This window comes from Felis catus, chromosome A3 (genome assembly GCF_018350175.1).
Source record: "Felis catus isolate Fca126 chromosome A3, F.catus_Fca126_mat1.0, whole genome shotgun sequence".
In the NCBI taxonomy this organism is placed as follows: Eukaryota; Metazoa; Chordata; class Mammalia; order Carnivora; family Felidae; genus Felis; species Felis catus.
Window position 1 is genome coordinate 81,494,454 of NC_058370.1, and position 264,107 is coordinate 81,758,560.

The 264,107-nt window shown below is 37.3% G+C and overlaps 2 protein-coding genes and 2 long non-coding RNA genes across 14 annotated transcripts; 3 read left to right on the forward strand and 1 right to left on the reverse strand.

Moving 5' to 3' along the window:
- Nucleotides 1–57,675: 57,675 nt before the first annotated feature.
- UGP2 (UDP-glucose pyrophosphorylase 2) lies at nt 57,676–122,710 on the forward strand. Of its 4 annotated transcripts, XM_019827285.2 has the most exons (11): nt 58,167–58,189; nt 59,117–59,175; nt 74,940–75,067; nt 75,884–75,991; nt 111,145–111,330; nt 112,489–112,622; nt 114,462–114,759; nt 115,906–116,103; nt 116,682–116,924; nt 120,625–120,729; nt 122,259–122,710. In XM_019827285.2, exons 1-11 carry the CDS (start codon nt 58,182–58,184, stop codon nt 122,364–122,366), a joined length of 1,575 nt encoding a protein of 524 aa, XP_019682844.2. In that variant the 5' UTR covers nt 58,167–58,181; the 3' UTR covers nt 122,367–122,710. The 4 variants fall into 4 exon arrangements, with proteins under 4 accessions (XP_006930194.1, XP_044910211.1, XP_019682844.2 ...); XM_006930132.5 differs by lacking the exons at nt 58,167–58,189; nt 59,117–59,175 and adding an exon at nt 57,676–57,814; XM_045054276.1 differs by lacking the exon at nt 59,117–59,175 and having other exon boundaries at nt 58,058–58,189.
- A 594-nt stretch (nt 122,711–123,304) lies between these two features.
- Nucleotides 123,305–212,315, reverse strand: VPS54 (VPS54 subunit of GARP complex). 8 transcript variants are annotated; one of them, XM_045054272.1, is made up of 23 exons: nt 212,116–212,315; nt 194,582–194,737; nt 192,603–192,844; nt 183,933–184,011; nt 181,969–182,003; nt 179,394–179,525; nt 175,680–176,065; nt 165,471–165,633; nt 164,473–164,580; nt 161,983–162,038; nt 160,900–160,996; nt 157,078–157,418; nt 151,551–151,680; nt 150,406–150,587; nt 149,598–149,710; nt 145,892–145,955; nt 143,219–143,324; nt 142,185–142,272; nt 141,512–141,633; nt 141,325–141,405; nt 131,194–131,367; nt 128,554–128,648; nt 123,305–124,700 (listed from the first exon to the last, which is right to left on the reverse strand). In XM_045054272.1, the coding sequence occupies exons 2-23, from the start codon at nt 194,715–194,717 to the stop codon at nt 124,595–124,597; spliced, it is 3,036 nt and encodes a 1,011-aa protein (XP_044910207.1). In that variant the 5' UTR covers nt 194,718–194,737; nt 212,116–212,315; the 3' UTR covers nt 123,305–124,594. The 8 variants fall into 8 exon arrangements, 7 of the variants coding, with proteins under 7 accessions (XP_044910207.1, XP_044910206.1, XP_044910209.1 ...); XM_045054271.1 differs by lacking the exon at nt 212,116–212,315 and adding an exon at nt 211,257–211,395; XM_045054274.1 differs by lacking the exon at nt 212,116–212,315 and having other exon boundaries at nt 192,603–192,808; nt 194,582–196,006.
- On the forward strand, nt 131,957–137,336 carry LOC123384480. The gene is made up of 2 exons (XR_006595616.1): nt 131,957–132,186; nt 135,636–137,336. It is a non-coding gene; the product is annotated as an uncharacterized LOC123384480 (long non-coding RNA).
- Nucleotides 145,711–156,886, forward strand: LOC109498190. Its single transcript, XR_002154860.3, has 2 exons — nt 145,711–147,446; nt 156,415–156,886. It is a non-coding gene; the product is annotated as an uncharacterized LOC109498190 (long non-coding RNA).
- Nucleotides 212,316–264,107: the final 51,792 nt, after the last annotated feature.

The window sequence follows — 264,107 nt, forward strand, 5'->3', positions numbered from 1 at the left end:
AGATTAGACAGCAAGGTAAGCTGAGCTCATGGTTAAGACCAAGAAGCCTTTGCTGAGGGAAGAAGAGGAGTGCAAAGACTTGGAATCCAGCACGACCTGACTGATGATAATGTAAATGAAGGCCCTACCTATGTACAAAGCTTTTGAAATAAGTCATCAAAAGAGAGCATATACATAAAACTTAACAAAAGGAAGATAACATGAATCTTTTAGACTACTTTTAATAAAAAGAAGCCCTCTTAGTAAGGAGAAATATTTCTTTAGTGGAAGTAAGAAATAATTAGTTTTGGGGAGTTTTTTTGTTTTGTTTTTTTAGTATACATTCTTTAGTTTTCCTGTACACATACTACAGGATAAAAGAAGGTGTCAATACAGACTGTAATTAGGGCGTTTTCTTTTTTCTTTTCTTTTTTTTTTTTTTAATTCAGGAAGCATTCAGTTAGGACAAAGAAAGCAGCTTTCTCTTCCTGAACACTGATTTAGCAATTGCTCGATGTGAATTCCTCACCTAGGAAGCTGCTTGGCACAGTTTTTTCTCTTGACTCATTGCCTGATACCAGGGAGATGGCTGTGCCAATCCTGAATGTCACTGGGATTCATCATTTACTCCCACATATCATGGCTCAATTCCTGCCTTAGTATTGCAGTTCCTTTATAGGAGGGAGCCTTATATTGGACCCCAGTCCTCTTGGCTGGGCAGCAGATCTCTCTCTTGATTTGAGTCCTAAAGTATTGAATCCTATTTCCTTCAGCTTCTGACTGGGATTCTTCTCTGAAGATAAGGATAACCCTAAACCATGGCAATGGTACCTGCTTATCTTAGAGCATTACTTACTGCCTGAACATTTGCCTGGAATAACACTGAAACTGGCACCTTCCCACTTCAGGTATTAGGGAGAATCTCCATGGTGTGTTGTGTGGAATTAAAAAAACACAAAGATTTGGAACCTGACAGATATGGGGTTGATCTCAGCTTGTTATTTAATTTTAGGTAAGTCACTGAGCTTCTCTAAGCCTATTTCCTCATCTATAAAAATGAGGATAGTGATTCCTACCCACATGACAAATGTGAAATTTAAATAAGATAAATAATGTAAACCATTTACTATAATGTGTGCATGTAAAAGCTGCTTAATAAATGATAGCTATTGTGATTGCTAGGAAATATAAGAAAAAATGAAATCAATTCATCCAACAAATGTTTACTAAGTGACTAGTTGCCAAGTATTTTACTAAGCTCTGGAGGGAAGTACCAGGGAGAAGACGACATGGCCTTCTAGGTTCCAGGTATTTGCACCATCAGCATCTCCACCATACACATATTTGCTGCAAGTATTTTCACCACAAACATGTTGGCTGTATAAATAATGAGCTGTAAAAGCAATTTTGCCTTAAAAGATAAAAAAGTAACTGGTTGACAGTTCAGTTTGACTGTTTGTTGGTTACATCAACTGGTTGACACTCTGATTTCATTTCTCCATTGAGGCAGTACTCCCAATTTTATATTAAATATACCTTAGCTCTCATAATGGTCTATACAGTGACAAAGTTTTGAAATCACATTTTTCCTATAGAACTTTGGAACTTTTGTCAATGGACAGATGACAATATATCAAGAACAAACAAACAGTGTAGAAAGTTTTCATAAAGCAATACAAAGTTACAAATATGCATCCCAGTATTTGGAAACAGACACCTGTCTTAATGAATGAAGAAATGTGAGCCAAAACACACACACACACACACACACACACACACAAGTGCAGTTGCAAGCAAAGAGACAAAGCAACAAGCCCCCCACCTCCAAAAAAAAAAAACAAAACAAAAAGAAAGAAAGAAAGAAAAACAAAAAAAGGTATAATATTATGAATCTGAAGATTTTGCTTAGGTACAATCTACAAAATAAACTCAGTTACTTTTGCAGTATTGTCATGAATCTATACTAGATATTTGGAACATATTTCAATATTTTGTATTTTGCAATAAGGTCATTAATTTTGTTACTCGCTTTTATTTTTTCAATGCCCATTTATTTACTCTGTGAGAGAGAGTGTGCATGCTTGTGAGTAAGTGGAGGACTAGGAGAGTGAGGGAAAGAGAGAATCCCAAGCAGGCTCCACACTGTCAGCACAGAACCCATTGCAGGGCTTAATCTCTCAAACCATGAAATCATGAGCTGAGCTGAAATCAAGAGCCAGACACTTAACCCACTGAGCCACCCAGGCACCCCATAATTTTGTCACTCATTTTAAAAGTTTCATTATGTTCTTTTTAACAAATGTCTTTCTTATTTTTTGTGATTTATCTTTTATGGCAAAACTGCCTTACAGTCAATTATTTATGCAACAAAAATGTGGCAAAATACCAGATACAGGTCCCTCTAGTGGGGACAAAGCATAAGTAAATAGAAATCTTCAACACAATTTGTTGTGGATAGTACAATGACAGATGTCAGCTCAGGGTGATATGATATTCGTAGGACAGACATCTAAAATGGAAGAGATGATTCTGGAAGAGCATCCTAAAGAAGAGTTGATTAAGAGGAAAAGGGGATGGAAGGTGCCCCTGGCAGAAGCCTGAAAAAGTCTGGTGGATTTGGGAAACTGTAAATAGATCATCAGTGTGGTTGGAATACAAATGGGGAGTAGGGTGACGATGCAGTGAGGGAAATGAAAAGGTGAGTAGGGGTCTCTCCTGATGGTCTTTGTGGCTTGGCTAAGGAGTTTAGGATCAGACCTAAGAGCTGTGAGTGGCTGCTGATGGGTTTAAAGCAGAGGAGCAAGGTGATCAGATTTACATTTTAGAAAAAGCACTCCAAAGATCTGAATAACACTGAAAACAAAAGTAGAACCACCACTGGAAAAGCCTACGTGCTACTCAAGAAGGATGTCCCTCTCTTCTTAATTTTGTAACATAAATGTCATGCCAAAATGTTTCTGAAGGTCTGAGGACAATAGAAAAATTTATTTATTTATTTGTTTGTTTATTTGTTTATTTAAAAACTTTTTTTTAGTTTATTTATTTTGAGAGAGAGAATGGGGGAGGGACAGAGAGAGAGGGAGAGAGAGAATCCTAAGCAGGCTCTGTACTGTATGTGCAGAGCCTGATGCGAGGCTTGAACTCACAAACTGTGAGATCACGACCTGAGCCAAATTGACTGCTTAGCCAACTGAGCCATCCAGGTGCCCCAGGACAATAAAAAAATTTTTAAGTAAAATGTCTTTTACTGTGAGCATCTTGAGCTTTTTAAAAACAAAATTACACATTTTCAAAGATGATTAAAATGAAATTCTAGGATCCCTATACATGCTCCCAAATCTATGGTTTTAACACCCTGGGGCCCTAATAGTCATAGGTCTGACTGAAAATGACTTTATAAATGGAGATTCTATTTAATGGGAAATACTTAGTTTTCCAAGGATTAGCGTAGCGCTATATCTATACCAAACTCTATAAATGTTATTGACAATTTAAAATTTTAAATTCTTAAAATTCTCAAATTTGTAAAATACTCAGTACTTTCATAGTTATATGAATGTGTGACATTTCCATTTTCAGGATGCTGGCAGAAAATTTAATTTTTGAGAAATGATTGTAAAATAACTTAAGGCAACAGAAGTATAATTAAGGGCATCTGCTGAATCATACATATAAAAGGAATATTAAGTAAAAAATGTGAGATATTGGTTGTTGAAGCTTCTATTTCACATGGGGCCATGCTGTCCAGATCATACCAAAAAGGCACACTCCAGTAAAAGTCTGGCTCTGAATTGTCCTGTTTCATGTTTGCATTTCAACATTTATCTTTTATCCCTTAATGTTGGTTTCCACTGTGCAGTAGACACTGAGGTCATCTCTTCAACATCCCACCTCCTGACATTGTGCATCAGTCATATGGTTTAAGGAACTGACTTGGGCAACTGAGGCAGGACCTGATAAATCTGACTCAATCAATAAAATCTGATCCCTCTTGCCTATAATTAATTAGTGTAGGAACCAATGCTTAAACCAGTCAGCATATGGTATTCCTTTAAAAACAGGCTGGTTTAGGAATAGGCACATAACTGTGTATCTAGCCCAATGAGACATGCCAATAAGATTCCTTGGAGACTTCTGGGAAATGTTTTCTCACTCTTAAGTGAGAGTCATTAGGGGAAAAAAAGGCATTTCTTATTTTTAAACAAAGAAGCCCATAGCTCCAATTGTTACTACCATCCCATGACCACAAGGAAACCACCTTAGGATAGATCTGATATTATCCTGGGTCCTTGATAAAATTGTTGAAATGAGTTTCAACCAAACCCGAAGCTCAGTCTACCTCTGAACTTCAAATTGTGTGAACCAATAAAGTTCCTTACTGTTTAAGCCACCACTTTGAGTTGGGTTTCTGTTACTTGTAGCTGAAAGCATTCTAAGTGATGCAATTTCCTACCACTTTTGCCTATCACCTTTGTTTTAATCAGATGCACCAACTGGCTTATCTTTCTTAGATTTAACCATCAGCACTCTTCTATCTAGTCATTTATAGTGAACATTTTGGTTGTCTACCCAGTATCTGTTCCTGGATTCTTCCATTAGACATTATGATGCAGGATAGGTTGTACAAACCTAGTGCATCCATAAGAGCTAGCCTGAGGTCACAGACAATATGCTGAAAAAGGCAAAACAGAAAAATGAGAGAAAAAAATGAATCCTTGAAAACGTTATCTAATTGCTGGAATACACTATTTTCAGCCTCCGTTTTATGTGACTAACAAATGTTCTTATTGTTTAAGACAATATGAGTTGGGGCATTCTGCTGTTTGAATTTGAAAACAACTGAACTGACAAAGAATTTGCTACCAGAATGTGGGATGCTACAAATAACAAACCCCAAATTGTGGAACTGGATGAATAGAAGTGGTGAGAATAGTGAGAATCCCACCATTCTAGACTGAGAAAACTGTCACTCTTGTTCTAGGGTAGAATTAGTATGTGTTGGCTACTTATTATGGTTTTCACTAAAGATCTTAACAAAGAGGGAAGCTGAGGCTGCAAGCAGAGAAGGAAGGCTGTAGTAGGTAATGATCTTAGTTGTCGAAGTTCCTCCTAATGATCTTCTGTTAAATAATCTACATTGGACAAAGGCAGCTAATTTTAGGTCAAATATAGGATAACAGATGGGACTTCTTTACCTAAATACATTGTTTTCAATTTCACTGGGGGCAGAGGTCATCAAAATGTGGACCAGGGGAATGGGCAGATCTTAGAGACATATCTGTGGCTAGAAGACTCTTCTCAGACCCAAAGACTATGTTTAGACGAGCTCTCTAACTATATTTACTGGTTTGTGGAATTGGCTAAAAGAAATCAGGAGTCACTAAGGTTTTTTGTTTGTTTTGTTTGTTTGTTTTTGGAGAGAGAGAGAGGGTGCAAGTGAGTGAGGGGCAGAGAGAGAGAGAGAGAGAGAGAGAGAGAGAGAGAGAGAAAGTGGGGCTCATCTGATATGGGGCACAAGGAGTCACTAAGTTTTTAAGAGAATTGGCTGACAAAGAAATTCTAAGCCTGGCCAGTCCACAACAATGAACAATCCTGTGATAGTTCAATCCCTAAGGCATTCCCAGTCTCCCAAACTCACACCAATAATAAGTGCTAAACTCTCCACTATCTGTCTCAAAAGTGGCCATAGAAGATAATGAACAAGGAAGATGTTCCCAAAGGACAGAATTAAGGGCCATGGAGGACAATGGATTCTCCTAGAAAACAAGAATCAGAGGCTACCAGATTGTCTGACTAAGGAACTCATCACTACCAGGGTAGGCAGGACTCTCTCTTCTTTCTAACAGATCATGATATAGGCTATAGACCAATGTCCACTGAGTGCTGTTTCCCATTCTCTCCTTCTCAAATGAAAGTTTTAATTGTACTTACCCAATTCTTTTTCCATTGTTGTATATTGAAAATGTTTGAAATGGAAAATGTATGTTTAAGCAATGAATCCCTGGTTCCCAAGGAGCCATGTAGACCTGGCAGAGAGCTCTTGGCCTTGGAGCTGGATATGGTTACTGAGTGAGACTCTGGGTTGTCTCCCATTGGGGAGATAATGAATGCGTCTCATGTAGGTTTGGACATTTTTAAAACTGTATGTGTGGGAAGAGGGAGGTATGAAACTTGACTTATTGTATGTAATACTGTTGGTTGTTTATGGCACATCAGTTTCCTCTTCTTACTGTAAGAGCCCTGCTTTTGTTTAGGTATCCTCTCCCTTCTATGTGTTCATGTACATCAGGAGAGACTGGTCTCATGTCCATCCCTAAGACTAGTCTAGGACAATCATGATTGTCTTATTCCCCTGCTGGTAACTCTTTTAGACAAAGGTGTGCTGAGAAATGCAACATTGAGAAGTTTGCTAGAACACTTCTGGCAAAGATTTCTCTACTTTTTAAAAGAGACACAAGAAAATCATACCTTCTCTCTGAACCTTATCATGTCAGGTTATGATGCATGGACCTGCTGCAGCCATCTGGTAACCAGAGGAGAGCTTTATACTAAGTATGAAACTGACATACTTAGCAGAGGAAAACAATGGAAAGAAACAGGGTGTTCAGACACTGAATTAAACAGTTTCATTGTCTCTTACCTCAAAATTTCTTGTTATTTGTAATAATAAATATCTTTGTTGCCTAAGTCTATCTAAATTGAATATGTCTTTTACTTGCTGTTCAAAGCATCCTCACTATCTCTGTTTCACCCTTTGAGTGCTATTTTCAACTGATTAATATTTCATAACGCAAACTTCCCTAGAGGCAGTTCATTGAAGGTAGAGCCCGGACACTAATCTAGACACTATATTCAAGTGTACTTTTTGGAGCATGAATACATTTATTCAGCTGTACCATGCAAATATTAATTCAGACTTTAGTCTTTGATTTGTGTCCCCCTTCCTAAATTCATATGTTGAAGTTCTAACCGCCTACTCTCTTAGAATGTGACCTGATTTAGAGATAGGATCTTTACAGAGGTCATCAAGTTAAAATGAAGTCATTAGGGTGAATCCTACTCCAATATGACAGGTGTACTTATAAGAAGAGGAAATTTGGATGCAGATATGCACAGGAGGTAAATAATGTGAAGAGACATGAAGAAGATAGACATCTAGAAGCCAAAGAGAGAGGCCTGGAGCATATTATTCCCTCACAGCCTTCAGAAGGAAGCAGTTCTGTCAACATTTTGGTCCCCAGACTTTTAGCCTCCAGAACCGTGAGACAAAACACATCTGCTATTTAAGCCATTCAGTTTATAGTACTTTGTTACAGCAGCCCTAGCAAACTAATACAGTCAGTGTCTGTGCCATTTCTTCTAGGAACTAGGAAGATGTTTTTCTTTCTTAACAGATTAAGCAAAAAAATAAATAATAATAATAAAAGAAAATAGCCTATCCAACATTATAATGCAATTTATTAATTTATGCATTTTATTTGAAAAGCATTTGTTTAGCAACTACTCTGTCTCAAGACTTGTTAAATGCTAGATTCACAGAGATGAATATAGTACTTACTTTCTTGAACTTATGATGAGCACCGAGTGTTTGTATGGAAGTGTTTAATCACTAAATTGTACAACTGAAACTAATATTACACTGTATGTTAACTAGAATTTAAATAAAAGCTTAAAAAAAGTATATATGTATACATATATATATGTACTTATATGTATACATATATATACATATATATATACATATATATGTATACATATGTATATATGTATATGTACTTACTCCCATATATATGTATATACATATATATGTATACATATGTATACATATATGTACATATATATGTATACATATATATATATATATGTACTTACTCCCTGTTCTCAAAGAGCACAATAAAAAGCTGACTGTGTAGTTACATTTAAACTAAGATAAGTTATTCTCAAATACTTTAGAAGAAACTATAATTCAGTAAGTCATATACCAATTGTAGGTCATTCTATGTGTACACTAAAGCAGATTTCTGTTATAAATGTTCATGATAAGTAAATGTTATGCTTATGAGAGGACTGAAGTTGCATTAATCTTAAAATATTTGACAATTCAGATTGGCTTCTATAATTAATCTTAACTGGTGAAGTTTTATTTAAAAGATTTATAATGAACAAATTTTAAGAGTTGCTCAAGACTATCAGTAAAGTTCCCAGGATGTGGAGATTATAAAGGAAGAAGGGTGGTTAAAATATGAAGGGGCACCTGGCTGAGTCAGTCAGAAGAGCCTTGCAACACTTGATCTTGGGGTCATGAGTTTGAACCCCTTGTTGGATCTAGAGATTACTTTAAAAAAAACCTTAAAATAATATGAAAAATATGGCCTTTATCTTCACTTAGATAGTCTAACAGAATACTTAGATAACAAAAAAGATATAATTATGCCTACAAAGTAAGGTGTAGGGAAAGAAAATATAAGTGATGAAAGAAAGCTAGCATTAGGAAGGGGTAGCCTTGGAAGGCTTTCTCTGTAGAAAGTGATAACTTTGGGGTGCCTGGTGGCTCAGTCGGTTGGGCGGCCGACTTCAGCTTGGGTCATGATCTTGCAGTCCGTGAGTTCGAGCCCCACGTCGGGCTCTGTGCTGACAGCTCAGAGCCTGGAGCCTGTTTCAGATTCTGTGTCTCCCTCTCTCTGACCCTCCCCTGTTCATGCTCTGTCTCTCCCTGTCTCAAAAATAAATAAAACATTAAGAAAAAATTAAAAAAAAAGAAAGAAAGTGATAACTTTTGTACTGGGTTTTAAAGGAAAGGAGCAAATTTCATAGAGCTATTACTGGTCACTATTCTATTTCTCTCCCCTGCTCGGAGTCAGAAATTAGATTTACATTTACTTTGCCAAGGAAACACCAGACTCCTCTTTCTACTGAGACTTAACAGCCAGTCCCCTCTCCCTGCCAACGTGCCTTGGGCCAAACCATGGTGAGCTATAAAATTCTTATAGTCCAACCGATTTCATAAGCTTTTCCAGAAAAAACAAAAAAAATGTGCAACTGTTACCCAAGAAATAAGTGGTCATAGCACATTAAGGTTTTAAATTTTATTTGAAAGCTATTTATCTTGAATTCTTCTAAGTTTGTCTCAATATTATAATTTTCAGGGAGCCATAGGATATTTTTCAGGGAGCCATAGGATAATTCTTACAAAAAACTGAGTTTTTTTTAAGAAATAGAATTAAAAGTAACATATTTGATGTTAGGTGAGTACACCGTTTTTGAGCCATTCATATAAAATTAAGCTTCTTTATAAAAAAGAGAGATAAATGTTAAAAATGCCACTTTAATGACCAAATATTTCCTTTTTTTCCAGAAGAAATCTCTTGTTAGGGGAATTAAGCAAGAACAAAGATCTTTATTTTGGCTTGTGATTAGATTGCATCTTTCATTATTAGTTATTGAACTGAAATCTAAGGCATCTGTCTTCTAAGTAAGGTAATAATACTACATTTAACATCCCTAGAATGTTACATTTCTCAGTTGAAATGACATCAACCTTAGAATGATTTATTTTGAATTCTGGTAGGTCATCAGTGTTCCCACATCCATCTATGATGTGAAATGTTTTAGAAGTGAGCAAATGTGTGTTTCTTACCTTTGCTTAATTAACATCCATACTAAGAATCTTCCATACTTTAGAGGGCTGCCAACGTAAATAACGATTTTCTTTTTCTGGAATTTTTTTCTTATTTATGTAAATCAACTTCATTTCTGAAGAGCAACTTTGGTGAAAGTGAACTGAAATGGCCAGGAAATCTAGCCTATGAGTAAATTAATTAGGAAAGCTCAACAATATCTCAACAATAGCTCAACAATATTGTTGTTGCCTTCAAGAACAGAAACTGAATATAAAGGCAGGTCAACCATAGAGGTTTGGTAGTATCTTAGAAACACCAGACCCTTAGATTTGGAAGTAACCTCAAATATTATCAAGTTACAAATGAGATAGCTGGGGCTCGCTGAGATTCAGTGACTTACTTTAAGCACAGAGCATTCTACCCAAACTAACCACTGAAACACTAGGTTTCATGCTTGCACCTGTCCAGGAAGTGAACCCTTTTCACATGGTCATAACACAAAAAGCTCAAGGTTCTCTTTTTGTAGTTAGATCTTTTATAACATTTCCAGAGACCCTGACATTTCAAAGGCCCACGCCTTGAAATCTATATATGGAGCAACATAGACACTTCAAAAAAGGGGTCAGAAGAGGCTGTGCCTGCCAAGCAGCATTTGTTTTTCAAACTGGTGATGTTTATCATTAATCACCAATAAAAATTTATCATTAAGCTACTAAATGGAACTATGTCTCATGAGATTCTGACATTTTCACTCTGACATTTATTCCTTGGCAGAGACACCAACCCAGACAGGAGACAATGCTGTGAATGTGGCTATCAATTTCAAACACATAAGGAAAAAGAGTTTCTGATTTAAAACTGAAAAAAATAATAAATTTGGTCATCAGATTTATTGCCTGCAATAAATCTGCACATTTATTGCAAGCAATAAACATATGGAATATATGCTAAAAATAGAATGATATTTCTTTTTGGCAGAATTGGTATAGTGTAAACCAGAAAAGTATCATCTTTTCATACTATATTGTTGAGTAATATAAAACTAACATACCAAAAGTTGAAAAATTTGGCTCTTTGCTTAAGTAACTCTGAATAGTGAGTTATATAACTTGCCAATACTTACCATCTGCTATAGCCCCTACCTCTTTATTTTTCTGGGTATTTAAAATTATTTTTCTGGGTACTTTTTAAAAGCTCTTAATATGGAAATTACTATTCAAACATACAGTATTTTATTATGTTTCATTATGTTTATAAAAAAGATAGTATCTTAATCCATTATGGCTATCATAATAAAATACCATAGATTGAGCTTATAAACAAGAGAAATTTATTTCTCACAGTTTTGGAGTCTGAGAAGTTCCTGATCGAGGCACTAGCAGATCCAGTGTCTGGTGAGATTCTGCTTCTTGGTTCATAGACAGCCATCTTTTTTCCCTGTGTCTACGCATGATGCAAGTAGTGAGGAAGCTCTCTGATGTCTCTTTTACAAGGGTACTAATCTCATTTATGAGAGCTCCACCTTCATAACATAATCATCCCTCAAAGAAATACCATCACACTGGGGATTAGGTTTCAACATCTGAATTTTGGTGGGGCGGAAACATTCAGTCTTAGCAGACAATAAGAAAAAAAAGTTACTTCCTATTAGCTCACCTTTTAATATTAGTGAGGAGGTTACAGCTCAGGTTTGACCTCTCCCTTGACTTCATTCACCACATACTACATTCAGTGTCAAGTACAGGTAAGGCATTTTCAGACATCCTTTGGGACTTTAAATTATTGCATGCAAATACACATCATTTCAGTGATTAGTTTTAGATGTGTACTTTAACAACACTAACAATTAAATGCCATGCTTTTATATTTGATTTCACATTGTTCTTTCAATCATCTATCCTCACATCTCTTATCACCAGAAAATTACATGTGACAGAGTGAGAAAAATCAGCATTGAATTGAAATAGCTGCCTTTGAGGGGAGTTTTCATTCAAAAACAGGTTTATCCTAGATGATACTGCACTTGGTATTTGATTGTGACTAACTATAAAATTTTATCTGGCTCAATTCTCCCTTTCATACCCAGTGCAAGGCTGGTACCATATTTTTCTAAGCACATTAAGGAGAAGCATCCTACTCAGTTCCTATTCCAGGCTTTTGATGGCATAGAAATGTTCTGGAGAACAAGTCAGATCCTCTTGCCCCAACTCCATGTATGTGCCCTTATCCTTCTAACCACAAGGTAGCCAGACCCCGCCTTTGCAAAAACGATGTTGGTAAGCAGCTAAAATGACTCAGCAGAATTCTTCAGAGTCATGGTGGAACAGGTCTCATCCTCTAATCCATTTTACTGCCTTGTTATACATATATGACAAGAGCACATGTAGAGTCCAACCCAGAGGGTCTCTGGATGGAAATAGGAGCAAAAGGAAAGCTAGCCATGTCATATCAAATTTATGCAGTTTTATTCTCTCTTATAGAAAGGAAAGTGCCAGGACCAACAATTCCAATCAACAATTAAATGTACTTTCGACAAAATTGCTTTCTGCTGGGAACCGATATATTCAGTGAGTACACCCACATAATCCCATTTAGGATCACTGAATTTCAGAACTGGAAAGCATTTTAGTGATTCCAATCCTTACTTGGAGTAAGGCAGTTAAAGATCAAAATGCCATCTTTATTACTGAGAGGGCTGTTTGGGGTATGAGGGTTAAGGCTGAAAGCCAAATGAACTTGCTAATATTCCCTGACATACTCTACCCCACCCCAAAAACCCACTCAGTTATAATCTGTGGATTCATGGCTATCAGCCACTAATCAGGTGGGGTACGAAGCCAGAGTGTTAATCTGGGGGAAATCCTTCTGAAATAAGAGTAGGGGGAAAGCACATCACTTCCCAGCATTATGAGGGGCAGAGCCATAGAAAGTCTGGTGAATAAAATTCTCCATTTCATTTAAAAATGATTTGAGAATAGTCTAATAAGAGTGTACTGTACATTATTAATACAGAACTCTAGTCTACTCTTTTTTTTTTTTAAAGTAGGCTTCATGCCCAGTGTGGAGCCCCAGTGCAGGGCTTAAACCCTGAGGTCAAGACCCGAGCTGAGATCAAGAGTCGGACACTTAATCAACTGAGCCACCCAGCCACTCCTAGTCTACTCTTAATAATGTTTAAAAGAGTTTTTCTAACCTCTCCCAAATATATTAGCAAAAAAAATTAATAAATTTTAAACCACCATAGGGATTTTTCCTCTCAAAGTTTTATCATAACAATTTATCTTACATGTTATATTATGAGTAATTTTAACAGCAAACCTATTTTGAAGTATGAAATACTGGCAATAGAACCACTTTATATGAAAGAACTTTAAGATTAAAACTAGGATGAGTTTTGCTTGCAATTTTAATTCTAAATGATAGGACTTTTAGTTTTTATTTATTTATTTTTAACATAGAGAGAGACAGAGCATGAGTGGGTATGGGGCAGAGAGAGGGAGACACAGAATCCGAAGCAGGCTCCAGGCTCTGAGCTGTCAGCACAGAGCCCGATGCGGAGCTCAAACTCACGAACTGTGAGATCAAGACCTGAGCCAAAGTCGGACACTCAACTGACTGAGCCACCCAGGTGCCCCTAAATGATAGGACCTTTAAAATAAAAACTGAAACCTCAGAAAATGATACTACACTGGATCGATGAAGTTCACAAATATATAGAAAGCATCTGTCAAAAGGAATCAAGCCAACAAAGATAGCAAATAACAGATTCATATAATAGGTGTTCAATGTATTTGTCAAATTATTAAAAAGGGTTATTATATAAAATCTGAAGAAATTGGGCTTTTATCTCTCAACCTTAATACCTGATGTCACAAGGCTGTGAACTTACATGTTATGGTCTTTAACAGAAATGCTATTTAGGGGCACCTGGGTGGCTTAGTTGGTTGAGCGTCTGACTTCGGCTCAGGTCATGATCTCACGGCTCATGAGTTCCAGCCCTGTGTCAGGCTCGGTGCTGACAGCTCAGAGCCTGGAGCCTGCTTTGGATTCTACATCTCCCTCTCAGCTCCTCCCCCACTCACACTCTGTCTTTCTCTCTTTCAAAAATAAATAAACATTTAAAAATTTTTTTAAAAAAAGAAATGCTATTTAGAACAGGAATTTACAGAAATGAAGCTGGCAGGATACTGAGAAATCATTCGAGTTGCTCAAATTATTAAAAATAGGATATTTTATCTCAAGTTTTAAAAACTTTAATTCCTTCATAAGAAACATATATATGTTTAAGTTTATTTATTTTGAGAGAGAACATGAGCAGGGGAAGGGCAGAGAGACAGGGAAAGAGAGAGAAAGAGAGAGAGAGAATCCCAAGCAACTCAATGTAGGCTCAAACTCATGAACAGTGAGATCATGATCTGAGCTGAAATGAAAAGTCAGACACTCAACTGACCGAGCCACCCAGGCACCCTGAAATATTTTTTCTTTAACTGAAATTTTTCATCTATAGTATACTTTATTTCGACTTTGGTGAGACTTCAAACCATTCTACAATATTTGGCTAATCAATCTAGTAAAAAGAAAAACTAATTAAAAAAGAAAGCAATATATAAAATAGCACCAAAAGACCAGGAGAAAGTGAAAATTTAAGATTAGCTTCACAATTCATTAAGCATCCTAATTAGAGGTTCTCCACTGCCTTGATCTGTCCTCTTCTATTCTCTTCTGGATAATCTGATTCACTTTCATGATTTCAAATTCTATCTTATATGTTAATTACCTTCAAACATGTACTCCAGCCATCATCTCTCCCCTCCTGTGTTGATCTGTGTTTCTCTTTCCATAAAACAAACTCTTCAAGAAGTTAACAGTTTTGTTAAAAAATAAATACATGCATGTAAAAAAAATTATGGGAGTGTTAAACATTAAAAATATCAGTTCATACCAGGTACTAGGAGTACAAAAGAAAGAGAGTTAGAAAAAACTTCAAAGAGGAAATAACAATGGAATAGATATTTAGGGGAAGGAATTGGACAGAAGGGGAACAAATAGGCTGACATTGCAAGGAGAAAGAACAGTGTGAATCAAGTTCCTGAATCATGAATGAACCTGCAAAATAGTTCCCTAAAATATTGGCCCCAGAGTGCAAAGTGGGGAATGGCCAGAAACCACGCAAGAGCCAGATCAGGGAGGATCTGACTTGTCATACTTGGATATTCCAAAGTATTCCATATTTCTTATGCCTATTGTGCCGCAAGAGAAAAACATTAAAGGACTTTTTAAGCAAAGGAAGAACAGGATCAGATCTGGATGTAACAGGAAGCAACAACAAAAAAGTTTTTCTATTTTAATCCCTTGTGGCTTCCAAAGAGCATGGATTAAATTTGTTCTGCTGAGCCCCTGAAGAGATTTGGTTGTACACATTAATGAGTGGAAAGCTAGAGAAGCTTCTAGAGGGAGAAGGAATTCCTTAAAACAGCCTTAGGGAAATGGAACAGAAGCAAGAGAAGCCAGAAAAATATCCAAAGGCAGTGGTCCTATGTGTTCCACAACGTACTAACTCACAAATACTTTGAGTGGTTGGCTTTTTGTTTGTTTGTTTTGATAGTAACTAAACTTCACTTCCAAGATCATTCCTTTTAACAGTACTCACTGAGCAGATCCTGAGGATAGAGAAGACTATGAAAGTGTGTTGACAGATAGACTCTAAGGTGGCTCCCCATGATCTTTGCTTCTTGGTGTTTGCATCTCTGGTGTTCACATCCCTTTGAGTGTGGGTAGAACCTGTAACTTGCTTATAATAAATGGAATATAGCAAAGGTGATGGACTGTCACTCCCATGATCGCATTGCTCTGTCTTGCTAGCTGACTCTGCTGGTTTAATAAAGTCAGCAGACATGTTGGGAAAGTCCACATGGTGAGGGGCTATGTCTCTAGAAGCTGAGTGCAGCCTCCAGTGCCAATAGCAGAAAGAAGTGGAGTTCTGAGTCAGACTACAAACAAATGAATTCTGCCAACAACCTGAGTGAGCTTCGAAGCAGACTCTTTCCCAGTCAAGCCTCCAAATGAGAATATAGTCCCGTCAACACTTTGTAGTCTTGTGAGACCCTAAGCAGAGGACCCAGCTAACCTGTGCCAGGCTTCTGACTGTGAAATAATAAATGTGTGTCTTAAGTCCCCTAAAATTTGTGGTGATTTCTTACACAACAATAGAAAACTAATACAAATGTAACAGTCCCCTTACCCTGTCTCCTCCTTCACCAAATTTAAGATATTGTACAATCTATGGCCTTCATTTGACCTCTGGGTTATAAAAGTTTTAGGGATATCACTTTCTAGAGCTGCCAAAATAATGAATTAAAGGAGACTACTACAGGTAGAACATAAGAGCGACAGCCCAGATGAGAAATGGTGACAGCCAAAACAAATTTAGGAAAATAGGAGTACATTTCAAGAGAAATGTAATGAGTCCATTTGGGACATGATAAATCCAAGGTGTCTATAGAACCTCCAAGTGACAATATCTAGTAGTTTTGGTACTAACTTTGAGAGATATTAGTTTTTATCTGGCAAAAACTCACATTTTCCTGGATATAACTCTTCAAAACTTGACAATAACCTGCCTTCTCAGCCCTCACCATGTATATTCTACAATATACATGTCCTCCCCAAACAGGACAGGCATTTTAACATTTCCACATCTTTGTTCATGTTGTTCTTTTCGAATGAAATGCATTTCCCAATTATGTTTATTTATGAAAATCCAACTCACCTCTCAAAATCCAATTAAAACGTCAATATGCTTTGTTAGAATGTAGGTTTTATCAAGGGTATGGCCCCCCCCTTTTTTTTTAGATATATCTCATAACTCCAGAATAGTGTGTGGCACATACTAGGCACTCAATAAATATCTCTTGAGTAAATGGATGAATGCTTAGAATTAGTCATTGCTAATTATCTTTCCATCATACAGCAAAGCAAATACTGGTGTATTCCACATATTTAACAAATGTTTGCTGGTAAGTAGTACACTTAAAACCCTCTTCTAATGTTCTGAACAAATGAGGAAAATAAAATGTAAATTTAATAGAAAAAATAATAAAAGGGTAGGTGTATACCTGAACTCTAGCTCTGTTGAATATTGTGATCATTTGTTAATTCATCAGAAAATGGTTACTGCACACACAGTTTATACAAGATGTCATTGGTTACCCTAAAATTATTCTCAATCATATCTCCCTTGCCTCCCTCTAATTATGGAGGTGGAAGTAGACACTCATCCTCCCAGCATCCTTTACAGCTAGGGATAGTCCTATGATACCATTAGTCATTAAAATGCAAGGGGAAAACTAGTGAATAGATGATTTGAGAAAAATACATCTTTCCTGATAAAAAAGAGTTGAATAGAAAGCTCTGTTCAGTATTGTCCCTTGTATTCTTCCTTTGAAAATGGTTATGATGCTTGGAGCTCTTGCGTCCATCTTGTGACTACAAGAGACAAAGCAGAGGGAATCACAAAGATACCAATCTAAACCCTTATATTAAGCTGCTAAACCAATGTCAGCAAGCATCTAACTCTGGATCAATTCTTATGTTAGATAAATAAATCCCTCTTGCTTAATATCTATTAGTCTGTCTTGAAGAGGTCCCAATAGTTCATTTTTGCTTTTAATTCCCTTGCCTTTGGAGATGTGTTGAGCAAGAAATTGCTGCAGCTGAGGTCAAAGAGGTTGTTGCCTGCTTTCTCTTCTAGGGTTTTGATGATTTCCTATCTCACATTTAGATCTTTCATCCATTTTGAGTTCATTTTTGTGTATGGTGTAAGAAAGTGGTCTAGTTTCATTCTTTTGCATGTTGCTGTCCAGTTCTCCCAACACCATTTGCTAAAGAGACTGTCTTCTTTCCATTGGATACTCTTTCCTGCTTTGTCAAAGATTAGTTGGCCATGCATTTATGGGTCCAATTCTGGGTTCTCTATTCTATTCCATTGGTTTATGTGTCTGTTTCTGTGCCAATACCATACTGTCTTGATGATTACAGCTTTGTAGTAGATAAAAAGCTTCTGCACTGCAAAGGAAACAATTAACAAAACTAAAAGGCAACTGACAGAATGGGAAAAGATATTTGCAAATGACATATTGGATAAAGGGTTAGTATCCAAAATCTATAAAGAACTTAGAATCTCAACAGCCAAAAAATAAGTAATCCAGCGAAGAAATGGACAGAAGACATGAACAGACACTTTTCCAAAGAAGACATCCAGATGGCAAACAGACACATGAAAAGATGCACAACATCACTCATCATCAGGAAATACAAATCAAAACCACACTGAGATACCACCTCACACCGGTCAGAGTGGTTAAAATGAACAACTCAGGAAATTACAGATGTTGGCGAGGATGTGGAGAAACAGGAACCCTCTTGCACTGTTGGTGGGAATGCAAACTGGTGCAGCCACTCTGGAAAACAGTGTGGAGGTTCCTCAAAAAATTAAAAATAGAACTACCCTACAACCTGGCAATATCACTGTTAGGAATTTATCCAAAGGATACAGGAGTGCTGACTCATAGGGGCACATGTACCCCAATGTTTATAGCAGTGTTCTCAACAATAGCCAATTATGGAAAGGCTCCCGTATCATGTCCATCAACTGATGAATGGATAAAGAATATGTGGTTTATATATACAATGGAATACTACTTGGCAATGAGAAAGAATGAAATCATGCCATTTGCAGAAATGTGGATAGAACTGGAAGGTATTATGCTGAGTGCAATAAGTCAGCCAGAGAAGGACAGATATCATATGTTTTCACTCATATGTGGATCTTGAGAAACTTAACAGAAGTCCATGGGGGAAGGGAAGGGGAAAAAACCAGTTACAAACAGAGAAAAAACCAGTTACAAACAGAGACTCTTAAACACAGAGAACAAACTGAGGATGGATGGTGGGGGAGAGGGAAAAATGGGTGATGGGCATTGAGGAGGGCACTTGTTGGGATGAGCACTGGGTGTTGTATGTAAGTGATGAACCAAGGGAATCTACCCCAAAAACCAAGAGCACAGTTTATACCCTGTATGTTAGCCAATGTGACAATAAATTATATTAAAAAAAAAAGATGCATGGATCCATTGGTCAAAACTCAATGAGCTGCACCCTTAAGATCTGTATATTTCATTGTAAGTTTTACCTCAATTTAAAAAAAATACACAGATTCACCAAATGAAAAAAAAAAAGATTAATCTGTTATTCTGTTATTTATACTGAAAATACTCCCAGCTTAATAAAGGAGGTTAAAAAAGTCTGGATAATAATATAATCTGGCAAATAATGCTACATATGAAATAGCTTTAAAATGCCTAATTGATTTTGAAATTGTCATTCTGAAAGTAGCACTTGTGTTTCTTTTAAAAGTGTGTATTGGGGCGCCTGGGTGGCGCAGTCGGTTAAGCGTCCGACTTCAGCCAGGTCACGATCTCGCGGTCCGTGAGTTTGAGCCCTGCGTCAGGCTCTGGGCTGATGGCTCAGAGCCTGGAGCCTGTTTCCGATTCTGTGTCTCCCTCTCTCTCTGCCCCTCCCCCGTTCATGCTCTCTCTCTCTCTCTGTCCCAAAATAAATAAACGTTGAAAAAATAAAAAAAATAAAAAATAAAAGTGTGTATCATAAGTCACACTATCTAGCATTTACTGTGTTGTCATACTCTTCACTGTCTCTCAGGATGTTAAACCTTATCATGGGGATAACTGTGTCAAAAAATGAAGAAGTTATGATTTCAACAGAGTAGTTTGTCAACTATGATTGCAGAGATAGGCCTATTGAAACTAAAATTAAAGAGACAGGGCACAATAAAAAATGGAAAATTAGTATTAGTGAAAATTTCAAATTTATCCCCCCAAATGTTTCCAAAACTTATATTCCAAAATAATGAGGCTGTATCTGCACTTTTCAAAAACAGTTAAGTAAGATTTTTGATTTACAGACATTTCAAAAGACTGAGGTGGAAATAAAAGAACACATTACACAATTATGTTCCTATTATAGAAACTTCAAGCCATTTTATAGGATTGTTTTTTAAAATGTCTTTTTAAAAAGTAAAATCAAAACTCTATGCTTTTCCCTGCTACCCTCGCCAAGTGTCGTCAGAGCCTGAGTAGTGTTTTAAATTCCTTTTATAAATGAATAGTGTGACCAATCACCAGTTCCTAGAATTGCTGAATAAATGGAGCAAATATTCAATAAAAAACTACCAGTGTAATTAATAATAATCCTAGAGACTTTCCAATAGATTAAAAAAGAAAAGGAATCATTTACTAAAACTATTTCCAAGAAGTTTCATTAACAGGAACTGCTCTGCATTAGTGGAATTATTCTACTATGAAGAGTAGAGCTATCAGCATCTTCCTTCTATTTTTTATTCACAGGCACTATCTACTCAGGAAACACTTGTAAGGTTAAGAAAGCATTGAGCTGGGCCTGGAGTTGGATGATACACAGATGAATGAGAGAGAGTCCCTCCCCTCCAAGAAGCTTTTGCTGTAGAGTGGCAACCAGCCACACAGGCAGAAAGCCTCTCAACCACGTCCCAGTAGTTCTATTAAGGTTGGGCCTATTAGAATCTAAGGGTGGGAGAGCAGCCCAGATGAATGGCTTTATTCGTTTGTTTATTAAGGAGCTGCATCTAAATCCCATACCAGTGGAATGGTGCATATTAACCATGCCCATAATGAGATTAATGTATCAAGTTTAGCTTAGGTGACAGCTGTAAGCACCTATGCAAAGTATCATGACAAAACAAAAGAACTGACAGAATGGAGTCAAGCTATCTTTGTTTTTGTTTTTTACTATAATCACATATTGGGGCTATTTTAAGAGTTCAAGTCAATGTTTCCTGATATGAAACTTGCTTGTTTCTTGATAGTGTTTTGAGAAACAAAAATGAAGTTACTTATTAGAATTCCATGTCTTGTCTCTTGGCGGTATTATGCTTTTATTTATACAACATTTCAAAGTCAAATATATATAGGTTGTCCAATTCTTACAGAAATTCCTGACAGAACTAATGTTATTATGGGTAATTATCATTAAAAAGAAAATCAATCACATCTTATGGTAAGATAATTAGAACTGGAATTCAAAATCAGTGAAGCTGAAAACAAAAAGCCTTATATAAGAATATTCATAGCAGCTTTATTCATAATAGCCACAAAACCCCATAACAACAACAACAACAACAACAGAAAAGAAAGAAAGAAAAAGAATTCAAATGTCTATTATTAGTTCACTGGATAAATAAAAGTGTGATATACTGTGGTGGGTTGAATAGTGGCTCCCAGAAAAATATGTCCACTTGGAACCTATAACGTGACCTTATTTGGAAAAAAAGGATCTGTGCAGATACAATTAAGGATCTTAAGATGAGATTATCCTCAATTAGGGTGGACACTAAATCCAGTGACACAGTCCATAAAGAGACAGAAAAGAAGAAAGGCATGGAAACACAGAGGAAAAGGCCATGAGAAGACAGAGGCAGAGATAAGATGAAGCCACAAGCCAAGGAACACCAGAAGCCACCAGAGCAGGAAGAAGCAAGGAAGGATTATCCCCCAGGATTTTCAGATGGAGCATGGCCCTACCAACACCTCGATTTGGGGCTTGTGACCTCCAGAGCTGAAAGAATACATTTCTATTGTTCTAAGCTATGAAATTTGTGGCAATTTCTTAAGACAGTCTTAGGAAACGAATTAACAGGTGTGTTCATACAATGGAACAGTGCTCAGCAATAAAAAAGAACCACTGATACCCTCAACAACGTGGATGAACCTCACCAAACAATTGGATGAAAGAAGCCTTCTAGTCAGACATAAAGACACTGTATAATTTTATTCACATGAGGTTCAAGAATGGGCAAAATTAATCCATGGGAATAGAAATCAGAGGAATGGTGAACCTTGGGGATGGAGGTGGGGACTGACTGGAAAGAGGCATGAAGGCACTTTCTGGGGGAACAGAAATGTTCTATATCTTGATTAGGATAGTGATTACATAGGTGAATATATTTGTCAAAAACTCATCAACAAGTACACTTAACAACTGCTAAATTTTATTCAATGTAAATTAGATCTTAATAAAACATACTGAGAAGAAAAAAACCCAACAAATAACAATGAGGACTGAAATTACACACTAAGGCAGGGGTTAGCAAATGATAGCCTATGGGTCAAATTTGAGCTGCTGTCAATACAATTTTATTGGAACACGGCCAGGCCCAATCATTTACATATTGTCTAGGGCTGCTTTCATCCTACAAAGTCAGAGTTGAGTAGTGGTGACAGAGACCGTATGGCCTGCAAAGCTGAACATATTCACTGTCTAGCCCTTTACAGAACAAGTTTGCCAACCCTTGTACTAAAATTATAGTCTGTAACTATGCCTGTAGCTACGGAAGCCCTTTTTTGTCTTACATTCTGTAATTCCCATTGTAATCCATGGTATAAATTAGCAGTGTTTGTGAAGACACTTGAAATGTCTTCACCCTAGGCACCTTGGTGAGACTGTGAGCTAAAATCTTAGGGTTCTTACTTAGCACATGAGTTCATTTTTCTTTCGCTTGTCATTTTTTGCCATGATGTTTCAGTACTACACTCTCCAGAGTCATGGTGTATTATCCAAATATGTGTTAACTTATATGGCCTCACCTGTGAGGCATACTCGGAAGTGAAGGAGTTATGCCACTCTGGCATATTAACATTTTGAATTAAAGGCACCTGAACAACAGAAAATAAAATAAAAACATTGACTTTCCTTCTTTTTCTTGAAAGCAGGAAATGAAATTCCTATATGAAAGATACTCTCCCTACACCAGAGGAAACATAACATTATCATCAAGGACAAGAAGTTAAGAGCAAGAGAATGCTATACAAACAAACCTTAAGAAAACCATTCTTCTCTTCCTTTAGCCTCCCCATATAGTTTAGTCATTTTCCATAATTGCCTCTCTTCATTCAACCAAATATAAAAGTGAGTAGGTTTTGCCACTTGTTTGGGTCTTCTTTCCTGAAGAAGTCTCCCATGTCATGTAAAACTTGTATTAAATAAGTTGGTATGCTTTTCTCCTGCTGATCTGTCTTGTGTCAATTTAATTCTCAGGCCCAGCTAAACAGAACCCTAAGAAGGTGAAGATAAAAGTTTGTCTTCTTTATAGAACTTAACAGTTGATTACAGACAAATGAAAGAGAGAATTGGAAGTGGATGGGGCCAGCGCTGAGAGAACTTAGATGAAGTGATTCCAAGGGCCTATTGTGCAGTGCTTAAGAAAAGTCTACAAGGGACTTCTGGGTGGCTCAGTTGGTTGAGCATTCAAATCTTGATTTCTAGTCCAAAGCAGACAAGCTGGCAAATTGGGACCCCTATCACTGAAACGGAGAGGAGAGAGCTTCTTTGCCCCTGGCTCTCCAAGTATAGAGAAACACTCTACTCTTAGGCACTTAGAAGAAGAGCGACTATGTATACATGCAGGCCCCTTTTTCTTGAAGGGAGTTGGCCCTCCCAAATTATAGACCTCATAGAACCTACCCTCTCCTACAGGCAGCCCCAGAGACACAGATAATCAATAAGGGCCTCTGTAAAAAAGCAGAGTGTCTGAGACATTAAGTATATGTGCTGCCGAAGCGAGCACTGTCTGAGACATTAAGAATGCTCAATAAACATTAGCTGTTATTGTTACGACTTCAACTTTTTTGAGGTAGGTGTTTGCAAAAATGGCTGCATCAGAACAGAGTACGTGGGAAGAGCAATTTTATCAAGAAGGTGATTAGCTTAGGAACATCTTAATATCAGCATTTTCATATTTATAAATTTTAATGTCATGACTCTAAGTTTAAAACAGGAATTTTATTAAACAGAGCTAACAAGTTATATGAGAGACAGAGGACATAGCACAAAGTTTCCAAAACTTCCTTTGGGAAATGGAGATATGATCCAGTTTGAGGCTTAACTAGCTAGAGGGTAACCCAAATGCTAGCAGTCCGTTGGCTCATGGAGACTAATTTTTGAGAGCAGGCAGTAAACACATGTTAAGCTTGTGATGCACTTTGGCAGAAAGTCTTGACAAACCTCTCTCATTCTTTAAACACATGGTTCCAAAGTTTCTAAACACAGCACAGTCTGAACTTTGACTTTGCCTCCCCTGGTGGGAGAGGGAGGGGCAGATTTTGCAATGATTTATTAAATATGTGAGGGTTTTGCTCACTGCAAAAAACATGTATTCTTTTCAGGCAAGAGTTTCTTTTTGGCACATTCCTATACTTTAATATTTATATCTCAGCTACCCATTCCAATATTATTTCTACGCTTACACACTGTCAAATTACCCTGAGACATTTACATGAGTTCTATGAATTATATAGACCTCGCTTAAAGTAAAAAACGACGAAAACACCTGTATGTTTAACTAAAATTTATTAAAAATTATAAGAATATATTTATTTTTAAACTTTAGCAACTATTTCGTGGTTTGTTTTTTTAAGATCAAATTATGAACCTAAAACTTTAGAAAAATCTACATAGTTAATGCAATTATTAGACTCATTCCATATGATTCACTTAAATGCAATTCAACATTGATTTATTGTGACTGGTAGGTTCAGGGGACACACAGGTGAATAAATGATGCAGTCCTTGTCCTTAAGGAGTTAATAGTCTTTTGACCATGTGTTTATTTGTTTCCTTGTCACTTTCCTGCACTGGATTATGATTGTCAAATCCCTAGAGGAAGAAATGACTACCAGAAGTCTGAACTTATTGTCACTGAAGAAATGAACTTCGAGTTGGCTTTTGAAAGATAAGAAGAATTGGGGTGGGGAGCTGGGGAGAGAAGGGCAGGACATTCTAAAGGGAAATAACAAAACAAGTACAAGACCACTGACATAAAAAAAATGTGTTGAGACTGACAAGCAGATCTGTGTGGCTATAGCTCCTGTGTTCCTTTTAAGAGGGATGCAAATGAGGGTAGAAAAGTTAAGTGGGGCTAGATGGTGAAAGGTTCTTCCTCTGTTCTAAGGAGTTTTGATTTTACCTGTAGGTGGCTGGAAGCCATGGAAGTTTTGTAAGCAGCAGAGTTACAAGATTTGATTTGTGTTTTGGCAACAACTTTAGGGTCAACAGTACAGAGAGTGGACATAATGAACTACCTTAACAAAAAGTCATATTAGGATTTGGTCACAACAGCCCTCAGGAGGCAGAACTCTGTTTATTGTGTTTCCAAATGTTTAAGTTGATAGTAGCCTTAAATTATTTTTAAGTTATTGTATTATACAAGCGCAACAGTCGCTGAAAATGACCTACAACCAAGGCCCTATCCAAAGACCTACACCATAAAAATGAGTGCAAAATTGAAAACATAAGGATTTCAGAAAAAACCACACATACTCTTCCCCCCACTGCCACACAACTCCCACTTCCCACATTAAGTTTGAAGTTAAGGAGTAAGGATTTCCTTGGTGTTCAGTAAGTAAGGATGACTTGGTGGTCAGTAAAATCTCTTCCAGCAGCTTAACATAAGATAAAAATCTAAGCCATCTTTGTGTGAGGGCAGAGAAAGTATGATTGCTGGGATATACTGTGGAACAATTAAATACTTTATTAAAGGAAGTAGAAAAGAGACTTTGGGTTCATTAATCAATCAATTTGATCTCTAAAAGGAAAACTACGAGGGATAATTTTAATAGTTATATATAAATGATGTTAATCCACATAGGATGCAAAAGTGATTAGGATTGGGGCTCCTGGGTGGCTCAGTTGGTTAAGCGTCTGACTCTTGGCTTCTGTTCAGGTCATGATCTCACAGTTTGTGGGTTCAAACTCTGCATTTGGCTCTGCACTGCCAGTGCAGTGCTTGGGATTCTATCTCTCTATCTCTCTCTCTGCCCCTCCCATGCTCTCTCTTTCTCTCTCAAAATAAATAAAATTTTAAAACTTTAAAAAAAATTGATTAGGATAATAATTTTATATTATAAACAGTAATAAAAAAAGCTAACAAAGCACTTATGTGCTTTGAGTTTATAAAATCCTCATACTAAAATTCAGCTTTGGAAATTTATTTTAAAACATACAGAGTTTCAGTGTGCATACATTAAATCTTATTTCAGTTTACTATTGAAAACATAAACCTTGGGGCACCTGGGTTGGCTCAATCGGTTAAGCGTTGGACTTCACCTCAGGTCATGATCTTGTGGTTTATGAGTTCAAGCCACATGTCCAACTCTGTGCTGACAGCTCAGAGCCTGGAACCTGCATCAGATTCTGTGTCTCCCTCTCTCTCTGCCCCTCCCCTGCTCACATTTTCTCTCTCTCTCTCAAAAATAAATATTTTAAAAAATAAAAAAAAGAAAACATAAAACTCATGGATTGAAGAAATCAAATATAAATTTATTACTTATTTCAAGTGTTATTTAAATTCTAGTTAATTAACATACAGTGTAATATTACTTTCAGGTCTAGAATTTAGTGATTCGTCACTTACATACAACACCTAGTGCTCATAAAACAAGTACACTCCTTAATATCCACCACATTTAATCCTTCCCCCTCCCCACTTCCCCTCAAGTAATCCTTAATTTGTTCTCTTGTTGAGAGTCTGTTTCCTGGGTTGCCTCTCTGGTTTTTCTCCTCCATGTTCATCTGTTTTGTTTCTTAAATTCCACATAGGAGCGAAATCATATGGTATTTGTTTATCTTGGACTGACGTATTTCGCTTAGCATAATACTGTCTAGCTCCATGTACATCATTGCAAATGGCAAGATTTCATTCTTTTTGATGGCTGAGTAATATTCCATTGTGTGTGTGTGTGTGTGTGTGTGTGTGTGTGTGTGTGTATCACCTCTTCTTTTTCCATTCATCAGTCAATGGGCATTTGGGCTCTTTCCATAATTTGGATATTGATAATGATATATTGCTATAAATATAAGGGTGTGTGTATCCCTTTGAATCAGTATTTTTGTATCCTTTCAGTAAATACCTAGTAGTGCAATTGCTGGGTCATAGGGTAGTTCTATTTTTAATTTTTTGAGGAACCTCCATGCTGTTTTCCAGAATGGCTGCATCAGTTTGCATTGCCACCAACAGTGCAGGAGGGTTCCCGTCCTGCACATCCTCAACAACACCTGTTGTTTCCTTTGTTATTAATTTTAGCCATTCTGACTAGATGATGAGGGATATTGAACATCTTTTCATGTGTCTTTTAGCCACCTGTATGTCTTCTTTGTAATAATGTCTATTCATGTCTTCTGCCCATTTTTTAACTGGGTTATTTGCTTTTTGGGTGTCTTTAATGAGTTCTTAAGATATTTTGGATACTAATCCTTTATCATATATGTCATTTGCAAATATCTTCTTCCATGCCAAAGGTTACCTTTTAGCGTTATTTATTGTTTCCTTCACTGTGCAGGAGATTTTTATCTTGATGATGTCCCAATAGTTTATTTTTGTTTTTTGTTTTTTTCCTTTGCTTCAGGAGACAATTCCAGTAAGAAGTTGCTAAGACCAAGGTTAAAGAGGTTACTGCCTGTGTTCTCCTCCAGGATTTTGATGGTTTCCTGTCTCATACTTAGGTCTTTCATCCACTTTGAATTTATTTTTGTGTATGATATAAGAAAGTGGCCCAGTTTTATTCTTTTGGATGTTATTGTCCAGTTTCCCCAACACCATTTGTTGAAGAGACTGTCTTTTTTCCATTGGCTATTCTTTCCTGTTTGTCGAAGATTAGTTGACCATATGGTTGTGGGTTCATTTCTGGGTTTTCTACTCTGTTCTATTGATCTATGTGTCTGTTTTGTGCTGGTAACATACCGTCTTGATCATGACAGCTTTGTAACATAACTTGAAGTTTGGAATTGTGATGCCTCCAGCTTTGCTTTTCTTTTTCCAGATTGCTTTGGCTATTTGGGGACTTTTGTGGTTCCATACAAATTTCAGGATCGTTTGTTCTAGCTCTGTGAAAACTGTTGGTGGTATTTTGTTAGGGATTGCATTAAATGTGTAGATTGCTTTGGATAGTATAGACATTTAATGATAGTCATTTTTCCAATCCATGAGCACGGAATGTTTTTCCATTTCTTTGTGCCATCTTTAATTCCTTTCATCAGCGTTGCAGTTTTCAGAGTACAAGTATTTACCTCTTTGGTTAGTTTTATTCATATGTATGTTATGGTTTTTGGTGCAATTGTAAATGGGACCAATTCCTTGAAGAGATCATTAATTTAAAATAGCTTTTATTTCATACAGGTTCTCAAAATGAGTTATGGAGGAAAGTACTCAGTCATATCAGCTTTTGTTATCATTAACTTATGGAGTGTATTAAAAACCCCCCACTAAATTTAATAAATCTTTTAAAAGATTTGAAAGATAGCATAAAAATATTCATCAGAAAAACTTGGACACTGCTTTTTTTGTCTTAAACATGGAACCAAATCACAAACAAACCTCATTTAAAATGTATTGCTTTTATTTTCCCCTTTTTCTTCTTTTCTTTTCTTTTTTTTTAAGTAAAATTGGTATTTGTTTTAGGTATACAACATTATAATTGTTATTTGCATACACTACAAAGTGATTACCATCATGAGTCCAGTTACCATGCATCACCATACTATAGAGTTCTTTCACCCATCTTCCCTGCCCCACAACCCCCCTTCCTGCCTCGTATCTATGAATGTGTGTGTGTGTGTGTGTGTGTGCGTGTGTGTGTGAGAGAGAGAGAGAGAGAGAGAGAGAGAGAGAGCGCGCAAGTGAGTGAGGGGCAGAGAGAGAGACAGAATCCCAGGACGGGCAGGGAGAGACAGACAGGGAGAGAGAAAGAAGTGGGGCTCACCTGAAGTGGAGTTTGAGTTCACTTGAAGCTGGGCTTGTGCTCACCTGAAGCAGGGCTCAAGCTCACCTAAAGTGGGGCTCGAGCTCACTCAATACAGGGTTTGAACTCATGAACCCCAAGATCATGACTTGAGCCGAAGTCAGATGCTTAATTGACTGAGCCACCCAAGCATGCCTGTTTTTTTTTTTAAAGTAAACTCTGTGCCCAATGTGGGGCTCAAACTCATGACTTAGATCAAGAATCACATGCTCTACCAACTGACCCAACCAGGCACTGTCTTGTTTTTTAGATATAAATGCAATTATATAGTATTCTCTTTAATGAAATTAACAAAATTGAGGTATAATTTACATACAGTAAAATAGATTTGAAACTTTACAAAATAAAAGTGGGGAAAAATAGAGGGATATTCAAGATGGCACCATAGAAGTATCCTGAACTCACCTCCTTCCACAAATAAATAAATCTATAGCGCCATATGGCACAATTTCCCATAAGGACCTGGATTCCTGCTGAAGAGCACCTCCACAACAAAGGATAAAAAGGCCACATCAAGACAGGTAGGAGAGGCAGAGATGTAGTCTTGCAAGAAATCCCAGTTATAGAGCCCCATAGTTGGGAGGGATATCTTAATACAGAGCTTGTCCCTGAGGAGTAAAAGGTTTGTTCCCAACAGTCCCAACTTTTAGGAACTTCACCAGAAAGAAGGTACCCAAAGCATCTGGCCTTGAAAACCAAGAGGGCTCACTTCCTGAAGAACCATGGGGCTACAGGAAATGGAAAACCTACTCTTAAAATGTATGCACACAGACCCATTTACCCTGGGACCCAGCACAAGAGCAACAGTTTGCAAAGTGCCTAGACATATGAAAAGGGACTCATTTGTTAATCTTAAAGCATCTGCCAGAGAGGCAGGAACCTGTTGGGATTTTCTCCAGAGACTGAAGTGCTGGCAGGTGCCATTTTTGCATTCTCCCTATCTGGGTGCTAGTGCTGGTGGGCACCATTTTCAAACCCCCTCTCTGGCCTGCTAGCTCTGATGGAAGATCCTGCCCCATAGCCACAGCTGCAGGCTGCTATGCCATACCCTGGCCTGGTGGTTCAAGCATCCCACTCGTGCTATAGCCATGGCCTGCCCTGCCATACTTGGCAGGCACATCAAGGGATGCCCCTTGAGTACCTAACTCTGGTGGCCTGGAGATCAAATTTCTAGGCTCCACAGTTGTGAAAAATTAAAGAGACCACCCTTGGCAGAGCAGGCTATTATCCCCAGAGCACTGCACAAGAAGACTGAAATATACCTTCAGTCTTCAGGTGAAAAAGGCCTATTTTCTTCTCCTGGATCTTCAGCCTGAGGGGAAAGCTTCAGATTTGTCATATATCCAGAGGCTACAGAGATTCATCCTGGGAACATGGGCAGGAAGACATCATATTATTGCCATCCTTTGGCTTTGCCACGAAGCCACTGATAACTCCCACAAAGGATCTTATATACACATTGAAAACCATGATTTTTACAACTGTCACCCAGGGGACTCCTTTGTATCTAGTCTGGAAGTTAGCAGGGTTTACAATTGTGGAACCACAAGACTTACATACCTTACATACCTTAAAAGCTATTGTGCGAGGATCTAGCTTACAGTTAGCCTGAAACGAGGCATTTTCTAAGACCCCTCCCTTTGGAACACTGATGGGTCTTGGCAAACCCTCAGCAACTGGGACCTGTAATGATAAAATCAGGTTATTTAGACAATTACAAGATCAACCAAAAGCTACAGCAATGTTGAGCAATAAAGTTCACTGGTACACAAGGCCACTCCTTCAAGACATAGACTCCTTCTATTAGCTATTTCATCTAATAGAGAGAAACACAGAGAGTGAAGCAAAATGAGGAGAGGAATATGTCCCAAACAAGAAAGCACGACAAAACCTGAGAAAAAGACCTTAATGAAACAGATAAGTAATCTACCTGATAAAGAGATCAAAGTAATGGTTATAAAGATGCTTACTGAACTTGGGAGAAGAATGGATGAACATAGTGAGAATTTCATCAAAAAGAATTCATAATAAAGTACCAAACAGGAGTCAAAGAGCTGAAGAATACAATACCTAAACTGAAAAATATACTAAATGGTTTCAAAGCAGACTAGACAAAGTAAAAAACAGATCAGTGACCTGGAAGACAGGGTAATGGAAATCACCTAATCAGAACAGCTAAAAAATTTTTTTTAATTAAAAAAATTTTTTAAGTTTATTTATTTTGAGAGAGAGAGAGAGAAAGAACAGGGGTGGGGCAGAGACAGAGAGACAGAGAAAGAGAGAGAGAGAGAGAGAGAGAGAGAGAGAGAGAGAGAGAGAGAGAGAGAGAGAGAATCGTAGCACAGAGTCCTATACGGGGCTCAAAGCCACAGACCATGAGATCATGACCTCAGCTGAAACCAAGAGTCAGACATTTAACTGACTGAACTACTCAGATACCCCCAAGAAAAGAAGTTTTTAAAGTGAATCTAGCTTAAGGTACCTGTGGGACAACATCAAGCAGAATAACGTTTGCATTACAAGGGTTAAGAAGGAGAAGAGTGAGAGAGGGGAGAGAAGAAAAGTTATTTGAAAAAATAATAGCTGAATACCTCCCTAAATGGAAGAAAACAGATATCCAGCTTCAGAAAACACAGAATTCCAAATAACATGAACTCAAACAGATCTACACCAAGACACATTATAATTAAAATGTCGAAAGTTAGAGAGAGAATATTAAAAGTATCAAGAGAAAAACAACTTGTTACATACAAGGGAAACCCCATAAGACTACAAGCTGATTTTCAGCAGAAACTTTGCAGGTCTGAAGGGAGTGACCTTATATGTTCAAAGTGCTGAAAGGAAAAAATTTCCAACCAAGGATACTTTTCTTAGCAAGGTTATCATTTAAAATTAAAGAAGACATAAAGAGTTTTGAGACAGACAAAAACAAAAGTTGTTCATCACTGTTAAACTGGCCTTATAGGAAATATTAAAGGGTCTTCTTTAAGCTGGGGAAAAAAGACACTAACAAGTAATAAGAAAACTATGAAAATACAAATCTTGCTGGTACAAACTAATATACAATGAAGGTAGTAGATTAACCATTAATAATGCTAGTATGGAGGTTAAAAGACAAAAGTAGTAAAATTAGTTATAATAATTAGTTAAGGGATACAAAAAGTAAAAAGATGTAAATAAAAATATGACGTCAAAAACAACACATTTGGTGGGGAAGTAAAAATGTAGAGTTTTAAAAATATGCTCAAACTTAAGATGCTACCAATTTAAAATACTATTATACACATAGGCTGTTATATATGACTCTCATGGTAATCACAGAGCAAATATCTACAGTGCACACACAAATGACAATGAGAAACCAAACTAAATGTAACATTAAAGAAAATCAATTAACTCCATGGGACAAGAACAAGAGAAAAGGACAGAGAGGAACTACAAAAGCAGCCAGAAAACAATCAACAAAATGTCAATCAGATACATACCTGTTAATTATTTTAAATGTAAATAGACTAATTTCTCCAATTGAAAGACACAGAGGGCCTCAATGGGTCAAAAAACAAGAGACTCATGTCAAATCTAAGGACATACCAGACTGAAAGTGAAGGGATGGAAAAAGATAGTCCACACAAATGGGAGCAAAAAGAAAGCTGCTATAGTGATACTTAGACAAAATAGACTTTAAAACAAAACAAAGAGTGTAATAAAAGATAAAGAAGGGCATTTTATAGTGATAAAGCAGTCAATCCAAATAGGGGATATAACATTTGTAAATACTTATGTGCCCAACAAAGAAGCACAAATATAAAGTAAATATTAGCAGATCTAAATGGATAAATTGGAGCCAATTATATACAATGGGGAAAGGACAATCTCTTCAATAAGTGGTTTGGGGAAAATTGGACAACCACATGCAAAATACTGAAACTAGATCACTTATGTCATACACAAAAATTAACTCAAAATAGACTAAAGACTCAGATGTAAGACCTGAAACTATATAATTCTCAGAAGAAAACATAGGCAGTAATCTCCTTGATATTGGTGTTAGCAATGTTTTTTTATGTTTAAAAATGTTTATGTTAAAAATGTTTTATGTTAGCAATGTTTAAAATCTGACTCCAAATGCAAGGGAAACAAAAATAAACAAATAAATGGCACTATATCAAACTAAAAAGTTTCTGCACAGCAGAGGAAACAATAAAAAAATGCACAAGCTACAAATGGAAGAAAACATTTGCAAGCCATATATCCAATAAGGGGTTAATATCTAAAATATATAAAGAACTCATAAGACAACTCAACAACAAAAAACAAACAACCTGATTACAAAATGGGCAGAGGATCTGAATAGACATTTTTCCAAAGAAGACACGTAGATGGCCAACAGACATATGAAAAGATGTTTAACATCACTAATCATCAGGAAAATGCAAATCGAAACCAGAATGAGTTATCACTTCACACCTGTCAGAATGGCTATTATCAAAAAGACAAGAAATAAGTGTTGGAGAGGAATGGAGGAAGAGAACCTTTGTACACTGTTGGGAGGGAATGTAAATCGGTGCAGCCACTATAGAAAAATGATATAGAGATTCCTCAAAATATTAAAAATAGAACTACCACATCAGAAGGGGGGGGGGAAGAGAAGAAAGGAAAACAAACTATAAGAGACTTTTAACAATAGAAAACAAACTGAGGGTTGATGGAGACAGGTGGGTGGCAGATGGAGTAGATGGGTGACGAGTATTAAGCAGTGCACTTATTGTGATGAGCTTGGGTGTTGTATGTAAGTGATGAATCACTGAATTCTACTTCTGAAACCAATATTTCACTGTATAGTAACTAAAATACAAATATTAATAATTTAAAATATAGAACTATAATATAAATCCACTTCTGGGTATTTATCCAAAAAGTACAAAAACACTAATTCAAAAAGATACATGTACCCCATGTTCACTGAAGCATTATTTACAACAGCCTATATATGGAAACAACATAAGTGTTCATTGATGCCATCTTGAATATCCCTCTATTCCCCCCATTTTTATTCTGTAAAGTTTCAAATCTATTTTACTGTAGGTAAATTACACCTCAATTTTTAAAATTTCACTAAAGAAAAATGTCAAGAAAGTTTCACCCTAACAAGACCTTTTCAAACTTATATAAAAGTTAATAAGACTGTTTAAATGACCACTAGATTCACCAGGTTAACATTTTGCTGTGTTTACTTTGTCTCTCTCCTTCCAGAACCAATCAGAATTAAGTGGTAGACTCCACAGACATCATGACATTTTTCCCCCTAAGCACATCAGCAAAAATTAAGAGGGATTTTGATAACCAAATGTTTTTACACTCAGTTGACTCTTTCAAAAGGCACCCTGGAACAAAGAAACAGATAAACGTGAAATGTAGAGTGGATAAGTTGAAATTCAAACTTCATTATATTTGATCAAAAATGAAGTTAAAGGAGCACAATAAATTAGTGGGGGAGAAAAGGATTATTCAATAAAATGCCAAGATAATTGGTTAGCCATTTTGGAAAATAAATCAATTAAATCTTAATTTTATGCTATTCAGCAGGATAAAATCTAAACAGATTAATAACTATAGGTTAAAAAATCTTATTAAAAGAGAAAATAATCATTTGTTCATTTAATAATTTACTTTTGTATTTATAGTTTCCTTCAATTGATGAGTTTTGCACAATGTGAATGAGAATCATATAGGTGAGAAAAAGAGACTAAAGGGAAAAATGAGGAATGAATATTTAATAATCTCTGATTGGGTAAAAACTTTTAATCTTAATAAAATTATGGACTTAGTAAAGAAAAATATGTTTTACTACCTAACAGTTAAAAATTGACATAAAATACCAAGATAATAAAAATCTGAAAGCTGAAACCAGACTGGGAAAATATTTGTGGTAAATATTACAATACAAAAAGTTCACATACATCCATAAAAAAAACTTTGTAAAAACAATTCTTTTCTTATGTTTTATATTTGAGAAAGAGGCAGAGAGCGAGTAGGGAAGGGGCAGAGAGACAGAGACAGAATCCGAAGCAGGCTCCAGGCTCTATGTGAGCTTTTAGCACAGAGCCCAACGTGGGGCTGGAACTCACAAACCGTGAGATCATGACCTGAGCCGAAGTCAGACACTTAACCGACTGAGCCACCCAGGTGCCCCATAAAAAAAAAAAACTTGAAGATCCCAACAAATGAAGGGCGCCTGGGTGGCTGAGCTGGCTAAGCATCGACTTCGGCTCAGGTCATGATTTCACAGTTCATGAGTTTGAGCCCTGCATCACGCTCTCTGCTGCTTCAGATCCTTTGTCCCCTGCTTGCTCTGCCCCTCCCCAGCTCATTCTCTCTCTCTTTCAAAATAAATAACCTTAAAAAATAATTTTTTTAAAGATCCTAATAAATAATTGGCAAGATAGGTAAAATTTTTAAATTACAAAAGAAGTGGTAAATGACTTAGAAAATTTTGGTAAAAAGTCAGCCTTAAATAAAAATGAATTCTGATTAATACACTTAACTTTCTCTTTTTTTTTGCCTATTAGTAAAAATTTTAAAAGTTTATTTATTTTGAGAGAGAGAGGCAGTGTAAGTGGGGGAGTGGGCAGAGAGAGTGAGAGATGGGGAGAGAGAGAGTCCCAAGCAGACTCAGCAATGCCAGTGCAGAGCCCCCATGAGGTCTGAACTCACAAACTGCAAGATCATGACCTGAGCTGAAATCAAGAGTCAGACGCTTAACTGACTAAGCCACGAGGGCACTCCAGTAAAGTTTATTTTTAATTTATACTCCTTCTTTGCCAATCTGATATTAGTATTTTTTTAAAGTTTATTTTGAGAAAGTGAGCATGCGTGTGTGAGCAGGGGAGGGACAGAAAGAGGGAGAGAATCCCAAGCAGGGTCCACACTGCCAGCATGGAGACCAATGTGGGGCTTGAACTCACCATCGGTGAGATCACGGCCTGAGCCAAAACCAAGAGTCTGACGCTTAACGAACTGAGGCACCCAGGCACCCCACCTATTAGCAGCTTTTATTCCCACTTTGTTTTATTTTTTAATGTGCATTACCAGTGTTGTTAAAAGCACTGTATTATGAAAGGAGCACTTTCTGTGCTGCTAGTGGGTGACATTTGGCAATTTATATTAAAATGGTGAGGGGCACCTGGGTGGCTCAGTCTGTTAAGCACCTGACTTCAGCCCGGGTCATGATCTCATTCATGGTTCATGAATTTGAGCCCCGGGCCAAGTTCTGCACTGACGGTGCAAACCCTGCCTAGGATTCTCTCTCTCTCTCCCTCTCCCCACTTGCGTGCACTCTATCTCTCTCTCTCAAAATAAATAAACTTAAGAAAAATAAAATGCCCATACCTTTTGATTCAACATATACATTAGGGGAACACCTTGCTAAGTGGAAATACACATTTTATTTAGTTTTTTTGTTATTGTTATTTAAGTATCAGGAGTCCTATTTAAACTCCAGAGGATAATGTGTAGTGTTAGAAACCCACAGGACCTGGAAAGCACTTGGAACCAAAGATTCTAAGGATCAGCTGCTCCCTCTTATTTTTCTCTCATGGCAGCTCACATTCTTTCTGCAGGTCTGTCCTACTCTCTTCTTTCTGCTAATTGGCTTCCTCAGCTTATCCATAGTGTTTGATTTTACACATGTCCAGTGCAGGTTAGCAGAACAGGGGTTCTGTTCATCATCACTTAGGAATTCAAGTTGATGGAGACCCCATCTCAGTAGTGTGCTTCTTTGAACACTGTGGCAGGGGAAAGGAAACATGAAGAATTGTGCAGTGGCACTTGCTCTTAATACATCTGCCCAGAAATGATACATGATACTATTGCTCACATGTCACTAGGCAAAGCAAGGCACGTGGCCATAACTAACATCAAGGTGGTCAGGGAAGAGTAGTCCTATCAATATCCAGGAAAATAACTGGAATTTTTGTGAATAGTCCTTGTGATTTCTTCATCAATATGTTTGTGTGCTCACTTAAACTTCTTACAGATGTGGATTAAATGTAAAGTTACAGTCCTCCATTCTTTCTCTTTTTAAAAATCAAGACATGTCAGCACATTTACTGACATAAAATTATACAAATGAACACAAATCCACAACACACATGCATCATGCTCAACGAAAAGCCGGTTAAAAATTCAAATGCATGAGTTTGGCAAATTCTCTGTTGAGGCAAAATAGCCGATTATGCAACAAAACAACACACTAACAAGTAGGCAGGGCATCATAATACTGTATCCTAGTATAAGTATTTTAAGTAATACATTTGTAACTTTTAATTTCTTCTTCTCTAAACCTCCATATTTGTGATAATTAATTCTACTAATAGACATGTTTAGCGGCTTCACCTTGAAATAAAAAAATTTAAATCTACTATTCCTTTCTCAGCCTTCTGTGTTTAATTGAGAAGTATCCTGTAATTACTATTTGCAAATATTTTATCTAACTCCTGCATAACTAAAATGAATAAAGAAATAAATCAAATGCTAATAATTATGAGTGGAACTGTTATCTATGACTCTTGATTTTAAAATTTTAGTGTGCTCATCACACTAGCATCCTTCCTCTCTTCTTTAAGAAGCAAATGTTACACAATTCAACTTAAAAAAGTAAATCTACACTAATAAATACATTGTCTAAATTACATATAATTTTCTGTAAGATTTCATGTAGAAAAAGGTTCCAATGCTAACATTAATTTTGAGAACTACTTCTGTAGACCATTTTCTTTGTCATAAATCGATTTGGTATTTATTTGAGTTTTAGGTCTCATTTTGAAAGATTTTCTAAACCACAAGTTTAATCTCTTACGCTTTATGACTTTTCAGATTTTCTTAAATCTCTCTTCTTTGTAAGCCATCCTAGCAAGACTCCCAGTGAACAAAATACCAGAATTTTAAAAGCAGTTTATACTGCACATTTGTAAAAATTGCTTCCATAAACCTAGAGGATAAGGCAAGAGTCTATTTTCTACAATCCCTTGCCCCTTTATTACTTGGTTAACAAAATAAGCTCTCCTTCTGACCTTACATCATGGTCTCCTTCTCAACCCTTCAGCTTTGGTTTCATTGAACAAAACACGGTGACTCTTTTGTTTTTCTTGGGATTTTCAAATGACGTAAATATTACTATGGCTCAAATGTTTCAATCAAACCAGTGTACTGCTTTTGATGTTTCATCTATGGTGCACATTGGTTTTATTAGTTATATCTGTCTTTATAGCCATCAACATTTTTAAAAATTCAGTGTCTGAACATGGTTTCTATCATGAGCTCTTGCAGAAAGTGAGTGTAGTTTACCATTTCCAGTGAGATCATTTGGGTTCCATAAGACAGAAAATTCAACTGTAAATGGCTAAAACGAATAAAAAAGGAATTTATTGGCTTACATATTTGAAAAGTCCATGGGTAGATAGCAGAAGGTAGGTCTCAGTTAAAGTGTTAACTATCATCCACATTCAATATCTCTTAATCCTCTATTCTGCCTTCACTCTCAGGTGCCATGTGGTACTCTCCAGAAACCTCAGGCACACATTCATTCAGATTCAAGTTTAGTAAAAGAGTCATAGTTTCTTCCCTGTTGTTCCTTCACAAGTCCCAGGATCCACTCTGATTAGATCATTTTAATCACATGTCTTTGGCCAAGAATGCTAGTAACTATATCAGTTATGAATTCTTTGAGCTGCAACTAACAGAAAAACCTAAGAGTAAACAATGTAGATATTTATTATCTCATTTATCAAGAAAACTGAAGATAGGCAGCTCAAAGGCTACTGCCATTTATTGAAGTTTATCCTTTTCCAGTGACCTATAATACTCATCTGGCATATGTGGTGGCTGGGTGGCTCAATAGGTTGAGTGGGAGTTTGAGCCCCATGTCAGGCTCTGTGCTGACAGCTTGGAGCTTGGAGCCTGCTTCAGATTCTGTAGTCTCCCTCTCTCTCTGCACCTCTCTGCTCTCGCTCTCTCTCTCTCAAAAATAAATAAAAACATTAACAATTTAAAAAAATACCCATTTGGCATAAAGTTGATACATATCTAGATCTGGATCTATAGAAACTGATATTTATATACTAGAACTAGAAACACATCTAGATATATCTAGATATAAATATCAGTTTCTATACTCTAGTTCCACTAATCAAGTTTTTGTTGCTGGGCCACTGTCAAAATGTTTTACTCAATATAAATTTATAAGAAGTCTTGTATGTAATAGAACAAATCTTCCCCTCTTCTTCTTAGGAATGTCTTGCCTATTCATGAGCCTTTGATTTTCTACATAAAATTCTATCAAACTTGTCATTTAAAAAATTGAGCTAAGATTTCAACTGAAATTAATTTGAAGAGTAGATTAATTTTGGGAAACTTGTCTTATTTATAATATTGAGTCTTTCTATCCAACAACATGTTTATATTTCTCAATGTATTTTTCATTAAAGTTTTTTAATTTTCTCTATAAGGTCTTGCCTAATATCTAAAGGATGTTCCATTTTTTAGTGTGTGCTATTGCAAAAAAATATCTCTTAAAATGTTTTTTCCTGGTTGTATATAAAATGCATTTAAATTTTGTATATTAATCTTGTATCAGACACTTTGGCAGATTATCTGATTAAGTCTAATGATTTGTTGGTAGAATCTTTTGGATTTTTCTATGTAGACAATCATATTATCTGCAAATAATGGTAGTTTTATTTATTTCCTTCCAACCCTTCAACTTTTTTTTCTGTTGACCTACTGTAGAAGTTCTTTTACCTACCTAAATATTTCTGTGTCCTCACGTTAGGTGTGTTTCCTGTAAATTCCATTCAGGTGCATTTTATGTGTTTATTTTAATCTAATAATCTAATCTAATAATTTATTTTTCAACTTGTGTGCTTAGTCCAATTGGTGTTTATTATGCTTACTAATACATTTGGATTTATTTCTACTACCTTATTTCATGCTTATTTTATCTTTTAAAGTTAAAACAATTGTCTTTTAGTTTTACATTTTAAAATCTTTTTTTTTTAATTAAAAATAGAACTACCCTATGAAGCAGCAATTGCACTGCTAGGTATTTATTCAAGGGATACAGGTGTGCCGTTTTGAAGGAGCACATGCACTCTAATGTTTATAACAGCACTATCAATAATAGCCAAAGTATGGAAAGAGCCCAAATGTTCATTGATGGATGAATGGATGATGGATGAATGGATGTATATATATATATATGTATATGTATATGTGTATATATATATATATATATATAATGGAGTATTACTCAGCTATCAAAAAGAATGAAATCTTGCCATTTGCAACTATGTGGATGGAACTAGAAGGCATTATGCTAAGTGAAATTAGTCAGAGAAAGACAAGTATCACGACTTCACTCATATGAGGACTTTAAGATACAAAACAGCTGAACATAAGGAAAGGGAAGCAAAACTAATATAAAAACAGGGAGGGGGACAAAACATAAGAGACTCTTAAATATAGAGAACAAACAGAAGGTTGCTGGAGGGGTTGTTGGAGGGGGGAAGGGCTAAATGGGTAAGGATACCCATTTAGCTAAATGGGTACTCTTGAAATCACTGTGGCACTATATGCTAACTTGGATGTAAATTTAAAAAATAATTAATTAATTAATTAATTAAAAACTAAAAAAAAATCTATTTTGTTTTTGCTTATGTCTACTTCATTAAATAAATTTTCTTTGTCTTTACCTCTGTGGATTGTATTTTGGAGTAATACATCCTACATATATTCTTAGTGATATCCTTAATATAAACACTAAAGTCTAAAGTTGATAAGTATACCTACCTTGCTTGATCTTGAATAAAACAAAGACTAGCATAGAGTATAATTTTCTTATGATTACCTTACTCCTTTGTTTGTGTTATTACCATTGTATTTAAGCTGCATCTTGTTTTTGTATTCCCTCATGAGTCATTATTATCATTGTTTTACGTAATTAATACTTAAGATTTTCCCATGCATTACCTGCTCCCATTGCTATTCTTTTTCTCTTTTTTTGTATCTCATTTGTTCTTTGTGGTACAATTTTTAAATTATTCATTATATCCTTTAGTTCTTAATATCTGAAAACTAATAACTAAACAAATTATAGTTTAGCTTGGTATAAAATTTTAGGCTGCCAAATGTTTGCTCTTAGTACTTGGAATATATTATTACATTGTCTTTTGATTCATATTGTTGCAATTGAGAAGTGACTTTCAATCTAATTTTGCTTATTGGTGTGGTAAACTCAAGGATTTCAGGACATATCAAGGAAAAGACAAGAACGTGAGATGGTAATCCTGCACAATAAAGTTTATAGGGTGGCACTTGGACAGGACTGCAGGAAAGGGAAGTCACTCACAGCAAGAGACTATCCATAGATAGCTGCATGGGGCTACCACTCAGAAAGGTAAAAAGACAATGGAACTCCCAAGAAGAGGGGAATCAGAGAAGGGGCTTATGTGTCTAGGATTTGTCACTCAGTAGCAAGGTGGGGAATCTCTGGGTCAGAGAGCTCTGAAGAGCAATACAGTTTGAGTTCTTTTATAGCAACAGAGTTTGTGTTATCTGTGGCTAGAAGATGATGTGTTCAGTTTCATAGGGTATGCCTAGCAGGCAGGATCTAAGTGGCTAGAGATCTGCTTATTTAGGCTACACTTAAAGTCCATGTCTAAGAATTTGGGTTGGCACTGGCAGCTTTGATCTAATGGTCCTAGCCTGCTATGAATAAGTAAACAACATATAAGGGCCAATATACAGACACCATCTTGAACCCATCTATATAATAGGTAATCTACGTTTTTCTCTCTGGAAGTTTTTAAGATCTCCTCTTTATCTAGGTGCAGATTTATTTATTCTTTCTTCTTGCCACTGTGTCTCTTAAGTTTCCTAAGAATGTTCCCAACTCAAAGTTTTTGCATGTTCTAGAACTGCAGCTTGGAAAGCAATTCCTCCAGATATATTTTTGGCTTGCTTCCCCAATTGGTCCAAGTCTGCTCAAATTATTTCCTGATTCCAACTTCAAACTTTCTATCTCTTGCCATCCTTCATTTTTCTCTTTCTTTTCTTCTTTTCTTTTCTTTTCTTTTCTTTTCAATGTTTATATTTATTTTTGAGAGAGAGACAGCAGAGGAGGGGAAGAGAGAGGTGGACAGAGGATCCAAAGTGGGCTCCATGCTGACAGCAGATAGCCTGATGTGGGGCTCAAACTCACGAAATGCAAGACCATGACCTCAGCTGAAGTCTGATGCTTAACAGACTGAGCCACCCAGACACACCCCTCCTTCATTTTTCTTCATAGAATTTATTACTACTTCACGTTTTATTAAATATATATTAAATATTTATTTTTAAATATTTTCTTCCCCCAGGAACATATACTAGCAAGGGAAGAGACTCAGTTTTATTCCCTGCTATAACCCTAGTATCTAGAACAGTACCTGGAACAGTAGATACTTAGTATTTGTTTATTTAATAAATTAGTAGCCTCTCTTCCATGCTTTAGTCTTTCCTTTTTAGGCAGACAAGTTCTTTTCTGTGTATCTATTCAGATGGGCCAAATATGGCTGCCCCAGAATGATATTCTTATTCCCCCAAGTAACCAACACAAAATGATCAGCATTTCTGAGTTCTAATTCCAAATTCCTAGGAGATAAAATTTGACTAGTACAGGTTGGGTCAGTAGTCTCTCTTTGGTCCAACTAAGTATACGCAGCTAGGTAGCAGGTCACATGGTGCCCAAGGCCACAGAATAGAATTTCTATTCCCAATGGAATAGAAGCTTTTAGAAAAGGAAGGGTCTGGGTAAGCAGGTACTCAAAAACTGTCTCATATTTGCTTTAAGGGCAAACTGAGGAAAATTGAAAGCCACCATAGAAATGCAAGCAATTACAGTGTTCACTGTCAGATAAAACACTATTATATAGAACCAATAAAATAATTAGTTGATTTAAGATCATCTTTAGCATTGGCTTATATTGTGACAATATTTTAGGGGCACCTGGGCGGCTCAGTCAGTTAAGTTTCCAGCTTCGGCTCAGGTCATGATTTCACAGTTCATGGGTTTGAGCCTCATGTTGGGCTCTACACGGACAGCTCAGAGCCTGGAGCCTCCTTCAGATTCTGTGTCTCCCTCTCTCTCTGCTCCTCCCCATCTATGCTCTGTCTCCATCACTCAAAAATAAAATAAACATTAACTTTTTTTAAATTTTGATTTCTCTTGCTTTGTCTTACTTAATCCATTGCCTAGACTCCTAACACCTTAAACTCTTGCCCCTGCCACAGACTTCTCTCCCTTGAGCCGTAAGCAATCTTCAAAATGTATTGTTAACTTTTCCTTTCGTAAGTAATGGAAGATTGCCTATCATTTTGCTTCTCAAAAAATTGCCTAATATTTTCTTTTGTTAGGAAATAAACCACGTTGTCTTATGGAAACCTATGAGCTTATATTTTTTATGTATAACAAAGAAAAAAACCCCAAAATCCAAGATACATATTTTAAATTATTATGAAAAAAATAATACATGCATGAGTTAAAAAATTCAAACAAATGAGTGGAAAAATGAAAGATAAAAATGCAGCCATTGTCCACAGAGCAGTTCTACTTCCTAGAGTACTTTGTTGACCAGGACCCAAGTAGCAAATACATTTTACACAAAGACACATACACACACTATGCTGAGAAAAGTTTCATCAATTTTACTTACCCTTACTAGTGTAATGCAACTTAATATTTCCTTTTTTCTTCTTCTTTTTCTAATGTAGGTTGTAACTCACTAAAGTGATTTCACTCCCACAATTTGAAAAGCAGTGACCTAAAGGTAGCTATATCAAACTGTTGTTAGTATTTGATAGTTGTCTCCATAATTGAAAACAACAAATACATACTGCCACTTTTTGGTTTAGCTCCTGACATTTTTTTCATTGATTCCACACTGATAATTAACAATAAGAATTTAGCTCCATTATATTACTCCTCATTTTTATTCCTTTGTCTCCTCTTTGGAATTTTTATTAAGTTCTACTTGTTACTTTATTGCTTTAAGGAATATACTCAAACCTCTATTTCTTGATCCACCCATTTGAGAAAGTGTCTCTTGACACTCTTCTATTATGTAAGATTAATATATTTTACATCCTTTCACTTCCCTCCACTTACTAACTTCCATTACTTCTATCACTACTTTTACATTGTCAGTATTTATATTTACTTTGTTAGAATAATCAAGTATTTCACGTTTTATCTTAAAGTTAATTTGAAAAATGAAGAGTTTCTTTTTTAGCATTACAATTTTAAAAACCTTATTCACTACTGAATCAAGTAGTATGAATAAACTTGTGAAAAGGGAATCAGAAACCATGTTACTAAATCTACACTAATTGAAGGAGAATGTTCTAAAGCTAATGTCGAATGGATTCTCTTTTTTAATGTGTCCACTAATTGCTCATAATAATGTCATATTTTGGGGACCATGGCTTACACAATTTTTTGCCTTTACGAAAGATTCTAGTTGTCTTTCTTTGCTGTTGATGACAGGAGAAGCAAATGTCACCCTATCATTAAGATTATTAATGTTTGTAATCATACTATTTCATAAAATTAATCTACTTTTTTTTCTTAAAGACATTCTTCTGAGAGAACTTTCTGTTCTATTATTGATTGCACTGAAGCCCAAAAATTTGTGCTCCTGAAAATCCTATTACTAAGTTCCTGTGTTTCTGTCTTGAGTCCTCTTTTCATTTTGCTGGGACATTTCCTTAGGCATTTCTTTTTTCCCTGAAAAGATGCGTAGGGGCCCCTCCCCCCGATCCCCTCCCAAAAAGTGAAAGGTCTCTAATTTGTCCTTCTTCTTGAATGTTTGTTTTGTTTATAGAATTCTAAGTTCAGAATAATTTTCTCTCAAAAGTTTGAAGGTATTGTCTACTGTCTTTTAAAAAGCAGTGTTGCTAGGGCCACCTGGGTGGCTTAAGTGGGTTAAGGGTCCAACACTTGATTCTGGCTCAGGTCATGATCCCAGGGTTGTGAGATTGACCCTTTCACACTGAGCATGAAGTCTGCTTAGGATTCTCTCTCTCTCTCTCTCTCTCTCTCTCTCTCTCTCTCTCTCTCTCATGAAGTCTGCTTAGGATTCTCTCTCTCTCTCTCTCTCTCTCTCTCTCTCTCTTTCCCTCTGCTCCCTCCCCTGCTTGTGCTCTCTCTCTAAACAACTGTTGCTGAAAAGATAAATGGCAAAACTTCAGTCTACTTCAATCTATCACTCTACTACTCTTGTAAAGGTAATTGACAATCTCTACTCAGCTGACTCTCTTTTCTGTCCTCAGTTTAACAGAGCTCTTATTATGGACCTTTTCTGATACTCTCATCTCTGGACTTGACACCACACACTATCCTGGTTTTCTTGAATAACTGACTCCTCTTGCACATTCTCTTCACATGTTTTTCCTTTTTCTATATGACCTCTAAGTGCCAGAGTTCCTGTATCCTCTGTTTTATTCTCTATGCCTTCTCCCTACATGATATTATCCATTCTCATGCCTTTAAAAACTATCTGCTGACAATTCCTAAATTTGTATCAGTAGACTAGTCTTCCTTTCTCGGCTCCAGATTCACATCTTTAAATATCTACTTAAAATGTCTCTTGTATGTTTCCCAGGCATTTCAAACTTAACATGACCAAAATGGTTCTCTCTCTAAATCTAGATCTCCCTCAGCCTTTACCACCTCAATAAATGGTCCTGTGTAAATTGTGCTCCTTGACCCTTCCTGTTCATTTACTCCTTATGACTCCTCCCTCCTCAATGAATCCGTCACAAATTCCTGTTACTTCCACCTTCAAAATATATCTCCAAACTCTTTTAAAAATGTAAATTAGACCGTGTCAATTCCCTGCTTTAAATGAGTGAATTGCTTTTCATTGCATTTAGGATAAATCCAAAACCTATACAGCCAGCTCTACACATCTGATTCCTTCCTACTTCTCCAAACTCATTTCCTGTCTCTTGCCATTTTCTACTCCCTATTTCCTCACTCCAGCCTCCTGTTATCTCCTAGAATACACAATGTTCCTTCTATCTCAGAGTTGCCATACTTGCTGTACTATCTGGCATACATTCTTCACAGGTCTTTATGTGGTTGATTTTTTTATCCTTCAGATTTTAGCTTAAATGCTCAGGGCTTCCATGTTAACCCACACATGGATTCTATGTACACTAGGAAAAGGCATAGTGTAGTTTGGAATTCAGCCCCCAGAGTCAGTAGTCTTACTGCTCTCTCTCAGAGAGGTTTTTCTTGACCACCTTACCATGTTGATGCTGTTATTCTCAATTTCATTCATAGCTTTTCATTCAGTCTGCAATTATTTATTATTTTATTCATTTGTTTCCAGTCTATCACTCCCACTTAGTAAATTTCCCTGTTAAGTTCACTATTAGAAACCTACGGCCCACCAGTGTCTGGTTTTTGGTAGTGTTCAATGAACGTTTGTTGAATGAGTAAGTGAATGAAACCATGCTCTGAAAATTCTTCAGAAGGTGAAAAAGAAAATAGTGTGGGTCATCCAGTTTAGTTTTTCGTGAACACATTTCATCTAAAAACTTGTTTTTCTTCACATTTTCTTTCACTATTTATTTATTTCTGTTCTCTGTTCCCTGGAACCTCTTTTTGACACACCATAGGATTTGAGTGGGATTTATTCCATTGCCCTAGAGTTGCTGATATGTCAAGCTGAGTACCAAGAGATGTTAAGTATCTCTCATTTTAAAGAGAAATGCTCAGCAGTTAGAGCTTTGCTACTTCCAACCAGTACCCTACTCACCCTTCCCCATCTATCCCATGTCTATGACTAGATGATTGAGGAGGGATAGTGAAAAAAGAAACTGCCAGTCTTGTTGTAGGCAAGAGGGCAGCATCTTTTTCAAGGGGAGCAGGGGAGTGTGTTTCCTACTTTCTAAACCAAGTGAGGTATGAAGACTGGAAATTACTTCTCGAAAGAAGGGGACACCAACACCAACCTCAACTGTTGGGTGTTTTTTTTTTTTTTTAACTTTTTTTTTTCAACGTTTATTTTTGGGACAGAGAGAGACAGAGCATGAACGGGGGAGGGGCAGAGAGAGAGGGAGACACAGAATCGGAAACAGGCTCCAGGCTCCGAGCCATCAGCCCAGAGCCTGACGCGGGGCTCGAACTCCCGGACCGCGAGATCGTGACCTGGCTGAAGTCGGACGCTTAACCGACTGCGCCACCCAGGCACCCCTGTTGGGTGTTTTTTAAGGAGAGGGAAGAGTGAAAATGCAGACATACTTCCCTCTCCACCACAGGTTCCTGGAGCAACAGGTAAAGCCTGGGACAAAATGATTGGGGAATGGGGAGATGAGATTTAAATGGGATATGAAATTGGAACTGAAATACTAGAGACCTGAAAGCTGAAAGTAAGCAGTGTTGTCAAGAGGCAGGAAAGGGCAATTTGACAGGTCATGACTGAAGAAAGTGTTTAAGAAAAAAGAAAAGTTTTACGTTTGTGACACTAATTTCAACAGTTTAAGAGAATGAACATGGGTGGATGCTGAAATTTCCAGATTGATACATGACATATCATAATTTTTCTCTCATATTTCCTTTTTGTCTCTTTGCCCTATGATCCAAGAATTCCTTGAACTTTACCTTTCATTCCTTCTGTCAAATCATTTAATCGCAGTAATCACATTTTTAATTCCCAAGCATTATCTCTTGTACTCTGATTGTTTTTCTATAGCTTATTTTATTATAGTTTTTTTAATTCTCTGAATCAATCTTCATGTCTTTCATATTTAGGTTTGTTTTATCATTGTCCCTATCTTTGGTGCAGTTGGTTTTCTTCAAATATTTAGTAATTCTTGATTTTCCATATTCATGAATGAGGGACTAGGTTGATGAATATTGGTGCTGGAATATGGGTTTTCTTCATTGTTAGGTTGATCTATGCTTTAAACATGATTTTTATTTTTATTGTACAAATACCTATTCATAGTAGAATAGTACATAACATAATTTTAAAAAGAAAGAAAAGAAAATTCACCCATGGTCTTACCACCCAGATGTAACCATTAACATTTTGGTGTTTTTTTATCTAGTCTTAGATAACAAGCAAACTTTTTTTTTTTCTACAAAAGTTTGTAAAAACTGGCCTAATATATATATTTTTTTAGCCTGGTTGTTTTTCCTCACTTAGAATATAAAGAATATCTTCCCATGTCAATATATATACTACCAAATGTAGTTATCATAATTTAACTATTCCCCTGTTAGTGGCATGAGTTGTATCTTCATTTTTATCATTAAAGCAATGCAAGAAATATCTTTGGAAACTTGAAAGTATCTAATGTATCTTTAAAACAAAATGTTTTAAATTATGTTTAAAATATATTTTAAACTCAAAACCTATCTTATTCCACTTAAAGAATCTCAGGGGTGCCTGGGTGGTTCAGCTGGTTGAGCGTCTGGGCTCTTGATTTTGGCTCAAGTCATGATCCCAAGGTCATGGGACTGAGCTCCACACTGGGGCTCGTGCTAAGCATGGAGCCTGCTTAAGATTTTCTCTCTCTCTCCTTCTACCCGTCTCTCCCACTTGTGCTTTCTTTCTCCCTAAAATAAATTTTAAAAATGAAAGAAAAAAATTTAAGGAATCTCAAAAGCTCTATCTGAAAAGCAGATCTATAAGTTTAGGGATATTGATTAAACCAGGAAAGTGATTAGAAGAAATCTCTTCCGGGGCACCTGGGTGGCTCAGTCAGTTAAGCATCTGACTTCAGCTCAGGTCATGATCTCACAGTTCGTTGATTGAAGCCCTAAATCAAGCTCTGTGCTGACTGCTCAGAGCCTGGAGCCTGCTTCAGATTCCGTGTCTTCCTCTCTTTCTGCCCCTCCCCGACTAATGTTCTGTCTCTCTGTCTCTCAAAAATAAATAAACATTAAAAAAAATTTTTTTTTAAAAAGAAATCTCTTCTTCAGAAGGGTTTGGAGAATACAGTTTAGAGGTGAGAAATGAGTGGGCTGAAAAATAAAATCCCAGTGTGCGTATATTAAAGGCAGTTGTGGGGTAAACAAAGAGTAAATGAGTGTGGTTTGATTTTTCTTTGACTCTACATTAATGGGTCTATCAGTCATCTGTACCGTGTAACAATATACAGTATTGCATTTGGCTCAGCTGGGCTACTGATTCTTCTATGGTCCTATCTCAGTCACTTATGTGACCAGTTTGCCTCATTACCAATTTCACCAGTTGCTGCTGGTTGGTCTAGGGGGGCTAAACTGGCAAAATTCTACTACAACTGGAAAAATTCTACTACATGTGACCTGCCACTTTCCAGTAGGTTAGAACTGGCTTCTTCATACAGTGGTCTCAGGGCAGTATTCCAAAGGGGAGACTAAAAGTTGAAAAGCTTCTTGGGGCTAAGGGTTGGATGTCACACAATATTACTTCAGCTTCATTCTATTGGTCAAAACAAATCACTGGGCCAACCCAGACTCAAGGCGTGTTGGGAGGAAAAGACTCCAAATGGGAGTCTTAATGGAGGAGTGACAAAGTCATATTGCAAAGGAGTGGGACACAGGATGGCCATATTTGCCACCACTCTATCATAACAAAATTTGTTTTTTTATGTTTATTTTTTATTTATTTTGAAATAAACTGAGGGAGGAGCAGAGAGAGAGAGAGAGAGAGAGAGAGAGGATCCCAAGCAGGCTCCACACTGTTAGTGCGGAGCCCAATGCAGAGCTAGATCTCATGAACCATGCACGATCACGACCTGAGCTGAAATCAAGAGTTGGACGCTGAACTAACTGAGTCATGCAGGTACTCCAAAACAGAATTTGTCTGAAGTGCTCCCTTTAGTGTTCTAAAAGTAAATTTATAAGTTGACCGTTTGCCATCCAAAACATGATTCCTAAGGAAATAATGGGAGTTCATTCATAAATATTTCACTTGATAATTCATTCAGCAAATTTCTTTTGAGTACCAAGCACTGTGATATGCTCTGGAGATACAAGACAGATAAGCTTCTTGCTCACAAAGAGCTTACCATCTATGGAGGGAATATAGATATTTAACATGTAATAACAATCAAGTAATAATAACTTGAGATTAATGTTATGGCAAGGCAAGACAGGAAATCATTAATTGAAATCATTACCATCACTCATACTCTGTGCCAACACTGAATGAAATGATCTTTATAAGTCTGTAAGAGGCAAGACAGGTTATTAGTTGTTATTCTCATTTTTAAATGATAAAACTAAGCATCATAGAGCTAACCAAGTAATTTATCCAAGCTTTTCAGGTTCTAAGTGGCAGTACTCAAGATAAAAACAGACTATTTTCCAAAATCTGGTTTTTTTTTCCAATATACACTTCTGCCTCCCTAGAAACCAGTATGTTATGGTACTGACATATGAGTACCTGAAATGGAAAAAATACCAATAAATTAAAATAAACAAACAAAAACTTTAAATGATGGTACATATTTTGTATGGACTCTTCTGCGGGGACTTCAGTGTGTACAGCTTTAGGGTTGATCATGTAATGTGTAAGACACTTAATCTAGTACACCTACCTAAACAACAAGCAATTCTGCTTATTGGTACACCTGGGTGTACCAGGTGGAGAAAAAGCCTTTTTAAAAACAATGTAAAAATATAAAAATAAATATAAAATAAAATATAAAATATAAAATATATATATATATAAATAAAGAAGGGGTTCTTTAATATGACTATCTAAAAACAACAAAAAGGATTAGATGAGAATGACTAAACTGAATTACCACTATAGAATGAACTATACTATATCCAGCTTACTAAGCAATGAACTTAATCAGGAATATATACATCTTGGCCTCAAATTATTTTTTTACAAATAAATATACAGACATATGTAATATATACAAATGCACACACACACACATATATATGTGCATATATATATATATGCATACACACACACACACTTTCAGCTAATTTTAGCATTGTTTTAGTCCTCATTAGGAAACTGGTAAAATTCTCAAGCTAACATGGCTTTAAAAAAGTTTTGGTCTATCTGGATCCTCATTTATTTACTTATTTTAATGTTTTACTCATTTTTGAGAGAGAGACAGAGACAGAACATGAGCAGAGGAGGGGCAGAGAGAGAGGGAGACACAGAATCCAAAGCAGGCTCCAGACTCTGAGCTGTCAGCACAGAGCCAGACACAGGGCTCAGACTCAGGAACCGTGAGATCATGACCTGAGCTGAAGCCAGGTGCTTAACTGACTGAGCCACCCAGGTGCCCTGGGATCCTTATTTTCTTTCATTATCCTGGTACTCCATTTGTGGCTTTATCTGGTCTCCATCCCATGCTGATCTGTGTTAGAAAGGTATCAAACAGCTTACAGTTTCTGAATCTATCTGTGATGCTCCAAATCCAGACAGTAGTCTCCAATAAATTTATTTATATTATTCCAATAATCTCAGTTTTGTTACTGTACAAATCCACACAAAGCCAGGACTTCAGTGGGTTTACAAACCTCTAATGTTTTCTATGTAAAACTCTGGTTGAAAGTCACTGATATTTGAGAATGGCCTGTCTCTCCCAGCACTGGTCTGTGCTCCAAATTCTCATTTTCTTGGTGTGCTGCCCAGAAGTGGTGGGAGAGATAATATAGACCAGAATTTTCTAATTCAATGCTTTGAATGCCTTACAGCTGTGAAGCATGACATTGCGCCTTTAAGGCCTGGGGTAGGCAGTTGGGACCCCCAGGGATGGTTGCCTCCAGCTGCTAGCAGCCTTTATCAGCGGGTGGCTCAAGAGGAACAGAGTCTCTACAGGTGGAGTAGATGATGAAAAACATTCAGTAGTTCCACTGGCCACTTAAAGGGAATAGCAGCTCAACAGCTGGCTGCTGAAGTAGATGTCCAGATGGCAGAATACCTCCTTGGCTGTGTTCAGCACATAGCAGCCAGCACTGAGCTCCTGGATGGTGCAACTTTGGTGGCTCTGAAACTCTGACTTCACAGACATCAGGTGCTTCTGGCTGCAGCTGATACACCCTTTTAATGGCATCCAAACTAGTTTTTGTCTTACTGATCCAACAACGTGTGTTTTACAAATTAAATCTTCATCATTCTCCATAAATATTTACTAGAAAAAAGTCTAGTTGAATTAAAAATCCATTTGCCTTATCACATTAAATTTCATCATTGTGTTTATCAATAAAAAGAGTTGTTAGATTCCTTGAATATGATTTCAACCATTACACATTTTTTAATGGCTTCTAAAGAATGGTTTATAAGTTTTTTAAATCTGTGCAACATTCCTCATGAATGGTGACTGTATTCATTTCCTATGGCTGCTGAAACAAGTGAGCATAAACTGGATGCTTTATAACATATATATACTTATTCTCTTACAGTTCTGGAAGTCTGGAATCTGAAATGGGTTTCTCTGGGCTAACATCAAGGTGTCAGCAAGGCCAAACTACTTCTGGAGGCTCTAGGGGGAAATCATTTCCTTGCTTTTCCCAGCTTCTGCAGGCTGTCTTCATTGCTAAGCTCATGGCCTTGAATCACGTTGCCTTTTCTCCCCTGCCTCTATCATCATCACATCACTTTTTTTCTTCCCTGTCTTCAAATCTCCTTCTGCCTACATCTTATTATTTTTTTATTATACTTATTTTTTTTATGTGATCTCTACCCCCAATGTGGGGCTCAAATTCATGAGCTTGATCCTGAGATCAAGTCACATGCTCTACAGCCAGGCACCCCCTTCTGCTTACATTTTATAAGGACACTAGTGATTACATTTAGGGCCCAACCAAATAATCCAGGATAATCTCTCGATCTGAAAATCCTGAATGCAGTCACACTATTGAAATCCCTGTTACCATACAGGGTTACATTCACAGGTCCCAGGAATTAAAAACTGGTTATCTTTGAGGGCCATTATTCAGTCTACTATAGTAACTGTCAAGAATGTGAAGAGATTATAATTTGAAAGTCTTGATCAGAAACTATGTGTAGCTTTTTCAAGAATAAAACCTGATTCAAAAGGTTATGTTCACGCAGACAAGTTCAATTATCTCATTCAAAAATTTGAAAAGATTTTTGCTCAGAGTTTTACACAAGTTCAGTATCTAATAATGCCCCTATTACTTTGCATTTATTTTTATTCTCATGTTTTTATTATTTAAAAAGCAATTAACTTATCACCAAGTCCAATATAGATCCCCACACACTCTAGGTTATCCCAGGATGCCACGCAAATATTATCATTTTCTTTCTGTGCTGTGATGCAGAAAAGGTTGGGAAATATAGCTCTACAAAGTTCAGGAAACTAATACAATGGAGAAAACAAGGCCAGGGTTTTAAGTGAACAAAGTCTGTATCTGTAATAATAGGAAGTCAAACACATAATGCCTAAAATCTAGAAAATAAAAACAACAACAACAAAAGCAATATAAACACTTAGAAATAACTATCAGGTATATAGAATTGTCAGAACAATTATAGAACTGTCAGAAAAAAAAATGGTTGTCTCTGGGGTGCAATGTTGGAGTAAGGAGAGATAGCTAGCTATCTGTTGCTACTCATTATGGACATTTTGGTACTAGATTTTTTTTTAAAGATGTGCATCATTATTGGAGTTTTTTTAAGTTCAATTAAAAATGGTACCAGAGGGGCGCCTGGGTGGCGCAGTCGGTTAAGCGTCCGACTTTAGCCAGGTCACGATCTCGCGGTCCGTGAGTTCGAGCCCCGCGTTGGGCTCTGGGCTGATGGCTCGGAGCCTGGAGCCTGTTTCCGATTCTGTGTCTCCCTCTCTCTCTGCCCCTCCCCCGTTCATGCTCTGTCTCTCTCTGTCCCAAAAATAAATAAACGTTGAAAAAAAAAATAAAAAAAAAATGGCACCAGAACTTAACATTAATATACCACATTTTTTCTGACTGATTGATTAATACTCTTATTTTCTCTAACTATGACATTCCTCCTTTCCACTTTAGAGAGGGAAAAACACTGTTACTTTTTATTCCCTAATCATATTACCCATTTGATGACATATAATTACCCAATTATTTAGTCCTCATCCAAAGAACAGTCCTGAGGATCTTCTCTTTAATACTTAGAGTGGTGGGTGTGAAATGCTTAAAATAAATTCCTAGAGACTAAGTTAGGGAACAGAAGTTCTTTATCCTTTCCTTCCCAGTGGTGGCACTGGCAGGAAATTTAATAAGCTAGACCAGAGGCAGAGATGTTTGGAAAACCATCAAAAGACATTTGATGGGATGCACAACAGGGAATCTTTAATATGGTTGAAAGAAATATGGAAGAAAAAAATAGGATTAAACTGAATAGTTTTCTATTTCACAGCTCTTCTCCATGAGGATTTCAAAGTCAGTAAGTAGTCTCATCATCTATACATATATCACTACAGAAAAGCAAGAATGTTTATCTTATGAGTTTAGAAGAGATGTGTTATTTCTTAGGGAGTCTTTTTATATTTTCAAATCATGATTACATAATGATCTATGTTTATTAAAAACCCTGAGAGAACACAGGATGTTTTTTTAATGGTTATTCCTAGGCTACTCATTAAAGGAAATGACTCCTCTGCTTCTATCATCAAGGTGGAATCTGGAGATACAGTTTGGCACATGAGTGAAATACAAAAACTTCATGGGCATCACCATTTCTCAGCAACACTCTCCTTTGGGCAACACGCAGAAAAGGAGAAACAGGAGACACATACTAAGGACTTGCCCTCTATGCAACTTTCAAAGGTGAATCTAGAGGGGAATTATTGATAAATGTGAACAAGATAATGCATGTTGCAGTTCAACTGCATTCTTCTGAGCCTAATGACTTTTAAAACTACTTAGAAGATTTATCAACTCTTATCAATCTTAGATAATTATCTGTAATGTGAGACAACTCTTTTTTTTTTTTAAAGGATCTTAGTTATTTGAAATCATTGCTACTTTGGGGATGTAAAAGTTAAATAACCTTCAAATTTAATTTAAAAATCATACTATGAACAAATGGAAGGATATGTCATAATTTAAATTCACCACTTGTTTCAGCAAACTTCCTGATTCATTAACAACAGGGTGTTGGCAACAGGAAAGAATGAAGTCTTTCTCTTCCTCAAGTAATTGGAAACACTATTCATTTTTTAGACTACTCATTCATTAGTAGTTTGTCTCACAGATATTATTTGATATCTTTTTCTAGTTAACCCTGTTTGGTTACCTTTCAACTCAAGTGAAATGCCCTATTGTTAGATCTAGTCAGTAACTGGCAATTTCTGGCTAACAGTAGCCCCCTTTTTCCTTTTTTTATGTGGGTGGCCAAGAATTTAGATAGGTACAGATGGGAGCCAATATTGAATGTGGGCAACAGTCTAGTGTATAATTGCTGCCTGGTTTCTTGGCTAAACACTTTGGGCATGACACAGAAATTTTTATGTCTCTGACATGTTCTCCAAAACTGCTCTGCTTTATTGCATTGTGTTTAGGGGATAGATGTAGGATAGACGAGAAAAAAATAAAAGACCACACACATTGCTGATCTGTACACTTATTTCATACTTTAGCAATTTCTAAACCACCTCTTATTGGATAATGCTCATGTTGAGAGTTAGCAAAGCTTACTGTAAAGTCATCAAGACATTGCATTTGCTGCTATTTTTCTTATATTCTGGCCCAAGTTCACATTCTAGGTAGACAAACTAAAAATTAAAAATTCCTTACCTCTAAGTACAAATTAAATTTTAAAATCTTATTTACTTGTGGCACTAAACTGGTCATTCAGTATATGCTTACTGAGTACTTGCTATGTACCAGACATTTGCCAAGAACTAAATCTAAAAAGGCATCTAATTCTAACTTACCCCTGAATACACACTCTTCATCCTCCTTTAGGTCCCCCAAAGTTTCTGCAAAGGTTTAATCTGTAAATCTATCTGTCCATGTTACAGATATCTAACGATAGATGTACCAACATCATGTACCTTGAAGGGAAGTTCACAGCAGTGTATTATGAGAAAAAGGATTAAATACATACACACACACACACACAAAACACACACACACACACACACACACACACACACACACCAGAGAAAGTGATTTTTCAGGTACTAAAATGTATAAATATACAGAGAGATAGGCAATTGCCTTCTAAGAAGACTTGAAACTGCTCCGTGGCCATGATCTTTCTCCCCATCCGCATGTGATCTGCCAAGTGAGGTTGTTTCTAGTGGCTCTGAAGAAGTGGGAGGCTCTTTTACAAAATGTTTGGGGGCTCAAAACTTAAATTTAAATGACTCTCTAAAGAAATTCCATTTTACAGGGCACTATTTGTAAATAATATATGGGAATATAGCTACTAGAGTACTACTTCTCTAAGAGTCAGACTTTGGGTGGTTGTAAACTTAACTGTTGAAGACAGGCAGTTACTTTTTGGAGATCTCTTGAGGCAGCAAATGTACAACATCCTTTGGTATGATGTCTGAATATTTAATTATTCATAAATCAAGATGTCACTCTTAGGTATTACCAAATGCTCTTGCTGCAATTAAAACTCATTTTCTCTTCCTTAACCTTCTGTAAAGGTAGAAAATAACTGATCATCTTTCTTACAATATATCTTGTATAATTAAAGACTCTTCATTGCCCTTTATCTTTTGCAGGCTAAGCAAACCTATGGGGCCCAAATGTTTTGGTGGCATCTTATTTTGGTGTTAACACTGATTGATTAATGCTCTCATTTACTGCTGCTATAATTTCTCTACCTCACACAAAGAATGTGGAGATTCTGATTAAGATCCTGTCTCCAAATGCCATTATTAAAATGTAGATACCTGGGTTTTAGACACTTCTTTGGTTTTTGTTTGGGGAAATTACTTTTATAGCTGAGAGGTCAATCTTTTTGGATTTCACATAATAAATATATCACCAAGGATTGTTGCTGTCTAGCATGACAAATTAACCACTGGCCTTTTCTCTGTTACCTGTCTAATAACATTTCCATACGAATATGTGGCACTAAAAAAATTTGTTTACAGGTGAATCATTAAAAAATTCTCACTTTACCTTGGTTGATTAGGGTTGTCCAAAGCCTCAAACTCTTCTAGAATTACTTGGTTTATTGCAGGCCTCTAAAAGTGCTGACAATTCATCTGTCCTGACATAGTTTGACTGAGTCACGAAGTCAAGTCTGAGATACACCCACTGAGTTTTACAGGTGTTGGCAATATCAGGTGTGATTTAGCGGGCGCTGGGCTGGCCCTCTCGCAGTTCACACGCCACTGCCAACGTTCTTGCAACATCCTCTTTCCTTGTGGACTTCAAGAATAGTAAAGGTAAGCATCTCGAGGGGTAACAAGCCATTGCCACTTTGGTCATTAAAGTAAATGTCTATCACAGCATAACTCTCTACAGGAATAGGGACTGGCCGTGCTGGTTCTGGTGGCAGAGCCTTCACCTGGCACTTTTTTCCCACACCCTAAATCCCTCCTTCTGTTGGTGGACTCCACACTTCCCACTGCTTACTCCTGAACGCACCTTCACCCTCCCCAGACCAGATGTAGGGAGGAGAGTTTGTATCTACTGAGAAAGGCTCTCTCACGTAGTAGCCGTGGAGCGTTCTGGCTCTATCCGCTGTTTAGCTATCTTCAATCCCTCGTAAACCGGAACATTTTTATGGACTGCAAAAATAACCACTCGTGCTTCAGGTTCTCGCCCTTGCTAAAGTATCCGTAGAAGCCGGGGAGTTTTACTGGTGAAACACCCCTTGCCCCGCCGCAGCAGGTGCTGCTTTTACAAGCGAATCCCAGGGTCCTGTTTGCGCCCACCTCCCGGAGTGGGGGAGGGGGGTGTCCCCTCAGGCTCAGACGCCCCGCCTCCTGCCACCTCCGCGCGTCTCATTGGCTAGGCCCTGCATCCGCCTCGGCTCCTGACTGGCGGTTGTTCCTGTCTGTCTGCGCGGCGGGGACATTTCCGCATTGAGGGGGGCTGCTCCAAATGGAGGGGGAGGGGAGGTGTTTGGGAGAAAGTGGGGGCTTGGGGTGTCAGAAGCCCGCAGCCTGGTGGGCGCAGGGGGTCAGCAGTTGGGCTGCAACCGCTGGCGAGGAGTTCAAGTTGTGCATGTGTGAGGGAAGAGGGGAGAGAGAAGGGTGTCTCAGAGGTGACATTCTCTCAGCCTGCGAGTCTTCTTCCCGGGGCGCCATAAACGCCCCCAATTTCCCAGCTGCTAAAGGAAGAGGAGGAAGGTGGGTCTCGGTGGTGGTTTGGAGAGAGGCGGGGACGGGCTTTCCACGACCCTTTGGGCGGGTGTGCGTCCCTCAGGGATACGTGTAGAGCTCCTCTGCCCCACCCGCTGTGTTGCCCCGGAGGCCGAATTCGGGGTTCGGGGCCCTCCCGCGTTCCAGTCCCTTGGGCTCGCGGCTGCCTGAGGGTTCTCTCCCCGCGGAAGGCCCCTCAGTGTTTGCTGTGGGGGGAGGGGCGATGTGGTCTTCGGCCCCTCCCGAGAAAAAGCCACGACATGGTTTCGCCTCGCTGCTGGAAGGGGGCGAGCTGGAGCCCCCAGCCCGCCGGCGGGCGCGCGGAATTCTTACCGCCTCCTAGTCCCAGGGTGTTATGGGCTGGTAAAAACGGTTGCGTTGCCCCTCTTTGCCGGCCTTGCCCGCCTCCCCGACCCCGCTGGGGCGCGGGCTGCTGTTGACCGGGGTTTCCTGGGGAACCGGCCGGAGGCTGGACGGCAGCGAGGGGGAGGGGATCGGGGGGTGCGGCCGGCCAGTGTCTGCTGTCGTCCAACCCGGGAGGGCGTGGGGACCCGGGGGGCGGTGAAATAGCCGTTGTAGATCCTCCTCTTTCATTGATGAAATTTAAGTTCGTGTGATTTTACCTTTTCCGGGAGTCTCCAGCTGGCCCTGGTTTGTGTCAGGAGCGCAGTGTAGACAGGAGTTCTAAGTAGACTCAGTCTCACTAAGTTTCTTCTCTTTGGAAGTGGGGGAGGTTTTCCTGTTTTTTTTTTTTTTTTTTTTTTTTTTTTTTTTAAGGCAGTTTTAATAGCTTTGAATACTCTCTTAAGTGGCTAAACATAGGAAGGGGAGAAAGAACACGTCGGTTGTTAAAGCAGGGGAGGAAGAGATACCTGCCCTATAGCGTAACTCCTCTAGAAATTAATATATACACATCACAGTATTTTAATAAATCCCTAAAATGTCGAGATATGTACAAGGTAAGACACTCTTCTTTTTGTCTCCCGGGTTGCTTCAGCCGAATTTGGGTCCTGGCAGTCGGGAGGTTGGTGGGTGGTTTGGAAGTGTAAATGTTCATTTGAGGTACTGTTTGCAAAAGCCTTTTCCTTAAATTGACATTTGAGCTGCATTGAGCTGCTGGCTTGGCATTTCGGATACGTATAATTTATACCCCTGTGCTCTGCTGGGTTTAGTTCTGCCTCCCTGAAATCAGGTTAGTAGCACTCTGGCTCGCCAGGTTAGTGGCTGTTAACTGATGATAAAACAGGATTTTGGTTGCTGATTAACCCTGTTCTCTTTTCCTGGTGGAAGTCAAGGTAAAGATGTGTGCGCGGAAGGGAAGGGGAACCGTGAGGACCGAGGGAACGGAGGTGGGTTTTGCCAGGACTGTTGGGGAAGCTTTAGTGTTCTCTGCTTCTACTCCGTTTTGTGTGTACGTGGTTGGAGTCTCAGATTCAGTTATTGCGAAACCGGGAGTAGCTCATAGAAGCTGGAGGTCATTTCAGCAGGAGAAATGACTTTGCTGCATTGCTGTTTATTTTTTCCTTCTTTGAAATTTGGAAAGATTATTAAGGTTTCCTTGAAATTTGAAAATTGCCCTTTAAATTCTCCATGCGTATTTTAAAAGGGTTAGTGAATGCCTCTGAACTAAGTGTTAACATTGCTTGTATGTTTGAATGTATGTGTGTGTGTAGTTTGTACACATTGAAATTGGTGATACCTTAAACCTGTCGCTAGTTTTTAGCATAGGATTTGCATTCTGGTATGCAAGTAGATTCTTTTCTTGCATACCCCAGAGTTTAAAAGCTTCAGCTGTCTTGCTGAACACACAGGTAGTGAAAGTTCACAACCACTTAATGTGACTCCCAGTGGATGAGCTTTAAAAAGCAAATTGTCAGTTAAGGCCATTATTTGACCCTGGGAATAAAAATGCCCTAGTAACTTTTATATCATTTTATTAACTCTTCTTTGAGTTTTGTATAATAGATTAAGAGTATTTGACTGTCTGCCTTATTTATGGAAGCAGATGAGACAGTTATGCTTGCCTTTAGCACTAAGCTCAGAAATGTCACTTGTTATTAGACTTTCAAATTTATGTATGTGGTGAGAGAGGCTGTTTATATTCTGATTGAATAAATGTCTTAGTCAAGAATGCAAAAACAGAGGTAACTTAATTTGCTGGTTTTGTAACAGCAACAGCAAAATTACCAGAAAGCTGCTTTTTGCAAGAGTATGCTAGGAAAAAGTGGACAAGTCACTTTTCTTTAAACGTTAAGAATATTACACTTCAGGTATTCCTAGTAGTTATGCTTAGAGTAGCTTGCTGGGATGGTGTGTGTTGACTGATTTCAAAGCCTTTGCTATTCATGGCTAACTATCTTCAGGAAACCCAAAATCAAGTGGCAATACCTAATTGTTGCTATGTATATTCCTTTCCCTTGTCATCTGCTTTTTATCTTGGGATACTTTTAGATTTATGGAAAGTAACACATCTGTCAAAACTAAGGAATTACCATTGGTACATCAGTGTTGACTGAAGAGTCAGGCTACTGTTCCATGATTCAACCCAACATTGCATTTAGTTGCCATCCACTTTTGGTTTAAATGGTAGTTTTCCTTTTAAATCAGCAGTTTGGCACCAGAAAATGATACCTCTCCCCCCCCCCCCCCAAATTTAACATGATTGTGTTCCGTTCATTATTGTTTAAATTTTGTACTTTAAGTATAAACACTCTATGTGTTTAATTAACTTTGCTGCTGTTACAAATGATAAACCTAATTGGCTATTAACTCAGCTGTCTCCACAGATAAGTTTTCAAGTGTAAGGACTGGGATTTTTGTCTTTGAATTTTTTTGTACCAGATCAAATTGATCTTTGCTATATCACTTACTGATATTTCCACTCATTGACACTTAGCTCATGACATAGGAGAGAGATAGAACAATTATTGGGCTCCTAACTGTTTTCACCTGTTGTCTCATTTAAGCTTCACAAGAGCTCCTAAGAGGTAGATTTTAATTATGACCTTACAGCTGAGGAAATTTAAGGAGCCTGTCCAAAGTTCACAACTAGTAAGCATTCAAATTACTATATAAATGTTTCTAAAACCCTTGTCATTTCCAGTACTTTTTGTTGCCTCTTACATTAAAAACCTACCTAGATGGCTTTTTTCTCTAACTAGACTGTCAGTTCCCTGTGGGCAAAGATAATATTATATCCCTATGGGAAATAGTGTCTTGAAGTGATGGATGCTCTAAAAGAATTTGTCATGGATGACAAATGAGAAACTCAGCATTTTCCATGTACTTTTTAATAGGATTGTATACATTTTTTATTTTCAGTTACAGTTTTTTTTTAATAACACCACTTAGATTACATAAATGTTGTGAAAGATAGAAGGGTTTAGATTTAGGTTTGAATTCTCCTGACAGGTGATCTTAGATACATAACTTTTCTGAGGCTCAGTTTCTACTTATATAAACATTGGGTATTAATACTTTGCCACAGGGTTATTGAGAACCCGAAATGAGATGAATTATATGAAGGTCCTAGTCATAAAATAGATGGCCAGTGAGTTTTGCTTTTCTTTCTTGAAATGATGGTGGCCATTCAGATAGCATCGCCACCATAAATACAACCTTATGTCATCAACAGCAATAAATAGAGACAAAGCAGGTATCACTGTTCTTTATTTTCCTATTCTAAGTTTGGTGTTTAGGTCCCCAAGACTTGGGAGTTGATCTATTTAAAAAAAAAAGTGCAGGAGTGGGAGAAGAGAAGTTCGAATTGTGATATGAATACATAGTTGATGACAGTTTTTGTTTCAGCAGAGTCAACAAAAATATTTTGAGCGTTTACATGTGTATCCCTTATAGTGGGCACTTGAAATTCAGAACATCTAGGTATTATAACTGCGTGTTGTGTACATGGGTTTTTGAATGCCTGGTCAGGACTTGGGGTTTCTATACTTGGCTTGAATTTCTTCTCCCAGATCGAGGCAATGTGCTTTGCAGGAAGGCTGGGCATTTCCATTCTCAAGCACTTTGACCTGTCATTAGGTAGAAATGTTCAGTTAATGAAAATGCTTAGGCAAGAGTATTTTCAGTATACACTCCTTGGCTGAAAGAAGGTTCAACTTTATTTGGCCATCTCTCAAGTCTGTGTTCCTCTGGCACTTAAGTATCTTTCTTATAGGAAGACTCTCCTTTCCTGAAGATAAGCCCTAATTCCCTAGCTGTTGTGTTCTGCCCTCAGGTCACCTTCTGCCTGCCTGAAAATTACTTCCCATCTGCTGGTTTTCTCCACCCCAGGGGTTGTTGCAGGGCCCCCAGTTACTCTAAATAAATGTGAGTACTAGCGGTGTTGAGAAGGGACTCTGCATAATAGTTGGAAGTGCTAGGGGTCCTCAGCAGCTGTGACTTTTTGCCAGGTTTGTCAGTAAGTGTCATTTGGGATTTAGCTTTTTTAAAAGTTCTGAGAGTTATAGGATAATCTCTCTACATGATTTGGAATTTATAAATGGTTCAGGAACTATTGTTATCTAGCCTGCTAAGGACATGTTATGTGCTTATACTGTAATATTAAAGGAACTTTTTTGAACTGTTTTTAATAGGCCATTCTCTAAATTATATAAAAATGTCCTTTAATATTCATAAATTGAGGTGCTTTCTTATATTTCAGGGGAAGCCATTTGAGTATCTGTGTGTCACTTAAAAAACATTTGAGGCCTATCGACTTTCCCATTTGTTGGAATTCTCTCTTTATGACTTTATTTTTATGATTCCTGCTTGGTAGATGGCAGCTAGCCAGGGAGGATTAGCTGAGCTAATTTTAACTGGAGGGGTCTCAGATGAATATACGGATGAGATGCAGTGTGGGGCCTGGTTGTGGAGGTTGGGCCTTGGCCTGTTTCTTCTCAAATCCTCAAACTAAATTTAGCTTATTGCTGATTATTTAGAGGACTAGGATGCTTTTAGCCCAAGGGGATTGTGACATGGATTTGAGGCAGTAGTAGAGGGGACAAAGTAGTGACTAAAGACCACTCATTTTTTAAAGATACGGCTTAGGATTCATTATGTTGCTAGAGAGAGGGGGGACTTAGTTACATTCAGAATCACAGTTCTAAGTGGAAAATTAAAAGAAACTCAGAATAAAGAGTTGAGCTGGCGAAAACTTTGTTTTCCACCACGGACTTTGTAATCTCTGTGGTTAAATTCCCTTTGTTCTTGATAACTGGGTCTTTCTTCCAGTAAGATGGATGGTTTTAATTTGTGAAAGCCTACTGAAAAAAAAATCGATAGGGAACGTTAGAGAAATAAGAAATATTAACTGGTACACTTCTCAGAAGTGCCATCTTAATATTCTGAAGATAAATTGAAAAATAACTTTAAAAGGAAATTACTCTAAAATGTTAATTTTGGATAGTAGGTGTTTTCTTGTAATATTGCTTCATAGAGACCCTTCTCTGTGTGTGTGATTTTTTTTTTCGTAGAAAGTTGTAATTTTATGAATTGTAGTAACTTTAAAATAATGGGAGACTTAATAATAGGATACTTAATAACATTAGTTGGCCCAATAATGAAAATGTTCCCGATAAAAGAAATAATATACTGTAGTTTTTTATTTTCCACCAAATTGTATTTGGAACTTTTATGCCTAAGTGCAGGTATTAGGAGTTCTCAGAAAGTCAGATATATCCATTTTTAAAAAGTTAATATAAACAAATATTTCAAAGTTACACTGTGGATTATCTATAAAAAACAAGTAATTAAGAGTTGACTGTACTAACTTTCCATAATGTGATTTTTCTTGATATTCAGAATTTATGCCAATGGAGAAAATCCCAGAATTATTAGAATCAAATTTGGGGGCGGAGAGCCTCTGAGGGTTTGGGATTTAGTGAATGAGGAAGTATTATGATTCACTTACCACCATTTTGATTGCTTGGAATCTCTTTAGAAGCTTGACTTTTTCTAAAGACTGGTGTCCTTTTGACACAGCCTATATTTTATAAACTATCAAATTTTGAACTTGGTGTAAATAGTGTTTGAATTGTGGACATCTTCATCTTGGGTGATTTGATGGATTGTTACAGGCACAATGACAATTAATTAAAACCATGTGTGTTAGATCTCTAAAATTCTTCTACCAGGCATGTATCTTTCTATGAATAACTTACTGAATTCTTTGAAAGTTGGCTTGCTGAGCTATCAAAAGAAAATTAAGCTATGTGTTTAATTGGGCTTTAAGTGGGGGAAAGGGGATAATACTCCATTTGAAAGCTGTTTCCCAGTTTTCCGTTGGTGATGCAGGCATCCCCTTTTAGTTTGTTGCAAAATAATTGTTTAAGGCTCAGGTTTTTTCTCTGCCAACAGTCCCATTGTTTATTTCTCTCAGTCATTGCCAAATGAAATTGATTGTGCCCCAAACCATTTTGACAATTAAGGGTTGTTTTTGAGAACCGTGGAGAAATTGGCTATGTTGTCTTAGTTAACTTACATGAACAAAAAAATATTTCGTTTTCCAAAATATTTCTAGATATTTGTTAATTTTTCCTGTGTAAATCAAGAGAGTTCCCTGTTTTTCTGTGATTTCACTTGTATCTTTTAAAAAATATTCATTGTATTCTTGTACATAAAATAGTCACATTATGCTTAGTCCACTTTGAAATTATTAGTCACCAAAGTAAAAAATACTATTCTAGGGGATATTTCCTTTAATAGTAGCTCCATTGCTCCTCGGCCACAAAAGGCTGCAGACAAGGTGTTTTGAGTTTGCTTTCCTCTAGTTGCTGTCCTGGCAAAGGATGATGTGATGTTTCATTTATGTTTAAACCCTTCCTAGAATTTTAAAACTTCCAAAGAGTGCAGGAAAATGGAATAACACAGTCCTATGTACTGTTTTAGATTCACTTATGCCAATGATAAAATGTTTGGCCTCATAATAAAATATTTAGAGAGTGCATAAAAAACTTCGATTTTTCATTGCCCAGAAAGCAAACAGTATAGAGGGAAAAGGTAAAGAGCATAAAAGGATGCTTATTCTGTTATATAATTTTAACCCCCCCCCCCCCCCCCGAATAACCTCACGTTATAGACATAGTTGGATTTTTGCATGTTTTAATTCAGGCTTCCACCTGGAGATGACAAACCAAGTAAATGCACTGTAACCAAGAAAGGGAAGACCTTCCTCCAGGAAGGAGAAGCAGGGCTCCAGGGTTTGAATTCCAGCTTGGCAGTGCTACTGTGTCCTTAGGCAACTCAGCATCTCTCAGGCCCTGTTTCATCTCAAAGATAAGGGAATAGGACTCACTGACCTTAAAGCTTTAACAAGCTTAGAAGTTTTAACTAAATACACATCTATCAAATTACAGGACCGGCCTGCCAAATCATTTTTTGTGCTTGATGATGAGGATTGATGATGAGGATTTGATGTTGTATTTCTTTTTCCTCCACTCAGCAAATTAGTGTTCTAGGCCCCTTGACATGGCCTTCTTATATCTGTTCAACTTAATGCAAGGTGATATTATTTAACTAGTTGACACATCTCTTCTGAAAGTTCTGTTTTTTGGAAATGCTATTTTATTTTTTTCCCTTAAGATTTTAAGAGCTACTCTTGTATGAGGGCAGAGTTAATGTCAATTATTAATGAGAAATCTGGTTTATGTGTAAATTCTAATAGTTACAAATAATTTTTTAAGTAGGCAGTGCATGATTAGCAAAAATCTTGATTAGCAAGTAGATCTGCGTACTCAGTGCTAGAACAGTTCTCAGAAGACTGGTACCTTTTATTTTTTATCAAAAAGCATTTATTAAGCATCATATGTATATAGAACTGGGTCATTTAAAAATCTATGTAAATGTAAATAGTCCTATAGTTTGCAATCTGAAATAATCAACATTGACTTTAATACTAAAAGATCATGCAAAGTCAACTAATTGAGTTTTCTTATGATTGAATGACATGGGTTATATTTTTCCTACATTAAGCTAAATCTAAATATATATATATTGCCCAATTTTATTTAATCTCTAAAGTTAGTGAAGGGGAGCCTAGGTGGCTCAGTCACTTAAGTGTTGGACTCTTGATTTCGCCCCAGGTCATGACCTCATGATTTGTGGGATCGAGCCCTGCCTTGGGCTCTGAACTAACAGCATGGAATACAGCCTGAACAAAATAGACATGGTACATTCTTACAGAGATTATAACCTGTTGGGTAAGGTAGACATTGAATAAATTTTAAAAAGCACGATGGTATAAAGGAGAGGTAGAAGAATCTACCATGTGAGCATGTAGTGGGTAACCATGCTTAGTTTAGAAAGATCTCTAGGAGGAGATTACATTTAAACTGAACTCTGACAAATGATATATATTAGTGGTTGCTCAGGTTCACTAATATGAGAATGTAAGTTTTGATCTCTATTTACACATTGTCAGGTGCCTGCGCTGTGTCAGGTGCTGAGTCAGGTGTTGGGAAAAAAATGTTTTTAATAACATAATATGGCTAGTGCCCTTAAAGTGTTGCAGACAGGCATCTATGCAAAGAATCAAAATTTAAGGATTGTTTGATATAATACAGAGGTAGGAGTGATTAAAACCTCCACATTAAAGGAGTTATTGAAAGAAAGGCCTTTTTGAATATTCAGAAGCTACCACCAAGAACACAGAATGCCACCCCCAAAATAGCAGAAGCTACTCAATTGCAGAGTTTAAACCTTTGGGGGGTGGGGTTAAGTATCAGGGAGGTTTCCTGGTGGTTATGATGATTTTTATGATTTGGGAATTCATGCTGAGCCACTAATTTCTAATTTTTTCTTCCTCATTTTTGCCTACCTTCCTCTAAATATGTTGAATGACACTTGAGATGTATGTTTTGGAACAATCTTATAATAATTAGTTTGCTGTTAATTTCATGGAGCAGAAAATACCAACTTTTGTCTTAAAAAAATGAGGGACTTCTATCACATGAATTCTGAAGTAGCATGTTCCAGAGTTGGCTAATTGAGTATAGAGACTGCATCAATCTTTCCTTCCTTCTCTGCTTGCTTGCTTTTTTTAATATTTTAAGTTTTTTATTTTATTTTCTTTGAGAGAGACAGGGACAGGGGTAGAGTGAGGGAGAGGGAGAGAGAGAATCCCAATAAGGCTTTGTGCCACGAGCGCAGATCCTGATACAAGCTGAAATCCGTGAAACTGTGAGATCATGACCTGATCTGAAACCGAGAGTCGGACAGTTAGCTGACTCAGCCACCCAGTCTCCCCTCTCCTCTGCTTGCTTGCTTGCTTGCTTGCTTGCTTGCTTGCTTTCTTTCTTTCTTTCTTTCTTTCTTTCTTTCTTTCTTTCTTTCTTTCTTTCTTTATTTTTTAATTTTTTTTTCAACGTTTATTTATTTTTGGGACAGAGAGAGACAGAGCATGAACAGGGGAGGGGCAGAGAGAGAGGGAGACACAGAATCGGAAACAGGCTCCAGGCTCTGAGCTATCAGCCCAGAGCCCGACGGGGGGCTCGAACTCCCGGACCGCGAGATCGTGACCTGGCTGAAGTCGGACGCTTAACCGACTGCGCCACCCAGGCGCCCCTCTCCTCTGCTTTCTTAAGCCTATCTTTCTCATTCTTGGGTCAGCTTCGCTTAAGGTCACTAAATGGCAGAAGAAAGAGGAGGTAAGTGGTGGACACATATGTACATGGGAGGAAAAGTTTCTATTTCTTTCCAGGTGTCTCTTTTTTCAGTGAAGAGCACCTTTCTCTTAAGTCTTTTGGAAAACTATACCCTATGGCTCACTGGTCAGAATCATATTATGTTTCATGCTTAAACCAATCTCTGGGAAGGCTTTAGACCAGTCTGGGCCCCGTGCTGTCTCTGAAGCACCTGGCCTTGGGGCAGACAATAGGTGACAGAACAGCATGGGTGTGGAGAGAAGAATGATGTGTATGGCTGCTACAAATGTATTAAGAAAAATGGAGTATAATCTATATCAGAGCTACTCAAAGCAATACAGGTAGCATTCACTTATTAGAAATGCATATTCTTCCTACACCGTACCTACTCCCAGAGTCAGGATCCCAGGAGCTTGCCCAGGAATCTGTTTTAACAAGCCCTTCAGGTAATTTGTGTACACATTAAAGTTTTAGAAGCTCTATTGAGATATCACAAATGAATTAAGAAATTGCAACCTTTAGATGTTCTGCTCTAGTGCTTTCATTAGCTTTGTCTACTCAAAAAGTTACTTCAGCTTGGCTATTAAAACATGTCTGGCTAAGGAATTTGTATTTATTTCCCATCAAATGCAAATCTCATCAATGAAGAAGAGAAGTGATATGATTGGGGTTGCAGCTTAGGGAGACCAATCCATTCTGCCTGGTACCACCAGATTAAAGTGACAAATGGGCAGACTGGTTTGAAAACTGTTGTTGTCATGACCAGGAGATTGAAAATGAGAGGAAAATTAAGGTAGCAGCAGTGGGAATGGAAAGCGATGAAAGAGAATTGTGGCAACTGAAGTGTATAGTATTGGATTGGACGTAATGTGAGGGGAAAGGAGGGAAGAGCCTTCTGTGAGTGAGGTTTCTAGGTCATCTAGGACTGAGTGGGACAATGTTCATATATTGGGGGGCAGGGAGGTGAGTTTAGTTTAGACAATTTGGACATGTTCAGTGTGAGGTATCCAGCCCTGGTGTCCAGGTGGTAAAGGTCTAGAAGGCTGTAGGGAAGGTGAGTCTGGAGCTCAGGAAAAAAGATGAGGATACGAGGCACATATTTGGGAGTTATCAATAAGGATACTGGGATACTGGTAAGGGTACTATTGAAGGGAAAAGTGGTCTGGGGACAGAATCTTAAGGAAACCCAGGGAGTAGGAGAAGAAAGAGCCACTTACGGAAACTGAGGCCTGGTCACAGAGGTGGAAAAGATAGAGTAATATTGAGTAATGGAATTCAAACAAGAAAAGATTTTCTAGGAGGAATACTCACAAATAACTGAGTTTAAGGACTGCAATGAGAGCCCAAAAGAGGATGATTAGCTTTAATTGGTCATAAATCTAGTCAATATATGTCTTTAGTTTCATCCATGGTTATATTTACAGTTGCCAATACATTCTTGGGAGTTCTATACTGACAGTAGCCCCCATTATCCACCGTTTCACTCAAGTGCAGTCAACTGAGGTCTAGAAGCAGATGTTCCTCCTCCTGACATATTGTCAGAAGGTCAATACTGCCATATCCCAGGGATATTTCAGGTTTGGTTCTAGACCACAGTATTAAGCAAATATTGCAATAAAGGGAGTCAAATGAGGGTTTTTTTGTTTGTTTCCTAGCACATTTAAAAGTTATATTTATACTATAATATAAGCTATTAAGCATGTAATAGCATTATATCTAAGTGTATGTACCTTAATTAAAAATTTTTTATTGCTAAAAAATGCTAATCATCATCTAAGCTTTCAGCGAGTCATAATCACTGGTCACGGATCACCATAACAAATATAACAATAATGAAAAAATTTGAAATATTGCAAGATTACCAAAATGTGACACAGAGACACAAAGTGAGTAAATGCTGCTGTAAAAATGGTGCTGATATACTTGCTCAATTCAGGGTTACCACAGACCTTCAGCTTTGGGGGAAAAGAAGAACAAAAACGAATGCAATATCTGCAAAGTGCAAGAAGAGCAGAGTGCAATAAAACGAGACATGCCTGCCGTAGCCTAATGCTATATCACAGTGCCTACATCGTTCACCTCGCTTCATCTCATCATTTAGGCATTTTATTTTCTCACAGCATCACAAGAAGGCTGAGTAATTACAATATTTTGAGACCGCATTCTCATAACTATTATACTATAGTTATCTTTTATTGTTAATCTCCTATTGTGCCTAATTTGTAAATTAAACTTTATCATAGCTATGTATGTATAAGAAAAAACATAGTAAATATAGAGTTTGGTATTATCTGTGGTTTTAGGTCATCCACTGGGAGTCTTGGAACACAGCCCCCATAGATGAGGGGGAACTACTATACTTGGATTGCAAGCCATTTCCAGGTTAAAGATGAAGTGAGCTCTCTAATTCTCTGACTTTGGGTTCCTCTCAATATGAGTTTCCAAGGAAGGTTGGGACTGATAGAGCTAAGGAGTAGTGGGTGGGAGGTGGCCTGGGGAGAGCTCCTAACCTCTTTGTTGCTCTTGGTATTCTTTCTATACCCTTTGCGTGGCCTGTGCATTGTGAAGCTAGCTTTCTCCTTTAGAACGTGAAGTTGTTTTGTTTGTGCCAGTATCAGGATGTCAGGGAAGGGTATTATGTATACCTCTTAGTTGATGAAATGGATGAAATGAAATACCTGAATTAAATGAAAACAAATGTTAGATTGAATGTCTCCTACCTCTTGATTCTATTGCTTTCCTCTTCCCCCACTCCCTTTTTTTTTTTTTTTTTTTTTTTTTTTTGCTCCAGTTGGATAGGGGAAAGTCCATGATGTTGAAATTTTAATTCTTGTGAACAAGGAAGAATTAGGAAATTGAGGTGGCAGGAAAACTTCTTAAAAAAAAAAAAATAGTTACTGCCTGTTATATCCTAAATTGACTAAATTATAATTAAATCAACCAGGACCATTCTAGTAAGCCCATGTGGAGATGAGTTTCCTGTCAGTTCCACTGGGTATAAGAAGACATTCTGAAAGAAATGCTTTTGGAGGAGAGTACTTATGAATTTTGTGCCAGGGATTAAAGAGAGTCAGAGTAGGAGGAAAAAATGAGCAGGATGTTCTGCCTCATTGTGGTGGGATGGGGCTTTGCTTCTGACCTCCACCATTAGCTGGTTCTGTAACCTTGGATAACTCATTTAACTATTTCAGCCACAGTTTCCTCATCTGTAAAATGTTGAGGTAGATTAAATTCTCCCTCTCCTCTCTAAAAATGTTTTGAGTTATCACCAACATAATGAAATGTTTGATTCCTAATCCACTCTCTAACGTTGAGGATGATCCATTTTCTATTGCTAGAAAGTAAGGAGGGATAAAACATTTGGGAGGTTAGAAATCTTGCATTATTCAGGGGATTCTTTAATTGACTTTCAATTAGAAATACAACTATCATTGCTGGAAGTGTAACCTGAGAATGTTAAGTCCAAGAAAGCTTTTAAGGTCTGTACTTCTTTTCCTACCCCAAATTCCAGACCTTTCTTAAAAAATTCAGGATAGATAAGGAAGTCACTGCAAAGAGAAACGGTTTCTAGCTATGTGTCTCCCGATCTGTGTCATGTCTTTAAGGTAAATACTCTTCTTGATTAAGCATGCGTCCTTATTCTTGCATATTCTTTAATCCTTAAAAGTCCTTCTTTATTCTTTTTCTATTTTTTTAAATTTATTTATTTTAATGTTTGTTTATTTTTGAGAGAGAGAGACAGAGTGCAAGAAGGGGAGGGGCAGAGAGAGAGCGAGACAGAATCTGAAGCAGCTCCAGGTTCTGAGCTGTCAGCACAGAGCCTGACACGGGGCTCGAACCCCTGAACCATGAGATCACGACCTGAGCCGAAGTCAGACGCTTACCCGACTGAGCCACCCAGGCGCCCCTATTATTATTTTTTAATTTACATCCAAATTAGCATATAGTGCAACAGTGATTTCAGGAGTAGATTCTTTAGTACCCCTTACCATTTAGCCCTTTCCCCCTCCCACAACCCCTCCAGTAACCCTCAGTTTGTTCTCCCTATTTATGAGTCTCTTCTGTTTTGTCCCCATCCCTGTTTTTATATTATTTTTGTTTCCCTTCCCTTATATTCATCTGTTTTGTCTCTTGAAGTCCTCATATGAGTGAAGTCATATGACTTTTGTCTTTCTCTGACTAATTTCACTTAGCATCATACCCTCCAGTTCTATCCACGTAGTTGCAAGTGGCAAGATTTCATTCTTTTTGACTGCCAAGTAATACTCCATTGTATATATACCACATCTTCTTTATCCATTCGTCCATTGATGGACATTTGGGCTCTTTCCATACTTTGGCTATTGTTGATAGTGCTGCTATAAACATGGGGGTGCATGTGTCCCTTTGAAATAGCACACCTGTATCCCGTGGGTAAATGCCTAGTAGTGCAATTAGTGGGTCGTAGGGTAGTTCTATTTTTAGTTTTTTGAGGAACCTCCATACTGTTTTCCAGAGTGGCTGCACCAGCTTGCATTCCCAAGTCCTTTATTCTTTAGTCACTAAAAAACAAAACTTCAGTAGTAGCACTGCCCAGAGGATGGTGTTGGAAACAGCAGTGAAACAGGGTGGAAGAGGTGATAGGCTCCTTAGAATATTCTTTTGTTGTGTAAGCTGTTCATATCTGTAGAGTGACTGGAGGGAATACAAATTGTTCTTTGTGTTTGGTGCTATATCAAAGAAATGGAAGAATAGGGAGGAATAACTCTTACAGACATTTGTTACACTTTGAGTTTGAATCTGGGTTTTTTTTTTTTTTTTTGAATCCTATCTTAAGTTTGGACCTGCTGCACCTGGCAAAGATCACATGTACTATTAAATGTCTTTCAGCCAACCTTTCTTACCTTGGCTTCATAGGGAGGATAGTGACATGGGTTCTGTGTGTTTTGGCCTTAAATCATGTAGATTGATAGGCCGTTGTTCTGTAGAGGGAGTCTCCAAAGTTTGGTGGGGTTTTTTGTGTGGTGTTTTGTTTGGTTTTCCTGTTCTCATGTAGACAAATCTCAAACAGCTATTAATAATTATTTTTGAACTTTACGGTTACACTTATAACTATCTCATTTTGGCATTTGCCTAGAATATAGGTTAAATGTTTCCATCACTAATTTTTTAAGAATGTGACTGAATACTGGCTTTCAGGATATAACTTCACCAAAGCAGCAAGGCTGTTGTTAGCTGTCTTTGAGTCCAACAAAAAAACCTTATTTTAAAAATCCTTATAAATTTCTTGATCTATTTTAATCCATCAGTGACACAGAATCAAAGAATTCATGTGTTCCTTAATTTAGAGGTTTTATGCTTATGTTTAGTAGAATTTTCTTGCAAATTATTTCTTAAACATTAACATGGGAATTGGCTTAAAGATTGTGGGAGAGATACCCCAGGTATACTGCTTCTGAGCTCCAGCAATTAGCTGGTTCTGTAACCTTGGATAACTGATTTAACTGCTGGGGCAGCAGGGTTGGGGGATACTTAACCTGTGATAAATTTTAAATTGCAATTAAGTCAACCAAGAGGTGAATGTGTATAGTTGATGTCACACTAACTCTAGTTTAAAATGTTCTACAGGAGTTTTTTAGTTACCTATCATAGTTATGTAAACCTACTCATCCATTGTTAGGAGTTGTGAACAGATGATAATCAAGTTGCTACTTACTAGTGGAAACATACATTTAGGTTTATGAAACACACATGTGTGTTTCTTAGCTCACAAAGAAGTTATTTATGAACCACTATTTGGGTCACTTTAAAGTTTTACTGGAGTCCATAAACTTAGTTGTGTTGTGGTTTATGCCTAGGAAAAGAGCACAGTTAGGAGTGCCGGGGTGGCTCGTTTGGTTAAGCGTCTGACTTCTTGATTTTGACTCAGGTCATGATCTTGCAGTTCATGGGCGTCGGGGGCTCTGCACTGACAGCAGGGAGCCTGCTTGGGATTCTGTCTCCCTCTCTCACTGCCCCTCCCCTGCTCATTCATTCATTCTCTCTCTCTCTCTCTCTCAAAAAAAAAGGCACAGTTAGAAAACAGCTATTTTAGGATTAGATTGTGTGTTCTCACCTAATTTCCTTGTTTTTCCCCTCCCTTGGATTTTAATATTACAGGAAATGTATTTTAAAAGGTTTTTGAAGAGCGATGTTAAATATCTCATTTGTTAACATTTGTAGGTATTTAGGAGGAGAAGCTGTCTACATTAAATAAATTGCTTCAGGAGTTACATAATTTACTAATTTCTGCTCTCACAAGTATCTTTTTGGTTATGTTGGCTTTAATTCTGTATGAATAAATGTTTTCTTCTGCCCAGATAACAAATAAAAGAATTTATGGTGTGTGTGAGTATTTTTAGTTTCACTGAAATGATTCTGGTAAATTAATCACCATTTGTAGAACTAGTTATCAAACAAAATGTTTGAACATAAGCTTCAAAACTACATTTATAAAATAAGTTTGAGTTACGTATTGAAGAGAAAAGGTGATGTGAACAGTAGTCTGACTGTTCCTTATTTCATAAGTGAAAGACAAGATAATTAGATAGCTGAGCATGTAAAACAACTTGTGTTGGCATATTTCTCCCAAGGTGCTTAGGCTTGGGATGTTTTCTTGTTGCATATTTTTCTGTTTTTACTTGTTTACGTCCATCAGGCATTTCTGTTACCTTTAGTGAGTCACCTGTAGTGAGATCCGTCTGTGGTCAGAGATGACCATCTATGCCAAAAGCCCTGATAGTATTGTCTGACACAGATAAGCACTGAAGAGTCTAGGCTAAAACTGAGGGCAATAAGTGGGCAGGGAGCCCTGTGTTCTCCTTTTAAGTGAAAATTTTGATGCCAGACACATACAGGCACCTGGGAATTGCCAGTATCTCTCAACGGGTTTTTCTTTAATAAGGAATGTGAAACTGGAGGGCTTCACTTCTAAAATGGAAAGAATTCCTTAATTTTTTTTCATCTGGCCTGGAAGGGAACGGGTTTTTTTTTTTGTTTTTTTTTGTTTGTTTGTTTCTGTGAAATTGCTAAGCCCTTTCCGTTCTTTTATCTGGCAGCAGTTCCATAAGAGCATGTACCATAAAACATACCTTTATTAACATTATTCCACCTCTCATTTTTCTCCAGCTTTGATGGCTAAGAGGGAAACATTAGTAGAGATAGAACTAAATGCCCAAATGAAGATTAATCCTTTTATTCCCACCTGCCCCATCTTCCCAAAAGCATTTATTAGTGTCTCAGATATACTAGTAATGCAGGTAGATGTAACAAATTTGAGGCCATGTGATTATATAGCTCTAATTAGTTGACACTACTGATATCCTTCGAGAGGATAATGGGACTAAAGGAGTGAACCTTTTCATGTTCTGATAAACTAGAAATAAATCAGTTATAGCTTACCAGCTATTTGAATGGCTGTCTGATTTTTTTTCTGTTGGCGATTTTATATTTTTAAGATCTTAGCAAAGCCATGTCTCAGGATGGTGCTTCTCAGTTCCAAGAAGTCATTCGACAAGAGCTAGAATTATCTGTGAAGAAGGAACTGGAAAAAATACTTACCACAGCGCCATCACATGAGTTTGAGGTAAGGACTCTGCAGTGTTTCTTGCTTCCATCCATCTACAATGCTGAGTTGTTGCTGCTGTTGATCATCCAGCCTGAAATAAGCACAAAATATAATAGCATTAAAAAAGTAGGATTGCTTACAATTAAGGATTTTCAACATTTTCCCTTTGTTAAACCATTGTCTTTTTTTTTTTAATTCTAGGAAGTTTCTAAAGTCTAAAGAATCAGAACAAAAAATTATTTTTTGTGTGTTCTAGTATCGTTGGGTAAAAAAATGGGTAACAGTACTCAGTTAGAATTATCAACCATACAACCTGCATGCCTTTTTCCAGAGAGCCAGTTCTAATAGAACCATGCTACTTTGTCAGCTGTGTAGAGATTTCCCAGTGTAGACAGGTATTTTTACTTTTCTGTTTATAAATCAATAGATCATCCTTTTCATTTTCAAATTTCAGTTCGTACTTAATGTTTTGAGGTTAACTGTGTTTTGTTACTTTTTCTTTCAGTGAAAGTGAATTTTCACTTAAAAGAAGTAGAAAAAAAGTACTGGCAAATAAATGTAGAGAACCAATTGAAATTCCCATGGACCAAATGGTGTTGTTTACATGATAACTGCTGGAAGATTTGGGGATTATTTGCTTGTATTCCTTTAAGTGTGGTTCCTATTAGCTTTTCTTCCCCTTCACTTTTAAGTTGGGGGCATAAAAAAGTCTCTGCTGTACTCCATGTTCTAATAGTGTAATAATTTAATTGAAAGGTGTTTTAAATGTATAATACATATCTATATTAAAATTTAGCATTCTGCTCATTGTAACAAGAACTTCTATTTTCATAGCACACTAAAAAAGACCTTGATGGATTTCGGAAGCTATTCCATCGATTTTTGCAAGAAAAGGGACCTTCTGTGGATTGGGGGAAAATCCAGAGACCTCCAGAAGATTCGGTAAGTTTTAGATAAAATGTAGGAAAACTTAAGGTAATTCAAGACCTGGGTTTAAATTTGGGGTGACGTACTGTGGGGGACCTGTAAGAACCATCACTTTACATTCTCTGTTCCTCATGCCAAAACTACAGAGATAGCCTACTGCTTTCCCCTCTGTTAGTCCCATCTTTTCAGCCCTGCAGAGGATTTAGGAAAGTCTAATCTCCCTATAACACTACCTCGTAACTTAAAAATCCCTGCATATGAGGCAATTCTTTTGCAAAGTACCAAACACATAGTAAGAGCTTCATTTATGTTCTTTCTTCCTTCTCTCTCCCAAACCATCCGATTTCTGATAGCCTATAGTGTCTTGTACAGATGCTAAATCACGTACTTAAAGCTCTCCTCATGCTTTCAACCCGTCTTTAGCCATATTTCCCTTGCGTGTTTTTCACATGTTGTATTTCCCTGCTTCTAGACTTCTGTGTATATCATTTCTTTGGAATCCTTTGGTCTCTTCACCTGTCAAAATCCTGCTCATTCTTTGAGGCTCAGTCCAAATGCCTCCACCTCTGTCATCGACCCCTAGCATAAAGCTGCTCTGAAGAAGTGTAGTGCAGTAGTGTCAGAGGTACAAATCCTAGTTTTAGTACTTAGGAGGTTTATGTAAAATGAGAATAATACCAAGTGACTTATATACTTTACAGGGCTATGAGGCTTCATTAAGAAGCATATATGGAAACATGTTAAACCATGAAGCATTTTTCAGATACTAGTAGTTACTTCTACCATCATGTAGCACTTAGCTGGCATGAGTAGTAGTTGTTTGTATGCATGTGTTGTCTTCCTGAGAGACCTTGAAGGCCAGGGAACCATGTGTCCTAAACAAATGTTTGTTGAATGAATGATGTAAATGCAGTTGATTGTCTAGGAAATAGGTTTTGTTAACATATTGACCTTTCTTCCCTTTCCTGTCAGCAGTTTTGACATCTCACTGTTTGTAGCACTTTTCATGGCAGGTAGAAGAAACTTGATAGAGCGGAGCAATTGTATGTAGATAGTTTAGCTCTTGAATTCTGCAGTCTTCTAGTATCTAATTAATACTGGTTTTAAAACAAGGCTGTTTCGAGCAGGGTTTTGGCAAAGTTCTGCCTGAAGGCAAAGTTCTATACTGACTATGTTTGTAAAGTTTTATGGGAACATAACTGGACACATACATTTATATACCATCTATGGTGACTTAAGCTAATGGAGTCCCTTGGATTTTTTCTTGAGAAAATCTTAAATATAGTTCCTGGTTAGGAGTACTTTTATTTCCAGAATGTGGCACATGCTTTTCAGTTCTTAAACTTGTTAAAGTTTAAGTAACTATAATTTTGCCTAGAAGTTTATTCCTTATTGAAGTAAATTCATTTTTCTAATTAATCATGGACCTGGACCTGGGCATAAAGGTGTAGTTAATTCTTGCTTGAATACATGGACTTTTTTTTTTTCTACACAAACTTAACCTTTTGATGATAGAGCCTACCATGTAGGAAGGCACACAGATTCATTACTTTTAGTATATTTTAAGGTTCAGGATTCTGCTTTGTCAGTGAGAAATCTGCCTTTGTGTATTTCGAGAGACGATTGTGCTATAAAGAAGGGTTTCTTGGAATATGGATTGCAGGGTGGGGAAGGAAGGGAGGGAGGAATCAGAACCATCTAAGGATTTTTCCAGTTCAGAACTACCATCCCCAACAAGGTTCTGACAAATACTTTTAAGAGGCTGTGTGCCCATAGTAAGCCATAGTTACTGATAGGAATGCAGAGTTGATACAGAAAAAGAATACAAAAAATAGAATTCTGGATAGAATTTTATTTTGTGAAGTCTTTTCTGTTTATAAAAGTGTAAGTCTTCATTAAAAATGTTGAAACCTAGGTTTTGAGCATCTTTTAAAATATATGGTTATAATCCCATCTGCCCTTAATGTTGAAGGTTTCAGAGTACAGAGGCAAAAGATAAGTTTGTTCTTTTATGTCCTGAGCTTCTTGAGGCCACAAATGTTACACTCTGAATGTTAACAACTTTTGCAAAATAATTATGAGACTACAGATTATGGGACAATATTGTTTACCTTGCTTCTCTACATTCTTCCAGCTCCCTTCCTCCCCCCCCCCCTTTCCTGTAGATTTTCTGTCTCTTGTCATAGAGATTATACAGAGATCAGTTTTTCTCTCAAATCATAACTTTTTTTTAGCACACATAGGTTTTTGTTTTTTAGATTTTTTTTTAAGTTTATTTATTGGAGGGGGGAAGGAGCGGGGGAGGGGCAGAGAATGGGGGGGAGAGAGAATCCCAAGAAGGCTCCGTGCTATTGGCCTGGAGCCTGATGTGGGGCTCGATCCCACAAACTGAGCTCATGGCCTGAGCTGAAATCAAGAGTGGAACACTTAACCAACTGAGCACGCAGGCACCTCTGGTTTCTGTTTTTTAAATGCAGGTGATACTTTAGCCTCCTAACCAAAAAGAAATTATTGTGGGAGAATAGTCATTTAGAGTAACATGTCTCACATCAGCCTTGCATCAAAGCTGTGCACATAAACATTGTCATGATAGAATATCTGTTTTTGTATAGGAGTTGGCAGACTACCAGTTGGCCACCTTGTTTTATAAATAAAGTTTTATTGGAACACAGCCTGTAGCTACTGTCATGAGACAATGGCAGAGTTGAATAGTTAGAACTGAGACCATGTAGCCTACCCAACCTAACATATTTCCTTCTTGGCCCTTTATGGAAAAATTTTGCTGACCCCATTTTAGTATACTTTTTTCTTCTTTGGCCCTCAGAAAACTGAATTTAAATGCCTTTTTCATTCAGATGATTACTTTTTAAATAAAAATATTTGTATAAATACTAGATTGAAGGATATACTTATAGGCATTGAAATTTTATGTTTTACTCTTGTGTTGAATACTTCATCTTAACTCTGTCCTCTGTCAGTAAGCATATACATTTGTAAAAAAATTTGTTGTTGTCTAAGTGTAGTTGACACAATGTTACATTAGTTTCAGGTGTATAATATAATGATTCTTGATAATTTTATACATTATGCTTTGCTCACTACAAGTGTTACCATCTGTCCCCATACAGCACTATTACAATAGCATTGCATATATTCCCTGTGCTGTACATACCTTTTATTCCTGTAACTTACTCTATATCTGGAAGACTGTATTTCCCATTCCCTTTCCCCCAGTTTGCCAATCCCCCCTCCCCTCTGGTAACCATGAGTTTGTTCTGCATATACATGTTGTTCGAAAAGCCTATTGAGTCCATATTTTATTGAATTCTGGCTAAAACAAAAAAACTCAATTTATAGAGTTATGGTATGGATAATGCTATGTTCCAATTTTGTGAAAGTTAACTACATAAATGTTGTAATCGAGGTATGTCTTGATATTTAGCTACGTTAATAAATTTTAAAAAACTGTATTAAAGTTCATGTTTTGGATTAGAGCAAGGAAGGACCAGTCAGCATGTACAACTTCATTTGACCATTTCATTCTTTTCTAGAGAGGCTGTTAGTGACTTGTTCCTGAACAAACTTAATGTTTAAGTTTATATTTTGGATGTAGAGGGATGGGAATGAGATAAAAGAAACAAGGAGATACAGAGTCTGCTCAAGAAGGTAGTACTGTAGCTGACAGATTGTTTTGAGCTCTAACTTAAAACCTGTTTAAGGTGCATTCTCATTTATGTGAAAATGTTCTCTAAGAAAGGCTTTTTCATTTAGAGGAACCAAGGTCTTGATTTGATTGTCCTTGTTCTTGTCTCTATGTTCCCCAAAGGGTGAGTATGTATTTGTGAATGGGAAAGATTTATATAGGGTCAACTCTTTTTTTTTTTTTTTTAATGCAGAGAATTGGCATGAAGAATATCATATAATGTGATATTTTAGCTTCAGATTTTTTGTTCTGCCCCATAAAATAATGGAGAGTTTTTCTTAGCCTGTCAGTACAAAACATTAAAATGTGTGTGTTTATTTTTTTTAATTTTTTTTTTAACGTTTATGTATTTTTGAGACAGAGACAGAGCATGAACGGGGGAGGGGCAGAGACAGAGGGAGACACAGAATCGGAAGCAGGCTCCAGGCTCTGGGCCATCAGCCCAGAGCCTGATGCGGGGCTCGAACTCACGGACCGTGAGATCGTGACCTGAGCCGAAGGCGGACGCTTAACCGACTGAGCCACCCAGGAGCCCCTAAAATGTGTTTAAATGGTAAGGCATTCTGAGAAAGTTAGTGTATGTGTGCAGAGTAAAAATAGTTGTTTTTTTTTTTTTTTAAGATGAATCATAGTCTATTGTGCAACTAATGTTTGCACATATTTTTTTTTGAAAGACTCACTAGAGGCAATTTGGTCAAGGATTTGACATGATGTGACACAGGATGGTTTGCTTTGAGCATCCCCTGTTGGGTGAAAATTTTCCAACTTCAGTCAGCTAATGGTATAGCCATTAGAGATTTGTTTTGGGTGTGTACATAGATAAAAAAGATCTTGAATGTAAACGTGCTACACAAAAGCCAGAACGCCTGGGTGGTTCAGTTGGTTAAGCATCTAACTCTTGATTTTGGCTCAGATCGTGATTTCATGGTGTTCCTGAGAGTGATCCCTTCATGGGGCTCCCTGCATGGGGCTCGTGCTGACAGCACAGAGCCTGCTTGGGATTCTGTCTCTTCTCTCTCCCTCCCTCCACTCATGCTCACTCATGCTCACTCATGCTTGAATCTCATAAAGAAACTCTTATTGGCTTCCTCTCTCTCTCTCTCTCTCTCTCTCTCTCTCTCTCTCTCTCAAAATAAGTAAATAAAAAAGCATTCCACACAAAAGGAAATAGTGACATTTAAGAAACTGGCTGTGAGGATATAGCTGGCTGGCTACCAAAGAGTCTCATCTTTTCCTTGATGTAAAGTTTTAAAATGATAATATATAGAACTACTAATCTAAACAAATATATTTATACTAATTTAACAAATATTGCCAAAGCTCTAATTCTCTACCTTTTGATTCCACGATGAAATTAACAGTCTTTAATTTTTTCCCAGAACTGTCTTCCTTCACATGCCTTTGTATACAGGGCCCTTTATTTCCGGAAGGGGATGGGACTAAGGAGGCTGATCTTGGGCCTGTGATCCTTAATTCCATTTTGGTTACTTAATTTGTTTCTCTACAGAAATAGTAATGGTAAATATGTGGCCACTTTAATGTCAGTTCCATGATTGGCTTTGAGAGACTTGAGGTAATAGTGTTGGACCAGGGTCTCTAACTACTACCCTTGTGTCTAGAGCAGAGGGCAATCCACTTCCACAGACCTGAGTTCCTTGGGAAAATCATAACATAGGTATAGATGGTAGTAGCACTCCTTGAACATGCCGTTGCCCCCTGCCCAATCCCTATCCACAGAGATTCTTTTTGGACCGTGGCTCATGCTTTTCTTTTCTTTTTTTTTTTTCTTTTTTAAAATTTTTTTTTTCAACATTTATTTATTTTTGGGACAGAGAGAGACAGAGCATGAACAGGGGAGGGGCAGAGAGAGAGGGAGACACAGAATCGGAAACAGGCTCCAGGCTCTGAGCCATCAGCCCAGAGCCCGATGCGGGGCTCGAACTCACGAACCGCGAGATCATGACCTGGCTGAAGTCGGACGCTTAACCGACTGCGCCACCCAGGTGCCCCATGCTTTTCAAGACCTAATATGGATAATTTTATTTATTACAATCTCCAAATTTATCTTTTATGTAGACATTTTATGTCTTATAATCAGATAAGAAAAATAGATCTGCGAGGTTCTCCTATCTTACATCTTCAACTGTGGTGTAACTATAAGGGAATTTACGCTTATTTACTATGTGATAGCCCTGAACCTACAAGATTGGTTCTGGGAGAATTTTTATATAAAACAAGATGGATGGCTCAAACATACCTATGATCCTTTCTGCCCTGTAATTCCTTGGGGATATTTTACTACAGTTGACCCTTGAACAACATGAGTTTGAACTGTGTGGATCCAGGTATACATGAGGTTTTTTTATAATACTGTAAATATATTTTCTCTTCCTTATGGTTTTCTTTTCTCTAACTTTCTTGATAGAATACAGTATATATTACATATACAAAATATATGTTAATCTACTGTTGACATTATTGGTAAGGCTTCCATTTAAGACTAGGCTATTAGTAGTTAAGTTTTGGGAGAGTCAGAAGTTAATATGTAGATTTTGACTGCGTGGGGGGTTGTTGCTCCCACCTCTCACATTGTTTAAGGGTCAACTCTAATTCCTTTTCCTTATTTTAGATGAGATGTGAACAGCAGACTCTGTGCTTGTCCCATTGTGTAGTCAAGATGAGACTGGAAGGTCTATACCAGGCATCTCAACCTGGGAGGTCTTTTTAGGGATTGTAGGCCCTTCATAGATTTCTTGAAACTACAAGTAAAACTGTGTATAAATATACATTTTTCAGGTTAGATTTCCTTTCATCAGATTCTCAAAGAGGTTCATTACCTGTAAAGGTTAATGAAAGGTTCTCTTTCTCTTTCTCTCTCTCCCTTTTTAATGCGGAACTACTCTCTTGAACCTCATTCAAGAAACTCTTATTGGCCTCCTCTCTGCCAGTCACTGGTTGGGGCTACAAAAATAAGTATTCTTCCCTCCGGCATTTTGGCCTCAAGTTTGTGGAGGAGATGGACCCAGAAATGGCTAACTACGGAAGATTGCAATAAGCAGTCCATAGGATGCTGTGGAAGCATCTAACTCCCATGGGGGCTTAGGAAAGACATTGTGGTGTTAAGGTGATCTCCTGGAGTGAATTTGAGACAAGACTTCTCTGAATGTGGGAGGAAAAATAAATAGAAAAAAAGGCTTTGAGAATAGTGGTAGTATAAAAATAATAGGCTTATAGCATGTAGCTTGTTTGCTGGTTGTGGAGCATATGGTGGATAAGGCTACTTTTCCAAGTCTAGAGCTGAGTCTCTTTACCTGCCATTTTGGCACCTGCTCACTGGCCGAGATGTCAGAAACTGCAGTTTCCATTTAAGAGAGACCTTAATGGTGGGAAATTGGAACAGATTTTAAAAACCATGCTTCACCAAGTACCTCAAGCAATTTGTTTAGAGTTTTCAACATTGTAAAACATAACCCAAATAGATTAAAATTAGGTGCTTATTCTGTTTTGTTTATTTTTTTTGTAATTTTGATTAACCTTATAAGATTAATCAGCATTTTAGCTGTTAATGGCTTTTATCTTTGAATGTCAGGTTTATTGAGGTAATTAACATATAATAAATGATACCCTTGTTCCGTGTTACGAGTTTTGGCAAATGCATCCAGTCATGTAACAACCACCAAAATCAAGAATTAGAACTTTTCCATCATCCCCAGAAGGTCCATTGTGCCACTTTAAAATATGTTTCTTCTTAAACCCTTGCAGGGCTCTGGTTCCCACTTTACCTTTTCCCTTAAATACACAGGCTGAACAAATACGTATCTTTCTAAAATATTATTTTTTCCTTCATTCAGACTTCTCTCAAGGAAGAGGTGGGCCTCGCTCCACCCTCAGCTAGCCTTTCTCTTAGCCTTTATCCACCCATTCACACCTGCGGTCTACTCTTCTATAAAGATTTCTTTTTATAGCCTCTGGCCTTTTCCCCCTTCCCCACCTTCATTCTTCCAGGGCTGCTTCAACGATGTGAATTACATAATGAAGTGTACTCTATACTTCTTTAATCACTGGCTATTTAGTACTGCAGAGTTTAAAGCTAATACACAGCATAAACAGAATGACGTCAAGAGGCTTCAGTTTCATTTTTTAGGGAATTTGGGATTATCATGGTTATTTGGAAAGAATTTTTGTCCACATACTATAGGAGGGTTGGCTTATAGGGAATATACAAGTTTGATTTTAGTAATGAGCAGTTCGGTCACATAAGCAGGTTAGGTTGGATTTTGGACCTCTTATCTCTTCTATTAGAACTTTTTTCCAACTCCAGCTTTTTCCCAACTCCTTTTCAACAAAGGTCATCTACCTTTCTCTTTTCTAATCCATGCTAAAGTGGAAAGTTCTTTGAAAGCTACCACTTTAGCTGATAAGGATATGGGCCAAATGACCCACAAGGTTAACTACTACTTTTATTACTTCAGCCAACTTCTATAAACGAGTGATGAATACATACCTGTTTGTAGTGTTTGAATTTTTCTTTTACTATCTGTATATATTACTTTTGTTCCCCAAGTTTTTATTTAAACTCCAGTTAGTTAACCTGTAGTGTACTGTTAGTTTCAGGTTTAGAATTTAGTGATTCATCACATACATGCAACACCCAGTGCTCATCAGAAGTGCCCTCTTTAATACCCATGACCCATTTAACCCATCCCACCGCCTATCTCTCCTCCAGTAACCCTCAGTTTTCTGATTTGCCTCTTTGGGGTTTTTTTTTTTATCCATGTTCATCTGTTTCGTTTCTTAAATTCCATATATGAGTGAAATCATATTGTATTTGTCTTTCTCTGACTTATTTTGCTTAGCACAATACTCTGTAGCTCCATGCACATTGTTGCAAATGGTAAGATTTCATTCTTTTTGATGGCTGAGAATATTCCATTGTAAGTATATACACCACCTCATTTATTCATCAATGGGCATTTGGACTCTTTCCATAATTTGGCAATTGTTGATAATGCCATAATCATTGGGGTGCATATATCCATTTAAATCAGTATTTTTGTATCCTTTGGGTAAATATCCAGTATGCAATTGCTGGGTTGTAAGGTAGTTCTATTTTTAACCTTTTGAGGAACCTCCATAATATTTTCCAGAGTGGCTGCACTAGGTTGCATTCCCACCAACAGTGCAAAAGGGTTCCCCTTTCTTCACATCCTCCACAACACCTGTTGTTTCCTTTGTTGTTAATTTTAGCCATTCTGACTTGTGTGAGGTGATACTTCATTGTAATTTTGATGATGAGTGGTGTTGAGCATCTCTTCATGTGTGTTAGCCATCTTTATGTCTTCTTTGGAATAATGTCCATTCATGTCTTCTCATTTTTTAACTGAATTATTTGGTTTTTTGGGTGTTGAGTATGATAAGTTCTTAATATATTTTGGATGCTCATGCTTTATCACATGTCATTTACAAGTATCTTCTCTCATTCCAAAGATTGCCTTTTATTTTTGCTGATTGTTCACTTCTTTGTGCAGATTTTTATCTTAATGATATCCTGATAGTTTATTTTTGTTTTTGTTTTCCTTGCCTCAGGGAAGGGAATTTGCTAAGACTGAGGAAAGGTGCTACTGCCTGTGTTTTCCTGTATGATTTTGATGGTTTCCTGTCTCACATTTAGGTCTTTCATCCATTTTGAATTTATTTTTGTGTATGATATAAGAAAGTGGCCCAGTTTCATTATTTTGGATGTTATTGTCCAGTTTCCCCAACACCATTTGTTGAAGAAGACTGTCTTTTTTCCATTGGCTCTTCTTTCCTGCTTTGCTGAAGATTAGTTGACCATATAGTTGTGGGTTCATTTCTGGGTTTTCTACTCTGTTCTATTGATCTATATGTCTGTTTTTGTGCTGGTAACATATTGTCTTGATCCTGACAGCTTTGTAATATAACTTGAAGTTTGGAATTGTGATGCCTCCAGCTTTGCCTTTGTTTTTCCAGATTGCTTTGGCTATTTGGGGTCTTTTGTAGTTCCATACAAATTTTAGGATTGTTTGTTCTAGCTGTGTGAAAAATGTTGGTGGTATTTTGATAGGAATTGCATTAAATGTATAGATTGCTTTGGGTAGTATGGACATTTTAACAATATTTGTTTTTTCCTGTTTTTCCATTTCTTTGTGCCCTCTTCAATTTCTTTCATCAGTGTTTTATAGTTTTCATAGTGCAGGTTTTTTACCTCTTTTGTTAGGTTTATTCATAGGTATCGTGTGGTTTTTGGTGCAATTGTAAATGGGATCAATTCCTTGATTTCTCTTTCTGCTGCTTCATTTTGGGTGTATAGAAATGCAACAGGTTCTATACATTGATTTTTGCATCCTGAAACTTTACTGAATTCCTGTATTGGTTCTGGCAATTTTTTGGTGAAGTCTTTGGGTTTTCTGCCTAGAGTATCATGTCATCTGCAAATAATGAAAGTTTGGCTTCCTCCTTGCTGATTTGGTTGCTTTTAATTTCTTCTTGTTGTCTGATTGCTGAAGCTAGGATTCCTGGTACTTTGTTAAATAACAGTGGTGATAGTGGACATCCCTGCCTTGTTCCTGACCATAGAGGAAAAGCTCTCAGTTTTTCCTTATTGACAATGGTATTAGCTGTGGGTTTTTTTATATGATCTTTATTATGTTGAGGTATGTTCCCTCTAAAACTACTTCACTGAGGGTTTTTATCATGAATGCATGTTGTACTTTGTCAAATGCTTTTTCTGGATCCATTGAGAGGATCATAGGGTTTTTAACCTTTCTTTTATTAATGTGATGTATCATGTTAATTGATTTATGATATTGATACCCTTGCAGCCCAGGAATAAATCACACTTGATTGTGGTGAATGATTCTTCAACATACTGTTGGATTTGATTTGCTAATATTTGGTTCAGAATTTTTGCATCCATGTTCATCAGGGACACTGGCTTATAGTTCTCTTTTATAGAGGAGTCTTTGGTTTTAGAATCAGGGTAATGTTAGCCTCATAGAATAAGTTTGGAAGTTTTGTTTCCTTTTCTATTTTTTGGAATAGTTTGAGAAGAACAGGTATTAACTCTTCTTTAAATGTTTGATAGAATTCCTCTGTGAAGCCCTCTGGCCCTGGACTTTTATTTGTTGGAAGATTTTGATTACTGATTGCATTTCTTTGCTGGTCATCAGTCTGTTCAAGTTTTCTATTTCTTTCTACTTCATATGTTTCTAGGAATTTATTGATTCCAGATTGTCCGATTTGTTGGTGTATAATTTTTCATAATATTCTCTTATAAATCTTTGTATTTCTGGTGTTGTTTATTATTTCTCCTCTCTCACTTGTGATTTTATTTATATGTGTCCTTTCTATTTTCTTTTTTGTATGTCTGGCTAAGGAATTTATCAATTTTGTTCTTTAAAAGAACCAGCTCTTAGTTTCATTGATTTATTCTGTTTTGTAGTTGTTTTTAGTTTCTATATCATTTATTTCTACTCTGTTCTTTAGTCCCTTCTCCTGCTGGCTTTAGGTTTTCCTTTTTCTAGCTCAGTTAGGCCTAGTTGAGGTTGTTAATTTTTTTTTTTAATGTTTATTCATTTTTGAGAGAGAGAGAGACACACACAGAGTGTGAGTAGGGAGGGGCAGGGAAAGAGGGAGACACAGAACTCAAAGCAGGCTCTAGGCTCCGTGCTATCAGTGCAAAGTCCGACACAGGGCTCAAATCATGACCTGAGCTGAAGTCGTATGCTAAACCAACTGAGCCACCCAGGCACCCCAGGTTAGGTTGTTTATTTGAGACTTTGTTGCTTCTTGAGGTAGGCCTGTATTGCTGTATTTTTCTCTCTTTTGCCATATCTCAAAGGTTTTGGACCTTTGTTTTCATTGTCATTTGTTTCCATGTATTTATTTTTTAATTTTTTTTTTAATTTTTTTTTTTTAATGTTTGTTTATTTTTGACAGAGAGAGACAGAGCATGAGCGGGGAAGGGGCAGAGAGAGAGGGAGACACAGAATCTGAAGCAGGCTCCAGGCTCTGAGCTGTCAGCACAGAACCCGACATGGGGCTCGAACTCACAGACCGTGAGATCATGACCTGAGCCGAAGTCAGACGCTCAGCCAACTGAGCCACCCAGGCGCCCCTCCATGTATTTTTTTAAATTTCTTCCATTTCCTAGTTAACCCATTCATTGTTTAGTAGGATGTTCTTTAACCTCCATGTATTTGTGGTCTTTCCAAAATTTTCTTGTTGTTGACTTCAAGCTTCATAGTGTTGTAGTCAGAAAAGATGCATGGTATGGTCTCAGTCTTTTCATACTTGTGGAGACCTGATTTGTGACCTAGTATATGATGTGTTCTGGAGAATGCCCCATGTGTACTTGAAAAGAATGTGTATTCTGCTTTAGGATAAAATGTTCTGAATATATCTGTTAAGTCCATCTGGTACAGTGTGTCATTCAAAGCCATTGGTTCCGGTGTGCCCGGGTGGCCCAGTCAGTTAAGTGTCTGACATCAGCTCAGGCCATGATCTCGCAGTTTGTGGGTTTGAGCCCCGCATCGGGCTCTGTGCTGACAGCTCAGAGCCTGGAGTCTGCTTCAGATTCTGTCTCTCTCTCTCTCTCTCTCTCTCTCTCTCTCTCTCTCTCTCTCTGTCTCTGTGCCCCTTGCCCACTCATGCACATGCTCACTCTCTCTCTCTCTCTGTCTCTGTGCCCCTTGCCCACTCATGCGCGTGCGCTCTCTCTCTCTCTCTCTCAAAAATAAACATTGTGGGGGCAGGGAAGCCATTGGTTCCTTGTTGTTTTTCTTTTTAGCTTATCTGTGCATTGATGTATATGGGATGTTAAAGTCCCCTACTATTATTGTATTATCATCAATGAGTTCCTTTATGTTTGTTATTAATTGTGTTATATATTTGGGTGCTCTTAACTTGGGGGCATAAATATTTACAATTGCTAAATATTCTTGCAGAATAGGTCTCTTTATTATGATATAGTGCTCTTCTTCATCTTTTGTTACAGTCTTTGTTTTAAAATCTAGTTTGTCTGATATAAGTATGGCTACTCTGGCTTTCTTTCAACCTTCATTTGCATGATAAATGTTTCTCCATCGCCTTACTTTATTTATTTTATTTTTTATTTTAGTGAGAGAGTGCACATGAGCAGGGGAGAGGGTCAGAGGGAGAGAGAGAATCTTAAACAGGCTCCATGCTCAGCGTGGAGCCCAATGCAGGGCTTGATTCCACAACCCTGGGATCACGACCTGAGCTGAAATCAAGAGTTGGACGCTCAACCAACTCAAACAACTGAGCCACCCAGATGCCCCTCCATCCCCTCATTTTCAATCTGCAGGTGTCTTTAGGTCTACAATGAATTTCTTATAGGCAACATATTAATGGGTTTTGTTTTGTTTTTCTTATCCATTCTGACATTCTGTGTCTTTTGATTGTGAGGATTTAGTTCATTTACATTCAGGGTAATTATTGATATGTACGTATTTATTGCCATTTTATTACTTATTTTACATTATTTCTGGATATTTTTTCTGTTTGTTTTTAATCTTTGTCACTTTTGGTCTTTCCTTCCCACTCAAAGAGTCTCCTTTAATAATTTATGCGAGGCTGGATTAGTGGTCACAAACTCCTTTAGTTTTTGTTTGTCTGGGAAACTCTTTATCTCCTATTCTGAATGACAGCCTTGCTGGATAGAGTATTCTTGGCTACAGATTTTTCCCATTCAGCACATTGAATATATCATGCCACTCCCTTCTAGCTTGCCAAGTGTCTGTGGAAAGATCTGCTGCTAACTTTATGCTGCTAACTTTCTTGTATCGTAAGTTAGGGACTCCCTTTGTCTTGCTGTTTTTAGCATTTTTCTTTATCACTGTGTTTTGCAAATTTAACTACAATAAATCTTGGTGTTGTTTGATGGGAGTTCTCTGTGCCTCCTGAATTTGGAGATCTGTTTCCTTCCCCAGAAAAGGGAAGTGTTTGCCTATTACTTCCTCAAATAAACCTTCTGCCCCCTTTTCTCTCTCTTCTTCTTCTGGGAATCCTATGATACGAATATTATTGCATTTGATGGAGTCACTGAGTTTCCTAAGTTACCTCTCATGATCATTTTTCTTTCTCTCTTTTGTTCAGCTTCATTATTTCCTATAATTTTGTCTTCTGTATTACTTATCCATTCTTCTGCTTCTTCCATCCTGTGGTCATTACATCCAGTTTCAAATCTCAGTTATTGCATTTTTCATTTCTCCCTGATTTTTTTTTTTTTTGGCTCTTTATCTCTGAAGTAAGGGTCTCCCTGATTTCTTCCATGTTCTTCTCAAGCCCAGCAAGTATCCTTATGATTGTTGCTTTAAATTCTCCATTGGGCATGTTACTTACCTGTTTCAATTAGATCTCTGGCTGTGACCTTATCTTGTTCTTTCTTTGGGATGAATTTCTCCATCTTGGCATTTTGTCTAGGTGTCTGTCTTCTTCTGTATGTTAGAAAGTCTTATGTTTCCTGCTTCTGTGAGTATTGGCTTTATGAAGAAGAGGTCATATAATGTCCAGGGTCTGGTGCCTCAGGAAGTGTCTTTGGTGTGTGTTGCATGCACTCTGCTGCTGTGTTTTGGCTGCTCTATCCCTCAGGTCAGTTGTCTACAGAGGCTTTTCTTGTCTGCAGTGGACAGCATTTGAACCTTGGCCAGAGCATGGCAAGTTTTAACTAGGTATGCTCTGGTCTGCTTGTTAAATGAGACCTGATGCTATTTCCACTAGAACTGAAGCTTTGTGGACCTCTGCTCAATAGATGTGGTGTGGGGGGGGGGGGGGGGGGTTTGTGCTGGTCTTTTGGGGAAGGGGCCTGCTTCACTGGTCCTTAGGCATACCTGCCTGAGAAAATCAGTACTGGCAGAGCTCAGGGGGTAGGAACCTAGTGTAAGCAGGTTAGGCAGCCAGTGTTGACACTGTGCTATTAACTGAAGCTGGTGTATGCTAAGGGCAGGGAAGGGAGATGGTGCTAGCTTGCTCCTTTGTCTGTGGAGAGGGGAGTCCATGCTTGCTTTCAGGGAAGCCCTCCAAGAAGAGCAAATAATTGAATAATTCCTCCTCATGGATCCTAGGCATTTTGCAGATTGCTGTTTTCACAGTGTCTGTCTCTGGGTTGCTTGCCTGCCTAGAGCATCCCTCTGCACTTTGGGATCTACTGTGGCCAAGCCTGTTGACTTTAAAACTCCACACTTTAGGGACCTGGTGTGGCCAGGACCTGTGTTAGTCCTCTGGGAAAGGATCTCACCGAGCTGGGACTAATGCAGGTGCGACCCAGACAGGCAACCATGCCAGAGTGCAGGAGCGTGGGATTTGGAGCAAAGCAGCCTAAACAGCCAGTGTCTGGGTTAGCCACCCTTGCCAGATGTCTCTGTGTCTATGCTGAAGGGCAGGGGAGGGAAATGGCACTGGCCGTTTCCTTTGTGCCCAGAGAGGCAATGCCACTTCTCACAGATGCGTTCCAAGAACAGTCAACAGTCTCCCCCGCTGTGAGCTAGGTGATCCTCAGATCATGCAGTCTGCCTGAGTTGCTTGCCTGCCTTTTCTGAAGGAGTAGAGCAGTTCCCTCAGGTCCCTCTATTCCAGCCAAGCCCATAGACCTCCAAAACTCCAGTCTTTGAGTCCTGCTGGTTGCAAAACTCACACAAATCAGCCCCTTATTTTCCCAGCCAGTGGCTTTGGGGTAGTGTTCTCCTTGTGCATTTCCCTGTGTGTTGTACTCTCTCTCACCTTTCTCTGCCACCAGGGCTCCATCATCTCTGCAGCACCCACAGTCTGTTTCCCCCCGCAAACCATGTCTCCATGCTTACTACATTCCTTGATGCGGTCTTTTCTTTCCCTCTAGTTGTGCAGTTTGTTCTATCAGTCCTCAAGTTGATTTCTTGGGTGTTTGCAATGATTGGATAGTTACCTAGCTGTGTTCGAGGGTTGAGGCAAGCCTAGGGTCCTCCTGCTATGCCACCATCTTAGCTCCCTCTGCCTATATGTATTCGTTTTGCCTTTTGCAGTTAAAAAATACACAAAAGTCTTGGAACTTCCTAGACTTTTTATAAAAAATTGTAGATTACGGTAACTTTTAGTTGCCACCTTCTCTTCATAGTTACCTCGTACTTCATGGGATCACTTGCTTTCTGAAACTACCCTGTTTTTGGTTGTTTCTTGTTACTGTCATTTCTTCTTTAGTTTACTGGGTTTAAAGTACACAGTTGTAATGAGAGTATTACAACTTTACATCTCTTACAGCGTTTTGGAAGTTGCTGCAGTTTTTAATGGGCGGTCATTAGGTATGAGACTACCTAAGAGGCAAAAGTATCATAAGTAACAAACAATACTATAAGTAGATAAATACATACAAATTGAATTAGTGAGAAGTAATTTATAATACTTAATAACTTAATTTTAAAAGTTTGATTTATAGAAAAGTTGGAAAGAAACAGTTTTTAACTAGAAACATTATATAGCTATCCAGGCTTGTTTTGTTACCTATATCCTATTTTTAAATTTCCTGCTGAGTCAAAAGAAGCACAAAATAATTGCTGAAGGTGCTGATGGAATTTTTATCCCAAGCTTAAAACAGAAAATAAATAAAAGATAGCTGAGAAGAAACATGGAAATGCCAGAGGTCTAGTCTATGACTAGACTAAATATGGAAAATGGTGGAAGTAAACCATTAAACAAAAATATCTATTTATAGGTGGGCTTGTTTAAGATAAGTGTCTTCATTGTACATAGTCCTAAAGCCTTCAGGAGATTGGAAAGTTTTCTGCTATTTCAAAAGAGCATGAAACAAACACCAACCCAATAGTTTTTGTTTTTTAATGAGTCAAAGCTTTAAGCATTTTTCATTTTTAAAAAATTCATAAAAACCTATGTATGCAAAGCTCTATATAGTTAATATTTGTTGTCAATGTTGGGGGGGCTTATAAGTAACATGTACTGAATCCTTTGTTTGTAATCTCCTTTAATATTCACAATGGACCTGGAAGACAGGCCACTATTATTATGTTCATTTTACAAAAGAGGAAACAGAACTTCAGAGTTAGTAACTTGCCTAAGAGGAAGAACCCTGATATGAACCAGGTAGCCAACGACCTAGTTCTTTAGTATACTTTAGTAACAGTGACCTGGTTCTTTAGTATACTTTAGTAACAGTAATGTAGCTCTTCAAGAAATACATAATCTCTAGAGCACAGAAGTCTTTATCTTTAGAGCACAGAATGTGCCGTACTTTATGTGCTTATCAACAAGAGAGATAATAGCAACAATGCAAACATTTGTTTGGCACTAATGTGCCAAACATTGTTCTCAGCTCTTTACTTGATTCTCAGATAACTCTGGGAGCCCATTATCTTTGTCTCACAATGGAAGGCTCTGAGAATAAGAAGGATTGAGTTGTCCACACAACTTTATTTAGTTAATGAATAAGTTGACAGAACCAGAATTTAGGTCCAGGTCTGTCTGAGCCCAGACTCTTAACCACTGTGATATGTTACAGAGCAATCACCATTCCTTGAGTAGAACTGTTGAGTAGGCTCCACTCCTTTCCTTGGAGCTTAAAATACCTTCATTTCTTTCTGAGGTTCTCCCAGCTACACAGTTAACAAATACTTTTTGAAGAGCTACTGTGTGGTGGGCATTTATCTAGGCACTGGGATATAAGTGAACAAGATAGACAAGGGCCTAACACTCATTGAACTTCATTCTAATGGGAGAGAGAAAACATGAATGTCTACATGTAAAGACTAATTTCCCATTGCTCCTTTTCCTGGCCCGGGCTTACCCTTAGCAGTCACATCTCCCTGGCTGAAGTCTTTGTCTGGTTTACCTATAGTCCCTATGTGAGGCTGTGAATGTCTCCTTTACTCATTACTTTTATTATACAAATTTATCAAACGTGTACTATTTTAACTATTAGGAATGAAAAAATAAAGACAGTCACTTCTTTTAAAGAGCTGACAACTTTGTACAGCTCTTTAACTCCCTTTAGCTGGGAGGGGGGCACTTTTGCGGCCTTGGGCTCTGCCCAACTGCCTTCAGGGCTAAGGGAGTCAACAACACGGGCATGCGTTAACAAACTAGTTTTGAATTTTTGGTTTAGTGGGGAGATGTTTGCACAAAGATGTTTGTAGTACAATGGGATAATGGCTTTGAGGATAGTTCTGAAGACACTTCACTAACCAGTTTCTACCTAATCAACTAGAGAGATTAACTGAGGTTCTCCATTTTCTTTGAATACTTGGGTCTATCCTTTATTTTAAGTTCTTTTCTCACTAGCAGAATAGCAATTAAATTTGTTGTAAAGGCATAATGTAATTAAATTTTGTGTAAACCAATGAAATGGGTTTAAAGTAGTTACTTAAAATTGAATTGAATGTTTTGGGGAAAAAAGCAATTGTTAAATTGGGTGTGGGTGAGACAAGTATGAAAGATTAAGAAAATTGCATAAATGGAGAACGATCCCTCGGCATGCAGATTGTTTCACGATGACTAAGTTCTTGGTTCACTTTGAAGAACTGAAATTGGAAATCATAGATGATATATTTTTGGTGTGGTTTACATAAGATGAATAACTCTGGTCAACAGATCCGTACCATACCTAAGGAATATATCTTTATGAATGAATGTACATTTTTTGTAAAAAGTTGATAATAGTTTATGTATTTAAAATTTTTTCATGATTCTATGTTTGAACTTATTTTTTAAATTAAAAAAAGTTTTAAACCTCTCCAGAATGTTTTAAATAAATGGATTTCAGGTATTTGTACCAAGTATAGCAGGAAAAGGAGCTGGGGAGCAGTTGGGAAATCCTAAGCAAGGTAACGGATGAAAAGGTGACATTAGAACTGAGACTTGAAGTGTGAGTAAGTAAGAGTTTGCCCAAAAAGTCAGGTAGATATTTCAGGTTTAAGACAACTAAGTGTGTAAAGGCACAAGAGAGGGGAAAGTGCTCTAAGAACCGCAGTTTTTTTAGCACTGCTGGAGAGTAAGAATGGAAATGAGTGGGAGGTGAAGGTAGACAATGCAAATAGGGACCATGTCCTCAATGAATTGTCAGGAGGGATCCTTTTGGCTGTGCTAAGAAGATGATGGAAAATACAGGAGATAGGCGGTCCTTAGCCTTATGGCAGTCTAGTTGGAATCCATTTTTAGGAGGGAAGTGAAGGGTAGCTGTCCTTTAACTTCGTATATCCTAAACTCCAAGTTATGTAGGAAATTCAGACTACTTAAAGTTCTTGGTCACCATCACTGTAATGGTTACTTTTAATTTTTGCTATTTTTTGTTTTTAGCTACTTTTATTAGGGCTTACTGACCTTCTTGCAGTTTAGTTTCTATACATTGATGATGTGTAATTGAGCAAACTTATAGTTAAAATATCTAATCTCATGATCTTGGGCTATAATGTTCTCATTCATATGGTAAGTCAACAAGTAGCTGAGCAGTTACCTCATGCTCAGTGTTAATCACTAATATATTCCACCATTACAAATCCACCTATATGTGTATACTGACTTTATTCTCTCAGTGTATTTAACTTTTTTCCCCCCCAGTTTAGCAGTAATGGCAGTGAAGTCAAGAACACACACTCCAGAGTTTTAAATCCCAGTCTCTAGATATCAGGTGTTATCCTGGATACAGTAGAAACAACAGAATTGTATTAAGATTACAGATAGTACTCCTTTTTAAAATTCTGTAACTTTCTTCTTTAATCTTGAGGATTGGAGGAGGTGTGTAGTCTGTCAAGCCAGTGAGAATAAACAACATAATGCCCTCCATAATGAAGATAATTAGCTGTACCATTCTACTTGATGAGTTTTATTGAAGATCTACATAGTGAAAGCCCTAGGGTATATGTGGAATTGTGTGTAACCAGCAACTCCATCCATGTTTATAGACTTTTTATCTACTAAACTCAAGATATATGTGAGGGGTCGGCCTTATCTCAGAGAACTATCAGAGCTATTAAAAGAATCATATGCCCATTCTCATACTGTGTGAAACTGTAGGTACCTAAAAGGGTGTGTGTGTTCATTGTGGGATGTAAAATTTAGTGAGCTGGGGAGGTTTTGCAGAATGTTACTGGCATTGGATTGTCAAAGCTTAGGTGAAATACTAGGAAGGATGGCTGATGACCATTGTAGGATTAGTTCTTTAACCATCTATCCACTTGAGCGTGGCTTTTTCCACTTTGGAAATCAAATGTATTTTCTTATTATTTTTTTTTTTTTATGGAAATAATGACTCCAACTCATCACTTAAAGGAAATATATTAGTAGGAACAGTTGACAGGAGTGTGAGGGTTGGGACTTTGTACAATTGTATCAGTTTGTGTTATTTCTGGAGATTTTCGTATAGTTGGACATGTAGGTTGATGCTAACTTTCTCTAGTATAAAAATCTTGTGATGAATATATTTATACCTAAATCTTTGCATCTCTGAATTATTTCTAAGAATAATGAGAAATGGTGCTTTTTTTTCCCCAGAGGATATGAACTTTTTAAAGTTTCTTATAAAAAGTTAAAGTTTCATGTTACATATTTCAAATTGCTTTCCAGAAAGAGTATACCAGTTTGCTCCCATTCATATTAATTTATTGGTTCAACAGCAATTTTTGGAACATAAACTGTTTATAAAAGGACCATACTGACAGAGCCCTATCCTCATTTAGTTTCTAGTTTACAGTCTAGTGGAGGAATAGACAATAAAAGATATATAATGTAATTTCCAGTAGTGATAAGTAATATGAAGAAAAATAAAGGGAAAGGCACAAAGAATGAGCACTAGAAGTAATATTTTAGGTAGGGTAGGCAGAGATAGGAAAGGCTGCTTTGAATTAACATTAAGTAAAGATCACCTATTGTCAGTTTCACTAGTTATTAAAACATTGAGTATTATTGATGTAAAATATATTTGCTGGTTAAGATGAAAAATATCTTAAAATTTTTATTTATTAGGTTTAAGTTTTCCATTGGCTATTTGTAATGTTGCTTGGAATATTTAATATAGAACTATCCTTTTATTTATAGTAATTGGTTATTAGACTTTGGACTGCTATGATTCTCACCTTTATATAACAAAGGGTCATGGTATTTAAGTTTGGGCAACATGAGACTTAAAGGTGAAGATAAGTGATTTTTATGATTCTTGCTTCTGATAATAGTTCTTGCTGAGATTTTTACTAAGGCTGACATTAGTAACTGAGGTAGCAGATTGTAGTGAAGGATACTGAGCATGAGTTATTGGGTCAGTGCTGATGAGAGTAATTGTTTAGAAAACAGTGCCAGTGCCAAGATTTCTGACTTGATCTTTGAAAAGACCTGTTTGCATACCTCCTCTTAAAATTTTTTGCCTCTGGACATGAGGATTCAGTGTATGAATAGGAGAGCTGATTCCCTCTACCACTGGAAAAATTGCCTTTGTGTTTTCTTTTCCACAGTTTTAGTTGATATTTACTTTAGAATAAATAAAAATAATTTTTTAAAACCCCAAAGATGTAGGAGTTAATATTCCCAGTAGCCAGCAAAATTAAATTGTGTCCTTGATTTGTTTTCCTTGTTATAATTTATAAGCAGAAGAAGACAAAAGAACTTTCTTAGAGAATGTACTTCCCCAGAATGTCTATTATGTGATTGTTCATCCTGTTTGCTTAATCACAGGGATTGTTTTATACATTAATATGGGCTATAAGCATTTTTTATACAAAGTCTTAGATTTAGGTTTTCTTTATCAAACTTCTACGTAATGTGTGCTGACCCCAGTACTTTTTTCTTGAATTAAAGTGATGGGTGTTTGTAATCTGGTTTCTAATTAATGATGAAACCAGTTTTGTTTTCAACTTAGAGTTTAAGAAGACAAAAAAATTCTAGAGAACAGATTTCATTTATTAATAGATTTGATTAATTAATAAGTTAACTTCATTTAATTTATTAATATTAATCTCTATTTGCTCCACTCATTTACTCATTTATTCAACAAATATGTGAATGCCACCAGTGAGCCTGACAGTTAAAGGTGACAGATACTGTAGAGGGAGAACCACATGGCAGTTCCTATCCTCATGGAGTTTACAGTCACGGAACACGTATGGAGCACTGAATAGACAGTTTGGAGACAGTGTAATAATTGCTATGACAGAAGTTGGTAGTAGCTGAAGCCAGAAGTGGGGGTTGCACCAGATTCACTCCTAGGAATGTGAGGGTCATAAAAGGCTTTTAAAGGAAGTGATATTTTTGCTATGTGGTCCTTAGACACCTTGATGGGGCATACATGTGTGCCTGCCCATATACACCCATACAAAACACTTAAATTTTTTTAATGCTTTTAATTATAAAGTACACATAAAATGTACCATTTATCTTGATTATTTCTAAGTGTTCGCTTCAGTAGTGTTAAATATATTCACATTGTTGTGCAACCAATCTCCACGGCTTTTTCATCTTGTAAAACTGAAACTCTACCAATTAAACAATATCCCCATTCTCTCCTTCCCCCAATCCGTGGCAACCATTATTTTGTTTTCTGTCTCTACTACTTCATGTAAGTGGTAAAAGACTTTTTTAATCTTGGATTTTCTTTCTGTTATTTTGAAAATTGCCTGCATTCTCCTACCAATGATGTATTTTTGCTTTTGCTTTCCAGGACAAATAGATACAAAAGCGGGGGGAATTGTTACATGGTGATGTTCTTGCCAGTGGAAGCACAGAGCCAACATAGCCTAAAGGAGATCCTGCTCTGTCTAACCATCCTGAGAAGTTGTCAAGCAGTATGGAACCATTTCAGGGAAAGCAAAGTTTAACAAGGCAGAAATATTATCAAAAACTGTATTTTTTCCACCTTAGAAGACTTGTCTTAAACCAGGTTTTGGCAGATCCTTTCTGTAAAGGGCCAGATTATAAGTATTTTAGGCTTTGTAGGCTTTGCATTCTCTGTCATGATTACTCAGCTCAGCTGTGGTTGAATGAAAGCAGCCATAGATATGGAAACTAATGAGAGTGGCTGTGTTCTGGTAACAATTTATGAAAACAAGTGGCAGACCTGATTGTCTCAAGGGCTGTAGTTTTTGACCCCTGTCTTCAACTATTCTTAAATTACGCATCACTGGAAAGAGACTTTGGGTGAAACCTATATCTGGGAGATCATTAAGTTGGTTTGTGACTTGGAGCAGAAAGAGAAATTCAACACCCTATTTTATCAAATTTGTGCCATTGGCTGTAAGTTGCACCTTTTGTGTACCACTAAGAAAGAAAAATAGTGCAACCAATTGATTGTACGATCCCATCGATTATATGCTGCGTCCTTGTCTCAGAAATGTTAAAATGTGGAGTGGGAGTGCAGCGTGTGTCTGGGTCCATGTGCAGTGATTATACCAGCCAACAACATTTGTGCTTATACTGTGGGCCATACACTCTGCTTGGCACTTGACATGCATTATCTCATTTATCCTCATAACAGATCAATGAAGTAGGTGAAAAAAGTGTAGAGGAGCTAAACTACTTGCCATAATAAACAGTGGAGTCTAAGATTCAGACCCCAGCATTCTGACATTAAAGCCTGTGCCCTCAGCTACTGTACTATACTGCCTCATTTAGTTCTGCAGCAGTTTTTTTGTCAGATGCTACCATTCGTGCTGGAATTGTTATAGTTTATTAGAAGGATTTGATTCAGTCATGGAGGAAACAGCAGCTACATCATGTCCTTGCAATTTCACACATTTCTCAGGGCAGCTATCTACTGGTTTTCATACATTATGTGTCTTCTGGTGCCCTCACACGAGAATTAGTATGAATCCTAAAACCTTTTTAAAATGATCAGGTTTCCAAGAAGCTAAGCAAAACTTGTGCTGGAAGAGAAGTCCTAGTGCTCTGTGCACAGGTAATATCTGTGATGCCAAAGAGCACTTCTCGTCCTGCTACTACAGAGGAGAGTGAGCACTACATGTCACTGTCACTCATTCTCTTCTACATCTCTGAGATTTGTATCGAAGATGGCGTGATCCTGCATGGATGATGCAGTCTTCACCAAGATGAATTTACTGACTTTCGAAGACAAAGGAAATATATGAGCCATTGAGCTTTCTGCCTTGAGGAATTCAGGTGTTCCTATCACAAGCCTATATTCAACTGACAGCAGGTTGTGAGAACTTTCCTTCGAGAGAGTTGAGGTTTTCGGTACTTGGGATCATAAAAAAGAAAAGTCAGAATGGCAGTTAAAGAGGGATGCATCTAACCTCAAACTATCACAGTATCAAACTTCTTATTCAAGCCAAACAGAAGCCTTCTCATTGAAATTCAGTTTGGGGAGAGGGTTTATTTTTTGCTTTATATGCATAATAACTTTCATAGGAAATAGCATCTCCTGTAAAGATTATTTTTATATTCAGTGAATGAAATTTCCACAGTAACTTAGTAAATTAATATGCAAAAAGTTTTGTTTTTGCAGAGGCTAGTATTTGCGTTTTTCTGAAAGAGACCCCATGCCTGATAGCTCATAAAGTCTGAGAGTTGCTGGTCTGAACTGAGATGTGGAAGATGAAGAAAAGGCAATTAATGAAGTTGCATGAGGGGGAAAGTGCAAGGGCCTACAAGCAAGAGATAGGGCACATTAGAGAGCCCCCTCCTCCATGTTCCTGGAGTACAGTGTGCCAGGGAGAATAGGAGAGGAGAAAGTCTTCCAGTTAGGATTAGATTCAGCTACATTTAATAGTGAAACTCAGAATAACAAATCTAGAGAGAGGCAATTCAAAGCTAATATGGCAGCATGGTGGTCATCAGAAACCTGGGCTTCTCTGTCTGCTACTCTGCCATCCTTGGCCTGTCTCCTCAGCGACCCAGATGGCTGCTTGAATCAACTCCAGTCATCATGTCTCCATTCCAAACAGCAGGAAGGAGGAAGAAGGGCAAGCCCCTTCCCTTTTACAGAGACTTCCTGGAAATCTTTCCCTTCCACTTAATCACAACCTTGGCACAAATAATTGCAAGGGAAGCCGGGAAATGTAATCTTTCTTGGATGGTGGTATGCCCAGCTGAAAGTCAGAGTTTTAAAGTGAAAGGGAAAAAATGGTGTTGAGGTAGGCAGCTAATAACCTCTTCCATGCATGTCAGTGCTTTATTTTGCGAATGATGTAATGAGAAAAACATGTTCAAATGTTCTTTTCTAAAAGATTGCCACCTGTGAGGTGAGGTGGCTTGGAGGCAGGTAGGAGACCATAGGGACCATTGTAGTAAAACAGGTGAGAGGTGAGCAAAATGCCGACTGGAAGCAGAGACAATTCCATGAGACTGAAGTCTTGGTCATTGATCAAATGGGAACAGTCTTCTGGCTGAGCAGCTGTGTTTGTCTTGGTACCGTAGAGACAAGAGTGAATGAATGAAGCCATGGATTGGAGCAGATTGCCTGGGAAGAGGAGGTCTACCTAAAATGGGCTTAAAAAGGAACAGGCAGGGGCGCCTTGGTGGCGCAGTCGGTTAAGCGTCCGACTTCAGCCAGGTCATGATCTCGCGGTCCGTGGGTTCGAGCCCCGCGTCAGGCTCTGGGCTGATGGCTCAGAGCCTGGAGCCTGTTTCCGATTCTGTGTCTCCCTCTCTCTCTGCCCCTCACCCGTTCATGCTCTGTCTCTCTCTGTCCCAAAAATAAATAAACGTTGAAAAAAAAATTAAAAAAAAAAAAAAGGAACAGGCAGAAAGAGGAGGAAAATAGAATGTGGGGGTTCAGAAGCCAAGGAGACTAGAGCATTTCAAGATAGAATGAATGTAAAGTTATATCGAATGTAGCTGAGTGTGCAAGAGAAAAATCGATGTCACTGATAGGATTTCACAGTTAGGAGGATATGGATGATATTAAGAGCAGTTTGCTGAACCGTAGAGAAGACCGAATTGCAGTGAATGAGTGAATGAACGGGAGGTGAGGAAGCAGAGTTGAGCATAGCAACTTTCTCCAGAAGCCCTGCCTCTAAGAAGAGGGATGTAGGTGTAGAAAAGGAAAGTGAGTGTATGCACTCCTATTTTCTTTCTTGGTTTTTAGATGGCAAATGTTGAATGTGTTCATGTTGATAGAAAGGAATCAAGAGGGGGAGGCTGCCAAGGAGACTGGGTGATTGATGAAATGGATTTTTGAGATGGGCATTGGTGGAGAGATTGCCTTAGGGTGGAGGACAGCTCCTCCTGTGACCAGAAGGATGGGGGAAAGAAACAAGGATGGAGATGCAGTAAGGTTGTGAGCATCTGGTGGTGGAAAGTTGAGAGTGTTCCCATAAATGATGATTTTTTTTTTTTTTTTTTTTTTTTTTTTTTTGGCCTGTGAAATAGGCGTTGAGCTCATCTTGGTGGCTGAGGGGCTTAGTGGAAAAAAAAAAAAAATCTCTGATCTAGGTATGTCATTAATGTGTAGGAGCTTTCAAATGACCCTGAACTTAGTCATTACCTTTAGAAATGTGAAATGGAGAGACAGTATGTGAAAGTGCCTGGCACTGAACTTGGCACACAGACCATGCAGTAAGGGTTTTGTGAATAAGCTTATGTTCTTGGAATACTTCCTGCACATATGGAGTGTCGTTTCAAACTTGTTTTACTGTTTACATAGTTCATTTTCTTTCAGGCAAACTTGCTTTTGTTGAAAAAAAGATCTTTCAGATTGCAATAATCAGACCCTTGTGAACCATAACAGGGCAGGTACTGTTAGCTTGTTTTGGGTATTTGGCACTGTCTCCAGGAATAGCACAAATATGCTACCAAGAACTGGGTTATACTATTGCTAATGGGAACAGTGTGTCCATGACTGTGTGATGAATTCAGCTTTTCTTCTAACTGGAAACTAAGTTGTGAACAGACTTGGCAAGGCACAGATCATGGTAGATAGTTTTTAAAAGGTCTTCTTAAAAATCTTTAAGTTTCTGCAGAGAAACTAGATTGACACTCTAGAGGGCAGAATCTTGTTTAAATCATGTTCTTTAGTACATTGCCAACTACTTTGTTTTGTTCACTGCCAGAGGAAGTTGGGTATTCGAACAGTTCTTTTCTCCCAGGAGGAGGGAACATGAGTGGCCTAGCCTTCTGTGTGCATCTTGCAGGGAGCCTCATGGGGTTTGCCCCACTTCACATGTAGTGGTTGCCCTATTGTGTATTTATTTGTGGTGGAGGTCTTCTTACAACACTGACTTCTCTTCATGTTTTGGAGAAAGAGAAACAGGATGATCAGGATTGAGGACATAAAGATCGCACTAGTGGTTGACTAAAGTGATTGAGTCAGAGTAATATCGAGGCTGTGTCCGGCAGTGCGTGGTACCCCCTGTTGTCTCCAAATCCCATCCTTCTTTGCATGAGTAGATGTCTTTGTGCATTCTCCTGAGGCAGCTGAGAAAAGGAAAGTGAAGGGCAAGTCTAAAAATGTCTCTGTGACTTAGGTGTGTCTGGTGTCACTTCAGCTGTTGCCAAGCAACTCTCTAACACAGATCCCCTTAGTTTGAGGAACTAAACTGAGCTCTGTGGGATTGCTTGGTGAGGTCCCTGGTGAGGGTGTGGACAGCATCAGCAACAGAGAGAACTTGTGTTCTCACATAAGGTGGCTTATGTGATGGAAAGCTTACCGCCTAATTTAACCTGTAATAAACTTTAGACAGAAAGTGTCCTGGCTTCCTGGAATCAAATGATTGGTACCTTTCTTTGCATATGTGTGTGTCTGTGTCTGTTTCTGTTGGGAGGTGGGGTGGGTTATAAGTTATGAAACGCAAGTGAAAAATGTCCAGGGAAGGCTTCCAGCAGCACCAACCTGCTCATTTTGGACATCTCTCTCCTGGTCACAACTGTTACTTCGCACCTTGTGGCTCTTCCTCCCTTCCCCACCATAGTTCTGGTCAGTCCTTTTCGTGTTAACAGTCAAGTTCCTCAGTGAAGCCTTTTTTTTTTTAATTAGCTGCTTTAAAGATTAGATATAGCATGATGAGTGGGTATTACTGAAACTACCATATAAAGAACCCTGGTTCCTTGACATTTGTACAGATAAGGTGACTCCTTGTCCACTCAGCTTAGGGTGGAGGGTTTTAAATATGGCATTTCACAGAGTTCTGTCCACTCAACTGGTAGTTGCCTGGGCTTGTACCCAAAAGTCTTTATTAACTCGGTTTTGGAACTCCATGCTTGAATCAGATCATTTTATTTCATCCCAAATATTTGAAAAATAATTCAGAATTACATTTAAAAGTTAAACTCAAGTTCTTGGGACACCTTGGTGGCTCAGTCGGTTAGGCATCCAACTCTTAATTTTGACTCAGGTCATGATCTCACGGTTCATGAAATTGAGTCCCACGTCAGGCTCTGTGCTGACAGGGCAGAGCCTGCTTGGGATTCTCTCTTTCCCCCCCCCCCCTCTTTCTGCCCCTTCCCTCCTCTCTCTCTCTCACAATAAATAAATCCTAAAAAATTTTTAGGGGTGCTTGGGTGGCTCAGTCGGTTGAGCATTCAATTTCAGTTCAGGTTATGATCTCATGGTTCATGGGTTCAAGCCCCGCGTCGGGCTCTGTGCTGACAGTTCAGAGCCTGGAGCAGCTTCAGATTCTATGTCTTCCTCTCTCTTTCTGCCCCTCCCCTGCTTGCGTTCTGTCTCTCTCTCAAAAATAAACAAACATTAAAAAAATTAAAAATTAAACTCAAGTTCTTAAGATACCAATCTTGGGGAGATTTGAATTAAAACTACAGGTATACCTGATATATCTTTTGGCTGAGAGCCAAATGTCCTAACTCCATGTTTCAAAGTTTCATTGGTGTGAACAGAATGTACTTTTTCTCTAAATACTTTTCATGGACTTTGTATTTTTTATGGTGTGTGGGTCAAAGATGATTTATCTTGAATATGTATGATTTTGGACGTTTGTTTCTTCTCTTGGTGAAACTTTAGGCATAAGGTTGACATTTTGGTTTTTAATTCATCTTCACAAGAAGTGAAAAATTCCTGTTAGTGTTTTTTCCTAAAGATTCATGACCTAAAGGAAATTAAATAGCTAAAAATTAAACATGGCTCCTAAAGCTCACTTTAATGCTATTCATGTTAGTATACCAAGCATTTCTTTAAAGGTTAAAATTAAGATATCCAATTTACCTTATTCACTTGGTATTACTGTGTATATCTGTACAAACATTTGTCAGTTCATAATGGAAATTATATTCTTCCTAAAGATACCCTACATACTCAATTTTTATGTTTATTGTCTGTTTCCCAATTTAAATTTAACTGAAATATTTGCAAACATTGTACATAACATGAATAGCTTTTAGAATGTAGCATTTTTACTCTTGTAGTAATCATTTATATTAGGTTGGTTAGAACATTGTTACCTGAAATTTCTCACCCCAAGTTACATCTAGAATGTTTACCTCAATTTGAAGCAGATTAGTCAGATATTGACAACTAATTCTAATGGTATGCCTTGTTTGAATTGCTGAGGTTGCAGTAACGGTAAAATATGATAATACCTACATCATCACAGGTTCTGGGACTCCTGAATTGGTATGTAGCTGTGGGAGTTGGCATTCAGCCTTCGAGAGGGTTAAGCTGAGACTGAATACAGATAATTTGGTCAGATTCTAATGCTGAAGTTGAGTATCGGTTTATCCTTAGTAAAAAGCTCACTATTGTGCATTGTTGTAGAAATGGAATGTTGATTACTGAAGACAAGGAAGAATTAGGTTTTAGCTCATCTTTTTATGTGTTGAGTCGAGTGTCTTGTGATGTCAGTGGTATTGAAGTGGAAAAAGGTTATAGTGAACAAAAAAAAGATCTGAGCAGTTATATTAAAATGAAAAACATAATTCTGATTCCTTGGTTGATTTTTTTTTTTAAATAGACCATATAGAATTGCACATACCATTAGCCGTGTGTGTTGATTTACATTAATATTAAATGAAAACTTCAGTTCCTTAGTTGCATTAGCCACATTTCAAATGCTCAATAGCCACACGTGGCCATTACAAATAAGACACTTCCATAGTTGCATAAAGTTCTAGTGGACACTATGTCTAGAGAGTGACAGTGAAAAAAGTGACATCCTGTTAATGTTTTGATTATAATATACTTAAATATGAAGAAATCTTTTTATATTGTTTGTATTTCTGTGGTTTTTCCCTTGAAATGACAGGCTGCCTATCCTTTAGAGATAAGAGGAAATTCAGAACACAGGTATTGAATGATGTTTGAAATCCACATCCTGCCATTCTGCATTGTTCTCACATGTATCTGAAGCACAGCATTTTCTTCGGTTTATACTTTTAGAACTGTGGTTATGCTTGTAATTTTCTTTCATCCTTTAATTTTTTTTAATTCAACGTTAGGGTGTATTTGCTAAACTCAAAAAGAACCCATTGTCTGATTACTAAACTGACACTTCAGAACTTGTATTCTATTCCATTTTTAATATCTGTAAATATTAAGTTTTATAACTTACACATAAGTTTTATAGTACTCAATTTATCATAGATTTGCCAAGCTGTACCTGTATTCCAGTCCTTCATACCAGCCCTCCTTTTCCCAGATATGTTTCATACACACAAAGAAACTTTAAATATGGACTTTTTCTGGGAAAATCTCCAATAATTTGGAATATCCTCAAACATACAAGCCACCTTTAAGAAAGAATGCTAAATGAATCTTGAGGATGTTAGGCAAAGTGAAATAAGTCCATCACAAACAAACACTATCATTCCACTTGTATGAGGTTTCTAGAGTAGTCAGACTCCTAGAGGCAGAAGACAGAAGGGTGGTTGCCAGGAGCTGGGTGGAGGAGGGAATGGGGACATGTTTTGTAATGACTATAGTTCCAGTTTCGCAAGTCAAAAATAATTCTGAAGATTGGTTGCTCAACAGCGTGAATATACTTAATACTGTTGAACTATACACTTAAAATGGCTAGGTTGGCAAATTTTATGCTACTACAATTAGAAAAGACTGTCACAAAGTTGGTTCTCCCAACTTGATGGTTTTCTTTCAGAGTGTCTTGTCTATTCGTTGCCCTTTGTATTTTCATACACTTTTTTGAATATGAAATTTATTGTCAAATTGATTTCCATACAACACCCAGTGCTCATCCCAAAAGGTGCCCTCCTCGATACCCATCACCCACCCTTCACTCCCTCCCACCCCCCATCAACCCTCAGTTTTTTCTCAGTTTTTAAGAGTCTCTTATGCTTTGGCTCTCTCCCTCTCTAACCTCTTTTTTTTTCTTCCCCTCCCCCATGGACTTCTGTTAAGTTTCTCAGGATCCACATAAGAGTGAAAACATATGGTATCTGTCTTTCTCTGTATGACCTATTTCACTTAGCATAATACTCTCTAGTTCTATCCACGTTGCTACAAAAGGCCATATTTCATTCTTTCTCATTGCCACGTAGTATTCCATTGTGTATATAAACCACAATTTCTTTATCCATTCATCAGTTGATGGACATTTAGGCTCTTTCCATAATTTGGCTATTGTTGAGAGTGCTGCTATAAACATTGGGGTACAAGTGTCCCTATGCATCAGCCCTCCTGTATCCCTTGGGTAAATTCCTAACAGTGCTATTGCTGGGTCATAGGGCATTTTCATACACTTTTAAATAGGCTTGTCAGTTTCCACACACACCAAAAAAACTGTTGTGATTTTGGTTAGGATTGCAGTGATCAGTTTGGGAAGAATTGGCATCTTTACATTTGTAAGTCTATGAGTTTATAAACATGATAAATACATCCTTGAATTTATTTAAGTCTTTTAATTTTTCTCAGAAATGTTTTATAGTGTTCAGTGTAGAGAAGTCTTGCATATCTTTTGTTAGATTTATTCCTAAATATTTGCTATTTTTAATCCTGTTTTCTAATTCTTCATATATAGAGAGAGACAGTTAATCTTCTTTAAATCATTTTTAAACATTTCTAAACATAAAATTCATTAGTACATTCACATTGTTATGCAACCAACCTCCAGAATCTTTGATCTTGCAAAACTAAAACTGTTCCCATTAAACAACTCCCCCATTCCTCCCTTCCCCAGTCCTTGGTAACCACCCTTCTGCTTTCTGTCTATAGGAGTCTGACTACTCTAGGTGCCCCATTTAAGTTGAATCATACAGGTATTTGTTTTTTATGACTGGCTTATTTCACTTTAACCTAATACTTCGTTCATATTGTACTATGTATCAGAATTTCTTTCCCTTGTTAAAGCCGAATGCTATTCCATTGCGTGTATGTGCCATATTTTGTTTTATCCATTCATCTGTTGATGGACATTTGAGTTGCTTCCACTTTTTGGCTATCGTGAATAATGAAGGAAAGTGTGCCAACATCTCTTTGAGAACTTAATTTCAGTTCTTTGGAGTGTATACCCAGAAGTGGATTTGGTAGATCATATGGTATTCTATTTAAATACTTTTTTTCTTATCAGCTGGACACCTTTTTACATTCTCACCAGCAGAGTACAGGGCTCTAAAAACAGTTGTTTTTTAAAATATTGATCATGTATCTTCAATGTTGCTATGCTCACATTATTCTAATAACTTACTTGTAGGGTCTTTGGATTTTCTCTATATAGAATCATATCATCTGTGAATAGTGACAGCCATTCTTTTAATGGATTCTTTTAATAGATATATAAAATGAGTACCATATGGCAGTGAAAACTGAATATACTATAGCTTTAGGCATTAATGTGAATTATTCTTAAGTATAACAATGAATTAAACCAGCAAGTCGAAAGTTTAGAGATGAAATTAAGTAAAATATTATCATTATGGATACATACATAGGTGGTAAAAATAAAGTAAAAGTCAAGATGGTGGTTACCACTAGGGGTGGAAGAGGAATATGATCAGGGACAAACTCAAGGAGACTTATAAGTTGTGGTAATAATCTTATTTATTCAGGTTCTTTGACTTTCAACTGTATATATTTTATGAACTTGTATGTATGCTGTTTCATAATGAAAATTTTTTAGGTGAAATTGGAAAATGTAGGCCTGTCTACCATATGTAGAAAAAAAATTGCTTTTATGTATTTTTTAAAAATATATTAAAGGAAGCATTAAATAGGTAAAAATATTTCTGAACTGATAATTTTACTTAAAATGAATGCATGAACTAGGGAGTTTTAGTTAAATTGATTTTCACACCGTTTTGAGACCTCTGTAAATAAGTCTTTTTTGGGAAGTCAAAAGTAACTGCTGAATGGAAATTCTTGGCTTTTAAAAGATAATTGGAAACTAATTGGCTTGGGTTCCATTTTGTAACTCTTTGAGTAAATGTAATGTGCCCAAGAAATTCTCCTAACCTAATAATAGACTGTTTGAAGGCATTATATATCACAGTGGCATTCCTTTCACTGACTGGTTGATTTCAACAGCTGGGCTTTTGAAAGGATTACAAACTGCCATGTTTTATTAGGGTGACAAGTTCCAGCTTTGTCATCTCTTATTTTTCTAGTAGTATAGCACTTAAATTGGGCTTTTTCTCCCAAACAATATTACCAGTTTCTCTGACATGCTGAAGAAACAATGTTCATGGCAGTGGAGTCAAAACATCCTTCAAGGAATGTCAGTTATTTGGGCCCTGGGTTGTGTGTGTGTGTGTGTGTGTGTGTGTGTGTGTGTGTGTGTGTGTGTGTGTGTGTGTTGGGTATCCAAGTTGTTTTCATCCATGTGTTGTCCTCAACTGGACCAGGTACTGCCAGGGAAGCAACCAGTATAGTCTGTGTTCTTTCCTGCTTCCCTACCCTTCTTTTCCTTGGTGGTTAGCATCCTAGTATTGGGGTAGCATCCACTGAAGGCCATGGTGCCCACAAGCCTGTCTTCTCCTTTGGTCTTTCTCTGTCACCAGCCCTTTTAAATATGAATGACTGCAGAAGACTACTTAGTGGCACTAGTGATAACTGGGGTGGTAACCAGCAGAGAGTCTTGGAGAAGAGTGTTTCTTGTTTCTCACTATTTACACCAAGCAAAAGTGCATTTGTCTGCAGTTGGCAGTTAGCAGAGTGTCTTGCAAGGTAGAGGAAATAAGAGTCCCAGACTAGTTTGTGTGGAAAGAGCTGCTAACAGTAGAAATTGTGTGGTCAGGAATCGACATAGGACACATATGTATGTTTGACCAAGTGTAAAGGGATTTTTGCCCCCACAACCTAATCACTGGAGTGTGAACCCATGAACTCCTTTCCCAATTATAGACTTCATCCACCACCCACCCACACACGCTCTACAGGTAGCAAAACAAAAATAGCTCAACTCATAGTAAGTGAGCACTTTATGGTTTTATTTCTTCAGCCCCCTCAAGTGTTAACTGTCCCACACCATGATGATGTATGTAACTGAAGAGTACATTTGATGATGTACTCCAATAAAGAAGAATAACAAAGTCCTGCAACTGGTTAGAGAATATTCTATGACCTTTGTAAAAACTTTATTCTTACTATAACATATTTAGACTTGGCTGTGCCTCTGCCTTGAAGAAAAGAATTTGGTCTCCCGCTGTGTGGTTGTTCTTGTTCTAGGAGGGAGAAGTTGAAGAGTAATGCTCTGTGCTCCCAGAAACAGACAAGGAGATTCTCTCCAGCCCCAGCTCTTGCCTTTCCCACCCCATCAGAGTATTTATTGGAGCAGAAAGAACACACTGAATTTTCCAATACAAGCTCTATAAAATGATGCCTGACAGTTAAATTCTAACTTAGAAGTATGACAAAAACCCTCCACCACCTTTCTCTGAAGGGCAGACTTAACTGTTGAATGGAGGAGAATTGCAAGGAACATATTGGTTTTTGTTTTTGCCTCCTTTGGGAGAAGGGATAATGTGTGATCACATATGCACTTCTCCAGAATTGAAGTAGATCCATTCTGTACCAGAAATGTGTGAAGATTTGGTGAGTTTTGTGTATCCCATTTACTATATTGAAGCAAATTAGTAATTCTGAGTTTTTGAAGGCAGTTCAAGAGACTTACATGTTCTCACCAGCCAGGCAAATATCTGTAGACTGTAACTTTTCCCCCTTCTTGTACTCCATCACAATGTAAATGAGCCACTGAACTACTACTTCGTGCAAGAGAAGTTGCAAGTAAGTACTTGATTTTGTACCAGAAGGACTTGTGACATTAAAGGAAATGCAGTCAACTTTCTGTGAAGAAAGCAAACTCTTTAAGGAAACATGGAAATAACCCTGAGATTGACTGGATTTAACCTCTCCTAAAACAATTTGAATTTTAGGAGTGCCTAGGTGGCTCAGTTAAGCATCCGACTTTGGCTATGGTCATAATCTCACGGTTTGTGAGTTTGAGCCCCATGTCAGGCTCTGTGCTGACCGCTCAGAGCATGGAGCTGCTTTGGATTCTGTGTCTCCCTCTCTCTCTGCCCCACCCCTGCTCATGCTCTGTCTCTCTCTAGCTCAAAAATGAATAAACATTAAAAAAAACCTATCTGAATTCTGTTTTTTCAATTTCAGATTCAGCCCTATGAAAAGATAAAGGCCAGAGGCTTACCTGATAATATATCTTCTGTACTAAATAAGCTGGTGGTGGTGAAACTCAATGGTGGTTTGGGAACCAGCATGGGCTGCAAAGGTCCGAAAAGTCTGATTGGTGTGAGGAATGAGAATACCTTTTTGGATCTGACCGTTCAGCAAATTGAAGTGAGTAACATTCAGCCTTTCTCATGAACTACTAAAGTCAGTTTTAGGTTATTATGTTATCTTATGAAATAACAGATGTGGATAGCAAGGAATTTGCTATCTTTAGTTTTTTTATTAGTACATAAAAAGGTTTGGTGATCCCAAGGGCAAATCCTCAGGGTGATGTAAAAGCTTGTGATCTTAAATAGCCCTTGTGGTTGTTGCAATTCTGGATCTTTTTGGAGTCTCCTTTGATCTCCCCCACTCCTCTGCCAAATTTCTTTCTAGTGGCAGCCTTCCTCCCAACTGGGATGATCTGGCTTTATTAACCCCTTTTGGGAGGCCAGGAAGAATTTTCAGATCTGGTTGGGTGCCGTGGATGCTAAGAACTGTGTCTCTTACGATAAAGTTGTTAATCACAGACCTTAAATTCTTCAGAGGCAGTGGCCTGTGTTTTGCAAAAAAGAATCTCTTATCTCTAGTGTCTAATACGATGCTGGCAACTACAAGACTAGCAGTAGCAGCAGCTCACGTTTGTCTAGCATGTACTGTAAACTAAGTATCACTCTGAGCTCTTTTCATGAATTGACTCAACAGCTAAGTACTCTTTATTCTCATCCCCATTTTACAGATGAGGAAGCCAAGGCACAGAGAAGTTGATTTACTTGCCCGAGATGGTAGTCTGACTTCTGAGAACCTGTTTCCTTCTTATTCTGTGTTGCCCCTTAATTTTTCCTAGAGATTGAAAAGATTTCAGTTGGGGAGTGATTCACACTTCTTAACGTGAATCCTGAGAGTAGGGAGCTGTGTCTTTGTAAGATTTGTACTTTCATCCCCACTGTGCTCTGGACAGAGTAAATAAATGCGTAGTCAGCATTTGCCTATCCAGTAAGGCCACAGGGCACTAGCTGGGCACACAACTCCAGAATTGGACTCTGCCTCTCTGGGCCTCAGTTTAGCCATCCACATAACACAGACAAGAGTTTCTGTTTCATAGGATTGTGATTTAATGAGCAAGTACATGGTGAACTATTTAGCAAAATGTCTGGCTTATGCTAAATATTTATATTTGGCTGCATATAGGTAATGTTTTGGATACTTTGTGATTAAACATTAAGGGTTTTACACTTTTAAGTGGAAGTAAAGTAAATCCGAGTAATCTGTTATTTTCCTCCCTAGCATTTGAACAAAACCTACAATACAGATGTTCCTCTTGTTCTAATGAACTCTTTTAACACGGATGAAGATACAAAAAAAATACTACAGAAGTACAATCATTGTCGTGTGAAAATCTACACTTTTAATCAAAGCAGGTACGATAAGATAAGTTAAAAAAAGTAAGTCTGAGGGATGTTATTCCTGGGAAACAGACTTTTTTCTTCTTGAAACAGAGCAACATCAAGATGTGCAGTGCCACAAACTCGTGTTTGCAAATGCTTAGTGCCTTTAGAGGCTGAACACTTGTTCATAGATAGGTGATACAGTCACTCTGCGATTCTATAACCTTAATTCTTAAGAGAGAACCTGCTTGTTCCATGTTCAGAATATTTGAGGCTGGCTTAGGTCTTGGCTTTCTGAGAGCATATTTCATGGGTCTATGAAAATCTTTTATAGTCTACCGTGTTGATAACTTTCTTTCATATGAGAAGACATTTATTCAACATCCTGAATAGGCTTGGGGGGAATTTAATAACCTCTGGAAAAAATCTTTGGGGAAGGGAAGCACAGTCACACCTTGTTAGATTGCCTTCCACTTTGTTGTGCTTTGCAGATACTGTAGTTTTTCACAAGTTGAAGGTTTGTGGTGACCTTGCATTGAACAAGTAAGTCTGTTGGTATTGGTGCCACTTTTCCAGCTGCATTTAGCTCACTTTGTGTCTGTGTCACACATTTTGGTATTCTCACAATATTTCAGATTTTTTCTTACATTTGTTGTGACCTGTGATCAGTCATTATGACTTGCTGAAAGCCCACAGCATTGTTATCATTTTTTAGCAATGAAGTGTTTTTAATTATGGTATGTACGTTGTTTTTTTGTTTTTTTAAGACATAATGCTACTACTGCACACTTACTATAGTATAGAGTAAACATAACTTTTATATGCACTGGAAAGCCAAAAAAATTTTGACTCGCTTTATCGCGGCATTTGTTTTATTGCTGTGGTCTGGAACAGAAACTGCAGTATTTCCAAGGTGTGCCCATAGAAAGGAATTCAGATGATGAATTTTGATAAAGCCCAGGCAACTGGGAAAAGAAGTCTTCCATTTAAGGATGGATATGGGGCTATGTGAACTTGTACAGAGTGGGTATTTCTAAAATTGTATCATCAGTTGTTTTTGTTTTTAATCTACTTTTTCATGGACATTTTCTATGTTGCAGGTGCTCTTCCTCTGTTTTCTGGTTGGTCCTTGGTCTGTTACAGTGCTAGCTCCTCTGTCCCCCCTTCCCCCACTGCCAGCCCCGGTACATGTTCTCACTAGTGGTAGGAAGCACATGTCCTTGAGCACTAATCTGCTGTTGACTTTTCTGGGAAAGAAACAGCACCGCCCCTGAATAGATGTCTTTGTAAGCATGGACAGATTCTCCCAGATAGATCTCCCAGATAGGCCAAGTAAGTTTGAGAAATTGACTTCATGTAAATTCATTAAATTAATCTATGACTCTTTAAGAGTTACAAAATATATTAGTATCTTAAGAATATGCAGTGTCCTCCCATTTGTATGATGATGGAAATTTTTTTGCAGCAAATATTATGATGAAGTTAATTGATTATTGAACACAGATAAGAGATTTTTTAAAAGAGATTTTCTTAAATGGATTTACCTCATTACTTTTAATAGACTGAAAAGTTTTATTTAACTTTGTGGGTGTTTTGAAAGTTTTATTTTTGAGAGAGAACATGCACACGTGTGCACACATGGGGTAGGGGGAGGAGCAGAGAGAGAGGGAGAGAGAACTCTGGACCCCGATGCATGGCTCAAACCCACAAACCTTGAGATAATGACCTGAGTTGAAACCAAGTTGGATGCTTAACTAACTGAGCCATTTAGGTGCCCCAGTTTTATTTAACTTTAAATGCACTGTTTTACTTGAAGGTCTGGAATACTCTCCGAATTGATATTGAAAAAGACTTTTTTTTTTTTTTTTAAAGGTACCCGAGGATTAATAAGGAATCTTTACTGCCTGTAGCAAAGGATGTCTCGTACTCAGGGGAAAATACAGAAGCTTGGTACCCTCCAGGTCACGGTGATATTTACGCCAGTTTCTACAACTCTGGTTTGCTTGACACCCTTATAGGAGAAGGCAAAGAGTATATTTTTGTGTCCAACATAGATAATCTGGGTGCCACTGTGGATCTTTATATTCTTAATCATCTAATGAACCCACCCAATGGGAAACCCTGTGAATTTGTCATGGAAGTCACAAATAAAACACGTGCAGATGTAAAGGTAAATACTGAGAGGAAGCAGTTTGGGGACTCATATCTCACATTTCACAGGTTATGTAGCTCAAGCTATTTTTATTTGCAGAATTTTTTGTGTGAAGCAAAACACTTGTATCCACTTGATAACATCACTGTAAGATAGAGTGAGATAGTATACTATAGAGCACTCTAAGTTTCACCTGACATAACTGTGTGGATATAAATCAAGAGTTAACAGTTTTGTTGAGTAATCTATACGGATGATTCTAACTGAAAACAATTTCACATATATTTGTAGGATAAATCTGAATCCTAAGTGAAAACAGTTTCAATGTTTGTTCATACCTTTAATATTCTTCTAGTTTGGTGCTTAAGTGTATTTATTTCATTGTTCCTTTAGTGAAAATTTACTATTTCTGTTTTTACTTATGCACTTCAATATATTTTTTTATCACTGTAATGTCTCTGTAATTGGAAAAAAATGCAGTTGTTTGGCACAAATTTTTTTTATAATTTTGCATGTTTAGTGGTGATGACACTTGGCATTTGATGAAATGGTACATAAGGTTTTACTACTTAGCCACAGGGAGTAAGAGAAGTAGACAGTGTGTAAATACTAAAATGGTCAGTTCCTGGGCTGGGTTCTATGCTTCTTGCAAATGCCCCCTGATAGGTGAGTGAACGTTCCCCTACACTGCTGTCACGTCATGACTTTAAGAACATCTCTAAGCGGAGGCCACTCTGGGGGTCACTTCTCATCCAGTTGTGCCTCTGTCTTCCCTCTTCTCTGCTGATCCTGCAGCCAGTCAGAGCAGGGTCTGAGGTGGTAGGACTAGTTGTTTAGTGATGGAGTGTGGTTTGGGAATAAGAGGAATGGCCGTTCCAGTAGCAGGCCTTCGAAAAGTGAGGAAGTCTCCATACACTCCCACGGCTTTTATTATGGATGAGAGGGTGGGTACACAGTATAAAATGACACACAACCTGAATATTTTTTTTGGTTCACTACTATAATATGTATGTTGCTGCGTATTACAGATAGAATCAGTGCGAAAGCATTTGATTTCTGGGGGACTTTATCATCAATGTCCTTTCACAGACTAGAAAATAGTGTGGTATGGCTGTGACTGGGAGAGATGTGGAGGCACTCACACACTCCTGTCTGCCTTTCTAGGGTGGGACCCTCACTCAGTATGAAGGCAAACTGAGACTGGTGGAAATCGCTCAAGTGCCAAAAGCACATGTTGATGAGTTCAAGTCTGTATCAAAATTCAAAATATTTAACACAAACAACCTATGGATCTCTCTTGCGGCAGTTAAAAGACTGCAAGAGCAGAATGCTATTGATATGGAAATCATCGTGAATCCAAAGGTAAGCCACAGGTGCAGCCCTGGTCTCCCTGGTTCCTAAGATCATAATAGGTGGGCTGCACGCAGACCTGCTGCCCCTACTCTGTCTGGTCCACCTATTCATTGGTTCCTCCTTTTTGCCTAGTCAGTCTCTCCAGTTTCTGGCCCTGTCCTTCCGAGTCTACACCCATCCATTTCTTTAGTGTGCCAAGCCCTGGTACCCTCACTTCACCTGGGGCTGTGGTAGCAGCAAGAGCACAGGGCCCAAAAATAGAGCAACCGACCTCGGTCTTACTTGTTGCTCTGACACTTAAAGGTCTTTTGGCCACAGACAGGCACCTTGCATCAGTTTTCTGTGAACATTTGGTTCCTTATTGTAAAATGGAAATATTAATAAAGAGAGGGTTATGACGCCAAAAAAAGACCACGTATGTATAAGCACCTGGCATATGGTATGTGTTTGCTAAATATCAGTTCTCAAAATTCTTGTTTCCTTCAATGGGTCTCTGAAACCACTCCCCAAATGTTAACTAGCCTCCACGAAACAAAGTTGCTAAAACCTGTTTCTCCTCTCCCCCTGATCCCTTTTTTTTCTTACAGACTTTGGATGGAGGCCTGAATGTCATTCAGTTAGAAACTGCAGTAGGGGCTGCCATTAAAAGTTTTGAGAACTCTCTAGGTATTAATGTTCCTAGGAGCCGTTTTCTACCTGTCAAAACCACATCAGATCTCTTGCTTGTGATGTCAAACCTCTATAGCCTTAATGCAGGATCTTTGACAATGAGTGAAAAGAGGGAATTTCCTACAGTACCCTTGGTTAAATTAGGCAGTTCTTTTACAAAGGTACGTAATGATAGATACGATATACATGTGCATTTGTATTTCTTAAATGTGTAAGTATAAAAATGATACACATATGAATTGGGGTCTAATTAGTCTCAGCTGCTAACCTATTATAGTCCTCTGTCTTTGATGTCTTTTAAAAGGAATCAGCTGTTGAAGATAAACATGTAATTCACTTTTGAAATCTGATTATTGCTATAGAGTAGAAAAGAATGTTTACATTTTGGGACATTTTACTTTATGTCTCTTGTAAAACCATTTACTGTTTTCATCAGTGGGAGAATGTTAATTGTTTAACAAATATTGAGCCCCTACCATGTGCTGGGCAGTGATCTAAGTGCTGGATATTTAGCAGCAAATAAAATGGACTAAAATCCTTGCCTTCATGAATATTCTGGTGAGGTAAGAATGATAATAAGCAAATAAATGTATATATGTCAAGTGATGGGAAATAGTATGAAGGAGAATAAAGCAGGAGTAGGAAATGTGTGGGTGGGGTGGTGTTGGTATAATTTTATACTGGGTGGCCAGAGAGACGGTCTCACTGAGAAATGAAGTATATCATGCAAGTATCTGGGGTGAAAAGCATTCCGGGCAAGGGCAATAGCAAGTATAGTAAAACCCCACCCTAACATGATAAATGGAATTCAAAAACTTTCATCATGGAGGTTCCCCGGTGGCTCAGTCACTTAAGTGTCTGACTCTTGGTTTCAGCTTGGGTCGTGATCTCATGGTTCGTTGGATTGAGCCCCATATAGGGCTCTGCGCTGACAGTGAGGGGCCTGCTTGGGCTTCTCTACCTCTCCCTCTTTCCCCTGCTCTTGCTCTCTTTCTGTTTCTCTCTCATAAATTAATATTTAAAAAAATTTCATCACATAAAATATTGTCAGGTTAATGAAGGTGAAAGGGTGAGCCTTTGTGGCTGGCCTGGAGTCCTGTTATGCCCTCCAGGCCTGTTCTAATCCTGGTTGTGGTTTAAGTGCCACCTGGTGTGGAGGTATGTACTGCCTCATATATTGATGGCAGATGATTCTGGGTCTTGTGGCTGTGCTGCATTTCCCAGGATAGCATCAGTCCCTGTTTTGGGTGCCTCTCATCAGCCTGGCTGAGCTGGGAAAATCCTGGTGGTACAAATACTCACCATTTTCCCACATTCTGAAAGGGTATTGCCAGCCATTTTTCTACCCAGCCTCACCCTGCCTTCACTTTCCCCTCACTCTTTCTAGCCTCTTCCATACCCTGCAGGAGATAAGAACTTGAGCTGCTCTAATTTGAGAATATGGGCTGAGTGGTTAATGGCTACTCAGAGGATGAATGTGTTTTAGGGACAGAACACAGTCTGCCTGGGGCAGAGCAAGTGAGAGATGGGGGGAGGAGTTGGTCAAAGAGGGAACAAGCCCAATATGTAGAACCTTGTCATTGAATATTGGGAATGTAGGTGGCTTTTTTTTTTTTTTTTTTCTTTTCTTCTGGTGGATGAAAAACCATCAGAGTTGTGAGCTGAGGGGTGAAGTGACTGATCTGGTGAGCAAGAGTGGAATCAGGGAAACCAGGGAACAGGCTATTGCAGGAATCCTGGCAAGAGGAAATGGTGGCTTTGCCCAGGGTGATGGCAGTGGAAATAGTTGACGTTCTGAGATATTTTGGAAGTTGTAGCTACAGGATTGGCTGTTGGACTAGATGGGGAGTGTAAGAGAAAAGATTAGGAAAGACGCCAAGGTTTTTAGCTTGTGCAATTGGAAGCATGGAATTGCCAGCCACTTACAGAAATGGGGGAAGTAGGTTTAGGGGAACAGATGTAGGGAAAGCAGGATGGGGAGTTGAGTTTTGGAGATACTGAATTTATTAGACCTTCAAATTTATTAGATTCTTTTTAGATCAGAGGAGATATCTAGAAGATATAGGTACATGTCCTTCATGTACAGCTGGTATTTAAAGCCATGAGATAGGGATCACCTAGGAGGAGGTGTCCCAAGAACTGAGCCCTAAGGTAGTCAAGGCTTAGAGGATGGGAATGAGGTGAAGGAAGCAGTAAAGGTGACTGACGAGTTACAGGTGAGGAACTGCATGGAAAACCATGAATGTGTATGTCCTGAAAGCCAAATTAAGAAAATGTTGAAAGAAAGAAAGAAAGAAAAAGAAAGAAAGAAAAAGAAAGAAAGAAAGAAAGAAAGAAAGAAAGAAAGAAAAAGAGAAAAAGAGAAAAAAGAGAAAAAGAGAAAAAGAGAAAAAGAGAAAAAGAAGAAAAAGAGAAAAAGAAAGAAGAAAAAGAAAGAAGAAAGAAAGATCACCTGTGTCAGGTGTTGCTGCTGATTCAAGTAAGATGAATGGTTCCAGTAAGATCAAGGAGAATTCACCACCAGATTTATCAATATAGAGGTTCTGGAGCCTGACTGGAATGGATTTAATAGAAATTAGATGAATTTGGACAACTAATTCAAGAAATTGGTTTTACAGAAAAGCAACAATAAAAAGCAGCCATAGATAGAAAGGGATATATGATTTGAGATATTTTGTTTGCTTTTTAAAGGTGGGAGAATTTATGGCACATTTATACATTGATCAGAATTGATGCAGTCAGAGGGAGAAAACATTGAAGGAGAAATAATCACTGGATAATACCCTTGAATTAGGCCATAAGAAGGACTGGCCTTAAGTTGGAGTAAAAGAGTCCCACCCCAATAACAGGAGGGACAGAGTAATGGGCTAGGGAGCAACTGAGTGGTAGTAGAAGCCAGTGAAACTTTTCAGGTTGCTTCTAATTTTCTTAGCAAAACAGGAAATGAGGCCATATAAGACAGACAATTTCTAGCCTGTAAATCTAAGGAAACAAGAGGCAGTAAAGATAATGATCATTTATAATGATAATTTGTGCTGCTGTTCATGAAATACTCCATTTCTTCTGAATCCTACCCATCCCATAAAGCCCAGCTCCAGTCTAGGTTGCTTCAAACAGTGATGATCTCTCTTTCTCTTTCCAGCTAAACTCCAGATTATTTGAATTACTCACTGGGCTCTTATCATGTTGGTTATGTTTTGATTAATTCATTCATTTTTGAGAGAGCGAGCGAGAACAAATGGGGGAGGAACAGAGAGATAGGGAGATACAGAATCCGAAGCAGGCTCTTAGCTGTCACATAGAGCCCAATGCGGGGCTCAAACCCACAATCCATGAGATCATGACCTGAGCCAAAGTCAGATGCTTAACTGACTGAGCCATCTAGGCACCCTGGTTACCTTTTTATGTATGTATGTGTGTATGTATTTAATGTTTGTTTATGGGGGGGGGGGGACAGAGAGAGAGAGAGATTAGGAATCTCAGAGCCTGTCAGTGCAGAACCCAACATGGGGCTTGAACTCAAGAACCATCAGATCATGACCCGAGTCAAAGTCAAGAGTCACTCGCTGCTCAACCAACTGAGCCACCCAGGCACCCCTATCTTTTAATTTATTGTCTGATCTGCTCAGTGGTGTTATAAATTGCTTGATTGTAAGGATGTTGTTCATATCTCCTAGTCTCTCCTGCACAGGATCTAGCATATAGAAAGTGCTTAATAAATTGGTTCTTCCCATAGAGGGTCTGAGCTTGGCCATAAATAATGTTTTCACAGTTCAGTTAAACTAACTTGTAAATTGAATACCTGCTTTTTCTGTTAACCCATTTTTGAAACAATTTCTTCTTCCTTCTCTTTTCTTTCAGGTTCAGGATTATCTAAGGAGATTTGAAAGTATACCAGATATGCTTGAATTGGATCACCTCACAGTTTCAGGAGATGTGACATTTGGCAAGAATGTTTCACTAAAGGTGTGTTAAGATGAAATTTTTCGTTCTGCTAGCTTTACAAAACAAGTTTAATTTTCTAGTCCTAAATTTACCTTTATTTTAAGGAATACTTCTTAGTCTATACCAGATGTTTGTTTATAAGACATAAATACATTTAAAAAATGAAATAGCTTACCACAATATTTAGTATTAATACTATCTTCCGTAGAAATACAACATAGTTAAAATACAATCATAATTGTTGTATATATGAACTTTATGGAATATAGCATTCAAATGGAAAGCAAATACCATGAAGTAATTTAACTGGTACTATTTTACTGAAAATCGGAGTCCTTAAAATAGAATCACTGTTAAATTAGCATTAGCTCACCAAATCTGAATCTTAATGAAAGTAGAAAAAATGGCAACTTCAGTTATACTGAACATAATCTATTCCTTTTAAGGTAATCTGTTGTCATCAGTCTAAAGATACTGATCTTACTGATAAAGATACTACACCATAGTACTTGGGTACTTTGAGTATTCTTCTAGCTTAAGAAATAGGAAGGACTATGGGTATAAATATTAAAGTGCAGAACCAAAGATACCACAGCTTTTTCCTAATTATTTTTTTAAAAATCCTATGCCTACATTACATGTGGCATTCTTAGTAAAACTACTTAAATGAAGATCTTGAAAAAAACATAAGGATATATGTGTATGTATATATATATATATATATATATATATATATATATATATGTGTGTGTGTGTGTGTGTGTGTGTCTAGATGTATATACAGTTGACCCCTGAACAACATGGGGGATTTGGGGTGCTGAGCCCCATGCAGCTGAAAATCCCCATCTAACTTTTGATTCCCCCAGACTAATAGTCTATTACTGAGTGGAAGCCTTACTGATAATAGTTGATTAACACATATTTTAGTAGGTGTTTTTATTATGTACTGTATTCTTATAACAAAGCAAGCTAGAGAAAAGAAAATGTTAAGGACTGTATCGAAAAAATGCATGTAAATGGACTTGCACAAACACATGTTCCAGGGTCAACTATACAGACATACATACGTGTGTATACATACATATACATATATGTACATGGAACTTTATTGCTGAGACTGCCTCATCTAAACAGCCTCCCCTAAGACATGAAAAATAAATTAGTAAACTGGTTTTAACAACAAAACAAATCCAAACCTATATGTAAATATAAACCAAGCACCTCAGTATCTTTATGAAGGTAGGTAATGCTGGTGACATTGCAAGTGGTTCTTCGAAAGGGCCAGTTATGCTGTGGCACTGGGTCCACTTCTCACTCCTGGTACCACCTCTGATACAGAGGCAGGGCATCTGGAACTACTGCCAGGATTGTTAGAGGGACACATTATACAATTTTCCTTAACATATTTTTTCATGGTTAATATTGCTTAGAAATACAACTGTTCCATTGTAAATGGAATTCTGCATAAATTCAGTGATTGTAAGGAAATCAGTTGCATTTCGGCTGGTTTCAAGTACACTCTCTTCTGTTTGATTTTCCCTGTCACATAGGGAACAGTTATCATCATTGCAAATCATGGTGACCGAATTGACATCCCACCTGGAGCAGTATTAGAGAACAAGATTGTATCTGGGAACCTTCGGATCTTGGACCACTGAAATGAAAAAAAAAAATACTGTGTACACTTCATACTAATTATGGGCTAAACAGTTTCTTAACGATGAAATGTTCTCTAGGATTCTAAAATTGGCAGGTACTTTACTATGTTACTGTACCCTGCAGTGTTAATTTTTAAAGTAGAGTTTGCAATATGCTTTTAGTCCAAGAAAAGCACAGTTGGAAGCAATACTTTTCTTTAATGAGGATCCTGAAAGTTCATCTTACAGTGCAATATTGTTTAATCTTAAAACTGGGGCAGCTCTGCTGGAACATCTTTGAACAGAGGCCTCAATGATGGTCACTTTGAATTGCTTGTGATTTAAAAAATAAAGCTGTGAGGCAATCCACGTGTACATGTATACTTTCAATGCTAACTTTATGAAATGAAGAAAAACAGTTGACTCTTGCGAAAGTTGGTATTTCGTTTGGAAGATTTAGTCTTGAAATATTTAAGTATGCACTGGCCAGCTACCTGACACATCTAGTTTTTGCATTTCTAAGAATCTTAACCACATCATTCTTTCATTAGAATTAAACCTGAAGGTATTCCATACCTTTCATCTAGTTCTAAAGCTGGGATGCCTGCCATGCTTTCCACAGACTCTCCACTTAGGAACACAAAGTAATGTTTCTTTTCCCAGGTGAAGGGATGGGGTGGGTAGAGGTAGGGTTTTTCACTTACATACTTGTTCTCCAGTATGGTGGGGTGGAGGTAGAACTTTATAACAAGTTCCCTTTCCTTGAAGCTTTCTTGTTGTCACTGAAAATATTCATGAATAACCTTCCAAATCAGCTCTGCTGGTAGTTGAATTTGTGGCTTTTCTCTAAGGATTAATTACATTTTCTAATTTTTCCATTCTTGTTTTTAAGTAGGCTGCTTGTAATTTAAAATTTACTTGTACAGTATTAAAAAAAAAAGTTGCCTTATAAAGTCTGGTAATTTTTTACAGCTTTATTTTAGACAGTTTAAGAACCAATGACATACCTTAGTAATGATAAAACAGGCTTTCCTTTTAGGAAATGGAAGAGCACAAAATAAGACTATTATTTCATTGTACATAATCACAACAAGATTAGGCACTCTGACGGGGTTAGGCAAGACTCCCGGTGTGAGGTGAGGCACAGGCACTTTCATTTGTGGAGTGCTGCTGATTCTAATTTTGAAGGTAGGTATTATAAAATCTTTAAATAAGTTACTCATCACCTTATTTCTGGCCGAACAGCAGCCTATATTTTAAAAGTTCCATTTCTCCCTGGTCTTTGTTCATATACATGTCGAAAGTAACTTAAAAACAAAAACCCAAGGGGGCCATACTTCATCTGTTATCTAAATGTTAAAATGAGAACTCATAAATACGCAGAATATATGAAAATGTATTCTAACCATTTGCTAGAAATAAAAAGGCAAAAAAACCCACAAACCAACCCTTCATAGATACTTGTATAAAAATACAGCTATTAAACTGCAGCCTTTCACATACCCCTTCTGAAAAGTATTTAAATTAGTAGTTGCATAAATAAATGCCAATATCTTTTTCTTTAATTATTACTGTGATCAGACTTTCAAGTATTTAGACTATTCTGGAAGGCTTTACTCAGATGACATACAGTGGTGGTAGAAAGATTAAATACGTGACACACGAGGCCTGAAACTTGACATTGGTCACTAAAACAAAAATTGAGTTCCTAAATCCAAGCAATCAAAAGATGTTTATTTTTCATAGAAAGATCTGTGTAAAAAAATAATTTTTCAAACAGCTTTACTTTCATAGAGAAAACTTTCTACAGAGGTTGACTAAGATTTTAATATTTTAAATTGTACCATCATTAAATAAGGTGGGACACCATATGAATTTCATTGCACTGGAAGAAATGCAAAGCATTTTTTAATATAAAGTATACAGAGCATTCTAGTCAACTACAGCTGTGTTACAGCTATGTGTTCTTTTGGATTTGGTCCAAAGAAACCTGAGTCTGTTTCCAGAGAGAATGAAAAATGTTATAGACACCTGATCAGTTACTCCTCACTGAAGGAAGCATAAAAATGGCATTCCTTGTAGATCCCACTGAATCCCAGTTTCCCAACACTGATACTTTCCTTTCCCCCTTCCCCTATCCCGTTCACTCTGGGTTCCAGGTTCAGTTCTTGAATCACAGGCATCCATATTTTCTTCACAAACATACACATCCCATGGTCAGATGAGCTACCCAGTTTTCCAGTATGTCATCACCTCTTCTGTTCCCAGATCTCGGACATATTTAGGTCCAAATCTTTAAGGCCTTTTAAGGCTTGAAGATTTCCAGTGTAAAAAGCTACATCTGCTGTGACCAACCTAAACATTGGAGAGAAAACTATTTTTAATCTCACACTCTCTACGATAAAGTAGCAATGCTCACAGAGTCAGTCTTATTCCTAGCTGCTAGACTATTAAAATTCAGATTTCCTAGGGACCAAATGTCAATATATTTCTCTTAGCAAGATTCCTGCCATCATATAGTTAGAGCGCTCTATTTCAACAATAAATATCTTGGAAAGGAATAAACCAGTGCAGGTTGAAATTGGTTTCATAATTCTGCCCAATAAAAAATAGATTTATCTTTAAAAAGCATGAAACAAAATAGAAAAATAATAGGTTAAGCTTTTTTTTGTAATCAGTTGTCACTAGACTATACAGTTGACCCTTGAACAACACAGCTTTGAACTGCGTGGATCTAATTAGATTTTTTTTGACATAGTAGAGCACTAAATGTACTTTCTCTTATGATTTTCAAAACATTTTCTCCAGCTTACTTTATTATAAGAATATAGTATATAACATACAAAGTATGTGTCAATCAGCTGTTGATACTAACAGTAAAGCTTCCGGTCAACAGTGGGTACTGGTACTTCAGTTTCTGGGGAATCAAAAGCTACATGTGGGTTTTCTACTTGTGAGTAGTTTGGTGCCCCTAACTCCTGCATTGTTCAAGGATCAACTGTACATATATATGACTAATGAAATCAGGTGAAAGACAAGGTTTCCTAACATCCAAAGAAGCTAATGAAGGTTGGGATTCATGCATATATATTACTACATATAAAACTAGATACTGATATATAGCAACACGAGATGAGAAAAGAAAGTGTTAACACTTTTGAGCACTGAGCTGTCACATGAATGTCTACACTTGAGAGAACATTCCAGGAAATAACACTCAGATACATATCAAAGCTCCATGCATGTAAAACAGGGACTGGTCTGAGTAGACATATACTTTGACACATATGGCCCATGGAAGAATAGGAGACCTTAATTTAGTAGTTTGTAAAAGAGAAGAAGAAATCCAGCTTTAGTATTTTAATGAACACGTAAGTTCTGGATTGCTGGACTACACGGGGACAGAGGTGTTAGAAGCACCCTTAATGTTTGTACTACAGTCTAATTTATAAATGCTTTTGGACTTAATGTGCTTAATGTTTGACCTTTCATCACATGGCAGAATTTAACAAGGACCATATTTTTCATTTAAAACTCATCTAATTAAGATGCTTTAAAAAGATTTGAAATTATACTTGTGATAATATGGTAAGTGCACTGAAACTAACAGCAACAGCTCAAAACAGAAAACCTTTCTAAGGCAAGGTCCCCCACATTCAAAACTAAACCTAAAATTAACATAAATCTCCATTTAAAAATATTTCCATAATCCTATCAAAGTTGAAAATTATTGTTTAACATAAAAGGAAATATTGGCAAACACATAACCAACAAAAGATTAGCTTGAGAGCATATGCAAAAATCTAAAATCGACAAGAAAAAGATGATAATGCCCAAGAGAAAAATGGACAAAGAAAATGAACAGGAAAAGTGAAATGAGAACACTTCAATGAGTAATGAATATATGAAAAGATGACAAACATTAGGAAATGCAAATCAAAACAAGATACCACCTGCAATTATTAAAAAAAATCTAATAGCAAATGTTGACAACATGGTGCAGCTACTTTGAAGAATATTCTGGCAAAACCTAGCCGAGTGAAAATGTACATATGCTGGTATTAACTTGTGGATATACTCTAAAGAAATGATTACACCACTAGACATGCATATAGATCTTCACTGTGGCATAGTTGTAATGGAAAAAAGTAATAACTTAGAAATCTCTCTTGGGGAAATGGCTGCATTAAATATAGTTGATTCAAGTGGGAGAAATGTCAAAAAATGGACAACTCCCATCAAATAGATAAACCAGTAACAATGCTGAGTGGAATAAAGTAAGCAGCACATGTACAATACACCATGTAAGTTTATAAAACAGTGCTACATATTTTTTTAAGATCTAGAGATAAGGAGAAGGACTTAAAAACGTAGGCCAAATTTATTAGAAATATTGACTAAGGTTGGGGAAAGAGAATGGGACTGGAGCCAGGGATACTTCAATTTCATTTGAAATGCCATTTTTTTTAAAACATTATGAACATTTTTCCAAGTGAAATGATAAATGTTAATGATTAAGTAGCAGCAATACAAATATTTTCTTTACGTCTGTATTTTTAAAATGTCTTAAATAAAAAAAATTCCATTTAAAAAACAGGGCTGGGGAGAAGGAAGGTAGCAAGTAACTGCTTAATGGGTACAGGGTTTCTTCTTGGTTTTTTTTTTTAAGCTTTGATCTTATTTTATTATCTGACTGGACAACTAGACAACAGGAACTAGAACACACTTGTGAATGCACTAACTGCTACTAAATTGTTAACTGCAAAATGGTTAATTTTATGTGAATTTCATCTTGAAAAAAAAAAGTACATTTTTAAAGCCATTCCAGGAACAAAAATTACTTATAAGCAGGTAGTTTATTATGTCTTTTGCTAGAGTCTAGAGGTCAATTTTCAGGGAATTCTATCTTTCAAGGAATCACTCACAAGACATGAATTGACTTACACAGAATTAGTGTCTTTAAAAGTGTATGACAGTGAAGAGCTCTAGGTTGGTAAGACCCCCAAATAGCTATATTAACAGAGAAAATAATAGGTAATGAGTTAGCTTCAATGCTTCAGAACTACTGGTCAGAAAAACCCATGAACGAACCAACCCAGACTTAGCTATGGGAATAAAAATAGAAGGCTATGGGTCGAGTAGGCTTCAAAGTACTAGTTTTTTAAAAATAGTCTCTGAGACATATTTGGTATTCATTAAACTGTCCTTGAACTTTTCTGTGGCTCTGAAACTTTTGAAAATAACAATTCTTAAAAAAAAAAAAGAAAAAGAAGAACCAGGTAATAATTAAGGGAGAGAATCAGATTGTTGCATAAAACTAACTCAGCGTGGCCAACACATTCAGTATTATGAAGCTCCCGAATATTTTTTGCAATATCAATTCAGTGTACTTGTTTTGTTGGACAGGGCCAATTTCTGACTCCAAAATGCATTTTTTCATTTGTTCCTATAAGTTTGAAATTGAAGCCCAAAACTTAATGTTTTATTCCTAAAATCCACAGAACAGGTAACACACTGAGAAAATCATATTAGGATGTAGCTTCATGATCAGTGCTTTTGTATTTTATATAATTTTTCCCCATATCTTTATGTTCTTCACAAAAATTTTGTGATGGTACTTTTTACCATCATCCCTATTTTCAAATCCAAGAAAATAAAAGTGCAAAAATAAAAGTGATTTACCTAACATCACACAACTAGTAAGTGGCAGAACTTAACCCAAGTTTTCTGATTCTAAATTGTTTTGTATAACTAAAATATTTCACTGATAGTACATATAATTTGTTCAAAAGCTTACAATAAAAATGTACATACACACATTTTTTTGTAACCTTATGAAAGTTACAGAAGATTTTATCCTTCTCATTTTATAAATAAGGCAGAAGTTAAGTGGACCTTCTCATGGTCACACAGCTACAAAGTAGGACTTTGAGTCCTGTCTGGATACAGGGAGACTACTGCATAAGGATGTGCTACTGACCCACACTACCTCAAAACAGACATATAAGTAATTGACCACTTATAAAATACTTTAATGTAGATAGACAGACAAGTTGATATAGATGTCCTCTCCACAGAGGAAAAAGTTGCTGATTTTACCATGGTGCAGATCTGGCAAGATTATAATGGAAAAGGACAGCATAATGAATAAAAACCAATCAGGCAATCCAATACTGGAGCATGTAGTAAAAATATGTTGAAAACATACCCATTTTGAGGTCCTCCATCATTTATCACATTTAAATGAGATAACTGTTTTTTCAAGTGGAGTTTATAACTTGCATTAATTCTTAAAAATAACATCTGGAAAAGAAGTAATATGGTTTCTTAAAGCTCTTTTGAAATAGAAGACATAAGCATCTGAGTCATCAGTATCAAATCAATATTATTTGGAAAAAATATATTTATTTATTTATTTTGAGAGAGAGCACGAACAGACGAGGGGCAGAGAGGGGGAGAGAGAATCCCAAGCAGGCTCGGTACTATCAGTGCGGAGCCCGACATGGGGCTCGAACTCCTGAAACTCGAGATCACGACCTCAGCTGAAATCAAGAGCTGGACGCTTAACCAACTGAGCCACCCAGGAGAAAATATTTTTTAAAAATCTTTGCTTTGGCATATACTTTTAAGATGCTACTCTGATGGTATGTAGTTGCTATTTTAGTAGTTTTCTCTATAGTTGGATAAAACCTCTTTTTCTTCTTATCAGCAGTACTTCTTTTAGTGATATGATTTATCACTGCCTTTCTGCTCCTTTGAAGTCCTCTGGGATATATAACTGGGATCAACCAAGCCAGGTATAAAGAAATGGAGAATTCTGCAGTATATTAAATAGGAACTTCAAGACAAAACAACAAAGTCACAACGGTAGAGGCAAAGATACTTTCATCCTTCTAAATTGATAAAATTACTTCAAAGTATTTTACTGCTCCTGCATGCAGAGTTTTGATTCAATGGCCCAATACTTCTGTGGGAAATACCTGACCTGAAATTATATACAGTTAATCTTTGGAAATGATTTTGTGGGGGCACCTGGGTGGCTCAGTCGGTTGAGCGTCCGACTTCGGCTCAGGTCATGATCTTGCGGTCCGTGAGTTCGAGCCCCGCGTCGGGCTCTGTGCTGACCGCTCAGAGCGTGGAGCCTGTTTCAGATTCTGTGTCTCCCTCTCTCTCTGACCCTCCCCCCGTTCATGCTCTGTCTCTCTCTGTCTCAAAAATAAATAAATGTTAAAAAAAAAAATTTTAAAAAAATGATTTTGTGGAGTAACATGTTTTCTATGGGAGGAAATATACATAAAGGCACCTATGGAATTTTGTGGAATTACTGGTATTCATGTGACAATACTGACATAAAAATCTAATTCTTGCCCAGCTTTGATAAGAGTTCCCTTTAAATTATGATGCAGATTAAAAAAATATATATATGAAATACCTGTATGCCCAGCTCCTTGACCTGGCCATAATTAGAACTCAGATTGACAAATCCAAAAAGTGAGAATGTCAGAGGTGAGATCTTATACTTGGAATGAGAAGGATGGCTTGGCTAGGAAGAAATAAGGAAAAAAAAGAGAGACCCAAGTGGGTGCTCCATATCTTATGGCTCCTCCTCAATCCTCAGTGGGCCTCAAAGGAGTTGGATGATATTTAATCATGACTTTGGAATGGTTAATGAAAACCTAGGGAAGCATGCAGAAAAACAGGTACTGTCAGATGGAAGTCTGAGGTGGTATGGGAAAGGAAACCACCAGGAGAAAGAATAGGCAAAAGACCCTAATTTGCTCCCAGATACCATTTCTATATACTCAACCAATTAGAGGCAAACTCAAATAAGAAACTTGTTTGAAGAGCAAAAATTCCAGTGAAAGTTAAGCTCATTAGTTATACAACTAAGCTTGTATTCCAACACTGTATCATTCTACAACTGGGCTCAAATGAGATAGCCTCGTATAGAGGGAACAAGCTAAGGTGGGTAAAGAAGACTGGAGGGGCGCCTGGGTGGCTCAGTCAGTTAAGCATCTGACTTCAGCTCAGGTCATGATCTCATGGTTTGTGGGTTCAAGCCCCGTATCAGGCTCACTGCTATCAGTGCAAAGCCTGCTTGGGATCCTCTGTCCTCCTCTTTCTCTGTCTCTCCCCAGCTCACTCACACTCTCTCTCAAAAATAAATATACATTAAAAAAAAAAAGATTGGGGAAAAAATACTGGAATCTTTAAAGTATCAGGAGAGGGAAACAAAGCAAGTAGAGGGGATGGGGTAGAAGTGTAGGTGAACAATGGAGAAAACTCTGATAACACTTTTGTAGGGGAAGACAGTAGGGACAAGGAGTGGATATTTCATAGGTGAGAGGTGCCAAATTTTACTATTTTCCTGGTTTATGCATACTAAGATCATTTATGTTGATATAACAAAAATAAGGTATACTGACTGAATTATTTCATGTGTCCTCTCATTATTAATTCTATCACTAATTCCTTCACTATCCCATTTGGATTATAATAACAGCAACATACTTTACTACTGATAAATGCCAACTCTGATTTTCAAACTGATACTATAATGAATGGCATAAGTAGAATCTGGGATCTCTATACTCAATGGACAAACAAAATAATCTGCTTTTTATAATTGCTGACCATATAGCAGAGCAATTATTGCTCTGGCCTGTTAGAGCTAGAGGCACTTTGAAATCAGACATTTATATCCACATTTCACAGGTTAATATAACAGCTGAAAAAATAATATCGGAAAAATGAACTAGGCTTAACTACCAAAAGTATATAAATAACACTCCAATTCTGTATGCATATGTTATGTATAAAAAAAGTACTTTTAGGAATTACTACTCACTTGTGTTTGTTCTTCTGGAAGAAGATCAAATATAGCTTCATGCATTTTTGCCATTTGCTTACAAATATTCCTGAAACAGGCAGAAGGAACGGGAGCTTTCACCTCATACTGGCAGAGAAAAACAATGAGAATTATGTTCATGTCCTCTGGATTGTTAATTGTCTCCAGTGTTTCCTAAAACATATGTTTTTGGCCCATGTTACATGTCTAACTTTGGTATAGTTGAAACTTACACTTCAACCGTGATCTGTGCTACTCATGCATATCTCAAGAACTTTTCATTAACTATCCTAATCTAATCTAAGAAAGCCATAATAATTTAGTGGCTAAGAACACAGGCTGCTTCCCTTCTTAAGACAGACTGCTTGGGTTCAAATCCTAGCTCTTTAGATGGTTAGCTAATGCTGGGCAAGTTACTTCATTTCTATCTCAAAGGGCTTTCTGTGAGGACTTAAAAAGGTGACTCATAAGAACACAAAACAGTGCTTAATACAAAGTGCTCAAAAAATGTTAGCTACCAATCTGGCTCAATATACAATGACGTGAATCTTTAAAGTAGGCCTTCTAGGGGCTCCTGGGTGGCTCAGTCGGTTAAGCGACTGACTTCAGCTCAGGTCATGATCTTGCGGTCCGTGAGTTCGAGCCCCGCGTCGGACTCTGGGCTGATGGCCTGCTTCGGATTCTGTGTCTCCCTCTCTCTCTGCCCCTCCCCCGTTCATGCTCTGTCTCTCTCTGTCTCAAAAATAAATAAACGTTAAAAAAATTTTAAAAAAATAAATAAAAATAATAAAGTAGGCCTTCCAAATTAAGAGATTATTTTTTAAAGATGATTTTAAGAATGTGTCAACATGATCATATCCGAAACCAATAGGACTCTGGTATCAACATTTTCTTTTTCTTTTATAGGTAAGCCAATAAAGTAATCATATTTACTTTAAAGATGGTAAAGGAAGACTTTTTCAGCAATGACCTATACTGAAAATTTAAACTTAGGTAAATTCATTTTAACTATTCTTACATTTGGAACAATATACTGGTATCATTCAAACAGCCATCTTTGGCCCATATCTTATAATTCACAGCTTAAATTATATACTATTTTTATTTATAAGACAAATCTGGGCTAAATAATGTACTAATCTTACATAGTTATTAAAATGATAAGTTCCAATATATTGCTCTTAAAAGAACCATGCAGAAGTCACCACATGACTGGACCAAGATCAGCAAAGTTGTGACCAACCTAATGGTTTACCTTTCTTCAGCCTGGAAATATAAAAATCCCCTTATCTTCTATTTTTTTTTATTAAAAATAACGATATAATTCACACACAATAAAATTCACCCTTTTCAAGTGTACAATTAACTGGTTTTTAGTAAACTCATAGTTATAAAACCATTACCACCTTTCACAGTCACTCCCATTCCTCCCTCCCTGAGGTTGCTCCTGACAAGCACTATCTCTATAAATGTACTCCTATAACACATGGCTTTTTGTGACTAGCTTTTTTCACTTAGCATAATGCTTTCAAGATTCATCCATGTTGTTGACATGCATCAATACTTCATCTTTTAAATGGCTGCATGACATTCTATGAATATACCACAGTTTATCCAATCATCTATTGATGGACATTTGGTTTCTTTCTACTTTTTGGCTATCAGTAATGATGCTATGAACATTCATGTACTGGTTTTTGTGTGGACAAATGTTTTCAATTCTTTTAGGTGTATACCTAGAAGTGGAATTACTGGGTCATATGGTAACTTTATATTTAATCTTCTTAGAAAATGCCAAATTTTTTTTAAAACCCTACCCAGCAGTGTATGAGGGTTTCAATATCTCCATATCCTCACCAACACTTGTTACTGTCCTTTTATTTAGGCATCCTAGTAGTTATGAAGTAGTTACCTCGTTATGGTAACATCCCCTTATTTTAACTACCACCCTGTACTGAATAGTATCTGCCCAAATTCATGTTTACTCTGAACTTTATAAGGTCATACTGGATTAGAGTGGGCACTAAATCCACTGACTGATGTCCTTATAAAAGAAAGGAGAGGCACTTGGGCGACTCAATTGGTTAAGAGTCCTACTTCGGCTCAGGTCATGATCTCACGGTTTGTGAGTTCAAGCCCCACGTAGAGCTCTGTGCTGACTGCTCAGAGCCTGGAGCCTGCTTCAGATTGTCTCTCTCTCTGCCCCTGTCTCCCTCTCTCTCTGCCCCTCACCTGTTCACGGTCTGTCTCTCTCTCTCTCTCTCAAAATAAATAAACATTAAAAAATTTTTAATAAAAAAAATTAAGGAAATTTAGAAAGACACATAGAAGGAAAATGGCCACATGAAGACAGAGGTAGAGATTGAAATGGTGCATCTATAAGCCAAAGAATGCCAACAGAGAATGACAGCAGGCACCAGAAACTAGAAAGAGGCAGGGAAAGACTCTTTGCTAGAACCTTCAGAGGAAGCATGGCTGACAACACTTTGATATAGGACTTCTAGCTTTTAGAATTATGAAAGAATAAATTTCTGTGGTTTTAAGCCACTTGGTCTGTGGTAATTTGTTTTGGCAGCTCTGGGAACCTAGTACACCCCCAAAACCTTCCTTCACACCTAAAGATGAACCTTGCTTTCCCTAAAGATACCATTCTTTTTTTTTAAATTTTTAAAAAAATGTTTATTTTTGAGACAGAGACAGAGCATGAACAGGGGAGGGTGAGAGAGAGAGAGAGAGAGAGAGAGAGAGAGACAGAATCTAAAACAGGCTCCAGGCTCTGAGCTGTCAGCACAGAGCCCAATGCGAGCCTCGAACCCACGAAACACGAGGTCGAAGCAGGGCTCGAACTCATGGACCGCGAGATCATGACCTGAACCGAAGTCGGACGCTTAACCAACTGAGCAACCAGGCGCCCCCCTAAAGATACTATTCTTTCCATCTAACCTTCACCATCATATTTCTTCAGTCACTGAAACTTGATACCATATTCTTTATTCTCAACCCTTAAAATTTGATTCTTGCCACCACCCAAACCACCTTCTTCCACTATTAACAATCTTCTGAAATTTCTTTCTGCCAAAATCACTAAAGACATCTGAACTTCCAAATTTAGTAACTTTTCTACTTCTGCTTCCTCACTACTCTGCAGTATTCACATACATTCACACTTGAAACACAGTCCTTGTGTGACACAATGTTTTCCTGGTTCCTTCCTCCCCTCCTGGAGGAAAAAGATGTCTCCTATCTCCTAAGTGCAAAGCTTCTTCCGTGTTAAGCCCCCTCATTTTCCCTTCTTTCTCTCCTATCAATCTCATTCAATCTAACAGCTTCTAATTTATCTCTAATCCAGAACCACTTTATTAAGTCACACATTTCCTAAATGTTCCATACCATAACTGAGTTTACTGTAAGCTTTCCCAAACCTGCCTCTTTCCTGTTTCAATTACCATTGCTGTTATTACAATCCTCCTGCTCACACAGCCTGGAAATCTCCAACTCAGTTTTTATTCCTCCTTCTCCTTGGTTCCTTATATTGAATTGGTGACTAAGTGCCATCAAATGTACTTTCAGAGTATTTTGCACATTAATACTCTAGGTCAGAGTTTCTCAACCTCTACACTACTAACATTTTGGCTACATCATTCATTGTTGCGAGGGCTGTCCTGTGTATTATAGGATGTTCAGTACCAGTATCAGCCCACTCCCCAAACTCTGACAACAAAAATATCCCAACACTTCTGAATATCCTCTGGGAACAAAACTGTCTCAGTTGAGAAACATTGCCCTAGGTGAGGTCTTCAATACTTATCTGAAAAAATATACTAACATTTTAATGAGTCCAATTATAAGGTCAACAAACATTAAATAAAGCTGCTTGGTACACAGTAACTTCTGGATAAGTATTTTCTTAGATGTGTATGTATATGTACATATATGTATGTATATATGTACATATGTATGTATATGAGTATATGGACCTACATATGAGAATACGTACGCTGGAATGAATGTGTCAGATACTACAATAGTTAGAGTGTACAAAGATGAATCAGAGACAGGGAGTTTTGGGGAGCTGCCTAAAAGCTGGTTGGTGTTCCAGAAAGTGGACATTGCATGCTACAGGAACACGGATGAAGGACATTTAGGCAATAGTGGAGATGGCTTCCTGAGCAGCACACCTGGGCTGCTGAGTCTTCAAATGATAACAATTACGTGAAACTATTCCAAACAGAAGACATTTCATATCACCTCAAATCCATTGTACATACTATCTGATAAGTCCTTCTGAAGTGCAATTCTAATCAGGTGATTTGTTAGTTTAAAAACCTTGGGGTTCTACTTCTGTTTAAAATTTAGAAAGCTGTAAGACAATGTTCTACTACCCTAACCACAAGAAAAACCATAATAATTTACAAAATCATAACTTTTCTTCAACCCATCAGAGAACAAAGGTCCCTAGAACCACGGAACGAATTCCAAAGAGTCACAAGCCCTTCTGAGGAGATGGGACACACGAAATGTCTCATTATGGCAAAGCATAGGAAGAAGAGGTGACTACCACAGAAGCAAAAAAGAAAGAAAAGAAAACAACTAACATTTTAACAAAATCCCAAAGGCCAAATATGAACTAGTACATGTTTACAATAAATGAGAACTCTAGCTACAAGGAGAGTGTGCACTCATTCACAGGCTCTTCTCTATGGGTCTCCGGAAGGTACTCAGAAGCAACACTGAGATCAGAGCAGAAGACCACAGAGTCACTCTCAGTAGCAGCACAGACAAGCAGGAGGCGAATGGCTGCCACTAGAAAAAAGGAACCAATGCCGACGAATTCCCTGCACCCTCCTCTTATACCAAGCAAAAGCCTTAAGTCACTGAGAAAGGGCACCAAATTCTTTCATTCCCCAGGGCCACTGTGTGAGGAACAGAAACAGAAAATATCTTTAAGCCTAGGATCATAAACCAAATTGGTTACCACTGGAGGAGGGGTGGGGCCACTGAGAAGGCTTCACATCCCAGGACTTACATTACCTGATTCCAAGACTTCTAGTAATGCTACAGTAGTTAAGACAGTGTGGTATTGGTGTAAGATGGACTTACAGATCAAAGGAACAGATCAGACAGTTCAAAAAAAGACCCACACAAAAATAGCCAATTGATTTTCAACAAAGATGCCAATGGGAAAAGGATAGCCTTCAACAAAAGGTGCTGGAACTATCCAGAAAAATGAACACTGACTCATACTTTGCACTACATACAAAAATCAACTAGAAATGGATCACAGATATAAGAAAACACTGGAAATTATCTGTGTAACTTGGGTTATACAAATACTTCTTAGGATAGGACACAAGCATGAATAAAAGAAAGAAATGATAAACTGGAATTCATGAGAATTTAAAACTGCTTTTGCATGACACTGTCAAGAAAATGAAAAGATAAGCGATAGACTGGGAGAAAATACTTAAAAACTCTCCAAAAAATAAACATTAAAAAAGTTAAACAAAACAAAAACAAAAAAAACCCATACAGACAATATAAAGTGCGGGTGAAGATGAAGAGCACCCCGAACTCTGATATATCAAAAGTAGGAAGACAAAATGGTACAATCACTTCAGAAAACAATTTGGCAGTTTTTTGTAAAGATATTATAAAGTTTTGCATTTATGTACAAAAGTTTTGTATTTACACAAAAGAAATAGAATACATGCCCACATAAAGATGTGCACATGAATGTTTATAGCAGCATTATTGTAACAGGCAAAGACTGGAGACAACTCAAAGGTCTATTCACTGATAAATGGATGAAAAAAACAAAGTGATGCATCCATACAATTGATACTACTCTATAATAAAAAGGAACAAACTACTAACATATGCTATAAATTTCAAAAGCATTATGTTAAATGAAAGGAGCCTGGGACAACAGCTACATTCTGTATAATTCCATTTATAGGACATTTTGGAAAAAGCAAAACTATACAGATGAACATCAGATCAGTGGTGTCAAGGTTTTGGGATGTGGGAAGAGAACTGACTGCTGGAGACAATGTTTAACAGTGATGGAACTGGTCAATATCTTGATTGTGGTAGTTCTATTTTTTTTTTTTTAATTTTTTTTTTCAACATTTATTTATTTTTGGGACAGAGAGAGACAGAGCATGAACAGGGAAGGGGCAGAGAGAGAGAGAGGGAGACACAGAATCAGAAACAGGCTCCAGGCTCTGAGCCATCAGCCCAGAGCCCGGCGCGGGGCTCGAACTCACGGACCGCGAGATCGTGACCTGGCTGAAGTCGGACGCTTAACCGACTGCGCCACCCAGGCGCCCCGGTAGTTCTATTATTAAAGTCATCATATACTTAGGGTGAATTTTAGGGGTGCTTGGGTGGCTTAGTTGGTTGAGCGTCTTATTCTTGATTTCAGCTCAGGTCATGACCCCAGGGTAGTGGGAGGGAGCCCTGTATTGGGCTCTGTGCTGAGCATGGAGCCTGCTTAAGATTCTCTCTCTCTCTCTCTCTCTCTCTCTCTCTCTCACTCCTCTCTCTGTGCCTCTCCCACACACTATGTGTCTCTCAAATAAAAATAAAAAAAAAATTCTTTTTTTTAAGAAAAAGGGTGAATTTTATTGAACGTGTTATATCCCCATAAACCTGACTTAAACTGTTTAGCTTTCCACTGGTAGTCAAAACTCTTCACTATCTTCCTAACATATCTCAGTTCACCTAACAATCAGTTCACTCACCCTGATTCATCGGCTAAATAGAATAACTTAACTTTGTTGTTATTAACAACAACAGCAAAAGCATTAGCATTCAACATTTACTGGAAACTTGCTATAGTCAGACACATGATAAAAGAAAAGCACCCCATGTATATTATCTCATTAATCCTCACTATAACCTTTTGAGGCTCTATTATTTTCCCAATTTAAAGACAGAAACTGAAGTTAAGGAAATTAATAATTTTTCCAAGGTGCTTCAATGGCAAATATGTGACAAACATTGAATTTGAACTTAGGTCTACCTGACTCCAAAACCCTGACACTAAACTTCCTCCTTATGATTCTTACCTACATGCTGTTACCTCAGAGTATCTCTTTACCTCAACTTCATTTGCCCTAACCATGCCTATCTTACGAGCAAAACTTACATGCATGCCACATCCCTAAAGCTTTCCCAGATCTCCCTCCTCAGCTGGCAACCATCTCTTCCAAAGCATTAAAAGCTTCAATAGCACAAAGTCGATTCCTTACTTGTGGCACTTTACATATTCTATTTCCTGTTAAAATTATCAATATACTTTTCCTATTGGATATTTTACTATTTGAGGGACAATGCTGAAGACTTCCTAACCCTTATGTATCCTGGTTACTTAACACAATTTAACTTCCTGAATGAATGAATAAGTGAAGGCTGGGACATTGGTTTAGTCAGTAGTACAATTACATATTAATGATTCATTCTACCCAAGCAATGGTACCACTACTTATTAGCTTCTTAGGAAGAGCCTATATTACTGTGTTATCCTTCTTTCTCCAAATAAAATTTTCAGATAAGAAAATAAAAAGCTAAAATTAAGAGGCTAACCCAACTCAAACATTGTCTGGTATTTCAGTATGAATTAAAAACAGAGCTAAACTCCTGGGCAACACATGAAGCAAATACAGCAGGGAAGGGCAGAGAGACATGTTAGTACAGAGAGAATGTAACAGGTCAAGGTAATGGGAGAAGTAGTTAGTAGGAAAGATAGTAGTGAAAATACTAAGTTGCAAAAGTCTAGGCACATTCTTAACATTAAAAATAATGGGGAGCAGGATATTTAAACTTTATAAAAGACGTAGGAAACATAGTAGCTAAATGTACTGTGTAGACTATGTAGAGAAGCCTCTGTTCAAACAAGTTATTGAAAAAAGACATTTTGAGACAACTGATAAATTTTAGATAAGAATAAATATTAGATGATATTAAGGAATTATTGCTAATTTTGTTAGGTATGATATGGTAGCATGAATATTTAACAAAGGGTCCTTTGGTTTTAGAAATACATACTATGTAGGGATGAAGTATCGTAATGCCTCACATTTATTTTAGCAAAAAAAGCAAGATATGACTATTAAATATAGGTGATAAATATTTGCAAAGCTCATTAAATAATTCTTTATTTTTTATCAAAAAATTAAAAATTAAAAAATGAATAAAACTAATTGCCACAGGAAAATGTCTAGCCACAGTCCCAGTTCTTGGTAAAAACAAACAAAACAAAAAAACAAACAAAACTCTGTATGACCAAAATGATAGAATAAAGTCAAGGTTTTAAGAGTACTGGCACTTTTTTGGGTTTGCTTCATTATATTCCACAGCTTATTCCTAATTCCACTATTTAACATTGTTAGGTGTTTGCAGTCCTCTGCCTTGTTAGATGGTAAACTTTTTGTTAAAAATTATTTTTCCTCCAGGTTTTTATTTAAATTCCATTTAGTTAACATACTGCATAATATTAGTTTCAGGTGTAGAATTCAGTGATTCATCACTTACATACAACACCCAGGGCTCATCACAAGTGCCCTCCTTAATACCCATCACCTATTAACCCATCCCCTGCCTACCTCCTCTCTGGTAACAGATGGTAAACTTCTTGAGAGTAGTCACATTGTTATTTATTGACTTTTGGTAGACAGAAGAATGCCAAGTATCAAAAAGCAAAACTGGTGAAACAGAACTGCTTTTGAATTTAGTTACTACTTGGCAACCATAAAGAAAATCAGAGAATTCCTAAACAATATTTCTTCTCCATACAAAACTAGAAACTAATTTAACAGGTAGAACATAATACAGGTATGTTTGCACATGACTATAAATTCTTTAAGCTTCTTAAAAGCATAAAACATCTAGGTTATCTATCAGCCACCTCAGACATTCTCAAAGTGCAGTCTGGGGATGCCTGGGAGTCAGATACTCTTTCTAGGAAACTGTGGACTAAAACCCATTTTCATAATAATACTAAAATGTTACTAACTTTTTCACTCTCATTCTCTCATGATTGCAGAGTAGGGATTTTTAGAGGAGTTGTAACAATGTCATCATTCTGATGGCCAATGGAATGCGTGTTTGTGTATTCTTGTGTTTTAAATTTTTCTTAGTTTTAACGTCTAATATGGTACTTACTGATTGGTACAATTTGCATAACTAAAAGCTGTTTGAGGTCATTGATTATTTTTAAGAGTGTAAAGAGGTGTCTTACAACCAAAGCATTTGAGAACTATTAAACAAATGCAATCTTATTTTCCAAGCACTCTTTCCCCACTGTCACCTTCAAAGGTGCGAGTACGTCTGTATCTGTGAATGGATGCCATTTTATCTTGCACTTTAATGATTTTCATGTGCCTGCTGCTCCTGCCATCTCAGAATCCTGAAGAATGCAAATAGCAGAAAAGCATACCAAAGTGCCTCGTTTGATGATTACCCTAAACATACTCTTGGGCAAAACATATAAACTAAATAAACCTTCAAAATTTCAAGTTATGAAATTTCTGCTTTGTCGCTAAGACAGGTGTTAAGGAACTTAGGAAAAGAAAACAGTGGAGGATAGAGCAAAAGTGACTAGGGCTGATTAAGTAACATTTTTCTGGAAATACTCTCCAGTGTAATAAAGGATTCATTGGAAACCAATACTTCTTTTAATGATCTATTAGGAATGGGAAGCAAACAAGAAATGGATATTGAAATTGATTATCTATGAGGGAAATAATACAGCACCTCAGACTTTGCCATTTCAGTCTGGAAAATAAAGAATATACCTTCCCACAAATAACGTATTTACTTTTTTCTCTATTTTGAACTTTGTTCTCCCAATTCTATCTCTGGAAGGCTTTCAGACTAAAATCTAGTTTGAAGAAGCTACATATTTGTCAATGTAGCTAACATAAAATCACTTCTGTAGAGAGTTTCTATCATTCTTAAAATAATCTCCCTCCTGTCCCCTCCCAACCCCCTAGGAGATGACTATCCACTCTTGGGCAATCTGAACAATTTACTGAGTTTTTCTAAACCCTGAGGAATTTGATTGGCTAGACAACTGTGAAAAGGCACAATGCCTTTAAACATTGCCTAATAGTTTCCATAAATCATTACCTTGGATAACAGCTTGTCAAATAAGCTATCCATTATCGCTACAAGCTTAGCTGATATTTCAGCGATGTGGTCATGGTAGTCCTGTAATGAGACAGAATATTAAAGTCCCTGGAACACATCTAAAAAATATTTACCAATTAAGGAATTAAATTTACGAAACTTCAGTAGAAAATACAAGGAAAAGTACCTTAGTGATATGATCAAAATGCCTAAGCATGCTATACTGCTTAGGCTGTAGTCGAGCTTCAAAATGAGCCCGGATCACAGGAATGTAGTGCACAATTAACTGCAAACAACGTGAAGATAGAGCTGAAGATCCAGGCAGTGGATACATCACGGAGAAACAAAAAAGAGAATTAGTTTACTTTAATTATATATCAAAATAAATTTTAAAATGTCAATTTCACACAGACCCCAGTTTATTTCATAAATGAAGAACACAGTGGCAGAAAGCAACATTATTTCACTTAAATAATTTGGTACTGAATAATGTAGTAAACATGCTGCTTTTCCCAATGACCTCAAGTTGTTAGTATTACTGACATGAGGAAGCTAATGGGACAACGGATTCTCTTGTGACATTCAGATATCTGTCACCGCAAAGCACCTCATACACATTACATCTTAACATTTTCTATAGTGGTGCAACTTCCAAATAACTTATACTCGTTAGAGTGGAAATTCCTCATAACATTTCCCCAGAGGCCAATTTTTCAATCATTGGTAATACATCGAACAGTGAAATAACTTTAGAGTCTTTAAATTAGAGTCATAAAAACATCAGGTGTACTAAAAACACAATGAGTATAGCAACATCATCGTAAAATCTCAACATGTGAATTAAAAACAAGAATCCATACCCAAATTTTTTGTAGTTATTGTTTTTAATCCAACAACTTGCAGTGCACCAGCTCCAAGAACTAACTGGCAACTTCTTGAATTGAAGTACTAACAAAGGAAGGAGAAAGAAAAAGCCCGACAATTTATCAAAAACTGTTCTGTACATGCTGGCAATGTGTTTATTTACAGTTCTAAAACTACATTCCTCTTTCCTCTCATTCAAGGACCAAATGAATTTTCTAGTAGGAGCAACTAGGATCTATTTATGTAATGACAAAAAAGAGGCGAGGGGTGTTCCTAAATGATAATATTTATTGTCTGGTAGGAAAAAAGTAAAATTCTAAAAATAAATTGTTCAGAAATTCTTTAGTCTGCGTTCATAAAACTAGCTCAGTTTCACTGAAACTAACATAACACTATATGTTAATTATACTTCAATTAAAAAAAAAACTAGCTCAGTTTCTGCATTCTTATCAGAGGGTCCTATTTTCAAAAGGGTAACAAAATCTTTCTGGACTAAAATATGACAACTCAATTTGGGGGAAGAATTAACTGATTAGACATTTGAAAAGAAGCCTTTTCTTTATGCTAGCAGTTAAAAAAATCTGTTAAAATGAAATGGCTGAATAAGATTATCACCACATTTTCATTTTACATCAATGGTTCTGAAAGAATGATTTAAGAAAAATCTCTAACCTTAGTGAGATGAATTTTGTAAAGTTCAGTGAATTCCTTCCATGCACATTTGAAACCAGTCCAGGTTTTTTGACCTAAGTGGCCTCAGTCATGTTCAGCACCTAACGAACAAATCATCTCCTGTCTCCAATGTCATTAACAACTCTATGGGTATAATGAGGAATCACTAAATGCGAAGTGAGAAGGAAGTAGGTGGCCTTCTTCCAGTAACATGTTGTGATTCAACCACAATCAAATGTACAAAATTAATGTCTTAAAGAAAACTTAACCTTGAAATGTCTCAGAATTTGAAGATTAGTCATACTCTAATGAATTACTTCTTCCAACTATTTTTCCATCACAGTGAAATCATACACACCTTCAATAAATCTGACAGACGAGTAAGCATGTCAGTAGTAACAGATGGGATATTATCCACACACTGGCAATATTCAAGGATAATTCTTATCAACAGCAATACAGTTCTATAAGAAAAGAAAGATGACCCAACACGCAGTCAAAACAAGAGAGTTAAAATGATTCAGCACATAAAAATCAATACTGATCTTGGTAACTGAAATTGTGTGTTTTACATATAAGCGCAGCAGAGAGGGATTGAGGTGAGGCAAGAGAGATTTCTAGGGTGCAAAATTAAGGAGGAACTCATTTTCAGGGTCACACAATTGCAGGGCCAGCACTTGCATGACACTGAGAATGAGTACTTCCTTAAGTTTTGTGCTTTGGCACATCACTCTCTTATGTCACATTCCTATTAAGTCTCTTCAATAAGGCAGATATCCCATTCCTTGGCCAATTCAGAAACACTGACAAAAGTCCTACCCAGGATTTCTGGATAATCATAATAATAGTAGGTACTCAATCCTAAGTGCTGAATTAATGACAGGCACCTAATCATGACTTTCTTAGTGAGATGGAAGAGAAACTGTGGCTTCTAAGAACAATTGTATCTCCTAAGAAGTTTATCGGTAAGTCACAAAAGGTTTTCCAAAGATGAGAAAGTTACCAGCTCATTAGCTGGGCATGTCATAGATTAAAGAGAGACACTACTAGGAGCTTAAATAAGATTGAGGTTAAGGTAAATAGAGCCATTCATTATAGGACATCTAAGTTCAATGAGAGGCTTAGAAATGAGTGATCCATATAAAATAATGTTTTATGAAAGTCTGAAGGATACCAGGAAGTAGTGATTCAAGAAGGAGTCTAGCCTTTATAACAGCTTAATTATTCTCCATATTATTCTCCATGCATATTTCCAGTATCTGCTTTACTGGGCAGGGGTTCACTATTTATCTTTTGTAGTCTTCTCTCAGAAGATAAAATATTTTCCCTTTAGCCAGGGAGTTCAATTTTGGGGAGTGGTCTCTTTGCCTAAAGAGCCAGAAAGCCAGAGGTGACCACTGCCATCAAGCAAGAATAACAAGATAATGGGTAATTAAGGAGAGAAATCATAATTAGATTGAAGGGATAAGATTATAAGGCTGAAAAAATCTTTGCCCTACTAGAAGCAGAAAAGAACTCCAGAGGAGGAAAAAAAGGGAAGCTTTCATTCACGAAGGGTATAGTGTCAGATTTCTGGATAATACAGACTGAGAAAATGCATCAATTCAATACATACTTTTTGATTATTTATTGGGTACAAAGTAAAATATAAATGGTAAGACATCACCATCTTTAAGGAACTCAAAACTAACCAGGGAGATATATACATAAATAATTTTAATATACTGAGAAAAGTGCTATTTTAGAGGCACATGGAGTCTCAAAGAAAAGATCAATCATTCCTCCTGGAGGGGGTGTGTATTTCAGAAAAGATTTATACAGTGATAAGAAACAAAAGGGAAAAAGAATCTTGGTCTTGATCTTGGGAGCTAGACCTTGACTCTAATCCTGACTCCATTTGGGTCATTTTATATCAACCACTTAAACTTCTGAGGATCAATTCTCTTAACTGTAGAAAGGGAACAATAATCCCTGAAGTGTTTATTTCACAATGTGGTTGTAGAGATTAAAAAGATTGTTGCTATGAAAATACTTAAATTATGAAGTGCTATTAAAGAATATTAAGATATTATTTTAACTACCCATTTAAAAAATGGCATGTAGTACTAGACAAACAAAACTGGAATTTATATTTTCCTTAGTTAACTGGAATTTGAAATACTGTCATTGGTAAAAAAGACCTAATGACAAATGATAACAGAAATAAGTGATAACAACTATCAACTTATTAGGTGCCAGAACTATGCCAAATGCCTTATATGAGTTAATATGAGTTATATGTTTAATTCTGTAATAGTTCTTAGTACTATTTTCCCATTTTGATTTACAGATAAGAGAACTGAGGCACACAGAGTAACCTGCCCAATGTCACAAAGAGTTAAGAGAGCTTCTGGGATTCAAACCTAAACAATGTGACTCCAAAGCCTGCACAACTTCAATTATATGCTATAACACTAACAAAGCTTCAGAAAAAGAAGACAGAAAGAGCCTGAAATATTAATAACACCATAAAGCCAGTATTCCACCCTTGGGTTGTATACCTCCACATTTCTTATTATACGAAAAAACTTATCAACCCATTTCTTGTAAAGCCAGCAGTGTAGCCCCTAATTTAAGATATAGAATACTACAAAATATAGAAAATGGAGAGGAATCCATAAAATATCCTTTAAATTATTTTTAAAATTTAAAATTGTTAATCTATGGGGCACGTGGGTGGCTCAGGTGGTTGAGCATCTAACTCTTCATTTTGGCTCAGGTCATGATCTCACAGTTTCTAGATTCAAGCCTCACGTGAGGCTCTGTGCTGAGAGCGCAGAGCCTGCTTGGGATTCTCTGTCTCTCCCCCTCTCTGTCCCTCTCCGACTTGCAAACATTCTCTGTCTCAAAATAAGTAAATGAAAAAAAAACATGTTAAAAAATTAATAAATAAAATTATTAATCTAAAATTTCCAATTCACATCAAGGGGAAACTAGAAGACCTATGTTTTAAATAACTGACTCAACTAATAAAGAAAAATGTGTCACTCACCCAACGACAGCATATTGTTGTCCCTCTACAATGAGAACTTCAGCTGGCTTTCTTTCTTCCGTAACTAGAGAGTAAAGCATATAACAAAGAGAGACATAGGAACAAGACTAAACAAATTATTAAAGTAAAAATTTAAACTAGGAAAAAAATGAAGAAGATAGTTCCAATTTAGGGCTGGTAGGGCTGGAAACTATCTTATATTCAAAAACAAATGTCTACTTCTTAGGAAGCAATTTGGCACGGAATAAAGTATATTGGGTTTGGAATCAGAGAAATATGGATTTGAGTTCCAGTACTGCCAATCACGGGATGCAAGAACTTGTGCCAATTAGTTAACTTCTTTCAGTGTCAACGTCTGTATCCATTAAACATGGATAACGGAAACTATCAGTGTTTTTGTTAACAACAGAGATCATGACTACAAACTGCCGATCCTAGGTCTGCCCTATGGTAGATGATCAGTGAGTAAAAAAAAAATAATATATTAGTTTGGAAAGGCAGAACTAGAATTTCAACTGGTTGTCTATATTATAATTCTTAGATTATAAACTAATTCCTATACTCAATAGAGAGATATAATTTTCAAGACTTCAGTCCAGAAATTATTTTCAGCATGTGGTATTTCTTACCGTTATAAAACAAAACTCAGCATGTTGAAGTGAAAAGTAGAGTAGACTGGATTATTGTTCTTAATCAGCCAAATTATTTAGATTATCATGGGCCCATTATTATGCTTCCCCAAGCCTCAAGTCCCTGACTTGACATTAAATATCTACTTCCTCATTTCCTTCAAGGAAAGAAATTCAGTGTGACACAATTTCAAATTTCTAATCTGTATACCAGATTAAATTTTTGAAGATAGGGACTGTGTCTTAACCAATTCTCTACATTACAGAGAAAACGGCAGAGCATAGTAGTGAAAAGAAAGGGCCCTAAAGTCAGTCTGCCTGTATCTGGAACTCAGCTCTACCACTTCCTAGCTCTGTAACCTTAGGCAAGTTGCCTAATTTCTTTGCGCCTCACTTTCCATATTTGTTAACTGGGAATACTAACAGTATCTAGTTCATGGGCCTATAAATAAGAACGCAATGTGCTGAGAACAAACTGTCTAGCCTTAGGTAAGCATTCAATTAATATTAATTGCTATCCATTAACTTTCATTTCCCCAATGCCTAGACAAGTAGCTAGTAACTCATTAATGAATGGTGGTCAATGAATGAATAATAACCAAGGATCCTTAACTTGGTAAGAACAAGTAAAATGGTGATGGACTTCTAATAGCATGTACTTTCTCACTCAGAGGAAAAAATAAAAGTCTGGGACAGAAATAGAGTTATAAAAGAAACCTCTTATCGTTAGTATCCTCCAAAGAGAAAGTGAAAATAAACAGTTCACTTTGGGGGTAAAAAAAAAAAGACACATGGTTAATTCAATCACTCTATATCTATCATTTTAGTTCAAAAATTGTTATGCTTGCATGAGAATGGATTGTAAAACTTTGAGCTGTTCAGGACAAAAACCGTCATTGTCATCTAGCACAGCAACTCACAAAGTGGTAAGTCATCAAATATAGCTTGAAAGAATAAATGAGAGATAAATCTTATAATTTTAAATCGTGATTTAGACTAATCGGTGTTTTTCTTTCAATCTTTGCTACCTGAATACTTTTGCTTTGCTAATATCTTAAAATCAATTAAGATTATGACCGCCACCCAACACTGTTACCTACTAAAAAATGGTCACTAGGCAACAGAAATCTAGTTAATTCATTCAATTCTTCTCTCTGCTCTATATGAACTACTCTATTTTACACCTGTCCTTAACCCCTCCTCTCCTGTCAGTGTGAGAAGAGATAGCCTTTCTCAACTCTGGATTTAATTCCAGAGGCCCTGCCTTACAATCACTCTGCGCCACTCTTCCACTCTTATCTTTAACATTCTTTCTCTTTCTGTTAAGCACAAAAATATAATTCAGCTTCTCTACCTTAAAACTCTTCTCTCAACTCCCTGAGTGGATTAAAATAATAATCTAATTATTCTCCTAGGTTTCTAGTGCTACTTCATCATGCACTTGCCCTTCACAAACAAACCTGTCGAAAAAGGAGGCTACATTTGTTTACAGGTCCTCACCTTTCAAATTACTTAGCACTGAACTACAGTCTGATTCTGTCACTCTATTGAATTACTAAAATTGCAAATGACCTCCTCCATGTCAAACTAGTGGTCACTATCTGTATTTTACTCAGTCTTTCTCTTGTAGTGCAGTCACATTTGGTGCAAATGTGAAATACACAATTTAAAAATATTTCTATGTAAAAATATTAAAATTTCATGAAATGCATAAAATTTGAAAATGCATCTGCCTCCTCCATTTAAAATATTCAACAATTGGGTGGTGCCTGAGTGGCTCAGTCAGTTAAGTGTCTGACTTCAGCTCAGGTCATGATCTCACGGTCTGTGGGTTCGAGCTGTCCCTTATCAGGCTCTGTGCTGACAGCTCAGAGCCTGGAGCCCGCTTTGGATTCTGTGTCTCCCTCTCTCTCTGCCCCTCCCCTGCTCGTGCTGTCTCTCCCTCTCTCAAAAATAAACAAACATTAAAAATATTCAACAACTGGGGAGCCTGGACGGCTCAGTCAGTAGAGCATGTAATCTTCATCTCAGGGTAGTAAATTCAAGCCCCATGTTGCGTATGGAATCTACTTAAAATTTTTTTTTTAATTAGAAAAAAAATATTTGATAGTCTCACAATTTTAAATATGGTGTTATAGGATAAGTTATACTTAAGTTTACCTACATTATTATCACAGGACAGCTCTACTTTAACTGGCATACAAAAGTATCTTCCAGCTATTGTATTTCTTTTAGATGAAACCCAACAGGCATTTGATACCAATGAAAATTCTCTTCTTGAAACTCTTAATTTTTTTACTTCTATGTTCTTCTGGATTTCTTCCTACTTCTCTAGCCTTTCCTTCTGAGTTTCCTGCATAGTTTTCTTTTTCTACAGTTTTTTACATTTTGGTTTTCTCTATCATATCACTACTGCATCAATTGTGATTGCTAATCCACATTTTTTTTATTAGACTCAGCCCTTTTATTTTTATTTTTTAAGTAGGCTTCAGGCCCAGCACAGAGCCTAATGTGGGGCTTTAACTCACAACAACAAGATTAAGACCTGAGCTGAGATCAAGAATCAGATGCTTAACAGACTGAGCCACCCAGGTGCCCCTAGACTTAGCCCTTTGAAAGTAGAATTATAACTGTTATCTCAGTCTCAATATCTAACACAGAGTAGAAGCTTATTAGTATTCAGTGAATGAATACGTGTCTTTAAACAATACAGTACAGTGGTTAAGAACATAGCTATGAAATTATTGTAAGGCAGGTTTCAAATCTCAGCTCATCATTTGTACAGAATTCTTTAACCCCTGGAAGCCTTATGCCTCCTTGCTGTTAAACAAGGTAACAATAGCATCTTCATCAAAGGTTGTTATGGGGATATACTAGAATAATACATGTAAAAGCACCTGGCCCAGGGTCTGGCATATGGTTAGCAATCAATAAATATCTGAAATTATTATTACAAATGATCATACATAACTTTTCCAGTCAATTGAGGTAGTGTCAATTAAAGAAATGTTAAGCATTCCTATAAAATGAATAAACAGTGTAAAACTGGAAGACAGCATGTGAAAGAATACACATACCCCCTGACTTTTTTTCAGGTAAAGCAATCTTTCCATCTGATATAGAATCAACAAGATCCTGAAATTCTGCAGGAACATCAGCTTGCTTCCAGCGCTCATTGTCTAAGAGGAGGCTATTCAAAGGGGGAGAAAAAAGGAAGATAAACTTTAACAATATTTCAACAAGGCACTTGGTTGACTCAGTCGAATGAGCATCCGACTCTTGATTTTAGCTCAGGTCATGATCTCACGTTTTGTGAGATTGAGCCCTGTGTCAGGCTCTGCACTGATATTTCAACACGATCTTCTTTGGTTAAAAAGAAAAGAGTTGAGTGTGTATGTAAGACTTTTGTTCTCATATCTTTTAGTAATAATAAAGACACTATATGTATCTTAGTGAAATTCAAGTAGATCTCATGTAAACAAGGCATTGACTTTTAAACAGTAATGGCCACTAGCTGTTGTTAGTACTAAGATTTTTAAAATAAATGTATACCTTAATAAACTGAAATCGTTCATAATGAATGAGTACTTTCAGAAAATATTTCTTTTTATATCTCTTAGCCTATCCAAGAAGAGTAATGAAACATAATTAACTTCACCACTGAGTAGGAAAAGAAAAGCCAATCTATTGAGGATCTTTGTGACAAGTAAATAAACATTCTAATTCCACTTTGGAAAGCTGAGAAATGGGATTTTAATTCCACAGTCTGCCTTTAGTGGAAAATGGGTTTTTTAGGGGTTTTGGTTAACCAATCAATTAAATATAATCATGTTTTGTAAAGGAAAGGGAAAAAACTGAAAAGCAGAATGAACATGGTAATGATACCTCAGCTTAGTTTTTCTCTCTTCATGAAACCTGTTTACAAATTTATTAGCTTGGCTCTGAAGTGCTCCAAGTAATGACATGCTTTTTCTTCCACAGATGTGTTCAGTATCTAAAATGAATGTTTCCATTAATCTAGAAAGTGTTATGAATTCCGTGGAATTTAGCTTCTCAAGAAAACCATCCTAAATTTTAAAGATAACACAAAAATCATGACAGAGAATTAGGAATAACATCAAATATGAACAAGCTATAAAACAAACTTAGTTTGATATGTTACTATTAATTATTTTAATAATATATTATATATTAATTCATGAATATTATCTTAACATTATTTTTAATGAAATTTCTCAATACCTCAGTCCCAGAAATTGAACATTAAAAGCTTAAAATGTCCAAATTTTACTCTGATTCCTTTATAATACAATAGCTCAAATAAATTCAGGTCATACTATAACATTTTCACAATATTGGAATTCAACTAATTTTATTAACATATTGGCCAGTTATACACACATATATGGTGTGTGTGGGTGTATATATACATATATATATACATACATGTAAAATAGCATATTAACGTCAAATTAATTAAGGTATCATATTTCAAAATTAAGTCTTTTAATAATTTTTTTCAAAGAATAATAGATTTTCCTATTTCTTTCATTTGGATTATTTTACATTTCAACATCTCCCTAATAGGCCATACCAGTACCATTAACTTTATTAAGTATTTAAAATATAATATGATGGGGCACCTAGGTGGCTCAGTTAACCATCCGACTCTTGATTTTTGGCTCAGATCATGATCTCACAGTCATGAGATCGAGTCCCACTGTCAGGCTCTGCAGTGGGTATGGAACCTGCTTAAGATTCTCTCTCCCTCTCCCTCCGTCCCTCCCCTGCTCATGCTTGTGCGCGCGCTCTCGCTCTCTCTCTCTCTCTCTCTCTCTCTCTCTCAAAAAAAAAAAATATATATACATACGTATAAATGTATATGTATGTGTGTGTGTGTGTGTGTATATATATATATACACATAATATGCATTATGGGGAACATAGGGACACAAGCAAGGATATGATTCTAGATCTTCAAAATAATTATACTATATATAAAATATCTAAAGCTTTATCAAACAATTAACCTTTGCTCTTGACATGAGAAACTTGACGGCTCGATCATGGCATATATCTGAGGCACTATACAATAACTCCTGGATATTATTTGCCAGTTTTTCTAGCTCTAAATCAGTTAATTTCATGTCTTCATTGACCCTGAAAATGATAAAAAAGAGATCAAGTCAGGGGAAATTGTGAGTACACTGTCTCCACAGGTAGCATATCAATAAAAAACAAAAAGCTATAAAATTTGCATTTGAGGAAGAATTCTGTAACGTATCAAATGCTTTTTTTGTGTGTGGTGAATCATTACTTAAATAAGCTTGGATAATACAAATATTTTACCCTAATCTTATATAGAAATAATTTTCTCTCTCTGCTGTAGCATGTTCCATACTTATTTCAGACTCCAAGTGAAAATTCTGCAAAAACTACAGCAAAAATAAAAAATTCTAGTTAGGTACAAGGTGGTAGCTTTGGCAGGCTGTACACAGGGTGCTTAAAATGACACACTGGAAGGAGGAAGAAGGAAGATTATTTCATGACAAATAGGCACTTTTTTTTTTACTTATAATTATGAATGATAGTTAATATTCAGTTCAACTGAACTAATATTTCCTGAGCTCTGTACTAGAGAGGACACAACAGGTTGCTGTCCTCAAAGAACTGACAAACAGAAATACGTATAAGACGAAATGTATTTTTTCCAGTTTTGAGAAGACTTCCTGTTTTTAAACATTTGTTTTTCTTGAGGCATGTATAAAGACCACTGATTCCATACCAACAATTCAACGCAGTGCTATTATGAGCCAAGTTTAAGTGCCTTTGCATCATTTCTCTCCCTTTCAATAGAATTAAAATAATTTTCAAAGGTCTTACAAAGAGAATCTGATGTATGTTAATTTGAGGCAAACCACTACCCTAACTGGGTTAAGGTATTAAGGGAAGTTACTGCCTGCTATCCTTCAAAATTATAATATCATTAAATTTATTTACCGATGCTTTAAAGTAATAGAGGGAGGAACACCTGGCTGACTAAGTCAGTTAACATTTGACTCTTGATTTCAACTCCGGTCATAATCTCATGGTTCATGAGACTGAAGCATGCCTTAGGCTCCACACTGACAGCAGCAGAACCTACTTAGGGTTCTCTCTCCCTGTCTCCCTCTGCTCCTCCCCAACTCATGCTCACTCTCTCTCACAATAAATAAAAAATAAAATTAAAATTAAAAAATAAAATAAAGGATTAATATTCTTACTCTCAGAAAAAGCAACTCATTTGGTTCTCACACTCCCAAGACAGGTAGATAAATATCTACTTTAAGGATGAGGACACTGAATCTTTGAAAGTTTAAATGACCTACCCAAGGTCACAGGTTAAAGGACTAGAACCTAGAATCAGTCTAATTCCATTTCTAATCTGCTAAGCTTCCTCCACTCCAACATTTACTTCTATATAAACAGTCTAATGCTATTTCAATACCAACTCCCACAAAATTGTTTGCTTAAATTTTAAAGGTCAAATTTACAAGGCGCCTGGGTGGCTCAGTCGGTTGAGTGTCCGACTTGGGTTCAGGTCATGATCTCGCAGTTTGTGGGTTTCAGCCCCATGTGGGGCTCTGTGCTGACAGCTCAGGGCCTGAATCCTTCCTCAGATTCTGTGTCTCCTTCTCTCTCTGCTCCTCCCTGTTTACACTCTCTCTCTCAAAAATAAATAAACATTAAAAAAATTTTTTTTAAATACAGTTCAAATTTACCACTGAAATAAAATTGCATTTTGTGAAGGATGTTTAAAATTTGCCCCCAATAGAAAGATTAAGAACATGAAACTCTTGGCAATATGCTAGCAATTCACAAAGATTAAAAAAAACAGGGGTGCCTGGGTGGCTCCATCAGTTGAGTGTCTGACTTCGGCTCAGGTCATGATCTCATGGTTCGTGGGTTCGAGCTCCGCGTCAGGCTCTGTGCTGACAGGTCAGAGCCTGAAGCCTTCTTGGGATTCTGTGTCTCCCTCTCTCTGCCCCTTCCCCACTCATGCTCTGTCTCTTTCTCTCTCAAAAGTAAATAAACATTAAAAAAAATTTTTTTTAAACAAAAAATAGCAGATAAAAACAACTCTCATATCTTTAAGTAGGGTGACCATCCAAAAAGATGGGAAGTTTGGTATTTTAAGAAAATCATTTAATTTAGTTATTTGTAATGTTGCTTTTTACAAAGAATTTTTTTTTAAGTCTATTTATTTTGAGAGAGAGAGAGAGAGAGAGAGAGAGAGAGAGAAAGAGACAGCAGGCAGGGCAGGACAGAGAGAGAAAAAGAAACAGAATCCCAAGCAGGCTCCAAGCTGTCAAAGCACAGCCCAACACAGGGCTCAAACTCACCAACCGTGAGATCATGACCTGAGCCAAATTCAAAGGTCAGATGCTTAACTGACTGAGCCACCCAGGTGCCCCTAAAAAGAATTTTAATTTTTTAAGTTTAATTGGATCTCTTTCACATTCACAGGAAAAAAAAAAAACTTTATAAAGATGATGTAGCATTTCTGCTTTTGGGTACATACAGAAAAGAACTAAAAGCAGGATCTCAAAGAGATTTGCATACCCACGTTCATAGTAGCACTATTCACAATAGCCAAAAGATGGAAGTAATCCAAAAGTACACCAACAGATGAATGGATAAAAACATGTGATGTATACATACAATGGAATATTATTTGGCCTTAAAAAGGAAGGAAATTCTCACACATACTACAACATGGATGAACTTTGAAGACAGTATACTAAGTGAATTGAGCCAATAACAAAAGGACAAATACTGTATAATTCCACTTATATGAAGTACCTAAAGTAGTTGAACTCAGGAAGACCAAAAGTAGAAGGGTGGCTTCTAGGGGACAGGTAGAGGAAGAAATGGGGAGTTATTGCTAAATGGGTATAGAGTTTTAGTTTTGCAAGATGAAAAAGGTCTTGGAGATTGGGTGCACAACAATATAAATATACTTACTACTACTGGACTGTGCATTTAGAAATGGTTAAGATGGTATATTTTGTTATGTGTTTTTCACCACAATTTAAAATAAATGTTTAAAAAAACCACAAAACTGTCTAATTCTTTCCATTATTTTTCTTTTCCCATTTCCTGCCTGGGAAATTATTTCTTCTTTTGTGCCCATATCTGCACTGCAGTTACCTTACAAAGGCTTGTGCTGAGACTACGTAAAGAACTCCCATAAATCAGTAAGAAATGAACACAGCCCAGCAGAGAAGTGGGCAAAGAACTTGAATTGGCGCTTCACAAAAGAGAACATCCAAATAGTCAATGAATATATGAAAAGTGATCTCTTACCAATGATCAGGGAAATAAAAAGTAAAACTAATATACCTGCAACATACCCACCAGAATGGCTAACATGTAAAAGACTGACAACACCCAAGACTGAATGAAGATGTAGAAAAACAGGAACTCTTTCACATTGCTGATGGGACTATAAAAGAGTACAATCATGGGGCGCCTGGGTGGCGCAGTCGGTTAAGCGTCCGACTTCAGCCAGGTCACGATCTCGCGGTCCGTGAGTTCGAGCCCCGCGTCAGGCTCTGGGCTGATGGCTCGGAGCCTGGAGCCTGTTTCCGATTCTGTGTCTCCCTCTCTCTATGCCCCTCCCCCGTTCATGCTCTGTCTCTCTGTCCCAAAAATAAATAAAAAACGTTGAAAAAAAAAATTAAAAAAAAAAAAAAAGAGTACAATCACTATGGGAAACTCTTATTAGCTAAACTGACCATTCGTATACCTCAAACATTCTTAGGTATATATTATGCTTATAACACATATACAAAAGACACCTAGAAGAATGTTGACAACAATCAAAATGGAAATAACACAAATTTCATTTACACTAGAATACATAATGGTGTAGTCAGAAAGGGGAATACTGTACACAAATAAAATTACTGCTACATGCAACAACTTAGAAGAATACCACAAATATAATTTTGAGGGAAAGAAATTTGAGACAAAAGAACATGATTCCATTTATGGTTCCATTTATATAGTTTAAAAACCAGAAAAACCAACAGTTTTTGTGGTCTTCCTTGGGAAAGAGTGAAAACACAGTTGCAAGGAAGGTTTCCAGAGAGCTGGTAATGTTCTATTTCTTAATTTGGGTGGTGATTACACCAGTGTACTCACTTTACAATCATGGAGGTGAACAGTACAATTGATATATTGGCCTATATGTGCATTATACTCCAAGTAAAAAGTTAAAACAAAACAAAAAATGAAGGAGGGTACCACCCTTTGTCCTTTCCATCCTGCTGCTAAGGATGCGGATTTGATGATAAAAGCTGAAGCAGCCTCTTTACAGATGAAAGCTGGAAAATGAGGACAGCAGAGCTGCCTTCTCCACTGTGGACCTCTCATCTCTGAACTGTTACATGACAGAAACAAAATTCTACGCTGTTTGAGCTATAGGATTTGTACACCCCTTGTAAGTTTTAGACTGCACCCTAACCAGTAAATGTGAAACGTTAGCCTGAACAGAGAAAAAATATTTTTATTAATATGTAGTTCAGGGTTTTCTTTTTGGTGAGGAGGAAGGTATTACAGTTGACTTTATGCTGTAACTGCAACCTACATAAACTCCTTGGCCATAGGCTGACTTGTGTAAAAATAAAGTACATGCTGAGTTATTATTCTTAACAATAATTAAATCCATACTACGTTCTTGGGTCGGAAAGATTTTATTGGCCTTGTTTTGTTTTTTCCACACAAGAGATTATTGGGACAACTGGTGAACTGTGAATGGGATGTATGGATTGCAAGGTAATAATGTATCAATGTTTTCTTCATTATAATTGGTTAACTGTAGTTATTTAAGAGAGTATTCTTGTATTTTAGGAAATATACACTTAAGAATACGGAAATAATGAGACATCATGTCTGCAACCTTTTGCCAAATGATTCAGAAAAAAATATTATCATGAGAGACAAAGAGAGAAGAAGGGAGCAAGAAAGAGAAAAAGGAAGAATGGGAGAAAGAAGGCAATGTGGTAAACTGTCAACAAATGACTTTTTCGTACAATTCTGGCAACTTTTCTGTAAATCTGAAATTATTTCAAACTAAGTTTTAAAAAGTCATGTTTGAAAAAATGGTATGATCCGCTTGGAAATTCATGCCTTTGAAAAACTAAATCCACAGATCTTCACTGTATACAAAATACAAAGGCGTTATAGGAAAAGAAAGAAAAATAAACAAGGTAATGCTGACCTGATTTTCAGGACAAGTTCTGCCACCAGTGACTTTAAATAAGTCAAATAAATGCTCTGAAATAAGGGCATTTAATTAAATGGTTCCTTTCCAGCCTTAAAATTCTGTAATTTTCAATTACTTCCAATGCTCACCTCCTTACATTACATTTTCAAAAAGATATGTGTTTTGTAAAATTAATTTATTTTTGTTAAATTAAATTCCAAGACCAAAGTTCATATGGTTTTTCAATAAATTGAAAAAATCAGTCTTACTCAAAATCTTATAAAGTTGGCAGCAGTCAGCATACTCACATCATATCCACACATCCTGGGGTAGCAGATGATGATGTCTGCTCTTTGCTGGATGAAGAATCAGTAGTACATTCTGGTTCGGATACCGAATCACTGCTGCAGGGCTCACTATTTGGAGATGCATTTCTTTGAGAGGTAGTGTCGATTGCTATAGGTGTTAATTCACTCTCATTGAATGCATCACTTATAAACAAGCCTTCATGGATTAAATAAGCCACTTCTGTGTCCAGTGAATTGTCTTTTGCAGCATTCTTCTGTTGTGAAATCTCTTCCAATTCCCTGGTCCTTCGGTTTTTGTCAAGAACTGAGAGAACAACGCTGTGAATGATATTTAACGTTGCCTGTAAGAAAACAGGATATATTTTTAAAGGATTTAAAATAACATGTATCTAAAGTCCCCAAAAGTGAATTCTGCATATGTACTTTTTAAAATCTTATAAGTGAGTGTCAAGGTCATGCATGTCATAATTACACCAATCTTTTATCACAGTAAAGGTGACTTTGTGAAAAAGAACTACTCAAGAGAAATGGGTTCCCTAAAGCTTAAGAATGGAGTTCTGTATTTTCATTGATTTAAGTAGCAATCTCCTGAGAGTACATTGCATATATTCTATGTATCTTAAATAGGTTACACTAAACATAACTTGCCTACCATATATCTAGTAAGGGGTTAAATAGCCACAATATATAAAGAACTCTTACAACTCAACAAAAAAATCTGATTAAAAAATGAGCAAAGAAAGTATTTCTCCAAAGAAGACATACTAATGGCCAATGAGCATATGAAAGGATGCTCAACATCACTAATCATTAGAAAAATACAAATCAAAACCAAAATGAGATATCACTTCACACCCATTCAAATGGCTACTATCAAAAAACAAAAACAAAAAACAAAACAAGAAAAACAAGTGTTAGAATATGAAGAAACTGGAGCCTTTGTGTACTGGTAAATTAAATTATGAACTTCAAATAGTTTATTCCTATAATGTGGTAAACACTAGTAAAAGCCAAAACAACCTTTTCTGATTATAAAAGTAATACCTCTCTTTGTAGAAATATTTAGGAAAAACAAAGAAATTAATAATGAATTTAAATTATACTGCCAAAAGATAACCACCAAAAAGACAAACTGTCTCTTTATTGTATGAAGATGAAGAGATAATAAATCTTTTTAACATAGCTGATCACATACTATATAAACAGGCCTATACTGTCCCTTCACTTAATGTTATAATCTACACATTTTCTTCAACATTAAAAATCCTCAGATGCATGATATTCCATGGTAATGAATATACCAGGCATAATTTACTTTACCCTTCCCTCTACTGTTAGATATCTGGGTTCTTTCCAATTTGCAGTTATTTGAAAATTCTCAATTAAAAATGAACAGCTTGTAATTAACATTATTTTTCAATGAAATCATACCCTTACAGAATCACAAACTTTTTTCAAAGAAAAAAGTACCATATTTATACGTTATATATCATCTTCAAAGATGTTTTACAGAAGTATTAGCTTAAGGGGTCTAAATGTGAAAATGAGAAACTACAACTATGATAAATCACTGTTCCCATATTGTATATATATCAAATAAAGATTTGACTTAGTTTAACTGATAGAGAACCTAAAAGTGAAATAGCTATAAAAAAATTACTGGCAAAAGATATGAAAGCAACCCAAGTGTTCATCCATAGATGAATGGATAAAGATGTGGTATATATATACAACGGAACATTACTCAACCATAAAAAAAGAATGAAATCCTGCCATCTGCAACAACATGGAAGAATCTAGAGGGTATAATACTAAATGAAGTCAGAGAAAGACAAATACCATACGATTTCATTCATATGTGAAATATAAAAAACAAAACAAACAGAAAAAAAGAGAAAAAAACAGACTCATACATATAGACAACTGGTGGTTGCCAAACAGGAGGTGGGAAGAAGGGTGAAATAGGTGAAGGGGATTAAGAGTACACTTATTGTAATGAGCACTAATTTATAGAACTGCTGAATCATTATATTATACACTGGAAACTAATAGAACAGTGTATTTTAATTTTTTAATATTCATTTATTTTTGAGAGAGAGAGAGAGCACTAGTGGGGAAAGGGCAGAAAAAGAGGGAGACACAGAATCCAAAACAGGCTCCAGGCTCTGAGCTGTCAACACAGAGCCTGATGCAGGGCTCGAACTCACAAACTGTGACATCAATCATGACCTAAGCCAAAGTCGGACGCTTAACCAACTGAACCACCCAGGCGCCCCTAGAACACTGTATATTAATTATACTTAAATAAAAAAGAATACTGGCAAAAAGTTGGTCAATTCTACAATCTGCAGTGTAAGAGTTATATACATCCAGACATACAATAATAGAAGTATGTGTGATGAAGTCATGGCGGGAATATGAGAAAAAGTGAAAACGTGGCTTAGTTATTTGAGCAATCCACATCTATAGGTTTGCTATCATCACTACAAATGAGTGGGACCAACATTTTGGTAGGAGCCTAAAGTACAGTGAATCACATTTTTAAAAACTTTTCCCACTCAGAAAGGTTATACACATGACTTAGCATCACTCCAATGTTGATAAAGTCATGTCACAGATTAAGTACCAAAGTCCCCCAGGCCATTTAACAGAATACTAAGAAGATGCCAGGGATGTTAACTAGCACATGTAACACAATACTGACATCTGATAATTCAAAGAATACCAAATTTCACAACCTGTTACATTCAGTAATTCCTAAGCATTGTCTTATTAAAACACAGCTGTGACATGTTAGTGATTCTAACTACAATGCATTAGTCTGTGACATCTTTTCTTCTGAAAAATGCTCTGTGGCATATGTTCTTTTCCTTATATTGACTGGTTTAAAATTAAGTGATTATACTGAAGAGACAGAATAATTAAATGTAAATGCATAATCCTCGATCGGACCTCAGATTAAAAAGTAAAATAAAAGCCTGCAATAAAGGACATTAGTAGAGCAATTTAAATATGAATTATATGTTAAAAAATGCCATTGGGACGGCTGGGTGGCTCAGTCGGTTAAGCCTGACTTTGGCTCAGGTCATGATCTCACAGTTCGTGAGTTCAAGCCCTGCGTCAGGATCTGTGCTGACAGCTCAGAGCCTGGAGCCTGCTTCAGATTCTGTGTCTCCCTCTCTCTCTGCCCCTCCCCTGCTCACACACTGTCTCTCTCTCTCTCTCAAAAATAAATAAACATTAAAAAAAATTTTTTAAAATACCATTATATCAGGATTAAAGATTTCTAGAAAACATTAGTGGTTTAGAACAGATTTTTGAGTGTTTCACATATTGTGCCTATAGATAATCTAGAGAGATTCAAAAATCACAAAATCATAAGAGGAAGTATTATTTTATAATATTTAATGCCAAGTAAGCACTATATTTTTTAATACAAAACTTATCCTAAATTATAGAGTATCAAAATACTCTGAAGCACTTCAAATCTTATTTGAAACCAAGGCTCTTTAGAGAAATTATAAAAACAGGGGTGCCTGGGTGGTCAGTCAGTTCAATGGCTCATTCTTGATTTTGGCTCAGGTCATGATACCACAGTTCATGAGACTGAGCTCTGCATTGGGCTGTGTGCTGACCGCATGGAGCCTGCTTGGGATTCCCTCTCTCTGCCCCTTCCCCACCCCCCGTCAAAATAAACAAACAGTAAAAAAATTACAAAAAACAAAGAAATTGTTTTTCTAATCCGATTCTATATGTATATATCTAGAAAGTGGACTTAATTTTAGCGATATTCTGGATAAACTGAAAATCACATACACTTACCTTAACTCTTTGTAGGAAAATTGTAAACTTAGAGAAAATGTCCTTCAGCAGATCAAACCACTGAGGAAAATTCAACATTCTCATCTGATCTGCAAGCCTAGAAAAAAAAAAATTCAAAGAAAAAAATATTTGTCTTTGGGCACTTAGGAGTTTATTCTCAAAAGATACTTCTATATTTGCAATACAGGAATTTTTCTATTTGAGAAAATTTCCTAGGGAATAAAATTTAAAATAACTGACTCTCCAGGTCCATAGAGCTTTTAACAGAATATCAGTAACTTAATTTTTCCAACTACTAGTGATTCCTGCATTGTTACGGTTGCTTCAACTAATTCTGAAACAGAGTTTTCACTAGGTAATAGTGTAGAAATTAAAACCCCTCAATCCTTATTCTATGAATTTGGCCTGGAAAAATTTCACAGTGATTCATATTGCTATTCATATCTTGGGCCACTTAATAAATAGAGTTTAGATATCTATATGAACTAGAAATTCAGTTATAAAATATTTATCACCAATCTCAAAATGAAAAAAAATAGGAATTTAAACGGCGAAAACAAAAAATTACAGGCATGAGGCAATTCAAAATCATGTACTCAAATTCCTCAAAGTCAATTAGAAGCTGGGTTTTAATCAGATAGCTAAATAATTTAAACATAACACTGTGATTCCTCTGAAATGGACCATCTTCAATTTCTCTCCTCCATACCTACATTGTAGCCTCTTGCCCTGGGAGGCTGACCTGCTGGGCGTGGCCAAGGAGGAGCCCTTATAAAACACCGGAAGGAAGAAAGGTACTGATAGCTCCACCTCCCTCCCTGAGAGGTTGTCTCAGGAAGACTGCCTCCAGCACTGCAGGTCACTTCAACTACTACAGGCCTTTTTTTTTCCTACTACTAAGTGGCCTTCTCCTGAATCCTGTTCTCATCTCTTGTCCCTTAAAGGTACTGCACTGTCACTTGTGATTTTTCTACACTCTGCCCATACCTTAGTAAATAATTCCTTCATTAAATCCTCCTCAGATTATTCTAATGTGTCATCTTTTCCCTAACTGATAACTCCCAACGTAATACTTATACTTACTTCACAATAACATCTGTGTCAATATCTTCTATTTGTGAAACTTTATTAATCACACACTGCAAATTTTAAGAAAAAAATTCAATTAACATCTTTAGAATTCTAAGTACCTCATGGTTCATTTACATATTAAAAATGGCTTCCACGGAAAAAAAAAAAAATGACCTCAATGACTACGATCATTTTACCAGACGTCTTGTGTCTTTTATACACACGTCAAGGTGTATAAAACACTGTAGCATTATATCCTTACCCTATTAAATAATTATTCCAGGATATGCTTGAACTGTTATATTAACTAAAATCCCTTACTATTTAAAACCACACACCAAACAAACAGAACAACACCCAGAACCATAATTCTTAGGAATAAGGTATAAGCCCCATATTAAAATTCCAAAAAAAAGTTCATTTTGGAGGTTATGTTTTCTTGCAATATATGTAACAGATTAAGTTAAAAAAATGCTTAGACTTCAGGAGAATCCTGGGAATTACAACACAGCAGTTTCATAAAATTTGTTTAGAAGTATCACATACATATATAAAACTACACAAATTATGTTCAAATCTATTTTTACAAATGGAGTACACTTGTGTAATGAAAACTCGGATCATGAAATTAAACACTGCCAGTAAGCACCTCTCTTGCTTCCCTTCTAGTCACTACTTTCTCCGAAAAGATACTATCTTGATTTTTAATACCACAGATTAATTCTAATATCATAGATTAATTACAAAAGTGTGTCTCCTTTGTGACTCCTTTGTGTCTGGTTTATTTGGCTCCACATTATATATGTGATATTCATCCATTTGTTCCATGTGATTTATTCATTCTCATTGCTGTACAGTATTCATACAAATATACCACAACTCGATCATTTTTTTTTTTTTTTTTTACTGATGACAGAATTTGGGTTTTTCAAAGAAAAAAAAAGAAAAATTTGGGTTTTTCCAGTTTTTATTACAAATAGTGCTGCCATGAAATATTATGCTGTTTTGGTAAGTCTATGTATGCATTTCTGCTGATAAATACCTGGCAGTAGAATTGCTGAGTTACAATATATGTGTACATTTAGTGCTAGTAGCTATTGCCAACAATTTTTGAAAGTGGTCATAACAATTTTAAAATATTGTGTTTTAGTATTCAAAAGAAGTAAAAAAGGTGGTATGATTACTAATCTTTTTTTGCTTGTTTTATTTAAACATTAAAAACTCACAAATGTACATTCAACCTGATGATGATCATTAAGCCTAATAAGTATATTTAAAATTATTGTTTCTCATATTTAGAAAAACTGAAGTTTAATGTTTAATGATATTTATCAGAGTAAAACAGCAAAACAAAGATGAGACTGAAAAAGGTTTTAGTTTACAATAATAATTTCTTAAAGATAAGGATAAGAGGAAATAAACATTTACCTACTGCAGGTGAGAATGTATTTGGTAAAATCTTTTTAGAAAGCAATTCAACTCTATCAAATAGCTTTAAAAATACTTTTCACTCTCTGACCAATAATTCCACATCTAGAAATCAGCTATAAGAAAATAGTCTTAACTATGGAAAAACCCAACAAAACTTTACACCAAGTATGTGTGTCACAGTGTTCTACAGTACCGAACTGAAAAAATGTAAATATTCAACACAGAGGAAAGGCATAACTAATAAAATGTGGATAGGATTTTATACAACCATCAAAAATGATGCGTCTGAAGGCTTATAAGAGAAAATGCTTATGTTATGATTCTGAAATATATGTACAATTCACAATCATATATACAGTATGATAGCAACAATGAAAAACATCAGTAACAATTTACACTTAGAATTACACTTAAAAATACTTTTTTTTTTTTAAGAGAGAGAGAGCACACACACACACACACACACACACACACACACACACAAGCTGAGGGGAGGGGCATGAGGGAGAGACAGAAAATCTTAAGCATGTTCCACGCTCAGCACAGATCCCAATGTGGGGCTTGATTCCATGACCCTGGGGCTTGATCTCATTGTCCTGGGATCACACGACATGAGCCGAAATCAAGAGTCAGATGTTCAACCGACTGAGCGACCCAGATCCCCCTACACTTAGAAATATTCTTAAAGTGATAATCTTTTGGCTAGTAGGTCTATTTTTTCTTCTATTTTTCTATATTCTAAGTTTTTAAATAAATGAGAAAATGTTACTATTATACTGCATATATATTATTACTAGATCATGTAAAAATAAATTTGATAAAAAGATTCTAGGGGCACCTGGGTGGCTCAGTCAGTTAAGCATCGACTCTTGACTTCATGGTCTTGCAATTCATGAGTTCAAACCCCACATAGAGCTCTGCACTGACAGTGTGGAGCCTGCTTCGGATTCTGTCTCCTTTGCTCTCTGCCCCTCCCCCACTCATGCTTTCTCACTCTCGAAAAATAAACATTAAAAAATTTTAAAAAAAAGATTCTAGACCAAAATATATCAAATAAAAATGTATATTTACCTGTTTAATGATATTCTTTGCTGTAATAATCATTTCTTCACTATAGATTTCTAAAAAATTAAGTTTTCTTTGTTTTAAAAGTCCAAATACAAGAGATACAAGTCTTTCCTATTAAAATAAAAGTATGGAATTTCACAATTTAAATATAGAATAATGTCACTCAGAAGTAGAAATATTCAACATCAAGCGTTTCATTATTTGATCCTCAGATCTCTATCCTGCACATGGTATTTTCTAGAAGCCCCCAAAAACCCCTTCTACAGCTATCTTGTCATCAGATTATTGGAGTCATAGTTTTAAAAACAGATAAATCCTAATGCACTACAGTGGATCAAATGAAGCTGTCTTGGGGACAAAACAATATGAGTACATTTTAGCATAGTTTCAACAAGTAGGTAGAAAGTATCCTTCTCAAATCCTGATGACCTGGACTATTTGTGGGGAATTAACTGCTAACACATACAAAAATCTCTTTACTTAGGCTGCTATCAGGGCTTCTGGATCCTTTCCTAGTTCTTGGTGGTAATCAGCATTGAAAAGTCAGCAGATAAGTGAAGCCTGGATCTTATGTATAAGCATATGCATAAAACATGTTCATAACAGGGGTTCAGTGACTGTTAATGACTGATAAGTTACTATATAATAATGATCACTTTTATAACAAACATACTCCAGTACATGCATACACATGGATATATATTAATTCATCCTATATCTATATTTTAAGCTTGGTTTATAAGATATATATAAGACCTCATTTTAAATCCAATTTCTAATTAAGCTATAAAGTTACTTTATTCTCTAACTTCATAGGATAATGAACAATTATGGTGCTTGCTAAAATCACATAGTTAGGGAAGGACTTCACAGAGGTCTGACTGAGCTTTAAATTTTTTTTTTGCTCATTATAATCTGAGAAGAATGTGTTCTAAACTAATACTATTAGGAATTAACACTAAGCAATGACATCAATTTCATCCACAGTTTAAGACACGTACCTCTTCTAAAATTTGACAGTCATCATCCAGTGGTCTGTTTAAGTCACTATGAGAATAAGTAGAAAACTCTGCAATCATCATTTTATCTATCAGTTTTTCCAATTCACAAAGTTGTGATCCCAAATGCCTACAAAGGAAGAGGAAAAGTTGTGATCCCAAATGCCTACAAAGGAAGAGGAAAATGTGACGTATATTCTTTAAAAACCCAAATTCGCTCCACAGTAAAGGAAACTAGTAGGCAAAACTTTTCTAGCAGCAGTATTTTGTGCAACAATGTAATGTAAAATGGAATCCTTTAACAAAAATAACTGCAACAGTTTCACATCATCTCCCATATTCTTTTTCTTTTTACATGTTTGACCTCCAAACACTTAAATGTGTTGTAGGACACATAGTTCTAGAAATTTCATGACTGCTTTTTTTGTCCGCTTTTCACAGACAAAATATTCAGCTATTCTAAGTCCTTTCCTAATTAACCATTTACTGCATGGCAATGCCAGTAGCTCCCCAGCCATTCATTTATTCCACAAATACAAATACAAGTGCCTACTACAGCCCTGTCAGGAAGATATAAATACCTAACGGATCACATGGACAGACTGACTCAATTCAATCTCTGTTATGAATAGTCTGAGTTACTGTGCAATCTCCCCCAGGTCATTATACTGAAAGTCATTAGAACACAAAACTGAAAATACAAAACTGCTAAGAAACAGTATATCCATGGAACATTTTCTCATAAAATATAATGTTCCTTTTTAATCTACCTCTAATATTTATAGATCCTACATAGGATAAGAGTGAGAAGGACTCTAATCAGATGAGCAGTTGTGGGGATGGTGAAGGCAAATACTGCAAACAGGATTTGGAACCAATTCCCTAAAGAAAGCATGCAGCAACCAAATGACAAGATTGATGCATGTAGTCTGCTCACCAAGGAACTAAGGATCACTACCTTCACATACAAAGAGATCTTTACTATACAAACTAAAAGCTTCATAAAAACAATGGATTAAAGAAAACTAGGTGATGTAGTTGGCCAAAGTATTTCAAAAATTAAGTGAAATGGGCCAATGAGAAATCTGTTTATATATTATATAAAAAAATTTAAGTTCTATTTCTGGTATAATTTCAAAATATGTATATTTAAATGTCTAAATTTAAAATTTACCTTAAATTTAGACATTTGTTATTGAATAAAAAACAAACATTTAAAAATACATATACTCACCATTTACTTGAAAAACTAGTGTCAGCAACTATCTTTACTAAGACCAGATACAGCACATTTTTTAAAAACTAGTATAAACTATGTGACCTTTGGGGCGCCTGGGTGGTTCAGGTGGTTAAGCATCCAACTATGGCTCAGGTCATCATCTCATGGTTCCTGAGTTCTAGCCCATATAGGGCTCTGTGCTGACAGCTCAGAGCCTGGAGCCTGCTTCGGATTCTGTGTCTCCCTCTCTCTCTGCCCCTCCCCCACAAGTGCTCTTTCTCTCTCTCTCTCAAAAATAAACATTAAAAAAATTTTAAATAAATAAAATAAACTATGTGACCTTTTAGATACATCCATTTTTCTCATCTAAACAACATATGGTAAGCAGTGTAGTGATAATTTTGAAAAAAATCCAATGGTGAAATAATGTATATATTTGCATTTTGTAATATGAAAATTATATTTCTCAGAGCCAATTAGAAGATAGTAAGATTCTCATAAATGACACCAGTGTCTCACAATAAGCTAACTTAGAACATATTCACTAGTACAAACTAAAACACTGCCATAAGGAAGTTTGGCAATGTCTAGCAAATTACATAGGCAGTTAACCCTTGACCTGGGAATCTCACTTCTCAGTATCTGTCTCAAAGATACACTCTTAAAAATACAAAAGAACATATACGTTCATTGCAGCACTGTCCGTAACTGCAAAGGAATACAAACTACTCAAATGCTGAAAAACAGAGGGCTAGTTGACTATATCGTAATAGACACTATACACTTTTAAAATAATTGAGGAATACCAAGTAATATACTATATACTGCTACAGTTTCTCAGTCTTCTTTTTTTCAGTATTGCCCCAAGAAGTCCTTTTAGACCTTTTTATTCCTAATCACCACCACCAACCCCCACACACTAATATCACATATATACTGTATATCTGTTTATATACCTTGGCCCCCTGGAGGGTCACAAGTCATTGTAATATCCAAGTTTTTCTTTCACCCTCAAGAACCAACTTTTGCCCCCTTAAGGTGATAGCCTCCCATTGAGAATACACACTGTAGAGTGATCTCCAAGGTATACTGTAAGGTTAAAACAGCAAGGTATATACAATTTACTAATGCTTATCTAAGATGAAGAACAAAGACAGAGATGGCTGGATGGATGATGGATAAATACAAACTAAAACATTTTAAAAGGGTGACTTATAGGGTAGGTAGGAAGGAAGGAACAAGATAGAAATTAAATTTTTCTGAATATCATTTGTTTCAGAGATTTGACTCAGAACCACATAACTACTTAACATAGTTATAGTACAAGATTACATTTAATAAATTCAATCCTTAAATATCAAAAGCAATGAAACAAATGAATTTAAATACACATCAAGTTAGCAGCAAATGTACACAAAGAAGAATTATTTCAAGTGACTTTAAAACGTAATGTACCTATTCATCCCACCAGGATATAGCTTAAAGAAGAGAAAGAAATCCTCCATGTTTGTAGTAATAATACTGTTAGTTCTGAGAGCATTCTATGTAGACTGTGGGATAAAATAAATGAGTAATTATGTTAGTGTCATCGAGAGCCACAGTTTTCACCTTCAGCCTGTTTTAAAGGACTTACTATAAGATTAAAAAAGTAAAATCTTTATGGTCCTGAATTTAAATTAGGACGATCAATATGAACTCCTACTTTTTCTTTAAAAAGAAAAATCTATTTTCTAGCTCTGTCCACTACAAAGGTCTAGAGATAATGACCAATCCAGTAGCAAGGAATATCTCTGGTATCCAGAGCATAATTTCTCAATACCATTTCCTACTGAAAGAAACTAGTTTCTTATTTCCACTAGAAATATAGTGGATTATAAGTCTGGGGGAAAAAAATGTATGATATGAACATCTAATCATAACACAAAGTAAGAAAACTATTAAGCAAAAGCTCATGGAATTATGTAAAAGGCCACAAGAATGAACCTGAGGAGATTTCTACAAAAGACAGAACATTATGAACACTGACAAAAATAAAAACAGCAAAAATCTTAAATATATACAAATCCACATGCTTACAAAAATATTTTTAAATCATCAGTTAACTTTGGAAGATACAAGATTTTCAATTTGTTACTTTTAAAACAGCTAAATGAAAAAAATAAAGGAATCTAGAATTTATTCTGCCTCTCCTTATAAGAGCTGTCCTTCAGATTTACCAAATAATTATGGAGAAATATCACTTTACAGAAACATTCTGAGTAAAAAATGAATAAGGAAGTACAGAATCATAATATCATTCTAGGTAACCCATGAGATGTTGAATCATAATATAGTTCAATGTTTAACTTTTTGAGGAATCTCCATACTGTTTTCCAGAGTGGCTGTACCAGTCTGCATTCCCACCAACAGTGCAAGAGGTTTCCCTTTCTCCACATCTTCACAAACATCTGTTGTTTCCTGAGTTAATTTTAGCCACTCTGACCGGTATGAGGTGGTATCTCAATGTGGTTTTGATTTGTACTCCCCTGATGATGAGCGATATTGAGCATCTTTTCATTTGTCTGTTAGCCATCTGGATGTCTTCTTTGGAAAAGTGTCTATTCATGTCTTCTGCCCATGTCTTCACTGGATTATTTGTTTGAGGGATGTTGAGTTTGATTAACTCTTTATACATTTTGGATACAAACCTTTTATCACATATGTCACTTACAAATATCTTCTCCCATTCCAAAGGCTGCCTTTTAGTTTTATTGATTGCTTCCTTCACTGTGCAGACTTTTATTTTGATGTGTCCCTATCGTTTATTTTTGCTTTTGTTTCCCTTGCCTCAGGAGATGATTCCAGTAAGAAGTTGCTACAACTGAAGTCAGAGAGGTTACTGCATGTGTTCTCTTCTAGGATTTTGATGGTTTCCTGTCTCACATTTAGGTGCTTCGTCTATTCTGAATTCATTTTGTGTACGATATAAGAAAGTGGTCCAGTTTCATTCTTTTACATGTTATTGTCCAGTTTCTCCAACACCATTTGTTGAAGAGGCTTTTTTTCCATTGGCCATTCTTTCCTGCTTTGTCGAAGATTAGTTGACCATATAGTTGTAGGTCCATTACTGAGTTTTCTATTCTGTTCTGTTGACCCTTGTGCCTGTTTTTGTGCTTGTATCATACTGTCTTGATCATGACAGCTTTGTAATAGAACTTGAAGTTTGGAATTGTGATGCCTCCAGCTTTACTTTGCTTTTTCAAGACTGCTTTGGCTATTCCAGCTCTTTTCTGGTTCCAAATTTTTGGATTGTTTGTTCCAGCTCTATGAAAACTACTGGTGGTATTTTGATAGAGATTACATTAATTGTGTAGACTGCTTTGAGTAATAAGGACATTTTAACAATATTTGTTCTTCTAATACATGAGCATGGAATGTTTTTTCCATTTCTTTGTGTTCTCTTCAATTCCTTTCATAAATGTTCTATAATTTTCAGAGTGCAGATCTTTTTACCTCTGTATTCCTAGGTATCTTACGGTTTTTGGTGCAATTGTAAATGGGATTGATTCCTCGATTTCTCTTTCTGCTGCTTCATTACTGATGTATAAAAATGCAACAGATTTCTGTATGTTGATTTTATATCCTATGACTTAGCTGAATTCATGTATCAGTTCCAATAATTTTTTGGTGGAGTCTTTTCGATTTTCTACATAGAGTATCATGTTGTCTGTGAACAATGAAAGTTTGACTTCTTCCTTGACAATTTGAATGTATTTTATTTCTTTTTGTTGTCTGATTGCTGAGGCTAGGACTTCCAGTACTCTGTTAAATAATCATGTTGAGCCTGGACGCCCCCGTCTTGTTCCCGACTGTAGAGGAAAAGCTCTCAATTTTTACCTATTGAGGATGATATTAGATGTGTGTCTTCCGTTTTGGCCTTTATGATGATGAAGTACATTCCTTCTATCCTTCTTTGTTGAAGATTTTTTATCAAGAATGGATGCTGTATTTTGTCAAGTGCTTTTTCTCCATCTATTGAGAAGATCATATGGCTCTTATCCTTTCTTTTATTAATGCGGTGCATCATATTGATTGATTTGTGAATACTGAACCCAGGAATGAATCCCAGTTGATAGTGGTGAATGATTCTTTTAATGTACTGTTGGATTCAATTTGCAAGTGTCTTGTTGAGAATTTCTGCATCCATGTTCCTCAGGGATAGTGGCCTCCAATTCTCCTTTTTAGTGGGGTTTTTTATCTGGTTTGGGAATCAAGGTAATGTTGGCCTCATACAATGAATTTGGAAGTTTTCCTTCCCTTTCTAGTTTTTGGAACAGTTTGAGACGAATAGGTATTAACTCTTTTTTAAATGTTTGGTAGAATTCCCCTATGAAGCCATATGGCCCTGGACTTCTGTTTGTTGGGAAATTTTTGATTACTGATTCAATTTCTTTGCTGGTTATGGGTCTGTTCAAATTTTCTACTTCTTCCTGTTTCGCTTTTGGTAGTTTGTATATTTCCAGGAATCTATCCATTTCTTCCAGATTGCCCAGTTTGTTGGCATATAATTTTTCATCATATCCTCTTATAGTTGTTTGTATTTCTTTGGTGTTGGCTGTGATCTCTCCTCTTTCATTCGTGATTTTATTTATCTGAGTTCTTACTCTTTTCTTTTTGGTAAGTCTGGCTAGAGGTTCATCAATTTTATTAATTCTTTCAAAGAACCAGCTCTTAGTTTCATTGATCTGTTCTACTGTGCCTTTTTGGTTTGTTTGTTTCCATATCATTTATTTCTACTCTAATCTTTATTATTCCCCTTCTGCTGGCTTTAGGCTTTATTTGCTGTTCCTTCTCTTTTGAGGCTTCAGGTTTTTGTTTTTGTTTTTTTAATTTTTTTTTTAAACGTTTATTTATTTTTGAGACAGAGAGAGACAGAGCATGAATGGGGGAGGGTCAGAGGGAGACACAGAATCGGAAACAGGCTCCAGGCTCTGAGCTGTCAGCACAGCTGTCAGCACAGAGCCTGACGCGGGGCTCAAACCCACGGACCGCGAGATCATGACCTGAGTCGAAGTCGGCCACGCAACCGACTGAGCCACCCAGGCGCCCCTGCTGTTCCTTCTGTAAGTGTAAGCTCAGGTTGTATATTTGAGACTTTTCTTGCTTCTTGAGATAGGCCTGTATTATGATATACTTCCCTCCTGTGACCACATTTGCTGCATCCCAAAGGTTTTGGACTGTCATGTTTTCATTTTCATTTGCTTCCATGCATTTTTTTTTTTAATTTCTTGTTTAATTTCCTGGTTAACCCACTCATTCTTTAGTAGGAGGTTCTTTAACCATGTATTTGTGGTCTTTCCAAATTTCTTCTTGTGGTTGACTTCAAGTTTCATAGTGTTGTGATCTGCAAATATGCATGGTATGATCTGTTTTTTCATACTTTGTGGAGGCCTGATGTGTGACCGCAGTATGTGATCTATTTGGGAGAATGTTCCACGGGCACTCAAAAAGAATGTGTATTCTGCTGCTGTAGGATGAAATGTTCTGAACACATCTGTTAAGTCCTTCTGGCTCAGTGTGTCATTCAAAGCCCTTGTCTCCTCGTTGATTCTCTGCTTAGATGATCTATCCATTGCTATAAGTGGAGTGTTAAAGTTCCTTTCTATTGTTGTATTGTTATCAATGAGTTTCTTTACGTTATTCATTGATTTATATATTTGGGTGCTACCAAGTTGGGGGCATAAATATTTATGATTGTTAGATCTTCTTGATGGACAGACTCCTTTATTATGATACAGTGATCTTCTTCATCTTGTCCTTGGTTTAAAATCTAGCTCGTCTTATATAAGTATTGCTACTCCAGCTTACTTTTGACATCCATTTGCATGATAAATGTTTCCCCATCTCTCACTTTCAATCTGCACGTGTCTTTAGGACCAAAATGAATCTTTTAAGCAGCATATAGATGGGCCTTATTTATTTATTCATTTATTTATTTAATCCATTCTGATACCCTATGTCTTTTGATTGGAGCACTTAGTCCATTTACATTCAGAGTAATTATTGATAGATAAAAATTTGGTGCCATTGTATTACCAATCAAGTTGCCGATTATGGAGATTTTCTCTATTCCTTTCTATTCTTTGTTGCTTTTGATCTTTCTTTCCCACTCAAAGGGTCCCCTGTAACATTTCTTGAAGAGCTGATTTAGTGTTCACAAACTCCTTTAGGTTTTGTTTATCTGGGAAACTCTTTATCTCCCCTTCTATTCTGAATGACAACCTTATTGGATAAAGTATTCTTGGCTGCAGATTTTTCCCATTGCACATGCTGATGACATCCTGCCACTCCATTCTGGCCTGCAGGTTTCTGTGGAGACATCTGCTGCAAACCTGATTTGCCTTCTCTTGTAGGTTAGGGATTTCTTTTCCCTTGCTCTTTTCAGCATTCTTTCCTTACCTCTATATTTAAAAAAATTTCACTATGATGTCTTGGTGTTGGCTGGCTTTTGTTATATTTGATGGGAGTTACCTGTACCTCCTGGATTTGGATGTCTGGCTCCTTCCCCAGATTAGGGAAGTTGGAAGCTATAATTTGCTCAAATAAACCTTCTGCCCCCTTTCCCCTCTCTTCTTCTGGAACTCCTATGATGCAAATGTTATTACACGTTATGGAGTTGCTGAGTTCCCTAAGTCTACATTCATGATCCAATACTTTTCTTTCTTCTCTTCAGCTTCATTATTTTCCATAGCTTCTATATCAGATTCATTCCTCTGCTTCATCTATCCTTACTTCATTACATCCAGTCTGTTTTGCATCTTTGTTATAGCATCTTTTATTTCAGCCTGACTAGTTTTTAGCTCTTTTATCTCTGCAGTAAGGGCTTCTCTAATGTCTTCTATGCTTTTCTCAAGCTCAGCTAGTATCCTTATGATTGTTGTTTTAAATTTTAATTCAGGCATATTACTTATATTTGTTTTGAGTAAATCCCTGGCCATGACCTCTTCTTGTTTCTTTTGGGGCAAATTCCTCCATCTTGTCATTTTGACTAGGCCACTGTTTTTGTGTATGTGTTAGGAAAGACTTATATGTCCTGCTGAGTGTAATGGCTGTATTAAGAAGAGGTCCTATACTGTTCAGGGCCTGGCACGTCAGAAAGTATTTCAGAGTGTGCACTCTGCAGAGAGTGGCTGCTCTTTTCCCTCAGGTCAGTTCTTTGCAGTGTTTCTCCTTGCCTGCATTGGGGAGTGTTGGGACCTTGTCCAGTGTGTGGCATTTTAACTAGGTGTGCTTTGGTCTGCTTGTTAAAATAAGCCTGATCCTATTTCCACTAGAGCTGAAACTTTGCCACACTCTATCTATCAAGTTCAGAAGAATTGATACGTGTGGAGGATTTGTGTTGGTCTTTGGGGGAAGGAGCCTGTTGTGCTGGTTCTCAGGCCAACTTGCTATAGTAAAAATGCACCCACAGGGCACAGTGGGGTGGGGCCTGGTGTAAGCAGCTCCAGCCTCCACTGGGGGCAGTGTGTTGCTCATTGAAGTTTCTCTGTGCTGATGGGCAGGGGGGGAAATGGGTCACCCCACTCTCTCATCCCCAAAAAGGGGAGTTCACATCTGCTGCTGTTCAGGAAGGCTTCACAGATGAGCAAACAATCTCCTCTCTTATGTCCCAGGCTTCTGTCAGAACTCTGCTTTCATCTGGTGCCCAAGCCATCTGCCTGTCTGGTGGCACAGACCTCCTGTGTTTTATCTCAGGCATGCAGCTGGGTTTCAAAAACTCCAAATTTTAGGGACCCAGCGCAGCACAAATCTATGCTGATCCTCTGGAAAAGGGTCTCGCCACGCTATAGTTGGTGCCAGTTTGTTCCAGAAAAGCAGTCACATGCCCACGCAGGGGGCTTGGGATTCATGGTAAAACACAGCCAAAAGCTGGTTTCTTGACTAGCTGCCTTCAGCAGGTGCCTCTACTGCAATGCTAATTAATGAGGTGGCTCAGTGGTGTCTGCCATCTCTTTTGTCCCCTGAGAGGCAGTACCACCTCTCCCAAATACACTCCAAGAAGGGGAACTGTTTCTCCTAGTGAGACCCAGGAGATCCTCAGACCATTCTGTCCACTCCGGGGCCTCTGCCCTCCTTTCCCACAGGAGCACCCCTAAGTCTGCCAGGCATGACCCGAACAATGGTGCAGAATTCTAAAACTTCAGATTTTGAGCTTCATGCTTGCATGCACTTACAATAATCACCCCCTCACCTCCTCCCAGTCAGGGGTTTTGGGGAAGACTTTCTTGTGCAACCCTGTGCACTGCTTTCTCTCACTGTCTCTGTGACCAGGGCTCCCTCCCCTCCACAGCACCTACAGTTCTTTTCTCCCCCAAGTCAACTCTCCACAGCTCCTACCTTCCACGATGTGCCTGTTTTTCTCTCCAGATGTGCAGTTTGTTCTCTCAGTCTTCAGATCAATTCCTTGAGTGTTCAGAATGATATAGTATTTATCTAGCTGTGCTTGAGGGACAAGGCAAGCATAGGGTCCCTCTACTACTCCACCATCTTAACTCACAAACACCCAGGACCATACCAAAGATTTTAAGTAATTTCTACACCCAATGTGGGGCTAAACCCCCAGATCAAGAGCCACGTGGTCCACCAACTGAGCCAGCCAGGGACCATAAAATGAACTTATTCTGAGATATACTGGTATTCCTTCTTCACCTTGATCTACTACCTTCACACAAAACTATTTTAACATTTTCAAAATGTTATTTTCAAAGCTGTGACTGGCCTTTCATTGACTGGCATCCTCTACCAGAAAATTTAATTTTGTTTCTCCATCCAAATGTTTCTGTAAATATTAGTCCTTATGATTTGCTAAGACTAAAACAGCACAATGATAACATTACTAAACAGATCAGTCTAGAAGAAAAACTATTCATGTAACTAAATACATTCACACTTCTTCAGCTTTAAAATTTTTAAATTTCTAACATTATTTCCAATAGCTTATTTAAAGGACATACCGGAAGCTGTGAATGCCCTGAAGTTCCTGCTGTAGAACCTCTTGTGTTGTTGCTATTAAGTCCAATGCTCCAACAAATTCAGAAGTGGATAACAACACCTGTACTGTAGGCTGAGTTTGGTGTACAGTGGCCATTAACTTGAGTTTATTGTACACTTTAACACAATTATTTCTGGTAAGTGCCAGTCTTAAAATGTGTAGTGATCCTTCACACATTACTTTATCAATCTGTGCAATTTTATCTCGAAGCATTTTTACAGCCTGGGAAGTTTTCTTGAGGTAGTCCTGCAATTCGTGTTGAGAGGTCATAGCATGAAAAAATGCTTCTGAACGTAGAGAGATCTGGTGAGCAATGTTTACTTCCACAATATCCAGATAATGGCTCAGCTTAAGAGGGAAGAAAAAAAAATCATAAGAGTATTGTAAGTATACCTTCTTTGACTATCCACATACTTTCTGAAAATGATACAAGATTTCTATATGTATTTTAAATCCCATTGTGTGAACTATTTGATTATGGAATTCTTGATATTGAGCATAACAGAACAGAAGGGAGATAAAAGGTAACAGCCCAAATATTAATAAATTTAAGACAAAAGAGTAGAAGAAGCTGATTTACCTTCTTCCTCTGCTCCTGCTATTACTGCCCTCCAAATACCAACTACTTTCTAGAAAGTAAGAGTCATCAGAGATCATTATCTAGTTTTAGAAGTTCTAAGATCTGAGACAGAATGATCTCCTTAACCGTCACACCATCACACATCACTTATCTGACTAAAAGTTTATTATAGTTACTGTTTATTGACCTCCTCCTTCTATATACCGGGCACTGGTATTTTATACACATAATTTTCTAGTTCTAACAATCTTAGAGTACAAGTATTATTTGTATTCTTATTTTTACAGATGAGGAAACTGAGGCTCAGAGACATTAAATAATTTGAATAAAGTCATGTGGTAAGTGGAAAAACTAAAATTTGAATCCAGGCCTGACTCAAAAACTGAAGCTCTTTCTATTATACCACACTTCCGCAAAATACTAAAGAATTCATGATCCAGTCACAAATTATGGAAAGCAGTAGAATTCACTGGGACATTTTTTTCAAGGCTGCTTATCTTACATTTCAAAAATTATTCTTGGGGCGCTTGGGTGGCTCAGTCAGTCAGGCGTCCGACTTCGGCTCAGGTCATAATCTCGCAGTTCACAAGTTCAAGCCCTGCATGTGGCTCTGTGCTGACAGCTCAGAGCCTGGAGCCTGCTTCGGATTCTGTGTCTCCCTCCCTCTGTGCTCCTCCCCTGCTCATGCTCTGTCTGTCCCTCTCTCAGAAATAAACATTAAAAATATTTTAAAAGATTATTCTTTTATCAATTTGTAAAACTCAGTTTATTGCCAATATATTTTCCTTTTAAAATATGCCTTAAATGAATTCACATTTTATTTGTAACACAACCAAGATTAATTCCTAGAGTAACATATATTTAAAAATACTTTCTAATTTCAAATATGGGCTTCTAACACTTGAGTTGTCTTTTCCTCCTTTCTAATTGCATATGCTTTTTTTGGCTACATTATCCTCTACTTCTCTCCCACTTTTTAACTTTTAGATTCTTCAACCTATAGCTCAAGCTCTAGGGATTCTCTCTCAACATCTCACGAGAATTCACAGTGCTAAAGGGTTAAAGGGCTTTCAACATGTAGGACTCATAAAATTAGAAGAGATTATTTGGTCACCAAGATTGTTTCCTTAAAACCATGCAAGATCACACATATCTTCAACAAAGCTCCTTCAGTAATCTATCATAATATATAATAGGTTACAAACAAGAAAATTTTCCATAGTTTAAATCTCTTCAGTTTATACCCTTTTACTGTTGTTCTTTTCATCTGCAACACGTCTGTGCACTTATTTACCTAAAAAGCAATATGGGGACAAAGGTACTTGGGTACATTGCAAGCTAAAGTAGACTCAACTTTCAGAATAGTAAATGGAGAATGAGTAACTCCTTTAGGAGAGTGCTACTCAGAATTTGGTTTATATGCTGCTGCCAGTCTGTGAACTATTTAAGAGGTCCATGATAAAATAAGGAAATTTGCTGGAAAGTAAATCAACTATATCACTAAGTCTACTGAACTGTTTTTTCATAGAAAGACTTTCTTAATAAAGTCTAAATAAATCACTGCAATGATTTACATTCTAGTGCAAACCACTAGGTTTCATCACAAACCAGCACTTCGGGTAGCATTACAATAAAATACAAATTATCTAACCCTGGTTGTAGCATTCCCTCTCTTAAAACATAGCAAGATATAAACAGCTGTTTGTCAATCGTAAAGTGAGTTTGAAAGTGTTCTCTTGGGATCCTTTCTTCCACTCCTTTTCTAAGACAAGAGTAGAATAAGATGAAGCCCAAATGTACATATAATGATCTTAATTCTGCAACTTACCAAAAAATAAAATTCCATTACTTTAGTCACTTTATACATTTACCATGAGAAAATTCTTTCATTTGAATTTCAAAGATTTCTGTAAGTCATCAATATTCCATTGATCTATTCTTTTCAACAGCATAATATTTTCATAATTCATTTCCTATTAAAATTCTATAAAGGGAACAATTTTTAGTCTTCCTAAAAGCATTTAGGAAGTATTAGTATTTAGGAAGAGATTTTCATTGGCTTTTGTTGTTTTCTCTTTTAAGGTGACTAGTCTAGCAGGGCATATATTGGAATGTGAAAAAAAGCAGTCTGAGAATGAGCCTGTGTCCATAAACGCATCATTTTCATCGGATTTATGAATTTGTTCCTACTCAAGGAAAACCTTCATATGTGAAAATGTTGCCAAAGGAAAAATTACTTCATTTTTATTTTCAACTGTAAGAAAAAGAATACTCATGATTCTTTCCTTACATGTCTTCTCCTCTTCTCCCCAAACTAGTTTCCTCTTCAGTTACTGGACCTCATTTATTGAATAGTAGTCCTGAGACAAGTTTCCAGATTGCCAAGAGATGTCACTAACCTGAAACAAAATGCTTTCTTCTCAGTTTAAGAACCAGTTTTAGAAATGCTCTAAACTGAATGCTGAGAAAGAATAGGAATCAAAGACCTTTACTTCCTATTCAAGTTTTAAAAGATTCTTGATATAGGAGTTAAGATGTGTTTAAAATTCTACATTTTAAATGACTTTCAAGATGCTGATTTCTCCCTTAGCGAACACTATAAAAATTTTTAAAAACTGCTGACTACTAACATGTAAAAGATCAGGCTTTGCAAAGCTGAAAATACTATATTTTTTAACTATACTTTTGCTTCGAAATAATCATCCTTACTATGTATAAATAAGGAAAAATAGCACCTTTGCAAAAGTTGATTTTCCATGCCTTAAATCATAAAGAATATAAAATTTGCCAATGTATTTTTGGAGATAAATGTAAAGCAGTTAATTGTGTTGTCTAATACATCCTTCCAACCTAAATTCTAGCAACTGCTATTTTGGATAAGAAGCACTCAAACAATTAGCTTTTCCTTTTTCACCAGTACAACTTGTTTTCCATTGAATCAAATGTTTTTACTTTTACCATTTAAAATTTGAAGGCAGTAACAATAAAAATGAAATTAAATTAGCCCTTACTAAATAACTAAATCTGAACCCACACAAAAGGTACTACTTAACTATAATAAAGTTTTCTACATGGGAAAAGTAAAAAAGAAATTACCTTTTCTTGTAGCAACTTTGAGGAAGCTGCATCACGATTTCCTTTTCCACCAGCAGTATTAAAATGAGACCATGGTAAAACTGAATTAAAAGTTAAGGAATCGTCCAAGGCAAAATCTGGTTTCATAAAAATCTATTAAAAAATGTATTTTCCTCGATTAGATAAACATTTCTTTTACAGCCATTATCCCTTCAAACATCATAAGACCATTAATAATAAACTTGGATCTCAAGCATAAACAGAAAAGCAAGTGATATGCTGATTTACACAAGAATCTGTATAAACATGTATAGTTTCATCAAGTTTAAAATACTCATAAAAGACAGAAAAATGTTTTTTGTCTTTACCAATGGAGATAATCATTCCATTATTATGTGATCAAATTCACTAATATAGTCCCACTAAGATTATACCAAAGGGAGACATCCTCTTTATCCAAAAATTTCTATATTATTTCCCCCACTGATAGCAGTTTTTAAAAAAATCCCAAATGTCAATTTCTCTATATTTCTATTTTCTCCTGCTTAAAATGTTTTCAAAATTACTTTGTAGATTAGATATATACTGAATTTTAAAACCAAAACAAATTCAATTTTATGAAAAGACTACTCTTTTTCCTTTACATACTGCATTCATCTGGGCACTAAGTCCTACCCACTATATTTTCTAAATAATACTTGAATCCTCTCTCTCTTCTAAGTCTATAGCATTTCATCAGTGCAGCCCCTCATTACCTCTGGATTACAGACATGGCTATTTAATGATATGCTTCCTCAATCTATCCCCTCTACTAATGTCAGATATACTTTTTAATGTTTATATATTTTTGAGAGAGGGAAAGAAAGAGAGAGGATCTGAAACAGGCTCTGCGCTGTCAGCATAGAGCCTGACACAGGGCTCAAACTCACAAACCACTAGACCATGACCTGAGCAGAGGTTGGATGCTTAACCAACTGAGCCACCCAGGCACCCCATCAGATATACTTTTAAAATACAAGTATAACTGAATTAATTTCTGTTTTAATCTCTCAATGGATTCCCATGACCTCAGGACCAAACTTTTTAGAAGGGCATCAAAAGCCTTTCGTTTTTGTTTTTTTTTTAACCCCCTCACTGATTTGTATCTTGCCACTCCCACTACTTAGAAGTTACATTGTAGTAATGTTCAACTATCTTCCATACCCTCGTGCTGTTATCTTTGTATGTGCTTTCAGCCTAGAATGCTCTTTCCTATTTCCTAGAGAATACAACCCAAACATAAGGACAAATTTATCTCTGTATGATTACTTACTCGATCTCTGAACACATCAATTATCCCATCTTTGAACTCAAGTACATATACCACATATATTTATGTATCTCATACTTAACAAAAATTATTTATTTAATATGTGTATTGCCCCCTGGAGACCATATGCTCCTGGATTTATAGCTAATTAATCTTTGTATCTCTACTACCTAGCATAAGGCCTGAAACACAGTTTAACTTAACTACTTACCTAATTAATTTCTATATTTTATTTTTACTGATTGATTTTACCTATATCCAAAAACTAGTATAAAGGGATAGGGAAAATCTAACTAGGGACATGAGTGTATTTTCTAGTCCCGCTTTAGTATATTTTAAAGTACTTATTAATTCAATAAATATTTACTGATAATCTAACTCTTATGCTAGGCACTAAACGGGAAACAAAGATAAATTATTACATAGGTCTTAATCTTAAGGATCTTCAGTCCACTAGATGTGATAAAATACACACATAAATATCTTATAAAAAGTGACAAATGCCTTAAAAAGGAAGGCACAGGTCTACATAAAATGCTATGGAAATTCAGCAAAGGGGCCAATTATCTTCAGTTGAAAAGATATGTATTTATGTAAGGTTGCCATTTAAGCAAGAGAATGTAAAGAAAGGATCAGATATGAGGAGTTGAGGGAAAAGTCTTCCAGTTAAAGGAACAGTACAAGTAAAGCACAGAGCCAGCAAAAAAGTTTGGCTGAAATAAAGAATGTGTAAAGATTAGTAAGCAAAAGTTAAGAGAGTGATTATGATGGAAATGAATAATTAAGGGTCTTAAATGACAGAGTTTGAATTTTATTTTGTAGGAATCAAAGAACTGTAGAAATGACTGCCCTCTTCTTTTTGCTTCTGTCTTGTCTTTCTCTGTCTTCTCACCCTAGAGAGCAGTTATCACAGACCTCTTGGAGAATCTGATTAATGCAATGGCCTCTTTCCCCTGGGGGAACAGGGGGACATCTACTATATACCTCTACAAAATTTTTCACACAAAGGAAAGATCTCCTAATAATGTGAAGGGGCAGTAAGATCAATAAAATTCTTTTTTAGAATGGAGAGACTTAATTATATTTGTAAGTTTCAGCAACGAAGAAGCAACTGATGAAGTACAAGAGAGAAGAAAAATGATGCACAAAGTCCCAGAAGACGCAAAGTGGTTAAAGTGTGAGAAAGTCAAATGAAAGCTTCTTATAAGGCAAAATTAAAGATATTTAAGATTATAAAAAGTTAAAGATATTAAAAAGCAGTATTCTCATTTATTAAAGCTTTGTTACCTTAGGTACTTGCTCCAGATCTGTCCTGGATTTATCTATGAAAAAGGGGAAAATATGATTTTTTAAACTTGTTTTCACTTTATTCCATAAAATACATTTTGACTAGATTCTGTACTATGCCACTATATAACCACTTAAATTCCCTCAACAAACATCTATCAGGTACTTCCTGTATGCCTAGTAGTAGACAAAACACTGAATAAATCCTAGGTTTCAAATAATTTTAATCAATTGCATGGTATCAATAAAACAACTAAATATATTTCAAGTCTTTTTTAAATGGACACAGAAAGCTTGTTGATATCTTATTAAGTTTTGGTGAAATTAAGTTTGGCATACAGTTAAAAAATGAATTGAATACTAATATAGGAATACTGTTTTTATTGTTCAAAATACCCACCATCCCATCCAGAACTTATGATCAAAGATTTTAACACCATATTAATTTTCTTCTTAGACATTTAGTTTGTATCAATAACAAACCTGCAAAGGAACCTACTTTACCTTCATCTCACCAACTAAGATCTCAGAGGACATACCCTTTCAAAAGTAACCTTTCTGGGTTGGACTCCATGCCTTCCTGCCTCTTTCATGAGCTTGTTTCGTCCTCAATTACCCTGCCTCTTTCTGTATCTTCAACCTGTTGCCTTCTAATAGCTCTTCCTGTCTGCATACAAACATGCTCAGCTTTCTCCCATTAAAACAAACAAATAAAGATAAAGCTAAAACCCAGGGCCTGGAGTAGGCTGAGGCAAGGGAGTACCTCCAGTACAAAATTTAAGAAAGCACTCACTCTCAGGGTTATGCAAATGCCTCTCCCGCCTCATCTAGTGTTGACCATGCAAAAACATTCTTCCACTCTGTTCTAGATAACCAATATCCTGTATCTCAAACCCTAAAGTCATACCCACATTGGTAGTCTCCATTTCTTTCTCTTGTACTCACTCCTTAACATATAGTATTGTGTTTTCTGTAACTATCACTTTAAGTCTGAATGTCATCTCCTAAATTGCGAAATCCAAGAAACTTCTCAGTGTGCAAACTGATCTATCATTACCAACAACTAACTGATGACCAAAACCTGTGCTTTGATCTCTAACTTATCTCTCAAATGCCTAAATTCTTTTCCATCTTCATTTTAACTGCTTTTGGGGCCACATGATTTCTCACTTGTATTACTTCAATAGCCTTTTACTATCTCTTTGTCTCCAATTTTACCATCTTCCTTAAATTTATCTTCTACAACTATTTTCACAGTGAAATGTATAATCATAAATCTGATCATGTCTGGTTAAAAATATTTTGTGGCTCTGTACTGCTTTTAGAAAAGAAAAATTCCTTAACATGGCATATAAGGCACTTCATATTAGGGCCAACTCCGCTGCCCACTTCTTCAGCCTCATATCTTGCTCCTAGAAGAGCCAATATACCCAACTCTTGTAGTTTCTTGAAGATGCTCTGTTCTCTCTTGACTCTACTGCTTTGCTTTTACTGTTCCCTCTTCCTAGAAGGCCTTTTCTCCACATAAATCTTTCTTAACAGCTACTTTAAAACACAGGCAATCATCAACTCTAGGAAGTTTTCTAAGGCTTAACAAATCAGGAGCTCTATACAATCTTACCACACTGAACTTACTGCTTGATATACAGTATTGCAACCTTACTCAGGAGACTTTCAGCTTCTTGAGGACAAGTGTTCTTTCTTATTCAACTATTATTAAGCAACAAGCAAAGTACCAAGCACCCAGATGTTAAATAAATATTTGTTGAAGTGAAGGATAACACTATGAGCCCCATGATTTTTCTTTCTCAAAAACTTTTGAAAAAGATTATGATCACAGGCTATAAAAATTTCACTAGAAATAAAAGATCCCCAAATTAAGATTTTGTTTGTTGATATTTACACTGTGCTACAAATACCACATATTCATCTATATATTTTCTACAAATAGCACATATTCATACCATGAGTATGTAAGAGAGTCCTGTCAAAAGTATCTTTAGGAGGACAAATATTCTTGCATCTCTCATGAGTCTTCTCTTTCTATAAAAAGACAAATAACAAAATAAATGCTATGTAGCAATATGAAAGCATCAAAATATTTCACAAAAGAATATACCAAATTAGTTGTACAAATTTTAATATGAAATCACTAACCTCTTGAACTTAAACAAGTATGCTTAATAAACCAAATATGAACTCTTTGAACACCTATATGCTTATTTATACCCATCCCATTTTATATAATTATAGTAAAACCTCCATAAATTTGGAATGAAGTGGGGGTACAAATGAAAGATCCTTATTTACATAACAGAAATCAATTGAGAATAACTTTTTAAAACAAGGAAGGAAATGTGAAAACCTATATACCTAAGATAGAAAGATAGGTATCAGTTAACCCTTTGTGACTCAAAGAAAAAGAAACCTCACTGACTAGATTAGATGATCACTAACAATTCTATCTTTTCAGAGACACCATAAATAGTACACATAGGGAAGTGGAGTATGGTAAGGAAAAAATACTGAGCTGGTAGTGTTCAGAGCTCTGATAGCAACTGTGGCAGAAACTACAGGATTGTCTTCAAACATGGTTATACATTTTGCAGTCCTACCCACAACGAATAAGAGTTCCTATTAGCCTATATTCTTGCCAGCATTTGGTGCTATCAGTGTTTCAATTTCTGATAGATTTCAGTTCTCATAGATTTCAATTTCAAATTCTGATAGATGTGTAGTGGCATCTCATTGTTATTTTAATTTGCAATTCCCTAATGACATATGAGCATCTTTTCATATGCTTATTTGACATCTATATGTATTCTTTTATGAGATGCCTGTTCAGATCTTTCACCCATTTTTTTTATTGTGGCAAAATATACATAAAACTTTTCACTTAAAACGTGATTATTAGTGATATTGACTATCTTTTCACATGCTTATTGGTCATTTGTACATCTTCTTTGGAGAAATGTTCATTCAAGTCCTTTTCCCATTTTTCAGTTGGGTTGTTTATTATTGTTGAGTTTTAAGAGTTATTTGTACATTTTGGATACTGATCCTTTATCATATATGTGTTTTGAAAATATTTTCTCCCAGTGTCTAGCTTGTATTCTTTCTTTTAATGGTCTTGCACAGAGTGGAAGTTTTAAATTTTAACTAAGTCCAACTTGTCAATTTTTTCTTTCATGGATTGTACTTTTGATGCCATTATCTAAAAAGTCATCACCAAACTCAAAGTCATGTATTTTTCTCCTATGTAATCTTCTAGTTTTACAGTTTTGCATTTTACATTTAGGTCTATGATCCATTTTGTGCTAATTTCTGTGAAAGGTGTGGGTAGTGTGTCTAGATTCTTTTTATTTATTTATTTATTGCATGTGGATATCTAGGTGTTCCAGCACCATTTATTCAAAAGACTATGGAACTGCCTTTGCACCTCTATCAAAAATCAGTTGACTATATTTGTGTAGGTCTATTTCTGAACTCTCTTCTGTTCCTTTGGTCTGTATATCTATTCTTTCACAAATACTACACTGTCTATATTACTATATCTTCACGGTAAGTCGTGAAGTCAATTAGTGTCAGTCTTCCAACTTGGTTCTTCAACACTTTGTTAGCTATTCTCTTTTCCCTTTCTTTATAAACTTTGGCATTTGTTTCTTGGTATCTACAAAATAAATTGCTGGAATTTTAACTGAGATTGCGTTGAATCTATAGGCCAAGTTGGGAAGAACATTTTGACAATACTGAGTCTTCCTATCCACGTAAATGGAATCTCTATTTAGATCTTCACTGATTCCTTTCATCAGTTTTGTAATTATCCTCATATAGATCATATTCTGTTAGATTTATACCTAAGTATTTCATTTTCTTTGGTGCTAATGTAAATGGTGCTGTGCTAATTTCAAATTCTAATTGTCCATCAGTAGCATATAAGAAAGCAATTTACTTTTGTAATATTAGCCTTGTATCCTGCAACTTTGGTATAATCGCTTATTAGTTCCAGGAGTTTCTTTACTGACTCTTTGGGATTTTCTACATAGACAATCATGATATCTGTGAATAAAGACAGTTTTATTTCTTCATTCCCAGTGTATATACCTTTTACTTCCTTTTCTTGTCTCATTGTGTAGAGTTTCCAGTATGATGTCAAAAGGAGTGGTGAGAACAGACATCCTTAGCTTGTTCCTGATCTTAAGGAGGAAAGCATCTAGTTTCTCACTATTAGTTGTAGGGTTTTTGTAGATACTATCAAGTTGAATTTGTTTCCCTTGGGGTACCTGGGTGGCTCAGTCAGTTAAGCGTCTGACTGGCTCAGGCCATGATCTCACAGTTGATGAGTTTGAACCCCACATCAGACTCTGTGCTGACAGCTCAAAGCCTGGAGCCTGCTTTGGATTCTGTGTCTCCCTCTCTCCCTGCTCTCCCCTGCTCGTGCTCTGTCTCTCTCTCAAAAATAAACATTAAAAAATTTTTAAAAAATAAAATAAAAAGTTCCCCTATATTCCCAGTTTGCTGCATTTTTATCATGAATGGGTACTGAGTTTTATCAAATGTTTTCTCTGTATCTATTGATATGAACATACGACTTTTCTTCAGCCTGTTAATTTATGGATTACACTAATTGCTTTTTGAATATTGGATCAACCTTACATATCTGGAATAAATCCCACTTAGTTATGGTATAGAATTCTTTTTATACATTGTTGGGTTTGATTTTCCAATATTTTGTTAAGGACTTTTGCAACTATGTTCATGAGAGACAGTGGTCTGTAGTTTTCCTTTTTCATAATGTTTTTGTCTAATTTCAATATTAGGTTAATGCTGCATAAATAAGTTAGAAAGTATCCCCTTTGCTTCCATTTCCTGGAATAGATCATAAAGAACTGGTATAACTTCTTGCTTTAATGGTTGGTACAATTCACCAGTGAACTCATCTGGCCCTGGCGTTTTCTATTTTGAAAAATTATTATTGATTCAATTTCTTTAATAAGTATAGATTTATTCAGACAGAATTTGTGGGCATACAGTTTGTTCATAATATTATTTTACTATCTTTTTAACGTCCATGAGATCATTAGTGATATGACCTCTTTCATTTCTAGTACTAATAATTTGTCTTTTTTTTTTAATTAACTTGGCCAGACAATTATCAAGTTTATTGATCTTCTCAAAGAAACAGCTTCCAGTTTTATTGATTCTGTTGATTTCCATTTTTCAATTTCACTGATTTCTGGTCTAATTTTTATTATTTCTTTTCTTGTTTTGTTTTATTGTAAGATACTTGACACATGATGTCATTAGTTTCAGGTACAAACACAGTGATTCACCTTCTGCTAACTTTGAATATCATTTGTTCTTTTTGTCTCCTGTGGTAAAAGCTTAGATTATTAATTTTAGATTTTTTTTCTTCACTAATATACGCATTCAAAACTATTAAATTTCCCTCTAAGCAATGCTTTCACTAACCCACACATTTTGATACATTTCTATCAACTTTTCCTTAAGCTCACTGATTCTTTTCTCTGACATTTCATGTCTAGTGATGAATCCATCAAAGGCATTCTTCATTTCTGCTGTTTTCTATTTCTAGAATTTCCTTTTGATTCTTATTGTTTGCATCTCTTTGCTTACATTACCCATCTATTCTTACATGTTATCTACCTTTTCCATTAAGGTCTTAGTATATTAACCATAGTTGTTTTAAATTCCCAGTCTGAGAATTCCAACATTGTTGCCATCTGAGTCTCATTCTAGTACTTGCTCTTTAAACTCTGGGGTTTTCTTCTTCTTATCTTTAGTGTATACTATAATTCTCTGTTGAATGCCAGATATGATGTACTGGGTAAAAGGAACTGAGGTAAACAGGCATTTTGTGTGAGATTTATGTTTATCTGGCTAGGAATGAGGCTGTATTTACTGTTTGCTGTAGCTGCAGATGTTAGAGGCTAAAATTTCCTCTGGTGTCCTTGTTTTTGTCTCCCTTGCTGTCTTTTTTTGTTGTTGTTGTTTAATGTTTATTTATTTACTTTGAGACAGAGAGAGAGCAAATGGGGGAGGAGCAGAGAGAGAATCCCAAGCAGGTTCGTGCTGTCAGCACAGAGCTTGACACGGGGCTCGAACTCACAAATCATGAGATCATGACCTTAGAGTTGGACACTTAACAACCTGAGCCACCCAGGTGCCCCTCCCTTGCTGCCTTTACAGATTTCTTAAATTTTAAGTCTGAGACATTATTAAGACAATATTAAGTCTTTTAGTTGTATTCCCTTATTATGCAGGTGCCCTATTGATATGGTGGGAAGATGTGCAAGGAAGGGAAGCATTCCAGAGTTCTGTGATTAGGCCTTTGTCTTTTAGTGAGTTTGCGCCCCTGGGCTGTTACCTTCAAAAAGCCTCTAAGTTGTTGATTTTCAGTTTTTTCAGATTTTTTCTTGTGAGAACAGGAGTAGAAGCTTCCAAGCTCCTTCTAAGTTGAACCAGAAGTATTTTTAACTTTTTAAGAAATGGCTTAACTGTTTTCCAAAAGGGTTTGTACCACTCTAAATTCCCACCAACAGTATGCGAGAGTTACTCCACCAGGGCTGGCAATAGGGTGAGGCAAGCAAGGAGCCTAGGGTACAATATTTAAAGAGGTACCTACTCTTAGAGATTCTCATGCCCCTTCATATTTTACATCTCAGGCACCTTGCCAGCCTCATCCTAATACTCACCCTATCCTTCATATCTTCACCAAAATATGAAAGAGTATGTGTAGACATGGTATTGTTTTCTTCCTTAAATATTTGGTAGAAATCAACAGTGAAGCCATGAGTGCTTTAGTTTGCTTCTTGAAAAGGTATTTAACATCAATTTCTTTAATAAGTATAAGGCTATTCATGTTATCTATTTCTTCTTGAGTGAGATTTGGTCATTTGTGTCATTCAACAAATATGTCAGTTACTCTAACTTGTTAAGTTTATTGGCATAAAATTGTTCAAATTAGTCTTGTAACCACTGTAGAATCTGTAGTGATGTCATCACTCTCATTCTTGTTATTGGTGATTATGTTTTTTCTTCCTGGATCAGCATTGCTTATAGGTCTGCCAATTTTTTTTTAAGTTTTTTTTTTAACGTTTATTCATTTTTGAGAGACAGAGAGAGACAGAGTGTGAGCAGGGGAGGGGCAGAGAGAGGGAGACACAGAATTTGAAACAGGCTCCAGGCTCTGTCTAAGCTGTCAGCCCAGAGCCTGACACAGGGCTCGAACTCACAAACTGCGAGATCGTGACCTGAGCTGAAGTCGGACACTAAACCGACTGAGCCACCCAGGCGCCCCGGTCTGCCAATTTTATCGATCTTCTCAAAGAATCAGCTTAGGGTTTCACTGATTTTTCTCTACTGTTTCTCTACTTTCTAGTTCACTGATTTTGACTTTGATGTTTCTTTCTTTCTTCTGCTTATTTTGGTTTAAATTTGTTCTTGTGGTAGCTTTTTAAGGTGGAAGTTGAGGTCACTAATTTGAGACTATTCTTCTTGTCTAATATATGCATCTACTGCTATAAATTGTTCCCTAAGTACCGCCAGAGTAGCATGCCACAAATTCTGATATGTTGTGTTTTTATTTCCACTCAGTTCAAACAAGAGCTGCCTTTGGAACAACGTAGGGGCTAGGGACACCAATGTCCAATAATCAAAAATCCAAGTATAACTTTTAACTCTCCAAACACTTAACTACCAACTACTGTGGACCAGAAGCCTTAACAGTAACAAAAAGTCAATTAACACATATTTTGTATATTACACATTACATATTATTTCTTAAAATAATCTAGAAAAAAAATGTTATTAAGAAAATCATAAGGAAGGGGCGCCTCAGTGGCTCAGTCAGTTGGGCATCCAATTTTGGCTCAGGTCACGATCTTGTGGTTCCTGAGTTTGAGCCCTGGGTCGGGCTCTGTGCTGGCAGCTCGGAGCCTAGAGCCTGCTTTGGATTCTTGTCTCCCTCTTTCTCTGTCCCTCCCCTGGCTCATGCTGTCTCTGTCTCTCTCTCTCTCTCTCAAAGATAAACATTAAAAAAAAAAAAAGTTTGTTTTTAAAAAAAGAAAATCATAAGGAAAATACATTTACAGTACTGTGACTGTACTTATCAAAAAAATCTGCATATAAGTGGATCTGCATGGTTCAAACCAAGTTGTTCAAGGATCAATGGTTCTAATTTCCTTTTCCTCTTTAACCCACATTTTTATTTAGAAGTGTTAATTTTGGTTTCCAAGTATTTGTGGATTTTCCACACACTTTTCTGTCAATAATTTCTAATTTAATTCTATTGTGGTCAAAGAATATACTTTGTATGACTTGAAGACTTTTAAATGTATTAACATTTGTTTTATGGTTCAGATTATGTTGATAAATGTTCCAGGAACACTTCAGAAGAAAATGTATTCTTCTGTGTTGGGTGGAATGTTGTTTCAATGTGTTCTTTCAAAGTCAATTCAGGTTGATTGACAGTGCTGTCATTGAGCACTTGTTATTGAGAGACAAGTATTAAAATCCCCAACCAGAATTGTGAATTCATCCATTTCCCCCATAAAAACCAGAATTGTGAATTCATCCATCTCCCCCATAAAATTCCTACTTTTTGTTTCATATATTTTGAAGCTCTGTTTTTACAGACTAAATGTTTAGAAATATATCCTCTTGATTAACTTAACACTTTTATCATTATAAAATAATCGCTACCCCTAGGATAGTCTTTGCTTAGAAATCTGCTTTGGTTGGTATTAATATAGCCATTCCAGCTTTCTTTTGACTGGTGTTAGCATGGTATATCTTTTTCCATCGTTTTACTTTTCAAATGTTCTGTGTCTCTGTATTTAAAGTACACTTCTTATAGGCAGCATACAGTTGGGTCTCGCTTTTTCATCCAATCTCACAACCTCTGACTTGTAATCAGGGTGCTTAAACATTTACATTTAATATGATTATTGACAGGGTTAGGTTTAGGTCTATCATCTTTAAGTTTTTCTTTTTTCTCATCCATTCTTTGCTCCCTTTTTACCCTTTTTATGCCTTTGTTTGCATTGAGAATTTTTTTCATGTTATCTCTTCTGTTGGCTTATTAGCTATAATACTTTGTTATTTTAGTGGTTGCTTAAGGGTTTATTGTTCATAATCCTTGTTAGAAATGTAAGCTTTTTAATGGAGAGAAATAGTGTGTTTTGGTCTCTGTTGTATCCCTAGTGTTTAGAACAGTGCCTGGCACATGGAAGGCATTCAATAAATATTTGATCAATAAATGGATAAATAGAGAAGCCAAATGGTAGGTTATGGGGCATGAGATTACAAACCATCAAAAAGAAGGCATATTAAAGCTCATCCACTTAACAACATCCAGACAGCTATGATTGTTGAGAACAACACAAAAACTTGGGGCACCTGGGTGGCTCAGTTGATTAAGCATCAGACTCTTGTCTCAGCCCAGGTCTTGATCTCAGGGTCATGAGTTCAAGCCCCATGTTGCACTCCACACTAGGTAGGCATGGAGCCTACTTTAAAAAAAAAAAAAAAAAAAAGAGGAACACAAAAACTCTAGACAGCATATGTGAATATACATTATATAAAAGTAAATAATATTTACAGGTGCTGTACAAAAATAGTAGGTAGTACTAAAAATTAACCAGATACTGTATAGTACTAATGCCAATAATGTAATCATATTTAGCCTATTTCCAAATCATAAAAGGAACAAAGTAATCAAGTGAAATGAAGTCAGCTAAATGCAAATTAGGCTTGCTAATGAAAAAAGTATAAAAAGGGATATTATAAAAATATAAATATCCCCTCTTCTACATGTAATATAAAACGTGATCACTATAGTTAATAACACTGTATTGCATATTTGAAAGTTCCTAGGAAAGATTTTTAAAATCCTCATCACGAAAAAAAAAAAATTTTTGTAACTATGTATGGTGACAGAGGTTAACTAGACTTATGGTAACCATTTTGCAATATATATAAATATCAAATCATTATGTTGTACACTTGAAACTATTATAATGTTATATGGCAATTATATTTCAGTAAAGAAAGAAGTTTTAATATCCCCTGTTCCATTTTAAAAGTGAGTTTCTTAAAAAACTAAAATGGTAACCAAAATTATATTGAAAATACTCACTAAAAATGAGTAACAAGCCATCTCAAACTTAGGACCACTCGCTCAGAACTGAATGTAGAGCAATATATTATGTCTAAAGGTATCAAGACTATCTGCCAGAGCTAGCATGCTCTATTAAATTCTTTGTGGTAAATAAGAAACAAAGAAACAGTTCTATTCTGCTCATTTCTTAAACTTCACAAATCATCTGGGTTTTACTGGCCTAACAGAACAATTTTCTCCTTGGGAGACAGGGTGGGTTGCATGTTGAATCTTAGCACTATTAGAAAAGTATAAATGTGAAAAATCACTCCAGTAAGAGAAATATATTTACATATATCTAAGCAAAGAATTAAATACAATCCAGGACAGTAGAATGAATATAGACAGAAAAGAATACTGTAAGCTCATCAAAGATTATTGGTCAAAAATCTATAATAAATCAAACTAAAGATCTTTCTATCCCTTTTGACCTGACTTCAAGATTAGATATTACCTGAGAGATTTCCTGTTGATACACTGTAAAATGTTCCTTGCTGATCTGTGGGAGGTAGAATGAAGGTATGACTTCAGTGTCCACAAAGTCCAATCCCCATGTTTTTGTGAAGAAGTCAGATTCTCTTTTTGCTAATCTAGGATCATTTAATGCTGCTGGGAGGTTTACTTTGGAATGATATATAGTCCATCTATGTTGATCTGTAACTAGAGATGGGGTAACACATAAACTATTTGAATCACCTGCAAAAAGTAAACAAGAAAACTCTGTAAACTAAGTTCTACATTTGAAAGTACATCCTAGAAAAATAAAAATTGCTTAGTTTCTGCTCTATGCCAAGGCACCAAAATCTCTCTTTTATAACAAACGTTTTAATGAAAATCAATCTGATTAAATAAACTTCAGCTTTCAGCATCAATTGCCAAGGGAAGGAAAAGCATGTAAAAGATAAAGAATACGCAAAATTTGAGAGTTGTATTTGCATCACGGGGTGGATCATAAAGAAAGTCTTTCAGTAGTTCCTTTCCTTAATGTACAATTTCTCTTTTTTCAACATCAAAACTCTTCTACCTTTTTATTATATATATTCTATCCTTTAATACTCCATATTTTTCACAGGTTTACCTCTTTTCTGTTGTATTATGGCAGACACACCTGGTTCTAATATTCTTTGTTTGCTTATGATTAGATGCCAGAAATGCTGCTGTGGCATTAATCATAGAGGAAACAAAAATATATAGTCAATTCTTGTTATTCATGGTAGGTTTGTTCTATAAAGTCATGGTAACAATTAGCAAATACGGAACCACTATTCCTAGGGGAAATAGAGGGGTAGGTACCTCCAAGCCTCTGTTCACAAAATTTTCATCAACCAATCAATAAATAATCTTCTTCTGTGTTTCTGTTTAAAGACACCTTATTTAATATATAGTTCATTCATTAACACTGAACTCATGGCTCACACCACTGTAATTCATACCTGAATGAATTTTCTTCATTAGTGCATACATTGCAGTCTTTTTGTGCTTAGAAACACTAGAAAGCACTTCAGCCCTACATCTGGTACCCATTTTTAAACAGCAAAAGCACCAATAAAAAGCTCAAAAATGCAAAAAATGTGGCACTGTTTAGACCACAAAAAAAGATACTTGTTTATAGCATGAGAACTAAGACAAGAAGGCAAAGTGTTGCCTTGTTCAACCTTAGGTAGGTACATGTGCATCAGGCAATTCAAATTTTTCATTCCTCTGCAAATGGCTGCAAATAATGACAAAAGTACCACAAGTATTGATTTTAGGGTTACAAATAAATTTCAGGGATCAGGCAAACTTACAAACACAGAATCCACAAATAATAAGAATTGACTATACTATGTTTAACTAAAAAGCTTCAAATCTCTAGCTTCCATTTTCAAAACTTTTTTTTCCGTTTATGCAAGTAATTTCTTCTATGGAAATGCTTGAAAAGAACTATATTCCAATTTTCCAATCAACTTCCAAATTATCTATCTCTTTAGTTTTAACACTATAAAATTTATTCTTTTAAGTATAGCTGACCTTTGAACAATGGAAGGATTAGGGGTACAGACCACTCCCCTCCCCATGTAGTCAAAAATCCACATCTAACTTCAACTCTGCCAAACTTTACTAATAGCCTACTGTTGACTGGAAGCCCTACAGATAACATAAATAGTCAATTAACATATTCTGTATGTTATATATATTATATACTATATCCTTACAAATAAAGTAAGCTAGAGGAAAGAAAATATTACTAAGAAATCCATAAGGAGAAAATATAGTTATAGTACTGTACTGTATTTATAAAAAAAAAAGAAAAGCTACATAATAAGTGGACTCATGTAGTTCAAACCCCATGTTGTTCAAGGGTCAACTGTATACAGAATCTGACTACTCGTTTAAAGAGAATACAAACCCTCAGGAAAAATCTTCAAACCAACGAACAGAAAAAGGCCTTACCTGTGGGCTCCTTGGGACATACATCTGGCAGTGACTGTACAGGTCGAATGTGTTTTGTTGGATCTACCTCTTTTTTAAAGAAAACATCTCTGCTGCTTCCTTGAGGCACTGGTGAAGAACTGTGGCTTGAAGCCATTGCATAAAATCACCACTCAACTGAAAATAAGTAACAAGTAATAATCAAGATACTTAACACAAATCAAAATTCATCTGTAAGTATTATGCATGTCTCACACCTTCTCTGAAAAGGATACATTATCCAAAAATCCCTCAAGGTATAAGTATACAATTTGAATACTATTAACTCTATCACTCATAATTAGTTACTAAGAAAGTTATTTGTCCTTGTTTGAAAAGTATTCTCCCGGAAGTGAAATATCTTCAGTCTTTTATCCAAAGTGCAAAATAGATACCAAAGCTGTAACCAATTATATATTAAAGATGAAAACATCCATTCATTCAGCAAGCATACAGTAATTACACATTATAAGCAAATGGGTTTTTGAAGTCTGACTGCAGAAATTCTTCACTTACCAGCAGTATAACCTCAAGGAAATTTACTTAACCTTTGTGTACCTTACCTCATTTGTAAAAATGGACATGAAAAGAGCTCCCATTTCACAAACATTTTGTAAGAGTAAAAGGAATGGATGTATATATAAAGCATTTAAAACAACGTTCGTCTCAAAAGTTAGTGTTTATAAATGTTAGTTACCATCACGATTATTACGACTAAGTGACAACCGTTATCAATTATAAAAGAAGTATTACTCTCCAAGGTGTCTGCAATTACATTAAGTAATGACAACAATCAAAACACTAAGCAAAACATAGGTTAACCTATGTCTACATTGTTCACTAGGTCCTAAAAGAATTTGTGGGGCAAGACAACATAACGTAGGCTACAGTTTCAGGTAAAACTTTACAAACGAAGCAGTACATAACCTGGATACTGAAGAACATGTATTATTTTATTACTGGAGAGTAGATAATCTTACAGTGCAGAGTATACATATCAAATAACAGGTATTCAATAAACATTTTTCAATGAAGGAATAAATAAATGAACATAAACAGAAGTTTACAGCTGAAAGGGAACTTAGAGAGATCATCTAGTCTAAGTTTCCTCATACTGGAGATAAGTATAGCAAGGCTCAGAAAGACTAGGGGGTTTACAAAGACACATGGGTTTTAACAAATAAAAAAAAAAAAAAGCCTACTCAGGAAATCTGGTGAATATACTAAGGGTAAGAAATAAAGAGCAGAGACAAAGCTGAGAATGGTGACAAAAAATTAATCTACTCTAACTCTCCCCTAGTTTAGTGGAAAGCTAAAACTGACATTTCCTAGACTTCTTTGTTTTTTTTTAATTTTTTATTAGTTTTCTTTATTTTTGAGAGACAGAGAGAGACAAAGCGTGTGGGGGGGAGGGGCAGAGAGAGAGGGAGACACAGAATTGGAAGCAGGCTCCAGGCTTTGAGCTGTTAGCACAGAGAGAGCCCGATGCGGGGCCCGAACTCACGAACCATGAGATCATGACCTGAGCCAAAGTTGGACGCTCAATTGACTGAGCCACCCAGGCGCCCCCCAGACTTCTTTGATTATCTGTCACAGTCCTCCTAATGCAAAAGAAACAAATCCAATTACACCACTAAGACCGTAAGAAACAAACTGTTAAGAAAATGCACAAAGATAAATAACTTCCTTAGGGTCCCTGAAGAGAAAGCAAACAATAACATGAACAAAGGTTAAGGGACATGGAATAATCATTAAGACTATGTGGAAACTGACATGGCTAGAGTAAAACGCTTTTTGGGAAGTACATATATATGTATATGTATATATATGTATGTATATATATGTATGTATATATATGTATATACATATATATACATATATATGTGTGTGTGTATATATATATATATATATATAAAACATCATATATTTGAGAGAGAAAAGATAATCTAAAGGATAGGAAAGTATATAATACATAATCCTGTATATCAAGTATTTAGTAAGGATAATTCCAAATTTAACATAAAGTCTATTTAACTTTATTAATTTCATCAAATAAAATGGCTAAATTAAAGACATTTGGACATTTGTAGAGGTAAGCTACAAATATATGGAAAATGTATTTATATTGATTGTCCATTGCTTGGTGTCAGATAAATCAAATACTGATTGATAGCACACTACTATTTCAATTTATACTATTTACCATCATGTTGTTTTAACAGCAAAAAGAAATCCTAAGCGCCATCTCAGGAAGCCAGAAATACTTGAGGAGATGGAGACTAAACTAGTCTAGAAAAAATTTCTAGACTCCTATAAGTTATTTCAGTATCTGAGGTGGTGGGGGAGTGGTACCTTATTTACTCTTTAAAGATTCTGAACTGGGACACATATGTAGGTTTTGTTTGTTTGTTTTCCTACACTTCTAATTCTTCTTATGAAATGGGGGAACATCTCTAACTATAAAGAGAGTATGTAAAATTAGGGGACTGCCTATATAGGGGAGTCCCAATTTCAAACCATTTGTCTCTCCATTTCTTTCAATCATTCTGAGTTTATTAAGATTTCCCCACAGTAAGAACCAAACGTTGTATTAATGGCCACATAAGTATGATGCAGATACTTAGTATGTGCAATCACTAGTAATAAAATATTGTGGATTTATTCATAAGGCATGGATGCATAAACAAATACACCAAATCCCTGTGGCCTCTAAACCAAACAACTTCAGCAAAAAAAAAAAAAAATCTTTCATTGAAAAGCTAAAGAACAGAAATGATGAGGCATCCTAGTAAGAAAGTTTCAGTGTAACCTAAGAATAGTTTGTCTATCCAGAAAAAAAAAAAAAAAAAAACTAGCAAAAACAATAACAAAAAACACAGAATACAGGGAAAAAGAAAGCTCTATGCACTAAATGCAGGTAACCTCTGATTTCTAATACTTCCACTTTACATCTAGAAACAAAATTGGCATTTAATCAGCGGTCACCTACAATGAGAATCTGTAAATCACTCCACCATTCTTTACACGATCATCTTTTCATAATTATATCAATACCATACTCAACTATTATATTCTCTTGAAGCCTTCTTCGGTTTCTCACACTTAAGTCACCCTTTATGTATTTCTATTTTTGCAACAACCATACTGAAAATTTGGTCTTTATATAGGTCTTCTCTATTAGACTATGAACCTCTTGATGTTTCCATTTTCCTGTGTATTCTATGTGCCTAACACAATTCCTGGCACACAGATAGATATATAATAAATACTTTAGAGATGGATTAAATGGGTAATATGTAGAACAGATCAGAAGAGAGATGTTAGTTAGACAGCTACTGATAATCCTTAAGTGAATAGATAAGAGCATGGGTATGAGTTGATAAGGAAAGAAACTGTCTCATTCATTCCAAAAGAATTTGTAAGGATGAGTAAGATCAGAAACATGTATACAGGAGTGCTGATGCATAGGGGCACTTGTACCCCAATGTTTACAGCAGCACTTTCAATAATACCCAAATTATGGAAAGAGCCTAAATGTCCATCAACTGATGAATGGATAAAGAAGTTGTGGTTTATATACACAATGGAATACTACGTGGCAATGAGAAAGAATAAAATATGGCCTTTTGTAGCAACGTGGATGGAACTGGAGAGTGTTATGCTAAGTGAAACAAGTCATAGAGAGAAAGACAGATACCATATATTTTCACTCTTATGTGGATCCTGAGAAACTTAACAGAAGACCATGGGGGAGGGGAAGGGGAAAAAAAAAAGTTACAGAGAGGGAAGGAGGCAAACCAGAAGAGACTCTTAAAAACTGAGAATAAACTGAGGGTTGATGGGGGGGGGGGGGGGCGGTGGGAGGAGGGGAAAGTGGGTGATGGGCATTGAGGAGGGCACCTGTTGCGATGAGCACTGGGTATAGTATGGAAACCAATTTGACAATAAATTTCATATTAAAAAAAAAAAGAAACATGTGATTGTCTTTCCTTTATAGCTCAAAGTATCTTTTTATGTTACAAGTTAGGTTAAAAGCTTTTATTAAAAGTTCCTAAAACAACGTCACTCCAGAAGCACCGAGCATACAAAGGGCTCGGACTGGTTTCTAAATGTAGGTACACACTGTTTTTCCAAAGTTTGCATTATGCCAGTCTGCTTTTACTAAAGACCTACATTAGCACCTGTTTTCACTAACCAAAAGAAATCCAAAGAGGATTTTTGCTTTTCTTTAAAAAGGTGAGAGGCAAAAACCGCATTCAGCGTTTGCAGCAAGCCATCACAGAGGCAGGACACACCCAAAGCAGCAAGTGTAGCACTGCCAAACTACCTCCCTGAAATTACACTCAGCACCTCACAAACAAGCTACCGTAGCTTTGAACCGTGTATCTTAGTATCTGTGCTTTTTCTCAATTTATTCTAGGCAACCATTGGTAATACGTGTCTTAAGAAATAGGAGAAGCCTAAAACATGTCATTTTTGGGGTCTGGGAACGTTCAAACATTTTCCCATAAAAATTAATGGTAAGTGTTTCTCTGCTTTACACTATTTCAGTTTTACAAAAGATTTCACAGGTATGCTCTACTTTCAAGTAATAAGTGAAAACTATACCATCTTCACAAAGAAACCACGGTTCACTGAAGAAATATCTGAGTTCAGACCTGGAGCACAGGGGGAAAAAAAAAAAGTTGACCCTGAAAACTCTTGCGTCAGAAAGCAAGTAAATGCTCAAAGACCAGAAGGATCTGTCAAAAGGACAAAGGACCAAGTAAAAAGGGTGCTCAAATGCCACTTGCGGGACAATTTGAGCACTCAAAAAAAAAAAAAAAAAAAAAAAAAAAGGAAAATAAACTTACTTGAGTGTAACATATTGGCTAAATAAAAATTAATGAATATACAGTGATACTTAGGGGAAGAAAAAGACATGAGGAAAAGTGGGTGGAGTGGGATGAGGAAAGGAAATCTCTTCTTTACAGAACAAAGCCAGTAATAAATGTAGAAGGAAGAACTGAATTAGTTGTAACCCTAAGGTATAAACCAATTCAGGCAATAATCATCGATGTATGCTAAAGCTACTAGGTGAAAGGTTGTTCAGATTCAGAACACTCATCTTGTGCCAAAGTATTACCCCACAGATTACTAAGCAATGCAAAGGGGAAAATGTATCTTTAAAATCTGGTTGTCACTACCTTAACTAAGTCATCAAACTTGGCATCATTGACAATAGTATGACAACTTAATATTATGAGTCATGAAATGACAATATAAAATAAACATCATCACCTCTGAAGCATTCTCACCAAAAATATTTAAGCCTCTGCACCAGGAGTTAAGCTTTTCTATCCTATGGATTCCTTGGCAGTCTGGTGAAGTCTACAGACACCTTCCCAGAATAATTTAGTTTATAATGCATAAAATACATTAGATTACAATGGACAACTATACTGAGATAAACCTTTTAAAATGTAATATAGTAATTTTTTGCTTCTCACTTAATGCAAATCTATCTTAATTTCTAAGCAATAATTGAGCTTAAATATTTCAAGGTATCTGCAACACATTAATGTGACATGAAAATATTTGAAATTTCTACTAGTGACAAAGTTACAGGCAGTGCTAAATATCCCTATGAAGGGTTATCTACATTCATAATTAAAGGAAACACTTAAAATCCAGTTAAAGCAGGTTTCTTTTGACCATGGCACTATTGACATTTTGAGCTGAGTAATTCTTTGTTATTGGGTGTTTTCCATCTATGCATTTTAGGATCTTTAGATGTATTCTTGGCCTCTATTCACTTGATGCCAATAGTACGCTCCCCTGCCACATATACAGTTATGACAACCAAAAATGTGTCTAGACAAAGCCAAATATGCTGAGGTGGAGAAAAGAAGGGAGAAAACAAAATCACCCCAAGTGATAACCACTGAGTTAAAATAAAGATGATCATAAGATAAATGAACATATGAACTGACTGAAGGTGCTAATATCAATTCTTACAATAAGTATTAATAAAGGTTCATTTCTTTTTTCCTTCTATTAAAAAAATGAAGAATCCTTAGGCTGGGTGAAACCTTACAAAGGATTTTGGACTTGATCCACAAGACTACTGAGTCATTACAGACTTAAAGACACTGGTGTTAAATCCATCACTCTATAAGGTATCAGTAAGGAGGGCCAAGTACAGAACCTAAGAGGACTTGAACATTTCCGAAGGAAGGAAGATATAAAGGAAAGCTTGTGATAAAGAAGGAACATCCAAGAAGGTGGGAGAAATATCAATTGAGAATTCACAAATAAATAAGGGGGGAAAAACCATCATTTAGATTTGGCAATTAGGCAGTGACCAGTTACATCAGAAACAATGTCAAGTTCAACAGTGGGCACAGAAGCCAGACTGCAGAAGCTGGAGTGGAACAGGAGGGGAAATTAAAAAACAATGGCTATTGTTTCAAGAGACTTAATTATGAGATTACAAAACAGAATATATAATCACATTTGATATAAAAACTTTACATAACTCTCTCTACATACACATAATGTATAAAAAGGTATACAACAAAACATTAATAGTGGTTATCATAACAAGCCTTTCCTGACCACTGTATCTAAGCACATCCTCTCCCTTCTCTTCCCCCATCCAAACACACACACACACACACACACACACACACACACACACACACACACACACACTCCATTATTCTCGATCACTAGCATTATAGCGTGATCTTTTTAGTACTTGCTCCAATTATAACCTATTATTTACCTGTTAATTTTGTCTCCCCCACTATACTGAAAACTTACTTGTTTCATTCACCTTCCTATGCCACACTCAGCAGAGTCTAGGCAATCAGTAAAATGCATGAATATTCAATGAATGAATGAACAATATCATGGATAAAAAAGTAATAAGCACAAATAAGCCGCTAACAATGTCTCATATAAGTTCATATTCATTTCAACAATATAAAAACATACAAAATCAAAAATACATTCTCTTCTTTGCATACATTATGTGACTTTCTAAAATTTTATTCTAGATTCTCTACATTCTTGAAACACAGTATATATAATATACTTAAGAAAACTGGCCATAAAGTGAGTTAGGTATCTATCACTTATTAGTTGTGTGACCTTAGTTTTCTCATTTTTAAAATGGAACAGCAACAGTATCTTCCACATAGCAATGTTATAAAATTTAAATGGAATATAACTTACATAACCTATGTAAGCTCATGGCACAATACTTGGCACACAGTAGACATTCAATAAACAACTTTACTACTATTTATTATTACAAACATCTTAAGTATTAATATTTGGACTGTGTCATACAAAGTTTTATAATCAATTTAAACTTTAGGACCCTGAGCCTCCTCTATTGGTGTCCTTTGCTTGAGTGTCCCTAGTTTAGGGGGAGAGGAGGCAGCAAAATAATATGAGCAGATATAATTTACTATCAGAAAAGTAAACAATAACTAAACTAAACTAAACAATAGAACAGTGATCCTCAAAGCTATGCTAGTAAAAAGAGAGAAAAAATAATATTGGAAAATGATGTTGAAACTAGAAAAGGTGTGGCCTAGAACAGAAGCAACAAGTTTGATGACAAAAACTGTGCAAGAGAGGAAAGATGAGGGAGAGAAGGCAGAGAGGCTAGAAATAATGATTTAGAAGACATCTGAATAAAGGTCAAAGTTGAATCTATGGGAGTAGAGTGGATGAGATAAAAATTACAATCTCTGAGTTGGAGGGGACTTTGAAAGACCATCTAGCTCAACTTTTACCTAATATAGGAATCTTTTCTACATGGGGTCTTGCCTTCACTTGAAAACCTTCAATAGTGGAGAAGCGACTACTTCAAAAGCAGATTATTACTGTAAAATAATTATGATTGCTTTAGGAAGAAAATTCTTTCATGTAGTGTACAGAACCCTGCCTCCATGAATTTTCCATTGCTGTCTCCAGTTCAATTACATTACAGGAGTAAGAGAAAATACTTCTAGTCATAGGAAAGTAATATCACAAAGTACAAAAAAAAAAAAAAAAGATGGCTAATGAGAGCTCAGAGAAATGGGTAGAAAGGGGTAGACCAAATACATTTATCAGGAAAGGAAGAAAGCAATCAGAAATACCATCCTTACAGAAACAAGGGAGAAGTGTCCAATAGCAAAGTGTGAACAGTAGTGTCAACATGATGCAGAGAGAGAGGTCAAGGTTACTAACTTCAGAAAGGATACTGAATTAGGGGTGCCTGGGTGGCTCAGTCAGGTGAGCTTGAGCGACCGACTTGGGCTCAGGTGATGCTCTCACAGTTCGTGGATTTGAGCCCCACATGGGGCTCTGTACTGACATCTCAGAGCCTGGAGCCTGCTTCAGATTCTGTCTCCCTCTCTCTCTCTGCCCCTCCCCCGCTCAAGCTCTGTCTGTCTCTCTCTCTCTCAAAAGTAAATAAACATTTAAAAAATTTTAGAAAGAAAGGATACTGAATTAGAATAATATTAGGACAGTGGTTGGGGCAGATGCCATACCACAAAAGGTTAAGTAAGTAATGAAGTACTAAAGGCAACAAGATTAACATCTTTTTGGTGGTGAAAGAAAAACTAAATGTTGAGCAAGAATTTTTTTAGGTCCCGGAGACCTGAGCATATATGTAGGCAAACAGCAAGAAACCAACTGAAGGGTGAGATTAAAAAGGAACAGGAAACGGTACTAGGGCCAAGAAGATGGAGGGAGAAAGAAGAGTTAGATAAACACAGGGATTTGGGGTGTGGCGGTGAAGGCAGAGACAAAAATCACTCCCAGAGACTATGAGGCACTTTACACTATGCCCCACCTTGAGAAAGGCAGGACTTTGTCAGGCAACAGAAAATGAGCAAGCTGATCCAGAAAAATTGCACTACATCCTACTCCTCTACCTAATGCCCTTAAGCAGAGGTGGGAGGAGCAGAATCAGCTGGGACTTGGGCAAACCTGGAATGCCTCACTCCCCCACTAGTTATCAATGAAAGAAGGGAGAGGGAAGCAATGGAAAGAAAGTAAGAATTATATTATCACTACTATTTGACTAGACACTGTATAGTCCATAACCGCTTGCTAGAAAAACACATCTGAAATGAATCAGTGAATGAATGAATACCCATTATGTGGATGAAGAAACAGGTTCAATAATAATTGGTTTCAGTCCATTTAGCTAGTTAATTGTGAATATGGGATTTGCACTCAGATCTGATTCTAAATTCCATGCCTCTATCTCTAAACCATACTGCTTCTCCAAAAACAAAACAAACAAAACCTAAATTCTTTCACTACTGCCTCTCACCTATTTCATGCACCCAGTACTTTCTTCTTTTTTTCCTTATCTTATCTATCAATATTGATCCAATAAAAATTACTTACACTAACAAATATTTATATCCATCTTATATTAAAAATGATAGCAATAGTTAACATCTGTTTGTGATAACATTTTTTTAAAGGCTTGACTTTTTACAGCAGTTTTAGGTTCAAAGAACTTTATAAAACTGGCACTACTAGAAAACAATTCCTCAAGGAAAAAGACACATTTTCATCATATAATTCACTATATTTTTCTTAGCAAAGGGATAATTCTGTAGCTGCAACTTGGGATACATAATCTACTATAGGCCATCAGTTCAACACTTTCAACAAGAAATGTGTTGTGAATTCTAAGTAATAAATGAACTTACTAATGAACGTTTATAAAATGTCTATTTGTAATTTGAGAAGATATAGTGGGAAGTTTTTTTTACACTGGAGCTGGACAGAGGTAGTATTTTGTGATACAATTTTGGGTTTGAGTTTAGTAAAAAAGAAAAAAAATCTATACTCAATCCTATTTTTTCTAAAAGCAAACTTATTTCCCCAAATTTAGATGTACTGACACAAACAAGGAAAAAAAAATACTGTAATGTCCTACCAAAGATCAATGACAGAAATCAGTACAGACTATTTTTTAAATCATAGTAATCTAAAATATCTCAAATATCTCACATTCTAAGAAATATTTTCCACAACGCTTTTGGAATTTTAGGAGCCAATTTCTGGTAAATGTTATAGATAGTCTTCTTTCATACAACCTAGACACAAATGACAATATACTTCTACACTATTTAAGTATACGATTCGTCACCTGACCAAATCTAGTTTAATCATAGTTTTTTAAAGTACTTAAAATTTTTTAACCACAACGATCTCAACAATAAAGCTAAAATTTAAACAGAAAGATGTGGGCTTTCAAGAAATAATTAACAAATTAAGGCTCCCTCATAAATAAGTACTTGTCTACTCATTTTGGGTATTAAAGGAGCATGGAAGAAGCTAAAGTGAACCCAGAAAATAAGAACAAAGTTGCACTAATCTGCTTTTTCCTTATATTCCCATTTGACATTTATAAGGCCGTGTCTTGGAGGAAACTGAATACATGTAATTCCTTATGTTCCTCATTTACTTTCGATCTAGTGACAAGAAGGAACAATAAGAGATAATCATGGCTACAACGATAAAAACTGTAACTATTTGTAATATTAAATTTAAATATTTAAAAATAAGTGATATTTCATGTATGACATCCTTATCTGGAATAAAAACCATAAATATCCTCAAAACACTATATATATTTTTTAAGTCTAGATGTTACCCAAAATGAAAGCAATGTCTTTTTTCCCTCGCACATTCACCAAAAAACATAATAGGGCAGCCACTGAAACTAACTAAGCATCACAGGCCAGAATTGAATGATAAAACTGTACTGTGATAAAATCTGCCTCTAGCATGTAAAAAATTCAGTGGGAACCAAATATAACTTAGATGCCTTATTTTACTCCTTTGGGCCATTGATATGACTATATTACTAGTGAAATTTTTGTCAAAGTGAATCAGATTAAAATGTTGGTATTCTGTTCTTGGTGTCTCAGCCAAAGATTAGCAAATAAATTCTAAAATCACTAATTTAAAGTTACTGGGTAATGCATATATCTTAAATGTGTAAACCATAAGACATATTAAAATGCCTACACAAGAAGAGTAAATTGAAAATAAAATCTGTATAATTTACCCTACCTTAAAAATATCTGTTAGAAGAAATTATATATTAATATATTCTTAAAAGGAACAAAAATGACTTGGATTTATCCCCTGTCAATTACTTCAACAGTGTCCCTTGCAGGTTTAATTCTCTCCTCCCTCATCCATCTTCAATCTATCTTTGCTTTGTTCCTGGATGCAAAACAGTGAAGAAAATTTAGATAAAACATGCAGATTATAAATGTATAAACTCCAATCTCAGATATGACCCTGCTCAGCAGTCCTTTCACTTATTTATACTGAAACACTGATCTTCCCCAATCCCCACAGTATTTACAAAAAACTTTCATCACTCTCTTCATATCCCCTAGTTTACCTACCTGCATGTATCTCATGCTTAAAAAGTAATTTTCTTTTTACTTCATACCAAAAAAAAAAAAAAAAAAGCCTCAGATAGGACTTCTACCCTCCACATTCAAATGTACCTAATTCTCACAACTCCTAACTTCTGATAGACAATACAGGTGTGTACTCTTGTCCAGAGTTAATTCTCCAACCAACTGTTCTTGATTTCACCTCTTCCCACTTCATCCCAGCCCTGTTGTATTAATTATTCCCTGACTCTCCTATCTCATCAGCCCATCAAAAAAAAAAAAAAAAAAAAAAGTTCAAGAGCTAAATTAAAGTTTTTTCCCTCAGCTCTATCTCCTTGAGCTACTTCTTGCCTCCCCTTCACTGGCAAACCTCTATTCTCTCTTGGGTCTACCTCCTGCACAATCTTCCATCTTTACCACTCACTGCTCTGGAAATGGTGAGGAATGACCTGATTTCTAAATTCAATTGCCTATATTCAGTCTTCATCAAATCTGACCTCACTGCCCTCAAAAGCCAATAAAAGTAATAAATGCAGACAGAATAAGAGAAATAGAAAAATCACCGTTTGTAATCCTCAAATGCAATGATTGACTCAAGGAAGGATCATTAATGGATAATAAAACCATTGGTTTAAAAGGATGTTAGGAAAAGGATATTTACACAGCCATGAAGTATCACCCTATCAGTTATTTATTAAAAAAATAATAGATCTGTCAGTTCCTACCCTTACCAAATGATCAAAGCTGGAATCACCAACAGGGGGACAGACTACCATTATGTGCCTCCTGATGTGATAAAGTGGTAGGAATACCTATCATCTGTGTGGTATTCTTGCCAGAAATATCTGACCAGAATCTAATCATGAAGAAACAGAGTAATTCAGAATATGGAATAAACTCGAGCACAAATGCCTCTATTTTTCAAAGGATAAACCAAAAAAGAAGAGGGAGGCACTGGGCCTAGTCTGGATTGGAGGAGACTAAAGAGACATACCAGCCAAATGCAATACATGAACCTTAACTGAATCTTGTAATAGTGTAGAGAAAAAAACAGCTATAAAAAATTTGGGGACAAATGGAGAAATTTAGGTATGGACTGTATGTTTAATAAGCTTGTTGAGTGTTGATATTTTTAGGTATCATAACAGCATTGTGATCATATAGGGGAATGTCCCTGTAATTGGGAGATGCATGCTTAAGTATTTAGGGGTGAAATGTAATGAAATCTACAGCCTACTTTCAGACTTGGCAAAAGAAATTGGGGGGGCGGCGAGTGTTTATGGATGTGTGTGTAGGTGTTCACTATTCTTGACTTTTCTGCAGGTTTAAAATTTTTCAATAATAATAAAAAATAATGAATCAATTAAAGTTTACAAAGAAGTGAAGATAAGTAGAAGTGACCAAATAAACGGAGGGGAGGAAGTATGAGAAAAGGAGAATACTCCAGGAATAGGGAATAGTATGTTGCCAAGGCTTGGACAGGAAAAGAAGCCTTCTGCCAGAAACCGGAAATAATTCAACATGTCTGAGAAAATTATATATTCAGGGGGAGGAGGGAATAGGGGAGAGTCACAAGGCTAGAGAGGTAAGTTGGGAAAATAACTTAAATGAAATTACAAATCTATTAAAAGAATAAGGAATATGGATTTTATCATGAGGATAAAATAGTCACAGAAATAATTTATGATGAGAAATGATATAATCAGATTTTCCCTTCAGAAAAATCACTGATTATAGCACAGAGAATGCAATGGAGAAGACTTAGACTAGAAGAGTCCAGATAGGAAACTTGCTTAATCTCACTGAGATCTGCCCATAGCCTGAACTCCGATAATGGTAGTGGAGATAGAGAAAACTAGACAGATTTCAGATCTTTCTCCAGTTATAAGCTCTTTTCAGTGTCCCACACCCACATTTCTAACTGCCTACTAGGCATCTTCACCTACAAGTCTCAAAGATACCTAAAATTCAATATAGCCAAAACTTAAATTTATTATTTATGCCATCTTTATCTGCCACCACCTGCCAAAAGTTTATTCCTTCTCTAGCTCCATTAATGGCACAATAATCTATGTTTCCTAAACTAGAAACCCTACAGCCAACTTGACTCCCTGACCCCTCTACATTCTTTAATTTCTATACCAGTGTGGACTGTCCTATGGATTCTACCTCCAAAATTCATCACACATCCATCCCTTGCTCTCCATTCTAATTGCGAGTAATCTAGTTCAGGATTTTATTTGCAGATTAGACTGCTGTGAGAATCTCCTAGCAAAAGCTTCTTTGGTTCTAACCTCACTCAATTTTAGAATCATGTTTCTAAAATTCAGATACGATACGTCACTCTCCTTATGTATTCTTTGATAGTGGTATATATCAAGTTTATCACGTTCAAAAACTCCACAACCTGGGCCCAATCTACCCCTCAAAAACTTATGCACCAGTAACGAACAATTCAAAACATAATAGTTCAGATCTGCAGTAAAACAAATCTGCCATTTCCAGTAAAAATTTTTTTACTGTAGAATATCTAATTCCAATTATTTCTAATTACTAATTTTTACTAAAGAATATCTGCACTGTGTCATAGTTAGATGTCCTTTTATTTTTCCCTCATATGCCCTCAACTGCAAAGAGAGAGTTGCTTGAGGACCTAAAGGGCTAATCTAATATACCCAGTGAGAGTTATTTTCCCACCTGGCAGGAGTTGAGAACACTAGCCAGAAAAATACAAACCACAGGTTTAAAACATTACTGACATTTGGGTGGCTCTTCTTTGTTCTTTGTTGGGGGAGAGGGGTGTGCGGGATAACATAGGATGTATCCTGTGCATTTATAAATTTAGCAACATTCCTGGCTATATGCCAATGGCACCACACCTTCAGTTGTGACAATGAAAAACATTTCCAGACACTGCCAAATGTCCCTTGGAGGGTAAATTTACCCTCTTTTGAGAACCATTAGTTTAGATGTTAGGGCCCCAGGTCTTTGAAAAAGAAGGCCTCCAACCAGGCTTGTTAATCTTAATTTGTTTTTGAGAAAGAGCAAGAGAGAGCACATGTGAGCAAGACAGCAGAGGAAGGAGGCAGAGGGAGAGAATCCCCAACTGAGGGGAAGTGAGGCTTGACTCCACCATCCTGGGATCAAGACCCAAGTGGAAATCAAGAGTCAGATGCTCAACCGACTGAACCACCTAGGCACCCCCAATCTTTCTCCATACTTCATGCTGAATACAACCAAATAGTTGTTTAGAACATCAGTTATTAACACCAGTGATCAGCTGCTTATTCTCGGACTCAAAATATTTTAAACATGTAAGTTGATTTTCAGAGAAAAACTTCAAAAACCTACTTATATGAATGAATCACAATAGGCAAATATTGAGATGGAAAGATTAGTGGTTGCCTAGGTCTGGGGGTGGGGTAGGAGGAATGGGGAGTATTGTTAATGACCAGGTTTCTTTCTGGGGTGATGAAAATGTTCTAAAATTTATTATGATGATGGTTTCACAACTCTGTAAATATACTATAAATCACTTAATTTCATCCTTTAAATGAGTGTTACTCAAAGATGTAAAAGGCTAGAAGCAGGAAAAAGGAATTTTAATCAACTTTTATGGATAGAAAAAGGAACGTGATTAAGAACAAATTCTGCGAAGTTTGCCATTTCATGAGTTACATTTGATTTTAATTCTGACATAAAAACTTAATACCTACCCAGAAATAAATTTTAACTTTTCCAGAAAAACATGAAAATTTAATCTTTTTCTAGTAAACTTTGGATAATTTAAAAACTATGAAAACATTTCAGAAAGCCAAATGCTAAGTAACAAAAACAAAATATATAAATATCATCAACAAAATGTGAAGTCTTTACAGTTCTGTGATACGTTCTTTACAAAGAAAATCAATACATTTTTCACTTCTTTTAAAAATGATCCTCCAACTGTAAGGTCTATCCTCACAGTGTAGTAATTCTTAAGTTACCAGATTATAATTTTATAATAGCCAAATCACAATAAAACTGCAAACACTTAATCCCCCAAACCACAACTATCAACCACCCAAAATTTGCACATATTGATCATTCTTACCAAAACCTATCATGAGCAATGATGACCACTATGAACCATCAAGTAATACTCATTTCTAGGAAATCAGACTCTGACTGCAATACAAATATAGTCAAATCCCAATCATTCCATCTGTTCCATCAAAACTGCTTAGAAATCATCAAGGCTCTCAAAGTACTTTTCCAATTAGAACTATCATTTTTATAAAAGTCAACTCGAATGTCCATCAAAATCTGCAGTTTAAGTTAACCACAATAACGCATTCCTCAGCATACTATATCATGATATCATCTGCCTTGTAATCATTTACTATTGATCGCCCTGGGGTTTGACAAATCAGAAACAGAGCCAATTAAAAACAAAAAAACAAATAGTGCAAACAATTTAATTATTCGAAAGTAAGGAGGGCCTCACTCAATAAAGGACAAAAAATAAAGCTGGCTAAAGGCGAGTTAACACAAAACAAAACTTGCAACCCCAGGTCAGTCAAAATTCTAAAAATATCGTCCTGAACTCACAACACATGGACAGACCAAGTAGTTAATTATAATGTACAGCCAAAAGTTCCCTTGTCAACGATGGGAGGGCAGGGGAGGCCTGCTTTTGTATCAATGCACAGATGTTAAGAAGCAGAACTGAAGAAAATTAATTACTGAACAAACTACTGCGAGCTAAATCGCCAAACTGCAAAACACCGAGTTAATGGGGGAAGGGGGATAGCCTTCCCCAGGAAGCCTTCCCCAGGAAGAAAAACAATTTTTTAATATTTAAATTATTCCAATAGGCTCAAAAGGAGGCTGAAAGGCCCTACTGGGAAAAGAAAGGGAAAGTTTCGGGGCAGCATCTGAGGAGGGTGATGGAAGTTCCAAAGCCCGGATCCCAGAGAGGGGCGAGAGGGGGGACAGCGGCGTTTGCGGCCGCCGACTGAAGTGGGGAGAGCAGCTACCGCCCCGATCCCAGAGCGGGAGCGAAAAGGAAGAGGAGGTGGTGGCGGAGAAGAGAATGGAAGCTTCAGCGCCCGTCAGTTGTGACCGAAACTCCGTCCGCTTCGGGCCGGGGAGGTGACACAGGGGGTGGGGTCTCAGGCCCTCTCTCCACAGGAGGTCGGGGTGAGGGTGGGCCGCGAAGCGCCGGGGGGGTCAAGTGGGGCCGGCCCGACACCTACCTGCGGGTCCCGGGCAGCCGCCCCAGAGCGAGGCCTAGTGCATCGCCGCCGCCTCCAGCCCTCCACGTCGCGCCGAGGCTGCTCCGCGGCCGCCGCCGCCCGGAGCCCCGCCGGGCCGGAGCCCGGCCTCCCGCCCCCGCCCCGCGCCGGCAGGCCCGTCGGCCGGGGGAGCACAGGGCCGCCCTCCCGAGCCCAGCTCCGCTCGCGGGTGAGAGGCGGCAGCGGCGGCTCCCTCACGTCTCTCCCGGGTGTCCTGTCAGCCAGCAGTTTCCCCCGGGTCCGCAGCGCCGCCTCCGCCGCTGCTGCCACCGCCTCTCCCACATCCCCGGCCTCCAGAGGAGCCGCCGCCGCCGCCACCGCCGCCGCGCCGCGACCACTACCCCTAGCGCTTCTGCTCCCTGCTCCACTGCTTCCCCTCACCCCGCCGGCCCGGCTCGGCCGGGCTAGGTCCCGGAGACAGCGCCGGAGGCCGCCGCGAGGCCGCCGCAGCCCCCAGCCCACAATCCACCGCGCGCCTCCGCCGGGGCGGGAGGGCCGCGGCCCGGGCCGGGGGGAGCGCTCGCCGCCTCGGGAGAGGGGCCACGGCGCGGGCGCCGCGGGCGCAGCCGGCGTTCCCCCGGAGCGGGAAACACCCCGCGCGGCTCCTCTGCGCCTCTTCTGATCGTCCTACACGCGAAGACAGAAACCAACGCTGAACTCTACTTTTCTCCACGACCCTTCCCCCACCCGAGTTGTTCTCCGGAGCATCCAGGTGCCGGCTTCCGCCTTCCCTGGGACTGGCCCGCGTTCCCTCAACATGGCCCTCGCCCAACCCCCGGACCAACCGACTCCAAACATCCCTAAACCACCCTGGACCTACTAAAGTAGATACTGCCACAACATTCCACCTCGCCTTTCGCCCCCTCAAAGTGAACGCTGCTCAGAGTTTCCCAAATAAATGTCCTTTAAAGGTTAAAGGTCATCCTCTCCGCCACAACACGCTGGGCTCTGAAAACAGCGCATTGTCTCTCCATTGATGCCTCCCCAACCGCGTACTTCTCTAAGTTTTCCCCTAGTTCCTGGCCTTCCTACCAGACATCTATCACACTATTCTGGCATTTAAGCCGGTTATTTCTGCTCTTTGAGATACTGGAAGTGCGTGTGTGTTAATACCTTCTCACTGTGGTTCTTAACAATAATGCAATTCAACCTGGTATCTGAGGACTTGCAATTTTAATCAAAAAAAAAAATCTGCAAGAAAGGAAATGCTTTAGAATATTTTTAAAAAGAGAAAAAAGGGCTCTCAGTCATTTGTGTTTATGTCTTAGTGTTAGGAGGATTTCTTTCCAGTTTGAAACTATTGCTTGCCTAAAAATATCTACCAAAGTTTCAGGCATTTATAAGACAGTCTGTTTTAACAAATGAAAAGTGAAAATGTAGCTCTTACAGTTGGGGATTGAAAAAAGTCGATGCAAGTTTCATTTCCAAGAAGTCACTTTGAAAACTGCAAAAATAACTTTGTGAAATATTTAACCCACTAAATAGATAAAGTTGGGGGAGACAGGAAAAAAGAGAAGGATGCAACAAAAATAGTTAAGAGGAAATTCTTACCTTATGTTTTTCTAAATTCAGTTCTCTACAATTTTGTAAAGAGAGTAAGAAATCAATCCCCAATGTGAAATAAGTTTAACTAGAAAGTAATAAATCCTTCTAAATCCCCAATCTCCTATAAAACCAGATGAGTTTTTATTATTAAATATTAAGGAAAGCTTCACCAAATTTCATCCAATGCCAGAGAGGAAAATAATTTCAGTTTAAATCTAGAGTCGATGCATAGATTACACTAAGAAATAGATTTAGCAATTTCCCATATTTTGAACCTGTTTCAGGAAGTCAGCAACAGTTCAAAAGCTGCCTTAAACCTGGCAGTTTGGCCTTTTAAAAAATATTTGCGATTATACTCCACTTTGTTCCAAAAAAGATTCTAAACTGCTCATGATGGCACTTGGATTAAATAATAATCGTGAGCTGTCTCCCAGACACTGGAACAAGACAAACTGGTTTGCTTTCCTCATTATCCATCTGTAGATAACATGCCATAGGAAGAAAATACACATTGAGTATTGTCCTTAAGTTCTTTTAGGGATCTAACAAGACTTTTACCTTGCCACAGAACAATTCATAATCATGAATCTAAACAGAAAAGTAAATGCTGATGATAAACTTTGCCAAAAACAAAAGAAAACAAAAAGAAAATAACCTGTTAACTGGACCAGTAATTTAAAGTTAGATAAATTTCAAATTAATGTATTCACTTGTCTCTTGAATCAATTCATAATAAAAGATTTCACTGAATCCATTCATTATAAATGATTGATTTCATTGAATCAATTATTAGAAAAGCCAAATCACATAAATGTGTATAGGGGCGCCTGGGTGGCTCAGTCGGTTAAGCATCCAACTTCAGCTCAGGTCATGATCTCAAGGTCTCTGAGTCTGAGCCCCATGTCTGGCTCTGTGCTGACAGCTCCAAGCCTGGAGCCTGCTTTGGAGTCTGTGTCTCCCTCTCTCTCTGCCCCTCCCCTGCACATGCGCTCGCTCGCTCTCTCTCTCTCTCTCTCTCTCTCTCAAGAATAAATAAATGCTAAAAAAATAAACAAAAAAAATAATACATGTGTATAGACACATTATTAGTGTTCATTTCCAGAAAACACAGATGACAGAAAATTAAGAAAAACTGATAGAAATCATGATTGCCCTCAAAAGATGAAGAAAGATTTAGCTGCTGTATTACTAACACTATATTTAGCACAGTATTTATTAAACCCATTAAGAATTATGGAGGCTCCTGGGTAGCTCAGTCAGTTGAGCAGCAGACTTTTGATTTCGGCTCAGGTCATGATCCCAGGGTTGTGGGATCGAGCCCCGTGTTTGGCTCTACACTGAGTGTGAAGTCTGCTTAAGATTCTCTCTCTCTCCCTTTGCCTCTTTCCCTCTGCCCCCTCCCCCACTTGCAAGATTTTTCTCTTTCTCTTTCTAAAATAAAATTTTAAATTTTAAAAAATTTTCTTAAAAAGGTTTATGAATAGTTATGTTCATTAGGGTCATATATTCTCATTAAAGGGAGAGTGAGAAAATTTTCTATTGCTGTAACACCTATAAAAGGCTTATGTTTATGTTAACTATATGTTCAGTGCATATTTGTGTGTGTAGCAGTAGTGAGGTTAACATGTCTATTCAATCAGTGAACACCATTTTTTTTTCAACGTTTATTTATTTTTTGGGGGACAGAGAGAGACAGAGCATGAACGGGCGAGGGGCAGAGAGAGAGGGAGACACAGAATCGGAAACAGGCTCCAGGCTCTGAGCCATCAGCCCAGAGCCCGACGCGGGGCTCAAACTCACGGACCGCGAGATAGTGACCTGGCTGAAGTCGGACGCTTAACCGACTGCGCCACCCAGGTGCCCCAGTGAACACCATTTTTAATGACATGTTTGACAGAAACTATACATTCACATGCCAATATAAATACAGAAGGGAAAGAGGGCATTGGTAGAAGGAACAATCAGAAAAATCATTTTGCATTTTAGTTAGATATGAGCACTAGCCTCTCTTTATTCCCCACAATGGCAAACCTTAAATCTATCAAATAGAAACCCATTCAAGTCCTCTAACCTACTCTATAGTTAAATATGTATAATTACATCATATGTTTAGTATATTTTATCCTTGGCAAGCAAAATCCACATGCACTCATGAACTGAAAGTATTATGCTGATAGTAGTTTGTTTCATTATGGTTTAGGTTTTTGATCCAATGCCCTGAATTATTTTCTCTATCATATTTAAATTATTTAAAAATGTTATAATGTTTAGGGGCACCTGGGTGGCTCAGTTGGTTGAGCAACCGACTTCAGCTCAGGTCATGATCTCACAGTTCGTGGGTTTGAGTCCAACATGATCTCACAGTTCATGCGTGGGTTTGAGCCCTGTGTTGGGCTCTGTGCCGACAGCTCAGAGACTGGAGCCTGCTTCAGATTCCCTCTCTGCCCCTTCCTCACTTATGTGCTCTCTCTCTCTCTCCCAAAATAAATAAACATTTTTTAAATGTTAGATGTTTAAAAATCACAATTTATAACAATATTACTGGAATCTTAAACTAGGTTTTACTATGTCTTCATATCTAGTAGGACTATCTTAATGTAGGAAACTTCCCAATTTACTTTGAGTATGGTGTAAGACATTAAAACTATGTGTGGATATAAGCACCACTAGAAATTTTATATTTCATGTGATAAGAATACATTCAATAATTGTTGGGAGTAATATACAAGTTTTTGACATACCATCATTTGTATCTCCTAAATCAGTTGCATAATTACATTGGAAACAATTAACTTTGTTATATTTTCCTGTTACATTTTTCTTTGACTCTGATACTCCAAATTTCCATTTTGATTATCATAATAATAGCAACTACCATTTACTAAGAATTTACTGTGCTGCAAGCACAGGGAAAACCAAGGTAGTGTGGTGTATTAGTTTTCTATTACTGTGTAAAAATTAGCAAAACTTAGCAGTTTAAAATAACACATATTTTTTATGTTACATTTTCTGTGAGTCAGTAGTTTGAGTACAGCTTAGCTTGGTCTTCTGCTTCATAAGTCTTCAATTAAAGCACGAGTCAGGCTATGTTCTCATCTGGAAGCTTGACTGGGGAAGAGTCTGCTTTCAAGGTCATTCAGATTGTTAGCAGAATTCCTTTTCTTGCAGTTGTAGGACTGAGAGCCCTAGTTTCTTGCTGGCTGGAGGCTGCCTTCAGCTCCACCTGCAGTTCATTGTCATGTATATTTTCACAATATGGCTGCTTACTTCATCAAAGCAGTGAAGAGTGTCTCTATACTCTCTAAAATGAGTTTGCTAGCAAGAAAGTGATATTCTATCATCTTTGCCACATTCTGTTGTTTAGAAGCAAGTCACAAGGCTTACCCACACTCAGGGAGAGGGCATTACACAAAGATGTAAGTACCAGGAGGTAGAAATCATGATGGTTACCCTAGAATCTATCTTCTACCTGTAGTAATTATTTCCATAGGCTTTGGAATTCAGCTAACTCTGGGTTTTAAACTCAGCTTTGACACTTCAGCTATGATTTTGATCTCAGTTTCTAGTCCTTTATTTCTTCATCTGCCAAATAGGAGTAATAACCTCTTCACCTTTTTTCTCCCATGTAAAATGAGGATAATAGCAGAGTTGTTGTAAGGATTAAATAAGCATTTTAATGCAATAACTGATAACATGAAATGCTCAATAACTACTGTTACTTTTCTTCCTTTTCCCTCCTCTCTTTTTTATTTTGAGTCCCATTGGCATTTCTACTTTCAACGACTACTTTTTTGGCTTGTGTCCAGCATGTGTGTGTGTGTGTGTGTGTGTGTGCGCGCGCGCCTAGGTCTAGGGCCATGTAAAACCAACTCTAGTATCAATGCCTTTTAAAATAGGACTATATTATAAATGTTATCTCCAACTTGAACTGGGCAAAGTTTTTAAATGATAAATCCATAACATTACAAAGATAATTATTAGACATAGAGAACTTTGTTGGGATTGGCTTTTCTCTCCTTCTGTATGTTTAATATGCATATGGTACAAAAGGACATACTGTAGCATAATAGTATTCATAGGTTCTGGGTTTGCCTCCTAGCTCTGCTACTTCCAGATGAGTACCTCAGGCATGTTAAGTTCTCTAAAGCTCAGTTCCTTAAGGGGATAATGATAGTACCCACATTATAGATGTGTTGTAAGGATTACATTTAAGTGTACTTGAATAGTATAGCTTAGTGTGTAGCTCATAATCAATATTAAAAATGTTAACTATCATACTCATTATTATAATTTTCACTATCTCATTATTTTTAGGAAAATCACAGAACAGGAAACATGGCCAGACATGGCTTTGAATGAGGTGGAGGAGGTGAGGCACAAGAAACCACAAGATCTAAAAAATCCTCATAAGCCAAAGGGCCACAAATAAGATTAGTGGTGAGAAGGTAAGAAAATGTGCAAGTCAGAAACTGGACAAATAGGAACTAGGGGCCAAGGTAAGATTGTGAATTTTCAATCAAACTATGGCAATGCAACAGCAAGAGACATCGAAACAGGTAATTCCTATCTTACACATGAAGCCTTTTATATACTTCCTCCTGCAACAGGAGTCAACTACACAGCATATCTAGTCCAGCATTTTGAATAGGAAACACATAAGCCATGTTACTATCAGAAAATAGTGAGCATTGTTGAATAGATTAGAGGAGTATAGCAATCAGAAATGGGCATATCCTAACAAATGTAAAATTATTTTCAAATTGGGCCATTTCCCTAGAGGCGAATTATATGTGTGTGTGTGTGTGTGTGTGTGTGTGTGTGTGTGTGTGTACAGCTATAGTCATAGTTATGGTTATATGTAGTTACATACAGTTATATGTAGTTATATGTATATATATATATATATACACACACACACACACACACACACACACACATACACACACACGTAGACACACACACATATACACATACAATTTTATTAATCCCATGGCCATATTTTTTCTTATGTTGCTGTATACAGTATTGGTTCCTCCATTGTTTTATTTGGTTCTTTTAACTATAGAGGCCTTGTCTAACAAACTAAGTTACAATATTTCCAGAGCAGGATTTTCTGTTGTTGCTGCAATTGTACCTTAAAAAATATTCCTGCAGAATCTGGGATGATATACTATGTAGTAGGCTTTCAAAAAATGCTTGCTGAATTAAAAAAGAAATGTGAATTACTTCCCCTTAGTAAATGGTATTTGGCATAATGAATATGAATAATTCATGAAATTAATGGATGACCTTGAAATCATACTTGAGTCTTTCATATCCCATATCTACTATGTCAGCAAATCTTATTAGTTCTACCTTCAAAATACATCTTGACTGAACATTTTTTTTGCACTCACATTGCATCCACCCTGGTCCAAGCTATCTTGCCTATAGGGCCTCTAACTACACTATACACCGCTCGTTATAGGAAGCACCATTCAGAGACCGCAGTGTGAATGATGTTTCTTGGAGTTCTGTAGTGTTTAACGCAATGATCCCACCTGCCTGGATCATGCCCAAGGTCTCCTAGCCTTTGTCCCCTACCAATCTATTCTCAACATAATAGTGAGCTTGATCCTCCTAAAACATAAGTCAGATCATATCATTCTTCTGCTTGAAACTCTCCAGTGGTTCTGTCTCATTCATAGTAAAAGATAAAGTCCTTACAAGGTCATAGATAATGTCATCCCAGTCTTTCCTCTCTGGCTTTATCTCTTCCTGCTCTCCCCATATCTTATTCTCCTCTAGTCGTATTGGGCTCCTTCTGGGACATGGCAGGCATGCTCCTGGCTCACAGCATTTGCACTTGCTCTTTCCTCTGCCTGGAATGCTTTTCTCCCCCAAATGTCCAAATACCTAACTCTCTCACGTCCTTCAGGCCTTTATTCAGATTTTATCTTCTCAAGAAGACATTCCATGACACCCATATTTCTCATTGCAACACCCTGCCCAATATACTTTTCTGCCTTATTCTTCACCTTAGTCTTTATTATCATCTAACACCCCCCCACACACACATTTTATTTATTTATTGTCTATCTTTCCCCCACAGGCATGTAAGCTCCATGAGGGCAGAGAGTTTTGTCTGTTTTTTGTTTTGTTTTGTTTTTTTACCACATTACCCCCCAACACCTGGTACAGTGCCTGGTGCAAGTTGAGAATTCAATAAGCACTTGTTGACATAATGAATAAAAGATGAAGACAGACTAGTACTTATACACATAAACCACTTTTTCTATACATAAGCAGAATCAGTAACCAATTAGTCTAATGTCTTAAAAACAATTTGCCACCAATATGTTATAGGACTCAAGATTTTTGTAAGCCACATTAATTTGTTAGATTTATAAAGATGATGGTCTTAGCTTATTTTATAATTGGAGTACTTTAAGTAATAACTATATGAAATTATTTTTAAAATATGCAATTATATAATGAAGTAGAACTATAAGGACAGATGGTTAAACATCTATTAGGGAAAAAACCATTTATTTAAAACTTCTCTAGGAAAAGGAGAAATTCTACCTAAAAACTTTCTGGTAATATTACAGGCCATTTTAAAGCTATACATTTCCAGGGGCACCTGGGTAGCTCAGGAGGTTAAGCTAACTTGAGCTCAGGTCTTGATCTCACGGTCTGTGAGTTGGAGCCCCACATCTGGCTGTCTACTGTCATCATGGAGCCTGCTTTGGATCCTCTGTCTTTCTCTCTCTCCGCCCCTTCCCTGCTCACACTCGCTCTCTTTCTCAAAAATAAGTAAACATTAAAAAAAAAAAAAGCCATACATTTCTAGAGAAACAGAAGCCATACTTGGCCTCTCAAAGGTTTCCTCAAGAACCACTTTCTCCATTAAGTGGGTTTGTGTCTCAACGCCAGCCATCACAGAAGGAACCCCTTAAGCAATAGGAATATACATTATTACACCACTATGTAATATTTTTAAATAGAAAGGAAAAAAACAGTAAGGAGATATTTTACAAGCAAAATAAACAGAGGGAAAAAAAACGAGTATTATGAAACCAGGACAATTTCACAATATAATCCAAAGTAAAAGATTAACATAACAATGGATTGCAATTATATAATGGAGTTTCTTGAATACCAAAATATATTAGAACAGCCATTGCATTCCCATGCCACTGTCTGGTCATTCTGGTGTTCATTTTATCAGGAAATAAAATATATATGTTTTCTCACCTATTCTCTTCTATGAATTCCTGAATGTTAATAAAAAGCTCTCAATCAGAATCTGATTTCAATCTGGAAAACTTATTTCCAAAAATCTAACTCTAGGTTTAGAAAAGTAATTTTCCCTTCCATGCTTTTAAGTTTCTATATGAAACAAAAACAAACTTTGGGTGCCTGGGTGGCTCAGTCAGTTAAACCTCTGACTTCAGCTTAGGTCATGATCACATGGTTCCTGAGTTTGAGCCCTGCATCGGGCTCTGCGCCCTGACAGTGAGGAGCCTGCTTGGGATTTTCTCTCTCTGCTCCTCCTCCACTCACAGGCTCATGCACACATGCACCCACTCTGTCTCTCTCAAAATAAATAAAACTTAAAAAAAAAAATACACTCAAAGAAAGAAAACATAGTTGAAATAAAGGATTTTTGGAATTGAAGAGGCCTCTCACTTGACGAGGAAATGAGGATCCAAAGGGCTGAAAGAAATCATGGTTTAGTAGTAGCAAAATAGAATTCAAGTAGTAGCAAATTCAAATCAGAAGCCAGGTTTAGAGACTTCTAGTCTCATGCTCTTTGCCCCACACTGTTTCATGGGAATGGCACAGCAACAAAGTACCATAAAAGTGAAAATTTACATAAAGTGAAATCACTTATTATTTGAATCCAAAACTATCAGATTCTCTTTCTCCTCCAAAGAAAAGTTAAGGCTTTTTCTAATGTATGGAATATGAAGGTTCTTATTACTTGGAAGAAAAAAAAAAGCATCTTGTATAAAAGGTTTTGCCTGGTGATAAGTATTTAATAACTTAGGAAATAATCAATGTAGATTAATTTATTATTTTAAGTATTCATTATTAGTTCCCAACCCCAAGAGACAGTTCCCATATTTGCTTGAAAGAATGCAGTATTTTAGACAATGTATAGTTTATTTTTGTATATTCCTCCCTTATAAATATGCAAAAGCCTATTTCCATTCTTCTAAGTTTATATTAACTTTACTTTGCAGTTCAGGCTACACAGCAAAAGAAATGGTAAAGTGAGCATAAAGGACACATTTGCAAAACGTAAGTATTTTTGTGTCTATTACAAATTGAAAGTCAGACTACTGATAGGTTTTTTTTCCATAGAGCCCTACAACAAGCGTATATCAAACCAGTGAGCAAACGAAAAGCTTGTATAAATGTCTTTGTCTTTATGATTAAACTTGCTCACTGATGCATGCCATTGAGTGCTGGTTTGATTCCAGGTGGTCAGCATATCTCTCTGGTTAATGGCATCCAGAGGGAAATTGCTCTCCTCTCTGGTTGATTCCTTACTGCCTGCCTGTGCTGCCTGTGTTTTGCCCTAGTAAGTTAAAGGCCACCTCAGTTACTCACTACTTGCCCCCAGAATGAGGTTAATTTTTGTCAAATCATAATTACTTTTAATGGTAGGCCCAATATTCTGATTCTGATTCTCAGTTTCTTCTTATGGGGGCACCTGGGTGGCTCAGTTGATTAAGCATCCAACTCTTGATTTAGGCTCAAGTCATGATCCTAGTATTGTGGGATCAAGCCCCACACTGAGCATGGAGCCTGCCTGAGATTCTCACTCTCCTTCTGCCCTACCCCTACTCCCTCTCTCTCTCCCTCTCTCTAAAATAAAATTTTAAAAACTAAATTTTTTATTATAATGAAGAGGTACAAAAAATGTTTCTGTACCAATACTACCTAAACTCCTGCACTCATCCTCATTCTCAAGTAGACAACCATTCACACTCAGTGAATTTTTTATCAAGGACGTTTCTGGGTCCTAGATGCTAGCCTTAAGTAAGACTGATTCAGTTCATGTTCTAATAGCACTGACAATCTGGGTTGGGGTGGAGAGGGAGTACAGAAGAGAGACATTAAGCAAATAATTACAGGAATTGTTCAACAAGAGTTGGAATACGTGTCATGGAAAGGTAAATGAAGCTTATGAGAGCTTGTAAAGGTGAGTGTAATTTAATATTAGGTGAACAGAGAATCCTTGCCCAAGGAAGCAGGATTTAAACTGAAAAATGAATAGGAGTTGGCCAGCGAAAGGGAATAGTGGTCATGAAGAGTCCCACGTGGTGGAAATAGCCAGAAGACAGTAGGCATGAAGGAGCTAGGCAACAGAGAAAAGGCCAATATGGCTGGTATGCAATGAGACAAAAGTAGAACAAAGTCAGATCATAGAGGGAGTTATTGGTCATTTTGGAGTTTGATTTTTATTGCAAGCTATGATAGGGCTTTGAGCAAGGAGATGACACAAATATAGATTTAAAAGATCAGTTTGATCACTGGGTGGAGAATGAGTTTCTGGAGGTAACCAAGAGAAGGTGGCATGAGCAGTTGGACTGTATCTCTAATGGACCGAATATTTGTATCCCTCTGCCCCCAATTCGTAGGCTGAAACCTTAATCCCAAGTGTGATGGTATTTGGAGGTGGAACCTTTAGGCAGTAATTAGGTTTGGATGGGATCATGAGGGTGAAACCCCCATGATGAGATTAGTGTTCTTATAAGAAGAGGAAGAAAGAGGTCACTCTCTCTCTACCATGTGAGGACACAGCAAGAAGGCAGCTGTCTGTAAGCCAGGAAGAAGGCTCTTATTAGGAACTGAATCTGCTGACAGCTTGATCTTGCACTTCTCAGATTCCCTCACTGCAAGATAAATGTCTGTTTTTTGAGCTATCCAGTCTATGGATTGTGCTATAGCAGCCCGAGCTAAGACAGTGTCCAAGAGGTCGAGGTGTTCAGTGAAGGTAGTAGTGCTAAAGACAAAGAACAGTAGACAGATTTGAGCAGTATCCCAGGAAACAGAATTGAAAGCACTTGGTGATTGGTTGGACAAAGGGGCTAAGAAATAGGTGGATATTAGGGATGATTTTTGGTTCCTAACATTAGCAACAGGGAGGGTGGTGGAACCATTTAATGAGTTAGGAAACCTTGGAAGATAAAAAGATTTGGCACCATAAGCTCAGTAATTGACATGTCCAACTTGGGATGTCTATGTAATAGCTACCTGGAAATATCAAGGAGACATATAGATGAGTCTGAAACCTCAGAAGGGAGGCCCAAGGATATAAATTCAGAAGCTGTCAACATGTAGTTAATAACTGAAAGGATGGATGTATATGAGATTCCTGAAAGTATAAAGACAGAAGAAGAAAAGAGAAAGGAAAGGAAGGGAAGAGAATGGAAAGAAAAGGGGCCTGCAACTGGCCACACATCCGTATAATAAGCATATACCAGCATATATCAAATCAGTGAGGAAACAAAATGTTTCTGTAAATGGCTTTGTCTTTATAATTAAACTAGCTCACTAATGTGTGTCAGTGAGTGCTGGTTTGATTCCAAGTGGTCATCATATTTCTCTGGTTAATAGATTAGATTCTGAGAGAAGGAAAAGTAACCAAGGGAAACTAGAAAAAGGAGCCAGAGAAGTAAGAAGAAAGCCAGGAGACTATAAGGTCACAGAAAAGAAAAGAAGTATTTTTTTTTTTAAAGCTAGGAATGGTCAACTATGGCAAACAAGATGTGTGCCGTCCATTAGATTTAGCAGCATGAAGGTCACTACTAATCCTGGCAAGATAAATTTGGTAGATGGTGGAATTGGAAGCAGAATGTGATGAGTTGAGGACTGTTATATGGAGAAAAATAAAAGATGAATAAACCGTTGCTAGAAGCTTAGTTGTTAAAAAAAAAAAAGGTGGGGGTAGATGAGGTGGTAGGTAGAAGTGGATGTGAGAGAGGATTTTCTTTTAATTTTTATTTTGTTTGAGAGAGAGGAGAGAGAGACTCTCAAGCAGGTTCCATGCTCAGCATGGAGCCCAATGTTGGGGCTCGATACCATGACCTGAGCCAAAATCAAGAGTCAGATGCTCAACTGACTAAGCCACCCAGACACCCCGGGAGGACTTTCTTAATATGGTAGATACATGAACATGTTTGACTTTCCATAAGTGCTCTTCAAAAAAATAATAATAATTAACTTCTCCGAGCATGATCATTGTTTTTCTCCCAAATATTTGTTTGTTCATGTTATTCTATGGATCAAAAGATCTAATATAAAGATCTAAATATAAAGAGAGACAGAGCATGAGTGGGGGAGGGGCAGAGAGAGAGGGAGACACAGAATCTGAAACAGGCTCCAGGCTCTGAGCTGTCAGCACAGAGCCGAATGCAGGGCTCAAACTCACAAACCGGGAGATCATGACCTGAGCTGAAGTCAGACACTTAACCGACTGAGCCACACAGGCTCCCTGAGAGGTCTGATATAAATTAAAATTTTGGTTGAACTTGACCAAAAAGTCTGGCTTGGGCAACAATAAAAAGAGGAGGGAGTAATTTATTGCCATCATGTCATTAAAAAGTCTGTGGTTAAGGATGACTTAGGACATGATGAGATTTAAAGGCTCAAATGATCAAGTAAGAACCAATTCTTCTCCCCCGCCCCCACAACCAGCTTTGCTGTCATCCATTTATTCATTTAAGAATATTTACTGAAAAGCTACCATGCCTCATACTCTATTTTAAGCGGCTGGAAATATAATGATATAAAATATGAGCAAGCCCACTTTCATTACTTCTTTTTAGCATTGTACTGGAGGTTCTAGCCAGTGCAGTAAGTTAAGAAGAAGAAATTTTAACAATATAAAAATTGGGAAGAAATAAAACCGTTATAATGTTTAGATAATATAACTGTGTACTAACATATGTTAGTAGAATTAATTAACCAGTAAGGCTGCTGGATACAAAATGTGGTAGGTAGAATTCTAAGGCATCCCCCAAGATTCCTGCCCCCTGATGTACATGCCCTATGTAATCCCCTCCCTTTAAGTGTGGGTGGACTTGTGAATATGATAAGATTTCACTTGCATGATTACGTTATGGTATATGGCAATGGTGAAGGAATTTTGCAGATATAATTAAGATCAGTTGAACCTGAATTCATTAAAAGGGAGATCATCCTAATGGCCCTACATAGTCAGGTAAGTACTTGTAAAAGAGTTTAGAGGTCAAAGATGTCGTAAATCAGAGATACTTGATACAAAACAACTGGTCTCCTGCTTTAAAGAAACAAAAATGCCATTTTTCAGAGAGAGAGGGCTACATGACAGGAAATTGCAGTGGCCTCCCGGAGTCAGAGTGGCTGCTAGATGACAGCCAGCATGAAAGAGGAACCTCACAACAATAATCAGGGAGCTTGGAAGAGGACCCTCAGCCTCCAATGAGATCATAGGCCCTGCAGACACCTTGATTTTAGCCTAATGAGAATCTGAGCAGAAGATCTAGCTAACTAGCATTTCGACTACTGCTTCGTGGAAACTGTAAGATAATAAATTTGTTTTCTAAGATATTTTGAAAGTTATGGTACTTTCTTATGCAGCCATAGAAAACCAATATATATAGTCATTATACAAAAATTCCATAGTTTTTCTATATATGAGTAACAAGCAGAAAATTAAAAAAATATATTACCATTTACAATTGCCCAAAAGTACCAAATACCGAGGAATAAATCTAATGAAAGTATGCAAGACCAACCCCTGCACAGAAAAGTAGAGAATTTATTGAGAGAAATTAAAGATAAATAAATGGAAATTTGTACATTGCTCATGGATTAGAAGTTTCAGTGTTGTAAAGTATGTCAATCTCTCCAAATCAACTTATAGATTCAATGCAATCCCAGTGAATATCCCAACAGGTGCATTTGCAGAAAATAGTAAACTGATTCTAAAATGTACATGGAGGGGCTCCTGGGTGGCTCAGTTGGTTAAGCATCTGACTTCGGGTCAGGTTATGATCTCCCAGTTTATGAGTTCCAGCTCCTCATTGGGCTCTGTGCTGATAGCTCAGAGCCTGGAGCCTGCTTTGGATTCTGTGTCTCCCTCTCTCTGCCCCTCCCCAACTCATGCTCTGTCTCTCTGTCTCTCAAAAAATAAATAAACATTAAAAAAATTTTAATATATGTGGAAATGCAAAAGGCCAAAAATAGACAAACACTTTTATAAAGAACACGGTAGGAGCACATACTCTACCAGTTACCAGGTTTTATTATAAGACTCCAGTATAATATGGTATGGTATAGGTGTAGTAACTAAATATAAAAAAATTTTTAACTTCCTACAAATTAAAAAAGACACTAAACTCAATAGAAAAATGGCCAGATGAACAGACATTTCACAAAAAGGGTATCCAAATAGCCATAAGAAAATGTATTCAACCCCATTGGTTAGAAAAACGCAATATGATATACTACACATTCACATTTAAAAGACTGAAAATACCAAACGATGCCTAGGATATGGAGCAACAGGTACATATAAGGGTAGAAGAGTAAGTTGTTGCAATTACCGTGGAATATAGTTTGGCAATATCTTCTAGAGTGAAACATATGTGCACTCTGTAACCTAGCAATTCTACTCTTAGAAGTATATCCACTAGAAATGCATGTGTTAAAAAAAAAAAAGGTGTGTATATGTATGTTCAGCAAAGACATTTACAATAAAGTTGAGTGACAGAAGCCAGACACTCAAGAATGTATACTATATAATTCCATTTATATAAAATCCAAAAACTCAGATCTATGGTGCTATTGGTCAAGAGGAGAGAGGGGGTAGTGATTGGGAGGAGTAAATACGTGTATTCACTTTACAAGAACTTTTTATTCAAACATTTGTTTTGTGCCTCCCTGCTCCCCATGTGAGTGATGTATCAATGAAAAAGATTTAAAAATAAAGCCAAGCTTCTTGCCCTCATGGACTTTATACTCTGCTGTGAAGATCTCTGCTCTCTAATGTTATCCGGCTTCAGTCTCAGGCTTCAGTGGTGAGCAGTGATAGGAAGATGACTGCCGACAGCTCCCAGTCTACAACCTTCAACCCTTAAGAAGCCAAGGCACATTTTTACTAGCTCAGCAAAAGTCCCAGATTGCCTCGCTTTGGCTCTGATTGGGTGATGATACATCCATTCAAACACCGTGACCAGTGTGAGGCTCTAACTGGCTGGACCTGAATCATAGCCAATCCTGAAGCCAGAATGAAATGGAGTCCATTTAACCAGAACACATAAAATAAGAATGAGGAAAGATGTGGTTCCCCAGAAAAAAAAACAAAACAAAACAAAAACAAAACTGGGGCACCATTTCAGAAGAGGAAATAAATGTAGGCTGAAAACCCAGCAAATTTCCACAATGGGTCTCCTAAAAGTGAAAGCCCAGATTTGCTACTTTGTGTTAGGTCAACTTCCCCTTAATCTCTTTAATTTTATCACACATGCTTCAGGCTTGTTTCTTGCACTGCTAATGTGATTCAAATGGACTCTGTTCTTACCTTTTGTTAGCTGAGAAATAGGGTACTCTCCCTTACCACTTTTCTGTGGTAATAAGCCCAAAAAATATCCCTTTAAATCACTGGTTTTGTATTTTTTGGGTAAATATCCTATGTTTGTAGCAATATTATTTATAAAACCCAAATTATGGAAGCAGCCCAAGTATCCACCAATAGATAAATGGATAAAGGAGATGTGGTATGTATATACAATGGGATATTATTCAGCCATAAAAGAGAATGAAATCCTGCCATTTGTAACAACAGGGATGGAACCACAGAGTATAATGCTAAGTGAAATAAGTCAGTCAGAGAAAGACAAATACCAAATTATTTCACTCATAGGTGGGATTTAAGAAACAAACAAAATGAGCAAAGGAAATAGAGAGAGACAAACCAAGAAACAGACCTTTAGCTATAGAGAACAAACTGATGGTTACCAGAGGGGAGGTGGAGGGGGGATGGACAGAATAGGTGATAGGGACTAAGGAGTTCACTTGTGATGAGCACTGGGTAATGTATGGAATTGTTGAATCACCATATTGTATACCTGAAATTAATATAGCACCGTATGTTCATTATACTGGGATTAAAATTAAATTAAATTAAATTAAATTAAATTAAATTAAATTACAAAAAGAAGAAAAGAAGCCCAAAACAACCAACTAAACAAAAAATAACAAAAATCCATTTAGAGTTTTGTTTGTTTTTGATAGAAACTACAATGTAATGTCAAGATTAATAAAAATAATCAGACCTTGCAAAATGACTTGTATTTCAGTTCACCTCTAAGAGGCTACTTTCAGGTGCCTAAGGAATGGCTTCCCCTGTAAGCTTTCTTTACCATCCTCTTCTCTGATCTGAGTTACTTAGTTCCTCTAATTTTGCTCACTTACACTGTATTGTAATTTTCTGTTTATTTACCTGTCTTTTCCATTGCCTCATGAGTTCCTTGAGGACAGGGTTTTGGCCATTATCTCTCTATCACCAGTACAAAGCTCATTGCCTGGGACATACATGGTGGAGGGTCAATAAATATTTTCTGAATGAATGAGTGTTTCATGTTTCAATTGCATTTAATCCTGATAACAGCCTTGTGAGATAGATTATTAACCTGCTGCTTGGAGAGGTAGGGTAAGTGACTTGCTCAAGATCACACAAAGTAAGTGGAATCAGGATTTGGGCTTCAATCTATCTAATGCCAAAGTCTGGGCTCTTGGCCAATGACTTGGTTGAAAACGTTCATTTATTTGGAATGAGGTTCAAACTGTGACTTGCAAAAGTTTTCCCTAATTTGATCCTACCTGCGTGTCTAAGCCTTTGTGTCATTATTCACCTCATGCATCTTTCCTTACTACCCCTGAACAGACTTGGTTTTCCTTCACCTATTCAAATCTTATCCCTTCTTCAAAAATCAACTCAGATGTCATCTCTTTTATTAAATGTCATATCATTTATTTCCTGAACCATGGACATGGTATTTATGACATACTAGCTCCCATTCAAGCTATTTGTGGACCTCTTCTTTTTTTTTCTTTTTTTTTAATATTTTTTTTTTAGGTAATCTCTACACCCAATGTGGGGCTTGAACCCACAACCCCAAGATCAAGAGTCACAGCTCTTCTGACTGAGCCAGATAGGCCCCCCTATTAGTGGACCTCTTAGTTTCCATAGTAGATTACTACATGATGGTTTGTCTTCTCTGTGGCTTGTGCATGGTAAACTTAAAAGAATTTTGAGGAATTAATGCTGATACTTGTGCCTTTTTGGTATGCCACCCATTTTCCTTACTGTCTAGGGCTTATGACTGTGCAAATCACTATCAAATGTGCCCTCATATCCCATATCCTCCTCATATCCCATAGCCTGTGTTCTCTCTTGACATTCAAGGGGCCTTTACGCATTCAGAACCACCAGCTATTGAGTTGGCAAACTGAAGTATAGAAGAGGCTTTTGATAGCTGTTAATGGCATGGTTTCACAAAGAGTTGAAAGATATAGCTTTGTGAATAATATTTAGTTTAGAAGGACTAGTGACTATGAGAAGAAAAATAAGGGAATTTATTTCGGGTGTTTCTAGAGCTGAGATAATTTGGTCTGCTAACAGTGAAACCTCAAATTAACCAGACCCAATTAACTGGCATTAACTGCCATTTCCAATCACACACACACACACACACACACACACACAGGGCAGGGGGCGGGGGGGGGGGGGGAACTTGTCCTTATTTGTCCTTAGTAAAAAAAGACAAATGACAACAATACCAAAACATTGTCAAGGGTGTGTTCAAAACAGCAACTAGCAGCATGCGTCTTCCTCTCAATAACGGCATCATTTCTAGAAATGAAGCAACTCAAAATTCTGAGTCATGCAAAGAGAAAGATAAAAGGGCTTAGCCAGAAAAGTCATTTACCCAGCACATGTCATTTTCCACAAATTATGTATGGTTAAGCAGTGTTATAAGACTATACAGTGAGTTGCCTAGGAGTTGTTAAGTATAATATTCCTTAAAAAACAACAACTTTACAAACTTGTTTAGGGCAAGAATTGTAACAACTAAACTAACCAGGAATGTCAGGGCATTTTCAAAAAGAGACTAGAATCCTCAAAGTATATCTGGAGCAGAAGATCCTGGTATGCCTTGTTTTCTGTTAAATTGCAAGCTTCTTCACTGATCAGGTTTCAAGTTTCACTGCAGCAACTGACACAATGTGATTACTTAGCTTGCAAAAGTGAAAAGAATATAAAGGGACATGATTGAAATACTAAAAATTCCAGTTACAGAGGGCATGTGAAAATTGATCTGTTCATCCTTTTAATCTGGTTGAAAGAGACAGGAACAACATAATTTAAAATGAAGTTTAATAATAATGGAAATACCAGAGAAATAAATGATTTCATGCAGCATTTTTAAGGGGTACCATTTGCAATGGCAAAGGCAGGAATGGAGAAAAAGGCTGAAGTAAGATGTATTATTTTAAACTGAGTAATCATACTTATTAACATTTAATGACAAACTCAACAAAACCAGTTTCCAGTGATTAGAACACAGGAACTTGCAGCTAACACTGAAAATTCCACTGGAAGAATACAAGAATAGCTATTATAATAAATAAGGTTGGCAGCAAATTAGTGTGGTGAGCAAAACAGTCAATATGACAAATCTGTTTAGATGATGATGACAATGATAAGGATGATAGCTGGTGTGTTCACAGCTATTTCTCATATTTGTAAAAAAAAAAAATCTCTCAGTTCTTTTAATTTTGTTTTGTTTTTCTCCATTCTTTGATTTACCTTCCCTGGGCCCTTTCTAACACTCCCCACCCCAGCTCTATATATACAAACTCCAGAAGTGATCTCTGACCTCACTTCTAAGAAAAAACAAACCTCTACTCTTTATCCCTCTTCCACACTTCATGCCACACTAGTCATTTTCTGCTTTGTAATATAGGTATACATTACGTGGTTTGTTTCCCTTACTGGACCTTAAGCATAAGACTTATGATTTGTCTCTGTATTTTCTACATTATCATCTCTTCCTTATTAGTAAGCAACCAACAAATATTTGTAAATAATTATAAACATGTGTTTTTAATTTTTTAATGCTTATTTATTTTTTGAGAGAGAGACAGAGACAGAGCATGAGTAGGGGAGGGGCAGAGAGAGAGGGAGACACAGAACCTGAAACAGGCTCCAGGCTCTGAGCTGTCAGCACAGAGCATGATGCCGGGCTTGAACTCACGAACCATAAGATCGTGACCTGAGCTGAAGTAGAACACTTAACTGATCGAGCCACCCAGGTGCCCCATATAAACATATATTTAATGAATGAGATAGTAGGGATGGAGTTGCATTGATGTAACTGTGTCTTATCCAGATTCTCTTTGACCAACGTCTTATCTTTTCAAGGGCAAAAGATGCAATTCTTACGGCTTCATGGGCTAAGAATTGCTAATATTCAGACAACATACTATAGATCTGTTCTAAAATCTTCATATGAATTAATTTTATAAATTTAATTATATTTTATTTTTTAATGTATATGTGTTGTTATATATGTATGTATGTATTTAGAGCAGGAGAGAGGCAGAGAGAGAGGAGCAGAGGATCTGAAGCTGACAGCGGCAAGCAGGATGTGGGGCTTAAACTCACAAACCACTAGATCATGACTTGAGACAAAGTTGGATGCTTAATCAACTGAGCCACCCAGGTGCCCCTATACATTTAATTATATTTTAATGCCAGAGGATTCTTGCTATTTAGTGGAAGCATGTATAGGATCCTTTTGAAATACTTAACTCCTCCTTATTTATTTTGTTTTGGTGTCAACACAAAAGGATAGTTTGATATATTTAAAATATGTATTTACACACAATAAAAGTCACTCTTTCGATGCATAGCATTATAAATTTTGACAAAAGCAGAGAGTCACATAATCAAGAGACAGAACAGTGCCATCATTCAGAAAATTCCCTCATGCTGTCCCTTTGTTATTCCATCCCCTTGCCCCAAATCCTTGGTAACCACCAATCTGTTCTCTGTTCCTATAGTTTTGCCTTTTCCAGAATGTCATCTAACGGGAATCAGAAAATATAAAGCCTTTTGAGTCTGGCATCTTTCACTTAGCATAATGCATTTGAGATTCATCCATATTGTTGAGGTATCAATAGTTCACTTGTTTTGATTGCTGAGTTTCATTCACGGTATAGAAGTATTACAGTTGAAGGAGATTTGGGTTGTTTCCAGGTTTGGGCTATTGTGAATAAACCTGTTATAAATACTCACGAACAGATTTTTGTGTGAACATATACTTTTATTTATCTTGGATAAATATCTAGCTAGGAGTGGGATTATGGTGGTCATATGGTAAGTATGTAACTTCATAAAAACTGCCAAACTGCATTCCAAAGTTGCTGCATTTGCATCCCCATTTATAATGTATAAGAATTGCTCTAGGGGCACCTAGGTGGCTCAGTCAGTTAAGCATCCGGCTTTGGCTCAGGTCATGATCTTATAGTTCATGGGTTCGAGCCCCATGTCAGGCTCTGTGCTGACAGCTCAGAGCCTGAAACCTGCTTCAGATTCTGTATCTCCCTCTCTCTGCCCCTCCCCCACTCGCACTCTGTCTCTTTCTCTCTCAAAAATAAACATTAAAAAAAAAAGAAAAAAAAAAGAACTGCTCTAACTAGCATCCTAACCAGCACTAGGTAATGTAAGCTTTGTTTTTATTTTTATTTATGTTTATTTATTTATTTTGAGAGTGAGAGAGAAAGAGAGCATGAGTGGGGGAGGGGCAGAGAGAGAGAGAGAATCCCAAGCAGGCTCCACGCTGTCAGCACAGAGCCCACCGTAGGGCTTGAACTCATGAACCGTGAAATCATGACCTGAGTCAAAATCAAGAGTTGGTCGCTTAACCAACTGAGCCACTCACGAGCATCTATTTATTTTTAAATAAACTCTATACCCAACATGGGGCTCAAACTCACGACCCTGAGATCAAGAGTTGTATACTCTACTGACTGAACCAACCAGATGCCCCTACTATAAGTTTAGTTTTCAAAAGCCATTCTAGTGAGTGCATAGTGGTATTTCACTATAGTTTTAATTTGTATTTCCCGGGGCGCCTGGGTGGCGCAGTCGGTTAAGCGTCCGACTTCAGCCAGGTCACGATCTCGCGGTCCGTGAGTTCGAGCCCCGCGTCAGGCTCTGGGCTGATGGCTCAGAGCCTGGAGCCTGTTTCCGGTTCTGTGTCTCCCTCTCTCTCTGCCCCTCCCCCGTTCATGCTCTGTCTCTCTCTGTCCCAAAAATAAATAAACGTTAAAAAAAAAAAAATTTAATTTGTATTTCCCTAATGACCAAAGATATTGTGTATCTTTGCATGTACTTATTTGCTATCTATATATCTTCTTTGGTAAAATATCTGTTGAAATGTTTTGTCCTTTTAAAAAATTGGCTTGTTTGGGGTGCCTGGTGGCTCAGTTGGTAAAGCATCTGACTTCAGCTCAGGTCATGATCTCACAGTTCATGGGTTCGGGCCCTGCGTTGGGCTCTGTGCAGACAGCTCAGAGCCTGGAGCCTGCTTCAGATTCTGTGTCTCCTTCTCTCTCTCTGCCCCTCCTTTATTTGTGCTCTGTCTCTCTCTCTCTTAAAAATAAATAAACATTAAAACTTGGCTTGTTTCTTATGATTTAGTTTAACTTAAATAATCTTAAAAATTACATATTAATTTTGTAGAAAGAAGAAAATGAAAATCACTTATGAACCCACACTAAGAGATAACGATTTTAAATTTTCGGTATATGTATTTCCAGATGATTTATTTAATGTGGGTATACATGTTACACACATGTAACCTGAATTTCCTTGGTTGCACCAACCTAAATATACAAACAAATTCGGTATGTAGTACTAACGTCAATGTTACTCAAGTCCATTTCTATACTTTGCTCACAAAATGTTTAAGACAGGAGAATGGAGAATTCTTTAATGGAGAAACTAAATACCCTCAGAAAAAAATATTTTCACATACTGACATTTGGTAATCAGCCAGTAAAAAAGGCTAGTGTACCAAATGATCAGCCAACAGAAGCCCACCATTCGACCTGCCTCCTCATCCTGGCAAGGGCTTTCAATTTACTTTCTTAGTTGATTTTTCTCAGGCACAAAAAGAACAGAGACCCAAGAATCACCAGAAAATTAAGAAAACTCCACAATGTCAGAGGTAACAAACAAACAAAAAAAGAACTCAGAGGAAACAGACATGATGTGAGATGTAGAAGAAAAAAACCCTTTTTAAAAAAGCATTTGAAAATGAAAAATATAAGGACACCTGGCTGGCTCAGTGGGTAGAGAGTGCACCTCTTGACCTTGGGGTTGTGAGTTCAGCCCTGTATTGGGCATAGGGATTACCTAAAAAAAGAAAAAAAGAAAGAAAGAAAGAAAAGAAAATTAAAAATATAACCACTGAAATAAAAAAAAATCCAAAAGAAGTTTAGGAGAACACTGAAGATACCTCCCAGAAAGTCAGACAAGAAGACAAAGAGATGGAAAATAAGAGAAAAATGTAAGAAACTTAACCAACATCAAGCAGAAATTCCATTTTTCATCCAGAGTTCCAGAGAGTATAGAACAAAAATGAAGGAGGAAAAAATTACAGACAAAATCCAAAAAAACTGATCTGATCTGAAGAACATGAATCTCTAAGTTGAAATATCCAGCCCAATGAATGAAAAAGGCCTATTACATGGACATGATGATGAAATATCAGAGCACTGAGATTAAGGATCATTAAAGCTTCTAAAGGGAGGAAAATGATCGCATCAAAATGAAGGGGAAACAAACCATTACAAAAAAGAAGAAGAAGGAGAAACAATAACTTTAGGCTTCTCAACAGCATCATTCCATTCTAGAAACATGATGGAATACTATCTTCAACATTCTGAAGTGAAATTGTGTTTTGCTAAGAATTTTATATCCAACCGCTAATACAGAGTGAAGGAGGAATAAAGACCTTTAAGAGATATAAGAGTCAGCTGAGAAAGAAGACAGAGTGCAGAAAATGGGAGAGCTGAGCTAGAGGATGAGAGGTGAAGTCCTGGAGCCTCAAAGCCAAGGGCACAGCCAGTGCTGATTAGATAGATCAAGGGGACAGAGGGACAGATGGTGAGCATAGCATAGACTTGTCAAATCACTCTGCTGTAACCTGATGTAACATTGTGCATTAACTATACTTTAATAAAATAAAAAAAAAAGAGGACAGGGATTTTTGTTTTTTGAGAAAAAAAAAGAACCAATAAATGGTTTCCTGGTTTTGTGTTTGTAGGTTTGAAAAAATATATTGCTAGCCATTTGACACTTGGAAGTCTTTATATTCATAATTATGTAAATATTGACTACTGAATTAATCACATTTTTACCTTAAGATGATTTTGCCAAAAAGTTTTGCTATGTGACATTTAAAGATTATGATAAAACCATAGTGGGAGGAGGTGGGAAAGAGCTAAATCCTCAACTATCATAACAGGATGTTTTCAGTTGATAAATCAAAAAATAGCTGAACAGTAAAGACCTAAATGAGAGATCTGAAACCATAAAAATCCTAGGAAAAAAACAGCAGTAATTTCTCTGACATTAGCCATAGCAACATTTTACTAGACATGTCTCCTAAGGCAAGGGAAACAAAAGCAAAAATAAACTATTGGGACTACACCAAAATAAAAAGCTTTTGCACAGCAAAGGAAACCATCAACAAAAAAGGTAAACTTCTGAATGGGAGAAGATATTTGCAAGTGACATATCCAATAAGGGGTTAATATCCAAAATATATAAAGAACTTATACAACTCAACACCAAAACAACAACAACAACAACAACAACAACAACAACAAGAAATACAATTAAAAAGTGGGCAGAGGACTTGAACAGAAATGTTTCCAAAGAAGACATACAGATGGCCAACAGACACATGAAAAGATGTTCAACATCACTAGTCATTAGGGAAACACAAATCAAAACCACAATGAGATATCACCTCACACCTATCAGAATGACTAAAATAAAAAACACAAGAAAAACCAAGTGTTGGTGAGGATATAGAGAAAAAGGATATAGAGAGGATATAGAGAATATAGAGATATAGATATATATCTATATAGATAGATAGAGATAGAGAGGATATAGAGATATAGGATATAGAGATAGAGATATAGAGATATAGACAAAAAGGAATCCTCAGGCACTACAGGTGGGAATGTAAATAGGTACAGCCTCTGTGGAAAACTGTATAAAGTTTCCTCAAAACATTAAAACTAGAAATACTACATGATCCAATAATTCCACTATTGGGTATTTACCTGAAGGAAATAAAAACACTAACTTGAAAAGATATATTCACCCCTATATTTATTGTAGCAGTATTTATAATAGCCAACATATGGGAGCAGCCTAAGTGTCCATTGAATAGACGAATAGATAAGGGAGATATGGTATATATATACACATACATACACACAATGGAACATTATGTAGACTTAAGAAAGGATGAGATTGTGCCATTTGAGACAACATGGGTGGACCTAGAGGGTATTATGTTAAGTGAAATAGGTCATATGAGAAAAACAAATACCATGTGACTTCACTCAAGTGGAATCTAAAACAACCAACAAACACATAAACAAACAAAAGCAGAATCAGACCTATAAATACAGAGAACAAACTCATAGTTACCAGAGGGGAGGTATGGAGGGGGTCAGACAAAATGGGTGAAGGGGAATAGGAGATACAGGCTCCCAGTTATGGAATGAAAAAGTAAAAGGAATAAAAGGCACAGCATAAGGAATATATCAACGATACTGTAATCGTGTTGTATGGTGACAGATAGTAGGGACACTTGTGAGCACAGCATAATGTATAAATTTGTTGGATCACTATGTTATACATCTGAAACTAAAGAAACATTGTGCGTCAAGTATCCCCCCCCCCCAAAAAAAAGAAGGAAGGAAAGAAAAGGAAGGAAAGAAGAAATAGCTGAACTAACAAATTATTTAAACACAAAGAGGTAAATGATAGATAAAGTAGCTAGAGGTTGAAAGTGGTAGCCTCTCAAGAGCAGCATGGATACGAGATGGAGCAGAGGTCCCACTGCATCCTTATATGTCTTTTAAAATAATTAATTTTTTTAGTAGCATGTCCATATAGGACTTTGATGGGAAAAAGTTAAGTAAGAAATGTTTACATACATTCTTCAGGTAGAATTGGAATTGATGGCTTAATAAGCCTAACATTTTTTAGGTTTTTGCTATATACTGTAAAATTGTCTTCCAGAAGTTGTAATCACTTATATGGACACCGTATGACAAGTATCCATTTCTCTACAACTTTGCCAAACTAAGTTATTTTTGAAAATCTTCGGGGCACCTGGGTGGCTCAGTCAGTTACGCGTCCAACTTTGGCTCAGGTCATGATCTCGCAGTTCGTGAGTTCGAGCCCCATGTCAGGCTCTGTGCTGACAGCTCAGAGCTTGGAGCCTGCTTCGGATTCTGTGTCTCCCTCTCTCTCTGCCCCTACCCTACTTGCACTTTGTCTCTCTCTCTTTCAAAAATAAACAAACATAAAAAAATTAAAAAAAAATCTTTGCCAGTAGGTAGGAGAAAAAGAAAGTTTATCTCCTCTACCACACAAGTGTCTCCTCCTGACTCCCTATTTCTGTTACTGTCCTTAGTAATTTTGGAGCCTTTTGTCCATAGTTAGTCAGTCATATAATTAACTAACTTTGATTCTACATAGACTCTTATAACTGTTGCCTCCTTTCCATGCCCACTCTTTTTAAGTTTATTTATTTATTTTGAGAGAGAGAGAGAGAGGATGCACACATGTGTGCATATGAGCAGGGGGAGGGGCAGAGAGAGAGAGAGAGAGAGAAAGAGGATCCCAAGCAGGCTTCATGCTGTCATCACGACATGGAGCTTGATCTCATGAACTTTGAGACCATGACCTGAGCTGAAATCAAAGGTCGGAAGCTTAACCAACTGAGCCACGCAGGCATCCCTCTCTGCCCACTTAAAAAAATTTTTTTTTAGTTTCAGTTTTTATTTTAATTCCAGTTAGTTAACATACAGTGTTATATTAGTTTCAGGTGTACAAAATAGTGATTCAACACTTCCATGTAACATCCGATGGTCATCATGACAAATCCATGCCCACTCTTACCACTTAAATGTTGCTTTTGCTTTCAGGACAATTTTGATAGATATTTCCAAATTATCCTTTCATAATATATTATATAAACTTAGATTTCCACCAATAGTGAAAAACAACTACTGTGTTCTCAAACTGTCAACATTTTGTATTAACAATCTCTTTGATCTTTATCAATCCAACAGGTGAAAAAAGATACCTCACTGTTATTTTGATTTGTATTATTTATTTATGTAGCTATAATGTATGATTTCTGCCTGCACCTCGGTTACTAGCATTAGGTCACATAGGGGCTCAATGCCAGGGGGCTAGCAAAGCCAGCATTTTATTTTACAGCCTTTACAATGGAAGGAAGGGGCTGGAATGGATGTGGAAGCCTCATCGTTTTTTCCCATTTATGACTTTGGGTTTTATGTTGTTCTCTACAGTAAGATTAAAATTTCACCCATGATTTTTAAAACTTTTTATTATAAAAACATTCAAATACACAAAAGGAGAGAAAATAGAATAATGTACTTTCATGTGTCTATCCTACAGCTTAAAAAATTATTAAATTCTATATTTTTGGGGCACCTGGTGGCTCAGTCGGTTGGGAGTCCGACTTCGGCTCAGGTCATGATCTCACAGTTCATGGGTTTGAGCCCCGCATCAGGCTCTGCGCTGACAGCTCAGAGCCAGGAGCCTGCTTCAGATTCTGTGTCTCCTTCTCTCTCTGCCCCTCCCCTACTCACGCTTTGTCTCACTCTGTTTCTCAAAAAGAAATAAATGTAAAAAAAAAAATTTTTTTTAAATTCTATATTTTTGTTTCATCTATCCCATACCCAGTTATTTTTCTGAAGTTTTCTAAGGAAAAAAAAATCTCAGGTATCATATTATTTTACTCATGAATACTTTAGTTTCTTTAACAAGTAAGGATTTTTTTATTGATGTGTATCATACATGCCTTAAAATTCATTGCTAAACTAATTTTCACAAAATGAAAACATGTAACTATATCTCATGTCAAAACATAGAACATTACAAATACTCCAGGAGTCCCTTTATGTCCTTTCCAGATTACTGCTGAAGGTGAAGAAAAGGTTTTCCTCTACCCTCTTAGGGTACCTGACTGGGTCTGAAAATTAAACTTACAAAGACAGGGGCGCCTGGGTGGCTCAGTCTGTTAAGCATCTGACTTGGGCTCAAGGCATGATCTCATGGTTTGTGAGTTAGAGCCCCATGTCAGGCTCTGTGCTGACAGCTCAGAGCCTGGAGCCTGCTTTGATTCTGTGTCTGCCTCTCTTTCTGCCTCTCCCCCACTCACACTCTGTCTCTCAAAAATGAATAAACATTAAAAAAAAAATAAACTTATAAGGACAGATTAACAGGAGAAAAACATAAAAATTTATTTAATAGAAGTTTTACATGACTTATTGAAGCCTTCATAAGGAAGTAAAGACCCAAGGAAACAGAGCTATGTATTTTTATGCTGGGTTTGCTGAAGACTGGACAGTTATGGAGGACTATGATAGGTTAAGGAGTATGAGGTAATTACAGTGAACTGGGAGAAACTTAGCAAGGCCTATTTCTTAGAATTCTTCTTGGCATCTCCTTGTCTTCCTAGATAAGGATGAATCTTTCCTCCGGGTATAGGGAGGGCACTTGTCACATGAGTTTTATGACCTGTTTCAGTGGAGAAGGGGGAGTGATGAGGGGGAGGTCAGAGTGACCTTCCTGCTCTTTTTCTCGAACTCTTTCAGCTTTTAAAATATTCATTATGCCAAGATGCCACATTTCTGGGTAGTATGTCCTAAATCCCACTACTACCCCACCCCCATAGTTAACCAATATCAGCTTCATTTAATTTTGTCTGTTTTTGAACTTTATATACATAAAATTACATTGCAAACTTTATATATATAAATATATATATAATATAAATATATATTTATTTACATACAAATATATATATTTATATACAAATAAATAATAAATATCTATTCTATTGTTTGGTGTCTGGCTTACTTCACTTAACACTATGCTTCTAAGATTCAACCATGTCATGTATAGCAGCAGCAGTTCTCGTGACTACAGAGTATTTCATTGAGTTTTAGGGTTTTTGAAGAAAGTCAGAGTACAAGGCTCAGGGATACTGCCCTATAAACTATCAATTTTTATTCTCTTCTCACCCTTTCTCCTACCAAAGACTTTCTAGGGCTGTGAAGAATAGATAAAGATACATAGAACTGGAAGGATCGAGGAAATAATAAGCCTCTTAACAACAGAGATTTTATGAAGGTTGCTATGAGCTAACTTGAAAAAATAGTGTTGCTGAGTGGTGAAGAATGAACGCTCTCATATTCAGAGAGAGATGCCAATTCCTTCTGGGCACCATTCATATGGATGAGTTTGCTTTGTTGCCCTTCAGTTTTGGAATGCCTAATGGTTTGCCCTCCTCTTTACATTCTTGACACACTGGAGGGGAAGGCAGGTGTGGTTGTGCATACATTCATTTGAATAGAGGAAGTAGTTGTTCAGTGACCTTGGAAAAGCCCAATGCTGATGTATTACAGCAGGTGGCAGCCTTTCCCCAGGAGAGGGAAGAGCCAGGCTTACCTAACCAAAACTGGTTTTGGTTTTACAGCTTTTTTTTTTTTTATGTAAGGGTCAGGTGATTTATCTAGAACCTGAAGTTAAGATTGGCCTTATAACAGGGAAGAGAAGCAAGGACCCTGAAACCTGGAACATGAGTTATGGACTCACCTCTGGGTGAGCCATTGGCTCTGAGTTACTCAGTGGCTGCTCTCAGGGAGCCTAGTCAAGTTTTGACTCAACACCAAACAGGTGTGGTGGGTGAAGGGTGTCAGCCTGAGGCTCAGAGGTGACTATGAGCAAAAGTCCACAGGAAAGTACAGAATTGACACAACAACAAAGAATCAGAGCAGATCAAGAATTACCCTGTTGTGTACTGTGAGGGAGAAGTACTCCCTTTTCATTCCAGATCTGTGAAGCAGCTATTCATTCATTCACTCATTCATTCATTCATTTTAAAGTAAGATCTATGCTCAACATGGGGCTTGATAAAGCAGTCTTTTAAACTAAGCTGCCAAATGTTTTTTGAAAAGATTATTAAATTCTTCTCATGCAAGTTTACAAAATGCTGTGGAAAGCCAGACTTAGTGGAGAAGCTTGACATTGGGAACATATCCAGTTTGTTTTTACATTATTAATGGTGGGAGTATAATTTATCATTTATCAAGAACACACTATGTAGAAAATGACGTTATTCAAAATTTAATATGACTGTGGAGACATTCACTAGAGTCCCTACAGATGGATTTGCTTTGTGCCTAAAGGCAATTGAAGTGATTAGCCAGGAGTAGGAACAGAGAGAAACAGGAGGCTAGGGTGGCTATTTAAATTAAAGTTAAATAAAATTAAAACTAAAAATTCAACCCTCAGTTGCACTAGCCACATTTCAAGAGCTTAATGGCTACATTTGGCTAATGGCCGCTATAATGGACAGCACAGATTATGGAGCATTTCTGTGATCATAGAAAGTTCTATTGAATAGCACCAGAGTATAGTAAAAAACCAGGGTGCTGCCCAAAGAAACGTGGGTGGTTAAAAACAAGTCCTCCCTGCAATACTAAGGATTGTAATAATAATTCCCAAGTGTGGCAGGAATTTCAAATAGAGTATTTCATATAATCCTCATGGCAATCCACAACTACAACAATAATGCTGTTGACATTTGTTGAAACCTCACAGCAGGCCAGGCAGTAAGATCTCTGTAAGCTCATTGGTCTTTACAAGAACCCAGTGAGGTTGGTACTATTACTGTCCCTGTTTAACAGATGAAGAAACTGTGGCAAAGGGGCTTCATAACTTATCTACCATTACCTGGCTTGTAAGGAATAGCTGGGATTTAAACTCGAGTTTTTCTGGCTTTTAATAATTAGAAAGAAGGCATGGAAAATACCAAACTCCATATGTGAGTAAAATTTGTCTTTAAGCCATTTTCTCCTAAGGCAGGCCCAACTCTTGGATTCTGTCACATAATTGTCTTTCTGGCTGAAGAAGGCTTTATGCCAGTTCTGATAGAGAAACAATGATCCCCTGTTAGCCAGGATATGAGCCACTTCCTTCCCTCTAGTGCGGAATCTGCTGTCTGCACAAAGGAAGCTGGTTTCTCAGAAGCTCACCTTTGTAGAAACAAGTCTATTTGGGTAAAAAATTTAAAATAAAGTATTCTTATTTAAGACAAAAATGAATACGAGCAGTATATATGGGAAAATGCTATTTTCTATAGGTGATGAGATTATGAAAAATTGTCTCTTTTTGTTCAGCTGTATTTTGCAACTTTTCTACATGAATATGTGTGATAAAATTTAAAAAACCAGGGGTGCCTGGGTGGCTCAGTCGGTTAAGCATCCAACTCTTGATTTTGGCTCAGGTCATGATCTCACCATTTGTGAGTTTGAGCCCCTTGTTGAGACCCTCGTTGGGCTCTGCACTGACAATGTGGAGCCTGTTTGGGATTCTCTGCCTCTCTCTCTGTCCCTCCCCTGCTCGATATCTCTCTCTCAAAATAAATAACTAAACATTTTTTAAAAAGGAAAAGAAAGGGCGCCTGGGTGGCTCAGTCGGTTAAGCGTCCGACTTCAGCTCAGGTCACGATCTCACGGTCCGTGAGTTCGAGCCCTGCATCAGGCTCTGGGCTGATGGCTCAGAGCCTGGAGCCTGCTTCCAATTCTGTCTCCCTCTCTCTCTGCCCCTCCCCTGTTCATGCTCTGTCTCTCTCTGTCTCAAAAATAAATAAACGTTAAAAAAAAATTTAAAAAAAAAGAAAAAGAAAATTACAGGGCGCCTGCGTGGCTCAGTATGTTAAGAGTCTGTGTGGCTCAGTATGTTAAGAGGTCATGATCTCACGGTTCGTCAGTCTGAGCCCCATGTCGGGCTCTGTGCTGACAGCTCAGAGTCTCTAGCCTGCTTCAGATTCTGTGTGTGTGTCTCTCTCTGTCACTCCCCTGCTCTCTCTCTCTCTCTCTCTCAAAAATAAACATTTAAAAAAAATTAAAAAACCAAAAGCCCAGATAGTAGCTTTTGAAAAATCAAAGTCAGATACCATATTGTAAAAATTGTTAATTGATTAACAGTATTTTAGGCTTTTCTTTTTTTTTAAGTAATCTCTCCACTCAACGTGGGGCTCTAACTTATAACCCTGAGATCAAGAGTCACATGCTCTACCGACTGAGCTAGCCAGGTGCCCCATTAGACTTTTGATAATATTGCAAATACTTTAATACTAATAGGCAATAAAAACCTTTTAATTGAATGCTAAATAATAATAGCAGAGGAAGTGTGGGATTTAATTATAGGATTGAAAAGGATACTCAACAATGTATAGGTACTCACAATTTCTCTGCAGATGGGGACTCGTTTTGTATTCCATGGCCCTGTAGATGGCTGCCTTCTGTCATTCAGATCAAGATGAAGCAATAGTCTGGTCAATAAAACAAGAGAAGTCTTGGGGCATCTGGGTGGTTCAATCGGCTGAGCGTCTGATTCTTGATTTCAGCTCAGGTCACCATCCCAGTGTTGTGGGATCAACCCGCATTGGGGTCCACACTGAGTGTGGAGCCTGCTTAAGATTCTCTCTCTCCCTCTACTCCTCTCCTTCACTCAGTCTCTCTAAAATAAAACAAATAAATCATTTAAAAAAACAAAAACAAAGTCGATAAATCACTTTTATCATCCATTAGCACTAAATGGTCTCTAAAAATGAATGAGCTTGGTGTGAAGAAAGAATGAGAAAGGGAATCTTTTTAAGCTATGGTACAGATGTTTGTCCTTCCCAGGTGAGACTCCTTACATCAAACCATTGTTACTGAGTATGTTGCAATGGAGTCAGAAATTAAATAAATAAATAAAGAGGCTGAGAAGAGGTCATTAATTGCTAAGGTTCCTTTCTTCTACAAAGTTCTAAGAATCTGTGATAATTTTACTTTAGTAGTAGATCTTCATATACTTTAAAAAAGTTATATTCTTTCACATGTATACACATCTTAAACTTAATTTTCTTTAATTACACTTGGTGTGCTGCTAAAGGCTATCTTGATATGCTCTTAGTTAAACCTGCAGGTGAGTCCACTGTGTAACGATAGCCAAATGAAATGGTAGCCAAAAATGTTTTCAAGTGTCTAAGTGTCCTGATTGAATACATTTTATAGAATTATTCCCTCTAATGGCAAATAAAGGGATTTTTAAGTACAAACGATAACTCAGAGGCAGGATCAAGTGATGATGTAGCACCCAAGAATAAAGAATTCACCCCTCTTTCCCTCACTTCCCCATCTCTCAGGCATCCATTGGCAAGCAGACCCTGCTAACTTTAGAGTGTAATTTAAGATAGGTGGCTACACTTTCAAAGCTAACAAAAACCAAAAGGCATGTGAATTCCCAGCAATCAGCTGTCTAGGGAGACAGTTGAAAATGAGAAAGAATAAACTGAAAAAGGTCAATAGATTCATTCCACAGGTGGTGTATGCAGTCCTTCTCAGAAACAGGGAAATACTTGGCTTGTTGGCTCTCATTCCCTTCAGGACAGATCTGACAGCTTAAAAAGGATGAGCCCTGGAATCAAACCAGGCTCCTTCGTGTTTCCTGTTTGACTGAAGGGATTTTGAAGCAAACAGAATCCTGAGATCAATTCACTCAAAACGTTTATATATACACACACATATACGTATGTATATGCATTTTACAGTGCTTGCTGGGGCCAAATAATCTACCTTTGCCAACTGAATTGCTTTTGCAGATGTCTTGAAGGTACTTGTCTCCTCTATTCTGTTTTTCAGAGTTAAATAATATCTCAAATAATTTTTCTATTTGCTGAATGAAAATAACCAAGCTAGGGTCACTGATCTGATCCTACAACATGTTTATTATGGGTCTCACACTGTATTTTTAGTTTCATAAATAAAGCTGCATTTAGGCTTTGGTTTATAGAATTCAGTTTACAGGTGTATCCTCCACACCATTCTCACCCACTGGCTTTTCATGGATGTGTGCTTTGCTCAAATGTCCCCTGAGACCTGGAAGGACTGGATAGATGGACGAGCTACTCTCATAGCTGTTTACATGCATTACCTAAAAAAGCAAGCATCACGTCTCATTTGTGGAATGAAAAAGCTTCAAGAAATGTAGGATTTAGGTCCTTCTTTTTTTTTTTTTTCCTTTTGGACTTTAAGTGCAAAATTTTGAGTTAATCGCCCTCTGCAGTTCATGGTACACAACCATCCATGTGAGGCCTTTTCTTGTTTTATTTTATTATTTTATTTTATTTTATTTTATTTTTTAAGATTTTGTATTAATTTTGAGAGAGAGAGAGAGAGAGTGTGTGTGTGAGGGAGGGGCAGAGAGAGAAGGTGAGAGAGAATCCCAAGCAGGTCCACGCTGTCAGTGCAGAACCTGAGGCAGGGCTCAAACCCACAAACTGTGAGATGATGACCTGAGCCAAAATCAAGAGTCGAATGCTTATCTGACTGAGCCACCTAGGTGCCCCTTTCTTATTTTATTTTTTCATTTCCCCACTTCATCTCCAGTGTCAGCAGCCACTCTAATGTATTTAACATGTGCCTGGATATCCATGTATCCCCGCGTTGAATTTTATCATGTTGTTTCATGAACGTATGTGTTTTCAATCTGTATTGTTTGACGGCTCTTACTGTTTATTGTGAAAACACAATGCTGTTTTCAAGTCTCTTCATGTCCCTTTATGCACATCTAGCTTATTTCTTTGAACTGCTGCATAAGGTTCCATAGTATGTGTCCAGTACTTTTACCATATCCATTCTTCTAGTGATAGATCCCCAGACTGCCTCCAGTACCACAAACAACCTGTGATAAACACCTTCATACACGTCTCCTTGCGAACCGTGTGAAGAAGGATTCCTGAGTCATCCATTCATGTGTATGTGTATGAGAGAGTACATGTGCACACAGAATCTCGGATCTAATGAGTCATGCCAGCAGCACATGAGGATTCTTGCTTCCCCACATCTTTGCTAAGACTGCCAATTCATTGCCACCTTTTAATTTTACAAATCTATCAGGTGTGAGTAATTAGCCTTTTCTTTTCTTTTCTTTTCTTTTCTTTTCTTTTCTTTTCTCTTTTCTTTTTTCTTTTCTTTTCTTTTCAGAGAGAAAGAGCATGCGAGCCGGGCAGAGGGAAAGGGAGAGAGAGAATCCCAAGCAGGCTACGCACTGTCAATGCAGAGCCTGACTCAAGGCCTGATCTCACGAACCCGTGAGATTATGACCTGAGTGGAAATCATGAGTCAGATGCTTAACCGACTAAACCACTCAGGAGGCCCCAGTAATTAGTCTTAATATGCATTTCTCTGTTTACATGTGACACTGAACTTCTCTTCAACCCTTCTTAGTCATTTGGCTTTCCACTTCTGAGAACTGGCTATTCATATGCTCTGTTGATGTTTTGACAAAATTCTTTGCTTGACCAAACTTCTCAGTCTCCTAAACCTTCTCTGAGGGATATGTACACTTCCTTGTAAAATCTAGTTTTAGCAAGAACCACCACCACCCTCCCCCCGATATCTGATCATCCTTGATATCTGATCAGGTTCCTCATCCTCCTTGGCCCCCAGGTGATGTCTGGTCACCCTGGCCTGCCTTCAGCAAGAATCCTATGAGATGGATTTAGCCAGATGCCTTCTTACCCCTGATGTTTCCTCCTAGTAATTTTCCATTCACCGACCCCTCCCACCCCCGACCCTTGCTATAAATTCCCACTTGCCCATGTTGTATTCTGAGTTGACCCCAATCCCCTCTACTGTAAAACCCCATAGCAGTGGTTCTGAATAAAGTCTGCCTCACCGTCTTTAACAAGTGTCACTGAGTATTTTTTTTAAGTTTCTTTTTTTTTGAAAGTTTATTTATTTTGAGAGAGAGAGAGAGAGAGAGAGAGAGAGCATGAGGAGGGAAGGGGCAGAAGGAGAGGGAGAGAGAGAGAATCCTAAGCAGGCTCCACGCTGTCCGCACAGAGCCCGACATGGGGCATGAACCCATGAACCGTGGGATCATGACCTGAGCTGAAACCAAGAGTCTGACACTCAACCAACTGAGCCACGCAGGCACCTCTTTAATAGTTTCTAGTGGGTGCTTTATTTGATTTCCTGGAACTCCTTATAGATGCTAGTTCTTAAAAAGTTTTTATTTAAATTCCAGTTGGTTAACATACAGTGTTATATCAGTTTCAGTTGTACAATATAGTGATTCAATACTTCCATGCATCTTCACCCTGTGCTCATCACAGTAAGTGTACTCCTTAATCCCCATCACCTATTTCCCCACCAACCTCCCCTCTGGTAACCATCAGTTTGTTCTCCATAGTTAAGAGTCTGTTTCTTAGTTTGCCTCTCTCTCTCTTTTTTCCCCTTTGCTCATTTGTTTTCTTAAATTCCACATATGAGTGATATCATATATGTGCTAGGTTTTAATTTTTTATTGGTTTGAAATATCTTCTAAACATTTTCTTTCCATTTGTCCTCTGTCTGCATAAGTTTGCCTATAATAGCCTTCATTGAACAGAAATCCTTCATTTTGGTGTGGTCAAATCTGCCAAAATTTTGTGTTATGGCTTGTGTTTCTTTTGGTCTGATTTACAAAGTTCTTCCCCATCCCAAAGTCTCAAGTATACTCTACATGTTCTTCTATTAGCATTATCATTTTATAGCTTTCTATGAGGTCACAAAGTACTGAAGAATGTGTTATTATTATACAGTACCCCTTATATTGGGTAACACAGTGCTGGCCACATGATAGGAGCTTAACAAAGAAAGAAAAGATTCTTTTTCCATCCCAAGTCCTGCTTCTCTGGCGGTTAACTGAATGATTACTCTGGTGCAGACTGGTGGCTGAACTGGCTAGACAGTCCTTTCTGCTCTGGACATCAGTGAGTCAGCCACATGCCCTCTGTCTCCCTTGTCCCAGCCACCATCACCTCATGCCTGGACTTCTGTAGTAGTCTCCTAACTGGCCTCCTTTCTCTGGGATTTTTCCTATCCATTCTCAAACTTCTTGTCAGAGTGGCAGAGCTTAGAACAGTGCTGGTACAAAGTAAGTACCCAGTGAATGTTGGCTATCATTATCATCATCATCATCATCACAGAGTTTGACACTTAATAAAACAGTTACAAGTGAGAAACGTGGTCAGTACGATAGTATGTATCGTACTACTTAAATGCTATTGCTTCAACCCTAGTTTTTATCAGTCTTTTGCTTCACTAAGTTTAGACTAACAGCCTCTTTGGTCATTGAACATCTATTATGGTCCCAAGATCATCATCCTGAACATATATTCCTACCGTACAAGATATGAATAGCTGCAGATTAATCTCTACAGGTTCTTGAAAATGTCTTAAAAATTTTTTAACTCTGATTTTAGCATATTTTCCATTATTATTTGCCTTTTTTTTTTTGAAGTCAAGTGCACTGTATCACAGTCCAGTTAGATGACAGAAATCATACAATAACTTAACAGGGAAAGTTTAATATAAATTATATCAACTAAAAATGGGATTAACTACCAGGGAGTAAAGAAGAGTAAAGAATATAGTAATAGTGGGTATGGGAGCCACTGCTGCTTCTAGGGCAATGTTAATTTTTTTTTTTCATTATTCCTCCCCTGAGGAGATTTTCTTAGACCATTTTTTCCTTTGTACCTCCCCTCCATTAAATTTCACTACTGCAGATACACTGTATATGTTTTTATGTTCTGTGGTCCTTATGAGGGCCACGCACACCATTGTAATACCTGACATTATTTCACACCAACCCCCCAGCACCACTTATCAGGCCCCTCCCACAGAAGATGCCTGCTTCAGGGCTAAGGCTGCATACCTAAGGAAGGAACACATTGGGAAGAGCCCTTTCTCCCGCAAGACTGGGATGCTGACCTCACTGGAGAGGGTATAGCGCTCACCTACACGATGTTAGAGAGGTTCACCTAGAAGTTGGATGGGGAAGCAAGAAATCACCTACTAGGGTGCCTGTGAGACCTGCTGGGGGGCTGGACGCAGCTGGAATTCTGGCATCCGTGGCTGCCATGCACTGCAGGAGAAGGAAAACCATGCCAGAACAAAGAAGAAAAGCACTTTCCCCCTGCAGTGGCCCTCCAATGCTCTTCACTGACATAGCATCATGCCAGCTACAAAGGAGAAATGTTTACAGGGTTCAGCTGCAGCATCACAAAGTAGGGCAGTGAAAGATGGATTTGGGGCCGAGAAGAAATAGTTAACTAGAACATGTATCAAAAGAAATTCTTTTTTAAAAAAACTTTCATTTATTAAGTAATCTCTACCTCCAAACTGGGCTCAAACTTGCGACCTCAAGGTCAAGAGTCATACGCTGTACTGACCAAGCCAGCCAGGTGCCCCCAAAAGAATTTCTTTTAGGTTAAGTGTTCTAATTAAGTTCTGGCTAATTAAACATTTATGATGCCAGGGTTTTACTATGTGGAGGTATATACACATCAAAACCACTCAGGAATTTGTAAAAATGCAGGGCATATCATCCGTAAAGCAACTTATTAATATTATACATTGTCGTTTACATGTGAATTTGTGCTTTTGACCCACAATCAGTGGGATTTACACTTTATTTTCTTCAGAATAAAAATGAATGTCTGATGTGTCTATTTTCTTTCTCCAAATAATTCAGCCATGGAATATTGATCTGCTGACACCAGTCTTGTCTTTTTGACAATAATATTTCTTAGGGTAATTCAATGAACGTTTTGACTTAAATCTGTTGCGAGGTTGGCAAATACATCAATTCATCAGGGCCAGATTATTCTTAAGTGAAAAGATGAAATTGAGTTTCTGAATCACAAAACGAAGGTCTAAACCTCAGAGCAGAGGTACAAATCATTGTAACAAGGAAGCCTGGCCTAGCCAGTTAGACGTTGCTACTTGCAGCCAAAAGATAGCAAAGATAGCTAATCAACATCTTTGACCTTGTTTGAAATTTGCCCCAGTGCTAACTGCCTGTGTAAGCCTATAGCTGAATATCCTTTGGATGTCTCAAGTCATACCTCTAGTTTGGATTTCAGTGTGAAATGGCTTGCTGAACTGGGGCATGTGAATCAAGCTCTCTGGAATGCAGTTTCAAGACCTATAAAGTAAAAAAGTTGGTAAAGATTATGTGAGTGGTATGTTGAAAAAGCACAATTCTCTCACCTAACCCAAATGCAACCTTATTTATTTTTGTCCCCACTGTTACTTTACATGTATATAAAGTTGGGTGGTGGTTGAAAGGTAGAGTGAGGTCATCTTTCTCTGCTCTAGGATGAAAATTCTGGTAGGCTCTTAGATTTCTGGTCACTCTGATGTCATGGACTATCAACTTCAGTTATATACACAGTCTCCATGCAGAAATTAGATACATCTAAGATGTTAATCAAAACTGATTTTAAAGACACATCCTTTCCTCTCCATGGCAGCTTCACTCTGAAAGTTTGCAGTGGGAAAGGGGAGAGATGTTGGATGGCTCTTTTTCAGAACCTCTTGTCAAGTGAATGGAAACATCATCATGCTGGATATCTTCCATTTGCTCCCGAGACCCACTCTCTACCTTCCTCTCTGCCCAGGGAGGCTTGGCTGGCCCGTATGAATATTCCCTTTCCCTTTAGCTTCCAGTTGGGTTTGGCCAATGGGGAACCCTGGCAGAAGACCAGAGGAAGGGAGAAGAGAAAGGTCAAAGTGTTCATCCATAGGGCTCAACCCAGTGGGTTTACCTCTAGTTGGATGCATCAAGGTCATTGTTCCTCTTACTGTGGTCTGTTCCAAATAACTCTCCCTTTCCAAGTTCTGAAAATCACTCTCTTAGGGCCAAAGGCTGTCAATCGCTCTGCAGATTCTAACTTCCACTTCCTAGACTATCCCTTTGATTTTCATTATACCCCAGCAGTCCTTTGTAAGTAGTCTCTTTGAAAAGAAACTCTTGTCAAATTATCCTAATTTAAGTGTGCCATCTGTTTCCTGCTGGGACCCTAACTGGAAAAAAATCCATCAAAATTCACATTGCATAGCAACACCCAAAGTCTAAAAAACCCATTTTCTCAGATTAACTCCCATCATAAAACTCACTCTTAGATAACTTGCCCCACAATATTATCATCCAGAGTAGTTCAACAACTACTATACTGCATTGGGTCCATTCTATGTTCAGAAAAGCCAGACTTGGTGCTTCAGTCTCCTCCCATGCCTGTCTTCCTATTTCTTTTAGACTCTCTTACTGGTAATCTCTCCCAGGGAAAGGAACATGGATCTAATTAGTGTCAATAACTTCATGAATCAGTCTACTGTATTTCCAGGAATATATGTATTTTGAAAGAGAACTCCAGGATAAAAACAGAAGCCCTACAGGTAGAAATTTCAGACTCTGTGACATTAGGGTGGGAGAAGGATGTTTGACTTCATCTACTCTGACCAAGATGAGACCTAATTTTCTTCCGTCTTTGTTCTAACACATGTCAACTAGAGCAGAATTTTGAAGTCCCTGCTTCAGGTTCTTTGCAGCTGTTCAAGACATTCCAGTATATCAGTTTTTCAAAATTCGCAGCATATATCAAGGAGAGCCTAGTTTTCAGTTTTGCAAGTACAAGGAATACCTAAAGATTGTTGGTAATTGTTTCATAGTGTGCCAGAAAAATCATTCATGTTGCCTCTCTTTCTACATCTTGCATCTGATCAGCCCGGCCTCTTGAGCCATACTTAAAATGAAAGAAATCAAGTAAACAACTTTTAGCAATCAGGGGACCCTAAAATAGCAGACAGCCCACAGCAGGTTACGCACACACTAACACACATGCAATCATTCAAATTTTGTACCTGGCAAATAAGGCTGACAATTTATACTTTGATCTGACTTGATTATTTGGAAAAGCTGTGTTTCTGTGGCATAAATATAGATGCCAGTTCTGTCTTGCAGCCAAGTTTCTCACTAGAAAGCCACATTAATCTTATGATTCCCTTGCAAAGAAACTAATAGAATTGGATGATTTCTTCTAGTTTTCTTGTTTCTCTTTTAAGTTTATTTGTTTATTTTGAGAGGGAGAGATAGAGCAGGACAGGGGCAGAGAGAGAGGGAGAGAGAGAATCCCAAGTAGGCTCTGCACTGTCAGTGGAGAGCCTGATGCGAGGCTCAAACCCACGAATCGCGAGATCATGACCTGATCCTAAGTCAGATGCTTAACCGACTGAGACACCTAGGTGCCCCTGGATGATTTCTTCCAAATGGTAAACTAATAAAAGGTATCTACTAGTGCTTGTGGAGTTGAAGTATTGTCTTCCTTCTTTTCCCATCTGATTGAAATTAGTTGGTTTCAGTCCACAAATATTTACTGAGTGTTCACTATGTGCCAGGCACTATTTATTGAACAAAATAACAGTGCTAAAGAAGGCAAACTAAGTCCCTGTCCATGGTGGTTGCATTCCAAGTGAGGGGGAGATAGGTAATAAACATACAATTTCCACACTAAGTGCTGTGAAGAAGATAAAATAGGGTAATATGACAGATGGGACCTGAGCTGTGATGTAGTTACTTGGTGACATCTAGGTTGAGACCTAAAGGCTGAGAAGGGGGCAGCAGTGGGGCCATCTAGGGAGAAGATCTGCTAGCAAATAAATAGTGAGTGCAAAGGATCTGGGGTAGAAATGAACCTGGTGTGTTTGAGGGCAGAGAGATGGACAGTGTGGCTGGAGCAGAGTAAGAGGGACGGCTTGGAAAGGCATGAGGCGATGGGGCTCAAGAGGGAGGCACAGCCGGGTCAAAGACTGAAGGGAAACTACTGGAGGATTTAAAGCAGGGAAGGTGGCAAGTGATATAAGCTAATTTATAGTTTAAAAAGATAAGTCTGCTGCTTTGTGGAGAATGGACTATGTAGGAGGTCAAACATAGAAGTGGGCAGACAAGGGCAGGGAGGAGACAATGGCAGATGCTGGCAGCTTGGCCTATGCTTTCAGCAAAGAGGACACGCTGGCCCATACAGTGTTCTTGTGAAAATTAGAAAGTCTCCCCTTCCCTTTATTGGCCCTGAATATCAGGTGGATGAAACGTGGGGTGTGGAGAAGAGAGGAGCCCCAATGATTCAGGTTTGCCCATGCATAACTGGGCAGACAGTGGTGGAATCAGTAGTTCAGTTTTGGTCATGTTCACTCACAGGACCCTGAAGTGGGTGTACTCATTTCACAAAATGCAAACTTAGTAGCGTTGACCACACTGACATTGGTCTCGCTTCGACCAGCACCGGAAACCTAGTGCTGATGTAATGGAAATAGCGTTTGTGAGATATCCAACCAATGTATGCTGGCTTCCCAGTAAACCCTTGTCCCCATGACTTCCCCACCCATTGAGTCAATGGCATGCATTGAGTCACAGGGAGAAAAAACAAACAAACAAAAAAAAACCAGCCAAGAATGGATAACTCATCATTTAGCTTTGAGTTTCAAAGTAGGATTTTTAAAAAAATTTGTAGTAAGACAATAGTTTGAAATCAAGTGCTTTTGATTAGCAAAAGCCAGACTGTGTTGAAAGAAAGAAATATATAATTGCATAACCAATGAGAGCTTGGAGGAGTGCCCCTGAACAGATCATAGATAGTTCCAGGAAGAACACAGGATATGATGTCAGAGATATTTTCCCATGAGAAGAAAATCAAATTTAAGCAGCAGACAGGAAGTTGGATGATTCAGAGGGTAGAAGCACAGTATTGCCCAGGCGAGTGGGGGTCCTCAAGCAGAAGAGTATGTACCCTGCTTTCCATTTGGAACGTGGCCAACTGCACAGAAGTGAAAATGCTATGGTTAAGCAACAAAAGGCCTTGAGATAGTGCTTCCAGGTCCTGGGGCCTGTTGTGTTTTCTGTAGGAAAGAGTGATGAAGGCTAACAGGATGAATGGGCTTGAGGAGGCCTGGCTTTGGACCAAGAAGGTGCAAGCGTCTTTGCCCCTGAGGGCTGTGGCGGGGACTGTGGCTGTCAGTAGCTAGAATCAATGTAGGCTTAAAGCCTGGAGAGAAAAATTTCCTCACCAAAGGAAGCCAGGAAGGCCTGGATACTGGCAGACAGACTTTCCCTGCACCTTTCCTGCGGCCTCCATTCTATCTGGGGAGGGGAAAAGAGAACCCTCAGATGAAGCACAAACCCTGAAAGACTGAGTGGTTTTCCAAGGGGGGCTGTTTTAAACATAAAGAAACTGAGACATCCTTAACTGGCAACAGCAAGTGCTTTCCACCTATACCAGGAATGGGGGCTTTTCAGCAAGAAGTCATTATAGACAATAAAGTGTTTTGTTTTGTTGGGGTATCTGATTTTTAGTGCATACATTTCAAGATTGCTACATTAGGAAAGTTTGTATCTTTACTGAAGAAGCAAACTCAGCTTGATATACCTCAGCCTATAATGGGTAGATGGGGGGAAAAAGGAAAGAAGGCAGGGGTTGACTGTCAACATCGGTTGCCTCCAGGAAAGGTAACTGGGGGACAGAGAAGGGAGAAAGACACATTTTTTACTGTAGACCTTTTATACCTTTTGCATTTTTACAAGGCATAAGCACTGACTTTCAAAAAATAAATTAAAGTGGGATAAAGAGAAGTTTCTGAAATGAAAAAAAAAATGCAGGGGAGCCTGACTGGCTCAGTTGGAAGAGCGTGCAACTCTTGATCTCTGGGTTGTGAGTTAGAGCCCTGTGTTGAGTGCAGAGATTACTTTAAGAAAATTTTTTTTTAAGTTTATTTATTTATTTCAAGAGAGACAGAGAGAGTGAACGAGGAGGGGCAGAGAGGGAGAGAGATATCTCCAGCAGGCTCCACACTGTCAGCACAGAGCCCGACATGGGGCTCAAACACACAAACCCCAAGACCATGACCCAAGCTGAAACCAAGAGTTAGACCCTTAACAGACTGAGTCACCCAGGTGCCCTGAGATTAAATATAAACTTAAAAAAAATGCAGATGCACAGAATCTGACAGTGAATGCTTGACAATTAACATTTAATATTTTTTATCTCGCCAGGAATCTTCTCTGTTCACTTGCACTGCTGTTGGTTTTGTAAGCTGTCCACCTTACCTCTCCAGCTAGCCTATGCCATCTTTGCTTTGTACCCCAAACACACACCATACATCCTGGAGGTAGGCCATCACTAATAAAGGGGAACACAATCTTACTGACCCAGTCTTGCCTGTCATCCTGGAATGAGGCATGGAAAGGGATGAGGAGGGGTATTTGTCCCATTCTGGACATTTCCACCCCTTTGGCATCAAAGAGCAATGGAGAAATGATGCAAAGAACTTGGGCTCTGGAGTCAAACTCTCCAGGAGTTAGCTCTGCCAGCTTTGGTTTCTTGGGTAAGTCTCGATTTTCTTCTTCCATACAGTGGAGTTAATGCAAACCTCATTGGGCTATCCTAACACAATGCTAGAACTGTTCTGATTACTCCCAAACCCCAGTCCAAGAGAACAGAGGCTCATTTTTGAAAAATCTTGCATCTAACTAGACTCTGCATACCTCTTCTCCCCATTTTTCTTGGTTTTTACCCAAAACATAAACCCCTCCATTCATCTGTCATATCCCTTCCTCTCATTTACATCCTTCCTGTACTTTTACTCCCTTGACCCAATCTTCCTCTGCTTCTCTCTCTTATTAATGTTTTAATTTGCAAGTAACAGGCACCTTAAGTCTAACTGGTTTAAACATTAAGGGCGATTATTGGCTCAAGTACCTGAAAATTCATCAGTACCTCAAAATTCAGGGGACTTGGGGTTGGTTGCAGTTCAGTTCCCAAGGACTCTATTTCCTTCTTTCTCCTCCACTGGGTCCCCTACTGGTTATAGGCAGAATGTTAGCAGCAATTGGGCCCACATACCTCCTCATTATGTCCCTTTGGGGGAGGGTGGGGGGACTGAAAGGGAGTAAGTCTCTAACCATCAAATAACAATCCTGACTTTGTATTAATTGGAACAGCATGAGCCAATCGTGGTGACAATGTGTGTGAATTGTCATGTGCCAATTCAGTTAGCTCTAGATTATACTAAACTGTCCACCCCTGAGCCAGTCACAGTGGCAAGGGAGCTGGGATCTCCATGATTAATTTAGACCAGTAGTTCTCAACTATGAACAGTATTGGAAGTGTTATGTTTGGAAATGTTACGACTAGGGGTGCCACTGACTTCCTACCCCCATTCTATTGTACCTACCTTGGTAAACCCTATTAGTATCTCCTATGGTCTGGGCTCAAGCTTTTAATTTCAAATATAAACTGGGCACAGAGCCATCCATAATAAAGACTATTTGCCATTGGGATGCCTGGGTGGCTCAGTTGGTTAAGCATCCAACTTTGGCTCAGGTCACGATCTTGCAGTTTGTGAGTTTGAGCCCTGTGTCAGGCTCTGCTCTGACAGTACAGAGCCTGCTTGGGATTCTCTCTCTCTCTCTCTCTCTCTCTCTCTCTCTCTGTGTCTCTCTGTCTCTCTCTCTCTCTCTTTTCCTGATCCTCTCCCACTGGCACTCTCTCTGTGTCTCAAAATAAATAAATAAACTTAAAAAAAACAGGTTAAAAATACACAAAAAAGACTACTTGCCAGCATTCCTTGCACTAGATGTTCCATGTTCTATGGTCAATGGATTTAAGTATTAATAGCACATGGTCTTCTCCTGATCCTTTCTTCCTTCTGCTGAATAGAATGCGAACAAAAATGATGGGGTTGGGGAAACTGCTAGACCAGGATGTGGAAGACAAATCCTGAGGACAGTAAACAAGGAGCTAGAAAGACTCTTGATTCTTGACACCTTGGCCCTATTCTACTTGGAGTTTACGTAAGAGAGCAGTCAACCTTTTTCACATTTACTGTTATTTGGACTTTTCTTGCAACCAAATATAACTAATATAGCAAAGTTGGATCATTCTAACTTCCTCCCCATACCAATACTGGGGGCTCTAAATGCTGGTGGTCAAATTACATGACTAAGCAGATCACCGCCTATAACTAGTACATTCTCCAACCTCACCTGGGCCCTCAGTGCTGCTTAGCGGTGTCTCCAATTCTTTCCAGTAGCCACTTCAAACCTCCTTCATGCTCCTCGAACTTTTCTCTCTTCCTTCTTCCATTTCCCTTTCAATTGCTTGAAATGAATAGTTGACCTCTGCTTATTTCAGAGAGAAAATACAAAAAACCATTAGATAGGAACTTCCCTCCTCAATCCTCCCCCTCCAAGATTACTCATATCTATGCCCATTCCCCCTCCCCCTTTCCTCCAGTTACAATGAAATTAGCTTCTGAAGGCTAATTCCTCCCCTGTGCTAGGGATCCAATCTCTTCCATCCCACTCAGGAACTACCCTCTCTCCATCATCTTCCTCCCCTATTCCACTGGCTCCTTCCTTTCAGTTTTCAAGTACCTCAGGTAGTTCTCATCTGCAAAATAAACATACAAAAACTTTCCTTCAACCTTACATCCCTGTCCAGTTTTCTCATCTTCCCTCTCTTCCTCCTCTACTCCCTTCCTTCACATCTCTCCTTTCTCTCTCCCTTCCCAACTCCTTCCCTCCTTAGCCAAACTACTTGACTTTACTAGGTCTCCACTTCTTCACCCCTCAGGATCTTCTCAAACCTCCAGGGCATGGTTTCTGCTCCCACCACTCCATGAAAATGCTGTTTTCAAGGTCACCAACACCTTCCTTATGGCCAAATCCAATGGTTATTTCTCAGTCCCCTACTTACTTTGCTCCTTAGTAATGTGACTCTGTGGACACTTCTCCTTAATGCATTCTCTTGCCTTCCATATCATTCATTTCTTCTGGCTTTGTCTTTTTTTTCCTCTGACATCTCTTTCTCAGTCTTTGTTATGTGTTTCCTTACTTTTACCCTACCCCTTAAAGGTTAATCTTTCTGTCCAGGTCATAGCTTCCTAGGAAGTTTCATTCACTTATAGGACTCAGGCTGGTGATCCCCAAATCTTCATTACTATCTCCAAGGTGGATCTCATTTTGGGGCTTCAGAGTTCTGCATTCAACAACCAACAGAATAGCATCATGGATCTCTTATAGGGATCTCAAACTACATTCATCCCCCAGCCCTAAACCTGCTCTTCTGTTATTCCAATATGGTAAATGAACAACCATCAATCTTGTTGCCCAAGACAGTCATGGGTCCTCTTTAATCAATCATAAAGTCTTGCCAAGTTTACTCTTAAATATGGTTCATATACATCCACTTCTCTCCATTCTCACAGCTACTTCCCTCACGCAGTTCCTCACCATCTCTCACATCGGCTATTCTAAAACTTTCACTCTGCCTCCAGTCTTGCACACCCATTCTCCACGGTACGGCTGAGTGATGTTTCAAAAGTGCAGATCTGATCTTGGCATTCCCTGATTCCCAGTGGCCATAAGGATAAAGTCCAACACCTCGGTTTTTCTTACAAAAGCTGTCTGATATGGCTCCAGCCTGTGTCTTTGGCCTCTTCTCTTGCTGTTCCCCTCCTCTTATTTTCCACTCAGCCACATTCAACTCCAGTTCCTCAAAATATCTGCTACTCTGTATTGGTGCTGAGCCTCTGCACAAGCAGAGCTGTTCCCTCTGCTGGGAATCCTACTCCTGCTGCCCTAACCTGCCACTCTCCCTCATCCTTGACTACCCTTCCCTCCTTTCAGGTCCCTGATTGATACCACTTTCAACCAGAGAGTCTTCTTTGACCTCCCAAGTTTGGTTCAGTGCTCCTCCTATGTGCTGCTCTCTACCAATCACAAAGATTGACACCTTTATTTCTGTCATAGCACTTACACATCATATTGTAATTGCTTATTTACCCATTTCCTTTTACTAGATTTTCAACATTGTGAGGGTAAGGACCATGTCTTTTCACTTATCTTTGTTTCCCAGCGTTTCTCACTTACTAGATGCTCAATATATTTTTAGTGAATACATGAACCCAAAGTAGGCATTTGGTATTCAATACATGTTTCCCTTTCCCAGTGGCTAAACACATCTGACTAGTCAGGCAATTAAGAGATATTCAATGAAACAATTCTCATGGTGAGTGAAAAGAAAGAATCTCTCTTTTCAGACATTATTTAATGTTTTTTTCCTTAATCACTAAAGTTTAACAAAGCTCTTTAAATTGTGATGCTTATGCAGAGAAAAAGATCAAATTAAGATCTGCTCTTGCTTTCCAATTAAGTTGTCAACAGGCTTCCTTCTCTGAGGCTTCCCCAGGAGTCCCACAGGACGAGGAGAGAGAAAAGGTGTATCAGAACTGTCAGCAAAGATCCTTATTACTTTCCTACTCTGTTCAGGAGTGGAGTTCCTCTCTCCTATCTTGTGACCTCAAGGTTGCTGGAAAATTAAAAATAGCTCTTTATCATTCATGAAGGATGAAGGGTCCACTTCTGTTCAAACATTCAAAGAATATTTAACTGAATGCTGACTATATGCAAGGCATCCTCTTATTTGTCACAATCTCAGGTTTTATGAGGGATCAAACTTTTTTCTCCTGTGAGTATTTTACTTTCTTATAGATCTCCTTTCAAGAGGGAGCCCTTTATTCTATTACCAAAGGCCCCCTAGCCTTTAAGAAGGCGTCTGACTTTGGCTCGGGTCATGATCTCGCGGTCGGTGAGTTTGACCCCGACATTGGGCTCTGTGCTGATAGCTCGGAGCCTGGACCCTGCTTCAGATTCTGTGTCTCCCTTTCTCTGCTCCTCCCCCACTCATGCTCTGTCACTCTCTCTGTCAAAAATAAATAAACTTAAAAAAAAAAAAAGAAGCAGAATGAAGTCAGAGAAATAGTTTCAGTCCAGGTCATCCAAGTCCAAGCCACATTAAGACTTAAGACACTAAAAAGAATTTCGCCCTGAGCTGTTTTTGTAATATTGATCATGATGCATTGCACTACTTACACTCTGATTCAGTTATTCCCGATGGCCCCTAACTTAAAATGGTCTGACTTAACATTTTGATTTTATGATAGGTCGAAAGCGACACACATTCAGTAGAAACTGTACTTTAAATTTTAACTTTGGATCTTTTCCCAGGCTAGTGATAGGCAGTTTGATCCTCTCTCGCAATGCCGGGTAGCGGCATCAAGCCACAGTTCCTACCTAGTCAGCCATGCGATCAGGAGGGTAAACCGCCGATACACTTACAGTCATTCTGTACCCATACAACCATCTGTTTTTCATGTTCAGTACAGTATTCAATAAATTATGTGAGATATTGGATACTTTATTATACAATAGGCTTTGTTAGATGATTCTTCCCAACTGTAGACTAATGTAAGTGTTCTGAGCACATTTAAGGTAGTCTAGGCTAAGCTATGATGTTCAGCAGGCTAGGTGTATTAAATGCATTTCCAACTTAAAATGGGTTTATTGGAATGCAACTCCATTGTAAGTCGAGGAAGATCTGTATATATTAGCCCCTGATACAAGTTTGCTGGTCATAAAATGGCTTTTCTCCATTAGAAGATATTTGGTCCAGAAAGGGATCAAATTTTAGAATTATCAATAAGCCAAATCCACTATCTCCAATTCATTTAGAGAACTGATCTCCTGGAATTCCCGGAAAACATGGCATTCATTACCTCATTGGCAACCAGATCAGTTGAGTTGGCTTAGACACGACACCACAAAACAAAAAATAAATGCTGGCATTTTAGAAATGCTGTGTTAGCTGGAAATAAGCCATGCAAATTGAAGCAAATGAAGGAGGGTCTTAAAAGTCACTGTGTAGGGGCGCCTGGGTGGCGCAGTCGGTTGGGCGTCCGACTTCAGCCAGGTCACCATCTCGCGGTTCGTGAGTTCGAGCCCCGCGTCAGGCTCTGGGCTGATGGCTCAGAGCCTGGAGCCTGTTTCCGATTCTGTGTCTCCCTCTCTCTCTGCCCCTCCCCCGTTCATGCTCTGTCTCTCTCTGTCCCAAAAATAAATAAACGTTGAAAAAAAAAAAAAAGTCACTGTGTTTTTGCCAGCCGGGAAGTTGATGTCAGTGCATAAGATTCCATTTTGTTTCATCATACCTAGTTCTCCAAATAAAGACTTCTATCACCTTTCCACATAAGGAGAAACTGTAAAAAAAAGCAAAGTCACTAACTAGATTTCCTGGAAGTGTTCTCACTTGTTGCCATGTAAATCATCTCTAGTGGATCCTGGTGGTTACGGGTATACTTGTGAATCAGACCAAGGGTATTTATTTCGGAATCCAGAAGGTTAACTGGTAGCTCATCAAAGTGTCAGCTGTTATGAACAATGATAATGGTATATTATCATCATAAAGTTAATGTAATATTCTCAGAGTAAAAATTCAAACTACTACATGTTGTATCAATTCCTTCATTCGTGTCTCTCCCATTTTGTAGTATATTTCACGGGTAAGCCAGGCTTAATCCATCATAATGAAGAAATACATAAAAAGGTTAAGATCCACTATTCAAATTCCCAGCATAATAAGCCCATGCAGATCAAAAACATGTTCACACTGTTGTCACAAATCAACATAGAACTAAATTCTGATACAGGCTCATAGGGGTGGCTTGCTTGGAACCTGTTAGGGGATTTCTCAAGTTGCATCACTGCCCTGAACTCTGCCCCTCAAACCAGACCCTTTCAGAAGCATTTCAGCTATGAATAACTTAGAACATCCTTTTCATCAGCCACTGATTAAAAAACAAAAAAAACAAAAAAAAAAACCACTTAAACTGAAGATAATTTTATAACTTCTTTAAGATTCTTTGGTTTTGTTACATTCCGAAGAGGCTTCTGAGCTCTCCAAGTGAAGAGGCCATACACCTACTAATCTGGGGCCATCTGCTCTGACAAGTCTAATTCCACACAAAGGACCAGCACCAAAGCCCTGTGGGACTAAGGCGAGGTAGAATGAGTATTAGTTTATTGATGCCAAAGAGTTGGATTATCTTATTCCCATGGGTTAGCAGGTAATGAGATTCCTAACTGCAATAGAGCAAAGGAGTTAAACATAAAAGCATGTTACAAAATTACAGGAAATTCAGTATAATTGGATCCTCTCCAAAGGGGGACTTCTTATCTCAGTATTTTCGAACTCCCCTCACTGAGTCTCTAGTTTATTTACAGTGAATAACTGCTCATTGTTACCTGCTCTGATAAAAAAACATCTAAGGACTAGTATCTGAGGCCAGACTGGATTAAGGTTTGGACTCAAGCCTTGTCTGAAGAATTCCTTGTGTTTGTGAAATCCCACCCAGATATTTTCAATGGTCTTTTTGTATTTCTAAAGGAATTAAAACACTTTGGTAAATAAATATGGCCATATTTGAAGTCAGTAGTAATAATGAAACCATGAAAGCACTTTTAAACAAACTCTGGGTTGTAAACTCTCAAACTTTTAAACTCCAATAGCACATGCCAAAGTGGTAAACGTTCTTTTAGTGCTTCTCTGCAAAAGGCCACGTCTCCAGAGCAGTATCTTTGACTTTCAAAGCATCACATCACGGCTTCATTTCATAGTTCTATTCATTACCTCTGTGACTGGATACCAACACCTCGTTCAGGGATTCCTGCTGTCGCTGTTCTGAGTAAAATCAACATGTGCCTTCATGCAGTGTGGCTAATATAGAAATTACACTAACGAATGTGTTAGAATTTACACACTCAGGTGAACACTGGTTCTTTGAAAAAGTCACCTTGAGAAGCTATATTCTAAAATTGGAAGCGGCTGTTTGGGGTGTGTGTGTTTGTGTGTGTGTGTGTGAGAGAGAGAGAGAGAGAGAGAGACAGAGACAGAGACAGAGACAGAGAGAGACAGAGAGCTCTAAGAAACTGCCAATCTTTGGATGTTATGATTCCTTCCTATAATTTCCACACCTGGACGTATGGATAATTATGGTTTGGGGGGGGGGCACAACAAATTCTGTCATCCCCTATCCTTTTTTTAAAAATTCATTTCAAGAGATGGTGAGTAGGGGAGGGGCAGAGAGAGAGAATCCCAAGTGGGCTCTGTGCTGACAGCACAGACCCCTATGTGGGGCTTGATCCCACAAACTGTAAAATCATGACCTGAGCTGAGACCAAGAGCCAGATGCTTAACCAACTGGGCACCCGGGCACTCCTATCATTCCCTACCTATCCCCAATCCCTGTTTACACTCAACTTTGGAAATAATTACTTTAGGGATCCTAACATGTTACCAAGACCCACAGTGGGAAATTCCTCCCGCTATACTCTGCACGTGCACCTGAGCCCAGCCCAGCCCAGCCCAGCTTTGGGAGCTCTTACCTACCGTAGACCTTGGATAGTCATTTTGTGGGAAATTCCTTCTTTATTCCTTGTACAGCTAGCCCAATTCAACTACTGTCTCTCCACGTAGGGATCTGTCCCTCCTGAAGTCAGGCTTTGGACAACTTTATGGACACTTAGGGTTTGGGTTGCTATTATTATTCGATTATATCATGGATAAAAAAAAGATCTTGAGTTGCCTGGCAATATAGTAATTTTAACATTTTAACGAAACATTACAATCACCATTTCAAATAACTCCTTTTCCAAAGGTCATGTGACAAGCCAATTGAAAGCGAGGAGTATCTGAATGTGTTGCATTCTTGCAGAGGTGTGGTATGCAAAACAATTGTGCTTACTTCACAATAAACAGAAAAAGTAAAATAAGAGCCTTGTCATTTGAGTGAACGCTCATGTTGGCTGAATGATTCAAGTAGAGTACTAAGGGGCTATTAGTGAAAGTACTGCACAAAGCTTTGGTTTTCACTTCCTATTCTTGTGTGTCATTTACAAAGCAGGCAGCCTTCTAGTTGAAAGATTTCTCAAACACTATCCTCTAAAATTGGGAATCACTGTTTATATCACAACAAGAGTTGATGTTTTTGACTCTATTGGCACCTTTGATTTAAAAATAAAAACAATTAAAGTGCAACATAGTTGTCTCTGCTTCAACAAACAAAACTTGGGAATTTAACCAAATCTTGGTGACTCAA

Coding starts and splice junctions, on each gene's coding strand:
- UGP2 (XM_045054276.1), top strand. CDS start 58,087: ATGGTTTCGCCTCGCTGCTGGAAGGGGGCGAGCTGGAGCCCCCAGCCC. Junction 112,623..114,461: donor TACACTTTTAATCAAAGCAG/GTACGATAAGAT, acceptor TTTTTTTTAAAG/GTACCCGAGGATTAATAAGG. Junction 120,730..122,258: donor GCAAGAATGTTTCACTAAAG/GTGTGTTAAGAT, acceptor CCTGTCACATAG/GGAACAGTTATCATCATTGC.
- VPS54 (XM_045054272.1), bottom strand. CDS start 194,717: ATGGCTTCAAGCCACAGTTCTTCACCAGTGCCTCAAGGAAGCAGCAGA. Junction 164,581..165,470: donor ACTGTCAAATTTTAGAAGAG/GTACGTGTCTTA, acceptor TTATTTTAATAG/GAAAGACTTGTATCTCTTGT. Junction 151,681..157,077: donor CCAGGATGTGTGGATATGAT/GTGAGTATGCTG, acceptor TATCATTTTCAG/GGTCAATGAAGACATGAAAT.